We start from the raw sequence: 227,726 nt of genomic DNA on the forward strand, positions 1-227,726 counted from the left end.
CGTTGACCTGGCTGAACGCGGACGCTGGACGACTGCTGTTGTTGTTTTCATCGCCGGCGTTCGTGCTGCTGTCGGGTCTGGCGGTTTCCATGATCTCCGGCATCTCGGACTTTATCGCGGCACCCACCCCAGTTCCCGCGGGAAGTTGGGAGGCGCTGCAGTGAGGGGTTACCGGTGCATGGTGATCCAGGGGTCCGGGACTCGGTGCTCCCGGTACGCGATCCGTCACGCTGCCGGGACTGCTACCGAGGCCGCTGTCGGGACGTGAACCGAGGTCTAAATCCAGTTCGGAAACGCAACTGTCCAAATGACGGAGGAGACGTTGCTTAACCGAGGGGTCGAGGGGCGAGGCGTTCCCGGTTATTATGTCCGGAGCGTCGAGATAACGAGATACCTGAAAAACATCGACGGACGATCGTCAGAGAGGTTCGTTCGTTCGTTCGCCATCTGCGGTATACGTATGGGTAGAGCGAATAATAAAATCTCCGAGGTGTCGAAGACCGCTTTTCAAGGTGGCGTCGGTCGGAGCGTTTCGAACCGCACGGAGGCGTGACGCGGAGGCGAAAGACGGAGGGGCCGGAGCGAGACCGCGAGATATAAATAGACGTCTCGGGAGACGAGTCGCAGACGCACGGAGTTACTCCGACTTAGCGTATATGTATACACCTTTGTTAAGCGAGCAACGCCGCGGCCGTCGAATCGAAAAATAAAACTGTACCGTAATTCGAGGCTCTCTTCGTACCGATCGAACGCCGCGGCGCAAAATTTTTTACGCCCTCGTCGAATAACGCACGAAACATGCCCGCAACTGAAAAAACGACGAGACGGAATAATTCCCTGAATCCGCGATTGCGCGAGAATTTCGGGCTACTTTCGGGCTGATCGAATGTCGAATGTTCAGCTTGTCAACGCGAAGCTAGGACAACTGCAGGTTTTGCGCGTTCTTACGTTCCGTACGAGCCGATATATGGTTTCATTTTTTGATTTAACGGAGGTCACGTATACCTCTTCGCGGCTCGACGGACGTCGCGACGACGATAACGACGTGCGTAAAAACGGCGTTAACGTCATCAGAAGAATCGGTATCGTTCAAAGCTAGTGTATATATTATACATATACGCAACAATTTTTGCAACGGGAATGGAATGTAATCGCGCATACCGCGTCATTTTTATATATTATTATGATTTTTTTTTTTCCAAAATTACCAGTTCCCGCTAACCGGTACATACAGAGTCACGCGTGTAGTATACATGTATATAATTAGCTTGGCAGATTTATCGTCAAAACGGGGACACAACTAGCCGCCAGGGGCGGAAAGTTTTTACGACGTGGTCTATTTACCGCTATTATCGCTCGCGCGCGTGCGGATCAACGTAAAGACGCGTCGAGAGAAGATTTACACGTAAACATTAGAACCGCGCGAATCTCACACTCGGTACACGCGAGCAGCTGCACACACGTACATGTATGTATACATATACACGTATACGGAAAGTAAACAAACCAAAATAATAGGCAACGGCAAAAAAATGGACACGTGCGAAGTGTATACATAGAGACGTATCGGAGCACGCCGGTGTACAGATACGACCCGTGCCATTAGGTCGACGGTGTTGCACGAAACGAAACGGGAAAATGCAACGAGGGCGAAGGGTGACGACGAGCCCGTTGACATTCGCTCTCTCTTTTTCGAGACCCAAAAAAAAAATTCACGCGAACTATCGTCTTATCGAATACGGCTTTAACGAATACACTGTTAGGAAACAAACCTCTCTGGAGCAATCCTGGTAGCCGGCTTTGTACCTGGAGAGTCCTGGCTGTGCCAAGGATCTCTGTCTTTGGAGATGCCTGACGGTGAGTTCGAGGATATCGGCCTTCTCTAGTTTACTGTGCTTCGTATTTTCTAGACGCGCGCTGTCCAGTATCAGCGCTTTCAGCGCTGCCAGCGACTGGTTGATCCGCGCCCGACGTCGCTTCTCCATCAGTGGTTTGTTAGCCTGAAACACGGAACAGACGAAACATATTAAACATGCGACCATCGAAGTGCGAGGTACGACATCCCGCGATACGATTCTCGTGAGGAGCCGTTACTCCGACGCTGTATGACCCGCTGGACATCTGCACTTATAATTATAAAATCCCCCGGGGGGGGCTTCGGACGCGCGAAAGGTCATCGTCGAGGGTCGGCCTTTTCTTTCCCCCCCCCCCCCCCCCCCCCCCCCCGTAATTTCATTCGCTCGTCAACTTGAGGCCCGCAAGACCCGGGGGCATTGGCAGATCGCCGAGGGCTACGTCGGGCTCTGGCGCGGCGACGTCCCGCCACACAAGGGAAACGGATGCACCGCTCACAATTCGGGCGTTTCGAACCCATCCATCGAGCACCGGGGAGCCGGAGAGATAACCCGTCGATTCTAACGCTCGCCGAGCGCGTGGCGGGCCGACGACCTTGCGCTTTTTCGAAAGGAAACGAGCGAATTACGAATTCTGGTCCCGGAGGTACCGCTGCCGTGCAGAGAACCGCGTCGGGCGACGTTGACGTCACTGCGCGTTGCGTTTCAGCCCGAAAGACGTCTGCCGGACGCTACGGGACAATACACGCGCCTGGCCGGACTCCGGAGGGATTCGGAATATCAAAGTCCGCTCATCCCTACTCCCTCGCTAATTCTTTTTCTTTCACTGCGAGACGAATAGGTACCACCGGGTTCGACGTAAAAAGTTTCGTTATTTCACGTCACGTCGCGTCGCGTCGCGACGGCACACGATGTGTACGCGGAGCGTTTCCGACGTCAATATTGGTTGCTAATTATACGAGGTCTAGTTTTTTTTTCCCCCCATTTTCCGCATCCTGTTGCGGAATATCGCGCAGAAGTAAGCGGACGTTTACGATAACACCGTGCCGCTGTCGTATCATTTTTGATCCGTTCCCTCTTCCCTATTTTCTCAGAACATTGTTCCAGGGAATTCGACGTTATTGTCTTTGGATGATAAGAGGGGAAAAAAAAGGAAGGATATGCGCAACGTCCGTTGCACCAAATCCTGCCCTGTACAATTATTTCCGATCATATCAACATTTCAGGATTTCGTGTCCCCGCGCTATCGTTACGATTCATTCGATAATTCGCACACCCATACGACCTCTGTATCCAAATTCCTTCAATCGCACGTCGCGTGCACAACGTACGTGTGTATAAATTTATTACAATCGTGCATACACTGTACTCGATTGGCGTCGTACGCACATTGCGCCGCAGCAGCGCAGCGACGCTGATCGCGAGTGAATTGTACGTGGTGTGTGAGTGAGTACGGGTGGTGAATTCGTGCGCGCGTGTGCGTGAACCGTGCGCGTACGTACGTTACGTACGTACGACCGAGGCGGTTTAAACGCGGCCTTCTAAGGCAATCAAACTCCGCTCTGCCGGGCGCTGTTACCGCAGCGTCGGGTCGCCGTTGGTATATCTTTTGCACCGGTGCGCGCGTATCGCCTCTACTTACTATACTATTCAGACCGGTCGTCGCGGTCCGCGCGCGACTCCCCGCTACGTTGGTTAGCACCGAGAACGTATTTACATACGTATTGGTATATGTATATATAAATATGTAGCCGCGATACCTGCGACTCACAGGTATATCGCTAGCGCGAACGCTATTCTACGCAATGCTTCTATATACGGTTGGAGTATTTTCAATTTTCGACATCGCCGATACGGAAGACGTACGCATGGATCGTCGCTGTGTACGACACGCATTTGCGTAGAGAGAAAAATTACCGTTTATACCCACCCCCCCTTCGTTATTCTCACCTGCGTTGTAACCGCACTCGACGATCGACACGCTTTAGGCCAAAAAAAAACAAAACAAAGAACAAAGATAAGCGTCTCTTATGCAAAACGATATAAGCTATCCCTCGCAATTATACAACACTATCTGCAAGTAATGGCGAATAATTTGCCGATGGAAATAAATACACCGCATACATAGGTATACACGAACACCGAAGAATCTAATTACCACCGCTTTATCAACGTACATACGCACCTACGTACGCGTACTTTCCGCGGCATTAATATCATTATCGGCGTGTAAGCGCGCACGTGTCGGTATCCAGATCCACCTGAACCGAAACTATCAACCCTCGAACAATTTTATACCTGTGTCCATCGCTCACGGTTACTCCCTCGAAACGCGGGGTGGTAGGTGGGACGCCGCGAAGGGCGTCGAGGGGTGGCGTACCCCGACGCCGAGGGATATCGCCCAACCCCCCCCGCCCCCCCCGTGTAGATCGGCCATCGGCGCTACGCGGAAGAAACAGTTTAAAAGCACCGCACGCGGCACGTGCTGTACTCGCCCCTTCGAGGGTCTCGCATGTCCCGAGAACGCGACCGCCGGAATATCCCCGCACATCGCGTGCGTGACGGATCATCTTCCATCTACGCAATGATCTCTCCCATCTGCGGCACGCACGCGTCCCCCACCCCGATCACCCCTTTTTTCAGCGCCGCTCCTACGTTATCCCGACGTTCGTTTCATTCGGACGCTCTCGAACCCTTGCCGCCGATGGGGGGTGGCCACCCCCTCTCAATTCTACCCTTTCGCTGAACGAAATAATTTCAGCTGGAAAGAAGAGATGAGCGGGCGAAGGGAGGGAAAAAAAAGCGTCGGGGTTTTTCGGCTCGTTCGTCGACGGGGTGAGCTAACAAAGATATGAGAAAAAGACGAATTTCTTCGCAACTCACTCTTCGTCCGTCCGAGTGTTTTGGAGTGGGGCTTGGGCTTGGACTGGGACTCGGCGCTGGGCTGGCGCCTCGTTGTTGAGCCGCGCTCTGTTGTTGCTGTTGATGATGCCTCTGGTTGTTTCCCGTGGCTTTCTTCTCCTGATGCCTCAGCGAGTGAAGACGCGCGGTCATCTTAGCAGGCCTCCAGGGCCCCCGATAAGGACGACGATCGCTTCTGCACCCTCTGCACTGGGAGCGAAAATCCCATCAGCATCGCAGCAGTGCGGCAACACTTGGCATGTAGATCTCTCGTGTCCGAGCCCCCCGGCCTCTTCTTCGTTATCTTTCAAGGTCCTCGGCGCCCCCCCCCCTTTATACAGCCCCCGGGCAAATACCGAGCCGGAAGGATTCTCGGGGTACACCGATTCGTTCACACGCCCCGCCGTATCGTCGTCGAGGCGTACGTACGACGAATTCGTTCAACGCACCGACACTCCGTTACTTTTATTCGATTTCACCTTCACCTCGCACTTGTAGGAGTTCATAACAAGAAACTTTGAAACACCGTCGGATCGTCGGGGTAGTGTCTTGCGCCGCGGTGTTCGCCGTACAGCGCGCGAGAGCACGTGGTTACCACGTTGGTCTCCCAGCGACCACTTGCCGTCGGATGAATAGAGAGCGTTATTCGATTGCCACGGGGTGGACCGAAGGAGTGTGCAATTCGTCGATCAATCCCCCGGTCAACTGGGTCACAACCGCGACGTCGGATCCTCGCCTCAATTTTTCTGCTCCGCCGGTCGTCGCTCGCTTTTCCTTTTTTTTTTTATCGTTCTCCCTCCCGTTCGTATAACTCGCTCCGTGACACGCGTCGAACGAGGAATATCAACGCCACGCGGTGCGTCTTTTTAAAATAATTATTATCTCTAACGTCACTCGCAACGAAAACACCGGCGCAAATATAAGCTTCGGTCGTCCAGGAACTACGCCGCCTATCGTTTCACAGATTTAAGGATAATTCTGTTGTCATGAGTAAATCCTGTAAACTTGGGAGCGTATCGTTGATGTATAGGTTCAATCGTCCGCGGCACACGGTTCGAGGTCCGTAGTGCGCGCTCAACGGGCGGCAATTGCGGACTGACTGAACGTCGACCCTCCTTTACTCGTCCACATCGTTCCCCGATTCCCTCGCCCCCCCCCCCCCCCCCCCACCGCCGGCACAACGTCGTCCTCGACGCGGCAGCGGCAGCAGCAACGTCTCCTCTTCCGAACGAGTGGGTGCGGGGACTCTGCGCGTTCACGTTCACGCGATACACGCTCACGTTACTCACGCTGCACGCGAGTCACGATCACGCCCGCGCGCGCCTCCACGTTTCACGCTACGTCGCCAGCCGTCAAGTCACGTCTCTCTCTCTCACTCTCGCTCTCGCTCTCTCTCGCTCCCCGTTCCCTCTTTTTCTCCGCGTGCTGCTTGCTTGCCTCTGCCTGCCTGCCCGCCTGCCTGCCTGCCCGTTGCCGGCACTCGTCGGACGAGCGACGTAGCGGCAGGGGGTTTGCATTTGGTGTGGAGCGGAGGGAGGGTACGGGGGCAAGGGGAGGGAAACCGTGCCGCTTGGTTTGCCGAGGCGCTGAGCCCTCCGGCAACTCGCAGCCTAGCGAGCGTACGATATACCCGGTGATCCCGAAAGAACCAATCGGTCGGTTTGTGGACGGCGGCGCGCGGGTCTTCGGAATGAACCGGCGAGCCGATTTTTTTTTCAGCAGGAGATGACCGGATGCCCAAAGATTCGACAAAGTTCCGACAGGTCCATTTCGAAAATAGGGGTAGTTTTCGGTATTTCGATTCCTATCGTTCGGTAAAAACATCTTTGTTTTGGTGAGGAAAATATTCACGACAACTTTCTTTGCAAGCGTGACGATATAAACGTGTTCCGGAGAACGGGGTGGGCAATCGGTCGTCGATGAAAATCGTAGAGAATCGAGTAGTTCGCAACTTTCGCGGGACATTATTTATCGACCGGATCGACAGGTGAGGTCGGACCATGGATCGGATCGCTCCGTTTCCCCAAGCGATCGGTGTTCGAAAATCGCCACTGTTTTTCTATTCGTGAAATTCCCCGGGAGCCACAGGGTATATTCGATACGGACTACGGTGTACGGTGCGGTGTGGGTGGCTGGGGGTCGACGAGGCGAGTTGGAGCGAGAAGAGGTGGAGGCATCGGGTCTAGGGTGACGGCGAGGGGGATGCGGAAAGAGGGAGAGACGCTCGTTGGCACGCGCGACGCCAAGTGCGCTACCCACGCAAGCCCCCGGTACCCTGTGTGTGCTCTACGTTTCGACGCACGTCCCCGCGTCTGTATTGTACGATATATACACGAGGGCGGACAAGGTGTGTGCGCGTACCATGGGTGTGTGTTTACCACTTCTACGGTACGGACTTCGTTGTACAAAGCGTGCCGACGTCGCGACGTCGGTATATACACCGCGCGTATATCGCGCTCTCCGTTGTTACTGTATTGAGCTATAAAAGTAGCGAAGGAGGCATCATCGGTGTGCGGCGTCACCGCGTTATCTATTCCGCTTCTGTAATTTAAGTGCGAATATTGAAAAGGTCGATGCGCGTTGATTGACATCGGTGCACGATAACAATTAACCGATGTATCGTACGCGTTCCGTTGCCGCGTTATCGCCGTAATCGCAACTCGCGTTTATCTTCGATTAAGATGCTGCGCGGGGACACCGATATTTTTCCCATATTTTTCCCCCCCGTCGCCCGCACAGTTAACGGATTAGGATTACGTGTTCGGTATTCCGTACGCACGCATCGGTTCCACCGACGGGTAAGTTCGGTACACACCCGACGTCCGTGTATAGCTTGGAATCGGTTATTTGTGGATACCGAATCCATGTAAATAGCGGTATCCGTGTATCCACACGACCGAATGTGTGTCATAATTACACGAGGGTGCGTGCGGCCCCCGATCCGATGAAAAATTTCAGAAAAAAAAACGGAGAAAAATAGGGAGACTTAGGAGCGTCGTCGTAACAATTACAATCGTCGCAACGCGGACGGGAATCTTCTGTTTACGGAGCAACGCGTACGGTACACTGTTATACTTATACACGTACACTTCTACGTATTTTGTTAACGTACGTCTTCGTCACTCTCACAGCATCCTCGTCGTCGCCCTCACCTGGACGGAATGCGCCGTACCTATACCTACCTACCTACCTACCTACCTAAACTACTCGTAGAAAGTTCTACTTGTGGATCCTTTTGTGTTTATTTATATACCGCGGTATTGGTAGGTGTGTTCGTGTGGGTTAGCACCGACGCAACGTAACACCGTCCACTCGTAGATATCGCTTTGTTTTGCACGCGCGCCGTTTGATATCGCGAGGAACGCGAAAGCGAGAAGAGGCGGGCGGGCGGGCGGGCGGGCGGCCACCGTTGCGTCTGGCAAGGACGGTGGCACGTTAGCCGGCACGCGTGTGTGTTTTTTATGTGGACGTTACACATGGAATTATGTACGGCTCATTGCGGCCCCTCGGTTCGCCAATGCGTACAGGTTCGGAGCGTTCGTAAATGCCTGTATACGTAAACAGCGAGAAGAGAGGAGCTGGCTCATTAACGCCCGTTCCTCCCGTCCTCACTTTTTTCCCCCGTCCTCTCACTCGCCTCCTCTTTTTCTCGCTCCTCGTCACAGCGGCGATGATCTCGCGTACCTTCAAGGTTCGCGTAGACGTCGACGACGTCCTGCGCGAAACGGAAAATACACAGCCGCTACTTTAATGGAGTTACACACTCCCGAGCGATGCGGCCTTGCCGAGGCGGCGCTGAAAGTGCTCGACGCCATCGGCGACGGTACGTAAAATCAGCGCGGCGTTACGTACCGCCGCGCGTTACGTTTCCTCCCGCGAACGCTGAGGCGATCGGCGGCGATCGACGTTACCGGGGTTAATTTTATATCAGCGACGGTAAAAAATTTCCCGCGAAACAAAACCGGCGAGCTGTGCAAAAGAGACGAGATAACGAGAGAAGAGGAGAGGAGAGAGAGAGAGAGAGAGAGAGAGTAAAGAACCGCGCGAGCCAAGCTCGGGCGAGCCAAGGAGAATCGCGCGCGGATCGAGCGGCGAGACCAGTCGAGGCGAGGCGAACCGCGATCCGAGTTACCCCGGAGCCGTGAGCTACGATCGGGGGCCTCCCGACGCCCACCCAAGAATCCCTCGACTCGCGCGAGTCCTCCCCCCCTGCCGTCTCAGCGCCGTCGCTTTGTTTTTTATTGAGGTTGACTCGCCGCGTCTGTTACACCCACCGTGAACGCGGGCGTCGCGATCGCAACGGACCGCGAAACGTGCCGCGTATCGCGGCGATCGAGCGGGGCTCATTTTATCGCACGTCGCGACGTTAGCCCAGAAATGGGCGGTCGGCGAAAAATAAAATTAGACAAATTTGGCGGAGGGATTCCCTCCGTGGGGGTTCTGCGCATCCGTAATTGTACGTGCTAACCCCGATCTTGGCGGACACTCGGTTTTGTTCGTACGGTAGAGAAATTCGTTTGATCCGAGCGATCTGAAAAATTTCATTCTTTTGCAACCGCGCGCATGAGATAAGACTGCACGCGAGCTGTCGTCTGTTGCGATTTCGTAAAAACAATGGGCTGGAAGTAAAAGTTGCGCACGTACGTACTCGCATACAAATAATACCTCTACGTGGAGCGTATCTAGAATCTATACAACGTAACGCAGATACGAGGTATATACCTATATGGGATGTGATCGGTGTCGACTCCCCGCACCTGGGAACCCCGTTCGAAATAGCGGCAGCTCGGTAGCGCGGCTTCGTTCGTGTGCTTCGGGATAGATAGGATAGATACACGGTGGGTATACATAGGTATATGTATACGTTGGCCAGCCAGTAGCTGTTTCTGGTAGGTATATACGCGAGATGGAAGCTGTATTGTGCCGCTATGCATATGCATAGAGGGTGTCGTCGGTTTTCTGAGCCGTCTGTACAACCGGAAACTGCTGAGCGAATCGCGAGAACCGAGAACTGAGAAGCGAGTGCCGAACACCGACGCGACGCTACGCTTCGAAACGAGACTCGTTCTCCTACGGTCTATCGTCAGCGCCGTTTCAGCCCGAACGCTTCAATTAATACAATTAGCGCAACGAGTTGAACGCGACGAAGGAGGAACGTAACGTGCGTCGTCGTCGTCTCTCCTCTCTCTCTCTCTCCGTCTATTTCTCTTTATGGAAATCGAGACGGTAGACTCGAAACGATCGTCGTTTACCCCCCCCCGGTCTCCGCGATATTAGATATCTGGATAAGAATTCTTCGTGAACACGATATCGAACGAGCGACGCGGACGACAAGACCCGGAATCTACTACAGGCACCGGAACACTCGCCGCCGTCCGGACGTCGGGCTGCGTACGTAACGAAAGAAAACGTCGACGAAAGCCCGAGAGAGAGAGAGAGAGAGAGAAGGATCGAGGGTTCGGAATTCCGCAGGGCGCAGGGCGGTAGTGGGTGATTAACGGGTGCGATCCCTCGTTCGCCTCGTTTGCGGAGCTAAGATCTTACGGGATATCGGCGGCAATTTTATCCGAAGCCACGAGGCGAGAAAATACGCGGTTGCTGAAACGCGGTGCACCGCCACCGAGTATGTATTGACACGTGGGATTCGAAGCGTCGAGCGGGGCCGTCGGCGGTTCGGGGGATACATAGCTTCTCGATTCTTTATTTTTCTTTGTCTTCTTTTCCGCTCTACAGCTCGCGCGCGCGATATATTCGCGTATTCTACACCGTGCCAGCCCGTGTTGCGTCGTTACACGTAGGTATGCGTCGGTGGTATGTATCGTACTATCGTACCCTTCAGGCACGCGCGAGCGCGTATAGATGTACATACGTGTCGGTAGGTATGTATACATACGTACACACACACACACGTTATATCTTGTACGTATCCGTACGTGTGATTCTTTCTAATCCATGTGTGTCAAGTGGCGGCATGCCGCGACTAGCGAGTACGCACTTGTCGCTTTTTATTATTATACCTACCTACCTGTACGCTCGAGGTGCGCGCGGATAGATACCGCGTATAACATACGGATAAGTGCATGTGCATTATATTACACCTGTTACTCGCAAACCGGAGACTATTTTTTCCACAACTCGAGTGTTACCGAACAATACGAACGACGCTCGACGACGTTCTCCGTCGAGTTGCGAAATGCTTTTTTAACTCCATCGACGCCTATTCTAGGACGGCATTGCGAGAGCGCGAATATCCCATCGAGAGGCGATGGAATACGCGGCGGCGGCGGCGGCTTCGCATAGCTCTTCGAAATTTCCTATGCCCCGAATCCCCCCAGCTATTTAGCTTGTATAAGCGTCGCGAGACGCGGCTACTGCGAAACGTTCAATTAGCCGCGCCGGCGACGTGTACGATCAGAATTACGGCCGTACCATAATTCCTATCGACGTAGCCTCCATTTCACGGTACACCGATAGGCGATATCGCGTGTTACGTCGCACACATGCCCCCCCACCGGTCTCACGAGCTCGCGAGTCTCTGCGCGTACCGCGCTCGCTGGGGTATAAGCGAAATAAACCACAACCTAGCGACGCGCGCTCCGTACCGAGGTCGGCGTTAACGCGCGGGCAAAACTCTGCTCTCAGGCCGCAACGGGGGAGGGAAAAGGGTAGCGCGTGGCTCGCCGCCAAAGATAAGATAAGTCCGCCCGTCACTCGCCGCGCCCGCGTTTTCGCCTAGCCTCACGGAGCTATACGCGCGCGTGTGGGTAGAAAGGCGCTGGTGCGCGCACGTCCCACCGACCGTAAAGACGATACGCACGAAACGCGCACGGATCGCACACGCGCAGCGCCCGCGCGCTACGACGCTATATCGGTCGCTGAAAACGCGCGCGTGTCCCCCCCGACGCCTACGCGCCCCGACGCACACGTGCGGCCGAGAGCTTCCGCGTGGCGCGACGGACCAGCGGATGATTATATGAACGGTGGAAAGGTACATAGGAAGGTGGGAAGGTTCGGTACATATATAGATACCGTACGTTAATGCATGTGCAGATAACATGTGGGTTTTTAGTTACAGAGTCCCTATATTTAGGTGTGTGTATACATAGAGAACGGTGCGTATGTCGCGCGTAGTTACGGCGAATATATGCGTATATTATAGACGCGCGTGTATGAAATAATATGGGGCGCGGTGCGGGTCGTTGGTTCGAATATAGAAACTGTACCGTACCACCCGCTGAACGTAACGCGTGTGTATACGTATAGACGAAACATGGCCAACGGTAGGACATGGAAAATAAGTACACCGGGTATAACATAAATTGTAATTAACCGGCGTACGCTGTGGTACACGTATATATGTATACACACACCCCGCACGTACATACACCCGTATCCCGTACGGAACACGCTGCAGTGCGCGGGCAACGCAAATACGCAATGCGAGGCGTTTCCGGTTTCCACGTACACCGAAATACGTATAGCTATAGAATAAATAGAAATGTGCCCCGGTGCTCTTTCCGTTTTGCTTACGCCGTAGGTAGCAAACATGTCATAATTCTTTGTTCGGGTCGTCGTGCGTAGCGAAATCGCGTCGATATATCGACGCGATTTTCTAACGCGATATCTTGACCACGTCGACCCCCGTTCATTAAATCTTAGGGCCTGAAATAATTGCGCCGCGGGTTCGAAACGAGGGCGAAACGGACTATCGTTGGCTATCTCGGAACTCCGGCACTCTCTCTCTCTCTCCCTCTCTCCCTTATTTTCAATCCTCCCGCGGTGTAGTTACGTCTCATTTTTTTCCCCCTCGTTTTTGGAGATACGTTAAACGCATACCATCTATTTAGGTATACACATATGTGCATAGAATTTTATGGATAAAATTGATACGAAAAGTATGTACATATATAACGCAGACGAAACGACAATGGATCCTGCGGTGGTTGCGGCTAAAAGATTATGCGTATATTTCATTAACAAATTGTTAATTACCATCGCAGGATGGAAATTCATCGAAGCGATTATTCGATTATCGCGAGCATCATATTATTGTAAAACGATTTTTTGTAACGCCCGGTGGTTTACGGTTCGATTAACAAATACATTACGAGTCGTACGAATTAATTTCGCAAAGCCGTAAACCTTGTTAACGATTTATTTTTTTTTTTCCCCCCATTTCTTTCTCCACAGTTCCTTCCGCTCGAGTTCGACACCGGCAGCTATAAAATTCGTAGCGCCGAAGATCCGGGTGTCCTTTCATTTTCGAATCATTCGTCCCGCTATTACCGATCGCGACGGTCGATCGAAAACTCCACCCGCGCATCACCCGTATCAATTACACCTCGTGAAATTTGAAGTACGTAACGAGGAAGGAGCGTGTACACCTATCCCTCCACGGTTTCCACGGTGGGCGTGAGAAGTCGGGTGGCGGCGCGCTACCGTATCGAGGGATGGGCGCGTGTCGGTTTTCGAGATGTTGATTAATGCTACGACACGCACGAATTTGTACATCGGGGTCTCGGGTACACCGGGAGGATATAAGTATGAGCACGGTACATTAGCGGCGGCTAGGGTCTCCCGTCACCGTCACCGTCACCGTCACCGTCAGCTCGAGCTTGAGCTTTCGTCGTCGTCTCAGCGCTCGCTCTATATACCGATATCGATTGAGGCCTCTTTTTTTCGACGCGTTGTAGAAGTATACGACCAATACACAAGGTGGTAGGTAGGTATAGGACGCGGAGGTGGGACACGCAGCTGTACGTGCCGAAGTGCGTCGGTCGAGCGTTTTTTCTCCGTATACGACGTCGTGTATGTATAGGTCGTCGTTGTCGTCTACGGCGTGTAGAAGCGGGGGAGGTGCGGTGCGGCGGCGGTGCGGCGTCGCCGCGAAGAGATCCGCGATCGATGCGTCGCCAAACAAGAGCGGTCGCGAGGGTGGAAGCGGGTGAATAGGGCGAAGCGGGCGAAGCGGGCGAAGCACCGGCTCGACTGCCGTCGAGGGAAAGCACCGCTATACGGCGTAGAAAATCGCCGCCGAGGCGAACCCTCGGCGCCCGCAATCCTCCGAGACTCGGGGGCGCTAGTCCTTTCCAAACACGCCGTACCCTCGTCGCCGCCGCCGCCACCCCCGAAGCGCAGGTAGGAACGCGGAGCTAATCGGTGACTGGCTGAGGACGCACCTCCGTAGCGGGTTCGTGTTACGGAATAGTTTTACACCCTGCACGTCACCGATATACATATATAGGTATATACCGTTTCCTCAAAACCGAAAGTAACGCGGCGACGATAATTTTCGCCGTTCTCGACATCCCTCGCGTCCCACGTACGACGCGTCTTTTCGGGGGTTACCCGTAAAAAAAGCCCGTGAGAAAACGAACGTAATTCTCACCTTCCTATATACCTCGGTACGATACGAGGGAGGAAAACTGTACAGCGCAGAAGTTTCGCGGGCAGGGAAATTGTGGAAAGCGAGCGAGATCCGTATAGAGTGAGAGATAAACAAGGAGGTTTGGAGGGTTGGAGGTAGTTTGGGAGACGCGCCCTCCCCCTCTACCCTCCCCCCCCATCCCCCCCGCCGTATCTCGGGAGTGGGGAATACGACGGCGTAGCGAAAGCGAGGCTGGTTTACGCCCTCGTTAAACTCTCAGCCAGACGATCCCGTCGAGGGTGAACTCTGCGAGAGATTCCAGGCTGTGCACGATTCCGCGAACCGCTCCGGAGGATGAGGTTTGGAAAGGGGGGCTGAGGGCGCGCCGTGGGATGAGTAGGTATCTCTCTGCCCTCCCCCCCTCCCCCCTCTCCGCCCCGGTATATACCTACCGATACTCCCGTGTACTCGACCCTCCACAGATATAGGTATATATACAGATCGACACACATACTTACGTCATACGTGCATCGACGGGTGTACGTACCTATAGGTATACATATATATTAACGTAAGCGCGGAAAGATGTACGGAAGTTACGAGATGCAGCTGAAGTTTCTCTTTTTCTACGTAATTCAACGATCTCGTTGTCAATAATTAATAGAGATGGTGTACACGCGATGAGGAGAAAAAACTTTTCCTCGTGATCTTATCGTATACCGCTTTTAAAAACTGCAAGGATCAATTTTTCATCCTGCGTGTAAAATAGGTCCAGATCCCACCCCTGCGTGTCGACCGAGGCCGCGATAAGATGTGGGTATATGTGTGGTGTAGGTAAAAAAAAAAAAGTAAAAGTAAATCCGTTCAACTGACAAAATGAGAAGTATATATATATATAGTGAGTTGGATATAATCACGCGGAATGAGAAAGTGGGGCGAATCGAAGGCTAGGGGTTGAACGGGGGGGGTGAAAAGATTGCGGAGACCGCTGGGCGTTGCGATGCGGTTGATTGATTATATTTGTTCACGTTTCGAGTAAATAACCCCGGCATCCCCCCCCCCCCCTCGCACCGCTCGCCTTATTCTATTCGCCGCGAGAGAATTTCTGCCTGTCTTCCGTACCTTCGCTGTGACTACCTGGAGGTAAAAACGCAGCATTCGCCGATACCGATCCGGAAAATTTTTGTTGCGTCGCGGACCGTGCGCGCGTGATAAAAAATGAAAAAAAAAAAAAAACAAATCGGTGAGCTAGGAGATGGAATCAGATTTAACGTGTGAACCCGACGGGTGTCCGGACGAGGTTCGAACGGGTAATGCACATCGCGTTGCGACGATTTATCGAAAATTTGGTAATCGCGATGGAAAACTTGCGGAAGTTAATGCATTGCGCTTGGACGTATACGAGACGGTTGTACAACGGAGGCGAAACGAGTATCGGTTCTTAAGTTCCGCTCGAACGGCGTCGCGGGTCTGAATTTTATCGGCGATGGCTCATCTTTATTTATTATCGATATATACGATTTTACGATTTTCAGTTGGCGACTGTTCGTGACCGCTACTGTACAGGGCAGCGGAGCGATCCAGTCGATCTCGTTAAGCCCCTGCACCGCTCGAACCCTCCCCCCAGAAGATGGGATTTGAATCCCGCGAGAAAAGAGAGCCACGTAGCACGAAAACTTGTGCCACCGAGTTTTTCGGTCCTTCCGCGGGATCTTTCGGTGCGCGCGGTCCGGTCGACGAAACGAGCAAATGAGTAATGGAAGAGGTGGATGTGTGCGTGGCGGTGTGGGAGGGGGTGGGAGACGCATCGCTTTGATGCGGGCGTTAGCGCGGTAAACGGCCGGGTATCGTGAGAGGAAAATGGGACGCCCGGTGAAACGGTGGAACGGGGCGCAAGGGCGAAAGGAGGAAGGAGGACCGACCGAGGGACGTTGGCGTCCGTTAATCCGTTTATCGCGTTACCGCCACCAGCAGTCGAGCCGTCCAGTCATCCTATACCTATACAGCCGCGCGAGAAGTGCAAAGAGAGAGAGAGAGAAAGAGAGAGAGAGACAAGACGAACACAGATACGGGGTACGGTATAAAGTGGGCGGGCGTCGCGACGGCACACCGCGTTACACCTATAACACGCTCGTGTATCGTTTAACGCGTACTGCTTCTAATTGTAAATTGGCGGGCCATGCCTCGAAATCGCTGCAGACGTTACGTACGTACCGACCTACTCGTCTGTACGACGCTCGACGTATTTTGCCTCCGTTGCAACGTCGCGAAAAAAGTGGCATCTATCTCGGCCCGGATTTCGTCCCGAAAAGTTTACGGGCGTAACGTTCAGCTACGTCGGATCTCTTGCAAAAGTAATTTTTCGCGCGTCGTACGGGGCGAGGACCAACGGGGATCCCTCTCGTTCCGTCCTCTGCGGTTGACGCTTCGGGCTTCAATGACTCGTATCTGCCCCGGACTGACAATAAGGGTCATCGCGAGCTTACACGGGGAGGGGGGGGGGGGGGGGGGCATCGCGAATCGGGAATCACGTCGGTATCGAACCCAACGGCGAACCGTCCGTGGAATTGCGGGGGGGGCGCGCGCGGGTATCGCTCCGTACCGCGAGTACAGCGGCTGACAGATTTCCGATAGCCGGAGCAATACCGCGCGTTCCTACCCCTCGTCCTCAACGTCACTTGCAATTCACACTCATTGCGCATACGGCTGAAAAGGTTTCGGTCAAACAATATCGCTCCATAAAAATCCGAGTCCGACGGAGAAAATAATATTAGCGCCGAGCGGATGCACCTCGTTTGAAAAAAATTGGCGTAACGTTATATCGTAACGCGGAAACGTGCGGCTGAAATTCCAATAGCTGGGTATCGCGCTACGGTCTCCCGTCCTCTTTCCACTTTATACTCTAACTGTTGCGCGATCCTTCAAACTTTTCAACGGTGTAAGAGGGGGCGGCGATATCCCCCCCCCGTCTCTTGTAACCTGCGTTACGCGCGGATACATATATCTCCCTCGCGCGTACGTCACACCCCCCGCGTCTCTTATTATTATTCCTCCTCATCCCCCCCCCCTTTGATTCGGTTTCGAACGACGCGAAAGAACCTCAAAGTGTCCCGCGCAAACGTCAACCAATTACCCCTCGCAATTATCATCGTCGACCCAACAATATATCATTGATGCCTCGGTGATTTTCGATCGTCTCGATATTTCGGGATCGAAGTTTTTTTTTCCTCGAATTCCTTTTCCGCACGCGTCCCCCGTCCCCGTTCACCGCACCTTTTATACGCATGCAAATGTATAACGCGCACTGGGCGGGCTTCGGGGTGTCGCGTGCATTAATCATCCCCGCGGCACGCCATGGGCAGTCACCCTCGACGCTCGGTACATATTATACGAGCACGTATACATACATATACATACGTATATATTTACGCGCGTTACGTACACACGTAGGGCAGTCCCCTAGGCGCAGGGGGAACCGCGGAGCTCGTTAGTCCGCCTACGTTCGACGTCGACCCGACGCCGTTCGCGCGCGTACCAAGTGGAAACTTTGGAGCGACGGTATCCCGATTAATTGGACGCGTGGTTCGGGACGAGACGAGAGGTGCCCCGTTGTAGGAAGTCTGCGCAACGGCTGTTTGTGACGCTGCACGTACAACCGCGCGTAGTAGTCGACCGGCGTATATATGTATATATATGTATATAAATGCGATTCGCCTCTCGAAATGCCGGCGTATAACGTAAACGCGTGCTCGTCAGCCCTCCGTACAGCGAGCGGAAAATCGAACGACTTTTCTCGGATCTACCGCCGGATCGACAATAATTCGTCGATCGTTCGCAATTTTTTTACGCGAAATTTTTTCCTCACACTCGTCAAGGTCGTAACGCGCGCTTTCGCACAGGTGCGTACCCCTCGTTACGTGGTAACTCGCGTATATGAATCTGTGTACACGTGTCTCATTGTGCGTCGATCAATCAGCTAATCAGCTCGTTGTCGGTAACCGTCTTTCGTCAGCCAGTCACAATAATCTGACACATGTATGTACGTTGCTCGTGCGCGAATACCGTGTTACATATACATATATGTATATAATACAGGTATGGGTAGAATTTCAGCGTCGTCTTCTATTCTCGGTTGGAAACTATGGGGCGTACCTGTCTTCTCCGTTCCATTCATGTCTTGGTACATCTATAGAATATTCATGCGGGGTAACCGTTGACGGTGCCGTCTCTTTTGTTCGAACGCAGACATTAAACTCGTTGTCCCACTCCGTGTGTATCGCGTGTGCGTTCACGTGTGGTCTGCCTACGTACGTACGTACGTACGTAGCGAACGACGAAGCGGACCGCCGATACGGACCCCGCGGTTTCCATCCCTCCGATCCATTAGGTGGATCGAGAATCGAATAAACTTCCTCCGCCCACGTATATCCTCTGCGTATTCACCTTCTCGATCCCCGAGGGTTACAACAGGAAGCTCCGTGCGCTGGCGAGATAAGTGTTTCCCATCTCTTCTCCTTCGCGCGCACTCACGTTTTGCCCGTCCGTCGCCCTGCGTAGGGCGAGGGGAGGGGGGGGGGAGGGAGGGCTTAGGCGGATATCGCGGGGCTAGTCGAGAAGGGCTGAATTTTTGTCGTTTCGCCGACGGAACTGGAGCTCGGCGTCGCCGTAGCCAGTTTCTGACGGTTGCCGTTTATACCCGGACCTCAGACTTCCCCAATCTAATTTGAAGCCTCGCTGCGCCGCGTCGCGACGACGACGGCATAAGAACGGTGATTGAGGCACCGAAACGGGAGGGGCGAGGGGTCCATTGGTCGTCCACTTGGACTCGAACGACTTCGGGGTCTTCCTCGCTGCGCAGCGTTTCGCAACATCGAACGGATCAATTGCTACGAAACGGAGCGACGGTTAACTGCCGTTGCACCTCAACCCGGAGATCCGCCGGAGGAAAGTAATGGCGGTGGAGGGCGGGGGGGTGGGGGTGGGGGGGAGGAAGTGGAAGAAGTAGAGGAATTGTTCGAACGATAATCGCGAGCAATTACACTCCGCTGGGTACGAGCAACGATTTTCGGCGATGTAACACGGACGATGATTGCGGGAGGATAATTGTTTCGCGAATCGCGCTCTTCCATCGTCAATCGAACATTCCAAGGTCTGCGTCCTGACCGAATAACTTGTAAAATCGCACGCAGATATCCATCGGACGTATACCTGATCTTGTCTCGATGAGAATGTAGAGTAATGAGAAAGATACGGAATCATGTTTACGCAGACCTGAAAAAAGGCGCGTGTCATTCCACCGAAGTCCGTAGTAGAGGGTATATACTCGCTGCTGACATATGCCAGAAGGCGGAAGAATTAGACCGTTCGTTTAGCCGACCGACCGAGATGGAGATGAAGATAAAGACGGAAGAATTAAGGAAGCAAAGAAAAGTGGATGGATAGTATTATAGATAAGAAGCCAGGGAAGATAATTACGCCCAGGGTTCATGGACAAAGAGCGTAGAATAATCGGGGGGACTGGATCTGTTGTTGAATATTTTTTTTGCTTCTCGAATTACCAAATAATTCGATTTTTCAGACTACAGAAAATCGCGAATCCTGAAATGACGCGATTGGTCATCTCTAACGATGCCTATGGTATTCAATAAACGAAATTCTTCCCTTCGGTTCAATGTTATCGATGAGTTTCGTTGCGCGCCACATATACGCAACGATTTACAAGTAGGTACGCGTCCATCTATAAGTACGTTGCGGAGCGAAGAACCGGGGCGGCGGTCTCGGTTAACAACGCTCGTGACGCGTGCCTTCGATCCCGGGGGTGAGCCGATCGGTGAAGCGTGGTGCAACGGGCGTCAGGGGCGAATCCTCGCTTGTATCCAAATAGCGAGGGGAAGGGAGACGGGCGATCAAAGATCGTTGAAAAGAAAGAGCTGGAAGCTAGCGAGAATCGCGACCTGCCCGATCCATAATTATAAATTCGGCGGTTCGACCGGTTTCTCCTTCTCCTTTTTTTTTTTTTTTTCAATCACTTACTCCGATCCTCTTTCCTTCCTCTCCGAGACTCTCTGTGTTCCCTTTTCCTCCTACCGTCTCCGCGCTCGCGACCCCGAGCTAACCAGGGCCACGCTCCGGCTCGGCGATACGGATGCTGCCCCGCGTTGTACGTGTGCGTGTGTGCGCGCGTTATACGGGGATACGCGGGGAGTTGGGGTGAAAAAGCTGCACGCGCGAATCCGTACGAGGCATCCGTCGACCGCGGTAGATTGATGGGCGCATCTCGACGCGATGTCGAACGGCGGGAGGAGACGCAATTTGCCTAATGGGCAGCTCGCGCCGGCCCTCGACGCTGCGGGCGCGACTCCGCAGCGCAAGCACACGAGCCCGACGCACCGACGCCCGTACACCAGCGCCGGTGCTGACGCCGCCGACGCCGCTGACGCCGCCGACGGCGCGCGTTCCACGCTCAACCCTCGCCCTCCGCCGAGTCGCTTTCACCCTTAATACCTACTAGCACGCTTGACGCTCCCTGATCGGTCGGTGATCTGTCAACGCCTTATGCTAAACTCAAACCCCCCGACCGGGAGTACCGCGGGATCTCGGGATCTCGGGATCTCCTCTCGTCTCTCCGCGCCACGTTAAAGGGGGATGGATGGACGGACGCGGCGGAGACCGGGAAATCACCGCGACGAATGAAAATAGAAGGAAAGTAACGGTGGTCGTCCGTCGAGAGATTGCGGTATTACGAAACCGCGCGCGAATCTTCTTAAATTTCCCCGCACTCGTGCCCCGACTCGAATCCCTTCGCTCGCCCGGTTCCATCTTCTCGCCTAGTTCGCCACCTACGTCCGTCCGTGTCTTTTTAGCCGTAGGAGAGTCGGCCGGAATAGAAAGGAGAAAGTTCCTAGCTCAATTTCACCGGCTAACCGAGCCTCAGCTCTCGGCTTTCAGCCGTAAGCTCCGAACCCTCAAACCCCGCGTACTCGAGTGCGACCCTTCTTGCCCAGCTCACCGCGGCTCTTCTGATGCCCTTATGCATATTTTAGGGGCTCGCTACCCGGTGTATTTCACGACACGAGGTGCTGCACCGCGCGCACCGGTTATATCCGAACCGATCGTGATCTGGAATCGCAATCTCCTCGTCGGTTTTCCCGCAGACCCCCACCGCACCGTCGCTTCATATTTCGCCGTTTCTCATTGTCAGCCATTCCGTCTACCGGCTCGTGATCCGAACAACCGTCGACCGGAAGCGCGTTGACGTTTACCCCGTATCTTTCCCAGAAAAAATATCCGCCCAATCCGAGTCCTTCGCCGTTTCGCGATATCGGGGAACAATATTGAAATTTTTTATTCACACATCTTCGGCGATACCCGAAGTCCTCCGAATCTCCGGGGCTCCCGATAAAAGAGCTCGTCCTTCTCCCTCTCTCTCTCGATATCCCCGTCCTCACGTCGAATATCACGCAGTCAGCGGACGGCGCCGGGCTCCGCCACGAGCCTCGACTCGGACGACTATTTATTTTACACCAAGGCTCGAGTGCCCTCCCGTTATATTCCCATCGACTCGGCAGCAGCAGCAGCCACGTTTTCAGACCATTTCGTAGCACGCCGCGCGACCGAGAGACAGAGAGAGAGAGAGAGAGAGTGAAAGAGAGAGATATGCATGGAAAGCGAGAGGAGGCACAGAGCGCGGCGAAGCTCCGGAGGATGATTAATGCACCACCTCGGAGAAGCGGCCAGCTTGCAGCTACGAATCCTCGTCTTTTATTTTCCTTTGCTCTTCGCTCCTCGTTTCGCGTTGCGAGGGTCAACGTCGTCTCCGGTTCCCCGAACACTGCGCGAGAGTTTACCGCGGCGGATGACAAGGAGTACGCGAGCTACCGGCCCCTGCCTCGGTTACCGAACAAGCCGGCTTGGCTCGGCTTCGGAGCCTCCCGTCTCTTTTGAACGGCATGAATTTGACCGTCGTCATGTCCCGGGGGTGGGATTTGCGCGGGTCTCGCGTGCGTCTCTCGGCTGCTCGGCGGAAGTATTTGCTCTATACAACCGAACCGACGTCGGCACTCGGAGACCAAACTTTTATATCCCAACCCTCCCCGTTTGCTCGGTGCACTTGTTAAGGACTCTCTTGAAACCACCCGAGGACTCAAGCGACGTATAATCGCTCGCCGTTATATATACGTAGTTCGAAACTTAGTTCGGCACGGATGAAAACCAGCCCTACATTCGTAGGGGTGGCGAATGTAGTTTGCTTTTCTCATTTTCCAAGGTGCGGGATGAGGTTCTTCGTTCTCCGTCGTTCGATCGCTACGCGTATTCGTTAATATTTTCCTATTTCCACATCACGTTACTTCTTCCGACGGACCGCTGCCCTACCGTAATGCGACTCTGCTGACAGTGAGTCTGCGAGCGAAGTGAAGTAGGCCAGTAGCTAGTCAGCCGTGCGGCGATTCGCCGTAGCCACGATCCGGCATGGAGAATTATTGCATGTAAATGAGCGGGGAATGTTTCTGAAAATGGAATAACGCGCGTTCGACGAACGCGATTTCAAACACTCGTATCTTTTTATCACGGTTATTAAATGAGTCGGAGACGTTGCGGGCGGACCTCAGGAGAACTCTCGATTGCGCAACAGTTCATTAAAACATCGCGGTCGTGTACATCGAATAAATATTACTCGCGGTCGTTCAGCACCCGTATACCGACGACGCGCAGTTGTATACACACGCGCACACGTCGCGTGCATGTGTGGAATACGCGGAGAGACACAGAAATCTATAGTATATAACCCGTATACGAACGGTACGGAGGGGGGGGGGGGGGGCAATTTATTATATCTCACGTGTGCGACGTCGGTGCTACTGTTGCACCACCCGGAGGAGGAGGGCATCAACTCGTGGCGGTTATGACCTTGGCGAGGGGCCCTGCGCAGCGATAAACGGACGTCAACGACTGTGGGGCGAACGATGCCGCGGAGATAGGAACGCTCTTGATAAACGTCTATAGATATAACGCGATGCAGAAGTGAGAGTTTGGCTTCTCGCTGAGCGTTAGTGTGGGTGTACACCTATGTATATATATATATACCTTTACGTTTAGGGTGGAAGAGAAGAGGGTCAAAAATACCGCGCAGTTTTAGGCGATCCCGCGGGACTCGTGACTGTCCCGCGAGACTGGCTTCGTTCCAGAATCCACCCCATCCCGCGTAAAGCCACGTCCGACCCGCGGCGTAGTAGTAGTAGTAGTAGTAGTAGTAGTAGTAGTAGTCGTCGTCGCATCTCCGGAAGGACGAAGAAGAAGAAGAAGAAGAAATTGCTGCGTCGGAGACCGGCGGGGATCTGCGTGGTTCGCATCCGTACGGCGAACGGCAAGAGTTGGAGAATGAGAAGAAGAAGAAGAAGGAGGAGGAGGAGGAGGAGGAGGAGGAGGAGGATAAGAGGGGTAGGGGGGAGGGGGGGGGGACAGCGGCTGAACTCGTACAAGCCACGTCGTGCGAGGGGCGAGAAAGGGCGCGAGGGGGCCAGCCGGATTACGTAGTACGACCGAGTGAGAGCCCTCGAGGTCCGCGCTCGGTGTTGCCGGCGACCGCCTAGCCTCGGGGTTTTACGGATATCGGAGTGCGGAGAGCGGAAAAAAGCGTACGCCAATCCGTTCGATCGATATCGGTTCGCCGTTCTTCTCGGCGTGCGTGCCGCCCTCCGATCCGATCGATCGAGGAACTGCCTCGCTCCCCCCTGCACCCACCGAGAAACCGTTCGCCCTCCCCCTCTAGATTACGATCCACGCGATACGCAAAAAGAGAGAAAAGGAGGGAAAAAACAGTCGGAGCTACGCGATGACCGCGCTGACGCGACAGAATTTCGTCCACCACTCTTCGAGACGTTCGGAAAATTTGAATTATTTTCTCGCACCGAGACCGAGATGAACGGACGAGTTGAATTTTATAATTTCCATGTCGTCCGCTGCGGTTCTGCCTCTATATGTATACCTGAGACCTGAGAGATTTGACGTTTTTTTTTCTTCATCTTTTTCTCCCGTAGAAATATGCGGTCCGGCATCAGCGGCAGCATCAGAAATGGAAACGATCGTACCTTCGGCCTTCCGTAGGTAGATAGACGTATATAGCGCCCAAGGTATATGGGGGTATGGCAAACGTGCGCGTGAAACCCACGAGACAAAGGAGGATATCGGGGGCGGTCGGGACTCGGGATGGTTCGGGGTGACGGCGAGGGGTTCCGGGGGGGGGGGGGGAGGCTCGGGGGGAAAGGCAAAGAGGAGCAGTTCGCGTCGCTGGCACTCAGTCACTCAGCCTCCTCCCGCTATCTATAGAAGGATACCCTTCAACTCTCGCGGTTGGCACTCGTTGCGCGTTCTCCGTCTCTATCTCTATCTCGCCGCGTACATCCGTCTCCCTTTTTCCCGTTCTTTCCGTCTCTCTCCCCACCGCTCGTACCGCCTATCCGCCTTTCTCTCGCTCTCCGCGTTTCTCGCTCCCCGCTCCCCTCGTACCGCCCTCTCCGTGTTTCCGCGGCCCATTCCAACCACCCCGTTCCGTGCCGTGTCCCGCAGGCCATGTCCCTACCTACGATACCGACTTCCTTTCGTCCGATCCGCTTATCTTTCGCACTAAAAAACGCGAGAGCCGCTCCTCCGTTTTTGAAAATTTATCTCTGGATAGACGCGAATTTTCCTACCGCACCCGGCGACACCACGAGCCCCGAGGTGAACACAGGGGTTACATTTAATGGGGAATTTGTCGGTGTCGCGCGGCGGACAATTGTTTCGCCGCCCGAAGACGGCCCTCATCCCCTTTGGTGGCACGCTCCGCGGCACGCCCGGTCGTCTCTGTTATACTGCCAGCAGCAACCCACCCTCATCCCCCGGGTGGAAACCATCCCGTACTCCCTTCACTACTGCCGCGCTATACCGTGCAGCTACCATCGCCCACCCTCGCCCTCGCCCTCGCCCTCGCCCTCGCCCGCCGCACCCCCGTCCTCTTCCTCACCCACAGCTACCCTTGCGGAGCCACGGACCCAACCCCTAGGACGACCCAGCGAGCCGCTCGTTAACCTGCTAGCGCTTCTAACCACCGGTGCAGCAGGGCCGCTTTCGTATTTACATATCAATATTATAACACTGGAACACCTAGGCGAACTTGGCACCCCCTCCCCCCCCCCCCCCCCCCAAGTTTTGAAATTTGGAATTATTCTTTTTTTCGCACATCGTTTGCTCGCGTGTTTGCAGAGACAAAATTTTTGTTCGCACGAGCAGACAATCGCCGGTATCGATCGAATAATCGTTTGCCGTATCGGGCCCCCCGAGTTTGGAAGGTTTTCATTTTTTTTTTTTTTGATCGTGCAATCGCTCGCACGTCGTTCGCGCGTGTTTGCAAAAACCAAAGTTCTCGTTTGCACACGCACACAATTAAACGGTTGGACGACGCGTCGCGAGAGAGTACGACAGCGAACGAAAATGGACAAAAACTTGGGGGCTGATGTGAAATGATTATTCGATCGATAACGATGACCTAATGCTCGCGCTAACGGACATTTTAGTTCCGCAAACAAGTGGAAATGATGGAGGGAACGATCGCGGAAAATGACACTGAAAAATTTCCAAACTTGGGGGGGCCAATATCGAATGATTATTTGATCAATAACGGTGATTGTGTGCTCGCGCAAACGATAATTTTGCTTGTGCAAACATTTGCAAACGATGTGCACACGATTGCAAAACAAAAAAAAAAACCCAAATCGCAAAACTTCGGGGGCTAAATTCACATGGGTCACTGGGGCTCGTAGATCGAATCGGGAAAAGTGTAATTCGCGAAGAACGAAAAAATCGTAAGTCCTCAATAGCTGGACAAAAAATTTTGGAAAGTCAGCATCCCTCGCGGAATCTCGAAGTACTCGTCTAACTTCATCCGGGTGGATGTATGTGAGGTAGATGGGTATTTCAGAGCACTTTTTCATGTTTAGTGCTCCGATACAATTTTCTTCCTTTTATTTTCTTTGGGCCCTACGATTATTCCCGTCCCCGTATCACCCGTAACAATTATCCCGATCCCCTGTGTACAGTATGCGTATCTACCTGAACATAAAATTAAAATACACCTTCTGGAGCGTGGTTTTACCCGCATGCGGTTTTAATCCACGATGGGCTACGATAATCTCGCGTTTTATCCACGCGAGCACTTTACCGCGTGCACGTACCTGCACGGCACGGCACGAGGTACGTACGTACGTAACAATCTACAGCCTACAACGAAACGGGCAACCGGCGCGTTTCTGACACCTGCGAGAAAGTGCCTAGATAAGCATGTATATACGCGTACTCGTTGAACGTCGTCAAGGAAGCATTACGGGGAAAGAGCCACCCATTTTCCATTTTCCTTGCCTTCCACCCTCCCATTACGGAAACAATACAACGCCGCATCTGCAGGTACACAGCGTATCTTCCACCCTTTCGCAGCTGGTCTCACTGGCTAGACTGGCGCTTCATCGGTTCGTATACCGCGTCCATATACCTCATCGTACGCTCCGTCGTACTTGCGTGCGACTGCGGGTGAATTTAATCGTCCCATTCAGGGTTGGAAAAAGTGTTGCGAAGTGGCTGAAACGGCGGTAAGAGGAGTGATGAATCAGGCGTTCGCGAAGAGTCTTCGAATCGCTGGCTAAAATCGACGACAAGCGATCGCAGTAATGGATCAATCGAGGAGTAATCAGAGGGTATGGGTACCCCCGTGCACGCGTGAATTCGTCTTTTCGATGACTGTCCGAAGACCATCGAAACCGCGATTTTGGGTCGATATTATTTACTTACGTTGAAAATTTACGAGTTCCGACAGACCCGGGAAAGTATAGCGGAAAACCTGGCGTACGTATACGTAGGTACATCGAGTTCGTCGGGGGGGCGGGAGGTATGATAAGTGGTTCGAGACAACAACCCTCTCGTAGCCGGTGGCTGGGTAAATTCCACGGGGGAATCGTCAATAGGTATAGCAGGTACATGTGAGAGTAAACTTCTTCAATGAATGCTGCTTCAATTGGAAGTTCCGATTCCAAACTCCACGAGTACAACACACAACGATGCATCTTATCGAGGCTTACATTCTCACTCAATATTTATCAAAATCTAGGGGTGCTTCTCCCTTGAATTCGAAATTTTTCCTCAAAACGGATGCGCGTTACCTAGTCGTACGTCATACAGGCAATATCTGTCCAGCGGTACGACACGACCGTCGGCCGCCTCGAAAGACTACTCGCTGGCGGGTCCTCCCCGTTCCGCGCCGAATTAGCAGTGAAATTGTAACCACCGCAAGGTGATTTGGCATTCGTCACGCTGCGTCCCTGGCGACGTCGTTACGAGGGCGTCGCGTTTAGTGGCATCGGTGGTAGCGGTGGCATGGCTACGGGGGCGTCGGGGCTGTGGAACGGGGGATGAAACGGCGAACGCACACGGGGGCCGTGGGGGGGTGGGGGTGGGTGGCGGCGTCGGTGTGCGCGGCTCGTCGGGACTCGGAGGGGTTCGGAACGGTTCGGGGGCATGGGCAGGGGGTTATAGCCGCCGCGGTGCGCGAAGAGCTCAGGGGGCACGGGGGCACGAAGGCGGCAGGGATGGAGGTAGGTGGTAGGTAATCACCCGGCGGCTGGCGTTATAGCGTCGTTACGCCGCAGCGCCGCTATCGTCTCCCCCGGATCCCCCCCCGACCGTTCCCTACCCGCCTACCCGCCGCTGAATCCCGTGGGTAGCTGCCATCCGAACGAAACCCAACCTCGAAGCCTCCGCGTCCTTTCGCCCGTACCCCCTGGGCCGACGACGACGCGCCCCGCGTACCCACCTTATACCTTATACCTTACACCTCGTACCTTATACCTTATACCTACCGGTGTACGTGTGTATATTATACTACACATCGAGTTTCCTACGAACTACGAGGCACGCTCGACGCTGCACCACCTTCGCCGCTGCCTCAGCTCCGCTCTCTCGCTCTATTTCTTTCCCTTCCTCCGCTCTCTCGCTCTCGCTCACTCCCTGGCTACGCGGCTACCCCATGCTGCGTTCGCTTCCGTACGTATAGCATGCTGCAATGCTGTACTTTTCTACACCCGACGCTATATATGTAACACGCGACGCGAGAGAACCCGCCTCGTTCACATTTCGCGTAAACGATCGCGCGGTGCAGGCTTTAATTATATTCCACGTCAGCTCGTTCGAACGAAATCACGGCGAACTGGGGCTGCGGGGAAAAAAGTTGACGCGCCAATCGAATCTAGAGGTAATTTTCAAAAAAACGAGACGGAGTCGAAGATTCGACCGTTCGACCAGCCGGAATTTAGACGGGCTGTTCGAGAATGGCAATTCGCACAGCTCCTCCTATTCGAAGGTATACGGAGTACACTTGATCCGGGCGCGCGTGCAGGTGCACGTAAACCAAATACCGTGCGAACTCTGACTCGCCCTCTGTATCTACTTGAAAAACTATCGTTGTGTGGGTCATTAATTATCTCCACGCGAAGTGGCGTACGTAATACCTCACACTTGTACCATGTACGTAACGTACGTACATGCGAAAGTAAACGTGGACGGTGTGCCGCCACGCGAGGTTTCGCCGCAGTCCTCTTTCGGCCAGGGGTTGACAGACGCTCACTTTTCGCTCGCGCGGTCCTTCTCTTCTCCGTCGGAACGGTCGACGCGCTCTCCTCGTCGGTTCCCCGCGGCAATAAATAGTCGTCCCGTTGCCCCCCTCCGCCCCCCCACCGACTTGGCGATAATGAATTAATTACTCGGAGGAAGGTGAAGGGTGCGAGTTCGTCGGGCTTTCGGGGGGATCGTGGCCATTCGTGCTTCGTACGCCGGGGGGTGTTTTCTGGGCCATTTACCACCCCGTCCCCCCGTCCCCCCGTCCCCCCTTTCCCCTTTTCGTTTTCTACTCCCCCGTGCAGCCTCGGGACTTTCCCTGCGGACGGTGTCGGGCGGGCGGGACAGCCTTCAACCCAACCGAACCCCACTCGACCCTGTATATACCCGGATCTACCCCGTACACCAGACCCGACCCGAAACCCACCCCCGTCTCCATCCCTTGGCCGACCTCCCACGCGCTACGATGTTTTTTACCTCCGGCTACGCGCTACCGGGGTGCGAGGCGACCGCGAGAGGTATCCCGCACCTCCGGACTCGTCGTGCCTTCACCGTCGCCCACGCCGTCTCGCCTCTCGATACCTCGAAGCGCTCTTGGGGAATGACACGCGTGAGTAATCAGTTCCCGCCGATAAAAAAAAGTCGCCGAGTTCCTCTCTTGTTCGGATATGTACATATGTATAGTAATACGTCAGGTTGCGCAGTTCGATCGAGTTTGAGGTTTTCGTGTACAGCTGAACGATTTTTCGGCAGGACGGTGTATTGCGTGGTGGGATTTTCATTTTATTCGCCCTCAGGACCGAGTGCGGCGAAAGTAATTTTTTAAAGGAGTCTATAGTTCGCCGCGGAAGTTCGAAAGGACTCGGGGTAGTCCTCCGAGTCCTCGGAGAGCGCGTTGTTCGGACGTAGGGAGGCTCGTCGATCCATCATGCCTCGGTTAATAACCGATCGCATCTGCCAGCGGCAGCCCAGACCCTCCTTTCGTCTCTTGTATAAGTTGCCGCCCCACGCCCGCCCCACGCCCGCCGCCGTACGCCACACTCACACCCTTGGGGTCGTATTATGTATATATACAATAAAGCAATTCCGCTATAGGACACCGCCAAAAGTTACAAACCCCCCTTCCCTTCCCATTCCATTCTGTTCCAACTCGAAAAAACCAAGAGCCCCGACCCGCCCCTGATGTTCCGCTAAAAAACTCCGTACCCCAACCCCCCGACTCTGCCCGTCCACTCGCGAACTCTCCACCCTTGTCCGTGCCTCGCTCTCCTCGCACATCCGCGAAAACTTTACAGACACGCGGATGTATTATCGGTAGAGTTTTGCGCACCCACACGCGAATGTGAAAAATACCGAGCCTTCTGTCCACGGACACGGGCATCGATATTCTTGCGAAAAGATATGAAAATTTGTCTACAGGGAATACAAAATTAATGACGGACTTGCGTCTAGAGGCGTACAGCGATACTAAAATCGGTCAAAAATTTCGTATTCTCTATGTATTCTCACATGCGCATATATGCGTTTTACCGTGAAGGCGCGTTGCACGGGGGGGGGGGGGGATGAAAGTGGAAAAAAAGCTCCGATCCGACCCCTTCGCTGATGCAGGCGGTCGTATAACCACGTGCGTGTATTTTAATTACTAGGGACGGTGCAGCGGCGCGTCGTGTCCAGGGGAACAGAAGGAATGGGATGTGGGAGGATTTGAGGGCAAGGGTCGGAGTAATATTTAGCCGCTATTACAGAGGTCCGTAGTAGAGGGAAATTAAAAGAAAACTTGTCGGAATACGTGGTGACGAACGTACTCCGAGTTCTCGTTTACATAGTTTCGTCGGGGGTATTCACGTTTGCGATGAAAACGGAGATACATCGTCGATTAGCGGGATTCAATTAAACGCGAATGTCTGCCCGACGTCTCGTCGTCTTATCTCCCCTCCCCGTTGCTTATTTATCGTCAGGTGATTCGTCGTTTCGCGAGGACCGCAACCCACCTGAAAGTGTTTGGGGATATTCGCGGGCTCGCGGCAGACGGAAAACTTCGATTCGAATATATTTCCGCTCGATGCAGCCGGCAGCGTATACGGAACGAGTGAAGTAAGGAGGATATCGGGAGGGGGGTGGGGTGGGTCAGAATTTCCACCCCGTCGTGAACAAGGTGGACGGGGGTTGGGAGGCGGTTATTAATAACGCCGCGATAAACCCGGGGTTAAGCCCCGCGGGGGATGACGGCCTACGGCAAAAACCGAGATACCCTTTTCTCTCCTCTCCTCTCCCACGCCTCCGCGCCTCCCACGGACGTCGTTTTCCGCTCTCCTGCCACTTTTCCTCCTCCCCCGCCTCCTCCCCCTCCTCCTCCTCCACCTCCCCCTCCCCGCCCACCGCGCGCGCCCGATCCGACGCTTTTCCACCCCCGCGAAGTGGCGAGGAGTTCGAATCTCCGAGGTATATAAGAAGAAGGAAGACCTTTATATCGGAACGATTTCGCGCCGAGTGGAAACTCGTAAATAATTCCTAGCGAGTCGCCTCCAACGTCACCGTACTCGCCCACGAGCCAGCTCGCACGCTATTTTACTACGTTTAAACAACCCTCGCGAATATTGGCCACCCCGTCCCTCTCGACGTTTGCGAAACCGTGCGACCCGCGGCGATGGAGCGCGATTAAAAGGACCGAATTCTCTACGAACAAATACGAATTACGTTCGTCTCCGTCCACCCAGAGTCGAAGTACATCTCCGAGAAATCTGCAGTTTGGCAGATTTTTTTTCTGATCTAAGAAAGAAGAGCGATCGTTGGCGACCGCGATCGAAGATTCCAGCTACCCGCGGCTCGAGATGCGCCGAACGGAGTACCGAGAGAGCGGTCGTAGAGTCGGTAGGAGAGAGAGAGAAAGTGAGCGACTCGACTCGACTCCGACTCGACTCGACTCGACGATAACTCAAATTTCAGCGGAGAACCACAGCAGCGTGACCCGAGCGTCTCTACTGATTCACGACCTGCTGGCAAACCGCCCGCACGCTCGCTCGCGTAATAGCCTCAGCGAGGACCCTCCGCCTCCCTCTGCCCCTCGAAACCTCCGCCGCCTCCTCCCGCCCCCGCAGCCCCCGCTGACGCGCACCCGGTGTCGACGTGATCCCGGCCGTATATACATATACCCGACAAAACCCGGCGTGAGGCGTACGCGCCGCTCTATACTACGTTGTTGCTCCAAAGCCAGAGGCGTGCGATAAACGTGCGCTACGGTTCGCGTACGGAAAATACAACCGTACCCATAATACCGCCGTCTCTGCGTGCCGCGGTGTACCTGGCGTACACCTATATGCGAACCTGTATTTTTCGACGAACGTCGACGCGTACAATACAAGCGCACCCACGACATGCCCGCTCCCGCGTGTACAACACATCCACAGGTATACTACAGTATCGGGCAAAAGTTCCTGGCATATACATACGTATATATACATATAGCTGTGCGGTGCAACGGGGTCGCGATCGTGCGACGCGTGCTTCAACTTTGGGCGGGAAGTGATAAGAAAAATTTACAAACCGAAGGGTGGAACGTCGAATCGTAAGATCGTCGGGAGGAGGGCATTTTCCGATCTCGGTACCCTTTGAGGAAAAACGGTTTTCGCGCGGTGTTCGGCTTTCACGGTGAAAAAAAAAGAAAAAGAAAAAAAAATAAGCCGAACCAAAAAGCGAACGTCCCGCCCGGCTTTTATAATAGCTCCCCCGGGGATTCTTGACCGGTACTGTACGCGTAGCGAGGCACGTGCACACACGCTCGGAGTCTCTGTTATTTATCACACGCCCGGTTCGCCGATCGCTTTTGCCTTCTCTTTCTCCGCCGTCTCTTTTCTTTTTGCCTCGGTGCCGCCGCGCTCCTAGGAACTCCTTTTCGTCGCGGCGCAGCGGCGTTCCACTCCCTGAGGGATTGGACGGGTTCCTCGAGCAGGTTGAAAAAGGGCGACGAGGGGAAGAGAAGGAGACCGACTCGTTAGAAGCGAGTGCCGCCCGGCTCTACGGCTCTTGTCGTCTTTCCGTGACGACTCCCCCCGCTCTCGCGGTATAGCTCTACGGTAGTGGTATACGTATACGCCGCGTATACGGATAGATCCGATCGTCGTGTAGTTTTTTCGTGATAAAAAGGAACTTCTCCGTACGGTAGAAAAAGTCCGCGTACGGAGTCGAATTCGCAAAATCTCCGCCGAGTAGCGGATGATGTGTTTTTTTTCAAACGAATCGCGTTCCTTGCAATTTCGCGTGAATAAGTTCCACGCGCGTATCACCGATTCGCCGAATTTCCAGCTCTCCGACGAGGACTCGACGGCGGCGTCTACGTACGTCGGATTTCGCGCGCGCGGTACGCGATTCGCGAAAGGTGAAGGAAAGACGAGGAAAAGGAAAGGCATCCCGGTGCGCCGAACTCCTCGGCACCCTCGCTCGCGTTCGGTGCCTCGGTAGCTCGAGGCCGGGAGGGGCGCGGGGGGAGGGTGAGGCGTGATGGTTGGTGATTGGGATTAACGACTTGGAGACCGTATTGATCATTCGGTCGCCTCCACCGCGTTTTTATACCTCCGTCACCGCCGTCTCTTTTTCCTTCCCCGTCTTCTCTCTCTCTCTCTCTCTCTCTCTCTCTCTCTCTCTCTCTCTCTCTCTCCTGTGTATTCCCCCGTCGGAAAGCTCCTTCGTCTTCTCGCGTCCGATCGCGGAACCTCACGATTTTACTACCGTAGATCATACGCGGCTAACTCCCGACTTCCACCGAATTCGCTGTAATTCCGATCTACTCTGTATGCTCGAGCAATGCACCATGAGGCGGCGCACTTCTCTCGTTCAACCGATCGGAAAAAAGTCGATCGATTAATCAATTTACCGTACACACTCGTTACGTTCTGATCGGCCGCCGGTAGGAACTTGAATTTTTTAGCAAAATTTAGGACACGGATTCCCTCCACACGGCTATATACCTGTGTATACTTATGTATATACATACGGTTATTGAGGAAATCCCACAAGGTGAAAAGTGGCAAAATGAGAGATCTCGATGATCCCGAGGAATCGGCCTCTACAGCGAAGGAAGAGAGAGAGAGAGAGAGAGGAGAAGACAAAGAAAGAGAAAGTGCTAAGAGCTGCCATTATCGGGTTCCAGAGCGAGGGGGCGGGGGCACTTTGCTCCTTATCTCCTCGGCGCGGTGTTGCTGTTGCCGCTGCTGCTCGACGGTCAGTTTCCGATAACGCCAAGCCCTGAAATCCATCTTCCTCACCGAGTCTTTCCGTAGCATCGAAATAACGTAGTCGGATCTCCTCGAAAAAATTCTTGTATTTCACCCACGGGAAGTTAGCCCCTCAAGTTTGGGAATCCAGAACGATTGCAAAAAAAAGTTTTTGTTTCACTAGTTATTTCGATTGATTTTTATCGATGCTCCGCGTTCCACTCGTTTACCTAATTTTTTTTTTTTCATCGACGACGATCGCGTAGGCATGCGTGTTCTCGATTCGGGAGTTGCGGTCCAATCGCGATCATCGATTAGTCTAATTTTCGGCCCCGTATTCGCGGACGCAGAATTACTCAGAGACTTTGAGAATCTGCAACATCGTATCGCGAGCATATACCTATACTATACGTCCAGGGCTTAGTAGAAACTTTACGAGGGTGGGGTGCAGTGGAAGCTAAACCTGCGGATCTTGTAGCCGGCGCTTATCTTTTCCTCGGCTATTCCCACACGCTGTGTTGACCGTGCCGGGAATTTTTGTGAAGATCTCTCGCCGTCCACGACCCCCTCCATTAGGTGCGCTCGCGGTGCCCTGAAGCAAAGATACGAGCGTCGTCGTGCGGTGCGCGAATATCCAAAGCCCTCGGGGCTGGATTACGTCAGGTGCGGATGCCACGGTATTGCGGCTTTCTGCGAGAAGACGGAGGCGGAGGCGGAGGATAAAAAGGAAGCGATGTGCGGTGCCAAGAATTTCGCATTATATGAAGAAAAATAAGGCGAACTTCGGCAGGACTTTTTTCTCAAACATATTGGCTCAGGCACCAGCACGGTGTGATAATTTAACGGTCGCGTTGATTGCCTAGCTCAGAATAAATGCTTTCGAATCGTGTTTCAAAAATGGGTTGAATATTTTTTTCCTAAGCTATCCTTGTATATTTTGAACTCAGAAATGCCCGTTTGGGAGCCGAATCGATCTTGGATTTTTTTCGATTTTGGATCGAAAATCAACATTATCTTGTTACAGGGGTTTACAGGCTAATCTCATGTAGTTTTGATCTCAAGAACACGAAGCAGTCAAATGAATTGAGTTAAGATCAGAACCAATCGGGATATCTTGAGTCAGGTATTCGTTCTGACACACAAAAGTTGGCCATAACCCGACCGTTTAAATACAAAGATATAATTTAAATTATTATAATTTCAGATCGGACAATAAAATGGTGTTAATTATCGTGGGTTCGAAAATTAATGAAAAAATTTTGTTAGTCTCTCTTTCAGGATGTAAAATGACGCAGTGCATGAAGAAAAATTATTGGGATTCTTCTTTTTTCCTTTACACTTAATTCGATTTTTGAGCAAAAAATAAATCATGTTTTTCATTGGGTTTAATATGCTTTTCTTGCGTATTTTGACCTCAGGAATCCAAATTTGGAAGAAAAATTGATCTATCTCTAAAATTGACCGAGTTATCGCCGATTTTCAGCTTTTTGGGGTCAAAAATAAAAAATTGATTTTTCAGTCTATATTATTGTATTTTGAGCTCAGGAATCCGAATCCGAGAGAAAAATTGATCTATCTTCAAAAATGACCGAGTTATCCCCATTTTTTCGCATTTTTTACCATAAAAATGGAGATATCTCGAAGGGAAAAAATCGTAGCTCAATTTGGACAACGGATTCGTGTTCCTGGGGTCAAAATACATAAGAAAAGTGCCATACGATCGATTTTAAAAAATAAAAATTTTTGGCCAAAATTTGAGATTTTTCCAAGGGGTACCCCTTACGATTTTTTCAAATTTTGGCCAAAATTTTTTATTTTTTAAAATCGATCGTATGGCACTTTTCTTATGTAATTTGACCCCAGGAACACGAATCCGTTGTCCAAATTGAGCTACGATTTTTTCCCTTCGAGATATCCTCAAATTTATGCCAAAAATCGCGAAAAAATGGGGATAACTCGGTCATTTTTGCAGATAGACCAATTTTTCTTTCGGATTCGGATTCCTGAGCTCAAATTACAACTAGATAGACTAAAAAATCAATTTTTTATTTTTGACCCCAAAAAGCTGAAAATTGGCGATAACTCAGTCAATTTTAGAGATAGGTCAATTTTTCTTCGAAATTCGGATTCCCGAGGTCCAAATACGTAAGAAATGCATATTAAACCCAATTAAAAACATGATTTATTTTTTGCTCAAAAATCGATTTTTTTTGGTTTTTCAAGAGTAATCTCACGTATAATCAGCTCCGAAATCCAGATCTGAAAGCCAAAATCATCTACTCATGCAATCGATCGAGTAATCATTAGGTGGAAAAAATTTTTTACTTGATATTTTGAGGTAGCCCACTCGTTTTTTGAATAAATAATTAATCAAGTAGGGTACTTCCAGCAATAAAATTGTTTTTTTGGTCAAAAATCATAGGGAAGATCTAAAAATTATCGATTGTGATTGTTTTTCACTCAACTTCAATTTCAAATCAGAAGAAGAGCATGTCATCTTTTGATTCTATACTTAGGACAACGATTTACGAATTGAGAAACGAAGAAATTTGAAAAACAAACTGTCAAATATTGAATCTTCAAAAACTTGAAACTTGGAAATATATGATTGAATAAAATATTGATTGATTGAAAAATGGTATGATAATATTTATGATTACGATTATGCGCTATGAATAAGTATAAGATTTTTCCATTCATATAGAGGGACAAGTAGTGGTCTCTGATACTGAACTAGCCTATGCTTCGGTATGGCAGAATACGTCAGAATTGATTTCCCTGAGTGTACTTTGCACCATATAGCTATGTACTGAATGTGTACATATTTACTTCCTTATATGGTTACATAGAAATTTACGGAAATACAACCGCAGAGCAGTACCGCCGATCGGGTGAATCAAAGGGGTAATTTAAATATGAGGTGTGAACAAGATTTTATTAGGCGATGACAGCTCGTCTGACACCTGCTAACAATAGGAGCAAGAAAAAATTCAGGAAAGGAATTTCACACCTCGTCGTCTATTAAAAAGCTATAAATTATGTTTGAATTGCGGCACGTGCCGGCTGTCGGAAAGCCCGACGCACGTGTAAAAATTGGGTATCGCGAAAAGCGTCGTGGGTTCGCCATGAGACGACTGAGCCGGAGCTCCCCGACTGATCTACCGACTGCATTTGGGTGATTCTTTTTAGAAAGGGATTCCGTTGCGAGAAACCTTAACGGGGCGTGAGCACGGCGCAGAGAGACGAGACGCGGCGGTACGCCGCAGAGCGGTAGAAATACGAACGAAATTACGTGTCCCATCAAATCTCGGGAACGAATGATCGAAATTGAGATTTTCAAAACGTGTGTTTTCATGAGCATGTATTTCGTTTACAAACCGTAGCTTTTGGAAATTCTGTTTCTTGGCGTTAGTAGATGAGTAATTTGAAATTAAAGAAAAATTACGGGACGAATTAAACTACGATCAAACGAGTAGTTCCAAAGTTGTTTTCTGAAAATAATTGCAATTAAACTCTTTCTCTTCGTAAATGTACTTTTACTACCCCCTCGTCGTATATTAGGTTTTGATATTAATTGATCGCTAACTTTTCGTTATAAATATTCTTTTTCAAAAATTCACTAAAAGTCCGACAGTTTCTTCGCACAGCATTTTGATTATCATTCGTTATTTATTTTGTGAAAATATACGTTACGGACACCAAAATCCGCCACAATCTGTGTCAGAATAGCCCGGAACGTACATAAGGTGTGCGCGTTGTTACTTTGATTTCCATATGCCCACCTAGCGAAAAACCGAGGCGCACTGTTATTCGGAGATTCAAAAATTCCTTACGAAAAGTAAAAAATCTTCACCACGTACATACAATAAGAACGGATCCATATACCGGCGTATACGTACACGTTACATGGACGCACGTCTATTTACCGGTACAGGTGCATTCGCGCCTCGCGGGGATTGTGCAGATGTCATTTGGGGTTCACCGTGCGTGTTTCTCGGGGTAGTACACGAGGTATGAGCATAACCCTCGTAGCAGCCGCGGAGGGTGGCGAGAGTCGGGCGCAGTAGCGGAGGCTTGGGGGGGTGGGGGGGGGGGGGGGGTGGGACGGAGAAAGACTTGGCGTCGTAAAATAAAGCGGTGGAGAGCACGACTCGGTCGCTCGGGTTGTCGTCGTGCTCGTCATGCGACGTCGAACACGCGACATCACGTCCCAGGCGTTCCAGTCGTCCCAGGCGTGCCTCGACTCCGTTCGCGAAGCCGCCTTGCCCTGTATACCGCTACGTATATATATATATATATATATATATATATATATATGTAGGTATGCGAGTACATGGATATAGACGCGAGTGGGTAGGTAGGTAGGTAGGTGCGGGGTGTAGGTAGATAGGTGAACGGGCGTGTGGTGTATCCGTACACACGGAGACCCGACGGCCGCACGTACTCCGACACCCTGGCGACGACGTCGAAGCAACGTTAACGGGGGGGGGGGGATGGGTTCGGGGGAGTCGGGGGCATTATCGAACTCCACGCGCGATATAGCCCGCGTGAACGTCACTACGGCTTATAGACGAGACCCGGATGGTGGTGACGGAGAGGCGCCGAACTGCCCCCTCCTCCCCCCGTCCCCCCGTCCCCGAGCCCGTCTACGCCTCCGCAACTGCCTTCCTCCCCCCTCCCCCTCCCCCCTCTCGGCCTCCCTCCGCCCGCGGGAACGCGACCCTCGGCAAAGTCCTCGTGTTGCCCTATGTGCGCGTCGGCGATGTGTACGCCCTATATATATATCTATATCCATACAATATCCGTCGGCTGGCTAGAGTCCCCGAGGGATTCGAGAGCCAGAGAAAATATGGGGAAGGGGAGCCGCGCGCGGAGAGCGAAGAATAGAGGAGGGAGGAACCCGCGGTGGAAGGGGGAAGATTCCACTTGAATTCGCGCGCCAGCCTAGCTCTATACCACGGTGCTTCTGCAGCTTCGTCGTAGTTGTGTCCAAAGCTTATACCCCACCTATATACCTACGTACGTACCTATATATATATATATATACATATATATATGTACAGCGACGCTCGCCTGCAATTTCCTCGAGACTCCAGCGTCGGAGTTTGGGGTGAGAACCTTCAACCCCACGAGCACCCATCCCCTCCGTAACTCGCTCTCGTTCACCCTCCGCCACCCTTGTTTGCCGGGTATCGGTGGTAGATGATTTTAATTCGGGGTGCAAACGCAAGATATACTTCGGCCACGTGCCCGCTGCACGTGTCGAACTTAACGCCCTCACCCCCCCATCCCCCCTCCCTCCACCCTCCACCTTCAGTTTTTGCCGAACGTTCCGAGACTCGGATCACCTTTGCCCTCCGTACCTGTACGGCCTCTCACCTTCGCTCGGAGGTGTCGCCGCGATTGCACCACCTCGTCGCGCCACCCATTGTTCTTTTTATCCCCGTCAATTATACGTGTACAGGTAATCCTGAAATTAGAAATCAAATTGCTGAAATCCCTCCAGAGATTCTATGCGATGATTAACTTTGACCTTGCAGCCGAGCGTCTGCGTTTTCGATCAGTCTAGGTGGCGATTCACCTTCGTCGAAATCATGGCGACGTTCAAGGGGGGGCCTCGAATAATCCCAATCGTTACGTGCGTGTAACGGTGCATAGAATCAGCAGCATATTAGCCTGCAGATCGTACGATTCTCTCGAGTCTGGAGGGTTCGCTGATACGTTAGAAGTACGGCAACGGCAGAGGAGCGATTATACCTGCCCTTGCAGGTCGATGAGGATACCAAAGCCGTGGCCCCTGACCCTTAATCTGAGGGGGTACCCCCGGTGAAAATCGATCGCTCCAAACTAGCCTGCGGTATACCTGTCTCGTACTCACCCCACTCTCGAGTTATATGTATATCTCACAACGCTACGAGAGATGAGGAGGGTGTTGGAGGGTGGTGAGTGACGAGGAACCGTCGAACCCGATTAGGCCAAGACGGATCTACGCGCAGCTCGTACCTATCGTTTAAATTATGAGGAGATCCCGCGCGGGTCTCGCGCGTGCAATTGAAAATTTTCGCGAACAGGGACGTCCTCAACGGAGAGGATTATCGAAGGACTCGTGCGTACGTGTAATTTTTACCTGGACGACGAGACGTCCTCGCCGAGTAGAGGGCGAAAGATGAGGAGGTGGTGGAAATTGTCGGGGCGGTAAACGGTCGAGCGGTGGTGCGTCGGTAGCTGCTTGTACGTATACCTTCGGGTTGGTCGTTGCGAAGAGCCGTCAGAAGAGACGACGTTATTGGGTGTCGTGTCGTTACCGTTAACGACAGTCGCCGATTGTCCCAACGGCGACGACGCCTCTTTCTTTTTCCGCTGTATATACCGTCGCCGTCGCCGCCGCCGCCGAGCTTTCTACCTTCGAGGGTTCCCTTATTATACCCGCTTATATCCACTGCATCCGAGAAGCCGGGAATGCTCGCGCCAAGACGTACCCGTATCTTTACGTCGCTGTGGTAAAAATGAAGCCTACACTGCGGTAGAAATGCTGTACGGCAAAATCGAATTCGCGGGTGATTTTCCGCAGTCTTCGGAAAACGTTTTCGCCCTCCCCCCCCTCCCCCCCCCTCTCGTTAGAGATAACGAGCAATTACCATCGGCACGTACAAGAGCTAGGCACGCGTCTCTTCGTTTCGCGATTAATCATCGCTACGCTTGCGACGTATTTACGAATTTACACACGTAAATTATCCAAGTACGCGCAGGTGTTCCGTATCGCTTCATATTTTGCGCGTATCCAAGTTTTTTTTCCATACCCATTGCTCAACCGTTCGCGGCGACGAGGCGAAGGTATATAGGACGAAGGTTCGGCGAGTTTCGCTATACCGACAAAAACCGCTGGGTCCGTGACGCCGGTACGTGGGTGAAGAAATAAAATTTCTAGACAAACAAGAGGCATTAAGTGCCATCTGCGGCCCGTGGGTTTCGCAGTCACATTGGCTCGATCCGCAACGTCAGAGAGGAGTGCCTGCTGCAGCGGCGTCGAATGCTGCGGTGCTCGTCCTCGTCCTCGGACCGGCGGCGTGAGAAATGTTTGCCGAGGGATTAGCGTCGCGTCCGCTCTAACCCTCGTATCTCCCTCGCCCTCCTCCACTCACCCTCGGAGCGCCTCGAACCACCCACCTCAACTCTCACCCGGTGCTCGGTTAGCTACAGGCGGCGGAGGGCTGCCGAGCTCTTTGCTCTCGGCGAATCCCAGATTAGCCGCTCTTCTGGCCTCGGCTTCATCCGCCGCATGCACATGCTTTCTACGGACGGGTGTGCGAATAGGTGCGTGTACAGCGCGGAGCTGCGTTCGTCGTCGTCAACAACTCCGTCTAACTATAGAGCGAAAGCGTGCATATTCCGACGATCCGGGGAGGAAAATTGGTAAATATTTATACGCTCGCGGATCAAGGTGCGAAGATTGTGATCTGCAAAAATTTTTCATCGTCGGCGGATCTAAAAACGCAGCGGTTCTTTCCGTCAACTCCGCGAACTCGAAAAACGCGAGCGTTCGTCGGTTTTTTTTTTTTTTCTTGCCGCGGACATGAAACGCTCAATTACTCTATAATCCAGCGGTCAATTACCGCAGCGTGTACACCCATAGCTAAGGTGGCCCTATCGTCACCGCGCCACCCACGACGCCGCGATTGACGCACCGTGCAGAGACGAGGCGGGTATACACGTATATGTATATCCACCTTTTGCCTCCTCTCATCCTCCTCCTCTCATCCCCGACTAAGTTCGCGCGTGCGAGCCGACGCCGATGTTGCCCGCTCAACTCCACATCCTCTCTTCTCTCTAGGGCTTGGAAAGTTTCGTCCGAACGCGGTGCTCACGGCTAAGAGCGATGCTGCCGCTGCCGCTGCCGCCGCAGGGGGAGCCCCGTCGTCGTTTCGGAACGCCGCGGCGAGCTAAGCCCGAGGGGGGGTGGGGGTGGAGAGCGGGATCGATCGACGGGATCGCGCACTCGTGCCCGTTCCACGCCGGGTCGGCGTTATAACGCTTCTGGCCGCGATCCTCGGATCCGCGATCGATGCCGCGTGCTCGGATCGAGCGAGCCGCCCCTCGGACCCCGCGAACTGCGGTCTCCTCGGTCTCCGACTATCGGACGGTACTTGTCCCGCGCGCTGAAATATCGCGATACCTAAACGCGGCGCGCCGAGTGCCGCCTAGCCGGTACGATGCGGCATGGGGCGAGACAGGAGCTTGGCGAGTGCCGAGAGAGAGGCGAAAAACGTTTCGGTAACGGGTGGCCGAGTAAAAAAAGGTCCGCGAAAGCGTGTTTCGATCGGAAGGGGTTGCTCGTGTCGGCAGAGACGTCGTAGGGTGACCGCGAGAGGATTTTGCTTTCCGAAGAGCAGTTCGTCGGTCGAGGACGAGGCTTTTGGGAACGATGAGAATCGGAGGATATTTCGGTGACTAGCGGGACACCGGGTAGTTGTAGCGAGGCGCGGAGAAGACTCGGTATAAGCGCGTGGTCATGGCGGTCTCCACGGACCGCCGGAGCCTCATCCCCACGATTCCTTCTACTTCCCATCCCCTCGTGGAGCGGTTGTCCATCCGTCCGGTCGTTCGTTCGCTAACAGAAGGACTCTGAAATTCGCGGGGTCTGAGGACGAGGCGCCACCGCTCGTCTGTTCTGCAATTTGACCGCTCGCACATCCGTTCGCCCATTTCGTTCGTTCGTTCGTTCTTTCCTCCTCCTCCTCCTCCTCCTCATCCTCGTCCTCTCGTTGATCCACCAAATACCAAATGTAAAGCGTGTATACGTATAGCGGAGCCAAGGGCGGTGTAATATCGCGTAGCGAACTCCGGACTGGCGATCGTTATCGATCGCCCTGGTGCACCGGCAGCGACAGTAGCGATGCACCGGCACCACCGTCACGACGTAATCAATGGTCCGAGCCCGGTGTATCCGTGCACCCACACTTTCGTATGGGGCATTTTGAGCCAAACCGAGCGCTTTCTTTTTCCCCTTGTTCCGTCGATCGAAAAATTCAACGAATCGACCGACTCCCTGCCGTGCGATTCCTCGGATACCTGCTCAGGTGTTGAAACACGAGCAAAGATAACGTGAAATCGTCTCATCCATCTGGCGCGATAATTGTGCGACACGTCGTAGAAAAAAAATTCTTATCCACAAAATACAGAAAATGACTAAAAACCGACTAGATTGTTGGGCGATGTTTGTCGGGGAACGCACCTTATACCCACGTAGCTAGGTGTAGCTGGCGCGGAGAGGAAGGCACGCCTCGATTATTCATTTGCACCCGCTGGCACCCCCTCGCTACGGTGGCACACCAATAGCATCCGCCACCGCCGCACACACGTCTAGCGCGCGCGGTTCGACCAAATATCGCGCCTATACTCCCTATCGCGGAAACCTCTATACCGTTCGGTTGTATCCACCACCGCTATCGTAATTACATACGAGAGGTTTGCGTTACGCGTATAGGTATATACGTGTATGTATATACACCAGTGCCCGCGTGCACGCGGGATTCGGATGGATCACAGGGGGACTGCACATCGCTAAATCGCACAAAGGCGCGACCGTGCACACCAGTGACAGCTGGCCCGATGTCTTTTCTCTTCTGTGTATATCTACATATATGCCGACTGAATTCTAGTTTGGTAGGTAGGATGTAGTTACGGGACGTGCGATACTTTCGAACTCGCCCCGTAGCCCTTGGAGGGGTTGTACCGATCCACGCGCTCTTACGTTGCTCATTGTCCATTACATTTTTAATTTCACTTATGTTCGTTGTACATTTATCTAGAAACGTGACTCCGTGACAAATCTGCATTTCTTAATGTACATACGATCGTTTGTCGCCGAATGCGAATTCGATTGGGCATGAACATTTTTTCGAAAAGAACTTCGTACGCTTCGCATCGCAGCTGGCGACATTATCGCAGCCAACGTCGTCGACTAATAACGAAACGCTATCCGTTGCTATAGGATTAGGGTATCATCGTCATGGATACGTCATGTTAGCATCGGTGTCTCTATCCCTCAATTTCAGCCGTACGGAATCGTCCGTTACGAGTTGCCCGAGGCCCGTTTTGACGGTGATCCGATACATTTGTACGCCTAGCGAGGAGATTTTTTTCTCGCAGGACGGAAGTCGACGGGTAACCGGTGCACCTGAAAAACGTGCTACCGTCATCTTACATTCATCCGGATAGGTTGGGAAAAATCATTATCTGAACCGGGGAGTGCAATATACGAACTCCGGCGAGCTCGGCGCGCAATTACGCGAGCTGGCGGCCTTGCTTCCCCGATTCCTCCGCGTTCCTCTCTCTCTCCCCTTCTCTCTCTCTCTCTCTCTCTTCCTCTTTTCCCTCGTTCATTCTCCGTTCGTACGGCCCCGCTCGGCTGCTACTATGGCTGTCGGCGCGGCACACCGACGTAAAACATAATACCGCCTCCACCCACCTCGTCCTCGCCACCCTCGCCACCCTCGGCACTCTCCTTTCCACCCCTGCCCATCATTACCACCCTGCTCGAGACTGGCGTCACGCTCCGGGACGATCATTGTTTTCCGCGAGGGACCGTGACAAACCCATCGAGGCGTTCGATGCCGGGCACCGCCGGTTCCGTAAAGACGACTACGACGGATCGTAAAATCTATCGATCCCACCGGAGGGAAATAGGGACGAAAAAAAAATTCACGCACCCTCACCAACTAAAATTTTTCCTCTCTCTCTCGAGGAGGAGGAGGAGGATGGCGAATGAAAATAGACTCACCTCGTCTATGCGAATACGAAGGTCCCCGAAATATTTCATCTACGTCGTTGGACGTTCACGAGTACGAACGAAAGTTCCTAGGCGGAAACTGGGCAATCGTTCGAATTCTCTCGAATCCAATCCGTGTCCTTCGTCCTTCGTGGATTCCGTTTTCGCGTACGTCTTATACCGCTCGCGACACTCGGGCGATTGTCGCCGTGTTTGCGTACGGAAGAACACGGGCAACGTGCTCGGATGTAAAAATAATGGGAAAACAAGGAGCGAGCGAGGAATGAAAAAGTGTCGGGGATCTCCGGCGAAGGTCCTGCGGGAACGTGCTCGAGATTCGAACCGAAAACCCCGCACGACCCACCGCGCCGTGGTGCAGACGACCCGGAAGGATATATCTCATCGTGCCATCGCTCATTTCCGCCCTCCCGCGTTATACAGGGTTGCCCTCGGGTGCGGCGGCGATACGACGACACCTTTCTTCTTTCTCTTTCGCTCCGTCCCCGATTCCCGCGTTTCAATCGTTGCGCGAAGTCCGGGTTCGCAGGTCCGATCGAAAACTTTTAACCCGCACACCGGTGCCGAAAATTGCGGGAAAAAAACGAGAAACGAGAGAAAAGGGACGTGAAGACGGAATTTTTGATGAAAAAAAAAACAAATGTCGGAGTTTCCAAATTTCGAAATTTGTGAATTTTAAGATTTTTGATTCTTGAAACGCACTGACTCCTCATCGCATAACTTATGCAAAAACACACGCTTTTTGAAGAGGACACTTTAAACCTTGGAAATGACATCAAACAAATTAAATTCCAACCACCGAGACACCCGGCGCATCTTCTCAAAGTCAAAACTTCACTCTACGTTTTCGACATGAGTTGAATGAGGAAAATATGACTAGTGAACCGAAAGAACGCAATTCAAATCGGCAAAAAGTATCTGAAAAGTGAAACTTCAACATGCTTTGTTTTCAACTTTCTACCCCAATTTTTCAAGAACTTACGAGGATTCGAAATTGGATGTTTTTTGGAGCCGCTAATTTTTATGCGTAGTGTATAACTTACTCATCTCCCCTTTTTTTTTTTCTTCGGACTCTTCGTAGCCTAATACAGTTCCAGTTTTTCTCTCCGGTACGCAGTCGGTACTCGCACACCGTATGTCATTGAAACACGGTACAGTATCGAGTCATTCGTCGGAAGATCTCAAAAATTTTTTCGCCCGCTATGATATGTGGATCTCTCGTATAATTGGCACAAGCGACATCCGTCGGTCGTCGATAAATCGGTGTCGAATGAAAGGAGAGGTGTTCCTGCAGGGTCGACGGTGGGTCGGATGAAGCCAGCGCAGGGATGGATGGCCTCGGTCCATAGGCTAAGGAAGAGGGTGGGTTTTAATCATGGGGCTCCTTTGAGCTTCGTCGAGATTACCGCTAAGCCTCGCGCAGTCGCACCTACCTTCCCTGCAGCATCTCGCCGCGTTTTTTGCGACCCCGAACAAATATCCCTCCTCTTCTTATACTTGCGGCCTCGTATTACCTTTTCCACCCTTGATACTCACTCTTCTCATCCACCTGCTTCTCCTTCCTCCTCTCTTACTTTCCTCCTTTTTCTCTTTCTTTTTCTTTTTCTTTTTCTACCTAGCCTCACGGCCGAAGATCCACCTCTACCTATACCGTAGCTGTACTGCTTTGGTGTCGGGATGAGGAGCATAAAAAAAAAAAAAAATCCCCTCTGCGATCACGTGTACCTGGTGACAATTTTTAACGGTTTCCGGCGAAAGAGAAGAAACAGGGAGCGAAAAGGTAAAAAGTGGCAGGGCTACCGGGTGACGCGAAGTAAGCTTTCCAACAGATATGGAGAAATAAGTAACGGACTGTTATACTTATCGAAAAGAATCGTCGTCGTTGTTTGTTTTTTTTTTTTTTGTTTATTCTTCGAGAATTCGATTCAACGTCGAAGCGATCTTAGCAACTCACGTTACTCGTAGTATAGCGAAGCTGCTGCAGATGGGAACGGAAGCTAACGATGTTTACCATTTCATATAAATTATTTAAGTTCGTATCTCCGTCGGCATCCGCGGGGACTAACACCCGTCCGGAGGATCGGGAGGGTTGAATCGAGGTGGCTCGCAAACGTAGCTCCCGATTGCCGCTGACGCAATTTTGCCGCGGGTGAAGAGGGACGTTGCGCGGGGGGTTTCTGTTTGCCCGCAGTATCCCCGCGCTATACCGCGGTCCTACGCCGACACCCTCTCAATTATAACTGTATTAAACCGGTCGGTGCGGGTTTTTAACGCGTCAAAGGACGGCGCGTTTCGCCCTCCGCCCTTCCCCTACCGTAAAGTCCGACATCGAGCGCGTTCCGTGGGCTCCTGCGGCGGGTTTCGCTTCGCCAACGTCGCACCGCCGGGGGCTTAAAGGGTGGCAATCAGTCTGGCCTAGCCTTCGTCGCGGGGTTCCGTCGCGCTATACGAGAAGCTCGGCACGCGCGCTGACGAATGCGAACGGCCCCCCCAGCATACGTTGCCACTGTCAGAGACCGATGTCATTCCGTACAGAGTGAGCGGGGGAGGGGGGGGGGGGGGGGGGGGCGGACGATGTCCTGCGAGCCTCAGGCGCCGCATGCGGATCCTGGAAATGCCGTCGCTGTGACGCGGAGGAAACCGACACCGATCCGATATCGGGCCGTAGATAGGGCAGCCGTAGCGCGCTGCGTTGATGAAAAAAAAAAAAGTCCAGGGAGTCCAGATTTGAGGACTATAAGGTATGAAAATCGAGTCGCACGACAGGCTGAATTCGTCGGCATCCATCATCGTCAGTCGTCTTTCGTTTGTTCCATTTTGCCGTTGATCGAAAATTGGAACGAAACTCCGAGTGTATACGGGGTATTTGCGGAATCGCCGCGAGTGGGAATAACATCCGCATGACACGTGACGCGGCCACCACGTCGCCGGCGGAATAAAGAAAAAGCTATTGATAGCTGTGTATTAGAGTTAAAATATTCACCCTTAAATTGCCGCGCCACAGGGCGATTAATTATTAGCCGATGAGAAGTAGCCTGGACTTTCGCCGGCTAATGGATCGATTGACCACCTCCACGTCCACGTCCACGTCCGCGACCACCTCCACCTCCACCTTTAGCATCGCATCAACAGCCGCACCGTCCTCGGTTGTAGCCTCCGACCATAATTGGGGTCGCTCCCCAGGTTTGTTTTGCCGTCTATTATACCTACCAGTGTACGTCTATATCCTTCTCCACGCTATACCATGGGCATCGGGAATTTTTCAAGCTTACGCAGTAGATCGGGACCCGACGGTGCGCCCTCTCTTCGTCCCACGCGCACAGATGCGGACGTTCGTAAATTTGAGGGAATCGTAGGCACACGTACGGGATCCGTGCGACCGCGTCACAATATCGGGGGCATACAAGTAGAGGCGCGAGAGTGGATTGACGGTGGGTCGCGACGTTGGTCGAGACGATCTTCGCGAAACGAGGGCGGAAATGGAGCAGCTCGGGTCCGACGGTTCGTTGGGGAAAATCTAGGGGATGACGGGGGGGGGGGGGGGGGGGGGGGGGCCAGGGACGGAATACATTATCCGACCCGAGCATCTCCATGCGGAAGGATCGAGCAGCTCGCGCCTCTCAACTTTTTCCGAGATAATCAACGCGAGCCACCGCAACCCCATCGACCGATCACCTCCGCCTTCGCTCCTATTCCTCCTCCTCCTATTCCTCATCCTCCTCCTCCTCATCCTCCTCCTCTCCTATCTTTCCATCGATAAGATATTCCTCCGTGTCCACGCGAGGAGCCCTCAAAGTTTGATCGATTGGCTGGATTCAGGTCCGCGCGGGCCGAACGACGCCCACGTACGCGTGTACGCGATAACGACGAAAGGCGAAGCTGCACCTACGCACGCGGTTTTTCGAGGACTCGCGAGACGGATTCGGAGGAACGGCGCTCGGGGAAATCAGTCGCGGCTCTCTCGCCGGATCGTTTAATGCGACATCCTCTTCAAGTACGGCGGTACAGCGGCCGGGTAACGGCGGGTATCCTGTACGCGGGTATCGGTACCAGCAGCGAAGTTTCGTTCGACGGACGGGACCGGCTCCCATACCACGCAGTTGCCACCTAGGTGTACTCGAGTATAGGTAGGAGAGGGAGGTAAATGGGCGTAGATACATAGGTAATATATGTGTGTACCCGGCTACCGCTGCCTGCGGGTGATATACCTGCTCTGTATAACGTACGTATATAATACCTGCATAGCTGCATGAACCTACCTCGTACGTGCAAAATGTTACGGTACGGCACGTTCCTCCCTTTAGCAAAACCAAAACTGCCGCGAGTCCGCATTTTCGGATATAAAGTACGAAACCCGTCGGACTGCGATGTTAATCTCCACCTATACCCGAGGACTTGCCCGTACCATACGTAACGCGCGAGTCATCGCAATCGGTCGTTCCGGATGAACGGTGAACTTATATATATATAGGAAGGACTCGTGACAGCGGCTTATTACGATCTAGAAATGGCTCGCGATTTTATACTTATATTATACAGATTTCAGTCGCGTATGCGGGATATGCGGGTACGCGTGTCTCAAAGCTGACCCTTTTCGCCCGCGAAACGGGATCACAGAGGAATTGAGTCTTCGTGATAAATACGCAAAGTCTATATTTCGTCTCGGAGAATCGAGCGAGAGTCGATGTGTATTCGCGCGGTGTATAAGAGTGAGCGGCGCGCGAGATCCGCGAAGGTACTCCCGTATATATCCAGCGAGCGTCATCCTCGATTGAAACTTAATTCACGGTCAAACTAACTTTCGAAAATTCGTTTTCCCTCCCCAAAAATCCCCGATGCCTGGCACGAACGAGTCATTAGAGTCCTCCGCGACGGCGGCATCCGCTTTCCAACCCCGACTCCCTCGCCTCTTATACTTCGTGCCGCCTCCGTAACCACCCCCGAACTCCGGGGGCGGTGGCGGGGGTGCGGGGGGGTGGTGGAGGCCTCCCTCTTCCCCGAGGAGTCGCGACGCCGCGAGAAAAGGAAAGAGAGAAGCGGAGGCGAGTCGCGCCGAGAACACGTCGGCGACGTACTACCGGACGCCTCGCAATATACGGCAACCACTTCCTTTCCCAGTCCAACCCGGCTCACTCTCACTCGGCTCACTCCTCCTCCTTCCCTCTGTCCCACTCCACCTCCCCACCCGCTCCCACTCCTCCCCCCGCCCCGCTCCCTCCTCCGTCCAACCCGCACCCCCCGGAGTCTCGCGCAAGGGAGGAAGACTGATCGAATTACCAACGTCTCCGTTGCTACCGCGTTCGCTGGCTCGAGCTTTCTACTCCCTTCGAAGCTACCGCACGCTACCTCTCTCTCTCTCTCTCTCGTTCGCTTCGGATTTCTCTTTCCCTTGTGCTTTTTTTTTTTTTTGTTTTGTTTTTTATGCTTACTTTTTTCTTCCCTCACTCTTTCCTCCGTCGTGTCACTGCATCCCCGTAAACGTAGCGCGTAACGTCAACCGTGCTACGAAAGACAGTAATTCCTCCTCCTCCTCCTCCTCCTCCTCCTCCCCTCTTCGCTCTCTTTCGCCCGCCTCGGTGCAGAGGAATTAACTGATAGCAATTATTAGGAAACTTACAGGTACGAGTTTGCATGGGGATGGGTGTATAACTCTATCCTAAAGTTGCACAAGCCGAGCTCAAGCGATGCTTTACCTCGTATCTTCGAAACGACGGGTTATTAATTATTATCGACCCGTTTACCACAATTACATTCGTTACGTACTCGCGGTTACGATGATTTTAGAAATATGGGTCGTTCGTCACCTTTCCACAAAAATTAGAGATATACTCTACGAACGTCGACGAGAAACATGATATGGTCGCACCGGTGCAACGTTCAAACAAACACTTTTGGGATGCCCATTAAACTGACCTGTAGGACTTGGAAAATTAGGTTTCAAGTTGACAGTCGAATAGATTGTTTATAGTTTATCGATAGCGTGTCAAGTAAACGCGTGTAATTGCCCGCAATAATTTGGTCATCCCTGCGGACCAGCAATATACGAACTGCATGATTTATAGTTGGACTATCGTACGTATCGAGTACCGCAAAACTGCTGCTGGAGACGAATCGAAGCGACAAAAATTAGAAGAATATACAAGGAAATAAAAACGAATTACACAACAGGCGAAAAGTTCGACGCAAAGACTGTTTCATGTAACGAAGCAACCTCGAGGTATCGGTGCAAGAGATGCAGATGAGGGATTGATCGATTTACGATAAAAAAAAAAAAATAAATAAATCATCAGGGGCGCAAGGCGACGTACGACGGATACTTCCACCGTGTAGCCTAGACCTGCGTATGTACGTACGTACGTACAGCGTTATGCTTTCGATTTTCCTACTGTTTCGATTGAAATATTCACGTGTGCCTCCCGTAGACTAGAAACGGCGCATATTATACGTGCGTCGAGGCCTGACCTTTCAATGACGCTTGATCGAGCCAAACGTACGAGAAGTGTCGGTGTGTATTACGTATGTACGTACGGTAAAAAGTTGGACTCGTGTAAGTGGAGCATGTAGGGACGCCGGGTTACATAACGACGCACCGCGTGCGTATGACAGCGGTATACGTATACCGTACCCCATTATACCCGGAGAACTGGACGGCCGACGCCCCAATACCACGTAGGTAGTTCTCGTCGCGTGTGTATGTACACACGTATACGTGTACCGTAGGTATACGAGGTACGTGTAAAGGATACGCGGTGTATACATATATATATAACGGTGTAAATGTGTACCTACACGGTACCAAGAACTCGGTCGGAACTTTGCGAGCTGGCAACCGCGACGGACTCTCCGCGCGCTCTGCAATTACGACCAATTTCCCAGCAGCCCTCCAACTCCCTCGAAACTCACCCACCCTCCCCCGACGACCCCCCCGACGACCCCCCCCCCCTCAAACAAAACTGCGCCAGACGCACCCCGTGTACGCGCGACCCTTGCCACCGAACGGACTTTCCCTGTAGACGGGACTGCTTCTCACCCCTCCCCCTTTTATTCCAGTTCCTCCGGTGTTCCTCCTGTATCGTCTGTTTACTGTGTTTATTTTTTTTCCAAATGAAATCAACGTCACGATTACTCCGTCGGAAGATTCAGAGTCAACCGAGTGATCATTGTGCCATTTCGATTATTGTCGCGAAAATTAGTAGCGCGAGGTGTATCGCGAACGCGAATAAACTCGCACAATAATAGTATGTATATGTATATATATACATATAACGCGAAACTCGGAGAGGCGTCGTCCGGAATATCCTACAGCGAGACGTGTACCTACATCCGTTGTTACGTCACATCCGGCGTAACGCTGTAATTGCAGCAAATCCCGGTGCATAACGAGCTGTACCGCCGCCGCCGACGATCCGCAGCTGCGAGTCCGGTAACGAAACTGCGACTCTCGTTTCACCGTTCCGTGCGATGTACGCAAATAATGAATAACCGCGATTCTGCGGACGGAGAAATTCTCGCTCGGTCTGCAAAAATAAGAATCATAATAACAACACGCGCTACCGGGCTAACCGAAATCTTTTCGGCCACGAGCGCGCCTTAACGCGTACACGTATACGTGTATACATTATATATATATATACGCGTGGGAGTGCAAATAGCGACCGCATTTTATTCCCCCTCGTCGGAGCCGCCGCTCCGACCGCATCCTCATCACCCGATGCTCGCGAAGCCGATGCGACGTCATCCACCCGAAGGGTGGAGAGAGACGTAGGGGAGGGCGGGCAGGGAGTTTGGGGCAGAAGAAGCGCGCGTGACCGTCGTCCTCCTCCCTCGCCTCTTCGCCGTCGCTTTTTCCCTCCCGCCCCCTCCGTGAGCACACCGCTGCGTCGCCCTCCCCCTCTCCCCCACACGACACACACAGCCGCGTCGCAGTTAGCGAAACTTTTTTGTTCCACTTTTCGTTGCGATATTTTTTTTTCTATTTTTCCCTCTAGTTTGGATATTCACAGATACATTGTCCGAAACGTAGTAGGTGTGGTCTGGTAACTAACCATTTTAACGGGTTAGAGTATAAGTACGTGTACCGGCGTACTTTGTGCCAAGTTTCGTCACGCTATAGATCGCTTTTGCAAATTGGGAGAGAAAAAAAAAACAAAAAAAAAAAAAAACCACAAATAAATAATTCTACCACCGCGCGACGCGTTACAACCTCACAGTAATGCGTTCCTCTTTTTATTCGGGGTGTAACAACTCCTACCGGCTTCCGCGGCAAATTTAATTCCGCGTTTAATTACCACTAGCGTAATACAGTGTAGATCCCGGAGGGGATGTGAATAAGAAGAACGCGATTCTTTCGCTGTCCCTAGCCGAGATCTCCGCAACACCTCGTAATCCGCTGAGATCTGGATTTGAGTTTTTAATTTTTTGCGCTTCGCTATTTTCTAGACACCGGATGCGGAGAGGAGCGATAGATCGGTAGGCTGGGGCGATCCGTAGCCTCCCCCGTATCGTAAGAAAGTACCGGTGGCTATGTGCGGATGTGCCTTTGTTGGAAATCGTTCCGCGCCACGAGGCTTCCTTCCTCGTTCCTCCGCGGGGTTCGATTACCCACCCCGGGGCTGGTGGCTATTAGTAGCCCGCGTCGACGTCGCTTCGCTTCGTTTCCCTCCTCTCTGCTCTCCTCCCACCCGGTCGCCAACGTAGCCGGCGTCGCAGTTCTCGCGTCACCTCTAACCCCCCCCCCCCGCGATCTCTCGGTTTCTCTCGCCTCGCCTCGCCGCCAAACTAAAACGAACCGCGCGTATACGAATACCAGTTATACCGGGCTCCTCTAGTATCGGAGATCACGATAGATGCTGACGCCGTCCTTTCTCTCTTTCTCTCCCCTTCTTTCCCTCCTCTCGGCCGCGCGGAACGTCGGCGGTACGGAGATACCAGTTACCATCTACCAGCTACCGGCTACCCACCGCCTCTATACTATAACGCGGCCGTTATTCTGGTCTCGTCTTCTCCGCTCCTCTACGTCTCGGATCGTTGCTGGTCCACTTGGGTGGCTGCGTACCGCGAGACGACCCACGTTGCACGTTCCTCGGCCTACACACTCTTTATAGACTCTGCGCTCCCTGGACACCTATAGTAGCCACGTGTCTCGAATGCACGCACCTACTTTCACACGCGTCTCTCGTACGGCGTCCCTTGTTATAAAGTTGAATGAGAAATTATGCGTGTAACGGACGTGCCCGCGCGATAAGCGAACAGATCCTTTCGCAGGACAATTTCGAAAAATAGGAAATTCCGAGACTTTGTTAGTCGGCGTGTACTTTCGGGACCGGGATCCACTTAGCGATCGAGTATTTTTTTCGCTCCCGAATCCCTCGCTTTCGGACTCGCCTATGGGCTCGCGTCTTCTCGGAAGATTCGCGTCATATACAGGTTTCGGCTCCCCGGCACTCGTATATGTATATTCGCGGCACACCGCGCGTCGACGCTAAATTTGTTCGCTTTCGAGATACGCTACGGTAGAACTGGTTCCTCATTGTTCAACGGCGTTGGTCGCTACGTTTCTTTTTTTTTCTCTACTCGCAACGTCGAAACGTAACGAAAAGCCCAGCATATACATATGATCTGAGTCCTCCGAAATTTCGGAGCGCGATCATAGCGTCATCCTCCGTGCAGAGTAGAATTTTCTCCGCCAGGTATCCCGACTCCCGCCGAACGTTTAAGCTCTTCGTTAAAAGTATAAAAACGGTGCCAAGTCAGGGCAATGTAAGCCGGGCGTGGATTCGCAGTTATTGCCGCAGTTTTGAGACAAGAGATTTGGAGGGAAGACCGCTGCACCGGGGTATATAATCGCCACCCTCCGGTATCACGGGGGTAAAATTAATCCCCAACGTTACCCCGCGTTTTCAATCCGCGGAGAGTCGTATCGGTATGTATGTACGAAGATCGAACGTTGGCGTCGAAGAAATGGCAGGCGCGAAATAAGTCGTCAACGCCACATCGCGACGCCTCTCCTCCTACCGTTGGGCAACCGTAATAAATACGAGGGCACCCTCTCCTTCGTACACCCCACATTGCAATTCTCCACCCCTCAAGAGTCGGAGAACCTGGCGTCTCGTCGTCCCTCTTACCCCCGATCAATCGACACGGTTTAACAAAATTCAAACTCACCCCAAACCGAAGGGTGTCCGGATCCCGCGTTCGCGCGACCCCCGCGCTACTCGGTGACCGGCAAGGGTTGGTTTACGCTCGACGATCATCGTCGCCTCGGCAGTTCGGCTTACTCGCGGGATTTTCACGATTTATCGACTGCACTTCTAGGAGGAGGCGGAGCTCGACGCTCGTCTAACCGCGAGTAATATATTGCGCTCAAATTCAATAAACCGGTGCAGCGGCAGCAGCGGCAGCAGCAGCAGCGGCGCGAGGCGCGGCTCGTTCTCGCGGATCACTGACTTCTGGGTAATAGTGGTACAGGGGTTGCCCGGACACTATTACCGCCATTGAGACGCTTGGCCGAGGTATAAATGCACACTGACCTTAGCCGGCGGCGTGTCCTTTATCGATACCGTAACCGCAGGACTCAAATATCCGACGAGTTTCATCCCAATTCACCGAATCGGATGCATAGCGAGTATCGTAGGGACGTCTGACGTTCGTTGTATCTCATACGATATACGCGACCGACTCGAATATATACGAAAAAGCGTAGGCGTTAGCGACGAGCGAAAAATAGAAACGCAACGGTCACTTAGCATACAGATTAGGAGGTGGGGTCGGTGGAATCGGAAAACTCTGGGATATCGTCGCGGTTAACGCGGATGCTCCGATACTCGGCGGTGGCCATGGATGGTGTTGCGGCACCCTCCCTAGTTACGCTATAGGTATATTACACGTACAGAAACGGGGTGAATACGCTTACAGAAGCCAACGATTAACCGATGGGTAGTCGCGTATACGTGTACAGTGTGCACGCGTTACACATCCCCAGTCGTGGCTAATGTCTCTTGTATCGTAGATTCCAGACCCTTTACCCATTTACCGCGTTGGTATCTACGAAATTATCCTCTGGAGCCGTAGAGTCAGAATTAAAGCCGCTGTTGTTCCAATCACTCGGTTGTAGCGAACCACTTTCGGAGTTCCATTGTATCGTGAAACGAAACCTTCCTCAAAGTATACGCCAAATATTATGGTATCGCTTTCAATATGATCGAAAGAAATTGTTGATACGCTGTATTGCGAGCCCATTTCCGAAAATCCCGGTACAACTATCGACCAAAAAATATTGGAACGTGTTCGTGGTTACCTCTTCCCATCGCACAGCCTCCGCTACGTTTGCTCCCGTTCACCTCGCACCGTTGTTTTCTGGGGTAAACCGCGCGGCATAGCGTCGCGGTATAGCTGGATAATATCTCTGCCATCCTCGCGACGGAGAAGATTGTCGCGTCGCGTCTGCCACTCCCTCCATACCGCAGACTTCGGTTATTCTCGCAGTGGCAGCCCCGTGGGAATCTGAAGCGAAACGTCCTACCGATGGCTGAAGTCTACCGTATACCCGTCCCCCAGACCTCGGGACTTTCGCGAAAATATCTAGAGAAGTTATTTTTTTATTTTTCTCTTTCGCATCCTCTGATACTCTTCGGTCTCGGAGGCATGAATTTTTACCTATTTTTTATCTATGGGCTTATACTTCTCATTTTAATTGAACTTTGCGCTCACAGCCAAAAAAAAAAAAAGTCTTTCGAAACGATTACGGGACTGCAGTATCGTAGTCTAGCGAAACATTGAACAACCAGCCACACCGGTTTCTAGGAATACGTCAATCTCACTTCTGAGAGACGTATTCTGGGGCTACCATTATCTAAATCTTCGGCATTCGCTTCGGTCTATCCTCGCCAAGGTTTTGTCCAGAGGTCTGAGACACCGCTTCAGCGGTCGCACCTCGCACGAGTTATGATGAGGAGGTAAAACGGGCGGAGGAAAGTGACGGGGACCACGTCGCCTGGGGCAAAACCCCATCGCGTCTAGGTCAGGTTGTGTTATGCGTGTTCAAGGTGAGCCACTGGAGGGATCGGCAGATTCCCGGAACGGATTCTCTCTGCTCGATTCCCCTCTGACGATGAGCGACCTACTTCGCGCGCGGATTCCCGCGAGCGTTGAGAAAAAGCAGCGTGCCAAACCGTTGGACCAGGATAAGTTTTTTTAGTTTGTTGGGTCTGAAAATTTTTTTCTTCATATACATATATTTGTTATGCGAGCGAAACGATTCGCGAGCGGGAGGGAGAACAAGTCGTCCTTTCGGACCGGAATCGACGTATGGATCATCCGAAACCTCCCCCTTCTCTACACCCTCGACGAATCGTTCCCTCTTCCTTTGACACCCCCCGTAGGTAGAAGGACGGCAAAAGCGTGGTTCCTTCCCGAGGGAGCGAGACTTATGGTAATGGTGCGTAATACGATCTGATTGCGTTTATGACGAATGGAAGAGCGCAGGTCTGGAAAAGAGGGGACTATAAAGTTAAAGCTAAGGCTAAAGCTAAAGGGCGCAGGGCGAATGTACGCGCGGAGACGCGTGTCAACCGAATTGTTTCTCTCCTTCTCTTCCTCTCTTATATTCAGATAATTTCCTTTCTCACTCTTACTCTTTTACTACACTTTCGTTCTGCGTGCAAGTTTACATAACGAGACCGCAGTCGGAGTGTCGAGGGCGCATTCGAACCCAGTCACGCGTTGCTGAGATATAAAAATATAAAATTCACGTGGCCAATGCAGCGTGCATGCAAATTGCAGAAGGTCGCACCACTCATCTCAACCTTTAACTCCGGAAAGCGACTGGAAAAGTCTTGCCTTGGAACATAGAATAAAATACGGAATTTTTTTAACGTGACCTTCTCGCTAATTGGTCCCGCTGCATATTCGAACGAATTTTGGGCGGATTGAGATTTCCATCACCACCGAATGACCGCGAAGAATCGAATGCTCGTACACACTCCTGATTTTCTCACGAAATTCCTAAACTAGAATCTAGACAGACTTTATTAAATCAAAAATACTACGGATCGATATCCACCGAATTATATAATATCTTGGATATAGTTTACGAATTCGGATTCTTGAGTTCGAAATACGCGAAATACAAATGATTTAAAAATTTTTCGTTCATCTTTTATTTACTGGAATGAAGAGAGAATATTTCAATTCTTAACGCAAAAATCAAATTTTTTCCAATCAGTCCGTACAAATATTCGTATTCTAAATCGAACTCAAGAATCCAAATCCGTCCTGTCGCTTGAAATCGAAACTTTATCATGCGTTCACCTGGACGGAGCCTGGAGGGTTTGAATTCAGTTGTCTTGATCCTAATTGATCGTATTATCTCGTTCACGTCACTGCTGATGTCTGTGATCTGGTGGAGTATAACGAATTTTGAACTATTAACACTAGAGCAACTCTAGAAAGTCAGAAGATATTTCTGCGATTCTTCCATCCAGTTTCTCTTGGTGGTCCCGTTTTTCAACCCCTATTGTACAGTAGAGGATGCAGTCGGTCCCTCGAGAGTGACAATTTCATGGAGTTTCCCGCGTCGGCATAAAATCTTAGTCATAAGCCTTGTAATGTTTCCACGTATAATGCGCATCGAACGCGTAAGGTATGGATGGAAGTCCAGAACGGTAAAAAGGTAACTACGAAGGCGACTATTCCTGGTTACTCCATTTTTGTATCTGTTTTCGTTTCGTTTTGGGTGAAGGTATACTTACCTAAATATTATATTTTAGGAAACCTATGAGACGGGTTCATCGTAATATCTACTTCTGCAGCCCAGCGGTCGCCAGTGCAGTCTGGACGATGAGATGAAATCCATAACTGCCTCATAAACTTTGACCCAAATCGACAACATTATCGGCCCCATTAGCCCGCGTTGAAGGAACGGAAAAAAAACCTTGCAATCATATTTTGGACCACTGCAAACGTCTACCTAGGAGGAATAAGGCCCTTTTCGAAGCAGCCACCAAAGTTTCTGCTACCCCTCGGCCACATCCATACGGGCCTTAAGTTTAAATTTTATTTTCAGCGTCTGTTTTCTAAGATATATTCGAATTACGACAATTTTAATCATTCACAAAGAATCTCTGAAAAAAAAACATTTTGAACGAATTCATCTTCGTCGTCGCGTGATAGAAGTGGTTACCAAAGTGATTACTGTAGAAATAGAGAGATAATTCGTATTAATTTTCTCCAGCTCTTTGTCACTTACACGTTAGGTTTAGCAATGGCGGATTGAACCTCCTTGTTCCTATCGAAGGGGAAAAACTAGTAGTAGTGGAAAAAAACTGTCCTGAGTTAAGACGAGTGAGATTTCGATGAAAGTTCTGGAGCTCAACTTTCGGATAGTTGAAACTTTTTTTTTCACAAACTCCAGAGTTTTCCGTTCCCTTTGCCGATGGTCCACATTTTTTCCGGTGATGCTAATTACGAGATATTGATAGCGCCATGCATAAAAACGGTGATCACTTTTTATTACTGTATCTAATGACTTCAGTGATACAAAGAAAGACTCATACCTAAATTAGATGGCAAATTTTCACCATAATTGAATATTTTAATTCGTTCCATTATCACGATCATTATAATTACTCTTATTGTTATCATCATCATGATTATGTTACATTTTCATACAGTCTGTGCTCAGCTCATGCGTGCTTTGCAGACGCTTCTCGGCAGGTACGCACTGGGACTCATTGTAGATCATTGAGATCGCTTTCGAGCCACTTTCAACCAATATACTTGACCTCAAAGAAAACATGACCGCTTCCTAATTTTAATAAAGGATTATACTTGAACAATGACAGAGTACATAATGATTTGTATATGTAATAAATTATAAGGAACGGCGGAGCGTGAAATTGGTAGATATTTTGAGGTGCTTGGTAAGTCAGTGATACCAAGAAGCACTATGTGGATGAGTAAAAAGCAATCTGGTATTTGATTAACAGAGCTTTTCCAGCGATTTTTTGCCAAACTCGGTGCTCTCTGAATGATTCAAAGTGCGCACACGCAGAGTTTAGTTATTACTATAATTAATTATCTATGCTAGTCTGTAAGCACGCATAGAAATGTCCGAGCCTCTAGTGTTTGTCACACAACTTTATACACGTTCCAAACTTTGGCTTGGTTCAATTCGATCCTTCCGAGTCCTATCACTTTTCTTTATTAAGTGCCTGGATGAACTCTTCCAGCTTCTCTTGAATCTGTCGAACACGTTCTGCGGAGAACAAATTGAATGTAAAAAAAAACGCAAAGACCGTTATTTTTTAATTGAAAAACTTACTCAGTTCCTCGGCCAACGTTACGCGTCTACCTGTCAGAAGCTTCTGTTTCATTTCAGTGTCTTGACTGTAGTCTTCAAGAACGTCTTTGATTTCCTTATCCAACCGACGAGCTTCTCGATTCATAACCTGCTGTCTAAGAGCATTGGCTGTCACCTTGAGCATCTGCTGGATACGCCAGAAGAGTACAACGTCACTGCACTCCATCTGCGAATGAACAGAGAGAAAAATCTACGCTGTGAGATGGTTCCACTCACTGTTTTGAATCGACCATGTACAGTACACCTGTTCCCTCATACCTCGCTTTCATGACCTGTATGATATAAGTAGTATCCTTTTCTGCAGTCATATGCCCTAGCCAAACTCTGTTGTAAGAAAAATCTCCTGTAAACGGGATGCCACGTCTCCCTGATGAACTCATTATCTATCTCGATTCCGTTACGTTGTAGGTTTTTTCTCACTGCTGTGAGCTCATCCTGGGTAAGTGTAGGTGCGTGTTTCTAGCAAAAAATCGAGTGTAACATAGTTAATTCGTATCATTTACTAACAACTTTCGATTTATCTTTACCTACCTTGTCAGCATATAGAATTTTGTCTAGCTCGTTTTTAACGGAGGAACGTTTTTGTTGTTCTTCGGTCTGACTTTGCCAATACATCCAGCGCTCCTTTCTGCCTGGCCCCAACATTTCTCGAAGTATTTGCTCTGTGCTCTGCAACTTTTCTTTAACCGATGTTTCGAGAAATTTAACCGCTTGATCCCAATCTCGTTTGTCATTTACGCTTCGATCCTCCAGCGTATTTAGCTGGATTACGCGTAGCATCTCCGACGCCTGGAAAATCATACACTTCTGTCCAACTCGAATCTCAAAAATAAACTTTGTTGCAGGCAGTAACCGTGTCTTTTTCCAATTTCGTAATTGGCATCTGACATACCTTGTCTTCCCAGGAATGCCTCAGCATTGCTTCAGTGACTACAGAATTTTTTAAATTATCAAATATATCATCATGATCTGGGCTCAACTTCGCTTGATTCATGAAATGATAAAATTCATGTTGTAAACTTTCCCATCCACATTCGACACTTCGCGCAGGTAGCTGCTGCTCTGCCCATTGACGCAGTTTGATGTCGACGGTCGTATTAAATGTACCTACGGATTATTTATTTATCGTAACGTTGCCTTGATCAATGCGAATTTATGTAAGGAAAAAGACGATTAGTTATATCACACACCTGCATTTCCGGTTTGAGCAGCAGGTAAGTAGATGTTTTCAAAAACATGCATACTGACTTTTTCCCAAATACGGGACATTAGTACTTCCTCCCAGTGTCTTGGAGACACTTGAGAAAGATTGACTATTTCATCTAAGATTTCACCTCTCGCTTTTTCGAAAAGTTCGTCTCTGTCGAGTTCGCGCAACCTGACATAGAAGACGATTATTAGATAATTCATTTCATAAATCAATATTATTCCGTCGAATGATCACAGTACCCGCTGCGCATTCTCATTATTACCGTGGAAAATTATTCTTCCATTCAGTTTCCAAATTGAACCGTGTAGCTTTAAAGGCATCAGCTTGCTGCTCGACCGTTTCTCGTACCATTTTCCAGAAGCACTCAGCTACCGCCAGGCTCAAGTTCCTAGTTGTTACTTGCCCAGACATTGCCAGACCATCTCTATTAAGGTTCAATATAATAAATGTGTTGCGAAATTCTACTACTTTAAGCGTGAAACAATACCTGGCATACAGAAAACTTACTTGAAGAGCTTGGAGTTTCTAAAAAATCGTTCCTCGTAATCTTTGATAGTTTGTATGGTATCATCTTGCCTACCACGGCCAGTCACCACAGCGAAATAGCCCAATGCTTTCATAGGGAATAACTTTCCAGCTAAAATCTTGCGTAGTCTATCCGGATTTGCCAAATTTTCTTCCGCCAAGTCTACCTATATTGTGGAATAAACCATATCACTTGAGTAAGAATATTCGATCAAACTAGTATGAAAGCTTACCTTTGTGAGAACAAAGATAGTTCTTCTACCAGTCGGATCCATCTGAGAGACAAGGTCAGTAACATTACTTCGTTCAGCATCCACTGCACCATCTTGAATGCAAAGTATAATAGCATTTGGGTTGCTCATGTACTGCTGGGTCATTTGGCGAATTGAGTCTCTAGTATCTTCAGCCATGTCGACCGTGACTGTCTGTAACAAAGTTAAGAATTTCTCCATGTTAATGAGTAGTTAAAAATTCTTCCTATGATTGAATATTAGTAACTTCATGAACCCTCCCTTTCGTAGTAAGATAGAAGTGCATTATTCTTACGCTAATGATTCCAGGTAGATCAACAAGAACCATTCTTTGAAGTCCAGGCCCCTTCACTGTCATTGCAATAACATCATGACTGACCGTCTTGCCATTCTTGACACTATTCTTCATACGCAGTTCAACCTCTTTTCTCAATTCAGCTAGCTCCGATTCTTTAGTTAAGTCAAACTCCCTAGAGCTATCTTTAAATTGCGCTATATGGTACGGGCCTTCACTTAAAGTTACCTTGACTGGTGCCCTTGTCATCATCTCACCGCCACCCCTAGGCCATAATTTCTGTTTAATATTCTTAGAATTTATTTTCATAAATCCGATCAAACTCTCCTCACCTTGGGAATATCCGAGCCTGTGCGATCATTTCCAGTACAGAGGTTTTTCCAGAACTCTGGTCTCCGACTACAACAACTCTGGGCAGATGGTCTGCGGTCGAATATGTGCTATCGTAATCACTGAGTTCATCGAGAACATCACTGTACATGTCGATAAGTGATTTCTGAAATGGTATAACAATCATGAGATCTCTTTAAAAAATGAAATGAGAGTTTTCGTAACGAACTCTTTTATATTAATTGAATATTCACTTTAATTTTACGATTGTTGAGTTTCTGGTTACCGCGTAGCAGCATTTGCTTACGCAATTCTTTATTTTCTCGCTCAAGTCTCTCCAATTCACGTTGATACTTAAGCTGTATCTGCATCACCTCTTCTTGCATTGTGTCCAGTCTTTGCTGGGATGTTTCTGCCGAAATAGTAAATGAAAATTTCAGTTCATAGAAACTGTTACATTATGGATGATTGGCAATTCCATAATTACTCATCAAAAATATAAAGAAAAGTACTTTAATATTGAGATCATCAAAATACTAACGAGCCTTCTTGCGCTCCTCCTCGATGTTTTCATTGACCAGTGGGCGAGCAAACGCAACAGTATTCTTTGATAATTCTCCTTTGGCATCTAGTTGTAATAAAAATCATTAGAAAAAACGACAGTAATGAATATTCAGGAATTTAAGTAAAAATCACTTAGGCCAAGTGAAAATCAAGGCGAATTGATCTTGAGTACACATTTTATAGAGAGCGTTTGACAAAAATTCCCAAACCTGTTAAGGATGCAGCGCAGAAGTGGTAAGAACCATAATAAGACTAATCATCAACATGATTCTACTGCATATTGGAAACAATGTGCAGAGTAATATCTAATAAATCATCTTCTCATACAAAATTCAGAATACAGCCCTGCATTGAAAATTACTCGAGTACAATAGATAGATAAATTGTCAAATTTTTACACACCTGAATAAACTTTCTTTGCTACCGCAGTGATTGCTTCAAACATACCTGAACAGAACAAACCAAATTATGAGTCGATGAGGGATGTGGGTGAAAAATAAGTTACCAATAAACGAAATGTAAATCAAATTCAGATCAATTCGAATTATGGCTAATATCTAAGTTCGAGCAATCGTCTAACAAGCCACATGATTTTGACTTCCAAGTTCATGTTCTTGGAGTAAGAGTAGTTAAGTTTGTCAATGAAATACGAAACACGTTGAAACAAATTTGGGCCAGACAGTTTTCTCAACAACAGGCTAGATAACAATTTATATATCCATTGTATATAAAATATTCTCAGGTATTAAGGTATACTCATTTGTTGGGGAAAAAATGAACTTGTTTAGAATAGTCAAACGAAGAAGAATGTTCCGAGAGAGAAAAGTTTAGGGTAAACATGTATGTACAATCAAGAATAAAGTACCAAGGGCAAGTGCAGAGTTCTAGAAATAAACATTCAGTGGCTCTGAAAATGAAGGACCAGATTATGTACAAAATATTTATGATCAGATGTTAAGACTTAAGCTGGAAAGGACATTGTTAAATTTCTGGGAACCATAGCAAATAATTCAAGATACATATCAAAAACTCGAGAACCTTGGATATAAGAGACTCAAGAAATTTACTCACTCTTTAATGGATCACTGGTGTTTGGAGCATCTGGGCGACTCTCAGCTGCTTTGATAGCGTCGTCCAACCTCTGGTTGAACCAGGCCTTATATTCTTGATACTTAGATTCTCCAAGTTCCCTTATTCGTGGGTCTGTGATTTAGTGCAAGTTTAATGTCGTATAGTGCTGGTCTGAAACATGCACAAATGAAAAGATATATTTGTACATATTACTCACCAATTTCGACTTTTTCTGATATATTCTCCTTCATTGTCATCAGAGACCCACGAAAACTTTGCCACTGTTGCTCATTTGGTAGAAGACTATCTATCCATGTCATGTCAGGGAGACCTTCCTTCCATTGTTCATATTTCTGCAATACAAAATTTTCGAATTAGATATGCTTCTAATTCTCAATTTCTTTTTGAGAATCAATGTTTAATATGTACACATAAATTATTCAAACAATATCAGATTATTGGACTACCTTTTGCAAAGTAAGACCCCCACCAACCGCACCACCCAAAAGGAGGTATCTTATTTTCAGAGCTCCTCTCAAAACTCTAGTGATGATCATGGCATATCCACGATTTGAAAAAATCAAATATCGAGGTTGAGGAGTTGCCAGCAACGGCCTACCAAGCTGCCCAATTTTTCCAGACATCAAATTACGGGCACTTATCAATGATTTGGGATGCCGTGAAGACTTGGCTATCAGGAGAATTCCATGACTAAAAAGTAAAATAATAACACATTGACATTAAATGTGCTACTGCAGCTTATAAAAAAAACTCGGATCACGTAATTGACATTGAAGACCTGACACAAACATTGAATAATATTGACAATACAAGAATGAGGATGAGAAACGAAAGGACTTGAAATCGTATAATAACGGATAATATTCGTAGAGCTTGAACCGGTCATTGACAAGGCTGTACTGGTGTTCTTGGCATAACCCATTTTCAAATAACTTTCGTGTAATTGATCAAGACCATTAGTTTTAGGATGACGTTGATCCGGTGGACAACAACGAGCGACCAACCTGATCTGAATCGTCAGGTACGTGATCCCAGAGTACAAAAGTCCTGATGCTTACCCAAATTTTCCGCACATTATTTGTTCCATGATTGTGGGATTTTGCAAGCCTGATTAATCTATTGATCACTGCAATAAAAATACACTTTTACACCGACATATATTGAGTATCAAATCACCAGATGTAAAATATGTACAAAACCTGTGAAACCTTGAACCATTATTTTATCAGTTTGCTGTAGTTTTAGTCCAGATCATTGGGATGAAAAGATTTCTAACCGATATACCACACGTCTCTACTCTGCCGTTGCAGCACGGCTACTGCCACAATCGAGCCCTTATTCTGTGCGTTAAAAGGGTTCTACTGCTAAGGTAGATAGAGTTCATAGAATATTGCAAGGCTACATATTTCGCCCTCTGCTGGGTACCGGTAAACAGCTCGTAGGAATAATCTCAGAATACTGGTAAATCGTGGGAACTTTATCGTTTCTAGATTGTCAGTCTGTTTTTATCGCTAGCCAGATGCTGTTTACTTCTCGTAGACATTTGATTTAAAGAATGCCTCTGACTGTTGGTGGCTGCTATTAGAATTTGCTCGTATTTGATCTTTGGATACTTTTTCCTACAGTCCGGAGTAAACGTAATATCTTTTAAACGTTGGGTGATTTCTTCACAGAATGTAAGATCTGGCGTTATAAAGTTTCTACTAGCTGGCAAATTTAGACTTTCACAAAACAACGGTGAATAATCGTTGGAAATCCGTTGGCATCCTAAGGCTAGCTATCCGTTATTTTGAAAAATTACGAGTGATTCTCATCTCCTTGCCTGATTTGGTCAGGTACCAGGTGAGCTCTGTTGCTATTTCAAGTTGTCCTTTATCAAGTTCTTAAGCTTTGAAAGAACTGCAACACATTAATCAACACAATATTATTTTCACAAAAAAGACTGCACAAGCATGGGTAGCTATGCCAGCAAATTCTTGTCTCGCTATGGGGCAGAGATGACAGATTCACCTTGTGCAGAAGGACTTTGTCCATCTACGCCAGTAGATGCTAAAATAACACTACCCACAGATCCTAGATCTGCTTCTGTTGGGATTCCAAGGACTCCGATTGAGGTATTAGGCTTCATACTGCCCGTTTAGCTATGTTTGATTACCGATAACTTGCTTCTGAAAAATGAACGAAACAGTGGAACTTGACTTCAATGATTATTATTACATTTAAGGTAAACTACACACCAACAAATACAAACAGACGTGCAGTTACAGCAATCCCACTGTATTTGCAGAAGAAACCATACCTGGAAACCGACTTGGACAATATTGATCTTTTTACACCTAAAGGCTCAACTCCTACATCACCGGTTGGTAGTCTTGCTCTCTTTTGAGTGAGGAAATTCAAAATGCATATATTGATAGCAGATTATAGTGTTTCTGTAATTGAATGTTATACTAAGTGATCATGATTGTACAAATTCCAGCCTCATATTCCTCCAAAAACGTTTGACCACAACAGTCCGTTAACATCCATCAACAATAAGGCTGATGACACCAGACTCAACAAACTGCACTATAAAGTTCTTGGAATTGACCCTCGATCACCTGCAACTGACTTTGATAGAACTCCAATTTTAAGTTTGAAATCTTGGCAGCGTATAAAAGCACGATCCCAGGAGAATTTAGCTAAACAAGATAGCTTTTTTGAATCGCGGATTTCTTATCAGCCGAGATTATCGTACTGTGAAACTCTGAGTGACTGTGGCATTTCTGAGGTACAGGCGCTACCTGACATCCTCTCGGACGTAAATGCAGTCACAGATTCGGATGTGATTACAGAAAATTCAGACCACTATGATTCTTGCAGTTCTAGTTCTACTGCAAGCGTTGAAACCATTTCTGATAGTTCTGAAGAAATCACAGTTATACGCAACCCAAAAATTGAGCAGATCCAAGATGCTGCTAGGTCTAACGTGATATCAGGTCTCGAGCAAAGCATTGGGAAAAATATGGCTAGTCAAGAAATTAATTGCCAGGAAGATAATCATCTTGAACAGCAGTCGTCTTCACCACTAACAAATAACGCTAGCCATGTTTTATCTATAGTCACAAAATTGCACAACAACCCATCAGTTTACACTGGTGAGAAAACAATCATGGTTTGGAAGGACTCTATATCCCCGGAGATTTCTAACATCTCAGATCTGGATGTACCCAAAAACTCTGAGTCGAAGCCAAGTAATAGAAAGATGATTTCTAAGGAGGAAATTATGATAGAATTTGACGATACTGAGACCACAAAAACCCCGAAATCTCAACTCTTCAACAAACAAGAAGGAAGTTATGAAATTCGCACAAAAAAAACTAATTTGACCAAGCGGAAAAAAGACTGTGAACTAGACAGCAAGACTTTTTTCCAGGAAAAGACTTTTGGCCCAGATGGAAAGAATATTAACCAAGTGCCAAAGGTACCACTAGCTTTTATTTAAAAGCTCTAACTCTGTATATTCAAACGCTCTAATCCGAAATTTCTTCGTAGGTCCGCACACCGCTTGGGAATCGTTCGAACAACCATGCTAAAGTCAACAGCATGCCGATGAAATCTCCACAACTACTGCGGACCAAACCGCTGTCAATGAAACTTCACCAAGAAAACACCCCTCCGCGTTCTATGAAGTCTAAGCTTAATGGTACCCAATGGGACCCTGACTCCACTGTCCTTATTTAATTAATTAATTAATTATTAGGTTTACAAGAATTTCAACAAGTAAATTGTTACAAACTTTATATCAAACGCGACGTTTGTGACGTCTTCTCGTTTCCATTTACCTAATATGTTTGTATTCACAGGGTTTTTATCAAAAACTTACCTGCTTAACTGAAAATTTATCACTTACTAGCATAGTGGCTGGACATGTCATATCGGAAAGTAATTGTTAATGGTAATTTTGACAAGATATTCCGAGTATATTTATTAGATTAGAATAGAATATTTGTGTACTCAATAAAAATGTTTCCAATATCAATCCAATCATGGATTAGCACGATCCACTTGAGTCCTTTGCAATTCCATTGCCTCTCTGATTTGAGACTTGGCTGAAGTAATTGAAGATTGGAGATCTGAACTAGGTTGTAGCAAACTTTCCGTCCTGGAAGAAATGTCAACAATATGATGCACAATTTCTATATGACTATTATTATTTAATATTTGAAATACTTACTTTGCGTTTTTAATAACAATACGCTTTTTGGATTTGTCCTGCTCAGGTAGTAGTTTGATCTTGATTCCACTTTCGGTTTTTTTCACATTCGAAAACGCCTTTGTAACAGAGTCTGTCTGTTCTGGTATTAGAACCTTAATTGGCATGTTACGTGTATCTATTATGTGGGGTCGAGTTAGTCTAATGTTTTTCCTTTCCCTAACATGACGTCCTTTATAGTTTCTTTTGGTTTCAGAAATTTTCTGAGGAGCAGTTGTCGATTTACTCTGTTCAGCAGCCTTCAAGACAGCATCAGTAGTCTGATAGGGAGCATTAAGAATCTTGGGAGCACACTGTGGTTCAAGAGGCATTGGCCAACTGTTTGGTAACCTTGGCTGGAAAACTGGCCGTGGGTCGATCGTTTGAGGGATTCCATCATATATTGATCTCATCGACTCACCAGGATAGATTTGAGAGAGACGATCCTCAGTCAGGGGCAACGCTGGAGTTTTTTTCTTGCGATTGTACTGTGCCCTTGAAACGGAAGTCATCATTAATTCAGGTTTCAATTATTTAATGAACGGGACATACAACCACATTAGAATTGTGGTATCAGTATTTGTTAAAGTATCTCAATGTGTGAGATCTTACTTAGGGATAAAGGAATTTTTTGCTGGATCAGATGAATCTTGTTGATTTCGTATTATTCTAGTGGTAATTTCCCTTCGACGTTGAATTAATTTGGCCCTGGTTTCAGATACAGTCTCTAGTTCTGGAGCATAGAATACATGGAGAAGTCCACCATAGAAGTTCTTGCCATCCATGAAACGTTTGGCTATTCTGTATAATGACAAAATTTTCAAATTCAGTAACAGGCTCATCACATTTGTACCTTAATCAAAAAACATATCCTACAATATGAAGGGGCACAGTTATTGTGGGAATAATTTCTTCTGAAATACCAGAGCAACAAAATTATAGCAGTGCAATTGAACCTGGCGCTTTGAATCCGTCCGTAATGCACGTGATATGCTTCAGTGAATTCTTCGGTCGGGTAATTGGAAACTTTCTTGAGTTCCTTGATATCTCCATACGGAGAAGCTAGTTTTTCAATTTCATGATGGAGCTGTAGTTCAGGGACACCAACGATCATCAGATGCTGCGATTCATCATTTACAGTGTATACCTGTTCACACAGAGCTATTGTGTCAAGGAAATGTCATTTCATTTTTATACAAAATGTTTAGACGTATTTTAAAAGTGAGTATATTGAGGTTTGATTGTTATTAACAGGTGTTAAATGTTGACAAGTATAACTTCAACAACCTGATGTGATAGTCAAGAAACATCTCATAACTTGTATTGTTACATATGATATTTAGGATACAGTTCCTTCATCATGCTACCTTCACAGCTGTTAACTTCCTTCCTTGCCTGTAAGTTGGTCTTGTAACGCATAATTCTTGCTGTTCGTGATGAGAGAGCTTCACGATTGTTTGTTCTACCGCCATGTGTGACCAAACACGGGACGTAAACAGATCTGTCTACGTGTGGGATAAACCGAGATAATCGTCCGTGTACTAGTCGGATTTTTTTAGTATCCTCGTGGTATCCTGTCGATTGACTGTGAAAGATGGCGCGATGCATTACGAATGTGTACGAATGTGTAAGAATGTTAGGTTACCAATGAATAGCAGTTTAAATTTCTTGTTAGAATATATAAAAAATACAATAACACAAATAGATGGAGAAGTTGCTGGTATGCTATCTTTGATTTTAAAGTAGCCTGATGCTCAATCCATGATAACTAAGTTATAAGGAAGAAGTAATTGTAATAGTCAACACACAATCAGCAACTACTTGTCAACGAAGTACCTGAATTTAGTTGTAATGGATCATGCTGGAACTGTGGAAGAAGCTGTGAAGAGATTCTACGCTGCAGGGACAAGTGAAGCCCATTCATGGCTCTTACAAGCCCAAGCTTCTCCGGAGGCATGGACTTTTGTCTGGAGCTTGTTGGACCCAACCAAGGTAGAAATATCTCGATCCTGTTCTCCCGTTCTCAAATAATGCTACGTCCTCGCTAATAACAAAATAATGCATTATGAATTCAGAGCTGGGAGGTGCAATTCTTTGGTGCTACCACACTTTATTCTAAAGTAATCAAACAATGGGAACAAGTTCCAAGAAATGAATACCCAGCATTAAAGGAACGGATCCTAGGTTGCGTCAAACAAGCAGATGCCCCTATTCTAGTGCTGTCCAAGCTTTGTCAAGTCGTAAGCTCTAAATTTCAAATCATAGTCTCAAGATAACATTGACGCTTTTTTTGATCACATTCCCTTGAATGAGATATATGAAAACTTGTTCTAGCTAGCTGCAGTCTTGGCCAATATTCAAGCTGTAGAAGAAGAATCCAAGGTGGTAAAAAGTTTGGTTGAAGACTTGGTTGACAGCTTACATTGTGATTCGCCTTTAACCTTGGATCTGCTTCTGAGGGTCCTCTCTGCCCTTCCTGGCGAAGTGAGTAGCAGAACACGTCATTGTTACTATGACGATGTTGCTTTCATGTCTAATGTTAATATCAGTTTGAGAATCGACAAGGTGCAAAGAAAACCAAACTCAGGGAAGGCTTGGCAGTCAGTTGGTCGAGGGTCACCAGGATACTTCTTGATGTTTTCTCTAATTTGGATCATGGCCTGTCCGAAAAAGATGGCCAAACATTGTTTTTGCACGGACTTGAATGCACCCTATCCTGGTTGAAGTTGGGACAACTTCCCTTAGAAACAACAAGTCACATATACAATCATATCTTGCGAGCTGCCTTGTATTATGCTCCTCGAAGGTGAGAATTTTCATTACAAAATACTAGATGCTTTTGATCGTACTATATGATGGCATATGATCTACATCGTCACAATATTCATATTCCTCATGATGCCTATTTGATTTTTCAGAGAAATAGCATCAGACCCTGGCAGTGGATGGGAGGTAGCTCAGGAATGTTTAATTTTAATCTTGACACATCCCGAACTTCATAAAAGACCGCTTTTACTCTGGGGTTGGGCTGAGGGCCTGGTATGGGCTGCACGTCAAGAAGGAGGGCAAGCTTTTTATGAAGTATTGACAGCTATGGGGGAGGCACATAGTCGCACATTTCTGTTAGCCTTGGCTGGGGAGGGTGATGAGAAGCAGCGCTGGACTTCCAAAGAATTAATTGAGCTACTCTTGGAGTGTTCAGAACTTCCTGGTCGCTTTCCCATTGATGAAAAGAGCAGCTGTATTCCTTTTGGCTTCTGGTATGCGCTCCAAGATGACTTAACAATGTTGGATCCGCCTTTAGAAGCTAGAGCTCCTTTAGCATTGAAGCCGATCTACGCTCGTCTTGCTCAAGCTTTGCTACGTAAAGCTACGCTACCGTCATCGCCGGCAGAGGCTGGAGATGAGGATGAAAGGGAGCTCCTCAGATGTTACAGGCAAGACGCGGCTGATACATTGGCCTATTGTTACAATGTATTGGGAGGAGACTTGTTGCAATTATTAGGTCAGAGGCTATGTAAACCTCCAGAAAATTACGAAGGATGGATCCAAGTTGAATCTACACTCCATGCTTTCAAGGCTCTTTCAGAAAGTGTTGGTACTCAAGAAACGCATTACGTTTCCTGTCTCACGGACATAGTCCTCTCCCGAATACCTTATGAGAGATACCCTGGTGAAGTGCTGTCTAGTGCATGTACCGCCGTTGGCGCTTATGCGGAATGGATAGGAGAGCATCCCGACCCGTGGTTGGAAAGGTCTCTAAGGCTCGTTTCATTGGGGTTGGCCCAAGGACCGATCACTGCTCCCGCAGCCAGCATGGCGCTCAAAGACTTGGCCAGAGAATGTGGCCCACATTTAGCTCCCTTAGCTCCAGCTATACTGGAAACTATTACCAGAACATTGCCGAATGTACCACCTGGAGCTGGGGAAGGCCTGAGGTTGATGTATGCTGCTGGAAAACTATTGAACTCATTATCGTCGACAGAACTCCAACTACAACACATAGAGTCTACACTCGGCCCTTGTATGAGAAGATTACACGAATTGTTGCCTCTGTCGCCATCCAAAGCTCGCGTTGGGGTTGCCAATCAGCTAAAAATGGTTACAACCTTGTTGTCGACTTTGGAAGGATCCGTTGGCAAAGTAGTACTTGACGGACTGCTACCGTTGTTTAGTGAAATCATCACAGATGATCAATGGGGAAAGGATTTTATGACCTTGGAAGCCATGCACATGTGCGCCCAGAGATCACTGTCATCTCTTTCTAATCCAAAAATTGATGCGCGTCCGTTACTCCCACTTCTCGTCACATCTTATAAGACACGACCTCATCCAGCAGCCCTGAATCTATTACGGCAGCTTGTCATACTGTTTGGTAGAGATGCCTGTGATGTTGTGACTCCTGTTTTTGCAGAGTTGAATAGTTACACCTTGAATGGAGTTGCCTCAACTCGAGCGGTTGGGGGTAATTTATCCGAATTGTCAGACTTGTTGGAAGCCTACCTTGCTTTACTCGCTCAAATATGCAAGAAGAATTCTCAGATACTTTTCAATGTACCTGAACAGATTATTGAAACACTGCGTTGCGGTGGGTGAACTTTCCATCACTCGTCGGTTTATAATTATGATTCACGAAAAATTCGTATTATAATTCGTATTCGCTTATTTATTTTTCAGGAATCGCATGTTTGTCTCTACCGGAGGTCGCTACCACAAAAGCTGCGGGTAGTTTTCTCACTAATGCTATATCGCATTCATTGATTATGCCTGTTGGACAGGAACTTGTCTGTGCAATTCTTCGATGCATCGGTGAGAGGGCGTAGTTCTGGCTTTAATGACTGTCATCACCATGCCGTTACTTCAAATATTTTCCATTTGATTTTTGCGATAGGTGGAGAAGTTGCTCGGAGTAGCTTAGAGCCTCACGCAGAAATTCTTCTGCTATTAAACAAAAACTGTGGTAAATGGACTGGTGAATGGCTTCGGATAGCACTTGCTGATGCAGCTGCACCTCCTGTTAGCGAAGAACAGAAAGATGCGTTTGTACGAGCTGTGCTACGTGAACGTATCAGTAAGCGTTGGCTTTTTGAAATACTCAAGAATTTTAGTCTAATTTGTCGTCAATCGATACCTGGACCCTAGATCAATTACCTCCAACTCAAATTTGACAATGGCAATAATAATTATCGTTGTTAGAAAATTAATATATTATACATTATACATAATAGTAATATCAACAACAATGACGACGATAATAATAATAGCAAGATTAACAATAATAGTAATAATATCATACATAATCAATACGCAAAACATTGATGATCATGCTATAAATTTGATATGCATTTGATAATACAAAGGACAGGCAGTTCCAATTTTTAAAGCCATACAAACAGAAAAAGATGACCTAGGGCTGTTTTCCACACTACGGTTAATCATGGACATGGTTCGGCCCCCAAATTTTTTATTCCTGGATGTACAATGATACAACACAATTCGCGTAGTTCACTGTACTATGTCACTCGTTATTTTCACACGGATGTATTATTTTCATAGTAGCAGCGCGACCCATTAATTGTGTAGATTACTACTATTATTATTACTATTATTACCATCATAATCATTGTCCTCATAATCATCAAAATCACCATCATCGTCACTAATTGTCTCTCAAAGACTTTGGAAGTAAAAAATTTTTTTGAAAAAAACACTGAGTGATGTTTAGATTTCAGTGATACTTGGACTTACCCTGTACTACATGGATATGCGGCTATTGTATGTACATTGCTAGAGCATCGTACGGACAATTGTAAGAACAAAGTATCTGCCCCTGATACTTATTAGGATATTTGACGCAGTTTTGTTGTAAATAATGAAATATATTTTGTCTTATAACTATACACGAGATGAATATGAGCGTATGCGAGTTCGATCTTCCATCAGGAGTCATTCGTGTATCAGTTCCGTTACTTGGCTTCATCTCCATTAGATACTGGGGGAGAACCGAAGTTCGCGGCGATTCGAGATTTCCTCTGTTTACTGGACCTGTGTTGATGTTTTGGCTGACTTTGAGACTTAGATAGATGCCGAGACTCTTGGACAACTGTTTTCTCCTCATGTACCTAAAATTATAATTTTCAAACCATTGATACGGAGTGGCGACTATAACTTCCAATTAAAGATTTGTGTGATGTGATAATGAATCGAACCTTGGTAGTGTTCTCTTGATGAACCTCAGATGGTATTTTTTGTTGCTGTGAAGTGACCCATTGAAACTTATTGGCAGAATGTGTTGATCCAGTCGAATGTTTTGTGTTCGTATTTCGGTGTTGTTTTTGTGCTTGTAACGGTACAAAGGGGGCACTTCTCTTTTGCTCAGACTTATTAGTATTCTCCGTCCTCCAATTTTTTGAACTACCAGCTCCATTGTTAGGAACCGGATGTTGTGGCTGATTGCGAACTTGCGAAAAATTTTGCATCACACGCGAGTTGTTTTGATTTTGTGGTACGTTCGGACTGCCGCCAAAGACCTTCAAGAATGGATTTTCTACAATCATTGGTGGCATCGGAGGTGGACCATTTATGATGGGTCTGACGTTTTGTGAGGGCCGAATTGCATTGTGTCGAGGGGTGCTGTACCATTGATGGGGAGGTGTTGGCAATATATTAACACCCGGTTCAGGTACAGTGTTCAAATTTAATTCCTGTTGAATTATTATTTTATTTGTTAGTATAGTAGTAGACAATGAGTTTATTTCTCACAAAAAATGTCGTTATCATTGATATTCAGACAGATTCTCATGTATACTCACTGTATATGCCCGCTTGGCAGCACTCTCAGCAGCTAGTTCTCTGGTCGAACAAAATTCGCCAGTGAATGTTCTTGTATCAGGCAAGAAAATTCTGGCACAAATACAATTACCCTCTTTGCTTGGGATGTAATTATAGCGAGGCATACCCATGCCTTTTGCTTGGAAATATGTCAGTAATTGCGAACAGTAGGACGGTACGTTCGCTCTTTTAGTACTTTCTGCCTGTCGGGCATGCTGTAAAGCATTCACGACATTTTTGTCAATTCTGATAATTAAGATTCATGAGCATGCTTTCAATTAGAACCTTTCCATTTACAGCGCAGGTAAAGTATGTGTACCCTTTTTCAATTTTTTTAGTACTTTCGAATTTTATTTTTTATTTTTAGAAGCTAAGAGAACTTTTTGCAGACACCAGGTCGTGAAGTGGATATGATATTCATGAACTGAATTGATTGTTTTTTTAATATATAGATGCAAATGGAAAGATTTCATTTTGAATGCCGGACATTGAAAAGTTCTAAATATGTATTTTTAAACGTACATCAAATAACTGTTGCACCAGGGGCGGAGCATCTGATGACTTAGATAATTGTGGGAATGCAGGAGGTTTGTTGGATGATGTATTTTTTTGCGAGCTATCATCAGAGATTTTTAACATCGCTTTCAAAAAAGCACTGGGATCTTGAGGCTGTTGTACATAATTATTATGGTTAGAGAGTTCAGGTGTTTCAATATGAAAATCTGAACGTTGCATTATTCAGAAATAGAACTACCACACGTCTCAACTTAGGTAGGAATATCTACACCAACACCTAGATATATTTTTGATCAACAACTGATTGGTTAGCACTTAGACGATTCGTGTACCGCGATTTACCCAAAAGTCAACACATACGTGGGTAGATGAACTTATAAGGAATTTACTGACGAAATATCTGTCAGCATTACTTGAGACTTGATATTTACCCAGAACTGAGTTTCCTTGGGCTGCATAATTGATAAATAGAACAATGTTAAGTGTTTAAATATGAGGCTGAATAGAGATTGTGTTAGTGATAGTTGTGAATGACAAGAAATAAGAATAGCAAAAAAAAAATGTACATTACTCAAAGCTTAAGTAAGAATTTTCACACCCACCGAATCCACAGCAACGCCGGAAGCTTGCTTCCATTCAGTTTTTGGTGTTGATGGTAATTTTTGTTCACTATTTGGACCACTCGACTTCTATATGTATATTCGCATATTGCTTGTGAGATTCTTTATTAGAACTGTAAACATTACAAAAATGGAAGAAGACATACCTGTAGCCTGTGCAACTCATTCCATAAGGCTTGAAATTCAGATGACTTTCGCGTAGTTTGCTCCTTACTATCTTGTGGATTACGCCTAGCTTCGTTTTCAATCTGCATAATTATATAATACGTTACGTTAGTAATTGCAACTAAAATTTTTAAACACGGTCAAGAGGGCAGGTAGCTAAATAAATTATGTTTACCTTAGCATTGCTAACAGGGTTCGCCTCTTGGCGTGTAGTTATCTCCAGAACCTTTTCACTAGTCATGTCTTGAATTTTCGGTTCTACAGATTGGTAATTAGGCGAATTCTCATGATTATATTTCTTCATAATTTTCACTTTCGGTATAGGAAACTGCATCTCACCCTTCATAAAGGCTGGAGCATTGCCACCCTGGTTGGTGAACGACGCGAACGCACTTGTGTTAGAACGGGATGAGTGAGTCTGGGAATTGGACGACGATCTCCATGATAATATCTCTGTATCAACGTTCCGTTTGCCAGATTTAATATTCTCAGCCCTGACACCGTGCGACAAATTTATAAAATCGGCAGGTGCCAGCCTGTAGCCACGATTAGCGGAGCACATGTCCAAAGTCAAGCCCCCTGTAGACATTAGTCGCAATTTGGTTGTATGAAAACGTGATTAAGTAACATACCGTCTGAATATTATTAACATATTGGGATTCAGAATGGACGTAGTTCTTACCTACGAATGTCTTATCGAATAGGACATCAAAAATAAAGTCTGACAATTTTTCTGCTCTCTGAATTCCAATTATGGTGCCTTTATAACCAAGAGGGACTGTAAAGCTTTCTTTGACGCATACGATTCTGTCGTAAATTTCATGCTGAGCTGTTGAATCTGGTGCCAAATTCCCTTTGTGAAGGTTAGGCTTAAACAGTAAATGTGGCTTAACTTGCATCATTATAGTTTTGCCAACTTGAGCATCTCCCTGGTTTGCAAATAATGCGTCTACTGTTTTTTCAATTTCCTCAACGACTTCCGGATCCAGGTTGTCAGCACCACAGATACGGCTTTCCACATTGTAAAAAGGTTGTTCTTTCAACCAAGCCAATACATCGTTCACGGTCATAGTCCTAAATATTAGAGTAGGTGATATTTTTGTTCTCAACATATTATCTAGGAAAGCATTCGCAGCTAAGATTACAGGAGAAAAGAGGTTCATTGAGTTTATTTTGGCAAACAAAATTACTCACGATCCTTCTGGAAATAGTTCATCCTCGTAATAAATATCATTCGTAAGATTGATAGCCAGTTGCTCAAAAAATGCTGGCCAGATTCGCATGTAGGTATGTATCAACTCGATAGCTTTCGTACTGTACAACCATTGACCATTCACTTTTTTTGTATAACCTGGGACCTGCATCATATTTATTGCATTCATACACTCAAGTTTTCGCAATCATCGGTTTACTGTTATATCAACATTCAAACAGAAAGGTAAATACCTCCTCATTTTTTTTGTTGAACTTCAAGTTTAGTCCCAAGTTGCGCTTAGTATGTTCCATTTGTTCCCTTGGTCCTTGCAAAACGTATATAGAACCGGTAATTCGGCTTAAAAGGTGGCTAGAGATTCCCAATTTCTGAGCTGCAATACTACCATGCATGTAACGAGACTTGGAACCTGATTGTCCCTGTCTAACTGCATCCAAGTTTGGCTCTGAAGTGATCCACATTGCCAATTTTACTCTGCCAGTTTTTATGTTGGCGCCACCTTCTACAACCTACATATACCATATGGAATGAGATTATTTCATTTGCAACTTCGAACGATTATTGCCCTACCTCGCCCATTGCTCCGTAATGAGGATGCCCCAACATGAAACATATGCTTTTAGGGGTGAACACTTCGCTGATATTTTTGTACTGTACAAAACTTGGATCGTAGACTGCTATATCTCTGACAGTTGCCTGGAGTGGAAACACTGACGGTACCTCGGCCCATTGTTTTTCCAGGGAGATTTTACCTTGATTACCGAATATATAACGTCTACCAGTCATGAGGCAGGCATAGACTAAAATTTCTGTCTCACCAATCTCGACACCTAACCGACTCATATACCTATAATGAGAAAGATTGAGTGAGCATATTGTATTAATAATCGGAAATGTCGAGTAAAGTGTGAAGTGTGTTATTCAATTCTGATCATGACCACTCACGTTTCACTTATAGCCTTATTTGATGCACTCCACTGAACTACAAGAGGCCCTTTCATTTCCTCTTTGACAGTAGTTTCCCCTTGTACATCTGACAAGGCGAACTTTGTATCACGTGATGCTATGGCAATAATTCGAGCTTCTACCAAATGTGGCCATGAAACGAAAATACTTTTTCCAAGTATTTCATTAGCCAGATCAGTTAAGTTCGGTGCTGGAGTAACCGATATTTCTAAGATCATGTTTTCACCTCGCGAAGATTGTTCAAAGACTTTGACCTGCATGAAAGAGTTGTAGAAAGAACTGTATATATTATGAAGATGAGCTAGTGAATGTTGAGTACCTTTGCTTTCCGTAACTCCGCCGTGTGATCTATGTGCTTTAACGTCGGAAATCCAGGAAAATATACTTCCAACTTTGTTCCAGGACATAATCCTTTTACTAGTTTTTCCCGAGCCACAATAATGTCTTCCCATCTGATCATTTCCAGTTTAGCATGGTTTTTAGTCAATTTTGGAAAATATTCGGCAGCTTCATATGGTCCCAGATCTTCATTGGTGTAGCAATAAACGTACATTGGCCCGTGTGAATTTCGTTTTTTTTCTTCTGGGGTCAACTTTTCATAGTATGGCTCCATTGCTATTTGAATATTTCATGAGCATTTTAGAGAATTATGCATTTTCAGAGTGTACAAGTTTTACAAAACTCGCGTTTGTTAATTATAATTATTTTTCTATCCATTCAACATCATTCATAGTAATTATGTCCTTGGATTCTACGTGAGCCATAATTTTGACATACCTCCCAACAAAGTTGATTCCTCTATAAAAGGGATGAGCACAACTGCTTCCCACTCTTGACGTTTGCCATTCAAATCAGTTTTAAAATCGGGGGGATAGTAGTCGATGATTGGCGATTGTTCACCAATCATTAGGGGTTCAAATGGCTTTGGCAACAGTGACCTACTGGCGGCAGGTAACACTGCTAGTAGCTGTTGGAATGGGAGGAATGGTTTGCCCATGTCAAATTCCAAATGAAAATCTTTAAAGCCTTTTATATCAGAAATATATGGCGCGTAATGATGCGGGTAATACCATGACCAACTGCAACATCCATTGTAATAGTAATGCAAATTCCACTGAATAGCTCTGACATAGCATTCAGCTTGTGATCTCAGTACGTCCCTAAAATAATATGATTTGGAAATAGAGTCAAATCTGAAAAAATGTATACTAAACCTCTTTCAACAAGGCTCTCCCATAAACTAAAAATACCCACGCATCCACATCTTCATATTCCAGCTTGTTCATATAATAATCACGCTTGTGTTGAACGAATTCCATATTGTAAACATCACTGTCTGAATCATCATCCAAAGTTTCCTCTTTGTCCGAATGTCCCAATAACTATTGAACATATTATGCCGTACCATAGATTAATAATTGTGCCCATACACATTTCACCTCATTTTTAAATAAACGGGTACATACCATGTCATCTATAGATTTGATTAAATCTTCCAACTCTTTGTTTCCAGATTTTTTTGGTGATGTCTCAGCCATGCCTTCTGAATTTTTATAACTATGCCTTTCTGTGTCATTTGGTCGTCGCCCAGTCTTTGATTCAAAATATTTCAAATCTGCATATTGTTCTGTAAACTGTTCAATGTCTACCCGACTAAGTTTTTCCATAAATTTTTCAAAATTATCCAAATTCAAAGTGCCACCATCGTTGATGTACCCTGTAAAAATATATTACAAAATTATCACACGTTCCATCCATCCATTCCATCAGCACTGTACCATCCTAACAGCAGGGGATCGAATGTTAAACAATCACCATCTAGTGTTGGGAGTACTTCCAAATATGCCAAGTATAGAATTGGTAGAGCCCCATTGGCAATGTGCAAATTTGGTAAATGTGGAATGAAATCATTTCCAACAAGGAAACCCATTAAAACCCAATCATCGATTATTTTTTCAATGTCGAAGGGAAATGATAACTTGTCTTTGATAGATGAAAATTCGTGCTCTATGTATTCTCGTAGAATCGATAAATGCAGGAGGAAGAATGTTGTCTCCTCTGGTGTTGAGGCTTTCTTCTGTTTGTTTCCAAACTTGATTTCCTCTCTCAGGAGTGAAAAATGTGGCTCGTGTGTGCACAATCCTAACATAATCAGGTCAGCATCTAAGCCGTATAAGCAATGCCTTGTATTGCAGTCATAGGTTGGCTGAGATTTCAGGTACCTAATGTAATCCATTATTTTGTGCTCTCCTTCGCCTGGTGTCTAAAATATGGTATCAATAATAAAATGCAAGTTATAAAATTGCGACAGTGAGTAGAATGAATTTGTCGAGTTTTTTGAGATTTAAAGGCTCCACAAACCTCATGTCCACTTAATATTACTTTGCACTTTTGCCAAAGTTTGTCAGTTGTTATTTTGTAAGTAACAAAATATTTCAGCTGCTCATTGAGGCGTGACATGAATACAGTTCCTGGCGTGATGCAGTTTGAGTCAAACCTAGCTTCTTCGGGAAGAATTTCACCTTTCTCTTTAGCTTTGGCTTCCATGATCTCAGCATCTTTAGCTGATCTGAATCTTCGTCCTCTTTGCTGATTCATTTTAGCACGCGGTGCAACACCATCAACCGCCATAAAAAATAACTTCTGCGGTTGGATCATGCGAAACAATATTTCAATGTAATGAAATATATCCCGGAATATTTTTTCCTCCGATATGCGAAAGTGAAAATCGAAATCATTCGGATGGGAACAAATATGAATGATGCCATTCATATCCAAGTATAAGTTGTCATATTCTGGAATCTGAAAGAATGAAAAACCACTATCAGTAAACTTATTAAAAAATAATTGTTCCATCAAGATCATTTGGGCGACCGCGGACTACAATTCATTATCACGGTACCATTTTGGTGTGGATGTCATAAACTTATAGCACTTGGGGATATAAGAAGATTGCGTTTCCCATCGCAATGCAATCATGATTTGCAACATTATGAGAGATAAAAATATTCACAAAAAATGTAAGAATCCATACAATAGAGACACAGTATGATTGATTATTAATGTTGACAGGGCAACTATGTTATTTTATTTATTGTTCCCAAGCACTATAATTGATGAGTACAGTGCACAATGAATGATGACCTTGAAATTCGTACTCACCTGATATTCTCTGACTACTTCGCTGAGGCAAGGATATCTTTCACTCATATACCTGAAGAACTTTGGTACCCCCATTGTTCTATTAGTTGGGTATGCACGTACTTCTTATGAAATATAATCACAAGTGCAAACCTCCAAGGTAACACAGTTCAAAAGCTTAAAATTCAACTGGTAAATGATATTAATTTAATGAGAGTAAAAATATTAGATGAGTCGCACAGCATAGTCACACAGAGGTGTCTTCCCTATGTCGTAAATGATGTGAACATTGGTTGTGAAATATTGTGCTCTATATCTTAGCACTGTGGTGAAAAACTTCCGGAAGAACCGTGGTAGGAATATCGTAGGTGACGAACCCCTTGAATCTCTTGTTAGCACACTGAAGCTGGCTGAAGTAGCTTTGAAACGCTTCGAGTGAAGTAGAAATATAATTTGTACAATACGTTGGCAACGAAACGGTCACCAGTAGCCACTGAGCCAGTAGCACAATGACAACCGCCACCTATAGGTAAAGTACGATTTTGCCAGAAATTCTGCAGATGAATTTTGGATGTTGGCTTATGAGGTATATTCACTGGGCATATACTTTTTGAATCAAAAAGATGAGTTACACCAAGGATTTCAACGCATTTGTTGGCGGAACAAGAGGGTTTTTTAAAGGTAGAATACTAATGTCTTTTGCCTTTTGACAAAAAACATAGATAAGAGTTTGTTCCGATGTTTTTTCTTAGGTTATTTGATTTTTCGAACCACGTGTTGAATTTGACAACTTGACATCACTACCTATGTTCTAATACTGAGACCCCAGTATTTGATATTTTTTTTAAAAACATTCTAAAATAATCGATCATGAATGAAACGTACTGATATTTGCACTAGGTTTGAAGATCGACCAGAAGAACTGTATAGTAAAAAACATTCAAAGTCTCACTGCAATAACAAGAGACCATGAAATAACTGCCATGACTTGGGGTGACAACGCAGAAAAAGACATTCTAATCGCGTGTGGATCAAAGGAAAATCGGAGGTCTCATATTAAATCAAATAATACCGCACACCAAATCTTCCTGTGCATGATCTCTAATTGATGATTTGTTTTCTATGTTCTTGCTCCTGTTATCTGATATCAAGTGTGAAAATATTCGACACTGAATACTCAGCCTTCACTAGTTCCTTTAATTGTGACATTGGAGAAGGAAAAATCAAAGGGATCTCACGATATAATGAGTAAGGAATATAATACACGTGTTTCTTGAACTGTAAATCATTTTGAGACAGGAAACATATTGAGACAGAGGCATAGTCTCGTGTATGTTTCGTTTCTGTCTACACATTTAATCATGACTATGATGTCCATTAGCACTGTAATAACAGCAGTTGAATCCGGCCACGTAAAGTTGTGGCGTTATGATAAGGATGAACAAATTTTGATAAATGCTGGCAAAGATCTACATAGAATGAGGCATTCCAAGTTTGATGAAAAGATAATCGCTACTGGCGGGCGTGAGAATGAATTGAAATTATTTGACTTGGAGACACAGAAACAAGTATTTACTGAAAAAAATGTTGCCCCAGACGCTTTACAACTACGAAAACCAATTTGGGTTTCCGACATTGGCTTCTTACCAAACAGTTTAGTTGCTACTGCTAGCAAATTTGGATATGTAAGCAACTTGTTCTTATTGCAAACTGTGGAAGATTCATTTTGTATTGATCCTTAATATTCACCCTAGATTCGTTTATATGACCCTGGGGCGCAACGACGACCAGTGTTGAATCTTCTTTTAAAGAATGAAGCGTTGACTGCTCTGACCACTACCAGCAAAGAAAAGTAAGTTCCTATTCTTCTAATCATATGCCCATCCTTGTTAAACGATAAGTCAAGATACAATCAAGTTATTGCTTTATAAATATCACATTCAGGCAGGACATCTAACAATAAGATTCAAATATTTCAGACATGTGGTCGTAGCATCAGGAAGGGGAAGAATGAATTTAATCGACTTCCGAAATCCAGGAAAAGTTTTGAATACGTACAGGGGTGCGGTTGGTGGAATAACTGACTTATCCTGCAGTCAATCTGAGCCATTATTAGTGAGCGTTAGTCTGGATAGACACTTGAGAATCCATCACATGGAAACCAAAAGGCTTCTAGAAAAGGTATTCGATATTTACAACCATGATATACATTATAATAATGCAGTGAGCATATTGACATTTTTTTTTTTCTAATTTCCATTATTAACGGTTATTTCATTACAGATATATCTGATATCTTCATTAAACTCACTGTTATTGCGGTCAAATTTCTCGATACGAGAGGACAAAAAAACTGAGGCCGATGGAGAAGGCGTCAACGCCTGCATTCCTAAGACCAACGAATTATCCTCCACAAATCATTCAATTGACACAAGTACAGCACCAGGCGACCCAGATAGCGATACTGAATACGACGAGATGTTTGGCGAGATGCCGGTCATCGAAAACGATGCGAATGATGCAGATTTGACAAAAAATAAGAGACCCTATCCTTATAAGAAGGCAATCGTTCAGGATAGTAATCTGGTTAGTATCTTGTAACAAGTTGAGAAGTTCGAATGACTTGTCAGATCTCCTTCAAGTTTAACATTATATCATGTTTGAAATTAGGAAAAACACGTAGCTACCGAAGGTGAAAAGAAGTCAGTCGCGATACAGAGGGATGGAAAAAAGCCGAAGTTTCACTAAGCATTATCAGTGGCTTGTATTTGAATAAAATATACTTTTATAACAAAAATGCTCGTGTACGTTTGTAAGTAAAATATTATAAAGACAGAAAAAACGGGATGGACCAAGAATACCTGGATTGTCAAAGAGAGATAAACACATCAGTAAAACGTGTCCACCGTATAATGTATTTATCTAAACAGGCAATACGGATGCTTTGCAAATCGCTTCTTACGTACAGCATACGATAGCTGATTTCAGACTAGTCTATGCACTTAATAGGTACTAAATACTAACAGTGTAAGATTCGGGCTATCTGGTTAATTTCATAGCATTATGTACTTTACGTCGAATTTTAATTTTTATTGTACATCTTTTTATTTAACATATATTTTAATTCAGAGATAACAGAGGTTCTGATTTAGTTTTCAACATCTTACAGATTAGGATTAATTACCGTTATCAGTTCCGAATAATTCGTTGACGAATTTCAGTGTCTGTTAAAGGTCGATAATCAAATTCATATTACAGGAAGTCTGAGACCCTGTAACACATCGAGATCGAAAGCTATGAGACATGTAATTTTCACACACTGCAGCTAATGCGTAGGTAATTACTGTCACCGTATGCATGTGTATTTATATATCTATGTGTTTTTCTTCAAATTCCTGCTGTCATCATCAGAAGAATTTACCGTTATTAATATCTTTATCATAATTATCATCATCATCGTGGTCGTCGTCGTAACTAGACGAAAAAGAATGATACAATATTGAACTTCTCAAGAGTTGCATGTTTTGTACTGAATATAATAAAAACGATTTGGCTTGCACTTCAATATCTACAATAATGCCATTCAATATTATACACATGTATATTTTCCACTTGTAAAAAGCTTTGACCGTTTGCAATAAGTTTTAGCCTACTCCGGGGTACCACGACTCATTACGGTTCATACTTGGTGTTGGTCATGTTATCAACACCGTATAAAATGAGATTTTATTCTACGGACTATAGGCACTGTGTCATTAAGAGACTTGCAATTTCCATTAGGCGTATTAAAAAATAAAGTTGAATCTGATCAACCAACGCGAGATAAACTCTCAAATGGTGAAATCGGTTCATCAACGATCTGTACACTCAAATATAGACCGCCTATTTCGTACAATGTGCCAAATTTATTCAAATTTACAAATTTCTACGATGTACACGCGTTATACGTTATTGACCATCATCAATAAATCCCACTTAATCATCCCTTTTTCATTTAGTTTGAAAAGGTGAGATATTATTCTCTGTTTAAATCATAAAGCGATCATCATCCGTAGGCCTCAATTTCATTCATCCGTTCCTATCAACCTTGGATCAACGTTGAACATTTGCTTCTTCTGTTTCTTTTTTTTTTGTGTATTGAAAAGTCAAACAAAATAAATAATTTGCGAATAACTCGGCAACGCGATAAAAATACATCTTTTATCGTACAAGGGTCATACCTTTATCAAAATGGATATGATTTTGCCAATATAGAGATAACGTGCGGTCCCCGTTCAAAAAAACTCACCGTTAAAACAAGAAAAGAGCTTCGAATGGTATTTTATTATTTAAACTTATTCTATGCTAATCAACATCGTGATTTATTATATATTTACAGACGGTAATATTATCTTATGTATCTTTATTTTTTTTTCATTCGTTTTTATTTAATAATTTTTTTTTAACCCGTTTCTGACTTACAAAATCACCCGCGGAAGGCAAAAGTTTGCATTATCTATATCTTCTTTAAATATCACAAATTTCGACAGCATTTAATTTCCTTGCATTTCACCTACTTATTCACTCGACAGGTATCATCAACGTTTATAGTATTATGCGAGTCAGTGTTGATTGATACCATGAGGACACAATCATCATGTAATACAAATTCGAAATACATGTTGCATAACTGAAGAAAATGGAGGTGTATGATTTGAGTTATTCAACAGCAAGTAGCTTTCTCAATATTTTAGCGGTATCGGGACTCAACAAAGCATGACATACGACTTGTTATATCTGGGCAACGGTAACGTTGTGTTCTACAGAGACTTGATTGAAATTAGAACAAGGTAAAAGGATCGTGTTTCATGTTCTACTTTCTCTACTTCTCGCCATGTATAGTGCGTCAGGTCTTTTCACCCAGTTCTTGAAACTATTTCTTAAATTACTTTTATATTACAATTTACACGTGTATATACCATATCTATCGAAACATCTCATCACTCGCCTCCGGAAACTGTTACTTCTCGCCACCCTGACTCTTGAGATTGATTCACCAAAAGTAGACCTGAAATTTCCGAGCTTGTTGGGCTCGAAGGTGGAGTAGGCGTTGCGCGGGTATCCTCATCTTCCGTTTGGCTCTTATCAACTTTCGCACCATACTGATCAGCTTCCGCTGCTACTCCTGTCTCTACCTCTGATTCCGTCCCTGCCCCCGCCTCCGTAACCGTATCTCCGTTATCGAGAAGGGAGATCTCCGAAGGTGCTGAACTTGGTCCTTTCGATGCTCCCGAATCCCGACCACGCAATGATACCGAACTACCTTTACTACTACAGCTATCCTCACCTGTATTTAACAGCGTAACATGGGTACTCGTAAGTTTTGCTATACGTATACTTCAAAATCATAGAAAGCGATCGTCACAATAATTATTCTTACCGCATGGTCTGAGGACGATGTACAACAATAGATCGGACAATGAAATTATACCAATCACTTTATCATCCTCGTCTACAACGACGAGTCGATGTACCTGCAACAACAAGGGATGACAATTACACGAAACGAACGCGTATAATGTGCGATAAGAAGAATCGTTACAATTACCTCAGCTCGAACAATTTTCTCCATTACGGTGAATAGTGTCTCGTCGAGTTTGCAGCTCTGAACCCCCTCGAACCATTCGTTTCTGTGTTCGTTGGCATCCCGTAATGAAACGTCTAAATTATTGTAGGTTTTCTCAGCTGCTAAATTCTGTAGAGGGTTACAATTTCGGGGAATCAATATACCTACTCATTCGTGGGGCACTTAAATTCTTAGATAAGAGTAATCAAATACTCACAATAACGTCGAACTTGGAATAGATGTTGACTAATTTTCCATCGTCGTCTATGATTGGCAACGCGGAGACTCGCCTTTCTACGAATTTTTTTAGGGCTAAAATTATGCTAGTTTCTTCTGTAGCTGTTTCTATGTTGTCAAATGTTCCTATCCTGAGTTCCCTCAGGGTCTTGTTCATGAAAGAAGGTCTCGGCAGTTCGTGAATCTGAAATAAAAACACAATTGAAAATTGATAAATCTGAACAATTTGAGATTTACTAAAAGTTATTCCAATTGTCTCGTATAAATCGCAGTTTGGGCGTCTATGCGGAGAGACTTACGTATAGGAAGAGGAACCGAAGTATCCTTTTGTGGGTCAGAATGTAGAGGACGTTTCCGGTATCCGGATCAATCACGGGCAAACGATGTATCCTGTTTTTGATGAGGATACGAATGGCTTCGAAGAGAGAGGCATCCGGGCCGATACTAACCAGGGGATGAACTTGGTCCTTCAGGACTTCTGCGAACACAAAACACCGAGCAACCCAATATGTAGATACATTCAAACCACATTTATTGCATTACGTCGAGTAAACTTACTTCTCCACGTGTCGAGTTCGTGTTCCTCGAGTTCATCCATAGTCACCGACGGACTTGTATAGTACATTTGTAATATTTTTATGAAATCCGTTATAGTTAACATGCCGACGAACTCCTGACGAGAACTGTCCCACAACGGAGCTGCCCTCACACCTATTTTGAGAGGAGATGAAATCCAATGTAGCTTCAACAACTCAATAATTATCTATTTTTAACGGCGGTCAATAAAATTACATTGGCCAACTCACCATTGTAAACTAGAGCAAAGAAAGCCTTCTTTACGAGTAGCTGGGTGTCAAATACGACAAGTTTGGCACTGGTGGGTATCAAGTCGTAGCATTTATGAAACTTGAAAAACTTAGGAAAGATCTGCGACTCATCTTGTTCTAAAATTCCACAAAAATTCCGAATTAGACGGGCAGAATTTTTCAGTTGACAGGCAAGTACATTTATGTATTCTATAAACGTGTACGACATATGAAAGGTTGAGAGGATAAGGATGTAATATTTCAAACGCATCGCTTTCAATCGATTCAGAAACGTGTGTGTGGGGTGGGAGGAGGGATGACCACGGATAAGACTTCTTCGGCGTGCGTCATATTTTACTCGAATCTCTTCCGATCTCGCGTCATTCACAATCAGTCACCCATGGCTGATGTGTTTTTACTATTTTTTATTTTTAAATATACCTTTGAAGAGAATCCATGCTAACTCATCTTCGAGGGGTGGATTTTCTACCTCGAATTCTTTAATGAGGTCCTTTGAGAAAACGGAATCATCGTTTTCCTGACTCCACCACGCGCTCGCTACCTTTCTCAACACTGTCCGAACACCTTCGCTGTCTGAATAGTAATGTAGAGCCAGCATTTTTTTCCCAAATTCATCACCGATCACTTTAAACTGTGGCTATCACGTGAGTCGATCGATAGCTCTCTGCTGCACGACATTAATCTCGACTCTTTTCAAACAATAAATGTTTTTAAATGGCATTTATTCGCACGTCTGTACCTACACGTATGATTGCTGTCCGACAAATGCATTTCCGATACGTTGTTAATGAGATCGTGCAAAAATTTGCTGCACTGATTTTCAAATATTCAAAAACCAACTACGTGTTCGTTTAACTTAATTCGAACGATAAACCAAAAAAATGCAGGGAAATTCTGGAAAGTATGAATGTTCGAAGAATGAGTAATTTTCAACGCTGACTGAGACGATGTATCAACATTGTACTTAGTTAAATACAGATCCCCCCGGTCTAGTAATTGTCCATATTTCAATAGCACAATACACTCGGAGAACGAACAAAGTCATATCACAACCACAGCTACACCATTTTGGATCTTGGCCATGTTTGAAATTTCTAAAATCAATATCGTTATACATCCAACTTATTGTTAGACTTTGGCATTAAGTTCACAGATGTCTTTGAATAATCCAAGAATTATAATCGAATCTGTTAAAACTGCCGCGGGCAATGTGTCGTACAATTTCGACGGAGGATTAGTAGAAACCACCACAGCTGAAGGGGTGGCCTCGAACTGGGTACTAATTCAAATCTTTAAGCTCTTGGCAAACCGATAGATTAAAATACCATCTAATTGCACGTATGCTGACGTCAGAATTGCACAACGCCTACACCTATGTAGAATACCTCTACCAATATATTTCGCCAACCAGTATTGAAACGGAAACGGCAATGCCTTGGCAATGACCAATAAATTTACTAAGTACGGCCAAGATCGAACGATTTTGCATAGAATCACAGCGATAATGGGTAGAGACCAGTCGATTTTGAAAAAGTTTCCTCCGATTCTAGTCGAATACCTTTCATCAGGTGGAATACAAACGTACCTCCGAACTCTGTCGCGACTTTGCCCGAATTTTCGACTAATTAGCACGGCTTTAGGTATTCGATCAGAATTTCCGAATACATGCGTGCAGTAAACCCTACGTTTCTATCGATTCTTATTTATCAATTTGTTCAACGGGAACGCGGAGTGCAGAGCCCGATCTCCCGATACTCAAAGAAATATCCTCTCAGTCTAATTTCGCAACACGCGGCACAATGTATGGTGAATCTGTTGCTGATATGTCAAAGGGTTTTACTCCACTCGTTCGTGCAAATTACACGACAAGGACGAGTATAAGGGTGTGGCGATGCCTTTGAATTCGAGTATAATTCCACAAATTTTCCACCATCGAGTGATGTTCTCGTACACCCTCGAGATACCGAGATCAGAGACTGCACACGTGTATTGTGAATTTTCCATTCGTAATTTCAGTTATTCCTGTCGCGTGTGCGAAACTCATGGATTCCAACCGTGTGATTGAATGTAATCGCATGTTAGGTATTATACCTATATGTATAGACGGTGAAGTTTTGTACGAACGTTGTTCGCAATAAGTGAGATTCTTGGTAAAATCTATAATAGAAAAATCGTCGCCGGTTCCCTGCACTAACATCTGTCACAAGCTACGAGTCCGCAAACACGCGACCGTTATACGCGGTTCACGAAAAACATAGCCTCCCGGTCGGGCTTGCGAGCTGAATGACTGACTGTCGCTGGGTCGAAGAGGTGGGTGGATTGGTAAGACGGGTACGCGTCCGTCTCTCGCTCTTCCTCCGAAGACTACTCTTCCAAGAATAGCAGCGTGGAAGGCAGAGCAAAGTGCTGCCAAAAACACACTCCCAGCACCTGAACTAGCTCCTGGCCCCCTGACTCCCGACTGCTGACATCCACCACTCGAATCGGAAATTGTAATTCGGCTCCCCAAATATTTTTTCTTTATTTCTGTGTAAATATCCGCGGTATCGCGAATATTCTAGAAAATTGACCGAGACAAATCGTGGAAGTTTGCCGGAAGTATTTCGCGGATCCGTGAACCGCGGTGGATGACATCGCACGTGAAATATCTCGGTCGAGTGAAATCGTGTCCACGGGTTTGAGAAACTGTCAAATATTATAATGGTTCGAAATGGTATTTGCAGGGGTTCGATATGAGGATGTTAAACCAGCGCTTGCGCTCTGTGGAAGAATGGCCGATCACTATTTTATAAATACACATCTTAGACTACAGATGAAATTGTTTGTTCGAAATGATTTGGAGAGATCAGATCTAAAATTATGGCACCGTGCGGACAGCTCATTGAATCATTGAATCGCCCATGGCGTTTGGGCGGTGGTTTGATTAAACGTTTCTGCGCTCGATAACGTCGCGAAATAACACGAAGCTTGAAACCGATTCGAACAAGAGCTGAGATAGAAAGCGATTTGACGACGTTATTATCACCCAGAAGTGAAGAAGGTATACCGTACCTTGAAACGAGACTTTCGAATATCGTGATGAATTTACTTGTTCGTTTTATCATGGACTGGTCCTTTGGCACGTGCAATGCGTTTCATTTTTTGGCAAACGTGCAGAAAATTCAACGTATACCTATACACGAGATTCCTCCGAACTGACGTGTAAACGGAATATAAGATATAATAAAACATTTGTAAAATATGTAGCGGGCTGATTTTCAGAACTACGAAGAATCATTTTCACCCAGAAATAAGGTGGCATACTTGGGGGGTTTTAATCCTGCATTCCAAGCGCGCGTATATATATCATCATCATTCGCTCGCCATGGTATTCGTCTCTATAGGTTTCCATAATAACGACGCTAAAGGTTGGATGCTCGTCGGATGAAACGCGAACCTCGTACAAAAAGCGTAATTTATTTTTTCTCCTCAATGGATCAATTAAGAGATCCGTTCGAGCATTCCCGCATACCTCGCGGCATGCTATCAGTTTCAACTTTTATAAGGCAGAGGGTTCGGCAAGATCAATAATCGTTAGTAGAGAGATAAGCAGTAGGATATTGACCGTGTATACAAGCCTCAACTACTTGTTAGCTTCTAAATATCTCTACACCACCGATACCACGGGCATGTGTACGTATATACAGATACTAGAGGTAGGGAGAACACTATATTGCGCCCTATAATATTTTACAATTGATTATAATTACGATTACCCAGCATATCGTGGCGAAAAAGTCACGCAACCAGTCACGGTAAATGTGGGTGGGTAGGTAAATATTGTTCGACCCGGTGTTTTCTAACTTGGCTGAACACTTCGCTCCGTGCAATCTGAAAGGATCGGCATCGTGTAGTCGGCACACACCGCGGTATATGCAAACAATAATTGTTATAATGCGACGGATATACTTGGAAGATAATTTGAAAAGAAAAGTCTTCGGGCCTTACGACGTTTTATTGCACGAAATTCTATTCCGATTCTAGCGCAGCTTACGTTTTGCGATCGCTCCCTTTCACTCCGGTACCACCTATACTTCTGTTTACTCGGTTCAATTTTATTTCACCAAGTGAACGTGAACTTGGCAGAAAGGTGCAAGTTTACATAACGACTAGTGTAAGTATAAACTCTCGCCACACCTTGGTTTCGCGAACGTTCACGTCTAGATGCGAATCTACGTTATATTCCAACATATACGTACAGGTGGTTCGCCCGGTTGGAAAGCTTCAATTCTACACCAGGTATGGGTATCCTGCTGCCTAGTTATCCGAGGAACACGAGGAGTATGCCGAACTTATCTTCAATCCTTTTTTGCATACGCGTACCGAGAGGTAAATTAGTCGACGAATCTCTCGAACAATCGTTAAATAATCTTCGACCATGTGCTCTAATATTAAAAGCTGAAATGGTCTATTTCTTGCAACTTGTTGATATCTGGCGAATTGCCATCGCAGCGGTGTCGGCCACGCGTTGCCATTAAAACTACATAGCAGCGTGTGTATATATTAAACCGGCGGAGAGTAAAATTGTCCTAGATTTCCGAGCGACGCGTTATCTTTGCTACACGTATAAACGGAATGACGGAGAAAACTTGGATACTGCTCAACCGGGCGAAGGGATGCGGGTGTAGCGCACCCTTGGGAACTCTTCCCCCTTTTCCACCTCCACCTCCGGTACGACGCGGTCAAGGGTTATTATTGATGCGATGCGATGGGATTTCGGGGTGGAACGTAAGTATTTTGATGAAAATCGGCTCAGAAGTTACATCGATTACTCACCTAGGTCGGAGAGCGAAACTTTCTCCAGGAATGGATCCACCACGGGCAACTGGAACAGAAAAAATAAGGAACTCCCATTAAGTCCAGAAAAACGAACAAACGATATGCTATAAAGTAAAGAAAACATTCGGGATTTTATCCAGGCGTAAGGAAATTATGTCATTATGGGGTGCAAGTACCAGAGCTCTCTTTAGCAAAGACCTTGGACTAAAACTCTGCCGTTTTTTGACATTGGTGGTGATCCTCATGTACCATTGGGTGAGAATGCCTTGACCGCTCCCGGATGTCGTCGGCGTCGAACCTGCCTGTGTGGATTCCGTACTCTTAGCACTACCTCCAGCGGGCTCGCTGACTTGACGTCGAAATAGCATCGTTGCGAACCTTGGATTTTTCCCGGGGTTTACATAACCAACCACTTTTACATCAACGAGCGCCCGGTTTCCGTTCCGTTTCTTTACAATCAACGGTCGCAACAATTTTTGTCACCCGTTCACAGCACCGTATTCGCGAATTTCTTCAAATCGGGCATTCGATTCGATGAAAAATCATTCGGATTTCAGCTCACACGCCGGTGAACATTTTCTTCCGGGATTATCTCTGTTTCGTTTATCACTAGTTACAACTCTTCAAGTTCCCATTAGCCGCAAAGTTTGAATTTTATTTCTTTATTTCTGGCCAACCGGTCATCGGCCTCACTACCAGGGTTTTTTGTTATGCCCTCAATAGACGACCAACTGCGAGATGATTAATTATTAAATTAGCGAGGCATCTCATGATGCAGACATTATTTGTACTCTCGGGCAATTATAACGACCAGTCTCACAAAATGAAATCTACGAACGAGCGGCTCAATGAAAATGGAAGGAAATAAAGCAATGGGTCAACTACTGCGTCAAATCTTCGAAAGAATGATACGCCATTTTGCGAACAAGGTAGCGGTGTGAAGGAAAATGTTGATTCTCATCCTCCGAATGCCAATAACATTCTTTCTGTATCGTATACTTATGCAAGGGGGCTTCAGTCAAGAAAGGGAGAAGACGTAGTTTTGAATATGACTTTGCCGAAACCTTGAATAAATTGAGCGGAAATTGACTGTCTGTCCTCCTTGTTTCCATGAACGGAAAATCGCATTCCTTCAATATCGATTCAGATGTGGAGTCAAATTCGATTTGATACATCAGTTCACTGATTTCTGATAAAACATTCGCGTATCGTACGAAAAAACGGTATGAAATGATCGGTACACCGAAGATCATACGTTCGGTAATTGAAATAACCGTGACTAAATTATTGCAGGCGAGATGTTATACAAATGAATTCCAACCGACGAATCGCTCGATGGTGTCATGCACATACATTATATGTCTTCATTATTTGTAAAATAAGATGAAAATAAAATCCATGAAACGTGTTTGCATTTATCATGGATGCGGTAATGTGGCATGAGTTTATGGGACATGCGTTATTTCCGACTACACTTTCAATCCTCGGCAAAGCACTGAGGCATATATTATAATAAACGAACGAAATTCAGCTCGTGCGAAATGCGGCGCCAAGGTTACGTGCGGGATGTAAACAAGATTTATTTCATCACCCAAAGTGTCCGCGGACCGACTGTAACGCGTCACACGTCGCGATGCGCGAATTAAATGCCACATCGATACGATCCTGCAGGATATAATGTTGTTGCAAGCCTAGAAATTCGATTGAACTTCGTATTTCGTACACCTCTACTATAGTTAAAACGGACCACGCGATTTTTACTTCGGACTAGCAGAGCGCATATGGTAGCAGAAGCATATGAGTATGAAATGCCATAAGATCGGTGATAAAATAAACGAGATATTATGCAGGGATGCAACACTGCATGATGATGCTTAAGCATGCTTAGACATTGGAGATGGTGGACATAGGCGAATCGGGGATGAAATCGGCATCAATCGGGGATAGTTGAAAATTTTTTAAAAGCCCACACGGGTCGGGTGGCCACTGAAGACAAAAACAAAATGGCTTCGTTTGCGCTAGCTCGTGAAGCGAAAAGGTTGCTTCACAAAGTAATGGGAGATGAAAGATTTAGAATTCACCTCAGCTTTGAATACGACATGAAATTCTAGTAGGAATTGCAAATTTTTGTCATCCGAGAGTTGCTTGGATGCCAAAAAAAATATAGTTGCGATTTGCGAAACATAGCGGTAGGTAGGTAGGTAGGTAGGTATCTGGTATCGACGTTGCACGATGAATGAGAGATCAGGAAACGTCGGTAGATTTGTCATCCAGAAGATTTCATACAGTGTAGCGAAGGTGCGATACCGAATTGTGTTATAAATGGCACGAAGAATATAATCGACAGCTCTCGTGTGCTTCGCTTCTGCTTTTTATTTCCCTATCTTCACTATATAGTGGCTTGTAAGTATGCATAAATATATACACCGTACTTATATTTAGACGCGACGCTGAAGATAGCTTATAAGAACTGGTCGCGATCAGCGTTATATACCCGTCTATTATAATCACTGGTGGAGTAAGTAAGAATATATTTTATTTGTTCGATGTACCTACGCAGAAAGACTCGCGATAGTATTCGTATCAAATCGCTCCATAAGCTGCACGTATATGCAAACGGAAGTAGGCGTATAAGCATCAATTCATCATCGGCGGCGCGAGCGTGTACACGATAAAACGATGCCAACGTGAAACGAGTCGCTGGGAAAATGTTGTAAAGATAAAAATGATTTTCTTTCTCATCGCCAATCGACGATATGTTAAATAATATCGATGAGAAAAATGTCTCTCTTCTCTTCTGAAAAATAAAAGAAAAAAAAAAAACAATGTCACCCACGACGATTACGCAAACTCATAGCTGCAGGTTCTAGTGCCAAGCCTCTTTCAGTGGACAACATGTTTTTCCAGGCTAGGATTAGGTTGTTTTAAAATTAGAGGAAACAACAACAACAACATTAAATGTGTACGTAGCGACGATGAGTAGAAAAAAGTGGCGTCATGTACGCGCATCAACACTGGTGTATCGGTACGAGAGGTGCAGGTGCAGTTTGCCGAGCAGTCTGCTATGCCACGCATCACGATCGTAGGTATCTCATTCCCCGTTCGTTCGTCGTTGCGTTCAAAGATTCCACTATAAAGTATCGATTTGCGATTCAGCTGTCTTAGCGGACAACGATCATAATAATATAAATACTCGCGACAGAGGACTACCGAACGCGTGTGCAACATTCCAATGTTGTACAGTATATAAACGGATGGGTAGACATTATTATGTCGCTTGCAACTACAGGTCGAAGGCCAGTTCTGATATTATTGTATTCTTTCGAGCTAAAGATCGTAGCAAAAAGTCACATCGCGTTTTATGCACGGATCGGCGGAATATGAAACAGGTGGTTTCACGATCGATGAAAAGGAGGCCCCGGCTGTCGCGTTCCCGATTATCCTTTTCTGACCGGCGTCTCGATACATTATCTCGAATGGACATCCGATTGAAAAATCGATGACAATGGCCCTACGACGCGCGGGTGAAGTCCCTCCGTTTCACCCTGAGCTCGTTATTCGCTTACACATTCAACAAGTAAAATACTAATTAGAGCGCGTGTTTCGACGAATACATACAGCGATCGACCGAGAATTTAGGATGCAGTTCACCCCGGAGAAGAGCTGTCGGTCCTCTTCTACGAATTGCCGAAATATGAACCCTACCCCTGGTGTATTCGAACGAACCTGGCTTCCCAGCTCGTTCGACGGATCATTTTCCACCGAAGTTTCGTTTTGCAATACCATGTTTATACGGCGGATGGATGTCGGTGAATTCAAATTGGTTTATTCGTACCTTCGCATTCGATGGACGCACGTTACCGTACCGTCGATCGCCTGTACGACTGAGATATTATACCGCGCATGAATCGATATTATATATACATTTATGTAGGTAGGTATATAATAAACGTCGATACGTGTTAGTTAATGGGACAGAAGGGCTGCGGCTTTCTACCCACAATTACGTGTTACTCACGCAGAGGATTAACCTGTGACAGGCGAATCCACGCGAGTTTCCGATTATCGTGCCATTGATGTATACGCATGTAATGTTATACGTAACTGTAACTACTCCAATCGAATCTCAAAAACAATGCCACCGAGTATGGTCTGAGGCGATGAAATTGATCGAAAGCAATCGAATTTCATTCGACGTGCGTTCCCCTGTTCGTCGTTGTTGAAAAACTATGAAAAGATTTTTAATCGAACGTACGAACGTCACGTTACGTTACGAACTCGGTTGCCTTCCTCGACGCGTACAGGGTACATGCGTACCTAGCGAAGACGACACTCACGGAGTGAACCAACTACCTCGCCAACTACGTAATAATCGTCCGTGCATATATACGTATACAGCTTTATATTATATCCATAGCTGGCTGTTTTCTCAATTGAAACTTTCTCCACTCGGCAATCGGGCATTAATTAGACTTTCCGACGACACCTAGAGCTACCCTATGGAATAACTAGTTTTGAGGCCGAAGATAATGAAAATTTGATTTCGAGAGTGAGTGAGATTTGCATGCCTAAAAGTTACACAGCTTCGTATTTATATTATCTATAGTCCTACCGGAGTAGCCACGTGTCTAAAAACACGACACGCGAGATCAATGGCAGTGTTCGGAGAAGATGTAGCCCGCCTGAATTTTTTTTGGGGTAAAAGGATATACATGAGATGGTGGATCGAGTGAATAATAATTTTTGGAATAATCTGAAATGACATAAGCATTTGATTTATATACTTTTTACGTTTTTTACGTGAAACCATTCTCACAACCGATCAGATTGACCTGCTTACAGTGTAACATACACGTGCGACTCGCAATTTCCTTTGAAAATTATTGTTTCACGTACGTACGTTGAAGATTACTTTCGCGAGTATCGTTAATTTTATTACTTCAATTATCGTCACGTTATGCCTGATAACGTTGATATTTTATTATCCAGCTATATTATCGTATACGCCCGATATCAATATGGTTTTTGGTGCGGTATCAAAAAAAATTTTTAAGACGGTATATCACAATTGGAATGTGCGTAAAAATAGTTAACGAACAAATGTTGAGAAAAAAAAAAAAATTTTTTTCGGATATCCGTGTTGAAAGTCAATAAAACACTTTCACTATTCACGCCTGTACGTATAACCGATAAAGATACTCTCGGTTATCGGTTGCAGATGAGCTCAGTTATCCGAGTATATATACGTGAAAGGTCAAGGGCCACTCGAACGAAAATGTGCCATATCGTTTAGAAAAGCTGTTGCTTATTTATCGTCCCGCGACATTCGCGTACGTCGCAATCGACAGAAAATTTCGTGCCTCGGTTGACACATTTTTTTCAATAATAATTCGTCTGTGTATAATATAACTAAATGATGAACCCCGACGAGACACGGTTCGTGGCGAACTGGATTGCCATTTCGCAAAGGAGTACGAGACGGAAACTCGCGCCGCGCGGTGCGATGCTGTCGGAGTTCGGTTGGAGGGAGAGCGGAGAATTTCGTTCGGCAGGTCGTTGTCGAAGAGCGCGGGCGCGGGCGCGGGCGCCCCGATACCGTTCTTCCTTCCAAAGGTTTGCCCGTCCGCTCGCTCGTTCCTCTCGGTCAATCGTTCGTTCGTTCGTTCTCGTCGCCTGGGCTGGGGCGTTGTTGCTCGCAAGAGCGCAAATCGACTCGTTCCCCTCATCCTAGATCATTGAAGATGCGATTGTTGTTCGTATCTCGTTTGGCATTCCGACGTAAGAGGCGTCCGTCCTCCCGATTGACCGTTTCAAATCGTACCGCGGAATTCTCAGGTTCGAATCTCACCGCTGCCAGAAATCATCGAAAAAACGGGTGCGGGTTGCGCAAGGGTTGTGCGGGTAACGGGTAATCAGGGGCACCGGGTGGCGAGGACGAAAACCTTCCCTTCGAAAGCAATCCACCCCCGCTGGATTGGCGACCGTCCGAGAGTAGTGGAGCGATCGATTTTTGTGCAGGGTCCTTCCGCAAGCGATTCTTCGCTCTCCTTCGGACCCTTCGAGAGTCCTTGGCGTTTACAGCCCTCCGATTGCGAGTCTAATGAGAAAGCTGTGTCTTTCCGGTTATTGCCAACGACGGTATACGTCATTCGTTCATTTTGTTATCCATTTATCCTGAAAGTGTTCTTCAAGGACCAATGTGAATTGCTTATCAGGATTCATTTAACATGGATTATCCCAATGGGGGAGATTCTGTATCCGCTACAGTCTTGGCGGAGAGTTAGAACGAAAATTGTTACCGTAGGCCGACCGAAGATAAAGCTGAGTGTGATACATCGAGACGAATCATTGGGACGGTAAGACAGCGCTCTTCTCGACTAATCCCGCTATCAGAATCCACAGTTGAGATTAACAGCGACGTGTACCACCGTCGAAAGTAACAGGGCACTGTTAGCCGCGAGTATCGGGGTATTGCGAATATGAGCGTGATCGCAAATCCGTCCAAATGGAAGGGGGCAATACAGGAACAAAAGGAAGATTGATTCGATTACTCACCCCACGGGAGTCTCTGAAGAGGATGGCGGCATGTGCCGGATCCAAACAGGCGTCGGATGCTCTGTGGGGTACGGCCGGAGTCCCGAGGGATAATCTTCGCGCTCCAGGGTCGAGACTACTCCTCCTGAGGGCGCCTGATTGCACAAAACACCACTTGTAATTATCATCGATTTCAGCGTTGACGGGAATTTTTCAAGGATGCGTGCAACCGTGTTGCGAAAGAGGTCGGAACAAAGGGGGCGATAAAATTTTTGCAATCTCTGAATAACGAAAAAATTACACATATGTACAGAGAAAAGAAAGAGGCAAATAGCCCTCCGCGGAGTGCTACGACATCTGGCAACCTTGTATGAGACTTTTCCACTTCGCAACGCATTTCATTTTATTTTATCTTCGACTTCCCGGCTTTGGTCTACCCATAGGCATGGTCACACCGCGCTATGTGTACCGGTATACGTATGTACGTACTTGTAATGGATTCGTATTTCGTACGCTATACATACCGTTCGGCCAGATTTCACAGAATATTTTCACTCTGCTCTCTATATCGATGGAAATTCTCTATAAAGAGAGAAAACGTCCACGGTGGCTTTTGGGGTTTTTGATTTTCCTGGGGTAGGTAGGTAAGTTTTCCGCACACTGGTTTCAAACCAAACCCGAGGGGCTGGTACGCCAAACTTGTTGGGAAATGGGCGAATAATCGAAACAGAACACGCCATTGTCTAAAATAATCTAGTATTGTTAACCGCTGCTTCCGTTTCAAAATTCAAGGACGTGAGAACTCGCTCTATGGTGTGCTTTATACCATTATCCCCATTCGTCGTGACCATAAATGCATTCACGAATTAATACGCAGGTCGCGCACAAAAAATTATTCGACCTGTTCAATTTCGCATGGCCACCGGTTACAGGGAGAAGCGGGCGGGAACAAGGTGACCTTGGGAGAGAGCGAAGACGTCTTCGTATCCTTGGGATTCTTCGGAACACGGGCAACCCTGCGTATCTCCCCTTCGCGGTAAAAATCGACTTATCGATGCCGCAAACTCACGACTTATCTTTCCCTCGTAACGTCGACAAATATTTCCAATTGGGTCGGATCGGTCCACCCCGTATAACAGACCCACACGCAGTAGAATCAAAATCAATGTGACGAGAGAATGCCGTGGTGCAGAGGGAAGTGAGGACCGGCAGCTATGTAGTAGGTTTTACGATCCCCGAGCCTGGATCTGGATTACAGTTAACGTGTAAGTGATCACGTACAGGTTGTAGAGCTATATAAGACGTCTAACGGCCAACGCATACAGGCAAAAAATATCTGGCGGCTCGGCGTCGCTCCGCTCCCTCCCGTACATTAATATCTTTGGCTCTCTTGTACAATGAAAATAGAGAGCGAGCGCCACGACGGTCTCGTGCTCCCGTACCCCCGGTGGCCCCGGCACGCAGGGTACACGCAGAACCACGAAGGCAGAAACTGCGTCGCACGTAGAAACCCGATGAGCTGAAGAGGCGTCGAGGACTTGACAATATTCTCTGGTTCCGGCCGCCTCTCGTCTTCCCTACCGTGAATCGTACGGCGTGTGTAATGGGTGTACAATTGTGACGCCGTCGCACCGGAAGGTGTCACGTGCAAATCAAATTGCGAATCATGAAATAAATTTTCTTGAAACACCTTCGCGCAATGATCGTTCGGGACTATCGACGGTTGAAATCGTACGAGTCGTTGAACCGGAACCGAAATGAGCGAATCAACCAATTGTTGAAGTTGGTGATGTAGCTTCCGGTGTCCGATTATTAATGTATTACTGATTGTAACGGTCAGAATGTTTGTTCCTGGGACGAGCAAGCGGTATTTCGAAGGAGGTTGTCGCGCTGTGTGAAATCGGGAAGAAGATATTCACACGGCGTATTATTTTTGCTGAAAGACATCGTGTCACAAGCAATTCGCGAGAGACTTTTTTTTTATCCGGAGTTGATAAGGCTAGAAAAAGAGATACCTGCGGATCGATCTCTCGTCATCATCCGTCGAGTGCGGAGATTTTTTTCATATCGCGAACGTACCTCAAGAGACAAGTCTTCAAGTGATAATCGGCTTATGATCGAGCGCTATAAGAATGCCGGTCAATACGATTTGTCATCCGGCAAACAAGACCGCGCGATCATTGTTGTTGGACGTAGGCAGAAATAATTGATACAAAACGACACCCGACGATTTAATTGAACGATAATCGATGGACTCACCTTGTCGCAAGATACTTTCGTAGATTCTGTAGGTGGTCTCGCAATCGGCTACAGAATTCTTAGCGTTACCATCCAAACTTTGACTCCTGCTACGGAATTCTTCTTCTTTGTTCTTCGGAGTTTCTTGGCACTCGCTCTGCCTCCTGATATGCCCCAACCTTCGTCCGAAGTGTCTGATGAACTCCTGAATGCTGTGATGGTGGTGATGATGTTTCTCGTGATCCCCCGTGGGACTCGGAGTCTTCGGCGAAATGGTACCGCTTTGATTGTGTTGCTGATGACCGTGATGATGGTGATGGTGATGGTAATGATGGGGGTATCCGTGTTGAAGGTGATACTGCGGTCCGTTTCCGTGGACGGTGTGGTACACCGAGTGGTTGCCGGGTTGCACGTTGTGATTTTGGGTCTGATGGAGCCCGTGTCCCGAAGAATTCGAACCGTAGGAAGAGGAATATGCCGTCGAAGATCCGTAAGAGTGCGTCGAGCTTACGGATCCACGAGATATTTGTCTCTCGTTCCCGGACTTAGCGTCGTGTCTTTGTCCGACCAGGTCGTGTTTCAGTTCATGGACGAGTCGGAGGTCGTGGTGGTAAGCTTTCGACTCGTGACTCGACTTTGACTCATTTTGAGAACCATCGTTCGCCGATCCGTGATGGTGATGCAGCAGATGAGATATCCCATGCATTTTATCAACGATATTATCACTTTGAACTCTTTGAACTAATCACATTCGAACGCCGTAGTTTTCACGTAACACTCGCTTAGCATGAGCAGTATTTAATGTTAGTACCAGTTAGATTTCTGCGGGAGAAAACACTGAAAATGTATTCGCAAATTCGCGCAATGCCCCATAAAGAAGAGATGCACGAGATTTGTATTTCTGGAAGTTCTCGCAAAATTAATCCTTTTATCCGAGGTACTTAAAGTTGACGACGCTAAAATCGGATGTACGGATGTGAGCTTATCAGAGTTGCGATTGTGACGGAGTGAGTCACAGCTGAGTGAGTGCAAAGTGACTCCGGTTCGCGCGTCAGGAAAGTTAATACCTCGGAACGTGACTTGATGTTAGCCTTCGTCTGATTACAAAAACAGAACGAAGAGATTCTAACAGTCAAACGAAATCACGCTCGCATTCCGTTCAATCTCACTAATCCCATATCAACGATGCGCGGTGACAAAATATACAACGTTGCTTCATTTGCATAACGTCGAATCGTAGAGTTTCGATCGTCGATTCGGAGCGACCGCGCGATTTCAAGACTTTGGCTGATTGTGAGTAGGAGCGGCACGTCGTTGAAAACATAATACCGATGTTAGAAGCTAAATCTGTCAGAATAAGCGTGCCAAAATCCGGTGAAACTTGGCTCAACTGCTGAGCAGGGTGCAGATAATACTGATTGCGTAGAAAAATTGTCAATTTTCTATCATGTCCGCGAAACGGTCAGTGATCGATGACATCGGTTGATCGTGACGGGCAATGTTACCGACTCTCACGCGGCGAGTTATCCGGGCTAGAGAATTGAAAATGAGAAGTTGGCGAGTTTAAAGATCGCCGGGTAGTGTGGGTAGGCACGGGAAAACTAGGCCGTATCGACCAGTCGAAGTTGGATTTGAGAGTGGCGCTACGTTCCGCCATGCGCTCTCTTCTTTTCTACTCCACTGTACTTAATCAATGCGGGCGATTCGAGTTGCAACCGCAGCTTCCGTCAACCTACATACGCCGAACTAATGTACCCACCAAAACCAGCGTCGCTCATGATTGCTATACACTTGCAGAACCGCAGATGTCGATGTATGAGTAAGACGGATAAAACTACCCTCTTCAGGAAGTACCTGACGCACACCGTTCATCGAGAAATCGTAAGTAAGCATTCTCGAGAACAAAAAGATTACATCAATCGCAGCAACGCAACGAGGAGTTGAAAAGTGCGAATAAAATAAATGGCGGAAATAGGTCCTCGTCCACTCGCGCGAGTAAATGTATTATATTCAAATGGGATCTTATTTCCAATAATCCCGCAAGAAAATTGCGTTGTGTCAGATTCTGATGAATTCCGAGTCTCCGTCGTAGCGAGGTATTTTTTCGAAATCAGGAGAAAATAAGATTGAATATTTCCCACAACTTGGGATACGAGTCAATCGCGTCGAATACGATATCCCGTCGTCCCGAGACAATTGATTCCGTGAGTATATAAAATCTAACAAGCATAAATGGAAGTTCTGTTCCGGACTCGCGGCACTCGTTTAATCTCGCGCTTCGAACGCATCCTCACCCCTCCGGGTCAAAACCTTGCGCAAATCGCATCTCGTGTATCACGAGATGCTCGTCGGACCACTGGCGTGACCGTACAAATTTCCCGATGGAACTTTCAAAGAGATTTTTTAACGTCACGAACTGATCACCCGCGAACAACACACATACACGTCACGCTGATCGGACCGCAAAGTCCTCGTCATCACGTGACATAATCAAAATAAGGGTCAAGGGTACCGGTCTCGCGATCCTGGTTATCCATTCGCTGTTACACGGATGATAAGACGACAGCTGTTGAACGAGCCCATCGAACCGTCATTCAGCCGAACGTATACAAACTCCATCGACGCAACCGTACGTATATCGCGCACAAGTAATATCGAATTATTTATGCGAATCATGTAAATTATTTTTTCTCGCGTCGCTTCTCATTGAAAATTCTAATGAATTTACACAACGAAAACACGTCACTCGATACACTCTTCGGCTACCGATTCGAGTATTATTTTTCACAGCTCGGACTTGAAAGCGCGGTAAAGTCCAGCATGCTTAAAATTCATTTCTGTGGAGGGAATCGTCGCGCAGGCAGATAATATTGCAACGAATCGGCTGCATGCAGCTACAAACGACTAGACACGTTATCGCGGTCAGCTCAACCGTAGCTGGTTCTCGTCGAGTAGTTCTATGACCCTCACTTTTTATTCAAGGTCGCCCCGTTCGATCGTACGGTTGACGAAGAATTTGAATACCACGACTCAATACAGAGGCTCGTCGAGCAAATGGCCGATGCTGATTCGGTAAGATCGTATGGTAAACAATTCCGATTAGTAAGCAAATAGAGGGGAAAAATAGGTAAACAAGAATTCGTCACCGCTCGTTTGTGCGTCGCCTAAGATTTTTCTTTATTATTTTTTTTTTGTTTTTTTTTTTCCCCCAAGTCGACCACCGTCAGCTTATCGAATAAATGAAGTACATACGACGCTGATGTTCCGATAATTGCGATATTCTACGTTGTATCTTTGTGTAATTGTCACAGCTGGCGATAGTCTCGATGGATGTACGTAAGGTACACAATATACGGCGATGATGATGGAATTGCGAAACGAAGGTACACGCTATCATTAAACGACGACGTGTCCCGTGGAAACGGACGGGGCACGAATTTTGCTATCTTCTTTCATCGGTTCGTACAGAGGGTGAAAAAGGTATCGAATTTCCGGACGAGGAAGTCTGGCGCAAGCCTTGCGGCAGTACGGACTCACCGTCAACGTAATAATACGGGGAAAACAGGGAAGATGGTTCGGGTGTAAAAAAAAACGAAAAAAACCCAAAAAAAAAAAATAGGCGGACGTTTTTTTGTTTTCCGCCGATGCAGTGTACGGTTTTGCGGAGTACAAAGAAGACGTAGCGAGTTGATATTTGAAGTTTGCAAGCTTCCCACGCGTTATATTATCCAACGATATTATTAACGTATCGCCGAGCAATTTTAGGTGCGCCCGTTCACGTGGAAGGGACCGACAGTTCAACTGAGTAAATTAATCTTACCGCTACGAATAAATTTTCGTATCGGTGCACCGATCGCTCCAAAGGTGTGCGACGAACATCTGCGCTCCCACTTTGCAACGCGGTTGTATAGTTTCATTCCTGGCCTCGCGGTACGAAGTTTTTCAGAACATCCATTCGCAAACTCACGTTACTCACTTTTTTTAAATTTCGAGTTCACCCCAAAAACAAATAAGATGAGACAAAAAAAACAAAAAAAACTGAACCCTCTTCGATCGAGTTCGACCCGTCTCTCTCCCCAAGGGAAGACCGGAAGGCGTATATATATAAGGGAACAAGTCGAGCGTGTGTATAAACCCGTGACGCTTACGCGGGTAAGTGTGAATATTTTCGCTGGCACGCAATTAATCGGAGAGACGGTTGATTTTTCGAAAAACTCCGTTGTTTTGTACACCGGCAGCGCACTTGAGCGTATAGGAATCTAGTTGCGGTTCGCAGGGGTCGAAGCAGTGAATCAATATCGGGAATCCATTAAAGCGAACGTCTCATCCACGTATGACACGTGCAGACTTCCGCGAAACTATGAATTTCGCAACCGTTGATATCCGTGCAGCTCGCTCGCGGAATGCAAGCGAATGAAAAATCGCACAGTCACCGTTCGCACGTATCAAACTCCGCGCGATTCACTCGTCGAATTACATAATACCGTAATTGTTGTAAAAACGTAACCAGAGCTCGTACAACGATCAGAAAAGCGATGTACTCTAAAAGTAGTAAATAAATACCGAGTTGTACGGTATGGATTTCACCCGATGATCCGATTGACCTAGATCGACCGTACGTTTACGAAGCTCCGTTGCCCCTTGTTACCCTTTGCTTATCGCGACTCGTAAGGCGAGCCGATTTCTCGATAATTATACGATATAAATAACGGCGGCGCTCACATCCGACAATAAACGAAAGTCCGCCGGACCAAATTTGTAACTTCGATATTTCACAACGTCGTTATGCCCTACGGATTATAACTTGAACTTAGCTGTTGCAAAAGTCGGGCCCAACCGCGAGTTGGGTTTACCAGTGATACCGGTTAGACGTATACACGTAGGAGTGATACGATCTGTCGACCGTACGAATTACAGATCACGAAGTTTTTTGTTGTTTACAACTTGGACTCGACAACAAGATATTTCGCACCAATATCGCGTCGATCGATCGAAAGTATAGCGGCACCTTTGCCCTATTCCTAAATCTGAAACAGTCGGCGTTATCGGGAGTAAATACGCCCGTACGTACGTACGTGTACGTTTGTACATTTCGTTCTTCGCTAGTTTTCTAGCAGTCGATAAAAAAAATGAGGACACCCATTGTGTGTAATCTAAGGAGTGATATAACGCGCTCGGTAACGAGACGTTGTGTAGGTGAGTACGAGCAACTCTTTCCCAGTAGAAAAAAAAAAAAAAAAAAAAAAAAAACGACGAGAAGAGCAAAAAAACCAGTATAGCTAATCGAAACTCGCATGCGACGAGATTCAAAGACCGGATTTCAATCTCTAACGCATCGATATCATTGACCTATGACGCGACGTCGTGCACAGGGTCACTTTTTACCTGAACGAACGATAAAGTCATCGCCGAAGACCGTACCTCCCACACGTATCAAAACTGTGGGAAGGTAGAAACGCGAATCGGCGAGATATACAGATGCAATTCCGGGGTGAAATTGACTGTCGGATGTGCTACGAATGTATCGCGTCACACAATCTCAACCTTTCGTCGGAAACTCGTGTCAGTTAAAATTGAAAAACTCGAGCAGCACGGCTGGTATGATTTGCTGGGGAAATAGGCACGAAATGCACCGATGGATTCACACATACGCGATGCACGCCACTACATACGAGGGGGTTGTTTCGTCACTTTTTCTCCTCACGCGGTCGATATGCGGTAGCGTTGCACTGCCGGATTTTTCCTCATCCCTGAGATCGCATCGGTAGGATCGCCGTAGTTCACAGTACGGAAGGGTACTTTAGAGAAAATTCCTCGAGGAAGGCGAGTTCGCCCCAATTATTACCCGCTCAATCACACCACGTGCACGTTATCGGTGACGATTAACGATAAACGAATCGTCGAAACTAGGTCTACCGTAGATCACTGTACAAACTCGTAGAAACGAACCAATCGTTATTGATACGGAGTTGTAAACGTTATATCCCGTTCACACGATATAATCCGCGAAACGGAAGAAAATTCAACGTGATTTGCCGTTGCTCGCGTGTCGTCCGTAAGAGCAAAGAGAATCGTACGTGACCGTCCGCATCGAAGCCACGAGGACTGTGCAAATGTGCAGGGGGAATCGGTTCGGAACGAACTCCCTCGTTATGCGACGCCGCGTGGTGCGCCGGCGTGCCCCACCCCCGGAGTAGTACCCTCGTGCTTAATATCGTTCGCGTCACTCCCGTCGCAGAGGCATACGACGGAGGTGGGATGCTGGCGGACGGAGGGAGACTCCGCGAGATCCCTCCAGAGCGCACGGTTTTGCACGATTTGATCAACGAGCGTCGCGACGTCGCACGCGAAACACGCCAAACTCCAGGAAGCACTCCGTTTTTATCGGCTAGCCGACGAATAATTGCTCTGTTTGCTTACACGATAGGAAGCATCGATATTCGGCGATATGTGGATTACGCAGGTGATACCAGGCATTCGCGAAGCGTTAAAAGTCTCATACCGGAATTTGCGAAATAAAAAAAAACAATGAGTGTAACGTAAGAAACTAGACGAGGTGGAGGGATGAATTTCAGGGGGGGTGTTCGGACGATGATCCGACTGATGTGAAAATTGCGTACTTACTCTGGGCCGCTATTTGTTGATGCTGTGCCGCTGCTCTCTGGAACAAAGAGAAAAGAAAAACGTGAAAATGAAAACTTAGGTAAAAAATCTGAGGTCGTTTACTCGTAAGAGAGGAAAATCGAGGTGAGAATTACGTTTTGCAGTATCAGACGGACACCGGACGCTTCGAGGCTTCTCGAATCCAAAGATCGACTCCTTGGTTTAATGCTGGATCCGAGATAATCGCCGTCTTTTTTCCCACTTTTAATCCATCGAAAATACGACGACATTTTCGCGATAGATTTTGCGGCTGCCTCGATTGTTTATCTAGGTTACTGATTTATTTTTGAAATAACAACGTTGGGATTCTTTCGAATCTCACGTCGGAGGCAACAGCCGACACAATTAAACTCACTTTATTTATAAGTCTCTGGTATAAAAGCGATATTCTTCGGCGAAGATCAATGTAATTTTCTTCGTCTGCGCATTATTGTGGCTACCGTGTATTTATTATTTGCGATAAGAGTATGCGGAGACTCTGTGAAAATACGTTTTGATAACGTGACTCGTCATCGCGCGGAAGAGCCGGAAGCGGACTTACGTGATGTTAGGAAAATGGTATCTAATTATAAAGTTGTTAAGACGACCGCTCGACTGTCGTGCTTCGTTCCCTTCGTGTATATCGAACTTGAATATTGTAGCGAACCTTGCACATTAATATCATTATTACAATTATGGACGAATAAACCGTACAGCACCCTCGCGTTCGACTCGATGCACTGAACTCGATCTTATGTTTATGACGCAACGTTCGTCGTAACCGGATTATCGACGATTTGATTCACAGCTGTGACAAGCTTTGTTGACCGATCGGTGACAACCCTCCCCCCCTGCGAATATGCGGACGTATAATGTGAAAAAAAATAAGCGATAGTATATAAGGGAACGAAAGAATGAAAGAGACGAAGAAAAGAAGAATAGAAAAGAAGAGGGAATAAAAGATGATTGAAAATGAAAGGAAAAATAATACGTTACAGAAGTCCGCTAGTCGCAGGTTGTGGGTGTGCGTGGAAACGTGTTCGTACGTACGGAGCTTCGTATTCGAGAGATATTGAATGCAAACCTGTATTACACACATATGCGCGTATACCGTGCACCGTTGTCACGTGAACGAGTAAACAGCTTTTCAATTTCAATTGCAAATGTCGTATTGTTGGTAACCCTGGGTTACATATCGTACGATCATCGTTGGGGTGACGGTTGAAAAAGATTACCTTTATTCAACGAAAAAGAAACGAAGAAAAAACGAAAAAAACGGAAAAAAAAAATGGACATCCGTACCATTTTACCGATACTCGATGCTAATAAGATTCGCGTTAACCTCGTGTAGAATTTCCACGTCGTTGATGATAACCCGGATCATCCTATCCTAGTCGTATGGTAATTAATTTGCAATTAATTCGCCAGATGAGCAACAGCTGCGGTACAGTGAACGACATACTGTCATATACATGTGCGAATTTTCTCGTTGTGCAACCTGTCTGATTGCAGCGCTATATTAACAAAACTGCACGTTCGTCTGCAATACGACGCGATGGATCACTCGTTAATTTTCTCAAGGAATAACAACATTCGGCGTCGAACTAGCCCAAGCACGTGAAAAAAAAAATAAAATAAAATAAATAAATAAATGCGTTGCCGCATGTGCTTAATCTATTCGGTGGCACACGAGTCGCGAGTAGTTACGAATGATACGGACACTTCGTACAGTTCAGCCCCCACACGTTATACCTATATCGTCTGCAGTACGATTGAAAACAAAGTGATAAAGAATTATACTGTTCGCGTACGATAGGAGAACAAATAAACAGACCGCTGGTAAAAAATTGGAATAGTAATTATCGCACATCACGCTCAAACTGTAATACAGTGGTGTATACGTATACAGTTGTATCCTATGTCAATAATTGTTCGAAAGTATAAATTTGTGCGCGAGTTAGCGAAGTGTTGGATTCTATTCTCGTCCACATTGACCATTCCCATTCCGTGTACCATAAGTCCAGAAATAAAATAAACTTCTAAACAAACTATCGAAAAGAGGTGGAGAATTGTCGTCGCAACTGTGTATATCGTTAGTTTGATTGCGAGTTCACGTAAAGTTGGAACGGGGATCACGTTTAAATTACCGGTATATAGGATTATATTATCGCGTACGTATACACGGCTTCTGTTATACATATAGCGCAAATCGACGTGACCTTCTTCACAATTTACCGCAGCTGCAAACGTCATCGTCACGCGTGTTGGCAATGCTGTGCTAAGTCAAAGGCTAAACATATAGGTAAAGTACTCGTATACTACCTGCAGTTACAACCCGTCAAACTTTCGAGGTGTAACGGAAATCTGACGACGAGATGATACCGGGGCGCGCGAAAGTGAGGTGAGACGATGTCCCGAGATATCGGATGTACGTACGTACGTACCTACGTACGCGTTGGTTATAACGAATTCCGGGGACTTTGTATCACGGCACGTAAGAGTTGACGAGACGTGCTCTCCCGAGATCGTAGAAATTCGCGAAGTGTTCGTACGGACGTGCGTCACACACCGGCACAAGCGACGCGGCGTTTATAGGTAACGAATGCTAAATAATCTACCACGTATACTCGCAATTGAATATACATCCATCGAGTATATTGAGAATATTTGTCTTGGCAGTTAGGGACCCGCAAAAATATCGAACACATGTTGCGCAATTACAGCGGTGGCCGACTTTTAATTCAACGGCATTGTTTTCATCAGCTGATCACGAGTGTATAACAAGGAAGCGTCTCTATACATGTGTATAATAATCGTACGAGAGAGATTTTGCGAATCGGAATTTAAAAAGCGAACGGAGAGCGAATCGTTCGCTCCGTCCTTGAACGAAAATTGGTAATTGATTAATCGCAGTTCAGTGCAATGTAAGCGTTGTACGTTACGTGACATACGAACAGGTTCAAGGGTGTACAAGGCTGTGCTACGACGGTGCGCACCGGGAAATCTGAACTCACGTGTCACTTGTGCAGCATGAAAATAAATCGCACCGCTTCCTTTTTTTTTTTTCTTTTTTTAATATAAGTTTTACCAAAGACGCGACGTTGAAAATAAGGTAAAAAGAATCACCGATCGAAGAGTGACGTTAACCGGTGTACAAAATCTGTATAACGTCGGCACATTTCTGGCAAATGAATTACAATACCACATTCGATTCACATTGCCAACTATATTTTTAACGAACACAGCAGACACAAGGGCCGGAGTTGTTTGTTCAAACATAAGTATAACGATAATTCGCCAGACGTATCTACGCGTCTCTACGCTATCGAATCTCGTTCGGCACTGTGTTAACGTATTCGAGGGTATTCATTTTCTGTATCGCGTATTGGGTAGCGTGACCTCAAAATCCGTACTACCGCCGCGTAGCGCGCTTGTGACACACGAAAATGATCGTCGATGGAAAAATCGACACGATCGGAAATTAATGAAAACGGGACGCGGACCAGGTAACCATTGTCGTCTCTTGGAAGACGATACCGCGGACACACGTCGATCGAAAATTACCGAGAAGGTCGCGACGATCGCACGCGCGCGCTTGTCATCCGGTCAAATTTAAACTCTCGACTCGAACGATCGGATACGCGACAAAGAGTGCAGCAAAGTGGTACAGAGGGGTAACATGTACATATAGTCGGGGGAATCGACTTGAACCGCGACGCTCGGAGTATGACTCGGAACTGGAACTGATTGCGAGCATAAGTCAGTACGACGTACAAACTTATTGCCAACGTGAGCCGGTCTCCTCCGTTGTAACCGCGATCCCTACCATCGCCGTACGTACGCGATACTTACTTACGTCGATCCCCTCCCACTAGAAAATTCGTGTGTACACGTACCCCGAGTATATATAAATTTCAACAGCAGTTATACGATGACACCCGCATTAAACGCGGTATCGTATGATGTGAATGCATTAATTCTGCTATCTGCTACCGTCGCTTTGAATATTCGTAAATATGCGTACGTACATTTATGCATACGTATATCATCGATTACGGTACGAAAAAAAATTGTATAACTTTGCTCGGCGAACAGGCGAAACGATCGAGCGATTGGTGCTGCGTAACCACACAATTTTCTGCAAACGAAATATTTCCTAATCCGAAACTTCCGATATTGTCGCATGTAAACATGCGGCGAATGTAATTCAGAACTGCGTAGGATATCGTCGTAATTCTCACGTGATTTCAACTCACAATTACCGTCAACTTCGCACCCGTTCGTTGAACCCTGTACGTCGAGCGTCGACTTTCTTCGTAAACATGTACGAGTTGTACGGAAATAAGTACTTTTTTTTTTATCGAAAAGAGGGAATATCGTGATGCAATTTGAATACGCGAGCTTGTTCCGTGCTCTGCTTTTTTTCCCTATCTCCGTAACGTACTTTTCTCCGCACCACGCACGTTTTCTCCTTCGGAGCGTACGCACATAGGTATAAGGTGTACGTTGTATACATGTATGCGTTGTACACGATGTACAGGATTTATGGATAAATTACAACCTTGGCTCTTCGTACATGTATATATATGTATATATATATATTTACCGTAGCTCAATGTAGGCACAAAAGTGAACGTGTGTGCGGGTGGTACCCGTCTGTTCTTCTATTACGCTATCTATTTACTCGTAGTCTATCGGGCGGTGCCATGTTTGAACAACCGTTTAACCGCATCAATTAACGCTACCGAGATAACGCGACACGCAATGAGTTTATACGTAGGTTTCGAAAGCCGGGGTTGGCATGGCAAAACTGTCATAATTTGTCTAACAAGTGGTACCCTGCAGCGTATTTGGAGACTTGAAATAGCGGCGTTGTAATGGATGTAGCGTATATTTTTACACCCATCGGCTGATGTGGGTCGGAAGATATCGCGAGCAGTTGCAAGTGAGAAGCACAGGTGACGAGCGATAGGCTTTCGATTCACTCGGTTTCGGATTCGATCTATCCTTCGTCATAATTTTAATGAAAGCTTTACAATTCTATCGAAGCTTTGAATAATGCGCGATATCGCATATTCGGTGTGCTTGTTTTCAACTTTTATCCTATAATTTACGAGGACTCGCCGAATGCGTCAAATTTCCAATTAACAAAGAGCCGCGGGAACTTGGGGAGGCTCCGAGAAGTAATTATGCTAAATTAATCACGGCTCTGAAAACGACGTTATTTCGGTCCATCGTTGATGCCGAGTAAATCATCAACAGCCGCGCTTATCGTTCGTCAAACATTGTAAATTTGTCTCGCAACGTTTTCTTTTCACCTTGTCGCGCTATACATATAGAAAAAAGACATGTTCGCTCGGATATCGCAATGAAAGGAATAATTTTCTCGCGTACGAAAAATCGTCGAGCCACGTCAAGTTGATAATTTTCGCATACCTTTTTTCTTTCTATTTCTACGTCGAAAGTACATTTTTTTCGACTGAAAAAAGGCGATAATTCTGTACGCGATTTTTGCGGTTGCACGGGTATTCCGAAACAAAATTGCCGCATCGGGGTAGGTCTCCCAGTGGAATAAAGGCTCATCCGCGATGATGCTGAGATTCTAGTCAGAAACGAAAGACTTTGGCCTTTGGCGACGCGTCGGTAAGGCAAAGTTGATCGTCGATAAGGCTGCGATCCACGTCTGTAACTAGTGATTCCCTACTTCGAAAGCGAACGTTCGTTCTACGAAAACGAATCGAATGAAGATTCGTCCTACAGTTTTTCACCGAATTTCCGAAAAAAATCTCAACGAAAACTCACCGCTTTTCGTTTGTCCTCCGCACTGACGGCGCTGTGACTTCGATGTCGGATGAGATCCATCACTTTGCTGACGGGGTTACGACTGCTCTCCGATCCAGCTCTGGGCCTGGAACTTTGATCCTTGCCGTGAGAGTCTTTGTGGTAGTCCTTACTATCTCTATGATCTTTGTGGTCCTTGTGGTCCTTGTGATCCTTGTGATCCTTGTGATCTTTGTGGGGGTGATCCTTGTCAGAGTGGACGTCCGAAGAAGAACTCCCGTGCGAACTTCGATGCAAAGAATGCTGCGGAAAATATCAAAACCGGTTAAGCGAATCGCGTGAATCATTCTTCGATGAGCCGAAAAAGTTATCGAAAGCTTGAAATATCTCTCGAATATTGAATATACGAAAAAGATAAATCTATCTTAAGATGGAGCCAAGATTAAAACCGTAGATTATAGACTTGTGGTTTCACGTGGCACTGAATGATAAACATTAATCTGTTTGAATCTGTCGTCGTTATTCTCAAACAGGACAACCTTTTCTGTTTTCAGTGTACGACCATAGTTACATTTGCATACGGCAATATTGTGAATTCGAATAGACAGTTACCTGGACAGCGTTTTTCATATTCGTAATAATACTGGGTTTTCTCGTTTTACTGGCGTCCGATTTGCTCCTTGGTCTGAAAGCGTCGAACAAGGCCGGTTTCCTCGTTGGACTTGCCGTATCGTCGCCGCTCTTCCGACGTTCGGTACTATTGCTGCGACTGGTCGAACCCGACCGCGTCCCAGAAGTTTTTCGAATCTGTATCTTACCAGACTGTTCCGCGGGTTGCTGAGACGACGGTGTCGATTTACCCGAGGCAGGGGCACTACCGGTGGAGGCTTTCTTAATATTCCGGGAGTGCGATCCCCAGGTTCCTGAAACGTAACGAACGAGCTTTAATTCCATGCCCTCGATATGAGAATACCTTTATCATTATTTTCGCGATGGTTCGGAGTTGACGTTCGATCTACGCTTACCGGCACGTGGTCTGTGACCTTGGTCATGTCCGGATTGTCCGGATCCATCGACATCCTCGGTTACGATCGTCGGAAGCGGCTGCGATCCGAGTTCCTGAAACACGTCGTCAAAACTAATAAATGACCGGGCTGCACAATGCGGTACACCGTGCACCGCATTCGGTGCACGGTGAATACGAATATCTTTAGGAATCCGCAGAGAATGCGGACATTGAAGTAATGGGTGGGACGGCGACGAAGCGGTCAATTGGCGGTAACGAGCAAGCAAGTCTCGAGCAATCTATGCGAGTGTAATCAAACCCAGCAGCTAACGCGCCAACGCCAACGCAAACGCCAACGCCACATGATACGAATACGTCAGATATGATTGAGGCGTTTGCTAACACGCTTTTTCAATTAACCGTTCGACGCTTAAAAAGCATGTCCTCGGAGATTCTGATAAAACCAGACCATCGTTGTTTCGATGCATCACCTTGACGTTAATCGAACAAGACTCGACACATGGGAATTCGTTTGAGGCGATTAGAGATAAATTATATCGATCGTGACGTAGATAATTATGTGACCGAATTTTAGTCTGTTTCAAGAATTTCGCACGGTATATGCTTTATCTGTACTCCCTGCTCGCGAATAACGACTCTGCTTCCGATGCGCTGAATACGAAGAACATTTTTATTTTGCAATCAGATTCGAATAGAATCAAAGGACGATGGGGTTACCTTTATAACGTTGCCTCGTCGGTGAAGGATTGGTTTTCGTTCCGAAGGAAACGTGTCGCAACCTAACACGAACATACTTATTTGTGAATCTGGATCGTTATCCGATATTATTTTCACAAAATTTTTACCAGCATATGTCACCTGCGATATATCACCTACAGAACAAACTTTTTCTATCACTCTTGTTCAACTGACGCACGAATTTTCGCGCACGATCACCTATTTATTTGCAGAGTAACCGAGAAATGTTTTACTGTTGCACTGTTAAAGAATTTCGCGTACTCGTGATCGAGAGCCATACCTTGGAATCAGTCGAAGAAAACTCGGGAAATTTTACACGCCGTTGCTATCGCGAGCATTCGATAATGTCGAGTAACTCGTGCGCTACTATATGCCGATTCTCATGCGCACGAATTATAAGATTACGTTCAGCGCGATCATTCGCTGATAAATAGATATCCGGATATCGAAAGAACAACGACAGATTGTTGTATGTGACGCGTATAATTTTTGTCAGTCGACGATAAGAATAGTCAGGGGGAGTCGCGAATTAGCCCTTAATTAGGATTTTAAAGGTAATCCATGGAATAACATTGAGGGAGGTTTACGCGAGCCAGTCTCGATAGACGTCCGGTCGAGGAGCCAACGATTCTGAAACTGTCACGAGAAGGCAACGTCCTCCTTGATCTTACGGTACAAAATGCTGTGGGTTATACTGCACTTCATATTCACAAACACACATGTAGTTAGTTAACATACTTATGAAGTAACGTCGGTGTAGACGCGATGGTATTGTACGCACTGCTCTACGTGAGGAGGAGTAGTTCGTTTATGGTGGCCAAGCAGAAGCAGCTTGGACCGCACCATGAAGATGTGGTAGAATTACAGTTGATCGGACAATTGACCAATTGAGACGCGATTGAGATTAGTGGGGGCCAATCGATTATGCCGCGTTATCACGAGCAACGGCATATAATCAAATTAGAAGGCATGCTTCGAAGTTAATGCGCACGTGCTCAAAATGGGTACAAAAATAACTGGAATATTAGTGGTGAAGAGGCTCTGGACGTAGCATAATACGGTGTTCGTATACAGTGTACGATGTTTGCATTATTATACAATATAACCGTGCGTAATGCGTTCATACGACCTCAAGATGAGTGTCAAGTTCTACGTGAAGATATGTACGGAGTATTTCACGTCAAAACCAAATCTTAATATAACTATTAATAGATTTAACTATTGGGTCAGAAATGAACTAACAATAATTTCAGCAAAGACGAAAAAATGGTGTTAATTATCGTGAGCTCGAAAATTAATGAATAGATTGTCCGTCTCTCTTTAATGACGTATAATAACGCAGTGCATGAAAAAAAATTATTAGTATTTTTTTTTTTTTTTTGTACACTTAGTGTCTCTGATACTGAACTCTGAGCCCACGCTTTAGTATGGCAGAATGGGACAGAACTGATTTCGTTGGGTGTACCCTGAACCATTTAAATATGTACTGATTTCGCACATATTTACTTCCTTGAACGGTCTGCGGTTACATAGAATTCGCAGACATACCGGAAAGGAATGCCGCCGATCAGGTGGATGAAAGGAGTAATCCATTTACGAGGTGTGAACAAGATCTTAATCAGGTGATGACAGCTCATCTGACACCTGCTAACAATAGGGGCAAGAAAAAAATCAGGAAAGGAATTTCACACCTCGTCGTCTATTTAAAAACTATAAATTATGTTTGAATTGCGGCACGTGCCGGCTGTCGGAAAGCCCGACGCACATGTAAAAATTGGGTGTCGCGAGGAGCGACGTGGGTTCGCCTTGAGACGACCGAGCCGGAGCTCGCTACCGACTGATCTACCGACTGCATTTGGGTGATTCTTTTTAGAAAGGGATTCCGTTGCGAGAAACCTCAACGGGGCGTGAGCACGGCGCAGAGAGACGAGACGCGGCGGTATGCCGCGGAGCAGTACGCCGCGGAGCGGTAGAAATACGAACGAGATGGAGAGCGCTCGAGCTCGGAACGAATGATCGGAATTTGACGATAGAATAAAAATTTCCGAGACGTGTTTTCGTGGTCACGGATTTTGTTCATAAACCGTAGCTATTGGAAATTTTGACTGTTGGCTCTATGAAGTGGTCTAACTATGATTTCTGAGATCCCTCGAGACGTCGAAAAAGTTTCTTCAAGTTAAAAATTGAGTTGTCTATGCTATTTTGATCTCAGTAATCCGAATTTATGATCTAAGTTACTCGATCTATAAGATTAATCGAGTTATCCCCAATTTTTTAGTGTAAAAAGTAAAAAATCAAAGATATCTGGATAGGAAAAATTCGTAGCTTAATTTGGCCAACGGATTCATGTTTCCGGGGTCAAAATATATAAGAACAGTGTCCTACAATCGTGAATTTCGAAAAATGCCTAACTTGAAAATGAGAGCTCTGATGCAAATATGCTTTCGGGTATGGGTTCTGGTGTGGAAAAACTATGTTCGAAAAAATTTTGGAGGCAATCGGAGACCAGCAAGTTGAAACGTTTTTTGCCTCGACGTAAAATGCCTCATATATATACTCATTGTCAGATAAGTGCGAAAGTAAACTGGCCGAAACGGTTTGCGCAGGTGCATTTTTAATAGATTATGCATTCACGTATGGTCCAATTTTCAAGTGGTCTCCGTCGAATGAATTGTTGGTAATTATAGCCATTAGCCAAAGAATTGCGAACCGCTATCCGAAGAATCAACGTCAGAATAAAGTATGCATCTCTAAAAATAACTTTCAACCGGGTCGCTGTTGGGCGATTCAGTCGCGTGAGGAGGCCGCGAATATTATGCCGCTGCACCTTCGCAAGCGAAATACATTTCAATGCTCCGATACTGTAGCGAAAATTTGATCGAACCTCAGAATCATAATTACAAGGAAACTCATTCCACGCATATACATGCTGAAATCTAGCGAGAATATAGGCTGCACGTAATGTAACGTATCGTCGACTCGACGTACCTGCAATGGGGGAAAAAACTACATCGTAGTAAGGTAATCGATAACGAGAATTAAGATCTCAGATATTTCTTGATAATCTGCACGGTGTACATTCATTCGCTAATTACAATCGCAAGCGTAACGCGTGTAGGCGGGACAAGTATATTCGATTGAAAAGTTTTGAATCGCGCGAGGCCAGCTAGCCAGGAGTCGACGGACATGGTTGATACAAATAAATATCAGGTAAATCGGTACGATCTTATTGTGGAATGTAAGCATAATACCAGAACTAGATACATCTACAGATGACTCTATCATACGGAGAACCTGGCAGAGTAAACGTGACATTGTACAGGCCGAACGTCCGACCGCGCGCCGTTAAATGACGTGATTCATTCAAAGCCCGAGATCAAGAGTACTTCTGTCTTATCTGCGATAATTGCGACGTAACGCAAATTGTTGGTGAAATTGTGCAAGAAGCGTTAAAATATCATGCGAAACTATGAGGACTAAATGTCTGCGAACCTTGTAAGACTGATGCAATTCTTCCCGAGGATCGTCGCACGACGTCAAGAAAATGTATTCACGAATCCTACCGAGGCGGGTATTCACCGCGCCAAATACTACAGCCGATTCCATTGCGAAACAACTAGATACCGACCATTAACATCACAAACGACAACAATGCGATCCAATTTTATTAATTGGGTCGCGCAGAGACGTGAGGGTATCGGATTGTCGTGAAATGGCAAATTAGCTCGTCTGCGCACGTACACCTCAATCAAGATCTGAGAACTCACTGATAAATATACCTAAAACCGACTCATCGTCCCATCCCCGCGTATAACAACTGATTAGAAATTTACACCTACTCGGTCGACGGAGTCGCCTACGATGCTTAGTCGTGATGGACTCTCGAGAATACGACGGACGTCTGATGCTATTTGCGATTTGTCGTACGCGATTCGAAAAATTTTGTCGATTATCTTTCGCAGAAAAAAGTGCAGCGCAATCAAAATCTGAGATTTAATTCGTCGTGCTATCCTCTCGCCCAACGAAGAAAAAAATGACGAGAAAACGTTCTCGAGTTCTCAATGCCAAGATTCAAAAACTCGGTACTCGAGGTCCATAAAAAGTAGGATAAAAAATTCGGTATAAAATCCCTACATACCTGACTATGATAAGTGAGTATCAGAAGTATAAGCGCCGAAAGGTTCTGCGAAGCTCCGAGTGGAGTCGCCATAAGTTCATAAAAGCACGGTGTGGAAATGGAGTAGTTTTCAGTGCAGCGCGGGCGACCGATATTCGCTCCGGAATGCACGTTATTTCATTTCATTATTTTATCTGTTCCGAAATGCGTTTCAGAGTAAATATTTTCTAGGGGAATAATTGATCTATTTCGAGTCTCGATCCAGCGTTGCACCGAACATCCGAAGCCCCACGAGTGAGCTCATCAGGGTAGAAAAGCGACCGCATACCCGGTGTAAAGGGGCGGAGATCGATACGGGGTGAATGACACGTGACCACGCAGCGTTATGCAACTCTTGTACAACTTGTAATTTTCTCCGCCCAGGGATCAAGAAAGGAATCTCATTTTCAGACGATCAATTATGCATCATACTGCAGCCGGTACATAACGCCCAACTTTTTCCACGATATTCACCACTTTTTTCAGCTCGATCCTCTCGTTTCTCGCTTCGAAGTTACTTCCGATTCGATGCGACTCGGAAACTCTTGTGGAAAAAAATTTCTGAATGCGAAAAATGACGCGCAGCAAGATTAACGTATATGTATACAATGAACAGTAATCGGCGTTATATCGATTGTTCGAGTGACGCTGGAGAATAATGATTGAATACAGAATGAATAATCTTTGGCGATTTTTCGCAATCGGCGATTCGAAGCAATCGCCATGCAGCGCGCGTGCTCGAACATCATACGTCCATCAAGGCAGACACGATGAAACGTACACGAGTCCGTCGTCGTTGTAACATCGAGCAGCACCGAGTGGATCACACGCGATAGATTAAAAAAAAACCCGCGCTTGATAAATTAATTAATTGATGCAATTAGTCTCATCGTCGTATACGCACAAGTTCTGCATAAAACGTCGAAACAAAACAGTCGCGCGTTGTACGTAACCGTACCATGACGCAACACAGCGTAACCAGCGCGAGTCGAAGTCAAGAGACAATACATCCACCCGAGTAATACTCACCCTTCGTTTTCGTTCCTGCAGAAAATCGACCCTCCGCACCCATATGTCCTCCGTCGAGTCGTAGTCGAGTGTGCTGGTGCTGCTCGCCTGACTCTTCATCTCTATGAGGCTCGAGTCGAAGAATCGTTTGTCCAAGTGCGGACTGGGCAGAGGGCTGGTCCTCGAGAAGGTCATGCTCGCCGAGTAGCTGGGAGGATCGGTAGCTGGAAATGTCATACCTGGACCGGCTGTGTGCCGTCTTCGGAGGGGCGGCTTTTGCACGGACGTCGGGGACGTCACAGCGGATGTGGATGGAGTCGAGGCCTTCGAAGTGGTGAACCGGCTCGAGGCTACCCGGACCTGGCCCGTCGACGACGAGGCCAAATTCGAAGCCGACGTTGACGGCGGCACCGGGGGAGGGACCGCCGACGTCGAGGGCGTCGGCACCTGAGGTTCGACCGCCCCGGCGATGCTTTCTTTGCTATCCACTTTTTCGGATATCGAATCGACCGACGAGGAAGAGCTGGACGACACGCTGTTCGGGCTTTCGGGCATGGTTTTCTCCATTGTCGCGGCTATCAACGATCTCGCCTCCTTCCTCGTCAACGCGGCACCGCTGCCCGCCGGTTCGGCGCTTTTTCCTGAAAAAAATAGGGAGGACTTTTGAAATTGTCCGAAATATTTGGAGATAGAAGAAGAAATTCATGAGGCATAGGTCCTTCTCGTACACGTGTCTCTATTAAAGTATCGATTGTCACGTGAATGCCGATTATGCCGAACTGCCGAATGTATACGGCTGGAAATTTCACTTTTCGGAACATTGGTGCTCGATCGCTCGTTGGGAATCTACAGTCAACGGTACATCGTGCGTCCAAAAACAAAAAGGCGTATGCGCAGTGAATAAGCACGAGATATACGAGCGTCCACTTTCGGACCCGCGATATATTAATATTTCACGTTATCAAAGTCAAACGGCGAGACGTCGTGCGTTCCGACGAGATAAAAGATTTCAAATATCAATAGGATTGTTTCTCACGCGCGCGTCTATTTTTCAAATAATTTTTTACTTCCATGAATACTTCACCTCGCGGTGTACAATAATATTGATATTATTTATAGTCTTACGTAATCCGGCAACGTACACCGGTTAATTTCCGCCTATCGTAATATAAGGAATGAGAAACGTGACTCGACGCGACATAATAACAAGAAACTTGCAGCTTTCCGCTCGAAGAAAAGATACGTGCACACGTACTGTTGTACACGGGTACGTGGGTTACGGATCAGTATGCGCGCACATTGCGATGAGCAAGATCATCGAAAGAATGCGAATATCGGTATCAAGGGTACACGTATATCATTGCGGATCCCCACCTGATTCGTCAGCCTCCCATTCGTCCTCCTCCCGACACTCGGACAATCTTCTTCCCCAGGGATAGGGACTGTGTGTTTGATTTCTGGACGGCAGTCGGTTGACGTGCGACAGAAAGTAGTGATGGAAGAAACTGTCGACACCGTCCGAGTCCTCGCCGGAAGATTGGAGCATGTCCTTGAGTGCGGCGAGGGAGGTAATGGTGTTGTAGTTGATCGCCGATATGAGGTCATCCTCGATGTCGCTGTCGTCCGTCGTGTCGTCGTTTTTTCCAGCATCCCTAACCGCTTGATCGTCCTTTTTTTTCACCTCGTTAGAACTCGGAGAGTGATCCTTGGACGGCGGGGAGCCTCCGTCCTTCGAAGGTTCGGCCTTTTCCTCCGACGTACTTTCCGACTCGTCGTCCGACGTTGTCGTGGAGGAGGTGGTCGTCGTCGTCGATGAATCGTTGTCGTGTTTCTCGTCAGGTTTATCCTTGTGGTTCTCCTCATCGTCCTCGCCCGTGTCTTCCGACATTTTTTTCTCCACCCGAACGCCGCGACCGATGCCGTTCGAAATTTTGCCGCTTTCTACGGGGGTTTCTTTACCACCGACCTTGTCGCATGCGGTGATCGCAGCCTCCCCGTCGACGTCGTTCTCATCGTCCTTCGTTCCTCCGCCCAGGTCCTCGTCGTTACCGAGTTCGTTGCCTCTCTTAGCGTTTATCTCCGAGGGTTCATCTCTGCTGTGCATTTCGGACAATAGCCGATTGTCGCTACGATTGTTTACCTCATCTGCAGTCACAGTGTCACCGGATACCCTTTTCTTCCCTTTACTCGCCATCTATGGTGAAAGATCTGTGAAAAATGAAGCAACGTTACACCTCGCGTCGAACAATATACGTGTATAGCACCGGGGAAACGAAGGTGCAGTCGTCGCATCCCTTCCATTTCCATAACCGAAGCAAATATATGCAACGCGATCGAGAGTATAACCGCACCCGCGTAGGAGAGTTAAAAATCAACAACGACGCGGTGCCGGTGCATGTGGCATTCGGCGTTCCCTGTACGACGCGACTCTATACAGACGACTCGGGTATGTCATATACCGGCACGTTGGCGCAATGCGGTGCGGTCCGCGGACTCACGCTATACCCGCTGCCAATGTTTTTCCTCTGTACGCGATATAGGTATGACGCTAGACCGCGTGCATGTTAACGCGGAAGTATGCGTATTTCGTCGTCGTCGTCGTCGGAGTGTACGAGGTGATAGGCGATTCGGCGATGCCCAAGAAAATGTATATATACACGTTACAAAAATGACGAGCTGGCCCCCGGATAACAGAGATACGAGTGGAATCCCAAGTACTTAATGCTCGGTCGATGTCCCCCACGAAACGAAGCCGCTGAAAGAATATAGTGTACGGCCGTCGTCTGTCTCAGGGTATCTGCGGGAATTCGGTGTATATCCGCTACGATCGAATCCGCGATAAAATCCGAAAGTTTTTCAAAACCGACGACTGTTAAGCAGCTGCGTATATCCTGAATTAGGACCCAGATCGTCCGCGTCGCGAATCAGCGTGATTTTCAATCACCTTTGTAAAGACAGAGGTATAGTAATCGAGGCGGTCTTCTGACGAAGTAGTTCATCGAAGTCCTTGTTCGAACAATGCTCGTTTGTCTAGTTCTACGCTACGCACTAGGAGTCGCTATGTGTGTCATTTGCAGTCGCACTTCCAAGACGTCGGACCAAACGCCGAACTAACAATAAGTTGTTGTATAGCTACCGTTCGTTCAGGCCCCGGGACGACTCACCGCCCCCGTCATCGGTTTCGGTATCTCGATCTGACAGCGTTGCCAAACGTTGTTCAAAAGTCTTTCTCATAGTTGGAGACAATTGGGCATTATCGTCTGTCGAATTAATATTTGCCTGAAATAGATGTAACGCAGATAGGATCCGCGTTGCCGACAATGTAATCTAACCGAAACAAAATAAAACCATTTTTCCGCTCAACGTCTCATTTACATACGACGGATTACGCAATGAATGCGAATTACTCGATTAGCTGGCGAAATAAAAATTGCTCGTTACAACGGAAGGCAGTTTCGCAGTAAAAAAATTAAATTAACTAATTATTTCTGTTTCAGTAGCACGTTGGCCATATTTTCGAAAACGACCCATTAATTTGTCAATTTCTCGAAATAATTCTTACATTCGACTCTCCACTGGACTCGATTAGAAAATCCAGCGATTGAAAGTAGTATACAATAATTATTGAATTTTTTCTCGATTCGTGCGAGGAGCGCTCGTATAATACACGAGAATATGTTTATATCTGATTGTTGACCTGTGATCGCAGCGAGTTTATTTCAAGGAATCCGCGTTATAATAGTTAACCTTATTACGTCGTCCGCGACTTTTCGTTATCTGAAATGATAAAAATAGATGTGATGGAGAGATAATAAAAGTGAAAAAGATGTTGAGAAACTATCTCTTAGATCGAGAGTTGAAAAAATAAGCGAATAAAATCAGTGTCATTGTGTAATCCCGTGCGTGTGCACGGTTCATCGTATATAGTATAAGCGATACGTTGTGTAGTGTAGTACATGTACAAAGTACGCGAGCCCCAGTCGCCGGTGACATTGGTGGCAAACAGCTGATTCAAGGCTGCCCCGCCCACTTCGCTTCAAGCACCGTCTATACGCGAAACAATGTTGTACGAAATTCACGATTGTTTATACAGACGCGTGCATCGGCAATCTTGTTCGGCTATTTATTTGGATAGTCATTATTTCTACGGTAGGAGGGCGTCGTTTTTTAGCGAGAAAAATGTGCCAATAACTTCGGCAAACCGCAAACGGTTCGTACACCGACTACTCTATACCTCGCCCCGATTCCTGCAGGCTCGACGCCGATCACCGATCGAAACGATACGTCACCGCACGTTATATTCTCTATACCAATCGTGTAATGAGATATTAACGAGAGTGGAACCGCTGCAGGTTGGGAACCACGTGGTGAGTTGTAATTGACTCTCAACGTCTACGTCGCGTAAGCCTCTCGTAATTTCCACTGACCTCATACTACCTCGACGTGCGCGCCTACCACCGAGCGACCCACGCGTATACGGGGCATGCGACTACGTCATACCGCGGGTGTAACGGCGGAAAAAAAAATGATCGAATGAAAAAATACGCGGATGGAAGAGTTAGAGAGACCGGAATAGAAACGGCGGAATATTCGACCCGTTCTTGGCACTCGCGGTAATTGAAAAATTGATTCATATTCGAAGTGGAACGGAGAATATTAGACGGGACGTCGTTTGCCCTGGGCAATCGGAGGAATATTGCGGTGAAGTTGATTGGCTTTGAGGGGTGATCGATTGGGAATAGATATACACCAGACGTACGTGTAATCGATCTTATTGCGGTTGCTTATACCGGATTCATCGGGGTCGTTACACGCTCGCAATAATTATCGGCAGTTCGGCGATCGGCGAACTCGGAATTCCGATTGAACTTATCAATCGGACCATCGGATGCGCGCGATAAAATGTCGGAGCTACAACGCTACGGTGGACGAAGAGGGGCGAATTCTTGGCGATTCGATCAACGGCATGCAAAGTAAACGCGTGACCCACCCACTATTTCATCACCGCGGCTGTGTCCTTAGGATGTTTCATTTCTAGGCAATACTTTGTTTTCTCTTTTCCTATACCCGAAAATCTGATATTTCATAGATTTTTCGATGTTAAACAATTTTTCGGCGGGAAATAACTATACGGATTTTGTAGGGCATTGAATTTGCTGCAAAAAAGTTACAATAAGTTTTGGCTCTACGACCAATAGTTTTCAAGTTACAGAGCTTCAAAGGTGCATACGCGAGTTCATATTGATACAAATTGACATAAAAATCCTCTATGATTTGGAATTTATTCATCACACATTGAAAATTAGCTTATGATGTTATAATGTATTGAAACATTAACTCATTAGCCAATTTTTAGTCTTTAGGGAGGAATATTTCATACAAAAGTTAAAGAAATGTAATTCGTTCGACTTCAGAAGATTTGGAATCCAGCGATTGGTCGAACGCACATAAAAGTGTAAGCTCATTCTATTCGCAAATTGTTTAGCCATTAGGAATCTTCGATTTACAATGTATGCAAGGGTAACTCGTTTATCACGCCCCTAGAACAGTGGACGTCTACCGATTGGATGGCGAACGCCAATAAGAAAATAAACTCATTCAATTCCCAGAATTTTTCACCTTTAGGAAGGGATCTCTGATACATGTATGTCAAAGGAACTTATTTCATTCGACTCCAGAATATTTGGAGTCCAGTGATTGGTCAAACGCACATAAAAGTATTGGCTCATTCTATTTGCAAATTGTTTAGCCATTAGGAATCTTCGATTTACAATGTATGCAAGGGTAACTTATTTATTACGCCCGTGGAAGAGTAGAGGTCCAGCGATTGGACGGCGAACGCCAATAAGAATATAAACTCATCCAATTCCCAGAATTTTTAGCCTTTGGGGAGGGATACTAGATACATATGTCAAAGGAACTTATTTCATTCGACTCCAGAAATATTTCGCTTCCAGTGATTGGTCGAATGCGCATAAAAGTGTAAGCTCTTGCTATTCGCAAATTGTTTAGCCATTAGGAATCTCCGATTTACAATGTATGCAAGGGTAGACGTCCAGCGATTGGACGGCGTACGCCAATAAGAATTCAAACTCATGCAATTCCCAGAATTTCTCGCCTTAGGAAGGGATCTCTGATACATATAATATGTTAAAGGAACTTATTTCGTTCGACTGCTGAATATTCGGGTCCAGCGTTTGGACAAACGCACATAATAGATAATAGGTTGTTTTTTCAATAGATTATATCTTCATGAGCCAATTTTTGTATATATGATAAATAAATTCTAAATTATAGGGGATTTGATGTAAATTTTTATCGAAGAACCAAAAGAAAATTCGACTTTTGGGCAAAGAATAAATAATTTTTTTTATTGGGTTTAATATGCTTTTCTTACGTATTTTGACCTCAGGAATCCGAATTTGGAAGAAAAATTCATCTATCTCTAAAATTGACCGAGTTATCGCCGATTTTCAGCTTTTTGGGGTCAAAAATAAAAAATTGATTTTTTTGACTATCCTGTTGTAATTTGAGCTCAGGAATCTGAATCCGAAAGAAAAATTGATCTATCTCCAAAAATGACCGAGTTATCCCTATTTTTTCGCATTTTTTGGCATAAATTTGAGGATATCTCGAAGGGAAAAAATCGTAGCTCAATTTGGACAACGGATTCGTGTTCCTGAGGTCGAAATACATAAGAAAAGTGCCATACGATTGATTTTAAAAAATAAAAATTTTTGGCCAAAATTTGAAAAAATCGTAAGGGGTACCCCTTGGAAAAATCTCAAATTTTGGCCAAAAATTTTTATTTTTAAAAATCGATCGTATGGCACTTTTCTTATGTATTTTGACCCCAGGAACACGAATCCGTTGTCCAAATTGAGCTACGATTTTTTCCCTTCGAGTTATCGCCATTTTTATGCTAAAAAATGCGAAAAAATTGGAACAACTCGGTCATTTTTGCAGATAGATCAATTTTTCTTTCGGATTCGAATTCCTGAGCTCAAATTACATTAAGATAGACTAAAAAATCAATTTTTTATTTTTGACCCCAAAAAGCTGAAAATCGGCGATAACTCGGTCAATTTTAGAGATAGATCAATTTTTCTTCCAGATTCGGATTCCTGAGGTCAAAATACGTAAGAATAGCATATTAAACCGAATTAAAAAAATATTTAATCTTTGCCCAAAAATCGTATTTTTTATGGTTCTTCAAGAGCAATCTCACATACAATCAGCTCAGGAATTCAAATCTGAAAGCCGAAATCATCCACTCATGCAATCGATCGAGTGATCATTGGGTGGGAAAAATTTTTTACTTGATATTTTGAAGTAGCCCACTCGTTTTTTGAATAAATAATTAATCAAGTGGGGTACTTCCAGCAATAACGAAATTCCTATTATTCGTTCCCTATTTTCACATGTGTCAAAATTGACCTTTTCGTTCTATGTGACGAAAAACTTGAAACATCAGACCGAATATTAAATAACTGTTGCTTTATATTGCGACAGCGTAGCTACTCGCGTATATCGCAAATGTCAAATCCCACGTGGCAATGATGTGGGTACGATCGTATGGGTGTTCGAACTGCGGGAAGAAGTCGCAGGGAGAGAGAGTGAGAGGGGGAGATATATAATTAAAAAAAAAAAAAAAGGTGTATTATACGCGGGTTACGTAATTGCGTGTATCGTTCCATATATTCAGGTATAGCGGAGTGAGAGGCAAATCGACAAACGTTGAGTAATTGTCGCATCGGGATAATCATTATGTTTGCCGAACGAGACCCGCGGTGTAACAGAGGGGACGAGTATAGGTACGTACAGTGCGGTTCGCGGTGCAAAAGGATTCGCTGAAGATCCTCGTTATACACGACGAGCTGTCCGTTGTCCGAATATGCGATTACAGATTCGCTCGAAGTGAATATATCGAAGATAATTTTTTAAGGATGCTGCAGGGTAAATTTTTTCGTTCTTCAGGGCTACAACACCTGAATTTCATTAATCACCGCCTTCTACCTACAGTAAATCAAACACCCTCACAATTACATAGCCTGTAAAATTCACATCTATACAATTACATCAGAACCGCAGAAATCGTCGACACAATAATATCGGGGGGTTTGATTAGTAGAACACGAACGGTGCAGGCAAAGTTTTACATAAGTCTTTTTTTGGCGCTTGGTTCAACGAGCAGCAGTTCGCAGCTAGTGGTAAGGTATTTTTACAATCGATTCAGAGAACTTGAACACATTCTCTGTGTAGCTCACAATAAGTCAGATTCGTTGGTCAAGAAATGAACAAAATTACTACGGCGGCGATCGACAACCGGACTAATGAATGCTCCGCGGTTGTATAATGGGCATATAAATCTGTTTTTCCCTCGGTTTTTCCTATTTTCGGGGGACACATTAGATCGACGTTTCATCGAGGACGAAAAAAAAAAAAGAGAGAAATAGTTTCAGTCGCAATTATGCGATGATTCGAATCACGAAAAGACTGTCGGCGCCGTTCGAGCCGGAAGGAACAATTCGGTTCCTATTTCGCTGAGCAAGACGCATTTTTCTGCGGAATGACGATAACCGAGGAACTCTATTACGCCAAGGACATACGATATACCTACGATATAAATGTTAATTACGTACAATCGTGCGACACAATCGACTAAAATGCGAAAACATTCGAAAGGAAACTGTAGACTCTCGACGATTACCAAATCTCGGTGGCAAACATGCGTTACGCGAATATATCGCGGCGAGTCGATAAGACGGGGAGGAGGACGATAAAAAGCGGTGCACATCGTATTCTACGGTTAGTGGGTCAAAGACGTCCGACTGTATTAACGACTGGACGTGGCCGATACAACATTATTAATATGTATACGGCGATGACTAACGTCGGCTTTTGAATTCGCGTCCTCGCACGCGAATGCATAGGAGTAGATGTTGAATGGCTCGCGAGAAAGCTCGTACCGATGTGGGTGACGCGACGGCATCGAAGTCGCTCTGATCATTCGTCGAACTGATTGATTTTATATTAATCCCGATACCTAATTATAATGTACATCGCACCGAGTAACTGTGTAACTATGGTCCTCATTGTATGCTGGTCGAGACAATTTTCACAGAAAACATATACGCTAGAGGAAAAAAAAAAAAAAATGGAGCGGTTTAATATTAGACGTGGTATAGCAATGGAGTTGACGCAGGCGCGATTCGTTTACGCAGGTTTAATTGGCTTCCTTGCGACTTCGTTGGCTTCGTTTGTTCGCTAGTTGGCTGTTTTACGAAATGAGGGTGGACGAATAATTCTACTCTGGATTCGGAGTATTTTTCTAGCGAATGCGGGCTGCGTAAAGTTGATCCATCCGAAACCCATTTACATTTATTTATACGGGGACGGTGTAGCTCGAATTTCATTATCGTTGTAACGTTAATTGGAGCAATTAATCGAATCGGGGATTCCCGTGGGACGCGGGGATTACCGTAGATCGCGAATCCAGGTGTTCGAAGATGCGATGATTTTCCAGAATATACGTACGACTCGACAAACGATGATCGTTGAAACGACATGATCGGCGATCGAACGGGATTGATTGTTTGGTGGTTTTCGGTTCAAGTTGGGTAAAATCGGAACAACGTCGGAACGAATCAGGATTAGTAACGATATCGAGGACCCGAATTACGATGGACGCATCTTCTCGACTCGAATCATCCTCATCCCCTTGACTTGGTCTTCCCCCTCTGCCGGTGAACGACTGGAGCGCGACCTACCTCACGTACGAAGTCACCGATCAAGCGCAAGGTCAGGAACGCCTGATAAACCACGACGGGTTTCGCGTTTTCAGAAGCGTAGAGGAGCGCCGCGACGGGTGCTTTATATGACGACGACGACGACTAGCGAACGACGTTCGATCTTATCACGGTTGAAGTTTTCCCAGTCCATAATATCCGGCTGAACCTCGGGTTACGCGCCTGTACGAATTGTACAGCCTGCAACGAGAGCGGGACGAGCGATTGAACGAAAATAAATTAACGACGAAATAAAAGATCGGGGGTGGAATCACATCCGTGGTATTGCGATTACGATATCGCTAGGGAACAGCGCCAGATGGTCGGATGATTTGCTTCGAGGAAACGAGTAGCGGTTATTTTCCGTACCGTTCGCAAAAACGTGAATTTCGATACGTACGCTTAGTTACCTTGATTCGGAGATCCAGAAAACTCCTTCCAATCTCCGGGAGATAACAGCGGAGATGCCGGGGCTACGTGGATCGTTGGCGATTATCGCTTGGAATATGTATTATATCTTCTCGCAACACCGATCCTATCTGTCCGCACGATTATAAATAACGCACATCCACGCGATATATTATTCAATACACGCGAACATGTGCAGGCCGGATTCACCGTTCGGGTTCGATGTTATTTTTTTTCACCGCGTTATCGGATCAATCGTCACCGAGTTTTCACACAACTATTTCGAACGGTATAGGCCACTCGTATATACGTGTATGCGGGCGTTTTATAACTGATGCGTTTCACTGCACACACCCCACACACAGAAACACACTTGGCTCTTCCGAGTTTAACGCGCGCTCGTTGCCCCGAGTATATATTATTATCAATGACTGATAAATGAACTTGTGTAACTGAAATTAATGTAGAGAGGTGATTATAATATAACGTTACGTGGTCGTACGGTTATCCGTTGACCGACCACACGCGCACGAACGACGCACACGAATACTCTCCCTTCCGTGGCGAGAGAGAGAGAGAGAGGAAAAAAAAAAACAACAAGGAAAAATCACGAGCTCTTGGCAATCTTGAAGCGGCCACCGCAATTTTTCCAACGACCGTTCAACAGCTGATACACTCGTCACATCGTCGCAGTGTTTCTCTTATCGAGTGGCAGCGGGTCGATCGATTGACGTTGGTGATATTCGAATCGAGTCAGCGGCGAATAAATAATTAACCGATCGAACGATCGGGGTGGCTGCTGTACGCGCGCTCCTAGAATCTCGAGTAATTCACGTCCGCTACGACTATTAACGAACGCTGCCGGGCTCCGCGCTCTTCCCGTTTGGCAGTAAGTACCTACAATGCCACGTGACACGTTTTATTTGCACATGCAACAAACAGTACGGTAGATGCAATATCTCCGACACTTCCACACACACATCCGCAATTTATATTATTATGCCGCAGGTTCGTCCGCGGGGCGGTCCAATTCGAGCGATGTTCGCGTACGCACGTGTTACGTTACGTTATGTTTCGAGGCGTTATTTTTAAGCACATATTGTAAGAGGCCGAGGGGCGTAGGTGCGAATCACCGATGACTTTTCCAACGTTGTGACAAGGGTACGAAAAATCCGATTCACCGCACTTTTTCCCATTAAGATGGCGATCCGAATTTCGAATCGTACTCGCAAGCGACCGTGACACGCACGTTGGGGCGAACGGAACGGACGAGAGAGAGAGAGGGGTGGTAGAGACGGCGAGGCGGGGATGGGGGTCCGGGTTCGGGTTCGGGTTCGGGGGAAAGGAGGTCGTTTTTTCTCCGTTGCTCTTGAGGCCGCCGGCGATCGAGCTAGGATCCGGCGGACGGATCAACAAACTTGACGAAAATTACGTTTGCACACTCTGGAACGGTACGTGTAGTGGCGGCGAGCATCCTCGCGGCTCGCTTCTACTCCGGCGAGCGGCGAACGAATGCCCGTTTATTCGTTGGTAGGTTAGCGATTGGTAGGTCGGTCGGTTGTTGGTTCGCTTCGACGGTGACGAGGAGTTCCGAGGAGGTCGACTACGAGGAGGTACTCGCGTACTACTGCCGACTGGCTGACCGACTAGAGCGGGCAGCTGACTGATAATGCTGAGCCGAGTGAACGGTCGGTCGACGGACGGCTCATAGCCAAACTCGAGGGCGACGACGATAATAATATTCCATCACTTTGTTCACTGTCAAGGTATTACGAAATTTACCCGATCGCTCGACGGTGACCGGCGGCCTGTCGGACACATTCACCGATACGGCTGACCCCTTTGACGATTAACGGGGTGAAATCAGCTTAAAAAAAAATTCAGTATACCGCTAGCTCGAAATAAAAGACCTTTGGCAACGCGACGGCACCCCCGCAGCACTACGGCAGCGGTGTTCTGTGCCGTTTCTTTCTTCCAGTTAACCAGTAGCCAGGACACCCTGATTCTCGAAAGCAACGTTCTGTCGCGAAGGCGCCACTTTCCTGAAACGGCAGACCTCGCGGGAAAACGACGATCCTACGCGGGAATACCGACTACTACTTGGCACTGTGATCAGACACTACCGACAGTGCCCGACGCGTACGACAGACTGAACCCTGACCGCGGTGGCCCTGACTCGGTGGTACTGCAGCGGTGAATCGGTGGCACAGGGATGCACTGAACGGAGGCGACATCTGCAGCTTGCGAAGAACGTCGTTCGAACTAACGATAATAAGCCCGACGAGAGAAAACGCCGAAGAAGAAGAGAACTTACGGATCACCTGAATAACAACTTCGGAACAGTTCGGCGTTTAGAGACCGAAACGTAGACTACCGACTAGAACGGGCGCTAGTTGGTCTAGGGCGTGCTATGGATAGATCGATAACCAGTCTAGGTGGTACAATCGGGTGCAAAAATAAGCCGAGGTGTACGGAGGAGGAGATGTTATATCCGAATGGTAAATGAATTGCCGTACATTGGATAAATTCATCGGATAGAATGTACTTTATTGCGCGCGCAGCGGTTCGGAGAAAGAAAAAGTCGCTTTGTATTTCAGTGGTACAGAGACGACGTACTCGTTCTACGGTCCATTCAATGGACCGAATTTTTTCTACGATTTTTGGCAGCCCCGCACCGATGGCGTACATCAGTCACCGAGCTGAAGCGTGTCGCTGCACCGCGCTGAATTTCGTCGATTCCGAGTGCCGTAACTTTCCACATTCCAACCAGATTCGATAATAAGTCGACGACGGATGGTGGAAAATGTTTCGATGCTGTGCGACTCCGATTTCGCTCTTAAAACGCACTACGATAAATCATTCAACGTATGAGTTTTCGTCTGGTGTGATTCACGATCGGTGAAAAAAAGGCACAGCGCGTGGGCGAAGGATACGGAAAAATACGTTCAGGACAACGAAGTAGAAGTGAAAATGAAAAAAATCGTCATCGTACTTTCATGATGTCTTTTTCACTAGGTGATCAGAAAAACTGAAAAATTCATTCTCTTCCATTCGAAGAACAAATGCAGCCAGCGTATTCCGTCGATTGCACATTTTATTCGGTATGTCTTAGAATGGAGAATCCATTTATTTTATTTATTCAGCCAGTATGCACAAAATATTGAGATAGAGATGAACAATATTATTGAAGCGACGCCGTCGCGCGAGATCTGATACGATGCGAGTTACCGGATGCCGCCGATGCACTTTTATGAGAGCAGCGTGACCTGGCGCGGTGTGGCGGGCAACGTGCACCATTGAAAAATACTCGCTCGACCGAAAGATATGAATAAAGCGCGCTTTGCGATGTCTTCGCACAGATATTGGCTAGAATCTAGGAGACACTCTAGGCCAGATCTTTTCGACATTCCGTCTGTAGAAATACAACGTAATTATTTTCCAGTGCGACGTCGATTTCGTATACTATCACTCCTTCAAAATGTTACGTCAGATTACGGACATGTGTCAACTAGCCCCCGCGTGTATACGGATACACAAACAACAGCGGGCACACGCGTATGCATATCCGAACACGCTTGGATGTGTGCGATGGTCGAAGAAGTATGGATAAGCCACCATATAAAAACGAGGGCTTCGTATAAACGAAGTTAGAAACTCCTACGGTCAGTGTCGCGGGTAGATGTGTCCGTTGTAAGTTGTCAGTATTATACGAATCTACTTGCACGAGGTCACCGCATAGAAAATTTTGCTGGATAGACGAATTTTTCTTCAAAGCGATAAGCCTGTAAAATAACGTGAGTTGAAACGATTCGTTGAAACGGATATATATTCGAATTGACGATATAGATTATCAAAATCTTTATACGAACGTATTCTTGTATTTTTTCAGGGATTTCACTCTTTGGAAGCCAAGGTTGCAAGCTAGCTCCGTTATACACCACGTGAAATAAAAATTATAAATAAAGATGTGTGGTATTTGGGCACTCTTTGGTTTCGAGGAGAATACCACCTCTCAGCTTCTATGTAACTTCCAAAACATTTCTCATCGAGGGCCGGATGCCACGAGATTGGAAACCGTCCAGAACATCAAGGTGACCATTCAGTAGTTATATGAAACGAACGCACAATCTTCTATACTTCGATGAACGAATGAAATTTTTTCAGAATTGCCGACTAGGATTCCATCGTCTCGCTATTGTGGGTGGTGTAAATGGTATGCAGCCCTTGCAAATAAAAAAGTACCCTAACATACGCCTGCTATGTAACGGTGAAATTTACAACTGCAACAGGGTTAGTGATAAATGGTGATAGCAAAAAAATTAATTGGATTCCTGTTCGAACTATACCACCATTTTTCCATTTCCGTATTTCGAATCTTATTCCGCATCGTGCGCTTTCCTGCCCGTCCTCACGCTGTACCGCACGCTCTCTGATCTCGTCATTTCCATATCATTTCTCCGATCATGTCTGTACATTTTTTTGTCTTTATCGTACAGTTGGCTGCACAGTACGGAGATGAGTACGAAACCACAGGTGATGTGGAATCAATCGTACATATGTACGGACGTCACGGAGCCGATGCGATTCGATCTCTGGATGGGGTTTTCGCAATTTGCTTGCTGGATGTACAAGAGCGAAAATTGTTGGTAGCGAGAGATCCGTACGGTGTCAGACCACTGTTCAGAATACGCAGCGACAGCGGAATACTAGCCTTGTGTTCCGAGAGCAAGGTACGCGGGCCAATTCCATCTCAAATCGACAAACGGTTGGAACCAATTTATTTCGATGTCGATTCCAATTATTGGTCGATTTGAGATGGGCAATTACCTCTGCTGTTTTTCGATCTAACAAAATCAGTTTCAATGAATTTCTTCAGGGTCTCATGGGTTTGACGAAAGCGATGGACGGGGCTAAGTGGAAAATGGAACCATTCCCTCCCGGTCATTACGAGATGTACGATATTCAGCAGAACGGAACTGTTCAATTGGTAAAGACGGTTCAGTACCACAAGCCCGGAGATAAGCCAGGTTTTCAACCGTGTTTACCCTGGAGAGGTGAGTTGAATTGATCTCTCGTACAATATTATCTACACAGTCTTCGGTTCTGATGACCCATTGAAATATTGTTCAATGTTTTCAGAACTGAGTCCTACCGACATTCGAAAGAACATCAGGCGGTTAATGACCGCTGCCGTTAAGAAGCGTCTCATGTCTGACCGGCAAATCGGTTGTTTGTTGTCCGGTGGTCTCGACTCGAGTTTGGTGGCTGCACTTTTGGTGAAGTTGGCGAAGGAGAATAACTTCCCTTACACCGTTCAGACGTTCGCCATTGGTATGGGGGAGAGTCCGGACATCGTTGCGGCACGACAGGTAATGGCGTGGGTTTCGGAACTTAACTACTATAGACTGGTATCGCGTAATGCGAGAAATTGATTCACGTCTTACGTGTCAGATGGCGAAATACATAGGCAGCGAACACCATGAAATATTATTCACCGCCGATGACGTCGCGGAGGTCCTTGATAAAGTCATTTACGAGCTGGAGACCTTTGACATCACCACCATACGAGCCTCCATAGGGTAAATCCGAAATCGTTGATTATTCGAAGACTTTCGATCTTGGTTTCGGTGGACAAACTTTGTGATCATTTTCAGGATGCATCTGATATCGAGATATATAAAGAAAAACACGGACACGACCGTAATATTCAGCGGCGAAGGATCTGACGAACTCGCGCAGGGCTACATATACTTCAGAGAATCACCGAGTCCGAAAGCCGGCCACGAGGAATCGTTGAGACTCCTGAAGGACATTTATCTGTTCGACGGGCTGAGAGCAGATCGGACGACGAGTGCCCACGGCCTAGAACTTAGGGTGCCATTTTTGGATCAGCAGTTCACGCACTACTATCTCTCTCTGGATCCATCTTTGAGGCAACCGCAAGGTAAATCGTGTGCTCCGCCATAATGAAATACGCAGTACAATAGATAGACTGATATTTGTTGCTCGATCAAACGAAAAGGTGTCAGCTTTGCTTTTTTTGTTCAACGGTGTTAATTGTTCTGCAGACGGTGTCGAAAAATATTTACTGCGGTCGGCGTTCGACGAAGTCAACTTATTGCCGCACAACATTTTATGGCGTCACAAGGAAGCCTTCAGCGACGGCGTAGCTTCGAGAAGGAAATCATTATTCGAAATCGTTCAGGACATCGTCGAAGATCGCGTAGATGACAAAGAACTAGACGAGGCTGCTGTTGCCTACCCCCACTGCACCCCAAAAACCAAAGAGGCTCTTTACTACAGGTAAAACTCCCTATCCATGGAACGTTTATATCTACCGTCATTGTCCCATCTCACGGTTTTTTCAATATTCAGGAAAGTATTCGAAGCCCACTACAAAGGACAAGCAAAGGATTTAATCCCATACTTTTGGATGCCACGGTGGGTTCAAGGAGTGACGGATCCGTCCGCCAGATTCATTGCTCATTACGCTGCAGATATTGAACAGTAATCACGATTAAAAAATTAAAAAAAAAAAAAAAACAAATCGTGTGAATTTATTCTCCGTCCAGCTTATCCGTACCCTTTACCAGCTCGTGCAGTTTCGCGCGACGTTTCGCTTTGACAGTGCGTTAGTCCGCTTGGCCACGTCGACCAACTTATTGTTAGTGAAGGGAAGTTAACGGCGTCGGATAGGCCAGAGACCGTTTGATCCGCTGACAGTATTCCTTCCCTCTCAGACCCATGTCCCTCTAGCAAAGACGACACGAAGCAGTTGTCACGGAAAACTGCACCTGGAAAGGAATCAGCTGTTTTTCTGTTTTCCCAAAAATATGGCGGCCATGCCACTTTTGACGTGAACAACCAGATTTGGGAAAAAATAGCAAATCTGCGGATGAACGAATCAAGAAAATCGCACGGTTTCGCAAAAATCAATATTGTACATAAATCCCGTCCAAGGTGAAAAATTTTCAAACAATTTTTAATCGATATTGTAGTTATTACGGGGACATTGAGTGCGAATTCATTTGTGTCAGTGTGTCGGTATATCTTCAAAAAATATGTTGTCGGAATTGTTGCACAAGTGCTTTGAAATTATAAAAATTTTCCATGAGAGATGTTTTCTGGCAGCAAAAAATTAACGTTATAACATACGAGGCAGACACCCATACCTATCCGTTTGTTTCTCGGAATGTTATGGGTTGCGGAGTTCGTCAGACGTTATCATAATAAATCCTGTTTGTACTTCAATATGTTAATTGCTTCGATTCAGCCTCCATATGGAAAAAGTCGGAATGTGGGCGAAATGTAAAAAAATATCAAATAATCAACTCTATCAGTAATTTTCGGAGCGATAAATGAATTCATTCCAGTGAACCTCGGTCAACCGATGTTTTTTCTATAGTCCAGATGATATCGACGACACACGCTTCGTACATCAATCCGGTATCGTGATAGCCTCCGTCACGTGGGCATTTAGTTTATACTTTATTTACAAATATTCCAGACTAGTTGTGCTTACCTACTGAAAAAAACCAACTAAAAAGTGGAGAAGGTTATAGTGAGTCAACCTTGAAAGATAGACATTTTTTTAGACCTTTCAAAGAGGAAAAATTCCATCGTTCGTGATTTTTGCGTAACTTGAACCGTTTACGCAGCGCACGCAACGGAATCATCTCGAAAAGAATAATTTTTCCCGTTTTTGCAACATTTTTCATCGATGCTCCGTTTCTATCGGTCGTAGCGTGATATTGAATAGCCTGTAGCTTTCCTCGATGAATGGGACTATCCAACAGAAAAAGAATTTTTCAATTCGAACCAGTATTTCCTGAGATCAGTGCATTCAATCGACCAAACAAACAAACAAACTCTTCAGCTTTTTAATACTAGTATAGATAATGTAGATTATCTCGAAACGCGAGTACCGTCGATTCAAAGACGTGTGTCTCTGATTTTTCGCGACCACTCGAAGAATCCGTCTTTGATTAAAAAAAAAAAAACTCGAGATAAATAACTCTATCAGCCATTTTGGGTACGATAAATGAATTCATCCCAATGAACCTCGGTCAACTTATGTTTTTTCTATTTCAGATGATATCGACTAGATACGCTTCGTTTCTATCCGGTATCGTGATAGCCTCCGTCACGTGGGCATTTAGTTTATATTTGTATTCGAGATTATCTCAAAACACGAATACCGCAAATCCGACAACTTATGTCTCTGATTTTTCGCGACCACTCAAAGAATCGGTCTTCGATCAAAGATCAAACATTAAGCACGACTCATCGATCGTGCGAAACTTCGAGGACATCTTTTACAAAGGGGAATCGAATGGCAAAGATGCGTACAACTTCAAATCGAAGAAGAAATATCAGGGCTTTGAAAATAGCAATAAATTATTACAGCAATTGCAGCCTGTCCCGGTCAAGCCCGCGGTCACCGTTGGCCAAGGTATCGAGCTCGGTGGTAACTTGTTTGTTTGTTTTTTTCCCCTTCACTCGCGCCGCCCATAAATACGCTATACCCATTTTTCAGGCCTGGATGAACTCGGAATGGTGAAAAATTTCGAGGAGCAGCAAAAAAGGGACGAAGGGTACAAAAATTACGCTTTCAACGTTCTCGTGTCCGATCAATTGAGTGTTCACAGAGAAATACCTGACACTCGGCACAAGCTTTGCCCCTCGCAGATTTACCCGGAACATTTGCCGAACGTAAGTGTCGTGATTTGCTTCTACAACGAGCATTTCATGACGCTGGTTCGATCGGTACACTCTGTGATCGATCAAACACCGGATAAATTGCTTCACGAAATTATTCTCGTCAACGACTGGAGCGACGACGAAGGATTACACTCGAAAGTCAGACAGTACGTTTTGGATAAATTCAAAAAGAAAGTCACCTTGTTCAAAACCGACAAGAGGGAGGGGCTGATCAGGGCGAGGATGTTCGGGGCGAGAAAAGCCAGCGGGCAGGTTTTGATTTTCCTCGACAGTCACATAGAGGTCAATAAGATGTGGGCTGAGCCCCTGCTCGCCAGAATAGCTCATTCGAAAACTATAGTTCCTATGCCAGTGATAGACATCATAAACGCGGACACTTTCCAATACACGGGTAGTCCGTTAGTCAGAGGTGGTTTCAACTGGGGGCTTCACTTCAAATGGGACAATTTGCCGGTCGGAACCCTGGCTCGCGACGAAGATTTCGTCAAACCGATAAAGTAAGTACTCGACCGTCACGTATCGATTTGCGCATCGATAGCAGTATAAAATTATAAGAAGAGTTGCCGGATAAATTATTTCCAAAGATCACCGACGATGGCGGGCGGACTGTTCGCGATCGATCGTGAATATTTCGTGCAACTGGGCGAATACGACGCTGGAATGGATATCTGGGGTGGTGAAAACTTGGAGATATCGTTCAGGGTGAGCAACGATGACGCGCTTACTCACTAACGCCTATCGATGTCCGCATTTTTGTCATTTTCATTACTGTGTAATCAGATATGGATGTGCGGTGGTTCGATAGAGATGATACCGTGTTCCCGCGTTGGTCACGTTTTCCGTCGACGTCGGCCCTACGGGGGGGACGATCAGCACGATACCATGTTGAAGAATTCGTTACGCGTCGCTCACGTCTGGATGGACAAGTACAAGGATTACTTTTTGAGGGACGTGAAAAAGATCGACTACGGTGACATCTCCGAACGGGTTGCCCTGAGGCAAAAATTGAAGTGTCACGACTTTGCCTGGTATTTGGAAACCGTGTACCCGGAGTTGACATTGCCAGACGACTCGGAGAAGCACTTGAAGGACAAATGGGCGAAAGTTGACCAGGTCCGAATGCAGCCGTGGCATTCGAGAAAGCGAAATTACACCGATCAGTACCAGATCAGACTGACCGATTCTGGTTTATGCGTTCAGAGCGAAAAGGACATCAAGACCAGGGGATCCAAGTTGATACTGGCACCTTGCTTGAGGATCAAGGCTCAGGTGAGATGTATTTTTTTTTTGATAATTCCGAACTTTTACCATCGTTACTAACGGTTCATTTTCCAGATGTGGTACGAAACTGACAAAAGGGAGCTGGTTCTCGGTCAGATGTTGTGTCTCGAAGGAAGTGAGAAGATGCCGAGGCTTGGAAAATGCCATGAGATGGGTGGAAGCCAGGAGTGGCGTCACAAGGGATCGGTGAGTGAACTATATTTTCTTGCAGGTAGAACGAACCGACGAGGAGAGGCTTTTTAAATCGTTAATTTGTGTTTTCAGAATCGCACTCCGATTTATAATATGGCGGCTGGTACCTGTTTGGGGGTGCTTCGTAACACCAGAGGTACCCAAGTAACGATGGACCTGTGCACGAAGCCGGACGCATCTCTGATGACCTGGGATCTGGTCAGGGGGAAATTGCCCGTCAGAACGGATAGATGACGCAAACGAAAGAATCGCAAAAACAAACGTAAATCGGACGAAGACTGGCTGGGGAGGAAATGGTGAAATATATGAATATACCATGACGCGAGAATGGAATGATCAACGAATCCAAATGAGGGATTCGAACAACGATGTTTGCAGTTATACGTACGACGCAATATCTGCCCAACAACACGCGTTCAATCGGAAAACTCGATCGAGCATGCCAATGTATGATCTGTAGCGATCTGTAGGTGATAGGTGATATACGTACCAATGAGATTCTTAGATTTTCTAGCTAGAATTTCTTTCGAAATGTGGATATTGTCCCGGTAGTTCAATAATTATAACGAAGAAAGATCTGATTTGATATTAAGATTAATTGTCACATGCTCAAAATATTTTATGTCTTCTGTCCCATAGATTTACCTTCCATTTCATTTTTTTTACTTTTATTATTGAAGTGTAGCAATTGATTATGTAACGAATAAATCAAGAGAATTGAGTTGCATTCGCTTATCGTGATACAACTCCAGTTGAGAGATAAATTGATTTCGTTTTTTTATTTCACACATGTGACATCCCAAGCCATATCCCGTTCCCACATCGAGCTTGATGTAATCAATCATTTCGTGTATTTCAAAAATTAAACCATCCGTATTTATACTTAAACGAATATATCACATTCATGTGCGGTTCCGTGGTGTAGCGGTTATCACGTCTGCTTTACACGCAGAAGGTCGCCGGTTCGATCCCGGCCGGAACCACTTATTTTGCGCCTTGGAGTAATTTTTTATTAGATAATATTTTTGATCTGTGAAACAGCAGCGATTTCAGTATTCGACAATAAGCCTGTATTCGACTCGATGCAAAAAATATACGTCAGCTACTCTCGGATGCAGTTTCGAAAACATTCGCAACTATGAGTCGCTTCAGCTCTCAACGTGAACTGGGAACGTCGTCGATACAGGCTTTGGAAGTGAGACGAGAATTTTGGCTGGGGTTTTTTACGCAGAGTAGAAGACACCTCGAGGGGGGGGGGGGGGGGGGGGGGGAAGGATCTGATTCGTGAGACGAAGATGTAGTGTGTGAAAAAAGCAAGACTGATGGGGCAAGGAGACTCGCAAGAGGTGGGGAAAAAGTGTGTGAATACGCAGTTGGCGTCATGTCGTAGCGGTTGGCGGTTCACACTTCTATAGAGGTTCTATATGTGCCAAGATATACCGCGAATCGGCGAAGCTCCCAGGGCCGCCGAAAGGAAATAACCTTCCGACAAAACAGGGACCAGAGATGAAGAAAGAAAAAAAAAAATCAATTACGCAGGGCTACGATGACGCGTGTTCCTGGTTTGAACGGTGTTCCCTTATTTATTTTTTTTTTTTCCTTCGAAAAGTCGAAATCTCACGTTTTTTTTCTAACGACAAATCGAAGGAGTAGCTGTAGTTCGATGAATCCAGCTAACGGAATATCGGCGACGCCCCGTATTCCGATATCAAGGAGAAGCCGTCCCTGCCTCGACAGCTCGTAACACTTGGCCGGGGATAAAAGGTTTCCCTGTTTAACAAAATAGCGACTCTGTGCCATTAGCCAATGCTCCCACTTCACAACAAGGCCAGGAACCAAGAGAGGCAGTCACGTAAATTCCGTGCCAAGTATTTCCGCATTTTTTCCAACATCTTTCAACGCCAATGATGGGTGCGGATATTCAATTCCGAACAGTGAGCGAGAGTGAGATCGTTACGGGTGCAATAAATACATACCTTGATTACGGAACGTAGTGTCGATGGCTCTCAGAGACGACTTTCTGGATCCGGAGAATTTAGATTTCCTATACCTTGCATTTTGCAGAATCTTCGCAGACTGCCGGTCAGTACGTTGTTAGATCTCAGCGTTGCGAAATGTTTACTTTCGATAATCTATAATTGATCTTACACAGCGTTGCTGAGGGTTATTCGGATTCTAATATCGCCGTGCTCCGTACACGTTATATAATATATATCTGTGTTTTCACACCGTTAGGTTATGCCACGCTTAACCAGCCGTGTGAAGCTTCCAGATGCTCCATCCACTCTTTTATACGAATCGACGGCGTCTCTACCGAACCCCGTGAAATGCGATACGATTTACGTGACCCACGCGACGATAGGGGTGTCATTATTGCGATCTAGTCACTGCACATGCTTCATATTTTTACGTAACTTTCGATCCGACAAGTCGTACGAATGTCGAGATAACAACCATTCACCGCAACGGACGATCCGATGGGACGCAAATTTTTCTAATTCTTACAGCCGGGCACGATACTAGACCCTCGTAGACTGGACTAAAAGTATCGAGATCTCGTCAAATCGACCTCGAATCACCTGTAGAAGTAACGAGAGTCTTACGGATAACGAATATTAGCCGCCATCGATCCGGACCACCTTTATTTCGTTCGCCGAGTAGAAAAAGTCGCGCGTTGTCCGGCAAGCGGACGGCGTACCCGAACGACTCTTTTCACTGCGGCCGTACCCTACCGACTCCTTTCACTGCGGCTCGCCTCGCGTCTGACGCAGAACTGGTACCTACTACTTCCTATACTTCCAACAACGGCGATCTCCCGATACGCTCGGTACCTCTGCTACTTTGATTACGAGATTTTGAATATTCTTATGGTAATTCTTACACGATTTGAGGAACTAAGAGAGAATAATTCGAAATTTCGGAGCTATGAACCGCCGATATTTTGCCTCCGTGGATGGGTTTGAAACACACTCGTCCTCCGTAGGTCAAAGGCATTAGATTTCAATTTCTGCAATCTATAGTCATCCGAGTGTGATGTACTGGAAAAATTGAACCTTGACGTAGGTGTGTGGTGTATAGAAAATGAAGGCGTTGGCTTTCGGAGGACGTATAAAATTCAGGTGCGAAATAGAAGTGTTACAAGAGCGAGAGGATGAGGGACGATGTACTCGGCGGCCGGAGTTCGAAAGGATGAGCCCCGGGAGCTTTCGCGAACGGCCTTTCTACCCTCCAATTGCTAGCTTTCCGGAGGGTTGCGGTCGAAAGCTCCGCCTCTCGTCCAACGACGAGCGTTCGAACGTCGCGGAGGGCGGTGCCAGAGTTAACCCTTGGCAAGGATCACGATGGATCACCGGGGCGCGAGCTACGTAACCAGAAATCAGAAATCATAGATCACCAAGACACCACGAGGATCGGTCAATCGTGCGAATCCCCACAATTATTGATCGTTAGACAAATATAGAACCGGTATTCACCTGTTTCGGAATTCGTCGGAGGAAAAATTCAACCGATTCTAGGCGATAGTGGTTCCCGTTTCTCTCGACTTCAACATCTGGTAAAATAAGAATTTTTTACCAACGAATCGCGAGACGAGGCTGTCAACTGCTGAGATTACTTCGAATGTGAGTAAATTTTCTCCAAAAACTGTGTTAACTGATTTTCGTGCGTCCCGATTGATTCAATTCGTCTTGAGAATATTCTTCATCCCCTACCGTCTGTTTGGCATGCCTGTTTAGTTTTATAATGTCGAAACAAAAATGTAATCGTTACGTTTCGGGGGATGAGATGAACGCGATTTTAGAATTAATTATCCACCACTTACCGATTATGCCAAAGTTCGGAGTTGGTCGTTTTTATATATCTTTGAACTATCCAGAGAGGATACAGCGATAACTGGATAAGGATAAAATAATTTTATAAGTCATCGCCTTCGTGCCAAGCAGGTAGCATTTCGTCGTTCGGCAACCCCTAAATTCCGAATTTCCGGTATAGCGTATCGTTGTTACACGCCGCTTAAAGGTAATCAGGTCCGTAATTATATCACTGCGAGTCCACTCGGGTGTTGCAGGCCTCGGTTCACACAACGGGAGCCTGTACCGGACATATGTTACGTACCGAGAAACCAGCAGGTTACGGGGGGGAGAAACCCTTATGGCCCGTAACACCCACTCTTAAAAAGAGACGCACTAGTTGAAACGAACCGATTCACCCCTGTGGCGCGTAGGTCGAAGAAGATCCGTACGTCCTAAGAAGCGTCCGTAGATATTTCGTGTACGCTAATTAAAAGAAGCTGATCGAGAAGACCATAGTTTACAATAATTTGAAAAAAATTTAGCCGATATCAATTTACGCCGTGTACAATAGCGACATCGTCCGCGTTGGAGTGGAAAGAAAATTGGCGAGCGATAAAAACGAGCTTACGCGAATGTTACTTCGGGGTGGAAGTGGAAGGGCTTAGATAACGTGAAAGGATGAGAGCAAGAATTATATAAACATAGAACAGGTATAGGTATACGACACGCGCCTATTACAGACAAGGGGAGGTCCTGCTTCTGCATAACAAAGTCAGAACGTCACGCAATCACGACTGGAATCGTAGCGTGCGAAGGTGGCACGTGTTTTTCCGTGGCTCCGCGAGAACTCGAAAAGCCAACGACAATCAAACTTAAAGTGGAACAAAGTCACGGGGGCCGATTAATTTTCCTTCCGTTACCCGCATATTCGAAAATACTTGTCCATCGTATACGCGACGTACTCAGGACGCGCCCGTCCGATTCACGGCCAACGCGTCGCGTCGGACGTTACGCGGCGCAGTTTTTTTTTAGCACCTGGTGAGAAACTTGGAATTTATATTTATTTCGTTGAATTTATTTTGTTCACGTAACTGTTCGGTTGTCGCCTGCGATTCTTTTCATCCGTCTACCGTCGCGAATTTCATTTTACCACCTCATACGGTCAAAGATTCGTTCGTTCCCATTGTTACAGAAAATTCGACAATGTAAAGCGCGTGTTGTGACGCTGTTGAAAATTGTGCGATACCTCGAATGTCCGCGAAATGTGCCGCATCTGCGGGCGTGACGAGTCGATAATTTTCGAAGGAGCGGAAAAAAAAATTAGCATACGAGCCATTATCGCGGGGTATGGGCGGTAAGGTGACGGGCATTTTTTATGGAATATGCAGAGGAGGGCTAGCTACCCCGTTGGTGACACCTTGCGGTGTATTCTCTCTGGGTTATCGGAAAGTCATCGGATCGGCATTACGTGTGCTCGTTCGAACCCCAAACTTAAAACAGCTCGACCCACGGGGTCGAAGGTAATCGCGAGCCCGTCGAATCACTTGTCAAAAGTTGGTGATCGATCGATTCGCGCCTAAGTCACGATTTTCCGAGTCTCTTACACTTGTCGTTAGCTGAGACGTTGAATCGCCGGATGGCCAACGACGCACACCTTCTCTTCTCTCGTCGTCGATCGCTGCGACGTGTTTTCATCGGGGAATCGCGAAAGCAGTGCAGCGACAGACGGTGGTCGAATATATAGCGGGGCTATGTAATTACAGGGTGAAGTTCACGTCAGTCAGAAAGTCGTGTCTACCGCTAGGTGCGGACAACATATGGTATGTCGCGCTCCGTGTCGCTCGCGAACAGGGTTAAACAATTCACGACCCCCGTGTCCCCCGCTCCTTAGCCCGCGTAATTACGACTACGTATGCAACGACCGGCAACGATATCAGAAAACCGTAAGCGTTGCATCGAGGTATGAGGTGAGGTCTGCATGTGTCGACAGATTTTACGAAAAAGTACCACAAGCTCGGCCCAACCGCGGTGATCGTGTAGCGAATTTTTAGACTTTGACGTCGGAGGAGGAGCGGGTTGTCTTCGAATTCCGAACAAGAGGGATGCCGATATAGTGAATACTGGGGGGCTGGGGGATTGTAGGACGATTAATATCCGAAGGACGAATCGTGATGGGCGTCGCGCCGAAAAGCTTAGCTAACGATCGTCCATTACGTGGAACCTCGTGTGCGTTTACACCTATAGGATATTGTAGGCTGTGTAGAGGTAGATATACACCTATTGTATATATCTATAGAGATATGTTCGGCGGTGAGCCTTTGCGCCGCGGTCTCCAACATCGAATAATAATATTATGACAAGTTAATGCTCGCAAATGAGGGCTTCTGGGCTTCTGGGCTTTCTCCGCGACGTAGGACGGGCGCCATATTGTGGCCACCCTTGCCTACGTTGGGGGTCGACTGTGGCCGATGCTCCATACTCCCCGCTGCTGCATTATTGAGTCTGGGAACCTGGCAGGTGACCAACGCGGTCCTATTAGAGCGAGCGGGAGCGAGGGAGAGGCTCGTATCATCGCCTGGCTGTAGGAACCCCGTCCAGACGCCACAAGAGAGAGAGAGAGAGAGAGAGAGAGAGAGAGTCAGGCGTGGTGCCGGAGGAGCACAGAGGTGGAGGAGGAGGATAATTGTTGCAGAAGTCACGGGTTGTTACGTATACACCATTGACTCGGTGGCTTCGGAAATACCGGAAACCTTGATAAACTTTACAAGCTGTCCGGACGATGAGATGGAACTCCACCCCCGCTTCCGGTGTCACGCCGAGATCGAAACACAGAAATTTTCAATGATCTTTTTTCAACCACGATTGTTGATCGATTTTCTAAAAGCGTGAAAATTTCCCAAGACAGTCGTCGTATCGGAGATGGACGAAGGAGGGCGTGGGGAGATCCTGTGCAGGGTGTGCGGCGACAAGGCGTCGGGAAAACATTACGGGGTGCCTAGCTGCGACGGGTGTCGCGGTTTCTTCAAGCGGTCCATCCGCAGGTACGCGAGGTAACTATGACGCCTAAAAGATCCGACGTTCGACGATAACCCGGTTTCTCCCTCACCCGCGGCTCCTCCCGTTTCAGGAACCTGGACTACGTATGCAAGGAGAACGGAGGATGCGTCGTCGACGTCTCCAGGAGGAACCAATGCCAAGCCTGTCGGTTCACCAAATGTCTGCGCGTCAACATGAAACGAGACGGTAGGTGGTCCCGCTCAAGTTTTCGGCGAGCTTTCCGCCGACGAATAAATATTCTTGGTTGGAAAATCATTTTCAGCCCCCCCCCCTCCCCCGATCTCGCCGTAGCGTACACGAGAGTCAGGACGCGCACTTTGCGTCAGAGTTTCGTCAGCTGCAGGTATCGTCGCGGATGTTCGACCACTTAAGGGGTATACGTCGTACGTCGGTTTTTCGTAACGTTGTGTACATTATTGCGCGCCATACACGCGACGTAGGCGAGTGTAGGTGATGCGCGGTCGAATGCCCGAATAATACGACAATGCTGGAGAGATATAGTTGCGCGGTGGGCGACGTATTTACCTTGGTTAAAAAAAGGGAACTCGCGAGTCCCCGCACATGCTTCAGCCGGCGACGTGTCAGTAACACTCCGAGGTTCGCAGCTTTTGTAAACAAGACGATACCCAACGCCGCGTTACTTCGCCACTCAACGCCAGAACTTTGCCGGCTCCTATCCTCCTCCTCCTCCACCTACTCCTCGAATCACAATGCAAACGCTTGATTCCGCTTACCAGATATCAATTAGCACCCCGCGCCACCCATTAGGTCGGTCCGAGGTTGAGGGGTGATCGCAACGCTGGAGACAGAGTGCGAGCGGGGGAGGAAAATGTAAATAGATTTTTCTATAGGTGGTTGGTCCGTTTGAAATAACCATCGCTTGCGTTGTTCCAACAGCGGTGCAGCACGAAAGGGCTCCGAGGAACGCGACGTCGCTCGCCGCAGCCGTCCGTCGGGGTCCCTCGGCCCTTTATCCGGGAATTCCGCACCTCTATCACACCACGGGAGCGCCGTATCATCCTCTGCTCTATCCTGCGCTCTTCCCCTTCAAACCGACGATACCTCCGTTCGGTATGGGTCCGTAAATTTACGTGCATCGCCTACCGATCAGATTCAACGGATCAATCGTTGATTCTGGTAAAAATTTTATCGGTTTCTTCCGCAGGTATAGACTTCAAATGCGCTCAAGTTGGCTCGTCACCTACTCATCAAGGGACTTTTTTAACGGCGCAACCCCCGACCGAACCTCTGTCGGCACCTCTTCCTTCCTCGGGCAAGGAAGACGAAGTAACGAGTTCGGAGGAAGCTGCGACCGTCGAGAACTTCCGGAATTCCCATAAAGGTGAGTATTGGGGGGGGGGGGGGTCCTCGTTTGGGTCATTTTTCGATTCTGTTGCTCCCAACGGTTGAAGTTACTCCGAATCTCTTATTCGAGGTGGCAATTATTTGATGTGAATGTCGGAGATTTTTCAACGTGTTCCTATAATTATTAAAGCTATACACGATGAACGTCAATCATATGTCAAAAAATGGCATTTTGTAAAAGACGACGCGACAATTATTTGATAACAAAGATTCATAAAATTTTCGTAAATTATCCGTTGATGTAGATTAGAGATTGTGCCATTTTCAGATTTTTTAGAGCGGTATACAGAAAAAATAACTGTCGAGTCTCATCGTCAAAAATCATACGTCATTTAAATGGGAAAATTCGCGTTACGCATTTTCGTTCATTTATTTGGAGCAATGTCAGCTACGGGGAGCCACGAAATTGAAAAATGATTCGAACAAGGATCACCCCGGCGAGTATCCTTCGTACCAACCGCGAAACGCCTTTCGACCAGGCGGTGTTAACACACCGAGCGATGTCAATTATTATCGTAGGTATAGTACCATAGGTTCTGACGGAGGTATTGATTTTTGCAGAGGACGCTCTGGGCAACCGTCTGCAGACACCTTCGACTCTAGGGGCGGCAATATCCGATTACGCCGCTTCAGGGTTGTCTCTTTTGCCTACGGAAAACGTCTACGAGTCAGCGGCCAAGCTGCTGTTTCTAGCTGTGAAATGGGCAAGGAGTATACCCTCTTTCTTACAGGTACCGATTTCAAATTATATTCCCGTTTTGAGGTGACCGGGAGAATCTGAGAATAATGAGATCATATGGAACCGTTTTCAGCTTTCTTTCCGAGACCAAGCGATACTCCTCGAGGAGACCTGGAGCGAATTATTCGTTCTGACGGCAGCGCAATGGAACTTCCCGGTGGAAGAAGCCTCGCTCGTATCCGCCGACGCTTCGGCAGAAAGGCGCCCTATCCTGGAGGAGGAGGCGAGAAGACTCCGGGAATTGTTGGGTAGATGCGCTATCCTGAGAGTCGATCACTCCGAGTACGCCTGTCTAAAGGCGATAGTGCTTTTCAAAGGAGGTAAGAGTTGCCGGATGCCTGTAACGATATGGACGTCAAACGAATACTTACGATTGACAATGAGATAAAGTTCACGCGAAATTCTTCAGAATCCCGGGGTTTGGTCGAAGCGGCCAGAGTTATGGCCCTCCAGGAGCAAACGGTCGCCGTTCTCGGTGAACGAGGCGCCGGTCGCGTGGGAAGACTGCTTCTACTTCTTGCCCCCGCGCGGGCTTTGTGTCGGAAGACGCTGCAGGAACTTCTCTTCAAACCTACCGTTGGGGACGTCAGCGTCGAACGACTACTCGGGGATATGGTGCGCGCCACGAGGCCGGTCTAATTCAATTTTAACATAACACCGTAGATATATCGAACGCGTAGGTAACAGGTAAACTGTATGCGTTACCAGCATCAAGAATCGTTACTCCCAGCTTACGTCGTCTCGTATTTTGCTCTCATTGATTGTTTGTTGATTGATTGATTTTCGGGTCGACAGTCAACATGTTTTGTTATAAGGGTTTACAAGCTAATCTCAAGTAGTTTGATCTCCGAAACACGAATCAGTTACTAACAATAAGTTCAGCTAAAATTAGTACCGATAGGGATATCTTAAGTCAGGTATTCGTTCTGACAAACAAGAGTTGGCCATAACCCGACTGTTTCAATGCAAAGATATAATATAAATTATTATTATTTCAGATCGGACAAGAAAATTGTGTTAATTATCGTGAGCTCGAAAATTTATGAATAGATTGTCCGTCTCTTTTTAATGACGTATAATAACGCAGTGCATGAAAAAAATTATTAGTATTTTTTTTTTTTTTTTTTTTGTACACTTAGTGTCTCTGATACTGGACTCTGAGCCTATGCTTTAGTATGGCAGAATGGGGCAGAACTGATCTCCTTGGGTGTACCCTGAACCATTTAAATATGTGCTACATTTGCACATATTTACTTCCTTAAACGGTTTGCGGTTACATAGAATTCGCAGACATACCGGAAAGGAATGCCGCCGATCAGGTGGATCAAAGGGGTAATCCATTTACGAGGTGTGAACAAGATCTTTATCAGGTGATGACAGCTCGTCTGACACCTGCTAACAATAGGAGCGAGAAAAAAATCAGGAAAGGAATTTCACACCTCGTCGTCTAATAATAAGCTATAAATTATGTTTGAGTTGCGGCACGTGCCGGCTGTCGGAAAGCCCGACGCACGTGTAAAAATTGGGTGTCGCGAAAAGCGACGTGGGTCCGCCTTGAGACGTCCGAGCCGGAGCTCGCTACCGACTGATCTGCCGACTGCATTTGGGTGATTCTTTTTAGAAAGGGATTCCGTTGCGAGAAACCTTAACGGGGCGTGAGCACGGCGCAGAGAGACGAGACGCGGCGGTACGCCGGGGCGCGGTACGCCGCGGCGCGGTAGAAATACGAACGAGATCGAGAGCGCTTGAGCTCGGAACGAATGATCGGAATTTGACGATAGAATAAAAATTTCCGAGACGTGTTTTCGTGGTCACGGATTTCGTTTATAAACCGTAGCTATTGGAAATTTTGACTGTTGGCTCTAATAAGTGGTCTAACTATGATTTCTGAGATCCCTCGAGACGTCGAAAAAGTTTCTTCAAGTTCAAAATTGAGTTGTCTATGCTATTTTGATCTCACAATCAGTAATCCGAATTTATGATCTGAGTTACTCGATCTATAAGATTAATCGAGTTATCGCCGATGTTTCAATGCAAAAAGTAAAAAATCAAAGATATCTAAATAGGACGAATCGTTAACCGCAAACCGTTTAAGAAAGTAATTATGTGAAAATTCAGTACATATTTAAACGGTTCAAGGTACACCGAAGGAGTTTAATTCTGTCCCGTTTCGCCATATTGAGGCATGGGCTTTTAATTCAGGATCAGAGACACTGATTGTAAGGGTACAAAGAAACAGAAAATAAAAATTATCGTGCGTGAAATTACAGCGAGAAAAAGGGTCGATCTCTGACCCAAAAATCGCAAAAGAACCCGAAGGGGTGTGTCGTAGATTTCTTCCTCGTTGTTGGGGCCGAAAAAGTTTTCTCTGGCATCGTCTTATAGTTTTTTTCTGTGGGTTCAATGAAACAGGTTAGATGGCACATTTTTATTAACTAGAATAATTTATTTTTTTTTCATGGTAGAAAAAGGAGAATGTATCTTAACTCATGGACTGCATTGTACTCATATATATACAATTACATACAATCCTCAATTGAATTTTACACATGAATTCCTTACACAAATTGATTTCATGAATATTTTTTCCGCCCGAGAGCGTTTTTTTCCCATTTTCTGTTATATACGTAATATTATATATATATTTATATATATGGTATGCTGCTATTTGTGAAAAACTGGCTTCGAGTTTATTACATTGATATTTATATCGGGTCGATTTACATACCACTGTTACATTTCCATTTCTTTTTTTTCTTCTATTTTATTCTTGTTATCGGTTCGTTCGGATTGATCTATATACTATGTGTATGTATATACATATATATTTCATAAAATATATACATACACATACACATGTACGTACATACATATTTACGGACAATGGGTTTGTTGATTCTGTAAATCGCATGTATATATTCATACATATATATGTCTTTCAAATATATATGTATAATTGTTGTGGAATCGGACATTATTTAATTTGGTGACCATGTAACCATAATTCGTATTATAAAGATATAGCAAGCGGTGCCAAAATACACAAATAAGCTAATTGCGGACAATATTCGTTCAATTATTATAACTGACAAGACAAATAATTTACGAGTTTTCGTTCACGGATACTCCTTTTTTGTATTCTGGTTTCAATTTTTGTATATTTTATATTTTTTTTGAATTTTTTTTTTTGTTCCTATATTTTATTTATTAATCATTATTCTTTAGCATCTAAACACATAAATCCGTATCGGATCTCCAAAACCTACAGTGAATTTTTTCTTTTTTTTTTTTTGTATACATTTTTTTGGGTTTTTTGTATTTTTTTTTTTTTCGATTTTTTTTTGTTGCTTAATATTTTAACGCTGTTACATTCATAGATTTAAAAAGTTATACGCAGTAATTTGCAAATAATCTGGCGCCACATCGTTTGAAAAACATTATTTGTGAGGAATTGCTATCAAATATTAATCCATAACATTATTTTATCATTATCATTATCATTATTCTTCTTATTATTATTCATTATACCGCTGCACGCACGGTATAGTAGTTACTGATACAGAATTCATGACTATTCTCGGCTGAAATTGATGAAGAATTATTCAGGATTTTGACGTTGAATTCGTAATTGAAAGAGAAATATTTCATCTCCTTTCGCATCGTCTGCGCCGAGAGGTGTCATAAATGGAAAATGATCAGAAGAAAAAGGTGCAACAGAGTGTTCATGCTAGTCGGAAACTGGATAATTTTAATGTTCTTTTATCTCCTATTTTCTTCCACTATCGATACTCAATAAAATGAAGAAAGATAATGATCAACGGCCATTACTACATTATACCTAACGCTATGTCATACGCAGTATGGAAAAATGATGAAGGAAAAGTAAAAAAAAAAAAAAAAATAAAATAAAATAAAAAAAAATACCAACAGATTTCGGCATACCGGAATAACAATTCTCCGCCACGTGGGCAAAAGACGAGTTCCCGCGGGAAACGCAATCGCAACAATTTCCCAAACGGCGAAAAAATATATAATAGGTTTTCGGCTCTGACGATCGTACCATCGTAAATCTCGAACAACTGTAATATTATAGAAATTGCGAACTTGTAAGCTTGCGGAAATTCATTAGCTCGAGCAGTTTGGCAGAATACCATTAGGTACGTCGAGAAATCGCGAGGGTGAAGTCGATGCCACGTGTAACAATAACAATAATCATCATACAACGGATCCGTCTGGTTCAAAAATTTATTGGCGATCGCCGGAGCTTGCGAACACAATAATCTATTTGATCGATCATAATATCGTAACTATTTTCTATTATCCATTAAACGTACATGTATATTGTAAAGCATGTTGTGTAGATAGCTTATATTACTGTGTGAACCTGTTGTCATTTGGTTTCAATTTAATGTGTCGATTAAAACTCGTCATCGTCACTTTATTCATTTTTTTTCTATCCAGATTAGTATCGTTATTGTATTTGTTATACTTTTGTTCAAATATCATCATCAACATTAACAAAATCACCGCACATACAATCATCATCGTTATTCTTTTGATTACTATAGTAACTATTATCGTTTTGGAGGAAGAGTGATTCGCACAATTACTATAAAATTCTTTTTTCTTCTTTTGATTCCTTCGATTGTACATCGTGATTGTGTATAATATCTAATTGTATTCTTCTCATGTGAATAATTCATTTCTTGTAGATGAAACAAGAACAATACGGATAAAGAGTAGAGGTAAAATAGAGAAAAAAAAATTGAAAATCCTACGCCAGATTCTCTGCGGTATATATCATGCTATTATAATAATATGCGGCTATATGTAAATGTATAATAGTGAAATTTCAATGTTACGTAGGCAGGTTTCGGGGTATTGCAATTACAACATTATTATTAAATTATGTAGGTAGGTAATGGTTAATTGTATAACATGTAATGTAGGCAATGTACTTATAATATGTAAACAATATAGTTGCAAATGTTTTCTCTTTCTTCTTTTTTATTTATTTATTTATTTATTTATTTATTTTTTTTAATTTTTCATTGATTATTTTTTGCGGTAAAAAATCTGTACTATCAATTCCATTTGTTTCTCGTATTTTTCATGATTTAATTTCTCTCCATTTTCTCTGGTTAGTAGTAATTCACTATGCGGTTGAGGTATCGGTTTCTGTTTGCAACTCGGAATTTACTATTTCATTATCTTTTGAGGTAGTTGTGTGGCACGCGACCAACCGTCGATTATCTATATGTACACTCAATTTGTAGGGAATGAAACGAACGACGTGAAGGAATAAATATTTTCTTCACCGGTTCGTTAGACCCAGCAGCTTTTAATTGAGGAGGGATACAGATTATCGGTCGCCGACATGTTTGGATAAAAATGTGAATTATAATAAAGGAAAATGTTGAATACCATGTCTATTGTAACTATTGCACTTATGATTTGTTTTACGAATCATATTATATACTTATATGTTTTACGGATGCATCTGCATATTGTTAAAACATGAAAAAAATGTGAAAAATGTAAACAGTGTAAACGGTGATATTATTTCTTCGTGTAAATATATGTCAATCTGTAGAGAAAATAAGTTGAAAATACACGACATTATATAAATAACGCCGATGTAGCGTATACATATGTGTAATTGTGTTGTAGATGTAGAGATACTATAGTATAATATGTACGAAGATATAATATTTATATATATATAGAAATATCTATTGAACGTCTAGTTTATCCTCGTGTTTGGCAGGTTAACGTTTATAATCTTCCAATGTTATTGTATATTCGTGTAAATTTCAAATGGATATCGTTTATCACTATTGGCAAAATAATTTCATCTGATTCGCGTTATTATCTAGCTTTTTACCGAACCGTTTATTTGAATTAATCGGCTAGTTTCTCTTAACTTTTTTTATTTTTTCGAAAACTGTTTTATTCACGGTAAATAGGTCAATTCCTCACGTCAACGAAATTTTACCCAAACTTATAGCGGTGGGCAGTCGCCCCTCTAGATTGGAAGAAAAAAAGAATTTATCAAGTCGTCTGTTTTCATATATCAATCAAATTTTGACGTCGCATGACCGAAACGGTATTCTTGATCTGCATACAGGATAATGCATGTTAAAAGACGAACGTACGTGACATTATAGAGCTGTGGATTAATTCTATCCACTGATTAAATTGTTTTTTTTTTTTCTCTTCTCCAAATATTTGAAATTGTGAGAGTTCAATGTTCCGTTTCTGGAGGAACAACTGCGCCAAATTCCAGCCTTATGCCTATTATGTATTTTATTTCTATGCTTTGTGTACTTAATGATTATCCATATACTTAGTAATCTTTAAACATTACCCACTAAAAACACCGTATCTATTATTTCTTTATTTTATGTATTTTTTTCATTATCATTTTCAAAATTTTTACGCGCCTTGTGAAAATTAAATCAGTATGCGATGCACAAATTTTGAACTCATCCCTAAAAGCTTATTTTTTTCTTTCTTTCTAACATGTAGTAGTAGTAGTAGAAGTAGTAGTAGTAGTAGTAGTAGTAGTAGTAGTAGTAGTAGTAGTAGTAGTAGTAGTGTAGTAGTATTTGTAGTATACCATTAGTAATTTCATCATAATCAACATCATCATCGTATTATCGTACGTAAAATTTTGCATATAATGTTCTTTATATCTATTATTATAAGTCTTCCGACTGCATAATTCTCGTAAAATTACCAACACAATATGAAATTCGTAAATGAAACAAGTTCAAACATATGCATTACACTGAATTCATCAAATTATATAGCAAAATTATTATTCAATTATTTGAAGACGCAAAAATAGTAGTAGTTTATTATAGTAGAAGAAATTATAGTAGAATAGTAGCAATTAAAGTAAACTAAAGTAGACGAAAAAAGTAAAAAAAAAAAAAGTAATAATTGAATTACATATGGAGAAAACATCGTAAGTGCAGGTGGCGAGTCTACGGGTGAAAGTCTCATTGTTATAGATAAAACCGGCGTTCTCCCTCCCGAAATCCTCAGGCAGCTCGTCATCTCGAGCGCCTCCTTTTATTCTTATGTATCGTTGGCTCGATTTTCCATAACGCCAACGACCCTCGCGACTTTAACCCTCTGACCAACCACCGGCAAATATCGAGTGCGAAGCAAACGCCGCGTCGAGGTTGTCTCTGACGCGACGCTTAACCGTATCGAATAAGAGCGCATCATATTATGTATCACGTATATCATAAATGATTCGAGTGTCGATCAGCATCGGAGCCGATCGAAATTGTATCTGCATGCAACCGTCGTTATATTTTATGTATATCATCATGATTATGAGAACTGAGCGCTGTGCTTTCGTTCTTCCGTGTTCAAACGTTATTATACATTTTTATTATATTTTATATATATATATATATATTTTAGGTTGTTGCTGATGTCGTTCTCGGTTGAATTAGATCGTAATTATTTATTGTTGAATTATCAGAGTTTCGTTACAGTGTTATTGTAATTGTTTTTTTTTTTTTTTTTTCATTTTCTTTTTCTTTTTTATACCGTTGTTGTACAATGCGTGACAATGGTTATCGTATTTTTTATCAGAAATGGTCATCCGTACGCCATTCCGGGTGCACAAAACTTACATCGTTTAAACGTGGTATATAAAACAACCACCGGATTAGTGTTGTTGGTTTGTTTGATTATCGTTTGGATTATTTATTATTTCTTCCTCCATGGCGTTTGTAATTAATTGTATTACTGATATATATTTCTTCGATTTGACGTCGGTGGAATAATCCGCTGATAAATAATCGTTTTTACAAACATATACATATATATGTATTTATAATTATGTATAATATGTAGTGTCAATACCCATGTACAATTCGTATGGAACACTGATCGCCGCGATGTGTATCCACTTATTTTTGGCAAATTCTTTCGTTCAAAGAATTTCGGTACTTGCTTAAAAAATAAATCACGCAAAACGAGCGAACGAATATATCGGAGGTATACGTACGCCAACGTATGTGCGTAACGTGTGATTAGGTATGCGTGAGAAGGGTGGTCGATAATAATTGTTTCGGTTGCGTGAAGTTGATTATTACACGGGGTGAATATCGTCCGATTGATTAAACACATCGGTGTAAACGGTGATCATGCGCGTACTATTTTTTTTGTCCGCCGATTGATTTCGCTCATTCGTCGGCCTTCCCTTAGGTGAAACATCCCCAATTATCGCATTTTCACCAGATTCGGTACCCTCGAAATCTGTGTTTTTGCATTTCGCATCGTTTTGAGACCGCAATCAACTGGGATATAAGCTCGGTTATACGAACGAAGTAACCGACAATGAGTAGTAGAAAATGTCGGAAGTGGAAAGCAAATACGAAACAATGTTTGCAAATGAATCTGCCAACCTATATGCAATATATTTGGCGCAGAGAGTTTTCGAAGGTTTCGGAACTGCGTGTGTTTCGGAACGATTGTTTTTTTTTCATTTCAACTATTTTTCATCCTCGCTTGTCCGTTGAAGTCTCTAATTATTTTCGAACACCGTCATCTGTTTAACAAAATTGAAGAGTAAAAAAGAGAAAATTGGTCGACAATGATTAATCGTTGCCTTTTATTCGCGCCATCGTCCCATCAATATTTTCTGCACTATTCTGCGGAAGATTCATTATCAATATGACGATTATTAATATTAATGCTTTTTATATCAACGTTTTTCTCTTCATACTTCATATTTCTGAGGTAGTTGACGCATACTTATTTTTTTCTTTTTTTGTTTCATTATATTAGGTAATATGGATAATATGTTTTTCTATGATTTTTGCATTTTCAACGTGTATGCGTTATATGTTCATTCATCGGACAATCTGATTCGTATATAAATCGTCGATTTTCATTTTGGCATTTAGTATATCATATATTTCTATGTATGTGTATAATTATGAAACAGGTAATACTATAACATTCCGAATGATGGCGGACGTACGCTAATAATCAACCCCAAATTAATCGTCTCGTGTCATTTGTTGATTCTGACAAACCTATTATACCTACGCTAAGCACTAATATTATCACTTAACTTATGAACATTACGCGAGGAAATCGCATGAGGTGATCCGTTATCAATTATTTCATTTTGCATCTTCCTTTACTCGGTGATTCATCTATATTACCGTTACTGTTATTACTTGTTTCTTGTTTGTTTTCATTTATTTATTTATTTATTTATTTTGTCGCTCTGATAGTTCATATATATATATGTATATATATACACGTGTACATATATTTATTAAATCGAGCTTTTTCCTACCCTTCGTTACATTCAAATGATAAAACGTACGGAGACGAGAAATGTCAAAGAGCATCAGCGAATCAATTACGTTGGTTTTGTAAAATAACTATTTCGTTTTTTTTCTTTCATATATCAAGTATGCGATGTGTATATATGTACAGAGGGATGTATAATAATATGTATAATAAGTAAGTAAGCTATTTATGTATTATACGTAATCACGTATTCATCTATTAATGTGTTTATGTATGTTATTAACAAGTTACAGACCCGCGCAGTTTTCATAATGCCCATACTGGCAGCGATACGATAATAGAATATACATATTAAGGCTCGTCTAGTATTCGACCTATCGTTATCGTCATCATCGACAAAATCAGCATCCCCCAACGAATGAATCCCTCTATCCACGTCGATAGCCCATATTTCACCAGCATTTTACGCAGACGACGATGATAATGATAACAATATGTTCACGAATACCGTTGTATAGTATTATCTGTAGCGATATCACTTTATCTGTTCACTTAACAACAATGCCCAACTGTGTATTATAATATAAGGCCTTTGATTCCTGCCATCATTCGTCCGGTGAAAATGAATTATACAATTGTATAAATGGATATATAGTGTACAGCTATGTATACTAAAGCGTATGACTTTGGGGGTAAAGAAAAATAGATCAGCGTATTGTAGGTATGCGTTCTTCTGGAAACGGGAGTCGAACCCTGCTCGATATTGTCAACTATTTTCATACGCGACGAACGCGTTTATCGCGTCGATTTTTCATCCGTAGGTACCAAGTAATGTTAATTTGCATAGCGGGTGTTGTTTGTCTCATCGTCGGAGATAACATTGGCTACCTACTGACAATCGCATGTTCGTAATACTAGATGCCAAAATGAGACGTCGTCAATGTTCGCGATGCGATCAATCGATCGTACAAATAAATCGACTCGCACAAACGTTATAGATGCACGTGTGTTATAATATACGTGAATTATTGTAACATGTAAAATGTGAATATAATGTGAAATGTAAAACATGTAGACATAGCAACTTTTTTCTCTTTCTACCAGTATCGTGTAATTATAAATTTTCATATCATAATCAGATGCAACGAATACACGCATCGAAGTTGTCGCGACTTTTTATTGTCGTTTGGTGCATTGCTCAACGTTATATGGTTCTGTTTTATGTTATCTGATCCTTTGTAAAGTTCACTATCTTTTATTTCATCCACCCGACACGGCATTCGACAGCAATTATTGCCCTCTCTATTCTTGCTGTTTTATTCCATGAATATAGCCACAATTATGATTACCATAGGTCTATAGACTATTATAGATTGGATATTCGAATTGGTAATTGTTTTGCCATCGTGTTTTCTACGTCTGTCTCTCTCTTCAATGACCAGTGATCAATTTTTGGATTTATTTTTTCTTTATCCACCCTGAACAGTGTTCGGTACTCGGACTCTAGATTAATTTCCCATTATGAAACGATCGCGTATCAGGCTACGCCACCAAAGGTTCGAATATTCAGTGATGATTGTATTAGCTTCAAATCAGAGTTCCGGATGATCCTGATGCGAATATTCTACTCAATAGGCGTCGAACGATCGATCGTCGTTTCGTCAATGCAAATGCCAAAGAAAATTTCGAATCGCGGTGAATGCGGTTTCAGTCTGTTCTCCGTACCGTTTGATTTGTCGATCTAATTCGTATTTCAATTTTTCCGATTGAACCGCGCACCTGTTTAACGGAATCTCTTCTTCTATTGATAGAGGATTGCTCACTTTTATTTACTGCCAACGATCAGTGTGTTATCGATTGTTTTTCTCATTTCCTTCGGTTTGACCAAAAATCTGTTTCGGTTCGTGCAACGCTTGCACTCTACATACGCGCGGAGTCTAAAGAGTGGTTGGAAAGAATTCTTTTTACGTATAGCAAACCATCGAGGCCCGGAATAAATTTTACATGAAAACTGATACAAGGTCACAAACTAAGTTTTGTTTTTTCGTTTGTTCTTTCGTATTAACAACTATTCCCTTTACCCTGGGCGCTCGTATCGTCGCGCGCCGAACAGTCTATCGTAATGCGGTACGTTAATTTCTTCTCTTCTTAGTTAAATCTTTAAATATTATAGATACTAACTTTTAGATTTTTAGCAATTAAGTTTGTACATTCGTCTGGTATAACCCTAATACCATATTCGTTTATTTTTATTCATTTATCTTTATCTTTATTTTTCATTTTTTTTTTTTTCATAATTTATAACTTTTAAAATCTTTTAAATTATTATATTATAATAATTTCTATGCTTTTTTTTTTGATTTGTACATTTTTTTATATCGAGTCTGTCGTTCCTTCCTAAAATGCTAAGGTGAGGAATTAGCCGAAAATGTCTTTCTTAAGATCTTGTTTGCTTTTTGTTGATTTAGTGTTTATTTTTTTTTCTTTCACTTGCCATGATTTTTATTGTTGTATGTTTTGCATGTTGTCTTGTTAATTTTAATGAAGCTTTGATGGTTACTCGGTGTCTTGGGTTTCCTTACGTTTTTAGTTTCATTATTTTTAATTCCTTTGTCTTCTGAGTTTGAGAACTAAGCGAGCAATATTTACAGTTACATCATCATCATTTAAAGGATTTTACGCCTTCTTCGAAACGAAATCATTATTATTGTATGGGGCAGATTTTTGTAATTTCGTTTACACTAATTTTGCTGTTGCTTGCGATTTTTGATTTTTTTCCAGGAGATACGTCCAAAAGAAGGTGAAATTTGAATTTCGAGTACATATGATTCTTTTAATTCATTTCAAAATTTCTTTACTCAACTTGTCATATATTCGTTTCCCAGTTCAACCACAATTCATCCCTTCATCGCTTTCAATTTTTCATCTTCTTACTTTCATTCCAAAGCGATAGTAACGATTACGTCAATATCGAATGGGAAAAGCAAGAATTTCGGGCTTAGTTAGTGTAGCTAATCATGTTCATGAAATTTTCAAACGTTTCACGGAGAATTGAATATCAGCGACATGGAAAAAGGAGGGTTAAGAAGTTATCATGTTGTATTAGCGTAAATGTTGATGTTTTTTTTTTTTTTTTCGGTTGATTTTCGTTATGTTTTTTTCTACGTTTCAAAAAAGCTGCAGTCTGGTTGCGAGCCTTGTCTGCAATGATACGGTGTGTGTGCCGGCCGATTTTTCCATGACTTTGCGAGCTGTGATTTTCGTCCCTTGGCACTGTATTTATTTTTAGAAACTTTTATTTTAACATTCTTTTTATATTTACGCTTGATAAATAAATTTGGAGGTAGCGGGGGTCGAGGCAGCGATTCATAAGGGGAGCAAAGTGGACGACGGAAGGGAAAAGGGGAGGAAGGGAGTGGCACCCACGCTTTCCAAGCTATCGGGTCACATAAAACTGCGAGCCCGGCTAGGTTTGTTGCGCGGGTGCCAAACGGCGTCCATTTTTTTTAAAAGAAGGACACCCTGCACCATCCGGCCATCGACCACCAGTTTTACCTCCGAATATATATTAAATATATTATACAATTTATCCGACTAAAAATCTCCTTTGTTCCCACATAGTGCAAAAGGCTATGTGCCATATTTTTCACGAATTTATCATTCCGCTTTGTTTTTTTGTTTTTATTTATTTTACTTTTTTGTTTTTTGTTTTTTTTTTTTGTTTTTTTCTTATTTATTATTTATATTAAAATTTTTCCTCGTTTTCTTATTCCCTCTTTAATATCTTTAAAATTCATTAAGTTATTTAAAACACCTAACAGAAAAAAAAAAATAACAAAAAATAAAGAATGAAAGGAAAAAAAAAGTTCATAGTAATAATGGAAAAAGAAAGATTTAGAGATCTCCCCAACAATGTATCAAAAATAAACTTATATTTTTTTTTCATATTCCTCTCTCTTAATTCTCATATCTCTCTTTTCGATAAAATTTCACTTAATCAAATCTCCTTCCTGTCTGTGACGCGCCACCCGGAAGCTCGCGGACTCAATGGGTACCGGAAATGAGCAGGTTGATGGTAACACCAAAAATTGAGAATCGTTCGAAGACCCGCATGCACCACCCGTTGCCCGGAGAACTACCGGGTAACGCTCATCGCTAAACTCTACCCCAATCAACTCGCCCGCGCGCAACATCTCCTCTGCCTTTTCTTAAACTCGTATATTATATATTCTTTGTACTAAGAGCGTACCGCCGTGTGCCTCGTGCGGTTCCGTTGGCCCTCGAAACAACCCTGACGAATTTGGATGAAAACATTTTCGCAGGTGACGAGAAGAATTTTATTCCAGGACCAATCCGAAAGCCGCAGTGTCGGCCACAAGTGGTACGTCAGTCCGATTTGGTGCAGGAGTTTTTGGAAATCGGTGAAATTGCCAAAAAATCACCCATTTGACGCCGCATTATTTATATCTCGCACCGAGTTTCGGGAACGACGCCAGTTTAACAAAATTTTTTTTTTTTTTGTTGGTTTATTTTATTTTTTTCTTGTATTTGTTTCTTTTGTTTTCTCGTTTTTCTTTCACAATTGTTTATCAACTTCTACTCGCGTTCCTCGTGTAACTCGCGACGCGGGGAACTCGGTGAAAAATGAAAAAAAAAAAACAAAGTTCCAGACCCCTAAAATCCCGCTCGGTTCATCTCACATTTTGTGTTTTCAATTCTCAAGATCTCCGTTGCGCGTATCGCGAGCGGGCTTATGCGTCTCCGTTTCGCCATTGATATTGAAAGTAGGGCAAATCCAACGGATTCTAAACGGTAACTCGTCCCCGCGTCCCTATCCTTAATCGGTAATATATATCGTACTTATCATTAATAGTATTATTCAACACAAGCACACTCACACACTTATTACATTCGTGGTAAAATAAAATCCCTGAGAGAGTTTAGCGGTTTTGTTTATCTCCCTCTCCTATATTTTATGTATTCAGGTGTAGACCCGCAGCGCAGACACCCCATACCTATAACATCCATAAATTGATACATCTTTATATCCACATCCATATCCGAATAATATATAATCGTAATAGATTGACCTGAGCGCGCGGTAAACATGTTATAGCATAAAATAGTCCTCCCTCAACACAATGTTCTTACGATGATGACGACACTATGCCTTCCGGTTGGTATATGACAACCCGGGGTGCTTTGCGCGTTCGTCGAATTTACGCCATTCAACGGAGTCGTATCGTACCCCTAATCACCCCGAGCGTTCGAACTTTCTCGTCTTTGGAAGCTCGTAGGCGTGCCACTGCGCTCGATCACTCGTGATCTTTTTTCGGCTTAGCGATCAGCGGGTGCGCGACGAGGATTTCACGCGTACTTCCTCCCCCTTTTCGTTGTCTTGAACCCTGCCGCTGATGTCGTCATCCAATACCGCCCCCGCTGGTCCCTTCAAAGTTTCCGAGTTGCCGTCGCTGTCGCGGATGAATAATGGCGACGGTCTCCGCACGCGGATTACGTGCGGAGATCACCCGCTGCTTTTGCGGGAACTCTTGATCTCGCGGTACGCACTCTCGATGGTTAGTTTTTTTTCTTTTTCAACGCGGTCGCTTCGCCCGGCGAAGTCATCCACTCTTTGTCGCTTCTTTGGTATGGTGCTAGGGATACCAGCCGCCCCCGCGAAACTCCTTTTTCGACTTTTACCACTTCAACGTTTTTATCCCCTTTTCTATTCGGACATTGACACTTCTTTCCGATTTACTTCTCTGACGTGAACTGATTTTGGTTGGACAATATCCGTTGCAGTTGGCGTTGGAGCCTCGATAAACATGATATCGACACTCTCGGTTATCGTATTCATCCCGTCAGTGAAGGATCGTTTGCTGCGGTTTTCCAGGAAAACGGCAAAGCGGGGCTGGGGGAGGGTGAGGGTGAACGTAAAATGAGATTAGAAAAAAAAAAAATAATAGAAAAAAGGTCCTCTTCATCATTGCCAAAACAGCCATCATAACATGGTAATATATGTACGCTTTTCGCATGTATGTGTTATACCTATACCTATAGTGTGATAATTTTAATGTACGCCATTCGGTCTATTCGTATTTCTGCATCTGTGCATATCTATTTCATACCCATAAATATGCACGGTTGACGGAAATTCTCCCTATATTATTATTGTTGTTGTTTTAGGTTATTATTATTACGAATATTATTATCATTATCAATATTATTATTAACATTATTTTTATTATTAGTGTTATTAGTATTATTACTATTTTTTTTTTTAATTATTATTATCATTATTATTATTATAATTTTAATATTAGGTAGATTTTAGTTTATAGTCGTATTAACGTTTTTCATCATTTCATATCATTTCACTTGATTCTCATCTTTAGCATAATCTCTACGTTCACGTTCACCTTCGTATTTTTAATCTTCATCGTCACGTCACCCTCTTTTTTTTCACATCCAACGTAATAATCGTCTTTATCTTATTAATTTCATCATCGTATTATTTATCATCTCTAATTGTAATGAATGAGGTAATAAGGTTGTGTATGTTTCATGATCATCATCATCGTTCCCTATCTTGTCGTCGGGACGAGTACGTTACCATTTTGAAATCTTCCGTTCACGCGTCCGCATCGATCCCTACCGTAAATGACAGGGAAGAGGAAAAGAAATTGAAGACGAGGGCAGTTACACGTCCGGAGGGGGGAAACAAGAAGAGGATCTGCACGTGTCTCGTCATTCCCCGTTACCTATATCCATAGTATGTTCGTATCTCGAGAGAAAAGGAATAATCTTCACGAGTAAAGATAACGGCAGCCTTCCATTATTACGCTAATTATAAATCGTTCGGTTGGACATAAGTGCGTAATAATGGTGCTCGTATTTTTGCTCGTGTGCGGACTTCGAGATCGACTGCAACAGTGAGAGTGCTCGCATCTATACAGATAGATACCATTGATGAATTTTATATTATACCGTAATCGGAGGTGAATTTCAAATTGGTAAGTAATCGCGCCCCGTGCGAGGAGAAATGGATTTTCTGAGGCGTTTTTGTTGGCATCGGGTAGTTAACTTCAACGTTACTGATTCTGTGGCGGTTGTTGTTGCTGTTGTTGTTGCGGTTGTTGTTGTGGTTGCTGCGGCTGTTGCTGCTGTTGCTGCGGTTGTTGCTGTTGTTGGCTTCCGGGGGATGACGATCGCTGCTGGGAGGTTCCACCCTGGGACGTCGCGCTACCGTCACGTCGGGTACGAGAGCTACCGTCTTGGCTACCTCCGCGACCAGCGCGTGGCCCACCTGTCGGACCTGGTCCTGGTGTTCCGCTACCCGGTGTGCCGGACTGCAGCACCATGGCACGAATTCTCCTTTGTGCCGACTGAAATGAACATCGGTGAATTATCACAACCACCGTTACGATCACAATTCATTTAATTATGTAAACCCCGCTGTTACGATTAATGCAGAAATGGAACAGAATAGTGGAAAAGTTCTCTTAATTTCCAACCGGAAATCAAAAGCGTCGCTGTTTGAGGCATCGTTTCAATTTACTGCGAGTTTTGCGCAGGCGAATGGATCGAAAGCGAAGATAATTGAAAGCGAGGCGGTGTTGGATGGAAGTTCGCATTATTATTCGCCCACTTGCCGGTTGACTCAATTTAATTGAGAATTTTACCTGCAAAGTCCGAATACTCGTCTTTCGTCGCATTTCATCGGGAGTTTCCTTACCTGAACAGAGAAGAAAGCTCCGATGATGTGGACCGTCGTCTCTTCGTCAGCCTGTGGGGGTGTCGCTTGTTGTTCCGAGAGTTTTATGACGCTTCCCGTGACTCGCTGCAAATCCCGGACATTCTGACCGCCCTTGCCGATTATGCGACCGACTTGAGCACTGGGAACCAGGATTCCGATCGTCAACCTGACGTCCTCCGTGCTGGCTACGAAGCCCTCCTCCCTCATTTTTTCGAAGATTAAACACTGAGCCTGGAATATTTTTTCTAGCATTAGGCCTCAAACATGCCCTTCCGATACGGTTTTCCGTGCCCTACGAGTCTCGTCGCCCTTTCAGATGAAGGTCATAGATGAAAAGAATTTTCTATATTTTAAGGTAGAAATTAATGTGGGAGAGTTAACGGGGCCGATTAACATCAGGAATATATGATATCAGCACGGGACCCTCCCTTATATTATAATCTTCCTGCGTGCATCAAGCGGGCCCTAGATGTATCGGGAACCTCTCAAATATCGCAGGATTTCATTTTCACGCGCTTGTGATACCGACAAATATAATCGTAAATTTTTTATCCGAAGTTTTTAGACCGACACAAAGTCGCCAGACTCGGGGCGCGAACCCCCGCTCTTGGTGAAAGCGGATCGTGGATCCGGCGTGCAGACCGTTGGGCTAACCGATAACCCGATGGTACGGACTTCGTTGAGCGTTTCGAATGAAAGTTTCGATACTACCTGTTCGGTCGGATCGACTCGAAGCCACGTCATCCTCAGCCACCTGTTTACTCATCTACTTCTGCTATCTGGTTTCCAGGTGGATTTAATTGCGAATAGTCGAGTGAAAAAAATAACGAAGAGAACGCTACTTACCTTCCACTGTGATTCCGGCGATCCGACGATCGTTACTTTTCTCTCGGTCTGTTGATCGGCAGGCTTGTCCTGTTCAAGCGGTGCAATTTTAACGCTGGCACCCGAGAATCTTATGATGTTTCTGATATGGGAACCCTTGGTGCCGATGATAGCGCCGACGCTATTGTTGGGAATGTACAAGAAGGTTGTTTCCTGGGTGTCACCGGTCAGTACGCCGCCTTGTTGGGCCGGCAGGCTCCCCTGATAAGGATACGGCGCTGGGCCCGATCCGTACAGACCAGGACCACGCGAACTGTATCCCATTCCCGCAGTGGACATCATCGCCATCGGGTGCAGCCCGGGGAACATCATGGTTTGGGGCTGTAACGGATAAGGGTGTCGACTGACCGATTAGAGGGGCAACGAAAGAAAACACCTATACTCTTATCACCATAATTACCATAATTATTTCGATCACGTGTGACAATCAATTCACTCGGAGCTCTCCGAAGAACGGGGAATGAAGGATCTAGCCCTAGTTCGTTCAACGGGCGATAGTCACTTATTGTATTGTATATCAACGGATTCATAGAGTCAATGATGCAAAGTTTGAATAATTCTTAAGACCAGAGAGACGAGCGTTGATCGAACACAGATAATTTTATTTACTCGCAATTGGAGGAAAATACATGGGGGTTACGTACGAGAAAAAAAAAATGCATACACAAAAGTCAAACTGTAAAAGGCGTGTAACACGCGAGTATCGTCGCCACAAACAACATGCGACTACGTCTTCGGCAGGCTATCTTAATAAATCACAGTTGAAACAATTGAAACGTACAATGTTTGTATTTTGCCGTTGTCGGAATTGAAAAGTAGTCGGGACTGTTAATCTTGGTATTATCGTATATGCTGATGGTACTACAATTGTCGGATGGATGTGTCCTAACTTCTAACGTCTAGGCGGCGACTCGGAGACGCGAATATTTTCCTAGAACCACGCAAACTCCCGAAGACGAGGAGGAGTTGCTACTTTTCCGTGACTTCACACTTGATCCGGTCTGTGGGAAAGAAATTAGCTGGTAACTGTTTTCAATTCCCGCGACTCCCCGGCGAAATCTTTCTGGTCCCTGCGTAAAAAAACCATCGACACTCTACGTCACGCGCGGTGAACGACTAGTCGCGATTCAGGACGATCGAGCAGCGCTACCCTATTCTTGTCATTTTTCAGCGGTACGACGATGGGAGGGAAACGGTTCTCGGGGATTAAAGGAGGGCAAATTACTTACAGCCATGGCCTGTACATCGTTCTCGTAACTGTGACGGAGTTTGCTGGAGATCATCGACTCGGCCTTGCTCATGTTGTCGATCGTGCCCTTGACGGTTATGATGCGTTCGAGATTGAAACTGTTGATATCGTTGATACTGCTGACTGTAATCTTGGAGTCCGTATCCTGCATGATTCGCTTTATGGTGTTACCCCCCTTACCGATAATGCGTCCGATTAGATTGTTGTGCGCTAGGATCTTCAGGGTAATTTCGCTGGTTGAAAGAAAAAAAACAAACAGGTAAGACTTAAAAAATGGCGCGAGCACCACGGCAGATTCGATTTGGCGATAATTTCGATGCGAATTGTTCACTCATTCGCCAGTTGCGGATATAAACTAAGAATGAAAAATTTCAAAGAACTTTGGGGAGAGGCCTCGATGTGGCGAGGGCAATGAAGAGCAAAATTGTGGACGCGTAAACGAAAGCGTCGAAAATAATTCGGGACTCACCCCTTGTTCGTGTTGTTGGCCTCCTGCTGCATGACCTCCAGTATTTTCTTACATGCGTTCGTGCAGTTCTCCGGGTTACCGTAAATGGTAATCGCCTTCTCTAGCGAGCCAACGTTGTCCTTTCTGTGTACGTCGACGCGGGCGCGAGTCATCTGAGTTATCTGACGTATGGTCGATCCCTGTCGTCCGATTATCGCACCCACCATGTCGGATTGTACGAGAATACGAAGAGGGAAGTCGGTCTGACGACCGGAACCGGGCAACCCTGAGAACGCGACTCCGCCGCGCTGGCTTCGCCCTCGCCGCCGACTCTCGGCGCTCGACATCTCTGCTTTCAAGGGGTTGCCCTCGTACTCGTACCCATTCAAGTTATTCACCGCCCTGGAAAAATTAGCGAGGGACAGACGGTCAAGGGCACCTCCTCTATCTACTTCGAATCCGACTCCGCTATCAATTTTACATGCATCGATACGTACTGTTGCGCTTGTTCCTGCGTCTCATAGCTGACCAGCAACGTCTGAGTGTTCGGATCTCGCGAGGAAAGTTTTTCGACGTTTTGAACCAGTCCGTAGGTAGTCAGGAGCGGTTCGACGTCCTCGAACCTGGCGTGGGGAGGCAGATTGCTGACCACGATTTTACCCCCGGAACTGGCGCTGGAACAATATAATTGAAACACATTTAGCAACGGCGAACGACGCGCGACAAACTTACGACGACTGTCTCCGCTCCGCGTTTCACTCCGGACAACGTGCAACGCGGTATCGAAATTCGATATCCGAAAGTCGGTTCGCCCTCGCGAATCGTCGAGCGATTCGAATGGGAGTCGAAACGGTGTGGAGCGCACGCGAATCCGTGACTAACGCCACCGAATAACAAAGGTTTCGCGAAATCAAGACTCCGCCAACGAAAGTGAGAGTGCGACTCGTGCGCCGGGGTTATATTTATACGCGGCCGGGAGGTATAAGGGCAAGGGTAATTGCGAGAGAGAGAGAGAGAGAGTGAGGTGGGCGTCGCGTATATTCATACGCGCGCAGGTCTCTCACGCTCCCTTCCCCTCGCCGGCGTATCTACGATCCCATTTTCATTCATTAGACCTGGTGGCGTGCGCTCACCGGTTCTCGTATATACACGCGGGTCCCGTCCTGCACGCGAAGAATCCTTATCGGGTCGCATCGATGCACCGCTGGTTCGCGCGGTGCTCGTCTTTGTGAAATTGGAATCACCCGCTCGACCGCCGTTTTTTACGCGCGGCGGTTGCAACAAAAATTTGACGCACTAGATCCCTTTTTTCGCCCGCGGGATCGACATCTCAGGACTCGAGGCGCGACCGTTGTTTCGCGCATCGATCATTTTACCCGCAGGTGCGATGATACATCAGCAGGTCGGAGCATTCGGGACACCCGGCTATACTTTCGGGACGTAGACCGGGAGATTCGGAGTCCCGCTAAATGGGAGACGGGGATGTGGTAGTAACACGGAATATGAAAAGGTCGTAAAAAGGCTGAGGTGGTGTCTGACGGTCTGAAGTAGGTGAGCGACGTGTACGGAACCGACGTCATTTACTCGAAACTTAATCGCCGTCGAGAAACGACACAGGTGCGCGGTAATACGCGTCGTTCCGTGATCTCTGGTTTTTATGGTTCGGGTGGTAAAAAGTAATTCAGCTTACGAGCGGTATATACCTCGAGGTCGCGGATTGTACATATGCAGAGGGCTGTGCAAATCCGTCGATTACTTGCACTCTTCGCGTGTGCACTTCATCGGTACACGTGCTTCCTCAACCTGGGAATTTCGAACGTTCGCCTTTAAAAATGAACGTCGCTAACCTTGGGGTGTGTTTTATCCTACGATCGGATTTATTCGCTCTCATATGAATCCGATCGGTGACGAATTGCGGCATCGGATTTCCGATTCGGTCGATGCGGTCGATGCTCTTTGTTGCACGAAGTTGAGATCAAACAAAACTCCAGTTTTCTGAAGCAAACGCCACCTGTCTATAACGCAGCGGCACCTGATTTCCGAATAAATGCTTTACAGGTAAAAGAAAGCCATAGTTGCGATCCACGTTATTCGATTAAATCGATCAGTTGTTTATACTTCTGGTTTCGGCGCAAAGGGATGAGCTCGGGTCTCGTCATCGGCGCGTGCAGTGATCGAAACCGAGTTCGAGGTTTACGAGGTGTTTACGAGCAGGTTTTCCTCGGACGCTCGATCGCGCGAGGGTGCGGGTAATAAAATCGCGCCAAGTGCACCGGCGAACAATGAGAGAGAGAGAGTGAGAGAGAGAGAGGGAGAGGGTGGGTGGGTGGTCGATCTAATTAGGGGGCATTAACGAGGAAATAGCCGGCAGTCTGAGAGGTTCATCTTTAAGGCCCGCAGACCCCGTCCACCGTCCCCAGCTAGCGAGGGTGGCTAAAGTCACGAGGAGCGGCGTCGCTCGTTGCTGAGTTAAAATCGATTTTGAAAAGGGAAAGTGAAGCGTCTCTACATTGCCACGGTATGGAATACACGCTATCGCATACCACAGTATCCGTCTGACGAACACACCGACGTCGTATCTCCTACCTACACATCGCGCGTAGGTGGAGGTGTGCGCGAAACTATGCAGCGAGAATATAAAGGTAGCGTCGAACGAACCGTACTCTTCGGTCGAGTAAACTCACTCGCTCGTTCCTCCCGCATCCACCCGGGGTGGAAATACAGACGGCTACGGATATACACACGTACGTGTACAGAACGGCGGGAGGAGTGGCGGGGACGCTCACCGTGGCCGCATCGGCGTTATCCCCGGTGGTATACGCGGCACAACTTTCGCTACTGCATTAACCTTCGCGCTACGCTATTAGGTGTACAATGGAAGGCGCATTTCGCACTATCTCGTCAATTGTGATCGTTAACGTTCGCGTGCGGATGCGTTATATATGTATGTATGTATGTATATCTCGAACGTACGTCGAGGTGTTGCTTTGCGAAGCGAACATTTCATCGCGCTTCCAAGCCTCGAATCGATCGACTACTTCCACGATAAGATGCCAAAGGGTCGCCATGTATACCTAGGTAATAGGTTTATAATAATCATTTCTGACGCGCCGCAACAAGGTGCGCCTCGTACGCCCCCCCCTGGGTACGAGCGCAGGTAGACGTCTGCCTCGTATCCTTTCGCGATTTCGGCGCGTTACTAACGATGCCAAACAAGCGAACGACGATCAATCCTCGACGGCGGTTGTACGGGGTGGAGATTGTTTTTGAGTTGAGGATTACGCGTGTACCGAGCGCATGCAGGATGCTCTCGATGAGGATTCTTTGGAAAGATTTATGGTTCGTGCGACTCCCTCGAAAGGAGGAATTTCACGGAATCGTACCGGCGCACGAAGAACATTTGGCAGCCCTGCAAATAATTCTACCTCCCTCGACGCTCCGACCCTTCCCTCTAATTTTCGTCTCCTTATCCGCGGTGCCTCGGACGAACGAAATGATTCCAAGGATACGGGGAAATTTCAGCCGAATCAAATGGCGGGATTGATGACACGGGAGGCGAAGTACGTAGCAAAGCTTCGTGATTCGCGATTCTCTCTTTTAGCCTCGCGATCGGAGGGGTTGTTGCCGCTGCGCGTCTATATACAATCATTCGCTCCTCGTATAATTAAGTTTGATAGTCTGTGTTATTTCGTTTTTTCAATTTCTTTTATTAACGTGAGTCGGTCCTTGGGCTCCGGGCTGACTTCGTGAAAGAGGTCGCCCAGCATCCAATCGCCTTAATCTAACGAGGTCAGCTGCCGGGTCAGACTCATGAAGAAAATCATAACCGATTAAATTCGTTCTGGGAGTTGGTTCGATCGCGGTACCGACCTAACACTCGATGCCCACGAGTGAACACCGTAGAACACAATCGAATGGCTAATTTATTTTCACAGATATCCAAACTTTGGGCTGAAAAGCGCAACGGCGTCGGAAGAGATTCTCTTCCGCGACGCCTTTTATCTGCAACTTTATTACGGCGCCCGTTGGGCGATGCGCAACGCGGTCTTTCGAACACCGTGCAACCGCCCGCGGCGTACCAAAAGGACGGAGAACGTCGACGTCGCGCGCGAACGTGCACGGAGTCGGGCGCCTCGCTTCGCACAATCGCGAGAATTTTTCACGCTCGGAGGGAAAAGAAAAAAAGGAGGAGTAGCGCGAGGCGAATAACACCGATCCCTTCGCTTCGATTCATAAAAAATGACGATTGCGCCGAACCGGGTCAAGTGCACAAGTTGCGCTCCCGAGCTAAATAAAGAGAGGGGGGAAACTCGAACGGCTTTGCTTCGACAATAGCCTTGTGTGCGGGCGGTCAACGGTCATCGAACACAACGAGGGCCGAGACTTTGAGACATTCAACCATGCCGGGACGGCGAGTGGCGAGTGGCGAGTGGTGGCGTCGGGTCGAATGGAAAGGGGGTAAAATTGAAGAAACAGACGAAAATAAATGAGAAACGTGGCCCGATAAACTCCCTCGGCTGTTTTGAGACCGCTAATATTAGTCATAGCTGCATCGAGGCAGTTGCTCCGTTCGTTGGCTTCAATTCTCTCGTGTGTATCCGCTCCGCTTCGAGCCATCCGTGTTACACGTATACACTCGTACGGCATAATGGAGTGTGTATATGCAGTACAGTCAAAGTTCTCAAGAGCGACTATCTACCGCAACCGTTATTTACGTTTTTCTCTTCCTTTCGTTTCTTACAAGCGGAGAGTTTCCGGTCGTGATAAACCGCGAGAGCCGAGGCGCACGATGCCGCCGTTCGCTCGTACGTGTCTAGGGCGAGGGCTGCCGCTGCTGCCGCTGCTGCTGCTGATGCCCGCCTGCACTAAGACCTACGTCCCGAATGGCGCACGTGTTCACCCGAGAACTGCAGTTGATACTTTCACCGCTTCGCGTCCTTCGCAGAAAATTATAACGCCCGAATATTCCACAGCGGTCTCTCGAGTCGAAAACTACAAAATCCCGATCCTGTATCAACATTCTGACTCGGATTAGCGACCGCGTTGAAACGATGATCGAAGCAACGCGTTAAGATTTGTGCATAGGAAACGGTGAACTCGCTATGGACTGCAGAAGAGGGAGATCGGAAGAACTCGCGGTCACGGTATAACTGATACCGAACGTAGTAACGAGAGTATATAGAAACGGTACGTATACTCCGTTCACTTTACGCCTCTATTGAAGAACTGAAAACGACCGGATATCAAATCATCCGACGTCAGCATTACGGAGTGACGCGCGACGCTCTGCGTGATGCGAGAACACGTACACAACAGCGTACAGACTGTACACTGTACATAATAGGCGAGAGCGTATCGTTGGATCGTTACGACGATCGCGACAAACTTATCCCTCCGACTTCGCGACGATGATTTCGATGAAAATTTTTCGGTAAAAAAACTTCCGACTCTCAGCCGTAACGCTGTACGAAAATTTACTTCGCGCGTTAAACGAAAAGTCGCACGAGTGCGGGTGAAACGAAAGAAAGAAGAAAAAAAAAAAAAAAAACGAGGTGCTCGGAGCGTTAATCTCGCGGCGATCACCCGTCATCCGGTGGTATTGAGTCGTTACTCAAACGTATTACGAATCGATATAATCCTCGCTCGGTGTGCCTTTGCGTGTCACGTGTACATTAATCCCTTCCTTCGTCGCATATAATCCTCTTCTTAATGAGCGCGTTTCCTGCGATGTACGTATTTCGAAAATAATCAACCGGACTGGATCTTTTCAAAAATGCTGTCGATCCGAGTGCGAGAGTACCGATTTAGGAACAAACATTCCTGCGGTGCCCAAGGCGCAAACGGCAAAAACACGTTCCATTAGTTAACGTGTGCTAATCCGTGCGATTAAACGATTAATTCTAGAAACGATACTGCAAGTGTCCAAAGTCCTGCCGATTACGACGCCGCATCGATTTAATTATCTATATCAATGACACGGAGAGTGAACGCGAAGAGTTGGGAGGAGGAGGAGGAGGAGGGAGGAAGAAGCGACTCTCGCGGATCGAAGGAGGAATTTCGGCACGCCGAATCGGTAAACGAACAACAGGTGTTTACATCCTGACTCGAGAGGCTACGCAAATCTCTCTGTACCTGATATACGTACGCCTGTATGCGTGATAAAGTAGATTTGTCCTGTGGAGAAAACAAAGTTTATCGTACGCGTATCGATTTCGGTTACGTAAGTCCGGTTTGAATCCGAACTAATAATCGAGGGATGAACGATCAACGGTTCATGAAAAAAAAATACCATCCAATACAGAATCGATGTGGAAACGTCTGCACGTATCTCCGTTCGTACTTTCATGGAAACGCGGTGGATGGTATTTTTTTCGCATCGGACTCGGTGAGGGTAAGATATAGGGGTGCGTTAAATCGCTTTTGAAAAAAGCATCTTGTGTAGATTTGAGATTTTTGTTCCTGTGCGGGCCGGTCTCGCAGTGTTTCCGACACGAACGGTATTATATACAATACGCATCCCGTTTGTTGTTATCATCATCGTTACCACACACGTCGCAGACTCGTATCCTCCTCACATACGTTATATGTATACTCCCACCTACTCTTTTATATATGTATACCTATACGATACGCGAAACGCGCGCAAAAATGCAGAGAGCGAGAGAGAAGTAAAAACGAAGCGAACGACCTTTCTCTCCTCGGGTACCGGATTCGAATCAACTCGTCGTTACAAACAGCCACTTGTCTAGAAGTAGATAGGTGGCCTTAGCGAGTCGGTTTTTACGCCACATGCAGCATTACGCGGCTTACGTGCAACCGCGGAATCTGATTAGCTCGGCAGTTTGATCAATTCCTTTGCTCCCGGTGCGTTCGATCCGGCGGGATGTCGAATTTGAGGGATTTGAAATTCAGAGCGTCGAAAGCGATAGCGGAGTCATCGGGTTAACGTGTTCAAACTTCGAACGCAACGCCGATGGAAAATGACCGACGTTACGATCAATTTTTCAAAATTCGCACCATCGACTCGTCCTCCGGATGAATAATGAATTTAGCACGTTTAACGCTATGCTCGCACGGTTAAAAAGAGCACGTGTTCCCGATTTCTGCTGTTAGCCGAGCGCGAACCTGGCGTCTAGACTCCGCGGACTATTAAATGATTATAATTACATCAGAGGCGTCGGAAATACGGCGTGCGGACTAACGTTAGCGTTACAAGTGCTGGTACATAATAATAACAATCATCGAGCGTATGTACATGAGAATTATGCGCTGCGAATTGAGCTAAATAATGCGATATGTAGATGTATCGATGCCTGTGGAATAGACGTATATATACGTGACTCAAGTATGGCATATGTATCGGGATGAGTTTAAAATACGAGGAGTCATAAGAGGAACGGAAGACGGAGGGCGGGCGGGTGGGGGGGGGGTCTAGTTTGTGATTTCGAGAAAGACACCTACTGTGCGAAACGTTGGGCGAGACGGAGAAGAAGAGTAACGTAATAGCGCAGGAACCCCACCGCACCCCGTCTTCACTGCGATCGTTACGGTTCGTGGTGAATCGAAAATGTTTGTTTTTTTTTTTTTTTTTTTTTGACAAAAATTATGAAAAAACACGAGCAAAGTATAAACGAGGAGCACGCGGAGTCGCGAAATGACGGTGGTTCGCGGATGACTGCGAACACCGCGATCTGGCGCGACCCACGCAGAGGCGAAGGCGGACGCCAACGACTCCTTACTTCGCAGTTTTACGTTGCGTGGCAGCACCGGCAGAAAAAGCACCGGATTAAAATTGCGCAAAACTTGTACCGCCGTCGCTAAACACCTATCCGTTAAATAGATGTTCCGATCCGTTTCCTCTTTCCGTACGATCGCCCCCTAATCCAGGTCCGACGCAGGACGAAGCGCACGCCGGCAGATCGCACCGAATTCGGAAGACAAAGAAATCTGAAAGCTGCACATTTGAACGGCGGTTGCCGCCGACCCACACAGAGACACACGCACGTCGCGTGCATAGTAGTGTGCACCGGTACTCGCGTGTACGAGGTATGGGTACCGAGTGACGGATGAACGTTGATCAGGAATAGAGGAAAGGGAGGACGGCCAAGCTGCGCAAAGCGTGGCGCGGATGGATCAACACCGTTTGTTATTGTTACGATAGTATGTTATCGCCCGTATAGCTATATCTAACGGACTATGTGGATAACATGTTGATATAGCCATACGCATACAGCTACGCAACGCTAACGTAACGTAGAAGTACAGATATAAACCGAGATACGGCAAGGCATGAAGGTGATCCAACAGTTTCAACCGATACACGTAAGCTCTGCGACCGTTGGAAACTTTTTTTTTGTCCTCTTTTTCCGATGAAACCTACCATGGATGATCGCACGGAGGGGGCGTCGTATTACCGCCGAGATTCTGCCCTTCCATCGGACTCGAAATTTCGAGCCTGCACCTTTTACGATCCGCAGAATGTTTGTGTTCAAAAGTTTCAGATTCGCCGCACTCGACGTTCGGTGCAACAATAATCGCAAAATTTCGGACACGCTTCAACTTTGATCAAGTTCAGATCAAGTTCCAATCAAGTTCAAGTTCAGAACAAGTTCGAATCAAGTTCAAAAGAAGTTCAGATCAAGTTCCAATCAAGTTCCAATCAAGTTCCAATCAAGTTCCAATCAAGTTCCAATCAAGTTCAACTTCAGAACAAGTTCGAATCAATTTTTTAGTTCAGATCAAGTTCAAATCAAGTTCAAGTTCAAAACAAGTTCGAATCAAGCTTCGAAGAAATTCAGATCAAGTTTCAATAAAGTTCAAGTTCAGAACAAGTTCAAATCAATTTCAAGTTCAAAACAAGTTCAAATCAAGTTCAAGTTCAAAACAAGTTCGAATCAAGTTCCAAAGAAATTCAGACCAAATTCCAATCAAGTTCAATTCCAGAACAAGTTCGAATCAAGTTCAAAAAAAGTTCAGATCAAGTTCCAATCAAGTTCAAGTTCAGAACAAGTTCGAATCAAGTTCAAAAGAAGTTCAGATCAAGTTCCAATAAATTTCAAGTTCAGACCAAGTTCGGATCAAGTCTAACTTTTTGCTTCGACGTCGTTCTTGTTTGCGTTTCCGAGAAGTTGATGACCCTTCCTACAATTTGGGGTACGGCGCGATACAGGTGTTAGGCACGCTGTACAAGTTTAACGACATTCGCGTGTGCTTTGCTCACGCATGTGGCCACAGGCGTCGTGTACGCATACGCGTACCTCGCTGTATGCCTACCCGCGGTTCGACTGGTCAGGGGTATCGATCGATCAGGGGAAAAAAGACAACGAGGAAATAACAAGGAACACCAAGAACCGACGAGCCGCACGGTGGCGGGTGCCCTGGGGGTCCCCGAAAAAAATAAATTCGGGGAAGCGTTCGAATTACGAAGCGAAAGAGAAAAGTCAGGGGTTGGTCGTAAGGCGGATAGCGAGCGTGATCAATGATGAATACACCTATCTGTCCTTGGCGTATGTCGATTGACTCGTTCCGTTTGAATCGAGCTTTCGTATACCGAGACACCCTCGACGCGACGACGCGGACCGTATCAATCATATCAATCGAGATTGACGTCGGTATTACAAAGCGAGAAACTCGACGAACACCGATCGCAATTGCGACGATCTCAACGTTCCACCGTTGAGCCGGTAAGTTTGTCGTATACTCAAAAGGTGAGACATACCCCCACACTCCCCTACTTTTGAACATCGTTAGGGACGAAGCGCGCCCTTTTATACCTTCGTTCGAACGTTGTGACTTTGGAGTTTTTCAGGTTTCACGGTAACTCGGAGTACCTTTATTCGTGAACAACATCCGTTGGCGACTGTTGACGGCTGCAGCTGTCCGCATTCGCCGTAGAGTTTAACGCGCGATCTTGTCGACCTAGCTGTAAGCTGCGTCGAGCACACGCGTTGTTACACCGCAGGACGTACTCGAGTCCGTGAGTGCAGCCGTTGTGCAACGCCCTCGTCACGAAATTATCTGTCCCTCCGTAGAAATGAAATGGAAATAAAAATAAAAAAAAAGTTGCACGAAAGGCAAACTACGGTAGGGGCGATTACCTTCATCCCTCCACACCTTCTTCCTATGTCACGGACAAAGCATTTGCGGGTCTCTTATAGGTTCGCAATTATGGAAATCTCCGCGATTCTCGTATCAAAGGGACGATGCCTCCGGCGCTTTTTGAAACTCCGCAGCGAATCCGGGGGAATTTCGTACGTCGTTGTACGTTATTATCGTTCGTAACGCCCATCGTCGGGGATCGAAGGGCTGAATTAAAAAAATTCTTCAAAACCGCTCCAACTTCGACGATATTCATCGGGCACTCCTAGATTCGGCGATCACCATCGATATGTAGATCGTCAAACGTCGGATGATCGAACTGTGCCGTGGTATGCAATTGAGACTATCTTAGTTAATTGAAAGTCGGAGCAGAAAACCACCAGACAATTCGGACAAAGGTATGCGGAAAGCGATTTACTTCCCGATAAAGCGATCCAATTTACCCGGTGATCCGATCGTTCGCGTACCTGTATACCTTTCCCTGGATTCGAAAACATTTCAGGCTCGTTACACGCGTACCGTTGGATCCGAATCGCGAGTTTGTACGACATCGACGTTGCGGGTTCCATTGAATCCCCTGCCACGTCTCGTCGAAAACAATGGTTAAAATTCAGTTTACCAAGCCCCGATAGCGGGGTGCGCGTACGTTAATCTTGCACCGTGTTGCGAGCGAGCGAGCGGCCGGATAGCTACGACGACGACGACGACTACGACACAGAGGGTGAGACAATGGACTTGGTACCGGCGGTGGTAGAAAATCGCGGAATTCGCGAAGCTCGGTGAGGGCAAGACAATCGCGTACGAAAACTGAGGGGGCGTGTGTACCGGGGCTAGCGGGATCCTAATTAGCAATTTAAGGCAATAAACGCGAGCTCGGAGGGCTTCGTCGCGTCGCCGCGGTTCTACATTTGGTCTCTTAGAGAGAGAGAGAGAGAGAGAGAGAGAGAGAGAGAGAGAGAGTCGAAAGAATGCGAGTCACCGCGGTGGTTGACGTTATAATATAGGTTACACAATAACGCTACCCCGCGGGTTTGTTTCGAACGGTTACGCATCGCCGATTCGCCGAGGAGTTGAAAATCTAGGATAAAAAAGAGGGTGCCCGCGGTGTGGAGTATACCGCCGCGTGCGCGCGTATCTCTCTCTCTGAATGAAAAATTCACGAAACGAGTGCGGATTATGCGAACGATCGTCGTTGAACCTCGACGTGGCTCTCATTTACCGCGGAGGCACCGCGTTTCCGGGAGATCTCCGTTCCGTCACCCGCCACCCTGCGAACCTTGCGATATAGTTTTTAGGGTTTGCGCACCGCAGCGCGTCTTACGGCTACACATAATCTCCGCGCCCTTTGCGCCGCACGTCGAACGTACAAAGAAACGAAAAAATTGTGCTCCGTTTTCCGCATCGCGATCCGCACGGCGAAGTCGCGTTCATATCCCCGTCATCGATCGTCTCCCGTTCGGTTTACGACGCCGAAGTCCAGGTGGTCGACGGCGATTATCGGAAAGCGCACATTTTTCTCGCGCTGTATCCGCGAGGCCAATAATTTTTCACCGTTGGCGATTCGGCGTCGTCGCCGTTTTGAATATTACACGATAATTGTACGTAGGTATATAATAACTCGGCCTCGTTCCCCTCCGAATTTGCCGTAACATCCTATACCGGCACGGCGCGGTGTACATATATATATATATCGCTGCCGCGTTAACGCTGCCTAACGTTTCCGCTTCCGGGTCTACGCGAGGACGCCGAGCACAGCCAAGCGTACGTACGGTTTATATTTATGAACACAACTTATACGCGCGCACTCGCCATGTAGACGGTCGTAGTTATCCGGTAACAATGAAAATACGAGCCTGTATCATTACCGCGACGAATTCGAATGGAAATATCAAGAATACCGCCAAACGGCGATTCGGTGCAAATCTCACTGAATATCGGTGCGAATCTCACGCACGGAAATAAAGTAGAAATAGTGCAATTTTCCAACTTCTATCGAAAATAGGCGTCTTCGTGTTTTCGGGGTAAGCGACACGCGACTTTGCGTTCGCCTTCCGCTTTTATTTCGCGTAACCAGAAGCCGGGGCTGTAATCGCCGCGACGGCGAAGTACACGACGTGTACAGGGATGAGAAAAGTACGTAGAGCGAGATCGCGTGTGCGCATCGCCGTACGTACGCGTAGGTACAGCGTATATACGTACGCAGGGAATATGAAAATATGTCGGGGGGGTGTGTGTGTAACCTTGGCGAAGGCTGGCGAAGAGATATTCGACCTTAGAATCGATGCTGGCTGCAGTCGGAGCGCGGGGTAAACAGCGCGGAGGGTTTCCCGAGGAGGGATCTCGAGGCCGGGGGGGGGGCGGCAGGGGCAGACGGGAAAACGGGAAGGGGTGAGGCGAGGCGGGGTAACCTTGACCCGGGGATGAACGACCCTCTTCGAGCGCGTGGCTTCCTCCTCGCCCCGACACCCCGACGCGATCTACGGTGCGCACCCTCCCCTGTGTATCATCTATACGTACACCGTACGCCGCACGACCAACGTGCGCCCGTAGCTTCGTTGTTATTACTCGATATTTCGCGCGCGATTCCTTCGATTTTTTCCACGGACCCGCCGATCGCGCCTGGCGCGCTTTGTTTTCAGAAATTATTCGCGATTTTCGAAGCCGCGGAGGTTCTCGCGATTCGAAAAATCGTAACAACGGAGATCGCGGTGGAATATGACGAATCGAGGTCGGTTCGCGCGTTGTACGAGGTAAACCTATACGAATCCCAGCTCTCGAAAGTGGCTGAAGGCAGTTGTTCGGTCGATGGCCTTTGGGATAGGTAAACAACAGATATCAAGGTAAAATAAAAGACCTTGGTTGTATTCCGAAGTGGAATCTCTTCTCCCACCACGTTCTCCATTACTGCCGTGGAGCTTCGGAGGTTCGCGCGCGGCTGTACCGAGGAATAATAAGCGATTCGTTTCAACGATCCAGCGAATATATTACCCGACTTACTCATCGTCGCGTTACCTCAACCGTTTCTCATTCCAGTTACCGCGAAACGTCGTACTTACGCCACGGGATCGAAGACCCGACTCGACGCGATGGCGAGCAAAATTAAGCGATTGGAATAAATTTTCGCGCCCGTCGATCCGCAGTCTCCGCGAAATCGGATATATATACGTTCGATGTAATGGCGTAATTCAACGGTTAATTCGGTCCCGCGTAACGAGCGTGACACGAACAAGAGTAGATATCGTGTGACTTGATTTTTTGCAGACGGTGCAACGCGACGTGCAACACGATCGCAGCGATGACGTTATAATTCACGCGGCGAAACTCAACTTGTACAACGTTATACGTACATATATACACGCGCGAGGATATGATACATAATTTGCACTCTTGCAAATTATAAATTGCGCGAGACGAGTCGGGATACAACTTCATCCCAGGAAACATCCCGATGTAATTCCGTACGAAACTCGTCTCAACAACGTCATCGCGGTAAACGATCTACGTTCGTTTGTCGATATGGCGATAGGTCAGTTTTTGGTCATCGTCGTCACCTCTCCTCTCGTCTCGTTCGATCTCATCGTCAACGTTGATCAACGAACTCATCTTTTCGTTGACTCAAAACGAGCGGGAAACCCAATTTCCCGCAAAGAATGACGAGTACGCTCGGACGTACGATAATAAAATCCGCGCAACAAGAGTCGTACCCACGTAAGGATAATAATTGCGTCACCCCGTAGAAAAGTCATTTTCCCGCTGCCCTGCCTTTCTCTCTATGCTCTGCCCTTATACGTCCGTGGTATACTATACTATACATTCAGCCGGAGAAAGTAATCAATACTATGGGAAGGTGCGTGGGTGTCAGGGACGTGGAGCGGCGGAGGTTTAGCACTGTACGGGGCCTCCGGGGTAGGAAGAGGAAGAGGAAGAGGAAGAGAAAGAGGGAAAAAAGAAAGGGGGAGAAGGAACAAGAAAAAGGACGAAGAGCCGGGCACGGGCGGAGTAGAAACAAATTTCGTAAGATAATATAACGGAGGATCATCCCCCGCGACGACTCGAGCGTATTGTTATTTTGACACCGTCGAAAGTCATCGCGATTATCGCACGTTTCGCCCGGATTCAACGCGAAAGGGTTTTTTCACGCCCACCGCTTTTATCGCCGATTGATTACTCAAATGGACAATCGATGTCGTGGCTGCTGCGATGCGCTACAAAATTATCGCGTCTATATGGAATCTTAATTTCAACGAACACGGGCAACGATAATGGCGACATGGTCGTTCCGCGCGTTTATTTCGCCGCACTTTGCAAGAGCGCGAGGAAGGATGCGACACAGAATTATTCCTACCCCTCGTCGTTCGCGTCGTCTATATAGCGACACGAGAAATCGAATAAACCGCCACGACATAAAACTACTTGTACCAGAATGTGTTTAATTCTCGAACGCGTGTTCAACATATCGTCCAGTTTTCTCGCCGCTGTGTAATTAATTTCGCGGATAAATCGATCGCTCAGGCGAATGTCGCGCACGTTTGCAACGTATTTGGATTTAAATTGAAGTCGAGTTGATCGCTCGGGGTTTATACTAACGCACAGCTCTTGCGGTGCACATCGACTATGCGCGAAATTATTTTCTGAAATAAAGGGACGTACCTACGGATGACGTCTACATGCGAGGTGTAAGTCGCACGTGCGTACGTTATTGTAAAGGGATACATGCACGGAGTATGAAATTCAATTAAAATTCTGTTCGACACTCGCGGATTTACTTTTTTTCGTCTATACGAACAAAATGTGCGATGCATGCGAATAATCCATTGTACATCTAACTATAGTTTACGATGATGTCAACTTGTACGATATAAAATTCGTAGACGTACACGCGTATGCGGTGCGGTGCAAAACACCCTTTACTGGCGAAGTGACGTTTACGAAGCATGAATATTATACAATATAATGAGATGTGTGTATAGTAGATATTAGGTATATCCTCTAGACGTGTTCACCGACCGGAAATTCTAGAAAATCCCCTACCTGAGTTAAATTTCAAAGAAGATCTATTGGCCATGGATCACCGCTCATCAATTGTAATCCTATATTAAAAAGGGTCGAAGTTTTTGAAAAACATCGATTTTGTGTTAAAAATTACCATTTCCTCTCGCGGATGTAAGTATCTCTCAACTTTCCTGTACCAGAAGCGAAAAATTGACGATAACTCGATAATTTCAATAGATGGAACAATTTAGCTTTCATATTCGGATTCCTGAGATCAAAATACATAAGAATACCATGGGAAACCCGAAGAAAAAAAATGTTGATTTTTCACCCCAAAATTGAAAAAATTCCAAGGGGTACCCCTTTGGATTTTTTCGAATTTTGGGCCGAAAACGAAGTATTTCAAAAATTGATTGTAGGGCACTTTTCTAACGTATTTTGACCTCAGGAAGCCGAATCCGAAAGCCAAATTGAGCTACGAATTTTTCCCATCGAGATATCCTCGATTTTTCACTTTTTGAAGAAGAAAAATTGAGATATCTCGTCAAGAAAAAATCGTAGCTCGATTTGGCTTTCGGATTCGGATTCCTGAGGTCAAAATACGTAAGAATAGCGTCTAAAACTCAATAAAAAAAATTATCGATTTTTGACCCCAAAATTGAAAAAACGCCAAGGGTACCCCTTTGGATTTTTTCGATTTTTGGGCCGAAAATGAAGTATTTTAAAAATTGATCGCAGGGCACTTTTCTTACGTAATTTGACCCCAGGAACGCGAATCCGTTGACTAAATTGAGCCACGAATCAATCCCATCAAGATATCTCGATTCCCCTGCTCCGGAAAGTGAAAAATTGGCTATAACTCGATTATTTCGATTGATAGATCAATTTACTCGGCTGATGTGGACTTCCGAACTATGAAAATACGTCGAAAAAAAAACTAATATAATTTTTGCAATGTGTCCACAAATAATAAAGTATACGCAAGTTTCACCCCCCGAACAGTTTTGATACGACACGCAATTTACAGTGCGGCACGCGTACGTCAATTTGCAAAATATATTTAGCACCGCGCTTTTCGGGAATTCGAACGTACGTTCGCATGTATAATATCTTACGTCCCGTAGACATTATTCAAGGGGGAATATCGTTTGTAATGGGTCTGCATGGCATGTACCTCCACTAATTCGCTACCGATACGGACGATAACATGATCCAATAATTATGATATACTAATTCATGATTCACAATTGAATAAAATAATGTAAATCACCCAATTGGCAATAAAAAAAAGTGCCAACAAATTTCAAACTCCGTCCAGCATGCGCGTAACGTATGGATCGCTTTTGCAAGGGCGTTTATGCATGCTGTACGTGCGATCGTTTATTAACGCTGACCCAACAAGTTTTGTTCGAACATAAAATTATTATAGCGAAGAAATTACGCAACGAACATCATCCCCAAATTGTGAATCAATTATAAAAACTGATAAAATATAGTACGAGTAAAATATCGCGCGAAAAAAGAGATTGAATTCGTATCACGCGGTGGTACGTATGCTAATGAACGTCTATATCAGGCCGGTTTGCAAATGGTGGCTGGCCTGCCCGTGGCCATCCGCCATTTTTACGCGAATCGCACCTCGCCAATTAAATTGGCAATTGTGTCGAAGATGTTTCGTTATTTTTACCGTTTTTTTCGATCCTCTCGTCACGCGACGCGTCTGACGAAAAATTACTCGCTAGTCTTTTGATTTTTCGCGCGGTTCTTCGTTGCCGCGTTTTAGTTTGTCGCGCGATCCTCTCCGATCGGGTAAAATGTAGAACTTTTCGATTCGGTCGATATTAACGTGCGCCGCAAAAGGATAATTCGGTCGCAATTTTGATAATGCGACAAAATTGCACGAAATACGTCCGTTCCAGTCGACAATCGGTCGCTTCGGATTTGTGACAGCTGTACGGACTTTGACGAGAGCGTGGAAGTTTTCCCATATAGGTACATACGCGTTGGCTTGCACGGGACCCAGAGGTTTATTTTCCCCATAACGTACGTGAAGTTTCGGCTTATCCCGGAGCGGCTCCCTCGCAGCGCGTTGTCAATTTCGTCGGCAAATGAGCCGAACACAGGATACACCAAGATCGTCGTGCAGCGGGAAACGAATCGCGATTCCGCCCTTGAATATTTTATCAATTATACGATCGGATCGCATGCATACGCTATACGTCACTCATATTCGGGAGTTTTGCGACATCACAAACGGAATCACGAATCGTACTAGCTTGTGAATTCTACATGCGATCTGCCCCCGGTAAATGCGGTTGAGTATTATACCCGTACGTGCAGCAGCAACGTCGGATATACAACGTGAAACAATCCAGGTGCCGCAGATGCAGCGCGGAGAACGTTTCGCGGGACTAGTGAAACGTTGAAATTTCAGTTGGGCGATTAGCCGGTAGGCCAGCTGCGTAATAATAAAGAAAAACCATAATCATGTTTCGGTTACTTTAATAACAGCCGTGGAAGTCGGACGTAGCTGACACCTTCGATTTAAATAATCGGCTGATTCGGTATACGACGAGCTGTTTCCGAGTATTTCGGAGATGCCTCGAGGGATTCCTCCACGAGTTGTCCGTAGGGAGTTTCGAGGCGTTGCAGTCGGTGCCGCAAGTTGGCTCCCAAAAATCGATTTCAACCTTGAAAATGGTCGGCATTAACATAAAATCAGGTAGAAAACAGTCCCGGAGATCAGCGGCACGGTTTAGGTAACTGCGCATTGTCCGCTGCACAGGTATAAAATAAAATATAGAGGCGTCGACCGCGGGTGTCGACCTTCTCGGAAATCGGTCAACATCGCATATCCGAAACCCGAACGCCCTCGACTACCTACCACTCCGCAGATGTGCAGTTTTTGTCTCGCGTTTCACCTTTTTCTTCGTAGCCTTTTTCAGTCCCCCCCGTTTCTCCTCCGCTCCAACAAGGGAGGCTTTTTTCAAATTTTCCCGAAAATCTTGCCCGATTCGACCGAATTTCACGAAGCACCGCGCTCGCGCGAACGTTCGGCGATGCGATGCTCGCTCAATCCGCCGCCTATTTCGGTAGAAATCTCAGGGAAACGCGGCGGATCGTTCGATGGTGCTCGGTGATCGGGCGCGAGCCGGGAAATCGGTGGTTTCGGGCCAACCGCGAATCCGGGTTGATCCGGGTCCCGTTGGATTTCGGTGGTAGGTCCGACGAAAATTCGCCCTATCCCGTCGAGGTTCACAAATTTTTCCGGAGGGCGAGATACCGTTCCCAACATTACCGGCGCTTACTTACAGCGAAGGATCCATCGCTCTCAACGACCAGAAGATAGAGCCACGAACATACGGCGCCACCGTCAACTTACGTATTAAGTCACACCGCACCGCACCACCCCCTACGTGCGCAACTAACTTGCACGCATTCCATTAGCCGACCTGCGTAATTCCGGGACGAACAGATACACTTCTTTCTACCTGCGGCTCGAACGAAAGCTCCGAACCAATCGAAGCACCATCGCCAGAAATCAGAGTACGTCGATGCGGTTTCGTCCGGTACGGACCGTCGTCTTTCGAGGCTTTCGATGCCGAAAAGGCGAATCCGACGACTGATGAATTTGATGGGCTTAATTTCGAATTCCCTCTGACGACTTAGCGCGTGCCGATCGGCGGAAGGGGATTACCTGAATCCGATTAAAAAAAAAAAAAACGAAACAAATCCCTGACCGCGGAGGAGCGGCGGGGCGGTTCGATATAAGTACCGCGTTTTTTACGCGTACCACCTCGTACGGGCTAACTGACATTATACATTGTAATAGCTCATCGATATTCCGCGTGCAAGTAATATACATACACATAAACCCGGTACCTCGATCCGTTAGCGTAATGACCGATCATTTACCAGCGATTGCTCCAATGGAAAATGAAGCATCGATCACGATCGATACGAGTTACCGATGGGTTCTGAATCCGACCTGCGAATGGATGGATCGATCGTTGCTATCCACGGGGTACAATGGAGGGTAACGTCATCCAGAGATCCCGAACGGAGGATCGAGGAATCCAAGGATATACCCGTACCCTGTGGAAGAATCGATATTTTCGGAGATCCTGTAACGTTTGGGCGACGAGGCCGCGATTTCGACTGCATTTCACGTCAGTCGGACGCATGTTTTTCGAAAAGTGCGTATAGATTCGGGAAATAAACGCGTGTCTCACTCAGCGCGCGAGGAGGCATAGAAGTTTCTAGCCTATCTATATACAGATATATATGTATATTCACGTTGGCACCATGAAGCGTACAGTATAAGTCGCTTTGTACGAGTTGGCCGGGTTATCGTTGTATATACGCGTGTGACTCTGTATGGGCTCTGCTTCTGCCGCTCCGACGACGAGGAGCCAGATATACCGACTACTCGTGACGTTCACCGTAGAGTCGCGGCGTTTGAAATTTTTCACCGAAACCAGCGTATCGTACGGCCGTACATGACCGTACAATATCTATGTATATTTCGACAAAGGTTTTAGCGCTCAATTACGAGATCGCTCCGCTTTTCGAGAAACGAATTATATCCTCGTTCAGGTGTACGAATACCTTGGGGTATCGCGCATCGCCTCTATCATCAACGTATGTAATTATTACGCGACGTTACCACCTCATCTCGCGGATCGTCGCGCATCTTGAGAGCAATGAGGAAGAGGAAGCGGAAATCATCGAGTTTCGTACCGAAGTATAATGATTTTTTTGTCGAACGTCTTTTCCTATACCTCCTCGAGCGTTTTCGATCATTTTTCCACCTGGTGCGGATCCTATTCTTCGGTGCCCTGATCAATGGCTTCGCACACCTATGAGTAAACGGCCAATTATATTCCACGTCTTTCCCTTTTTTCGTAAGGTAGGTGCACTCTGAGGACTGACGTGGATCGACAGGAGGTATCGCGCTGACATATTGATGTCAGACGTTGGCGAAATTATTCGTGGTCATAGATAATGGAATGTGATGTAACTTTAGCTCCGAATAATTGCGATCGCGGCGTTGCTTTTAAAATATGGCTTTCATCTTTTCGTGATTCGTCATTTTTGGACAAACGATTTTCCTACGGCTGTACAGGTATATGCGAAATAATTCGGAGCCGTGACAAGGAATCGAAATTTGGTGATCGTGGGCCCTGCAACTTCGTTCTCCGCGAGGCAGAGCATCGTGTCGGATATCGGGTGTGAGAAAATCAATCGGTTCGAGTGCAATAGCCGTGAAATATCACGAGGTGTTTTTTTACTACCGAGCCGCGATCCGAATTCCACCGTTGGTAAAATGGTGGGCGCGATGATGAGCATGGAGCGATCGCGAGTAGCGCGAGGAAATCGGCCGCCATATTGGCGCGGGAAACGTTATACATAGTTGTGCGGTATCTCCTCACTGGGTTCTAGCTTGCCGCGTTTCGACCGGGAATCCGCCGGCACCATTCCGACAGTCCGTCGCGGTACCCGCGGAATTCGGCGTTGTGGCCAACCCAGAGTTGGAACAACACCGACGCCATTATGGCGGTCTGTGTGACGCCAGGCCTGGGGACGCGATAACGAGAAGCGTCGCGCCACGTGTGACATGAGTGAGCGAGTGAGAAAGAGAGAAGCGAAAAAAAAAAACGAAAGATAAAAAAGGAAAGAAGCTAAGGGAGAGAGAGGAGTTTAAGTCTGTATACACTTATATCGTATATATATATATATATATATATGCATACATACATACAAATATATACGTGTATACAAACGTACATGAATATATATGTATATAGATATATACATATATCTATTAATTGCTCCGCATACTTTGAGACCGGAGAGCAACACGTACAACTTCGGGTTAACGTGCAACGTCGAATTCGCCTCGATACCCGTATCAAAAAAAATCATACGACAAACGGAGGGATGCTCGAAGGACGTGAAAATTAGCTCGCGCAGAGTCCTGGTAACTCGAGTCAAAATTTCTCATACAGTGTAGCGACTCGAGTTACAAGACGTCCGAGAGGTGGTGGGGGTCCTCAAAATGTATATTCGCATCACGGATTTCGATCGCGAATACCTTGGCGAGTTGCACGTTACGCTTGCTCTTCTCGTAGGGAAAATATGGACGCGGATCGGGAGGGTGAGCGATCGAGCGATAGCATCAGGTTGGAAGGAGGGGTGGGGAACTCCGTGTGAATCGAGAAATCTCGCGGAACGCGGGCTCCCGGTATTGTCGGGTAGAGCGACGTTCGTTTACCCGTCGTATTACCTTAGGAAGACAGTGGGGCAAAGAGAAGGGAAACAAAAAATTTGACAAAGAACCGTCAATTACAATCGAAGATATATTTACCGCGTTTCTTAATACGGACGTATACTTATTGTATATCGGAGAGTTGTGTCGTATCATGTGGACTTTGAAGAGTGGGTATCTCTGTTACGGTGCAGCGTTCGGGAATTGTTTTAAGAATATATTTTCAGGGATAAAATCTTGTGGAACGCGTAACGAATGTCGCGGTGGATGTGAGTGCAGTCCCTGTGTAGACGGAGGGACAGTCAAAAGGAGGGAAATTATACAATAATCGGCGCGCGCATCGTCGGTATCGGTGACGTTGCACAGGTACAACTGTGCGTAATCGTTCTAATTACGTAAAGGGCATACAATTGATGACTCTTGCGCCAGACAAGATTTTTGCGAGTCGCCAATACTGAATTGCAATTTAATACCCGTACGATTCTCCTGTTTCGAAGAGTCGACGTATACCCGCACGTTCGAATTTCGTTGGAAAATTTTTTCAACAAACCTGCAGGGCATACGCCGATTAAGGTCGATCCCCGCACCGTACCTATTATTGTCCATAAACGACGATAAGTATAATCTGAATCAACGGCACTTCGAGTACACCTTGGGTAACTCCATTTGTAAATACATAATACGTCTTGCACTCGGAATATTGATAAACGTGCACGTTTCGATTTTATATCGGTATAACGGTGAACCAAACGATATTACGCGGATACGTAGCGAAACTTACAATTCAGCCACACGTATTCATTCGTGCCGATCATCCTGCGTCATTTTCGTCGCATCGCGTGCATCGCGTGCGTACAACGTATGCGTCGAGAGATAATTTTTTGGACGAAAAATTGAAGCCTCGTACGACATGCCGTTGACGATAATTTTCTGCGTGAATTCGTTGGATAATCGGAGCTCGTGATTCCTCAACAGAATATACGTAGAACCATTGCTAAATTGGACGAAACATAAAGGATCGCACCGCGGTGATATTCCCTTAGCTCCTAATAACTGAATTCTATTGTCTAAGATTTGAATGAAGCGGCGCAGTGTTCGGGCGGATATGATACGTATGTGAAAATTGATAACCGCAGCTGCACCTTGAAGATATCTGACGAAACACGGCGCCGGGTGCTCACCTGAATCTATACGTAAAGGTCAAAAATATTTAGGCACGTGCGTCGAATAGCCGGCAGAGCGAACGCAATTATTATAATAATAACATATGATTCCGAACGATTGTGATCCCACCTTGAATATAACGGATTATCTCGCCCTGGGGATAATTTAGCCCCTGCACGTATATATTGAGCTATCGAAAAAATTTACAGACTGTGCAACGACGAGTTTGATCTACGACCCGTATGTACACCGATCCTGATATGCTTACGACAAATATTTGCGCAAAGGAAATTCGACGGCTTGTATATGCGGATACATACGACACCCTCTAATAAACAGCTTCGTTTGCGTTTCCATTAAAATCCGAAGTCGCGCGACTTTAATAATATCGGCTAGTCGTGATAATTGCGTCAAATTTTCAGGGGTCCGTGTACCGGAGGAGTACATGTACCCGCGCTGTATGTGCAGGGGATGGTCCGTTGGTCCGATATACTAGAGAGAGCGAGAGAGAGAGAGGGGGTACTACCTGTACGTTTTTACGCGTTCGATTATATTTTCTGTATAGAGGGGTAAGCGATGATGTTCGTGGATTTTGATTTACCTTTGACCATCGCCGTTGCGATCCTCGATATCCAATCTCTCCATCTCCTTCTGAAGCATCCCCGAGTCTCCAAATTTATCCATAGACATAATGGCTCGCTTCGCTAATATTTATATAGTTTACACGAAACAATATTATTTACAGTAGTAGTAACTTTCTCAATATATATAATATATATATATATTTCTTTTTGTGTTTTTTTCTTTCTTTTTTTTTTTCTTTTTAATGTGTATATATATCTGTTTTAAATATATATATATATACTTTATATATCTTAATTGATAAGTTTTCGCTAGCTGCTGCTAACTTTGAGGTAGAATATACACTGGCACACACTGGATTTAAATTAATTTTTATTTTAATTTTTACTCTTAGTAGCGATTAACTGAAAACTAAAAACACTACACAATTTTGTTTAAATCGGTCGACCGTGAATTATTTTTTTTGTCGAAGATCGGAGCAAGAAGTTAATGAATTTTGCTTTGTTTGAAAAAAAATTTGACGATGGCGTATCGGTTGCGAGATGTGGGGGCAGTTTCGAATCAGGGCAACGATAATATAACGAAGAAAATTTCGGTATCGTTGACTCTCTTTAAACACTTGACGTTTTCGATCCTTCTCTCCACCGTGATTGCGGGTATCCTTCGCCCGGTATCGTTACTTCTCTTACGTGTACGATTTACCCTGTATCGTATCGAGTCTCTCTTGAGGGAAAATCGAATGAAATGGGAACATGAATAACGGGGTGAGGGTTATGAATTGAGGAGGTAGTCGTCGGTTTTTAGATCAGTTATTCTTCTCTCTCGATCACTATGCAATTTTACATAACATCTACGTACATATACACATACACATACACGTACGAACTCTCGGTGACGATAGGTATATGCGTGTATGAATATATGCGCGCGTTTTATTTTTTTTTTGTTTTTTCACTTTTTTCCCTCCTGGGTTAATATCGCCGGGTCGGATGGGAAATCGGTTCTTGCTGCAGCCTTGACGTTGCTCGCGTTTCAAAATTTAATTTCGAACGATATTACGACGATACAGGGCGTTTCAACGACACCTCGCACTGCGACGAAAACGTATGGGAAGGTATCATGAGATACGAGACTCGCGCGCCGCACCGCACCGCACAACGACGCGTTGTTTTACGATGTATCGAGGACGAAGGACCTCGCGCGCGGGATCCACGATCGCCCAGGGACTGTGCCCACCGATACAAGGGATGCACGCCAGCGAGCGCGACGTATCTTCCGCTTCCACTTTCTCGGCCTCCCTTTCCCCGCAGCGTTCGCCTCTTCCTCTCGGGCTCCCCGAAATTCTCGGCGGTAGGAAGTGGCGGGATCGCGGTTATGCCGCAACGATCCCCGGTGCTTGTTCGGATGGTGTACGATATCGTTCCCGAATCGTCACCCGCTTCGGGGTTCACGTGTTGGATCGGATATCGGCGTTGTGTAGAAGAAGAAGCGGCAGCTGCACCGCGTAACGGCTGGTCCTTAGCGTTGCGATCGGTAGTGTAAGTTGTTACACTTATGTACGGCGAGGGCAGCGAACGGCTAATGGTCAAATGGGTCGACGGCTAATAATCCATGAGATCGCGGTAGCCGTGCGGCGAGGTATACGCGGTAGCCTTGCAGCGGTGCGTCGGTAGAGCCGTTGCGAGCGGGGACCGAGCCAAAATGGTGGTTTGTCGCCGATATCGCGAGAGCACTGCGGGTTCAACGACGGAAACTTCACTGGGTTCTTGCGGGGTCCCGCGGCACCGCTTATTTCCTCGAACCACCAAATAATAAATCCAGAGCAACGTCGCCGCGTCCGTGTATGCCCCGGCTGCGCGCGTGTCTCTTCTCCTCTCTTCTTCGCGGATGCGTGTGTAAGTGCCGCGAGTGCGTATAAACTCCGTGTGTGTGCGCGCGAGTGCGTCTACGTGTCTCCTCTAACCGTGTGTGTATACGTACGCGTACACGACCCAACACGTACCAAGTTTTTCTACACAGGGGTGGCTTACTCTCTCACTCGCGGGCGCGTACAACGCGTCGATTCTCCTTATTAATTTTACTCCAGAAATAGTATTGTAATCGCCAGCACTCGCCGTTGCAACGATATTCGTATTATATATATATATATATATGTATAATCTGACGTATGCGATGTTGTTACGTATGGGCACGTACACCTCTCGTATTTCCTTATTTAGCTTTCGCTCTTTTTTATTCCACTATTAATTTCCTTCTTCTTATTATCATTATTGTTATTATTATCGTTTATTAATCCTTCACTCGTTCTTCCTTCTTCAGCCCCGATGATGAAATTAATTTTTCATTATCGTTATCATTATTATTTTCGTGTCGTGTTCACTTCGTTTTTTTTTTCTTTTTCTTTTTATTTTTCTTTTTATTTTTTTTTTTATCTTCTTTCGCTTCGCTTTATCATTATATTAGTATATTATCGTGAGGATTATCGTTGTTATTATTATTTATCAATAATCCTGGTCTTAGTATCGGTTATATCTCCTCTCTTATTCAACTTCTTCTTTGGAACGTGTAAGGAAATCGAGTTTTAATTTTGAATCCGAATGTGAAAATTTTGCCGTGTAACGAACCCCGTAGCGCTGCAACACCGTGTGACAACGACAGCGTGTGCCTCCTCTCTCGCAGTGTAGTACAAGGGTATCTAGCGACAAGCGCGGCACACTGATATTATTTTTATAATCGTGTGCGGGAACCGAACGGGGCGCCTTAGGCCGCGCCCAGCTTCCCCCCACCCCGGAGCTCTACCCCATCTCCCCCTCGGCCCTCACCCCATACCGGTGCCAGCGACCCCCACGCACAACCGTCGACCGCCCCAACTGACGTCCTCCCCCTCGTTTCCCTCTGACGTGCCGTCACTGTTCGGTACTCCCGCCCTGCCTAGGTCCCTCTTCTCACGGGTAGCCCGGCGAACCGCTTCCTCCCCCTTCTTCGCCTCATCCTGCCCCCACCCGATCCCCGCCACTCCGTCGACGACGAACCGATTAGAAAATGCGTACGTCATCGGAGAGGAGCAACAGAGCCGTCTGGCGGATGCCGGTAAGCGTTAACCGAGGATCCCCTCTGCGCGATGCCGGCGCAGGAAAATTTTTTTTGCTCTTTCGAATACGTATCGCCCGATCGCTGCGCTTCGGAGGTGCGAAAATGGGAAATAATTTTTCACCTGGATTCCGATTCTACACTAATCCTGGAATGATAGGATTCTTTTTTTTTTTTTTTTTTTGCCAAGCACAGCTAATCGAGTGGTACAACGTATTTACTTCACATTTTCTCGGAGGCATCGAGCTTCTTTTGTTAATAAGAGGACATATTTTCCGCATTTTTCCATGGGCTGAGGGACGACGGATTTTGCGTGTTACAAAAAATTTTCCCCCAATATCATCCGCGATGCTCCCCAAAAGTTCGCCTTAATCGTACGAGGAAAGGAAATCCGTCAGATCGTTCCAATGACGGAGTTAGGAAACGTTCGGGTGAAAAAATTTGGTAACCATCGTCAGTTTTTCCCGAAATTTTACTCCTCCCGACAATCCCACATCTCGATTCCGGATTTTCCCTCGCTCGACGCCGATGCTACTCCCTCCCCTTTTAGAACGTCACGGCGCTGACCATACCGACGCGCTACCGACGCGCCACCGAAGCTGGGCGGGAAATTGCCGCCGCCACATCGCCCGGTTCGATGGGAATGCCACGATGTTGATCTTGCCGCCAAAAAAATCACGATATCCGGAGCGCTTTCGAAAGCACGGGGCAGCGCCCGAAAGCTCTCTGAGGAGCTTTGCCCTCTTTACAGGGCAGACCATACGGTGGTCACTATCCACTTGATTTCACGTTAAGGGATCATTCTGGTTCATTTTTTTTTTTAACACTTTTTACGCATAAAAATCACCAGGCAAACGTATCCTAGGAATAGTAAAAATCCAAATTTTGACACGGTTCCAGTTTGCGTCAGACTTATTCATGCGAAGAATATGTGGCTGAAATTTCATAAGTATCTGTTAGCTGGTTTTGGAGAAATCAGCGTCGCCGACCGGAAAAACGTACAACTTTTGAGATAAAAGCGTTCTAAGTTTTTCCAAGGAAAGCCCTGCAGATAGCGCGTATACATGTTAAAAAATGACATTGTCAGAATGCCCCGATCTTCGTGAATTTCGAACGCAATACTTTCGAAGAACGAATAAAAACAGAGTCGATTTTTCGAAAATTCTAAACCCGTACGAAACGATGAGACAATTACGAAAAATATGGTTGATGGATGTACTGGTTTCAGCTACATGCAACCGAGTTACGTCAGCGAGGGACTCGGGACGCGTCACGTGTACGCGGACGCGATTCGGATAGTCGTCGTCGTCGTCGTCGAGGAGCCCCCGAGCCTTTCCTCATTCCTCCCATTCCATCTGTACGCGTTTCGTTCCCAAGATCTTTCGAGGTAAGTAAAACACGTCGTCGCACTCGCCGCTCTCCGAGCGAAGGTTGCGCGCGCCTTGGCCACGGCCCAGTGACCGTGGAACGTCGGCCCAAATACTTTAGGCCTAATCGTTCCCTCTAACTTTCTCCGCATATTACAGCGTTGATCCATACCTAAGGTGTACCAACCGAGTCGACGGGCGACGACGCTGACGCGGCAACGCTAAACCGTAAAACCGAAGGGCAGGTGCGGGGGGTCGCAGGGGTGTTCGAGTATTTTCGGCGCACCCTCTCTGCTCTCGGTACTCGCGAGAAAACCAAAAATATCCCCGTACGATACCGATACGTCCGGTGGTAACGAAAATTTCCTCCGCACTACCGTCACGCCGCGACGCGATTTCACCGAAAAAAAGGGAACGTTGTACGTACAACGGAACACAATCGGATAGCGATAACTCTATCGTTGCCTTCCAGAAATATATTCTGTAAAAATTCAGGGACGTTGCGCCGTTTTTCTACATCACTCTCGTTCGGCGGTTAAATATTGCCCCGATACTCGCTCTGATATACGAAAAGATGAAAGATAAGCGCCTGCGGTTAACCACATTCGGTAGTTAATTTGCGTCTCAGCTCGTACGAGTGCGAATCGAACGGATCCGCGGGGTTTTTTTTTTTTTCACCTACGGGATCTACGGGTTTTTCCGAATAAAATTCGATGATATATTCCCATCGAATCGGCGTGTATACGGGCAAATTTTGCGAGCGACCCCGTGCCAAACGAATCCCTTGCATTTCGAGTCCTTCGTCCCCCTCAAAGGTGGACGGAGAGAAGGGGTGCCGCCCGGAGTGTACGCAGGTACCAAACCGCACCCTGCCGATATCCTGCGCGGGACTTCGAGGCACCTTGTACACCCGGTTCCCGATAATTCAGTCGACTGCCGCGCACTGTTTTACGACTTCCAGTTTATTTTTTTCATGTGTCCCTTAATATACCTATACCGTACGTTGCAACGTGTGACTCGCCTACGCCCGGGATGTTATTCCCGGAATACTCGTTCGCACGAAATGAGCGCGCCCGGCTGCAGCTCGTTATCCGCATTTCTCCGGGACACCCTTTGAGTTCTACGCGCCCTTCGTGGGATTCCGGGTCCAACGAAAAGCCGAGCAGTGCGACGCCCTTCGCCGAACGATTTCCCGCCTCTGATTCGAAACCGGTGCCGATAATCGGGTGTGTCGCAGAGATACGCGTGAATTTTTCGATCCGTCGTTCGATTGTCTCTGGAATCTCATGGGCCGTGAGTAGGTAGCTCAGGTATAGGCGAAATATAGACGAATAAAAGGAGAGAATCGACGTAAGAAATGCGTAGCGTATATATATATATTCCAAGAGAACTGGATTGAGCACGTCCAGTTATGCAAAGCTGGTCACGATTTTCAGCCTCTAGTTCCCGGAAGGTATACACACGAACGTCGGGGTTAGGGGATAGTCGGTTAGTGGTGTGGGTACGGGTATAGGTATAGGATATACGCACGGGGGATACCGAGAAGCCGAACGCGCGGTTATATATCAAGGGTATAACGGTGCCTGCAGCTGAATCTAGCCTAGAGTCCTCTACCCCGGATGCGGAGAACGTTTCACGTACGCTCACCAACACCGAGAAATATCATAGACCCTTCGTAGACCCTCGTCGTATACCTGGACGCCACGAACCTGCCCGTACCTCGGCCCTGGCCTTGCTCTATTCTTTTCATCCGTCCGAGGTATATAATGTACGGTATACACGTTTCGTGTACCCTGTACACGGGTTGATCGGATATTGGAAAATGTGTTTGCGTAGCTGTGAAAATCGCTCGAAAATTTTTCGCGTTTCGCGATATTCGAGCCGGCGTCGTTTCGCCCTGGAGAGACTCGGCGAGTTTTTTTTTTTTTTTCAATAGTCGGTAGACGTCGTCGGGATAATTTGCCTAATTTCCTGAGCGCGTATCTACATTTCGTACTCTCTACAAGAGTGGCGGTGGACGAGAGCATCGGACGCCAACGAGGAAGTTTATTCGTTATACCTGGGCCAACAAAGAGTCCTGGTTATTACCTGCGGACCGAATGATCCCTTCGACCCAAGCCTCTTTCGGAAGCTCGTACGTCGCGCCGCTAGATTTTCCAGAACGCGTTGCTCCGTTTCGCTCTGCCACCCGTGAAACTTTATAGGGGCGTTCGAAATTTCTATCATATACATATATATAGTGGAAAACGTATAGTTTCCATTATCGCGCCGAGTCCCGTAGCTTCCTTTCCAGGTGTTCGAATCACGTGTACAGGGAAACTGATAGATCGAAGCATCGTGGAAAACTTGAGGAACTTTTTTCGTCGATTCTGTAAAAAAATTTTCAAAAATCTGCCACGATTCGCCAAAACAAAGAAACGCCGTCGTGCACGTTCTACCGAAATAATAATAGGCGTTTTTTTCATAATATACGTGCGATGACTGCATCGATTCCGGGTATAGCGTCGGGCTGGTTTGCACGACGTGCACGTGTAGATGTAAATCGCACACATGGGCCCAAGAGAGACAGGCGCGTGGAACTTCTGTGGCACAAAGAAAGGACCTACCGCCAACGAAACTTGGCTCTGAACAGCCGGGAAACCCTGGGTTAACCCGAAACGTCCCACGATCACCGATGGGATTTTTGATTTTTTTATGGAAAAAAGGATCGATACGCCAGTAAAACCGAAATTTCGACTTTTTCTTCGAGTTCGATTCCATTTCCGAACGGCGTGCAGCGCTTGATTTTCTCCAACGGCTACCGTCTGCTGTAGATCGGACGAATATACAAACACGGAGATACAGTAGACACGTTCCGTAGTAGACGAAACTATACCAACAGCGAGTATAACCGAAGCCTTCGAAGTTTCAATGGATTTACAGACGCGAGGTGAACACGTAGCCCTAGGATGGAAAGGGCGATTATACGGGAGGAAGGAATAAGAATCAGGTGGGGATGGGAGGGGGTGAGCTTTCAACGGGAGCGTATGCGTACGACACGTATACCACATCTACGCATCTGTCTCTTTGTACAGAGGTATAATATCGCACTCGGAGAACGCGGGCCAAGGCCAAGTTTCGCTAAGAATGGAATTACATGTGTACCTTATACATACGTATATACATATATACGATCGTGACAAACGCACGCACTTTCGTAATCGCCGCATCCGGGTGCGTCCGACTACGGAGATTCTTGGGAGCAATTACCCGATTTGCGGACTTTTGTGCACGCCGGCGTGGCGTCAATCTCGGTGTATTTCTCTGGTGGCATCGATCTCGATCGAGATCCACGGTGTAATCGAACGTGGATAATTTTTACCGACAATGAGCGAAATTACGTCAACTCTGGGGCAATTTTTTTTATCAGAAGATGAGGTACGATCGAGTTCAAATATCGGCGTCTTCGGGTGCGTAGGAAACAATGTAGATAGTCCAAATTCCATCGCGGAATTGAAAGGAGTTTCACTGCAGGGTATACCCTTGAAAGCGTTTCGTGATCGCGACTAACGCCGATCTATAAATACGGGTATCATTCGTAACGCGAATAATATACATATATATGTGTATATATATATTTGTAGCAAGACACAGTCTGCTGCTTTTCCACGGTAGAATATATTATTAATAATCGCGGGATCGATTATGTCACGACTGAATTATGCGCCCGCGAGTCCGAGGAATAATTCGAAATTAACCAAACCGCTGCTTCTGACGAGATAATTATTTTAGTGACTCACCTATCGAACGTAGAATGCAACGCTGCAACATGAAACGAGGTGGGCATGATATTATTCATCGGATTGCGGCTGTTGATTATGCTTCGACAAAGACTATGAATATTATACCTCCGCATCGATGTACATATAGGAGCTGCCGGTTATCCGGCTCAACGCAGGAAGTGAAAATGAATTTTCATTCTCCTTCGAATTTCGACGGTCGACACATCAAATTCCCGTTCGATGATCAAATTCTCCTACTTATTCGGCGGATCCTTCGTTGACCGTATAATTCGAAAAAGCGAATCACTCGCACGGTGCGACAAACGTATTTTCCTCGGGTCGAGTCGGAGCCCCGGTGCATTTTTCTACCTGGGTGAAAAACCCCGGATCGAGTAAACCGAGCCACCGGGTATAGATAGGTAGGAACGACACGTACATACGTAAGTATACAGCCGCACACCTGCTTCGGACATCCCCGAAGGTTTTCGTTCCACGGATCGGCAAGACGAGCGGGAAAGTCTAGGAGTGCCACCGTCGTTCGGATATATAGATCACGCTCGGTCGACGATATAATCGATTGATTATTCAACTGAATCGTCCGATCGGACGAGACCGTCGGTGAGCCTATCGGCGTTGTGTAAAAGACTATCGTCGCGAACAAAGGCCGATCGTGAGATAGCCTTTGGCACAGGTGAGAACAACCCCGATAACCCACCCCTGATCGTTTCGCGTCGTTCTGCGGCTATAAGGAAGCTCGGCGATTCCAATTATCGGACGGAGGACGGTGGAGGAACAATGGCAGAACAGTAGGAATATGATATTCATATTTTCACGTCGACGTTGCGGACGCGGTGCCGACTCGGGAGACGAGCCACGGTACGCGCCGTTCTGTATACGCGGGGCACTCCGCTCCGTGCGCGCCGGGTGTCGAAAACGCCAGCTTTTGTTTTGAAAGTTTTAATAACCGTTGGGGTAGGTTGCAAGGGGCGTGAGGGCCGCGCGCGCCTCGTGCCCTCCACTCAAGGTTTTCGGCTAATAAATAACAATGGTAATGGAGCGTGGCACAAAATCATCAGACAGCTTCCGGTCCTAGCTGCCATGGTTCCTCTGTCGTAATTTTAGCCGCGTAAATAACAGCCGCGGACCGAAACTATCCCCCCTCCCCTCCCCCCGTGCTATAAGTGGGGGTAATTGTACGCGATACAGGTATACGGGAACGGGGTAACGCCGCGGTCGTTCTCATACACCCTCGTATTACTGGGGATGAATCGAAGCGCCGATCTACATCGGAGTACGGAGAATCTGCGCTCGCCGATTCGTACCATACGATAACGCTCGATAATCGATTTCAACGGCGACGAAAACGGACGATACCACCTGTGAAATCGGATCGTGCGAAGCTGCAATGTTTTTGGCAAAAAATTAAAACTTCTGTACATACATGGGTAAGATAGTTAAAGCGATCTCGATACTAACGAGGCTACTCGATGCAACGTCTACCCTCCCCAGCTACGTAATGAGTGTCGGATGAAACTATATGGGCGATAAAAGGAACGAAGCGTCTACCTACGCGTCACTTACCTCCATCCGTTTCCGACCTGGTCGACGGGAGATTCTGGCAGCGCGGTTCCGCTACCCCTGTAAGCAGGAAGACAGACACACTGTATAGGATAGAATTAAGGATGCGGGGGATTCGACATGGGCTGCAGTGTCCTCGCAGAGAGCGCAACGTGCACGCCGTAAATATTGTGCCGCCGTGGCCTCACATCCTTTGTTTAATTTTTCTTCACCCCTCCCCCTCCCCCCCTCCTTCGCCCGTACCGCGGGGCGATTAGTTACGCGTGTTCAAAACTCCGGAGTCGGATCGTAGCGGAGCTGGGCTAAATTATCGTTCGTACGCCGCGGTGTTACAGTCGCGTATACATATAAGAAAGTTCAGCGAGACACGTACAAAAAAATAATTGATACACTCGAAGATGCGATCGCTTTCCGTGTGTAGTGCCAGGTGCGACGCTCGGGCAACCTTCGTTTTCCTTCGTCGGAACGCGATGCGGACGTTTTAGCTGACGTATCGAAACGACCCGTCGTTTCTTTTCTCCGCAGGTTTTTCGCAAGGTTCATTTTCGGATGGAAAAAATTCGCGGCGATCGGCCGAAATTACGCTTCTCAAATATGCAAACGAAACGTTTTTATCTGCCCCCCTTCCACCGCTGAACTTGTACCGGATCGCGATCGCGACGGACGTTGGAAAAATTTCGACCCCATGTAAACCGTGATTATTACAGCGTCTCGTTTTTTGAATTTTCGAGTACGAGCGTGCGTACGGACGTACGATTCTCACGCGTGGACTTTTGGAGCACACAGTCGTCGTTCGTGGATCGAGTTTGCAAACTCCATTCGGTCCCGAACTTCCGTCAGACGGCAAACGGTATTACAGAGCGATAACTCGTGTACGTTTTTTAAGTACCCATTGCCAGAGTTGGCGAATTCTCGAAAGTCCAGTTTCTGTTTGCCTTTCGTCTTTCATGCGTCAACGTCGAACCTCTTGAGGCTCTCTGCACCCGTCGCATATTATGAGTCACGTATACGATCAAAGAGAAGATTATATCCAATCCCATTGTTCGACGCGGGACCACCCGACCGCTCCGCGTATACGCATAGCTATGGAGATGCGAATTCGTCGTAACGGGATCGTGAAAAAAAAAAAAAAAACTACGAAATCACTCGTCTTCGAGAACCGAGAAAACGGCTACAGAATCCATCGGAGATCGATTAAAAAAAATAGCGCGAAATGGAAAAAAATAGTTCGAAAATTTCCACGAGCTCGGATGTCAGGGTAAGAAAGTCGTCACCTCCTCGCCCGAAGGCGAAAATTAGGGAGATTCGTTGCCACGGTGGTCCGAGGGATCGATCACCTGAAAAACACGTGACCCGGTCGGGCGGCGTCTCGACTCGAGCCCGGTATCAAGGGATGAATACGTCGCAGCCGAATGTCCGAGCGCAACCGTGCATGGGACAAGGTGCGGGCACATCGATGCATACGCGACGCAGAACCGGCGCGAACGTCAACGTCCGTCCCCCGCGACGCAACAAGTGTATCCGATGCACCTCGCGTATTATACCTAGTCCGTCCTCGTACCGAACAAATAGGATCGGGCGGGGGTCGGCGGAAGGTGGAAGGTGGAAGGTGGGGGGGGGGGAGGGGAGAACACGGGACGAAGTAAAAGTGGGGACGGTATGTCGAGAGTCGGAGAGTCGGAGAGAAAGAGAGATCGGGGGAGAGACGGGAAGAGAGAGGAACGGGGGAGGGGCGGCGGGGGCACGGTTGTTGGCACGCGCCAAGTGCAGCAGGAACGCCGCGCGGTATACGTAACGACGCATGCACCGCAGTCGCACACGGCTCGTTTCACTGACAATGAGAGATCCGCAGCTCGTGCGCAATGAGGCGAGGGCAGCGGGATCGCACCTATACGCAGGTAGGTATAAGCGTGATTTCCGTGTGCATTGTGCGCGCATGAAAAGTGCAGCATTATTTGGCCGCTGCACCGTGCGCGCGCGAGTGCAACAATGCGAGATGATACGGCTGCATTCGTAGGACGCTTGAGAGTGTATGCGTTACACGTACACTGCGGTACGACGAGTGGTCAGAGGTGACCAGGGTGCACATGCACGCTCGTCGCGTGCAGTGCCTCGTTCACGGGGGGAGGGGGGAGGGGGTAGGGAGAAATAGTACAGCGCGAAGAAAGGTACGGATATAGGTATACCCGCGCATAATGTGCATGCCGTGAGGGGGTCGAACGCGGTGCAGGCGGTCATTGTGCATCAACCTGCAGCTATCGTGTGTCGCGAAGGGTTGCCGCCGCCGATGCTGCCTCCGTACCGATACGTGACGCTGTTTTGCTGCACCGGCACCTTGTACGAATTCCGGTGCACCGCCGTTGTCATTCAAATGAGAAAACTGCATTGCGCTCACCCCGTTACGCGCTGCAAGGCACAGGTTACGCGACGAGTAAATATTTGCGGGATTTTTCGCCCGCTGCATCTTGACATACTCGACGACATTCGGTGTTTCGAATAATCGAAAAGCTCTCTCGCCAATTTCACCGTCTCCAACTCTAATTTTTCCATTCGATTTTTTCAATTCGGGAGACATTTTTTCACGAAATGGCTCGTTTCATTCGAATTTGCTTTTGGTTGCGTAGTTAAATGAGCTGAATCCGTTTTTTCAACGAGGTATATTCAGACCTATTCAGAAAATGATAGAGATCGCGAGATCCATCACTTTGATCGCGAGTCACGATCGATTCGGTGCCCGAGATGACAAATTTTTGGAAAAACGATTGAAAATTATTTCAGTTCGGAGGTGAATCGCAACGCTCTGGGATCTACTCTACGGACAGCTAGGAAACAATACCCAAACTAAAATATCAGAAAAGGCCGGTCAAGCTGGAAAAAGCTCGGGGTGAAAGGAAAAATAGTCTATATACTTTCAAAGCGTGGGTAATCCAGCAGAAATATCTTTGAGGGGTTTCTTTTTTTTTTTTTTTGCTCTTACCGTTTCTTGGCACCGCTCGCTACGGACGGCTCGACGACCAGCGTCGATCCAAGGTACGAGTATCCTGCAACAGGTAAAGTTAGAAATTTATAGGTGTTGTTAAATCCGCTTCTACGAAATCTGAATCGTAGCGACGAGAATCGCGCTCGTTTTTCCACACGTACGAACGTCGAGCGAAACGTAACGTATTCAACGGTGCAACGAATTTTCGACTTTGAAAATCGTCCCGTCGAACGTGGGCAGGCGCATCATAATCGTACCGCGACGGTTAACGACTATATGCGCGCAAACGTATCTACGTGTGTATATACGCGTATGCAAAAGCGATTAATCCGTTGAACAAAACGGAAAACAGTCCTATTCCGAAACTAGTCCGACAGGTTTTTTTGTACGATCCGCTAGGAATTTTCTCAGGGCATGCCGATGCTTGTACCACAACCTCCGGGCCCTGCCAGCGCAGTAGAATGAAGAGTTCCCGTACATATTCATCAGGATTTATCCGTGCACTTTTTTAGAGATGTGCGTACGGTACGTGTGTATCGTTGCGGGAACGGTGGAGCCGCCGCGGGGATGACAAACGAGATACCAGAAATCAAGTTGACAATCAACAAAGTGATTTTTTTCTATCGAGTAAAACGACCGGACACCGTCGCCTCTTATGGTTCATTGTGACCGCTCCGTTTCTGTATTCTCTCCTTTCCTTTTCTCTTTTTTTTTTTTTTTTTTTTTTTCTCTACCCCCCCTCCCCCCCTTCTTTGCCTCTCCTCGCGTCTTCTTGTCTATATCCAGTCTATGGCAGCACGTGGTTGGTGTACCGTGATGCGAGGGTATACTTCTACACGTATATACTGGATTTATTTCACCTCTCTTAGCTCGCTCGTATTCTAATCAGGATCAAGAGGTTGTGTGAACGTACCGCGGCCTCGTAGTCCACCACCCCATAGCTAAATTTCGGGGCTTACTTTCCTATGCGCCAGGTGTCTCGGTGACCAGAACCACCACCATCGATCCGACAATCTCCGCCATTTATTACGTTATACCATTGCTATTAAAATACCGACCCGATGTATAACTATGCATCGCATTACACCGATCGAGCCGCTGCTTCCGACCAGTTTACTTATCGCTGATGTACCTACGTGTTTTTCTGTATCTTTTTTTTTTTTTTTTCTTCACTCGATTTCAGTTTATCTTCATTGTATCGTTGCACGTTTCGGATAATTCAGAATCATTCCTACTTCTTTTTTTTTTGCTTTTTTTTTTGCTTTGTCATTATAATTTCTTTCTTTCGTTACAGAGTTTATGCATGCATAAACGTAAGAGCTTGAGGTAAACGAGCGCCGTATTTCCCCCCCCCTCCTCCTCTCGCGTTTTGACGCTTACCTGGTTCACCAGCAGGAAGGATTCCTAGACTCCTTACATTTTTCACTTCCCTCGAGCTATTTTCCTGAGAACGAGCGTTTTCTACGCACAATGGCACAGCGAAAAGAGAAACGGAACGAGTCGAACGGACGCGAACCTGACCCAGGTTAACTCGAGCCCAAACACAAACCAACAAGGAGGGAGGAGAGGCGAAGTTTCATTAAGTTGTCGATGTTCTTCCGATCGTCTAAACGATCAACCGGGTCAATTATTATCGTGTTTTCTTTCACCCTCAAGGCCGTTGCCCGATAAGGGCGGTTTTTTCGCATCAAACTATCAGTCGTGCAGCGTGACTCATGGTGGACATGGAGGAATTTTATCGTCTTCTCGTTTGAACTAAACATTTTTTCATCGAGAATCCGACCGATTCGAGACGGTATTATGAATGGAGCCTGCAGTACGACGCGAGCCCCCGACGAGAATAGGGTGATCTCACAATGGTGTGTGGCGAGTTGTGTACGATTGTACGCGAGGAGGAGTCCATCAAATGCTGCACCGCCGAAATACTGGTACGCACCTATCTGCTCGCGCGAGCTTTTCACAAAGTAACGAACAAGGGAGATGAGAGAGAGAAGAGGGAGTCTTGGGTTCCGGGCTAATGTAAACCGTGGTGCTAGTACCACGCGCGTATACGTGCATGCCGACGTAGCGGTGAGCCCCGAACATTAAAATGCTTGAATAAAAATGAGAGTCGAGAAAAAGAATAATCGTAATACTCACAATGGTCGTGAAAGGATCCAACGGGAAGACCGAAAAACCACCCGTTCTACGGAGACGACGAATCAGAGAATATCAACAGATTCGACTGAGAGCCGAGTCGGAGTCTATGTTGAGGCCGCTACGAGGGGAAAAAATCGCGATCTCTCGAATTTATCCTCACCGGAAACTGCGGCGAGGATATCGGCCGAAGGGTGTACCGCGGATACAACGGTATCGCACGTAATCCATTCCGGAGGTGTAGAAACGAGAGAAGAAAAAAAAAAAAAAAAAAACTCGTGTACCGAAATTTACACATTCATTATGCTGCGTACGGTTCTCCACTTTCTGCATATACATATATACGGGGCTGAAACGGGAAGTGATCGCGGTGCCTGGTAATAGCGGTTTCTGGAACACGGGGAACCAGAAAATTCGGACGAGTTTTCGCTGGAATTTCCCCCTCCCCTCCCCCCCCCCCCAATAAAAACCCGCTCTACCGCATTTGTGTATGCGGATACAATGCACATTATACACCGCGCGTACAATAACAACGTCATTGCAGGTAGGCATCCGAAAAGCGTATCACATTTTTAAATGAATATATATTTGTATATGTAACGTGTGCTACATTCTTCCCTGGAAAACGGTGCGCATCGGGGATCGAGATCGTTCTATGCATCTTCCTTTCGAGAAAATTCCGGCAATTTCAATGAATCGGTATAATCATAATATCTGGACCCGCGTAGCGGTACAATATCCTTGCCCGAAGGTTGAAGAAAAAAAAAAAGAAAAAGAAAAAAAAAAGAAAAAGAAATGACGTAGAAGGAGAAGTAGTTGCTAAGCTAGGCAACCTTCTCTCTCTCCTTCTTTTCACCCCGTTTTCTCTCCTCTTCTCCTCTTCATCGCGCTGCCTATGAGGAGAGGAGAGGAGAGGTCGAAATGTGGACCGACCGCAGCGCAGGGTGTACCGGGCGAAGCCTCGATAGCTTCGCTCCCATCCGTGCGCGCATACCTACGCAGGAGGTATTTACCTATACCTGAGCGCGCGTGCACACGTCCGGATGTGTGCGTAAGGAATTTTGCCCGCACAATGGACACTGTGAATTTACAGTGAGACGCGAGCGAACGCGATGTATTATTCGGTACAACGTATTCCGTGTACGACTCGCATGAATTTGAATACGTTCGGTGTAGGTAGAGTTCGTCCGGCGCGCGTTCGATCCAAGAATCCGAATCCGAATCCGAATCCGAATCCGAATACGAATCCGAAGCGGGCGACGAAACGAGACGCGAGGAGGAGGAAGTTCGATCGTAAAATTTTCAGCATACGTCGAACGACGATCGTATATATACGTCGTAAGGAACGAACTTTGACGGAACGATCGCGCGCGTATTTGTACGACGGCGGAGTATGCCAGTTGGCCCACCGAGTCGTATATGTATGTTCAGGTTTACGAAATTGGTATGGAGTAGGTTACCGGGTTCCGAGGTGGTTTACTGGTCCGGGTCGCGAGATGGTGCGAGGAGGCAGAGAATAAGAAGAGAGAGAAAGGGAGAGAGAGAGAGTGAGAGAAAGAAGGGGAGGATGGAAGTGGGGTTGAGAATGGGTCTATAGTAGTGGGTCACCACTAGCTGGCACCCGACCAGCCGGGTATATTCCGTTCAAGGTCTTCCACATCGCTCCCCTAAGCAAAATCTTTCAGGTAGGTAGGTAGGTGAGGTATGAGATAGGTAGGTGGGTATATTATATCCCTGTACGCGACCACGTTCGTCCGGAGCACCGGCGGTGTTGCGCTTGTCGGTTCGGATCTTTTACGAACACCAGCCTATCTATTTTTTTCGCCTCGGAACGGAATCGTCGAGAAATCGGAAGTGCTTGGCTCGCTCCGGAGATCAAGTTTTATCAATATTTTCACATATCGTCAATTCGTTTCAGGGACTCGGCGCGAACGGTTACGCGATCCATCATCCGAGGTCGGTCGACTCGTCTCAAGATTCTCGAAAATTAATTACTCGACCGCGCTGGACGCGCAAAAAATGAAATGAAAAGAAAGAGAAGAAAAAAAGAAAAAAAAAAAGAAAAATCATTTCGGGTACAAAAATCAGAAGCAAGTGGTTATTCGCGTCGATACAAACGTATCGCGATTCGCGATCGCTTACGGTCGAAAAAATGTTCGTTGCGGCACAACCTCCGAATAAGAAAAAAAAAAAAAAAAAGAAAAAAAAGAAAAAAGAGGAAAAAAAAGAAGAAGTGGAAATTGTTGGTTGGGTTCGAATTGGTTGGCCTTGTGGCATACTCGGTCTCTCCCGTCTCATTCCCCGATCGCCGCGGGAGTGGGCAGGCAACGAGGGACCAAGAGAACCCGGAGAGTCGGGAGCGAGAGAACTAACCGCACAATGGATTACTCAGACGGGTAGGTTAGTTTGCCGGCTATGAGCCAGCCGACTGCCCTGCCCCGGCGCGTTAAGATAGGTCCTGGCTCGGGTCGGGTCTCTCGGTTTTCGGATGCTGGTGGGACGCCGGTGGAACGGAGACGTGCGACTACGACGCCGATCCAGCCGACCAGACGAATCGGCCGATATATTAATTTACAGCCCCCGCTTAACGACGATGAGGATATTCGGTCGCGGTTCGACCGGTACGAGGGGTATAAAAATCGGTAGTCGACTCCGCGCGCGCGGCAGAGATCAGCCTCGACTCGGAATTCCTAGCGATCGTTGAACGCATAGCAGCCCGTAATACGCGGCAGCCTGTATTATATGCCCCGGTTTACAACTGTTCTTCTATTGATAATCTCGCATAGGTATTCATGAGGGGATTAATAAATTCATATTCAAACAGAAAGTAAATAGAACTCGACAATTATTCCCCGGTGCCCCGCGAGACGGGGTAGACCGGTTTCTCGGTTTTCGTCCTCCTAGGTATACACATACATGTATATGTACCTACGTTATTACGAATAAGTATTACACCGGTACGTACGTGGTGATCGATGCCATTTATATCGCACGTGGTCCACGAACGAAGATCGAATTACCCTACGTACGACGTTGTCGTCACGACCGTCATCATCCTCCGTGTCATCGTCTTACGTACACATTAGCGTCGATCGTTTATGAATTTCTACACGGCGTTGAAATCGTTCGCCACTCGTCGCCGGACGCGAACGTTCGACGTCACCCAGAAATCGGATACGTCAGCCGATCGATCTTAGGCGAATATTTCGACGGATGTATCGCATATCGCGCGTAAAATAATCGGAAAACCAACAGTCCGTCGAAGCGGGACGGTCGACGGCTATCGGGGGCGCGATGGTACTTTCGAACGATTTACGAGCGTAGGTATATCCTATTCCAGATTCTACCTATCTAATCTGTAAAAAATTTTCACAAAATATCGACGCGACGTCGCATTCACGTCTGGTCCGAGCGATACCGCTTGCCGGTGCACGCGTTGTTATTGTTGTACACGATAAATTGTTAGCCCAGCGTATCGTGATGCGCGGCGTGTGTTACCGAAAAATTTCAACGCATGAATGAAACGCCCGAGTCGCCACGAAGTTCGATCCTCCCGATGGCGGAGCGTGTGCGCGTTGCGAGCGCAGGCTCCGCTGGGACAGTTTTAATTTTTTTCACATCGGAGAAAAGAGAACAGAAGCGCTGCAGGGGGAACGGGCACCATCAATCTCGAAATGAGCCGATGTTATTTTAATTCCCGAGTCCGGACTGTGGATTCTTGGAACGCGATACCCTTTGTCCGAGCGGGCATCGCGGTATTCGCGGATAATATCGGAAGTATAGCGAATCATTTTCTTGAAACGGAGTTCATAATTTTCACATAGCTGTGGGCACCCTACCGGACGCAGGCTATACCGAAAGCCGAATGCCCTCTGCCATCCTACTCTGAATTTTCCGGCATTGTGAGGCAAATTTAGGTGAAAACGCCGTGAAACTAGGTGCACAGATGTGAGAGCGTGCGGGATAATTTCACGGTTTAAGAAATTCCGAAATGCACCAAAGACGGCGAGACGTGAGTGGCGTTCAAAATTTTTTTAACGCTTCACCGTCGACGTGGCGCACGTTGCACGCGGTCGTTCAAAAATGATATACCTATTACACGGTGTCGCGTACACACCTTTTCATCATCTCCGATTAACATCCCTCGATATATATATATACCTTTTCACCTGTTCACATTCGCGTCGCGCTCCCTCGCCGATATCGAGGCGATGAGACGGAGTCGCGTCACCGCGATTCTCCCCGATATACGTATAAACTCGGGGTATTTAGGCCCAAATTGAGTCCCAATTACGCCGAGCTACGGCAAAGGAGGATCGCCGGCTAGGGGAAACCATATACCTTGAAAAGCGCGGTGATATATATATTTATATATATATATTTATTTATATACGTGCGGGTATAGAGTTAGGTATATATATATATATATGTATGTATATATAAAACGTATGAGAATTACGACGCCGCGTAGCCATGCGGGTGCTCGCCAATTGATATCGTCCTGCACCATCTGAGCACGAAAGTAGGCTGCGGTCGCACGATTAATTCAAAGATCTCGGGGACCTTTCGCCTCCGCGACGTGTCCTTTGTTAACACAAAGGGGCATAAGCTGATCGTCAATAACGTTGAACGACCCACTCCAGAAACTACGTAGGTCTCGTCCCGAACCCGAGAACAAGGTCTAGGTCAGAGCCGGCCCGAAATATTCGGTAATTATAAAGGATCATCGCGGTATTCGTCCACCTCGTCTAGCCGAGGACCGACTGTGAAAACCGTTCGCGAGTCTTCCGTTCGCGGGTATTGGGCGAAGGGCACCGACGTGCCCCGCGTATATACCTACACCTACCGGAAACCAGCTGCAGCCATTCAAGTTTCGCCGGCTATATACCCGAACCATTATCGAGCCAAGTGTAAATCGTTATAATCGAGAGTAATGCGTGGCCACGATTATATTCCATTGAATGACCGGGGTTATCTGGTCCCTGTAACTTCGTATCACAGATTCGACCGATTGACCAACTCGACGAATTTCTACGTGAAATTGTACCCATGGGTCCCGGTATATCTATATACCTTGTTTGGTCGAAAATTCTAATCTACGATTATGACGGTTAAAGTGTCGATACGATTCGATCTATCCGCTCGTTCAAGGTGCAAGATCTTACTTGGGAGTGACGATATTACCCCGACGCGATATTGTGAGTTACGGGCGCGGGGGAGCGTTCGGCCTGTCGTTATCTCATCGGTGGCGCCTGCCTGCAACGACGATTTTCGATAATATTTCAAACGTAACGCTATACTCCGAGCGTCGCGCTGCATCCGCGCCTCGATCGCGTGCTTCGAATAATTATTTGTCGACGATCGACCGATACCGATAACGATAACGTTCGCTTTTCGATCTATCTAGATTTTTCGCAACAACGAGTGGGAATGGTCGGAGAAAAAAAAAAAAAAGAAAAAAGAAATTTGAAAAACTCCGTCCGCGGTAACGCGAATCGCGTTTTCGTAACCGCGAGGTCGAGGCATCTCTAATTATAGCCCCTGGTTAAGTCCTCCGCCGTAGCGACTTTTCAAGAAAATTCATTCGCCGATAAGATAAGCTTCGCCTACCATGCAGCTTAAAATCCTCACAACAACGCTCTATCTTGTACTCTCGAACTTGTTGTCTCTGAACGTTGTTTAATTCAGAACTCCGATGATTATCGTACGTGTGCAGTACTCGTAATTCTTTATCTTCGATATAAAGTTTAATTGTTTTTTCTCGTATTTTTGGTAACCTTCAATCGTGTGTCGGATATCGCTGGTACGCGATAAACGAACGGACGCATGTATTAAAAACAATCCAACAAATTTTTCTCGATCAACTTCTGGAACGATCTTTAACGTTCGCACTTCTTCCGGGCAGTCTCGACCCATCTCGTAATGCCTATGAAAATTAGGATATATTCGGAATCCCTCGACGTTCCCTGCAGGGCCGTTTAGTTTCTCATACGATCGCGGTATACCAGTTGCATACCATATACGCGTACGTGGCAACACGAGCAGCGAACGGAGTGACTCGGCTCGTTTTTTTCAAGGGCAGGTGCTGGACGAGCCAAAGGGACGACTGGCACGCGACGACGAGTCCGAGTTTATAATACCGCGCGGTGTGCGGAATCACGTCATGCCGGGGGTAAATGGGAATATTCACGCGAATGTTTCACAGCGTACACCGGTACGCTCCGCATACGGGATTCGAGGCGTGCGGTGCAACGAATCCGGTCGAACGATACGCCGAACTCGTCGCCTCCGAGAACTTTCCGGGTCCGCGAGTGATCGGTTAATTCCCTGTAAATCCGCCGACCGTCGGTGGGATAAGAAACGAAAGCTAGTCGAAGGATAAGAGAGGAGCGGACGGGAGAGGGGGGGAGGAACGATCCTCGTTCCGCGTGCGGCAACTGCCGGCGAACCCGCGCGCTCCACGTACATTTATAGATTGAAATTTTGTTCATTTCTCTCTCTTTTCTTTTTTTTTTTTTTTTTTTTTTTTTACCATACACCTGCACCGGACATACGCCTCTGCGAATTAACGACTCTATTGTTTCACTTTTAGCCTTACCTGCTGATCCACCGAGGTTATATTGTATACGTTGGCGAGGCGCGAGTGTGTCGGTGCGGCCCACCGCCGATCCCCGTACACACTCGAATATGCGCGTACGTAAGCGTGGAAGAGAACCGAAAAAGCATCTGCTAGTCTAGCCGGACGATCGGAATAAAAAAAAGAAGAAATACTAAAGATCTCGAATTTATAACTAACCATATAGCCTGGCGTATGGAACATCGAACCAATCCGTCTGCTCGGTTTTCGAGACAGATCGAAACTGTCGGGAGCGTTGAGTGTGTATTTTCGATATCGAGAACGTAGAAATTTTCGCCGATCGTGCGATAAACGCCGAAAATCCAGAGCCACCGCGTACATATATTACGCGTACATACGTATAGAGGCGTACGAGAAACAGGAGCGTAGCACCGAATGTGGCGAACTCGTATTATATGCGTATACAACGTATATGTATATAGGAAATAATACATCGGTGTGTACGTGGTAATATGGACACAGAGACAGGCGCGTAAATATGAGTATGCGGTTTGTCGAGAGGTCGTCGAACGATAGATATTTCCACCGCCCTCCGATCCCCTCCGACCTTACGTATGCTAAGCAGACAGTTTTCATCGACGAAGAGAAGAGGAGGATAACACAACTTTGAAACGAGAGATTCGACGCCGATCACCTCCTATATACCTACCGTTACGTAGTTTTATTTCGCTTAATTTTCATTCGCAGATATCATATAAGACGCTTGCGCGAACTCGGCGTTCGGATATCTATACGGAAATTATCGACTTCGTGGATCAGAAAAATTAACCGAGCCCTCACCGATTCGCGATTTTTATTTTCCCATTTGTATCGGTCCGAAGCAACAACATTTTTGGCGATTGTCAATTTTTAAAGGATTACAGCTGCGTTGTCAGCCGACAGAAAAATGATCGGACGGGCGTCGCGGAGAGGCACCGATAATTGGCCGTTTCAAGCATCGGTAAAAATGCCGTTTGGTAGGATATAATTAAATGAAAAACGAACGAAAGTAGAGACAGAAATGAACGAATAAATTTAATGTACCGAACGAATATCGGAGTCGAAGCCGATTCGCGAGACGTCCAATTAGTCCTCCACAGGTGCGCGTTACGGGGTTGCACCGTTTGAAGTTACGTTTCAATCGATCTCGCGATACTTTTCGCGGCGCGAACGCAATTCGGCCAAACAAATTTCTCCGGTGATTATTTTTGGTAGCGAAGGAATCGAGAGGCTCATCTTCGTCGTACGAAACGCTCGAGGGAGATGTGGAGGTCTTCGACCGCATTTCAGGAACCCTAATATTTATCGTTCCTGATATTCGAGCGTCAGACGGAAGACACCTGCGGTGCAGCAGCGTTACAGTGAAACGGTGGCGCCTTATCGCGCCCCGGCGCCTCCTGTGACAATAACTCGTGTGAATGAATTTCACGATTTTTTGGGAAAAAACGCGAAACGCGGTAAATCGACTGTACAGCGTTGAAAAAATTCGAGAGAACACGAAACGCGCGTCCGAAGGTATCCGACGACTTGGTCGAGAAAGGGGGGAGACGGGAGGAAGTCAGTCAGCAGCTTACGGGATATCGCGACGAATTCTCTCCACGTGACGCGTACCTTGCATAGACCCGTTGACGACTTATCTGCGTTCTACGTACCGCGTCAGCGTTATATACCGACTCGGTGCTCGTTTTTGTGCTACCGGTGCATCGCAGGGACAGCAGCTACACGTTGTCGTTACCGTTATTATCATCGCGGCGAGCGTATATCCAGACTTCTCGAACTTTGGACCTATACGGTGAAGTACGCCGTTTGAGAACGTTGGAGGAGAAGAAGCGAGGGCCGCGCGAGAGCTCCACCACATACCGAGGAGACGACGAACGGACGGGCGTGCACACGCTGTCCTATAGAAGAAACGAATATAATGGAAGAATGTAACAGTTTCCTGTTGTCGACTCACGAAGTTCTCGGCCAACGGTCGGGCGCATTGCTGTCTGCCCGCCTGTCCGCTCCGGCTATAGCCTCACAATTAGCCTTCGAGCCTTCCAGCCTTCTTTCCACTGACAAACGTGAGTCAGTTATTCGGTATACCGTATCCTATGAGACCCGCCTGGCTGGCTGGCTGGCTGGCTGGCTGGGCTGGCTGGCTGCACGGCCGTGGTGGCCTCGCCTGCCTCCGCTGCCTCGCGTCGAACTTAGTAGTTCTAAAACCTAACTTACCAAACTAGTTCCAACCACTTCTGGAAGCTCAGCTAGAGTTTTGCTCATTGTTAGCAGCGTCGCCGTGTGAGTACTCGTCGGAGTAGGTACGTAAGGTACGATACGTGTGTGTAGGATGATTTAGTAAATAGGGGTGCGGAGGAACCCCGCTCGTAGGGTGAAAAATGATGAGAGAGCGAGCTGCGATCGAAACGGAGGTTTCGGTTTTTCGAAGACGAATCCGCCGGGTATCGCGCGCATCCGTGACAACGACCGACTGTGCATGAGCCACCGATGAAAAATGAATTTTTCAACGCCCCGTGCCGACGCGAGTCGACCGAGTCTCCGCGAACGGCATACGTTCACCCTCGAACGGTGGGAAAAGGGAGGGCAGCGGGAATTTCCCCTCCATTTTTCCGTTTCACCCTTTCGGCAGGTTTCCGGTTTGCCCTCGCTCCGAGCTCTTAACTAAAATCCCGCGGCCCTTGACCTTCCGTATACCTAATTACGGTTCGGTGCAGCCTAGCATCGGAACTACGAGATTCGCGTGCCATTGGTTGACTGTATAGAAATTTCGAAACCACCCATTCACCCGCCGTTGAAAAACCGTGAACCCGAGAGCCTGCGGGGAGTCGTAAGAATTCTTGACTCGTTGGCGGAGATGCAGTGGCGCATCCCGTTTGACTAGAATGCCCAATGGACTCGACTCGGTGTCGATTCGAATCTGACTCGCTCGCGAAGATCACCGAGTCACGGCGAAAGCGGCCGAACTTTATCCGCGGGAAACACTCGTATAATGTGCTCCGTACATCGAGCGATCGTAGGCTACGTTATCACATGGAATTTTGATCTACCGGTCCGTTTTATCGCCTCGCCGAGCTTCGCTCGACTGACGCGGACGACGTGATATTTAATTCGAGCGGTAGTGGTACTAATTGTAAATAAACGCAATGCACATCTTATAATTTAATCCGTACAACGTCTGTCGAGGATGATCGTCATTGTTTCGAGTACGATGACTTACGATTAGAGTTTAAAATCACTCTCCGTACCCCCTGAAAATGAATGACAGAAAAGCGTAGTATAGAGTACGAATTTTCGTACGTAGCGTCATGCAGCTGAAGCGCAGTGGGCACCGTATAGGTGAAGCATATTTTGAATTCGATTGAGGAAAATGAGGAAATCGGTGAAAAGGGTAAAGTGAAAACAAGCGGTAAGCGATGCAAAGTTTTTGTATTATTTATTATTTATTATTCGTAACAAGCGGAAATGCCATCAGGTGTAACACACAGGTATTCGATACTCTGAAAAACATCGTAATTATATTTCTACGAGGTACATTTCATTTTTTACCATAATCGTCAGAGTGCTGCGGGGTATTCAATGTGTACGAACAGCCCATCGACCGATCAATTGTAACCGAGAACATATTCGATTTTGAGTACGAAGTTTTGAAATCGACAGAGTAATGAGAAAAGCGTAATTTTCGTTTATCGAGTGACCGGCGCCTCCTCAATCTCAAAGTGTTGATAAAAAAACACGTTGGAAACGCGGAATCTTCGACTTTTCATTCAAAAGAATTCAACGGTACATTCAACGGGCGTCTCATCGCGCGGAAGTTCGCGTTCTCCCTGCTAAAAATTTACCGAAAATTTGTCAAACGACCGGGAAACCGGACGCTTTTTGAATATTTTCAAAATCTGCACGTGCGTCCGAGGAACCGAGAACGAAGCGAGCGGGAGGTCAGGAGAAAGAGAGCGCGTGCGCCGGTGACCTCGCTTCCGTAGACAAATGACCCGCCATCTTGGGCAATCAACGGGCCAGCCGGCTCCCGGCAACCCGGCAGCACGGTTCGTGCTGCGTGCTCGCGTGATTTTTTCCATGTGGAAGAGCCGAATGCCGACGAGAACATAACCTACCCGCGGCAAAATATCGCCGTTCATCACACATCGTACCCCGCGCACCGTTTTTAGCCCATTAATTGAATGTGGAGCGATGCAACGAAGCGGCAGAGAAAAAGATACAATTATTACTGCAGCGTTTAACATATTCGATGCGCGTAATGACTACAGATCATTACAATATAGCAAGCTCAGCAGAAGCGATAAAGTTTCAAACAAACTATCAATATTTAGCTACACATGTTTTCGATTAGATACCGTACATCAGGTATTACGTTACATCGAGTATAATCGTGAAAGCTCACGATTCGACGATATGATAATATACAGATGTATCGATACAATGGAAAGATGCTTCTACAAAGCGAGAGGTTGTAGCGTTTGGGCGTCCATCAGCGGATGTATGCGGCGTCGGTGGAATGAAATCACCGGGTGGGTGGGTGTAGGAGTCGGAGTCGGAGTCGGAGTCGGAGTCGCGGAAGCCTGAGCCGGAGTCCAAGTTGGAGTTGGAAATTGGAGTTACTCACCGTTCAGTTTGTCGATCGCTCTATCGGCCGTGGACTGGTCGGAGCAGTCGACGAACGCGTACCCGCCACGTTTAACGAGTATCGTTGTGCAGGAGAGATTGTGGTCCTGAAATAGCTGGCGGAGCGCGTTCTCGTTGCAATCCGACGGTAAATTGCCGACGTAAAGCTTCGACATGGTGCTTTGTTCTCCTCCCTTCGAAGCTATGGTGACGGCTGATATTCAAACTTTCCCGATGGCAAAATATCTTCAACGGTTCGCGAAGGACGGCTCTGTCACGAACTAAAAATACAACGGCGACTCGCGGATATAGGACGCCGCTTCGCTCTTTCCGTAACGATGTGTCGGTGTAAAACGGCGACGTCTACCGCGGGTGAAGGAGGCGGTGAACGAACGATGCACACACACACACAGCGCGGAACGCGGCTGCCGGGGAAAAAGCTCTGGCGAAAATTGAGAAACCGCGTGGAACGAGGGAAACGAAAGCTCGGGGATTTTCGCGGTCGTCGGACGATTGTTTATTACATTTAATTGCTTATTAATTATTTTAATCGCGACAATGTTTAATCGGTATTCGCGAAGCCGGAGAGAAGCGGCGCTACGCGTTGACGCCGTGCTGCGCGATACTGTGTTCGCGATTTAGCGGTGTCACGTGTGTCGCCCCCGCCAAGCAAACGTTTGAGTTCGCGGGAGTCTCGCCGGGAGTTGGCTGCATGTACCGGTGCAGGTACGCGGTGTGAGCTGAGTTTGGTTATTTTAACGCGGCGGTTATATATTTACGTACATAAATATACACGATTAATCGACACGCACAAACTGGGGACTGCAGCAGATCGTTACACAAAGGATGGACGATCGGTGCGATCGTTGATCCGTGAAACCTTCACAACGGTTTTTCGCTCTCGGTTTAATTATTTTCACGAGGTGGATACGTGCGCTGCGTTTCACTTTTTTAAATAGTTTTCCGATTCCCTTTTGTTTGCGGGCGCGTTTCACTTTTCCTCGACTCTCTCAGGCAGCGCTACCGGCTCGCGCTCTCTCGCTGCCCCCGTCTTTTCTCTATCTCTCTTTTTCTATCTCTCTCCTCTCTCTGGTTGTAGTCGAAATCGCTTTTCCGCTTTTCTCGCGGTTCACTCAACGGACGAAGATCAGGTATAGAATATCGCACGGAGCGCAGAACCGCGACGACGTTGCAGTGCTTGGACTCCTTCTAGCTCCCCGACGACACGGCAGTCACGATCCACAATCCACAATCGCGCAGCCACGGGCCTCCTCGCTCGCTACTTGCCTCGTTTGCTTCGCTTTGCGACGCGCTACGCGAACTTGTTTTCTTCGTCTTCTTTTTTCCTCCGCGGCGACCGACACGCCGGGTACGCTTAAATCGGGTACGGCGCGCGAACCTAACTGGACGAAATCGGTGTCACGTGACCAAAACCACTCCCGCCTCTGCGCCCGATTGGCGGGATCGACACCTTGGATTCGCTCGTCTTTCAACGCTCCTCGCGATCGTCCTGCTGCACCGCTCGCCCGATCTAACGGGTGGTTCTTCTATGCCAAATTCTTTCCCCGCTCTTTCTTTTCGACCTTTTTTTTCTATCCCTCTCCTCATTTACTCGGCTCCCCCTACGTCGCCTCGCGTACGCGCCGATACCCGAGTACCTACCGAGGTCACCTCGTCGCATCTCCGCGACCTCTTTGTCGGTGGATGCATTTTAATTTCGTCCCGTTTACCCCCTTCCCTTCTTCTTCCGCATCCTTTTCATCTACATTTTCTTCATTCCGATCCTAGGAATTCGGATATTATCGTCGCAGGTACCTGGCTCCTGCAGTTTTTCACTTCTTTACCCATGCAGGTATAATACACACAATTGCACCTGGCCTCCGGAACTCAATAAATCTCGCCTTTTCATTCTTTCCGTGCCTCCTCGAGTAGCAAACAGTTTGCCCGTGAAGTCCCCTCGTTCGTCCACAAAATTTCTTCACGCAAACAAGCACGTCTCTATTATACGAATTTATAGTTTCCAACGATATAGTGCAGCGTTGAAACAAAATTAACATCTGCATTCGAACGTCGAATCGTGTTCGACCTGTGTACCGTATAACTTTTGCGAAGCTGGGAATATAAAAACGTTAAAAAAAAAAAACTCTGGTCTTCCTCACAAAGTCGAAACCTCTGAGATATCGCTGGACGAATAATTCTTGTGCGATCCTCGCCTCGAATTACTGCAGCTGGACGTGTACAACCTACAATTCATTGCCGCGTGGCGCACTCGATGCATATCGCGCGGAGACGATCCGTTGTCCACCAGACTGCGAAACGGTCTGCGCCTATGCGAGGATACGCGCTCTGTAAACGCGCGCCGGTGTATCGGAGCACACGAGTGCGGGTGCTGTGCGAACTGAAAATTATGCGTGTGTGTATCGGTCGTACGTTCGGCAAAACGCGCCTGTCACTCCCGCGCGGCTAACCGATACACGTGACCCGTGGAAGCGGGAGAAGTGGCGATTTCCCCTCCGCTGCTTCCACCCCTAACGACCATCCCTCGAATACCCCTCATGACCTTAGCGAGAACCTCCGGTGTATAACTGTACGAACGACACCCCACTCGGCCGCAGTGACGTATCTACCGAATTCCGCGCCAAGGGTGCGCAGAAGCGATTCGAGAATTATACCCGCTGCAGGTCGACGGGTTTTCATTCGCCGAAATCGGAATCGGAAAACTCCGCGATCTTCGTTACGAATTCTTTGGATCCAGTCGTTGTCGTTGTCATTTTCCTTTTCATAATTCGTGAGAATGGCTCGCTCATCCACCCTCAGATTTTGGTCACGCTACTGCCGTTTTTATTACCGCTTTATAGAGCGCCGGGAGTTGTGTGGCACATGAGAAGTACGTTCGTGTGCTAGGGTATTTAGACAGATGCGTGTACGTCCGGAGCATAGGTATAATATGCCCTAGACAAACCATAAAACATCGGCACATGTGGACCGATCCTTTGCAGGAAATTTCAATGGCGTGCCGCCGCACGGGTTCATTTACCGTCCTGCATCCGCGGCATTCCTCATATTTTCGGCTCGCGCTAATTATCCCCCGTTCCTCGGCTCCCTCGGATTCTTTCGGGGTTAAGTGAAAGCTTGTACGGGAAAGTGGTTAAGATCGTGAGCAGAGGAGACAAAGATCACGAATATTAATAGGCCCCCCCGAGGGATTGTTACGTAACCTTCCTCACTTTACACGCGATTAAATTTTTCAGGAATTCTTTGATGATAAAATATTTTTGCCAACACCGAAACTGCCGTACATCGGAACAACGAGTCTCGACGTTATAAAACGGGAATTTTTTGTCCGTCGAGAGGCGAGGTGGGGAAAATTTAGCTTAGCCATTCAGCAGCATCGAAAAAATACACCCCGGATCGACGAATGAGCATCGCGTAAGAATCATTGAGTGCACGCATTATGGTGTAACTTAATTTTGGAGGTACATCATAATATTAACGAATCGGGGGAGTTTCGAGTGATTGCATAACGGTAATGAGAATTACAAGTTCGTATCGAACATGATACATGTATACCAGATTATGCAGGTAGATACCTGTGTACCCTCGATATTAATTAACGGGTTTACAAAGGATCCGACCGTCTCCGAAATAGCACCGTACAATTACAATAATAGACGTTCGCACAAACGTCGATATATATATATGCGCGCACATTTCACGGCGAAAGGAGTATCGATTTCGGTATACCCTCGTTGACCATTCATAATTTTCTGAAGATCAATTATAAATTGGGGTAAAATTAGAGAGGTATTCGCGGTTCGTCGCACATCTGATAAAATTGCATCAATTTATGTAAATACGACTGTGCCGGTTATATCAGCAATTACGCTGATTACATTCGCTTTGTTTCGCCAAAAACTCGTTAAAAACCATGTGGCCCAATTAGGACGCGCAACCTCAAACTTCTGAAGCCGCGTAAAACACACTCGAGCATATTTGCGCGCACAAACGGTTTGCGCGTACCTACTTTCGTGCGAGTAAACGCTTCTGCTCGACGATCGCGTTCGCGCGTTTGTGCTCTCGAGTCGTTCGTCCTGTCCCTCCCGCGCCACGTGATAACGAGATGTCGTCCCGGCTGTGCACGGTATCGCACGAAAACCCTTCGATTGACCGACCGGCGACGGATCGTGTTCGTGCATGCTGAAACGCGAAAAATAAAGGTAATATCCGCTTGCACAAAAAACGAGCATTCTTGCGCGCAAGCATGCTCAAGTGTGTCCACTGCTTAACGTGGTAGGGGAAAGTGAGTCGCATGTCGAATTTCAGTTTCGTCCACCTTCTGACCTTCCGTCTTTCGAAAATATTATTTCCCCCTGTTCCGCGAGTCACGTCACTCCCTAGAGTTGACGTAAAACTAACGATTCCTCTATCTGTATTGCAAGTACATATAGCTGTAGCTGTTGGATCTAGATAACGCCAGAAGTTGGTCGGAAAACGAGCCCGTGCGTATATGGAACTGTACGTTGACGTATACCGAGGCGAGCGTTAAGAAGATCCTAAAATACTTATCTCTTTATTACATTAATAGGTATACAACCGGATACGTTCGTATAGGTCATGGTATACGGAAAGTGAGTCGGTGGTCCGTATGCGAGGAACAGCAGATGCGGATCGCATTCCGAATGGGATGCTTCGAATTTTTTTTTTTTTTGTTTTTCTCCAGCGCATCGAAAATCGTCGGGGGAAAAAAGGACGGGAAATTCGGAAGGGGGATCGAGCGAGTCGACTCCGCACAGCTAACCCCGCGTACAACGTCGATTGGATTTCATAGGAGGTGGTGTGTCCTCGTTGACTCATTTCGGTACGCACCATTGCTGGCTTCCAATAATATATAAGCTACCGGAGAAATCCGAGGAAAACGGGTGCTCCCCTCAATGGGAAAATGAAAATCATGCGCAGGGGGTTGGAACGAGAGGGTGCTGCAGTGGGGCCAACTGCGAGCCGTCAAACGCGACGCTTCGACGTACAACGTGCGTGCTTTTACGCACAAATATCTTCTGCATCTCACACGGTCCGACGAATCGAAGTTTTAACATCCGGGAATCGAAGAGGGAAAATAAAGTTCATCGCTCATTTTTTACCAGGCGAGAGTTTTCATCGACCGTTTTTCTTTATGGATTTTGCAAAAATAAAGGTAATCAGATCCGTGCGGGTATTCGGCGGATCTCCGTTGAAGCCGATCTCCACATGAAATTACACCCGTTGAATAATTTTGTTAAAATTATTGAAAAAAAAAATATCTACGATCCGCGAACTATCCGACATCGGTAAGGTACGCCTAAAAAATGGCAGATCGGTTAGCGCGCTACCTCACTTGCCAGCATAGCGGCCGAAGCTTTTTCCGAAGCTGCGCACCGCGATAATTTTTGCTACATCTGCCGAACGGTATACATAATGTAATAAATACTGTTACTTTCATATTCCCGTAGAAATATATCCAGGTAGTAACGGTTGTATAGTTATACTTGTATTATTTGAGGAACAGAGTGCAACGCACAGGGTGAGCCAACCGACGCGTTGCAAGTTGTTTTCCTCAAGGTGGTGCAGTATATACTCATCGGAGGTATACATATCCACATAGAAAGAAATTCTTCGTGCAAAATTTCTAGGGTTTAGGACAGTGTTAAAAAGTTGGAGCTGTCTTTTCCTTTTCTCTCCCTGAAAAGGTGTCTCGGCACGGCTCTCTGTAGCGACGCTGGCATTTTCAGGGATGCGCGGCAGGAATGGCGAAAAAAATATAATACGCGGTAAATAAAAGGTAGGTATACGACGCGAGGTAGGTATATCCTTCGGGCGGAGGTTTTCTTCCGTGCTGCACCGAAGTCCTTAGGGCGATGCCAGTGCAGCTGGCATCCCCCGGGACTCCCCCTCGATTGATCCTTGTCTCCGATGTTTCCCGCCCGCTGTTTCTAGTCCCAACTCCGAGGATCCGTACGGACCCAAACGCGCGCGGTGCCCACGACAGCCAGCGTAGATACTGGGCAGCGGCGTGTCCGACGCTTCGCCTCCAACAATCCGTACGGCCGATCAGAATACCGGAGATGTTGATCAATTTTAATTTCATAAATAGATGATGATATACCTAATTTGGTTCATTAATGGTAATAACGACGATTATAATAAAATAACAACAATGACACGTATTCACGTAACCGCGCGCGGACTCGTATACGGGAGCTATTATGTGGATAACGAACTCGATCGAGTTACGTCGTCTAGTCGGACGGCCTTTTCTTCTTTAATAATATAATTCTTCAACGTTGTCAATAATTAGCTTTCATGTAGCGGGTAACGTCTCCTTCGTAGTCGCGATATTTTATAAATCGATTAATTATATGAAAATTATTGATGTACGGTATATGATAATGTCGTTATCTGTACAATATCGGGTATGCCGTATACCTACCGACCCATACGGCTAGATCTGTAGCCTCGGGGCATTTCGGCATCGGTTAATCTTCACTCTCTCGAGTCTTGTTTAAACTGAAAATTTTACGGGCATAACCTGCTAGGTAACATAGCTAATGGTGAAATGGCCTCGTACGAAGGTGTGGCCGTTACTTAATGCGAACGGGTAATCGTGCGACACCGCGATTTTATAACGATGAGCTAAATTTAATTTGTTTTATTTCATCGTATATGTATAATAATCGCACAATCGCACGTACCCGTTATTACCTTCGTAATTATCTTCTTACAATTCTCCACCTTTGATAACGTTATTTTTACATTTCTCGAACATCCGAACGTAGGTATCCCGAGTATATATACTTAATAGGACACCTATACACATAATATTCCTCGATTATTACGTAACGCGGGGACGATTTTTAGATGAGATCGTTTTGCGGAGAAATAAAAATTCCTTGCAATTTCGTTTACGTCGTACAGAACGCGAATCGGTGACGTTTTAGATCAGACGAGGTTCTATCAATAATTTGCATAATTTTAGGCTAGAATTTTTTTTTTCCACCACGATCCTAGGGACGTAAGGCAGCTGTAGCCGTTACGAATACGGGGTAACGAGCGCATCCAAAGGATCACGGATTACCTATTATACTTCTGTGAAATAAGGGATGCGTGCAAGGGCCGAGGTGGGGGTATTGTTCGTAAAGCGCGAGACGGCTTGTAAAAAATTGTATCAAAAGTGGAAAAAAAAAAATATTTCATTTCTTTACCGCCTTTTTTTTATTTCGTTCAAATGTAGTTCACCATTCTTTTTTTTTTCTACACGCGCGTGCCGCAGGTAATGGAGAAAGGAACGAATCTCACGGAAAATCCTGGGATAACTATAAATCTGCTGAATGCATAAAATCCTTTGTGTTTGCGTCTCGTATATATATAGCTTTTTAAATTTAGGTGACAAAAAATATGTCGCTTCACAAATTGAACCGATTTAACGGTGTTGCACATGCTGCACTATACGTGGAGAAGAAATGTGCAAGGTATAATCCTTTGTAATATACAATACGCTTCAATGGCGGTGCATATCGTAACTACGCTGATCGTTAATTACCCATTCGGTTTACCCTGCAGACATACTGGAACTTTTTTTTTCTATTTTCTACACGACTGCAGAATGTACAACGATTTTAGCTTATCAATTTGAATAAATTTTATTTTATTCAACCGACGGTGATAATAATTAACGTGCGTAGTTTTCGCGATTGCGAGATCGATCGAATCGATGCCGGTGTGTGCAAAAAATTTTCCATCGCCCGTAAAATGAATAGCATGACTTGCGACTATACATCGGATACATCAAAATGGGCG

The 227,726-nt window shown here is 46.2% G+C and overlaps 13 protein-coding genes and 1 non-coding gene across 34 annotated transcripts in view; 7 read left to right on the plus strand and 7 right to left on the minus strand.

Moving 5' to 3' along the window:
- Positions 1-5,873, minus strand: part of LOC105683679 — a 7,001-nt gene extending 1,128 nt beyond the window's left edge. The window contains exons 1-3 of the mRNA XM_012396444.3: positions 4,737-5,873; positions 1,773-2,000; positions 1-394 (exon numbers count right to left, since the gene is read on the minus strand). The exon at positions 1-394 is cut by the window's left edge and continues 1,128 nt beyond it. Coding sequence (XP_012251867.2) covers positions 1-394; positions 1,773-2,000; positions 4,737-4,907 — 793 coding nt within the window. The 5' untranslated portion in view covers positions 4,908-5,873. The remainder of the gene's footprint in view (positions 395-1,772; positions 2,001-4,736) is intronic.
- Positions 5,874-59,240: 53,367 nt separating this feature from the next.
- On the minus strand, positions 59,241-65,728 carry LOC105683817 (dynamin-like 120 kDa protein, mitochondrial). Of its 3 annotated transcripts, none has more exons than XM_012396725.3 (19): positions 65,588-65,728; positions 65,438-65,505; positions 64,826-65,069; positions 64,576-64,711; positions 64,359-64,490; positions 63,690-63,734; positions 63,265-63,351; positions 62,978-63,135; positions 62,726-62,889; positions 62,394-62,658; positions 62,081-62,272; positions 61,830-62,014; positions 61,585-61,746; positions 61,303-61,490; positions 61,005-61,219; positions 60,644-60,901; positions 60,371-60,571; positions 60,074-60,278; positions 59,241-60,007 (listed from the first exon to the last, which is right to left on the minus strand). In XM_012396725.3, exons 2-19 carry the CDS (start codon positions 65,464-65,466, stop codon positions 59,943-59,945), a joined length of 2,931 nt encoding a protein of 976 aa, XP_012252148.2. In that variant the 5' UTR covers positions 65,467-65,505; positions 65,588-65,728; the 3' UTR covers positions 59,241-59,942. The 3 variants fall into 3 exon arrangements, with proteins under 3 accessions (XP_012252148.2, XP_012252146.2, XP_012252150.2); XM_012396723.3 differs by having other exon boundaries at positions 65,579-65,717; XM_012396727.3 differs by lacking the exon at positions 63,690-63,734 and having other exon boundaries at positions 65,579-65,717.
- LOC105683669 lies at positions 65,269-68,405 on the plus strand. Of its 2 annotated transcripts, none has more exons than XM_012396425.3 (6): positions 65,269-65,400; positions 66,053-66,221; positions 66,321-66,493; positions 66,604-66,741; positions 66,859-67,842; positions 67,914-68,405. In XM_012396425.3, exons 3-6 carry the CDS (start codon positions 66,332-66,334, stop codon positions 68,100-68,102), a joined length of 1,473 nt encoding a protein of 490 aa, XP_012251848.2. In that variant the 5' UTR covers positions 65,269-65,400; positions 66,053-66,221; positions 66,321-66,331; the 3' UTR covers positions 68,103-68,405. The 2 variants fall into 2 exon arrangements, with proteins under 2 accessions (XP_012251848.2, XP_048504793.1); XM_048648836.1 differs by lacking the exon at positions 65,269-65,400 and adding an exon at positions 65,643-65,748.
- LOC105683655 (RNA-binding protein 48) lies at positions 68,321-70,591 on the minus strand. 3 transcript variants are annotated; one of them, XM_048648854.1, is made up of 6 exons: positions 70,450-70,591; positions 69,981-70,198; positions 69,570-69,760; positions 69,226-69,414; positions 68,596-69,108; positions 68,321-68,523 (listed from the first exon to the last, which is right to left on the minus strand). In XM_048648854.1, the coding sequence occupies exons 2-6, from the start codon at positions 70,083-70,085 to the stop codon at positions 68,406-68,408; spliced, it is 1,116 nt and encodes a 371-aa protein (XP_048504811.1). In that variant the 5' UTR covers positions 70,086-70,198; positions 70,450-70,591; the 3' UTR covers positions 68,321-68,405. The 3 variants fall into 3 exon arrangements, with proteins under 3 accessions (XP_048504811.1, XP_012251832.2, XP_020706752.2); XM_012396409.3 differs by lacking the exon at positions 70,450-70,591 and having other exon boundaries at positions 69,981-70,222; XM_020851093.2 differs by lacking the exon at positions 70,450-70,591 and having other exon boundaries at positions 69,962-70,101.
- Positions 70,068-74,321, plus strand: LOC105683699 (importin-13). 2 transcript variants are annotated; one of them, XM_012396472.3, is made up of 8 exons: positions 70,068-70,240; positions 70,460-70,605; positions 70,689-70,853; positions 70,948-71,097; positions 71,163-71,419; positions 71,532-73,201; positions 73,291-73,422; positions 73,505-74,321. In XM_012396472.3, the coding sequence occupies exons 1-8, from the start codon at positions 70,216-70,218 to the stop codon at positions 73,753-73,755; spliced, it is 2,796 nt and encodes a 931-aa protein (XP_012251895.2). In that variant the 5' UTR covers positions 70,068-70,215; the 3' UTR covers positions 73,756-74,321. The 2 variants fall into 2 exon arrangements, with proteins under 2 accessions (XP_012251895.2, XP_048504738.1); XM_048648781.1 differs by having other exon boundaries at positions 70,100-70,240; positions 70,319-70,605.
- A 150-nt stretch (positions 74,322-74,471) lies between these two features.
- On the minus strand, positions 74,472-82,453 carry LOC105683697 (5'-3' exoribonuclease 1). Of its 6 annotated transcripts, XM_012396467.3 has the most exons (21): positions 82,087-82,452; positions 81,286-81,726; positions 80,740-81,187; positions 80,391-80,641; positions 80,179-80,306; positions 79,702-80,084; positions 79,244-79,539; positions 78,904-79,178; positions 78,529-78,805; positions 78,192-78,467; positions 77,940-78,103; positions 77,428-77,819; positions 77,085-77,324; positions 76,921-77,003; positions 76,727-76,828; positions 76,563-76,649; positions 76,392-76,412; positions 75,967-76,113; positions 75,426-75,659; positions 74,823-75,317; positions 74,472-74,735 (listed from the first exon to the last, which is right to left on the minus strand). In XM_012396467.3, the coding sequence occupies exons 1-21, from the start codon at positions 82,159-82,161 to the stop codon at positions 74,580-74,582; spliced, it is 4,971 nt and encodes a 1,656-aa protein (XP_012251890.2). In that variant the 5' UTR covers positions 82,162-82,452; the 3' UTR covers positions 74,472-74,579. The 6 variants fall into 6 exon arrangements, with proteins under 6 accessions (XP_012251890.2, XP_012251888.2, XP_012251889.2 ...); XM_012396465.3 differs by having other exon boundaries at positions 76,921-77,324; XM_012396466.3 differs by lacking the exon at positions 76,392-76,412 and having other exon boundaries at positions 76,921-77,324; positions 82,087-82,450.
- An 82-nt stretch (positions 82,454-82,535) lies between these two features.
- On the plus strand, positions 82,536-84,862 carry LOC105683700 (WD repeat-containing protein 74). Its single transcript, XM_012396474.3, has 8 exons — positions 82,536-82,746; positions 82,966-83,113; positions 83,218-83,313; positions 83,447-83,750; positions 83,820-83,917; positions 84,045-84,246; positions 84,349-84,651; positions 84,736-84,862. Exons 1-8 carry the CDS (start codon positions 82,689-82,691, stop codon positions 84,811-84,813), a joined length of 1,287 nt encoding a protein of 428 aa, XP_012251897.2. The 5' UTR covers positions 82,536-82,688; the 3' UTR covers positions 84,814-84,862.
- Positions 84,863-86,368: 1,506 nt separating this feature from the next.
- Positions 86,369-133,798, minus strand: LOC105683698 (dentin sialophosphoprotein). Of its 2 annotated transcripts, none has more exons than XM_012396470.3 (16): positions 131,875-133,798; positions 123,051-123,884; positions 121,698-122,317; positions 115,773-115,866; positions 115,360-115,670; positions 114,769-115,050; positions 108,949-108,985; positions 100,108-100,241; positions 93,550-93,598; positions 88,714-88,851; positions 88,466-88,618; positions 88,207-88,385; positions 87,888-88,091; positions 87,653-87,799; positions 87,485-87,578; positions 86,369-87,391 (listed from the first exon to the last, which is right to left on the minus strand). In XM_012396470.3, the coding sequence occupies exons 2-16, from the start codon at positions 123,868-123,870 to the stop codon at positions 87,045-87,047; spliced, it is 3,609 nt and encodes a 1,202-aa protein (XP_012251893.2). In that variant the 5' UTR covers positions 123,871-123,884; positions 131,875-133,798; the 3' UTR covers positions 86,369-87,044. The 2 variants fall into 2 exon arrangements, with proteins under 2 accessions (XP_012251893.2, XP_048504722.1); XM_048648765.1 differs by having other exon boundaries at positions 131,865-133,798.
- Positions 109,225-112,796, minus strand: LOC125499715. The gene is made up of 3 exons (XM_048648867.1): positions 112,055-112,796; positions 109,529-109,633; positions 109,225-109,465 (listed from the first exon to the last, which is right to left on the minus strand). Exons 1-3 carry the CDS (start codon positions 112,243-112,245, stop codon positions 109,438-109,440), a joined length of 324 nt encoding a protein of 107 aa, XP_048504824.1. The 5' UTR covers positions 112,246-112,796; the 3' UTR covers positions 109,225-109,437.
- A 336-nt stretch (positions 133,799-134,134) lies between the features above and the next one.
- LOC105683671 (asparagine synthetase [glutamine-hydrolyzing]) lies at positions 134,135-138,415 on the plus strand. Of its 3 annotated transcripts, XM_012396430.3 has the most exons (11): positions 134,135-134,973; positions 135,315-135,666; positions 135,762-135,963; positions 136,037-136,162; positions 136,369-136,602; positions 136,749-136,926; positions 137,012-137,241; positions 137,324-137,451; positions 137,527-137,816; positions 137,941-138,175; positions 138,248-138,415. In XM_012396430.3, the coding sequence occupies exons 3-11, from the start codon at positions 135,838-135,840 to the stop codon at positions 138,381-138,383; spliced, it is 1,683 nt and encodes a 560-aa protein (XP_012251853.2). In that variant the 5' UTR covers positions 134,135-134,973; positions 135,315-135,666; positions 135,762-135,837; the 3' UTR covers positions 138,384-138,415. The 3 variants fall into 3 exon arrangements, with proteins under 3 accessions (XP_012251853.2, XP_048504773.1, XP_048504777.1); XM_048648816.1 differs by having other exon boundaries at positions 134,135-135,666; XM_048648820.1 differs by lacking the exons at positions 134,135-134,973; positions 135,315-135,666 and having other exon boundaries at positions 135,871-135,963; positions 136,037-136,085.
- Positions 138,416-138,641: 226 nt separating this feature from the next.
- Positions 138,642-142,830, plus strand: LOC105683667 (polypeptide N-acetylgalactosaminyltransferase 35A). Of its 2 annotated transcripts, none has more exons than XM_012396423.3 (7): positions 138,642-138,832; positions 139,964-140,339; positions 140,409-141,090; positions 141,178-141,295; positions 141,374-141,862; positions 141,929-142,060; positions 142,139-142,830. In XM_012396423.3, the coding sequence occupies exons 2-7, from the start codon at positions 139,964-139,966 to the stop codon at positions 142,298-142,300; spliced, it is 1,959 nt and encodes a 652-aa protein (XP_012251846.2). In that variant the 5' UTR covers positions 138,642-138,832; the 3' UTR covers positions 142,301-142,830. The 2 variants fall into 2 exon arrangements, with proteins under 2 accessions (XP_012251846.2, XP_012251847.2); XM_012396424.3 differs by having other exon boundaries at positions 138,643-138,832; positions 139,964-140,324.
- Positions 142,831-142,968: 138 nt separating this feature from the next.
- LOC105683654 (nuclear receptor subfamily 2 group E member 1-like) lies at positions 142,969-154,279 on the plus strand. 4 transcript variants are annotated; one of them, XM_020851041.2, is made up of 8 exons: positions 142,969-145,686; positions 148,763-148,907; positions 148,985-149,100; positions 149,812-149,991; positions 150,080-150,256; positions 150,841-151,010; positions 151,092-151,338; positions 151,428-154,279. In XM_020851041.2, exons 2-8 carry the CDS (start codon positions 148,777-148,779, stop codon positions 151,655-151,657), a joined length of 1,251 nt encoding a protein of 416 aa, XP_020706700.2. In that variant the 5' UTR covers positions 142,969-145,686; positions 148,763-148,776; the 3' UTR covers positions 151,658-154,279. The 4 variants fall into 4 exon arrangements, with proteins under 4 accessions (XP_020706700.2, XP_048504796.1, XP_048504800.1 ...); XM_048648839.1 differs by having other exon boundaries at positions 142,969-148,907; XM_048648843.1 differs by having other exon boundaries at positions 142,969-148,907; positions 149,812-149,985.
- Trnav-uac lies at positions 142,977-143,049 on the plus strand. Its single transcript has one exon. It is a non-coding gene; the product is annotated as a tRNA-Val (tRNA).
- LOC105683815 (insulin-like growth factor 2 mRNA-binding protein 1) lies at positions 153,444-221,472 on the minus strand. 3 transcript variants are annotated; one of them, XM_025746717.2, is made up of 9 exons: positions 219,898-221,472; positions 206,522-206,585; positions 203,548-203,604; positions 171,142-171,318; positions 170,666-171,046; positions 170,177-170,429; positions 168,909-169,268; positions 168,042-168,293; positions 153,444-167,691 (listed from the first exon to the last, which is right to left on the minus strand). In XM_025746717.2, the coding sequence occupies exons 1-9, from the start codon at positions 220,070-220,072 to the stop codon at positions 167,398-167,400; spliced, it is 2,013 nt and encodes a 670-aa protein (XP_025602502.1). In that variant the 5' UTR covers positions 220,073-221,472; the 3' UTR covers positions 153,444-167,397. The 3 variants fall into 3 exon arrangements, with proteins under 3 accessions (XP_025602502.1, XP_048504743.1, XP_012252143.1); XM_048648786.1 differs by lacking the exon at positions 203,548-203,604 and having other exon boundaries at positions 219,898-221,470; XM_012396720.2 differs by lacking the exons at positions 203,548-203,604; positions 206,522-206,585; positions 219,898-221,472 and adding an exon at positions 193,768-196,517.
- Positions 221,473-227,726: the final 6,254 nt, after the last annotated feature.

Source organism: Athalia rosae, chromosome 1 (assembly GCF_917208135.1).
Source record: "Athalia rosae chromosome 1, iyAthRosa1.1, whole genome shotgun sequence".
Classification (NCBI taxonomy): domain Eukaryota; kingdom Metazoa; phylum Arthropoda; class Insecta; order Hymenoptera; family Athaliidae; genus Athalia; species Athalia rosae.

Excerpts from the sequence above, each read along its gene's own strand:
- LOC105683817 (XM_012396725.3), bottom strand. The coding sequence starts at position 65,466 with ATGGAACAAATAATGTGCGGAAAATTTGG. Across the intron at positions 62,273-62,393 it reads ATCTACCTGGAATCATTAGC|ACAGTCACGGTCGACATGGC; the intron begins GTAAGAATAATG and ends ACTTTGTTACAG. Across the intron at positions 61,747-61,829 it reads AGAAACTCCAAGCTCTTCAA|AGATGGTCTGGCAATGTCTG; the intron begins GTAAGTTTTCTG and ends GAACCTTAATAG.
- LOC105683669 (XM_012396425.3), top strand. The coding sequence starts at position 66,332 with ATGGGTAGCTATGCCAGCAAATTCTTGTCTCGCTATGGGGCAGAGATG. Across the intron at positions 66,494-66,603 it reads TTCCAAGGACTCCGATTGAG|GTAAACTACACACCAACAAA; the intron begins GTATTAGGCTTC and ends ATTACATTTAAG. Across the intron at positions 67,843-67,913 it reads ATATTAACCAAGTGCCAAAG|GTCCGCACACCGCTTGGGAA; the intron begins GTACCACTAGCT and ends ATTTCTTCGTAG.
- LOC105683655 (XM_048648854.1), bottom strand. The coding sequence starts at position 70,085 with ATGGCGGTAGAACAAACAATCGTGAAGCTCTCTCATCACGAACAGCAA. Across the intron at positions 69,761-69,980 it reads GGAAGTTAACAGCTGTGAAG|GTATACACTGTAAATGATGA; the intron begins GTAGCATGATGA and ends CTGTGTGAACAG. Across the intron at positions 69,415-69,569 it reads GGACGGATTCAAAGCGCCAG|AATAGCCAAACGTTTCATGG; the intron begins GTTCAATTGCAC and ends GTCATTATACAG.
- LOC105683699 (XM_012396472.3), top strand. The coding sequence starts at position 70,216 with ATGCATTACGAATGTGTACGAATGT. Across the intron at positions 70,241-70,459 it reads TTACGAATGTGTACGAATGT|TTGTAATGGATCATGCTGGA; the intron begins GTAAGAATGTTA and ends ACCTGAATTTAG. Across the intron at positions 73,423-73,504 it reads TGCAATTCTTCGATGCATCG|GTGGAGAAGTTGCTCGGAGT; the intron begins GTGAGAGGGCGT and ends TTTTTGCGATAG.
- LOC105683697 (XM_012396465.3), bottom strand. The coding sequence starts at position 82,161 with ATGGGGGTACCAAAGTTCTTCAGGTATATGAGTGAAAGATATCCTTGC. Across the intron at positions 75,660-75,966 it reads TGGTGCAACAGTTATTTGAT|CATGCCCGACAGGCAGAAAG; the intron begins GTACGTTTAAAA and ends AATGCTTTACAG. Across the intron at positions 75,318-75,425 it reads CTGCCAAGCGGGCATATACA|GAATTAAATTTGAACACTGT; the intron begins GTGAGTATACAT and ends ATAATTCAACAG.
- LOC105683700 (XM_012396474.3), top strand. The coding sequence starts at position 82,689 with ATGAGTTACACCAAGGATTTCAACGCATTTGTTGGCGGAACAAGAGGG. Across the intron at positions 82,747-82,965 it reads AACAAGAGGGTTTTTTAAAG|GTTTGAAGATCGACCAGAAG; the intron begins GTAGAATACTAA and ends TATTTGCACTAG. Across the intron at positions 83,751-83,819 it reads CTGCTAGCAAATTTGGATAT|ATTCGTTTATATGACCCTGG; the intron begins GTAAGCAACTTG and ends TATTCACCCTAG.
- LOC125499715 (XM_048648867.1), bottom strand. The coding sequence starts at position 112,245 with ATGTTTGAACAAACAACTCCGGCCCTTGTGTCTGCTGTGTTCGTTAAA. Across the intron at positions 109,634-112,054 it reads TTTTCAACGTCGCGTCTTTG|GTTCGCTACAATATTCAAGT; the intron begins GTAAAACTTATA and ends TTAATGTGCAAG. Across the intron at positions 109,466-109,528 it reads TACCATTTTCCTAACATCAC|AGTCTCCGCATACTCTTATC; the intron begins GTAAGTCCGCTT and ends GTATTTTCACAG.
- LOC105683698 (XM_012396470.3), bottom strand. The coding sequence starts at position 123,870 with ATGGCGAGTAAAGGGAAGAAAAGGGTATCCGGTGACACTGTGACTGCA. Across the intron at positions 122,318-123,050 it reads ATGGGAGGCTGACGAATCAG|GAAAAAGCGCCGAACCGGCG; the intron begins GTGGGGATCCGC and ends TATTTTTTTCAG. Across the intron at positions 93,599-100,107 it reads TCTTCAGAGACTCCCGTGGG|TTGCCCGTGGTGGATCCATT; the intron begins GTGAGTAATCGA and ends TTTCTGTTCCAG.
- LOC105683671 (XM_048648816.1), top strand. The coding sequence starts at position 135,838 with ATGTGTGGTATTTGGGCACTCTTTGGTTTCGAGGAGAATACCACCTCT. Across the intron at positions 136,163-136,368 it reads AAATTTACAACTGCAACAGG|TTGGCTGCACAGTACGGAGA; the intron begins GTTAGTGATAAA and ends TTTATCGTACAG. Across the intron at positions 136,927-137,011 it reads ACCGTGTTTACCCTGGAGAG|AACTGAGTCCTACCGACATT; the intron begins GTGAGTTGAATT and ends CAATGTTTTCAG.
- LOC105683667 (XM_012396423.3), top strand. The coding sequence starts at position 139,964 with ATGATATCGACTAGATACGCTTCGTTTCTATCCGGTATCGTGATAGCC. Across the intron at positions 141,091-141,177 it reads GATTTCGTCAAACCGATAAA|ATCACCGACGATGGCGGGCG; the intron begins GTAAGTACTCGA and ends TTATTTCCAAAG. Across the intron at positions 142,061-142,138 it reads AGTGGCGTCACAAGGGATCG|AATCGCACTCCGATTTATAA; the intron begins GTGAGTGAACTA and ends TTGTGTTTTCAG.
- LOC105683654 (XM_048648839.1), top strand. The coding sequence starts at position 148,777 with ATGGACGAAGGAGGGCGTGGGGAGATCCTGTGCAGGGTGTGCGGCGAC. Across the intron at positions 149,992-150,079 it reads GATACCTCCGTTCGGTATGG|GTATAGACTTCAAATGCGCT; the intron begins GTCCGTAAATTT and ends TTTCTTCCGCAG. Across the intron at positions 150,257-150,840 it reads CTTCCGGAATTCCCATAAAG|AGGACGCTCTGGGCAACCGT; the intron begins GTGAGTATTGGG and ends TGATTTTTGCAG.
- LOC105683815 (XM_025746717.2), bottom strand. The coding sequence starts at position 220,072 with ATGTCGAAGCTTTACGTCGGCAATTTACCGTCGGATTGCAACGAGAAC. Across the intron at positions 171,319-203,547 it reads CAGGTCGGAAACGGATGGAG|CGCCAGTTCCGGGGGTAAAA; the intron begins GTAAGTGACGCG and ends ATATTGTTCCAG. Across the intron at positions 167,692-168,041 it reads GAGCTTTCTTCTCTGTTCAG|TCGGCACAAAGGAGAATTCG; the intron begins GTAAGGAAACTC and ends TGTTCATTTCAG.